General features: G+C 37.5%; 5 protein-coding genes across 13 annotated transcripts in view; 3 read left to right on the top strand and 2 right to left on the bottom strand.

Annotated features, from left to right (window-relative positions):
- BLTP3B (bridge-like lipid transfer protein family member 3B) overlaps positions 1-80,239 on the bottom strand; it is an 83,386-nt gene extending 3,147 nt beyond the window's left edge. Inside the window, exons 1-22 of one of the 5 annotated variants that reach the window (XM_012787642.3) lie at positions 79,937-80,236; positions 68,383-68,531; positions 45,038-45,200; positions 43,358-43,396; positions 41,633-41,724; positions 35,675-35,864; positions 34,689-34,829; positions 32,877-33,047; positions 31,884-32,064; positions 30,482-30,565; positions 28,144-28,326; positions 27,158-27,276; positions 25,219-25,360; positions 23,211-23,404; positions 20,275-21,779; positions 19,791-19,966; positions 15,478-15,620; positions 14,040-14,190; positions 10,769-11,022; positions 10,021-10,129; positions 5,511-5,710; positions 1-3,381 (exon numbers count right to left, since the gene is read on the bottom strand). The exon at positions 1-3,381 is cut by the window's left edge and continues 3,147 nt beyond it. In XM_012787642.3, coding sequence (XP_012643096.2) covers positions 3,262-3,381; positions 5,511-5,710; positions 10,021-10,129; positions 10,769-11,022; positions 14,040-14,190; positions 15,478-15,620; positions 19,791-19,966; positions 20,275-21,779; positions 23,211-23,404; positions 25,219-25,360; positions 27,158-27,276; positions 28,144-28,326; positions 30,482-30,565; positions 31,884-32,064; positions 32,877-33,047; positions 34,689-34,829; positions 35,675-35,864; positions 41,633-41,724; positions 43,358-43,396; positions 45,038-45,100 — 4,257 coding nt within the window. In that variant the 5' untranslated portion in view covers positions 45,101-45,200; positions 68,383-68,531; positions 79,937-80,236 and the 3' untranslated portion in view covers positions 1-3,261. Of the gene's footprint in view, positions 3,382-5,510; positions 5,711-10,020; positions 10,130-10,768; positions 11,023-14,039; positions 14,191-15,477; positions 15,621-19,790; positions 19,967-20,274; positions 21,780-23,210; positions 23,405-25,218; positions 25,361-27,157; positions 27,277-28,143; positions 28,327-30,481; positions 30,566-31,883; positions 32,065-32,876; positions 33,048-34,688; positions 34,830-35,674; positions 35,865-41,632; positions 41,725-43,357; positions 43,397-45,037; positions 45,201-45,936; positions 46,101-55,561; positions 55,755-59,355; positions 62,699-68,382; positions 68,532-79,936 lie in introns of those variants that run through there. The other 4 variants (XM_012787644.3, XM_012787639.3, XM_012787637.2 and 1 more) reach the window with 4 other exon arrangements.
- A 9,474-nt stretch (positions 80,240-89,713) lies between these two features.
- On the top strand, positions 89,714-113,394 carry ACTR6 (actin related protein 6). Its single transcript, XM_012787650.3, has 11 exons — positions 89,714-89,863; positions 92,055-92,172; positions 92,692-92,760; positions 93,791-93,914; positions 95,546-95,681; positions 95,771-95,827; positions 101,538-101,636; positions 101,731-101,809; positions 107,150-107,321; positions 109,548-109,686; positions 112,686-113,394. Exons 1-11 carry the CDS (start codon positions 89,796-89,798, stop codon positions 112,813-112,815), a joined length of 1,191 nt encoding a protein of 396 aa, XP_012643104.1. The 5' UTR covers positions 89,714-89,795; the 3' UTR covers positions 112,816-113,394.
- Positions 113,395-125,341: 11,947 nt separating this feature from the next.
- Positions 125,342-146,430, bottom strand: DEPDC4 (DEP domain containing 4). Of its 3 annotated transcripts, none has more exons than XM_076007087.1 (10): positions 146,355-146,430; positions 143,319-143,730; positions 142,612-142,757; positions 137,377-137,563; positions 134,919-135,145; positions 133,325-133,467; positions 133,119-133,244; positions 130,246-130,324; positions 127,407-127,613; positions 125,342-125,612 (listed from the first exon to the last, which is right to left on the bottom strand). In XM_076007087.1, the coding sequence occupies exons 2-9, from the start codon at positions 143,573-143,575 to the stop codon at positions 127,438-127,440; spliced, it is 1,341 nt and encodes a 446-aa protein (XP_075863202.1). In that variant the 5' UTR covers positions 143,576-143,730; positions 146,355-146,430; the 3' UTR covers positions 125,342-125,612; positions 127,407-127,437. The 3 variants fall into 3 exon arrangements, with proteins under 3 accessions (XP_075863202.1, XP_075863201.1, XP_020143310.2); XM_076007086.1 differs by lacking the exon at positions 146,355-146,430 and adding an exon at positions 145,837-145,985; XM_020287721.2 differs by lacking the exon at positions 146,355-146,430 and adding an exon at positions 145,837-145,985 and having other exon boundaries at positions 127,430-127,613.
- Positions 146,096-204,038, top strand: SCYL2 (SCY1 like pseudokinase 2). 2 transcript variants are annotated; one of them, XM_020287900.2, is made up of 18 exons: positions 146,096-146,315; positions 158,936-159,140; positions 165,156-165,313; positions 169,994-170,138; positions 174,189-174,338; positions 175,594-175,815; positions 176,876-176,992; positions 177,593-177,718; positions 180,252-180,428; positions 182,718-182,840; positions 187,202-187,315; positions 189,626-189,758; positions 191,958-192,076; positions 196,375-196,475; positions 197,834-197,900; positions 198,032-198,127; positions 199,662-199,781; positions 200,800-204,038. In XM_020287900.2, the coding sequence occupies exons 2-18, from the start codon at positions 158,964-158,966 to the stop codon at positions 201,442-201,444; spliced, it is 2,790 nt and encodes a 929-aa protein (XP_020143489.1). In that variant the 5' UTR covers positions 146,096-146,315; positions 158,936-158,963; the 3' UTR covers positions 201,445-204,038. The 2 variants fall into 2 exon arrangements, with proteins under 2 accessions (XP_020143489.1, XP_020143490.1); XM_020287901.2 differs by lacking the exon at positions 146,096-146,315 and adding an exon at positions 146,510-146,711.
- A 12,346-nt stretch (positions 204,039-216,384) lies between these two features.
- On the top strand, positions 216,385-264,750 carry SLC17A8 (solute carrier family 17 member 8). Of its 2 annotated transcripts, XM_012787624.2 has the most exons (12): positions 216,385-216,689; positions 233,267-233,519; positions 240,957-241,075; positions 242,908-243,022; positions 243,143-243,230; positions 248,418-248,504; positions 248,866-249,005; positions 249,137-249,286; positions 250,379-250,511; positions 256,218-256,328; positions 261,552-261,679; positions 263,077-264,750. In XM_012787624.2, exons 1-12 carry the CDS (start codon positions 216,589-216,591, stop codon positions 263,422-263,424), a joined length of 1,773 nt encoding a protein of 590 aa, XP_012643078.1. In that variant the 5' UTR covers positions 216,385-216,588; the 3' UTR covers positions 263,425-264,750. The 2 variants fall into 2 exon arrangements, with proteins under 2 accessions (XP_012643078.1, XP_075862908.1); XM_076006793.1 differs by lacking the exon at positions 249,137-249,286.
- Positions 264,751-288,358: the final 23,608 nt, after the last annotated feature.

The following is a 288,358-nucleotide window of genomic DNA, read 5'->3' as shown; positions in this document are numbered from 1 at the left end:
GGTTGCAGTGAGCTATGCTGCACTCACTCTAACCTGGGTTACAGGGCAAGACCCTATCTCAGAAAAGAAAACAAAAACAAAAAAGAAGAAAAATTTATTTGACATTTGTGACATCTAGAGGACATTGTGTTAAGTGACATTAGGCAGGCACAGAAAGACAAATGCTACATGATCTCATTTGTAGAGTATAAAAGAAAATGTTGAACTCATAGGAACAGAGAGTAAAATGGTGGTTATCAGAGATTGGAGGTCAAGGGAATGGGAAGATATTTGTCAAATGACACAAAATTTCAGTTAAGTAAGTTCAAGAGATCTATTACACATCATGGTGACTAAAGTTAATAACAATATATTATACACTTGAAAATTGCTAAGAGAGATTTTAAGTGTTCTCACCACAAAAAGTATGTGAGGTAATGCATATGATAAATAGCTTGATTTAGCCATTCCACAAGGTATACAAATATCAAAACATCATGTAGTACGCCATAAATATATACAATTTTTATTTGTCAAATAAAAATGAAGAAAACAAACCCAAAGCAATCATCCCCCCCCAAGAAAAGGCAAAGCGCAATGACTATTTCTGTTCCCTGATCATTAATATCTCTTAGAGATTTAATTTTTAAAAAAATTCAGGGCCTGACAAATTTATTTCTAATTTATGGTCATTAAAAAAACCCTGGTAAGTTTATTATGAGTTTATTCCTGTATTTCTCACATCACTAAATAGTTTGGAGCTAACTTAAAAATTGCCCCACTATCCTTTAAGTAGTTTGAATAATACACAGTAATACATACATCCATCATACACATACAATTAAAAGTATTATAGTCATTTTAAAAGAAAGATAGGTAAAACAGTGATTCCTTCTTTCATCCTAACCCTGAGAAAATCTGTGAATTAATGATTAAGTTAAAATGAAAGCATGTAACTAAGCTTTAAGTCAAAAGACCAGGTTAATAATTGTGATTTTGATCATTTGTCTTTTCTGAGTCTTAGGGTATTTTTTTTTAATTCAAAACCTCTAACATATGAATAATGCCTACCTCTCAAAATTTGTTGTGGGCATTATATGAATAATGTTTTTGCAGGGTTTTATGAATTTTAAGCCTCTATAAAAATAGTATTCCTTATAAATTAAAAAAATAGAACAAAGCACATGGAATGCTCAGATTATCATCATCTCTCTGTTTATATGATTTTCTTGGGAAGGCCAAATTTAAAAGGAATAAGAAAAACATTCAGCTTCTTTAACATTATACAACTGTAATAGACCATAGAAAGATTTAAATTTATACAGAATAGATCAATCCTGAAAAATACTATTGGCTCTAAAGAAATTAATGTCCCATCAATCCCTTTCCATAACAGAGACTGTTTTTGCTGAACATATACCTACAAAATAAATGTTTTCTTCTAAGGGCATAAGCTATACATCTTAAATCTTTAATTAGACCTTTGCATTTAATCTAACACTATTATAGGTTTAACATGTTTTTAAAAATATTCTGAAGTAAAATGTTAACAATTTAATCTGCTCGTGGCTGTATCCTCACTACTCAAAACAGTGCCTGTATTTTTAAGTAATGTCAAAAAAATGGATCTATAGAAGAGAAAAAAAAAGGGGCTAGTATTGTATTTTCTTTTTCTTTTTTGAGATAAGAGTCTTGCTTTGTTGTCAGGGCTAGAGTGCGATGGTGTCATCACAGTTCACTGCAATCTCAAACTCCTAGGATCAAGTGATTCTTCCTGCCTCTACCTCCCAAGAAACTGGGACTACATGCATGAGCCATGTGCTTGGCCACTACTACTGTAATCAATAAAGCCTAAATCACTTCAGCACTTAATATAAATGAAATATGTATTTTCCCCCAACCACTCAGATATAAAGACAGTTATTTAAGTCACATCAAAAAAGCAAAGCACCATAAAATGTTGCAATGTGGTTTAAAATTTTCAAGTATCAAGAAAGAGTAGTCCAGCTGTTTCATGTTCCATCTTGGATATATTTAAGAATGTGAATTTTAAAATAGATACCAACTTAGTTTAATTCCATCATAAACATATTTTAAACCTTTAAATTCCTGTTTCTTAAACACTCATGTACTTTTATTTCATAATGCATGATCAAGATTTTCTCATGTGGATTTCAACCTTAATCCCTAGAAAATAGAATTCAAAATTTACCAATGACTTTTACTATAGAAGACTGTGTATGTGTGTGTATATATATATAATATTTATATCAATCACAAAGAGCTTTAATCAAAACTAGCTTTATAAATTCAGTATGTGCAAACACCCACCTACCAGAATGGTATGAAATTGATTTATGTGCATGAAAAGAAAATTCTCCGAAAACATTCACTTCAAAATCTTAAAGAAAGATGAAGGTAAAGAAATAATATAAATAGTATTAAGTAAAATGTTCATAGTTACAAATGCTAAATGCCAAATTTAGCAAGATAGTTAAGTTAAATTACTCTTTTACTTCTAATAATAAATGTTTAAAGGAATGTACAAGTAATGCTTTTGGAATCACCTAGTCATATACTCTAACATTTTACCTTTGTACAGATTGTGCTTTTCATTTTTACATTTGTACCGTCTTTTTTTGGAAATTATAGCTTCTACTTATATAGTTTTCCTATCACTTAAAATGATTTTCCCCACATTTTCAAGAAACTTTATAACTTCAGTAGGGAACTCATTAATTATAGAATTTATTAATTTGCTTGGACTTTTTACAATTAAATAATTATAGATTTAAGTACATAATTTTAATAACATTTACAATGTAAGCCTCTTTTTATTTTACATTAGCTCTAAAAGCATTTGAATCTTTGTAAATAAAAGTAAATTATTAAGAAATAGTAAGAAGTAAATTCAGAGATCTGTATGGGCAATAGTTTTTCATTTTTCTTTTTAAAAAATGCCTAAAATGAGATATCAAAATTAGGAAATGACATCTTATTTTCATTAGGCATGTAATTATTTTACAGAATGTATTGACATCCCTAGATCACACCAGTTTAAAAGAAGGTTGAACCCCAAAACACAAAACAACCAAAAGATTGTAATGCTCATACCTCATACTTTCTAAACTGGCTTTGGACTAGTCACCACTTGTTCACACTCCATATCATTTTATTGTCTTTTTATGAAAATGAACGTTTTCCACTACTTGGTAACATCCACATTATAAATATAACCTTCCTACTCCAGAGCTATAATTTGAATCTTGACTGCTACTCCTGTTATTCAACTGTCATCTTCTTTATATGATGGAGAAGAGCATCTTTTTCCAAGTGAGCCTCTGCAAGAGCCATTTTAGCTTTAGCCAGTTCCTGTTTAAGAGATTCATTCTCTTCCATGAGCTGAAATAATAAATTGGGAAAATAAAAAGAATTTATATAATTTTCAGAAAACACAGATTATATATAGTATATAAAGGCATGATACTTAGAATAGTAAAAATACCCAATGCTGGTGAGGGTCCACTTAAGCTGAAAATTACTTTGAGAAACTATTTGGAAACATGTATTTCAAGCACGTAAAAATGATCCTATATTTTGACCCAGCAATTCAAAATACTAACTCCTAATTTCCAAATCTAATAGTAATTTTTTTTTTTTTTTTTTTTTTTGAGACAGAGTCTCGCTTTGTTGTCCAGGCTAGAGTGAGTGCCGTGGCGTCAGCCTAGCTCACAGCAACCTCAAACTCCTGGGCTCCAGTGATCCTTCTGCCTCAGCCTCCCGAGTAGCTGGGACTACAGGCATGCGCCACTATGCCCGGCTAATTTTTTATATATATATCAGTTGGCCAATTAATTTCTTTCTATTTATAGTAGAGACGGGGTCTCGCTCTTGCTCAGGCTGGTTTTGAACTCCTGACCTTGAGCAATCCGCCCGCCTCGGCCTCCCAAGAGCTAGGATTACAGGCGTGAGCCACAGCGCCCGGCCTCTAATAGTAATTTTGTTTCATATTAATTTCCCTGGACTCTCTGTGGCTACAAACAATACTGATCTACCTCTACTTCCTAAACCTCTCTCTTTTATTGGTTTTTATACCATTCCGTTTCATGTCTCTCTCACAACCTATGCCCTTTTCATCTTTCTGTTTTTTTTAAGAACCCTTAAATTTTGATATTGTTACATTCCATAGTTGGTCGTCTTCTCTTGTCATTTGAGTCACTCTCTTCGATGATCTCATCTACTCCCACGGCTCCAACTACCACAGATAGCCTGATTGAGCACAAACCATTCTCCTGAGCTCCAGGCTCACATTCTGAATATCTGATTAGACATTTTCATCTAGATAGCCAATAAGTCTCTCTTCTTCTCTTTAAGACTTAGACCAGGTGCAGAGGCTCATGCCTGTAATCCTAGAACTTAGGGAGGCCGAGGTAGAAGGATCACTTGAGACCAGGAGTTCAAGATCAGTCTGAGCAACACAGCAAGATTGCCATGTCTACAAAAAATAGAAAATGTAGCTTGGTGTGGTGGCACATAACTGTAGTCCCACCTACTCGGGAGGCTGAGGCAAAAGAATTGCTTGAGCCCAGGAGTTGGAGGTTGCAGTGAGCTATGGTGACGCCACTGCGCTCTAGCCCGGGTGTGCACACACACAAAAAGACTTAGTTCAAGCATTTTATTCTCTTAGAGCCATTCCCTAACCCCTAAGTATGAGGATATAGCAAAATTCAGGACTTTCTGCATTTATACAGATACATTAATATATATAGATTTAATTTCAAAGAGTTCTAAGACTTCTTTAATCCCAGCTTAAGAATTCTTGCCTTACAGACCAACTGAAATACTTCCCTACACTTGCCCCAATCCATAGTATAGCACCTGGCACAGTGTGTATGACTACTGATTGCACACTCTTGTCTTTCCCACTACATTGACTCCTTCAGTAGAATAGGGATGGTACACTGTTCCATTTCATATCCCTACCTCGGAGTTGGCAACAAATAAATCTTTGTTGAACAGATGAAATAATTTATTCTGTGGTTCTATCATAGAGAATTAAAACCCTGCTGAATATTTTGTTTATTTATAATCCAAAAAATCAAAAGCAACTCAAATGTTAGCAACTATTAACAAGAAGGTTCAGAAATGATAGCATATCTACATCCATATTAGTTAGCCATAAAAATAAATACACGACAAATGTAGCAATATGAAAAAATATTTCTTAAATAATGTTAAGTAAAATAATATAGTATATACACTTGAATGTTAATTGCTAAAAAAAATAGAAAAGAACCTGTGAGGAAAAATTACAAAAATATCGATAGTACTACAGAAAAGCAGAAGAAACTAAACTTGTTTTCTTTATCTTGCTCAACACTACAACCACAGCATCTAGCACAGCACTTGGACACAATAGTAGGCATTCAATACATTTTATTTAAATGAGAAAACAATGTGTTAACTATTAGTATCTTAATATTTTATTATTTTAAATGCAAAAACTGACTCTTAATTAGGTTTTTCATTACCTGTTCCCTAGTAAAGTCAAAGGAGGATTCAGGAAAGTTAACTGACTGAGAAGGCCAAGGAATTTCCGGACTTGTCTGAGTGGCTTGAGTGACACTGCATTGTTTCTTCAGATCATACTTTCCACTGGTCAGTGGCACTGAATCAGAATCACTTTCGACATTTTCTTTCAAATCATTTCCAGTGTTAAGCATATGAGAATCTGATCAAACAAATAAAAATGCTCAGATAATATTTCCAGACATTTGATAAATCTTTGAAAGTTCTATCATGAAAAACTTATTTTGAAATGAATATATATCAGATTACGAGATAGAAAAACAATACAGAAAAATCAGTAAGACCAAAAGCTCATTCTCTGAAAAGATGAACAAAATTGATACACTTTTAGTTAGACTGACCAAGAAAAAAAAGAAATTGCAAGAATCAGAATTGAAAAAAAAAAAAAAAAAAGAATCAGAATTGAAAGAAGGAACATTACTATCAATCTTGCAGAAATAAAAATTATAATAATGAATATTATGACCAATTATACGCCAATAATTGGATAACTTAAACGAAATAGGTAAATTCTTAGGAAGACACCAACTACCCAAATAGATCCAAGAAGACAATGTGAATGGCCCTATAGCTGGTAGAGATTGAATCTGTAATCATAAAACTACCCACAAAGAAAAGCCCAGGCCCGGAAGGCTTCATTGGTGAATTCTATCAAACATTTAAAGAATATCAAATCTTTATAAACTCTTCCAAAAAAAAAAAAAAAAAGAAAGAAAGAAAGAAAAGAAAAAGAGGAACAATTCCATTCTTTTTCTATGAAGCCAATATTACTTTGATACCAAAACCAGACCCAAACAAAGAAAAAAAAAAAAATCACAACAAGGCCAGGCGTGGTGGCTCATTGTCTATAAATCCTAGCAATTTGGGAGGCTGAGGCAGGAGGACTGCTTGAGGCCAGGAGTATATATAGATCAGCCTGAGCAATATAGCAAGATCCTCACCTCTACAAAACAAAAATTAGTGTGGTGGTGGTGCGTGCCTGTGATCCCAGCTACTTGGGAGGTCAAGGCAAGAGGATTACTTGAGCCTAGGAGTTGGAAATTGCAGTGAGCTATGATGATGCCACTGCACTCTAGCCTGGGTGACAGAGCAAGACCCTGTCTCAAGAAAAAAAAGAAAGAAAGAAAAAAATAGAAAAGAAAGAAATCACAAAAAAACTAAGACCAAAATACTGATGAGTATAAACATAAAAATGTTCAAGAAAATATTAGCAAACAGAATCCTCCAACATATAAAAATAATTATATACCACAGCCAACTAGGATTTACCTCAGGAATGCAAAGTTGATTTAACATCCTAAAACCAACTATTGTAAAGCATCATATCAATAGAATAAAAAACAAAAGCCACAGATTCAATAATCACCTCAATAGATGCAGGGAAAGCACTTGACTAGATGATAAAAAACACTCAGGACATGAGGAATAGAAGTGAACTTCCTCAATCTGATACAGGGCATCATCTATAAACACCCCAGGCTAACATTATAGTTATTGGCGAAAGACTGGATGCTTTTCACCTCTGCCAAAACCAGAAACCAGACAAGGTGGTCTGCTATCATCACTTTTATTCAACATTGTCCTAGAGGTTCTAGCCACAGCTAATGGGCAAAAAAAAAAAAAAAAAAAAAACACTAAAAGACATCCAGATTACAAAGGAAGAAGTAAAACTATCTCTACTCACAGATGATTGCCTTGTACATAAAAACAATTAAGGAATCAACTACTGAAGTAACAAATGAATTCAGCAAGGCTGCAGAATACCAAATCAATATACAAAAGTTAATTGTATTTCTAGGCACTTGCAATGAAGAATTCAAAAATGAAATTAAGAAAACAATTCCATTTAAAGTATTAAAAAGAATAAAATACTTAAGAATAAATTCAACAAAAGAAGTACAAAACTTATTGTCTGAAAACCATAAAACATTGTTGTAAGAAATTAAAGATTATCTAAATATATATAAAAATTCCCTTGTTCATGAATTGGAAGACTTAATACTGCTAAGATGGCAACAGCCCTTAAATTATCTAGTTTTAACATAATCCCTATCAGAATACAAAGTGGCTTCTTTGTAGAAATTGTCAAGCTGATTCTAAAACTCATATGGAATTAAAAGGGATCCAGAAGAGTAAAAACAATCTTTAAAAAAAGAACAACTAAGTTGGAGAACTTACATGTGCCAATTTCAAAACTTACTCCAAAGCAAGTTGGTAATCAAAATAGTGTGGTACAGTCATAAGGACAGACATTTATAAAAATGAAATAAAACTGAGAATCCATAAATAAACCCATGTGTCTATGGTCTTTACTCACACCCAAAATGCAAAAGCTAACTCTAATGCATATATTTGAATTAAAGAACTAAATTATCTAAAACTAAATCTACACAACTCTTAAACCATTAGATAAATCTTCATGACCTCAGATATGTCAAAAGGTTCTTAGGACATGTAAAACACAAGCAACAAAAGAAAAAATAAAAGAATTGAACATTATTGTCTTATTTTAATAAATTCCCACAGCACACCAACCTTCAGCAACCACCACCCTGATCAGTCAGCAGCCATCAAGATTCATGCAAGACCCTCCCACTGGCAAAAAGATTATGACTTGCTGAAGGCTCAGATGAGTGTAAACATTTTTTAGTAATAACATATTTTTCCATTAAGGTATGAACATTGTTTTTTTAGACATACTACTACTGCACACGTAAACTACAGTATAGTGTAAACATAACTTTCATACGCACTGGGAAACCAAAAAATTCATGTGATATTCACTTTATCGTGGTGGTCTGGAACCAAACCTGTAATAATATTATTTGAGGTATTCCTGTATAAAGAAGAGGTTCAGCTTCATTTATGTGAATATTTAGTAGTTCCATCACCATTTGTGGAAATGGCTATTCTTTCCCCCATTGAATTGTCTTGGCAGCCTCGTCAAAGATCAACTAACCATTCTGGATTCTCAATTCTAGTCCAATAATCTTTTACCAAGCTCCTTTTCTCCTCAGTTAGGTGGAGACTATTTCTTGCTTACAATTATAAATGCTGACTGGTACTGTTTTTTTCAAGTCTTTGCGAATTCCTGTACGTATGTTAATACCATTTTTTTGACTATGGATGCTGTTTCTATTTACCATAGTCAATTTCTAGTGATTGTAGGAGAGGAGGGGTTGTGCCACAGGATGAGATACACCAAGTTTGTCAACTAGGTAGGAAATCATTCTTTTCCTGGGGCTTAGCAGCTGCAGAATTTACCCTCAATACTTTGGTCTATATGTAAACCCTGCCAAAGCCTGCCACAAGGCAGGAACATAGGAGAGGATTTCAAAAAGCAATGCTGCCTGGGTGCGGGGGCCTGTAATCCTAGCACTCTGGGAGGCCGAGGCGGGCGGATTGCTTGAGGTCAGGGGTTTGAAACCAGCCTGAGCAAGAGTGAGACCCCGTCTCTACTATAAATAGAAAGAAATTAATTGGCCAACTAATATATAGAGAAAAAATTAGCTGGGCATGGTGGCACATGCCTGTAGTCCAAGCTACTTGGGAGGCTGAGGCAGAAGGATCGCTTGAGCCCAGGAGTTTGAGGTTGCTGTGAGCCAGGCTGACACCATGGCACTCACTCTAGCCTGGGCAACAAAGTGAGACTCTGTCTCAAAAAAAAAAAAAAAAAAGCAATGCTTAGGTTATTCATGCTATTGCCTCAGGGACCCATTCTAATTTTAGCACCTTGCTGGGAGGATTCCTCCTTGTTTTTGAGAAGGAACATCCCTAGAATAGTTCTCCTGGACTCTCTTGGTCCCCTTTCCCACTCCTTCCCAGGGAAGAAGGTATGACTTACCTGACTGATGAGGTTACAAAAAAGACTATGTATGTGTGGTTCAGTTTCTTCTCACTTTGGTATTAACTATATACCTTGCCTGCAAACTGGGTGTTCTGGGTTCTGCTTTCTCTACAGACCTATAGCTTTGGGAGCTAAAGCATTCTGCAGACAGAGCAACATACCAAGCATCTGGCAGACAGAGCAGTGCACCAACGGTGAACTGTCTTCTCACACACCTAAGCTATCCTTTCCACCTAAGTTTGTATTAGTTATGAAGCTGAGATTTTAATGTATATTCAAGGTTGGGTGAATGCATATGAAAGAACAGTGAGAAATAAAGCTAAGAAAGCAATCAATTAGGAGACAAAAGTAAGATCAAGAGACATGTAAGACCATGAAAGGCTCTAACATGGTCATTCAAAACACATTTGTAGACAACTATTTCTAGGGTAGAGATCCATACATAAATGATACTTTATTACAATTTACTGAGAGTGTCCCTCAATCATCTACTACTCATGTATACATATATACAAAACAAATGAATGAAAAGAAATAATCGGTGTATAAATTATTTAACTTTAAAATCTGAGCAGGTGTTCATTTAAATTGTTTTTCATATATACCTCTGATATGAAAAGAGCCATCATCATTTCTCTCTACCACAAGATGATCAATATGTAGAGCTACAGGAGCTGTTTGAAGGGATACTGTACTACTCCGAGGACTGTCATCCTACAGGAAAAAGAAATAATATTGACAAGGTGTTATTAAAGTAAATAATAAAATTTAAATGATCATTTTTAACAAGGACTACTTCAGCCAATTATATTTTTAATGAGTTAGGATATATCTTTACATGCCTTAGTTGATACAGTGAGAAAACTGCCTGTTATATTTTGACATTTTATAATTTTTTTCTTTTTTTTGAAGCCAGGGTCTTACTCTGTCACCCAGGCTGGAATGCAGTGGCATGATCACAGCTTACTATACCCTCAAATTCCTGAGCTCAAGGGATCCTCCCACCTCAGCCTCCCAAGTTTCCAGGACTATTTTTTAAAATTTTTTGCATAGACAGTGGCTCGCTATGTTGCCCACACTGGTCTCGAACTCTTGGCCTAAACAGATCTTTCCACCTTGGCCTCCCCAAAGTGCTGAGATTTCAGGCAAAAGCCACTGCTCCTGCCCACATTTTCTAATTTCTAAGAAGGATCTCTACATCATTCAACCCAAAGACCAACAAATTCATTTTATTAAATGCTTATATATATTATATAGAGAATATATATTATAAAGAAGGCATATTCTTAGGGATAAATAAAAGTCCAGATATATAAATTGTACATTTATAAAATGAAGTATTTATTAACATACTTTTAAATTTATTTTTGTGTTAGAAATTTGTATCTTCATTGGCATTACTGTTGCAACAGTTTCATCTTCCAAAAAATGTTGAATATTCATAAGAGAAGATATAAGAAACTCAGCGCTGAAGTTTTCTATATGACATTGCAGGAATCCATTTTTTTCTGCAAGCAACGAGTGTATTGCAGCACCAGGCCCACTTACAAACCTCAGAGAAATCTCAGGAGAAGATGTGCAATGAATCATAGCTTTCTGACCCGAACCTAAGGAAAATGAGCATATGAAAATGGTAACTTTGTAGTGCCGCTCAAAAATATTGTCATTAAGAGAATACTGTCATTTTGTACATTAAAGCAATGATAGACAAAATAGTTTTAATATTTACCCCTAGTTTAAATGATATTCTATAGTACATATACAATATAAATACATTCTAATTTCAATTTTTTTAGGTAACTTTTTACTACAATAATGTTGACTTCCCTATATTTTCTATTTTTTGGTAATAGGAAAAAAATGTCATTAACTCTGATATGATACCTATCTCAGTTACTTAGAGTATGTTTTAGTGTTTGAATGGTATGTTTATACGTTGAATTCAAACGTATGTTTATACGTTTGAATGGTGACTGTCATGGCATTAAAGTGACCCTTAAACCATTTCCCTTAAGATTGAGGTTTTATACCTTCCTCATTAAATTGAGTCCTCAAATAATAAAAAAATAAATAAGGAAGGCCTCACTAAAATGCTTCTATTAGAAGACTGATTATAATAAAGGAAATATATGTGGTATGTACATATACACAAAAACAAACATATACATATAATTATATTTATGCCTTGGCCTTGTTTCAAAAAATAATTACAGATAGCTTGCAGAGATATAAATATACAAGTTTAAAAACAAATTTTAAAATTTCAATAAATTTCCCATAGAATATATAATTTAAAAATAAAAGTTAGTAGTGGAAACCCTGAAATAAATTATTTGTGAACTGACTCTTGTGGTGACTAGTTTGCTTTTTTATGCTACCTAGTTCCAAAATGAATGAGAGGCAATATGCACATGGTATAATCTGATAAAAAATGAGTAAAAACAAGGAAAAAAGGATGGTAGAGAAAAGGAGAAGGTATATGGTAAGGTTGATAGCCCAAAATACATTATTTAACTTCCTGTGCCAAAGGGAGACCAAAAATGAGCTTCCTAAGCAAAAATTAGAAAAATACAACCAGTTTCACATTCACAGAGCCAATCAGATTAAAAACAAACTAGCTGTTCTGGAAAGGCAAAGCTGTTTCTGTTTCTGAGGTATGAAAGTTATTTATCCCATAGTACTCATAAGAAGACCCCCACTAATTAAATTCATGATAGAAAGACATTTTATTTCCTCTCAGTACAGGTATCAACAGGACTCCATTCACAACTTAACATAGAGAGCTATTTTTAAAACTTTTATTTCAGGTACAAAATTACATTTAATTAATGTTATTACTACTTATTAACATTTAAAATAAATAAGAGCTCTAATATAATTCCAAAGAATTCTTTAAATATTTAAAAGTTCAGATATTTTTATTTTTTTAAATAGGTTAAACAGTCATAAATTGATAATGGTTAGATAGTGTTCTTTCCTATATCAAGAAAAATAACAAGAGTAACTTGTTGATTTAACAAGAAGAGAAATTAGCAACAAAGAACTTGGGAATTTATTTTGCCTTAAGTATTTACTTATATTTAAGAGACAGGTCTCACTATATTGTCCAGGCTGTCAGGACCTGGCTATACACAGGCACAATCCTACTGCTGATTAGCATGGGAGTTTTGACCTGCTCCATTTCTGATGTGGGCCAACTCACCCCTCCTTAAGCAAACTGATGGTTCCCCACTCCTGAGAGGTCACCATATGGATACTGAACTTAGTGTGGACACCTGATGGACATGGAGCACTTTGGCCCAAAAAGCCTGGGCTCAAGCCATTCTCCTCAAGGACAGGAGTTCGAAACCAGCCTGAGCAAGACCCAGTCTCTACCAAAAATAGAAAGAAATCAATTGACCAACTAAAAAAAATATATAGAAAAAATTAGCCGGGCATGGTGGCGCATGCCTATAGTCCCAGCTACTCGGGAGGCTGAGGCAGTCGGATTGCTTGAGCCCAGGAGTTTGAGGTTGCTGTGAGGTAGGCTGACGCCAAGACACTCTAACCCAGGCAACAATGTAAGACTCTGTCTCAAAAAAATAATAATAATAAAAAAAATAAATAAAAATTGTACAACTGAAAGTAATTTAAGAATGTACAATTTGAAAAGTGTTTGGGTTGGGTATACAGTAAGGTCTAGATTTTGAAATTTTATTTCAAATCCTGTTATTTTTTGTTCACTATGAAACTTTTCTAAATGCACACTTAGCTCTTCCATTTTATATGCTACTAGGATTTAAATGTGCTAATATAAAATTCTTGAATTTTTTTAAGCAAATACATTGTAAACCACAAGTCCTAACATAGAAAAACACCATGAGCTGATTTTTTTTTTTGATGTTGGCTTATAGACAAATGGCTCATTTATCTGCATATCCCAGGGTGTGAGGTGATACCATATTTATTTGACATCATGCAAGACTGTGTTTATGTCAACATATGATAGCTCAGTGACTTTTTAAAAGATTTTTTAAAACGAACACTGTCATTTCAAATTCTTAGTATGATTCTAATAATTTCTTCAAATGACTGAAAACCACAAGTGATAACTCCACATAAACTTTGAAAAGGGGATGGTTTAATGTGTTTTCCTCTTTATGCACTGCATGTTTTGTTGCTTAGCATGTGTGTTGATCTCATAATGAAGAACTTGCAAGGACAGCATACATGTTTTTTTCAAATACCAAATACCATGCCCAATACCAAATATTTTGCTTAAAAGAAAAACAATGGAATAAATAAACTGATATTTATCCCATAACTAAATTTGACCTTTTAAGATTACTTTATCACTCTTTACATATAGAAAAGAGCTCAATTTTTTAAGACCCATTATCTTAAAGAATGGAAAGACAAGGAAAAAAAAGAGCTTAACAACTTAATCAAAACATGTTTCGGAATTAAGGTGATCTAAAGGAACAAATTTCTTCCATTATTGTTATCATTATTATGATAATAAATGTAATTTTCCTTGAATTCAATTATAGCAAAGATAGGACTGCTGATGAGTCATATATAAAGACAAAACAAATTTAAAGCATATTGAAGTATTTTGTTTGAAAATTTAAAAAATACATCTTACCAACTGGACGATTACAGAGGTAATGCCGAAGACTGATATTGCCCAACTGGTCTGGTGTCACCTGATTCACTTGAAGACAAATCTGTGTGTCTTCACCTCGGATGTCGATTTCCCCATTAACACCAGTAATTTTAAATACCACAACTGACATCTATTAATGATTGCATAAATAATATTAGTATACCAAGTAACTGAAAACAAAATTGAAGAAATACAGGAAATTATCATTAACCTCTAAAAAATACAATTATTTCTACCAAAACAAAAATATATTTGTGACTTACAAAAAATGGCTGTTACATTATAGTGACAATCTTCAGTTTCTTTTCCATTTAGTCAAGAAAAAATATTTTAGGTCACAAAGATTATGACATTTTCATGTAAAATGATTTTCACTAAAAGCTGGACACAATATATTCTTTAAGTCTTTCTTAAGAATATTTCAGGCCTGGGCATGGTGGCCCATGCCTGCAATCCCCGCACTTTGGGCGGCTGAAGCAGGAGGACTGCTTAAGCCCAGTTCGAGACCAGTCTGGGCAACATACCCTGGCTCTATAAAAAATAAAAAAATTGGCTGGGCGTGGTGGTACATGCATGTAGTCCCAATTACTTGGTGGGGCTGAGGCAGGAGGCTGGCGCTAACCCAGGAGTTTGAGGCTGCAGAGTAAGCTATGATCATACCACTGCACTCCAGCTTGGACAACAGAGTGAGACCCTTTCTCTTAAAAAAAAAAAAAAAAAAAAAAAAAGAATATTTCACTGCATCAAGAGGGCATAAAAGAAACCAATAACATATTTCCTTTGTAGAAAGCCCCTCAATATAAGGACTAACAACCTTCCTTGCAATCAAACTTATTCAATGTGTTTAAAAGGGACAAAATATGGGTCAGTCTGGGTGTAGTGGTTCACGCCTGTAATCCTAGCACTCTGGGAGGCAGAGGCAGGAGGATAGCTTGGGCTCAGGAGTTCGAGACCAACCTGAGCAAGAGTGAGACCCTGTCTCTCCTAAAAATAGAAAAATCAGCAAGGCATGGTGCTGCACACCTGTAGTCTCAGCTATTCGGGAGGCTGAGCAGGAGGATCGCTTATGTCTAAGAGTTTGAAGTTATAGCAAGCTATGATGATGCCACTGTAATCTACCCAGGGTGACAGAGCGATACTCTGTCTCAAATAAATAAATAAATAAAATTTAAAAATAGGTCAAAAAATAAAAGGCAAGACAGAAAAAAGACAGAATGTGAATAAGACACATTTAGGAAAGTAAAATGTAAAGAAGAACAATTCATTAAGGAAGCATTTTCAAGAATTAGAAGGAGCAAAGTGAATCACCTACCACCTAAGTATTCATTTTATATGTTAATGTCTTAAAAGTATACATATCAAACATGAAATAAAGTTGATGGCATTTCTCTTGAAAGAATCTCTCTGAAATGATTACCAGGTCATCGTGATTTTCTTGAGCACCCTCTGAATTTGTACTGACGGCATCTGGAGAGGTTTCACCATAATTCTGTAGGCTTGTGCTAGCGTTCAAACTCTCAGCTGGGCTCTGGTAATTTGCAGTTGAGCTCTTTTTATTTCCTGAATTAGCACAAAAGTAAAATAATAAATTAAAAATCAGTTTTACATGTGACCTAACAGTGTGTGTTTAACCAAAATGAACTATTCCTTCAACTCTTTCTCAAGCATAGCGTTATTTAAAAGACAAAAAGAAAAATTAGATTGTGGTTAGTTAACAAATAAGGAGAAATAATTTCCCACAATATAATATTAGCTATACTACAGCCCTGAGCATAGTATTAAAAATCTGCCACTGAACTCAGCCTGTTTTCTCTACAATGTAGCTGCAGTGCTGGTTTAACCAACAGGTTCCTGGTCAGCTTTGCCCTCTTCTCACCTACTCACACTGAATAGTCCCAATCTGACCACTTCATTTCTCTTTTCAATATCCTACAGCAACTCCTAATAATCTTTCACATAAAGTTAATACCACTATTATTAACGTGATATTCTCCATCCTTATCTCTAGCAGCCTTAATTTCTCAGTGTGCTATACTTCAATTTTTATCAAACTATCTGTGGTAAATGACAATTTTTTAAAAATTTTGTGTTCATCACAGATCAATACTTTTTAAAAATACCATAAAAATGAATAGAAAAATTAAACTAGGAATGACATTATCAAATTTGTGGTTTTTAGCAAGTATTTTGTCTATGGAATAAAGAATGAATTGCAAATAGTTAAGAATGAAGTTAGAAGCCAGTAGTTGCCTGGTAGTCCAGTTATGTATTCATGTATGAGTATTCATGAATATATATATTCAAAAATATGCATACATGCATACATACATACATTAGCATATGTTTGTATACATATGGATGTGTATGACACACAAATATACACATAAAAAATTATTTAGATAAAGGCCTGGAGGTATATATACCAAAAGTTGATGGTAGTTACTTCTATAGTAGAGAATGATATCAAGGGCAGAGTAAGGGTAATATTAAAATGGTATCTTCAATTTTTACTTTAGACATTTCCATCAGATTTTTTTACAATGAGTATATATATATATATATATATATATATACACACACACATATATATATATTTTTAATTAAAACAAAACACCAAGAGCTTCCTCCCAAGGAAAATTCGTTCCTTTAACATAAAATGAATAATGAAGAGTTCAAGAGAACAGGAATATATTAAATGTTAAATGTTTAAATGTTACATACAACATCAACATTTTTCAAGACCCTAAAAATGGCTACTGCTGGAATCTATTCTAAGATAGTAATGAGAAATGCAGAAAAAATTTATGAATGATATTAACTATACCATTTTTATAACCAAAAATTATAAACAATCTAAACACCTAACATTAGGACAATGAGTAAAAGGTCATGGTACATGCTTATGGCAACCTTATATAGGCTTAAAAATATTTTCAAAGAAGATTAAATAATATTAGGAAATACAGGTAACAAAAAGCAGGTTATAAACCATATATGCAATATGATGACAAATACCCATATATATGGTACTACACAAATTCATAGAATAAATCATAGTTGATATCTCTAAAATGTGAGACTTTTGGGTGATTTTATTTTCTGAATTGTAGTTGTATATTCCAAGTTTTCCATATTTGAGTGGCAGTCACTTTTACTTATCAATTCTAAGAAATAACAATAAGAAAATCACTGATAGTTGGAGATTAAATAGGGATATTTCCCACAGGTACACTGTTTTTGAAGTATTTTGATCATAGGACTCTGTGTTAAGGAAGGATTATCCACCATAAAGGGGGCAAGGGGCAATTAGAGCTACCTGAAAACCTAGAGTAGATTTTTATGACCCTTATCAGTAACTCTTAAACATTTAACCAATATGCTGGAAAGAAGATTGCTATGAATTATCTTTAACAGGTTTAGATTGAGAATTTTGTTTACATATGGTAATCATTTACTAAGTCAGGGGAACTGGTATAACATATTGGTTGCTTAAAACCTTGGGTTCTTCAGTCAGGCTAGCTGACAAATCTGCCTCTATTACTTCCTGGTTGCATAACTTCAGAGAAGATACTTAATTTCCCTAAGTTTCAATTTCTAAATCTATATCAAAGCGATCAAGAATCATAATTAACTACCATTTATAGCTGTTTTGAGGATTAAATAAATCAATGTATTTTATAGCACTCAGCAGAGTGACTAGGGTTGTTCAATAAATGCTTGTTATTGTTGTTATTAAATGTCATCTATCATGTAAGGTAGGACTGACTAGTATCTCCCACCTACTTAGAGTTAACTGTGATCTAGTAGAGAGCTTTTTTCTGACTTTTTTGTGCAGTGTGAATTTGTTTTAACAAGGCATGTTAGTGTCAAAGAGAAGAGCTCAGACTGCCTGGGTTCAAATGATAACTCTACCACTTACTAGCTATGTTTCCTTGGGTTAGTTATTTAACCTCTCTCTGAAGATAACAGTACATTATTGATGGAATTGTTGTGAGGATTAAATGCATTAATATATATACAAAGCACATAGAACAGTGTCAATGCATAGTAAATGCTCAATGTTAGTCACTGTTACAATAATATTATATATACTAGTAACATATAACTGTTATTACAGGGTTGTTGTTCAAATTAAATAAGTAAACTATTCAAGCACCTGCAATGGTTTGAATGTGTTCCTTCCAAATTTCATGAGTGGCCAAAGTGACAGCATAAAGAAGTGGGGCCTATAAGAGGTGATCATGCTATGAGGGTTCCTCCCTTGTGAAGGGGATCAAGGCCCTTATAAAAGAGGCTGCAGGTAGCTTCTTTTGCCCTTGTGAATTCTACCATGGGAGGACACAGGCAATCTGGTAAGGTTTCAACTTAGACTTCGCAACCTCTAGAACTGTGAGAAATAATTTTCTGTTCTTTATAAATTACATAGTCCCTGGTATTATGTCATAGCAGCATAAAAATTGACTAAAACAACACCTGGCAATAAATGGTAGGTACTATTACATTAATAATACTTATTATATTATTACTCATATACTTACTTTATTTATTATTATATTACTAATTATCTAAACTAACCCAATTTCAATTACATTAATAATACTTTACATTAATACTTATTATATTATTACTCATATACTTTATTTATTATTATATTGCTAATTATCTAAACTAACCCATTTTCAACTTGTCAACAGGCTTATTTCCCTTCAAATAGAAAGTAATCTCTATTTGCTACTGGTCTCCTATGTTCCTATGTCTTTGGCAACTACTACCTGACTATGGCCCATGATTTTATTCCTCTTCACAAAGGTTCCAATGCCTTGCTGAGAGATATGCATCTAATACCTTCTAAGTCATTCCTAGTGGTCTTTACTGGAGCATTGGTTGCCTCTGAATGAAATGGGGGAATCATGCGTTCCCTAATACATCATCATATATGTGAAAGAATCCTGGTTTTGTAAACCCATAGCCCCAGTCTGGAAAAATTCTATTCATAGGACCATATAATTGAGAATTCACCATGCAAATTAAGCCCACCTAATCAAATTTCCAGTTACAGGAGTCTATGTAAAAGAGGCTAGTAGCCTTAAAGTTGGCTGCTTTATGGTCTAAATGACCACATACAAATAACTGCTAGATGTCAGCCATAAAGAGGAAGAAGTATCTGGTTAAAAGAAACCATTAAACAACCATTAGAAAGTTAGGTACTCTTGGGGTGGCTGGGTGGGTGAGTGGGGTGTGTGTGTGTGTGTGTGTGTGTGTGTGTGTTTAAGTCAGTTTTTGTCGGATGTAATCAGCAATTATTGGCCGGGCATAGTGGGTCACGCCTGTAATCCTAGCACTCTGGGAGGCCAAGGCGGGCAGATTGCTCAAGGTCAGGAGTTCGAAACTAGCCTGAGCAAGAGAGAGACCCCATCTCTACTATAAACAGAAAGAAATTAACTGTCCAACTTATATATAGAAAAAAAAAATTAGCTGGGCATGGTGGCGCATGCCTGTAGTCCCACCTACTCGGGAGGCTGAGGCAGAAGGATTGCTTGAGCCCAGGAGTTTGAGGTTGCTGTGAGCTAGGCTGATGCCACAGCACTCACTCTGGCCTGGGCAACAAAGTGAGACTCTGTCTCAAAAAAAAAAAAAAACCCAATTATTGAATATAACTAAAAAAGTTAAACATAATTTTCTTATAAGACCTGTGTGTCTAATAAGAATTCTTAAACTGTATTGATTTACCTTTTTCCAAAAATATATGGCTATCACTTCCATCACTTTCTAAAAACATTTCTTCCAACATCATGCTATCAAGTGAAATGGTATCCAGTGAGATTTGTGAGGAGCTTCTTTTCATGTTCTTATAAGAAACACACAGTGGAGCCAGGTTGGGTGGGCAACGTTCTTTAGGCTTTCCACTGTTAACAAACAAAATTATTAGAAAATTTAGAAAATCACTACATGTATAAAAAACAATTTTATGTAGAAAGTACTTGAACAAAATTAAAATATGTATATAGCATACACAAGTTTTCAAATTATATTTAAACAAATAGGTTCAAAGTATTCTCATATTTAAAAAAAAATCTATTCTTCCATGTATTAACTCTAACAATGCCATATCTTATCAAGAGGTTTTCTGCCCCAAAACAAAATATAGTAACGTGCACACTCAGCAAACCACTACCTCCCCCAAATCCCCCAAATTCCAAAAATATGTTGTTACCTTAAAGATGACTGCGACTTAAGTGTCATAACTGTGGGTGTCTCTTCTTTACTGATTTCCAGGTTCTCAGAGACTGAAGCTGCTTCTGGAAGCAAATCTTCAGCTTTAAAGACTGACTCTATGGTTTCATTTCGTTTACTAGTTAAACTATTTGAAAATATATTTTGATTACTATCATTATCAAATGACAGCAAATTTGAATCTTCTCTGTTATTTAAGATACTATTTGAATCTCTGGAAGAAGAAACCTTCTTGTCACTTATTTCTGATCCAGTTTCTTCTGAGCCACTTTTGTAAACAAGTCCACTACTTTCATCTTCACTTATTTTCCCTAAATGTTTGTCTGATAAATAGTCCAGAAAAGAAACACCTGTTTGCAGATTTGTATCACTAGCTGATTTAAAAAGCAAAGGATCCTTTAAAGGGCCATGGCTAAGGTCAACACTCATAGATCTGTTGTCTGACATATGATTAACAGTTACACTTCTAATTCGATTTATACCACTAACTTGTTTCCTTTTTGAAGATAAAACTTCTCCGTTTTCAGTAGGCAAATAATCAGGAACCATTGGACTCATACTTTCAGAAACAGGAGACTTGATCCTGTTGGCCTGATCCACTGGATGTAGCAAAAGAGCCAGTTCTGCACTTCGAAGTAAAAATCCAATGCAAACAGATGTTTGATTAGCAGGATTGCCAGTTACAGCTTCTACATCTTTCCTTAAGTTCTCTAAAAGCAAAATAAGTGAATCATGGAGGAAAAGGAGGAGCAGATACTGGTAGTGATTGATTTGCAAACTGACATGTTTATGAACGTGAACGAGGACATGAATATCTGCTTCTGATGACGAAGAAGAAAATCTTAAAAATGAATCTGATGATGAAGGTTTCTGACCACCATTTGTGAAGGGTTCAGACTCTGTACTATAATATTCCTTCAAGAGCTTTTTCCGCTTCAACCGGCCAGCTAGATCACTAGATTCACTTTGTGATGTATTTAGAGATACTTGATCACAAGTCTGCAGCTCTTTTTGTGACTCTGTATAATATCTTGTTGGTTGACAAATCCAGATAGAAAGAGGGAAAGAGTCTACAAAGCTTATTGGTCGTCCTTTTCCACTTTTCATCCCTTCATAATCTATCCAAAATTGAGAAAAGTACACAACCCACACATCCATCGCAGCAGAAGTTTTAAGAGTATGTTTATTCAATTTGGGAATAATATTTCCTTTATAAACTTCATGCATTTTGGTATCTTGTTCATGAGCATGTCTCTGGAAGATTGGATGTAGAAGATTAAAATTGTCACAAGATTTAGGGAAACTGGTATATGTTTTACTAAAAAAATCACAATCTTTGAAGTCTTGAAACAAAGCTTCTAGATCAGAATGTCTACAGTTTGGACAATGCCTTGTATTTGTGGCAATCATTTCAGAACTCTGAATAGAAATTGCACGTGGCTGATCTTGATGACATTCCGATTTCATTTCAGAAGGAATAACAAGCTAAAAGAGAAAAAAAATTAATCTGGTCCAACTTGCAAATGCACACATCTTGGCGATTAAATAATCATGAACATGACTTAACTCAGTGATTCTTTTTCTTGACATTTCCCTCCAAAATACTACTTTCCTATCCAGACATAAAACACTAACTCTTTCTCTCAATTTTTTTTACTATATTCAATAAAGGAGACTTAAATGATTTACTACTAAGAAGAAAAAATCTTTTTTATAAAGAAAATAAGAATAATGTACATTTCATTTATATACACATATACATAGCACACAATACATCACTAAAGAACAAAATTGAATTAAATCATTATTACTAAATTTTTCCTATCCCCTGAGTATATAGAAGGAAGTATTAAGCATGGAAAAGGGATTTTTTGTTAGGATATTTTAAATCCTAGTGATTTGGAAGATGACGTGGATGAGTGAATGGAATTACTAGAAAGATGTTGCTGGAATCATTTTTGTGGAAGAAAGCGATTATGAAAATATACTTAAGAGTGTAGGTCAAACTATTTACTAAAATAATTTTCAAGGAATAATGAAACCCAGTCCCCAAAATACTCATATCAATGAGCCTAAAGTGACCGGTTTTAATACTACCCAAACTCAGAAAATGTAAAGATCATTGTATAGTTGTGTCTTAAACAATAATTCTAAATGTTACAAATTTAAATTTTATATTATAAAAAATGTATTATTATATTATAAAGATATTTATAAATCTTATAAATTTAAGTTTTATAAGATCTTTGAGAAGATCTTTAAAATATTTCTGCCATGTAACTGTTGAATGTTACTAACCTCATTTTAGAAAGAAGGAAATTAAGGTATATAAACATAGTCTACCAGCAACAGAACTATAAACTGAAATTTTCACCTGGGTCCAAGTTTTATTCTCTCAATTTACTAAAGTATATGAGCTGTTTTTTAAAACTTCCTTCTATATACATATAATTCAGATTATCAACTACTTGGCTATAATAAAAAGCAAATGTCTATTATCTTTGAATATTAATAACAATAAATGTGAACAAATAAAACTCAGACATAATTTTAAAACTTCATAGTATAATTTATCCTTCTTAGAAAAAAAATTTATTGGCTCTGGTAAGAAGTGGAAAAAAATTACTGATTTAAATTTTACTTCTACAGCTCACTTTGAAATGGATGGTGAAAAAAATAAAAGGAAATCAGAGAAAGAAGGTTAAAAAGCCCTAAGAAACATACAAACCTTAACTCTTAAAACTTCTATAATTGAGAATCAAAATTAGGTGTGAAATTTCAAAACTAAAATTAAGATTACAATGAAGTTGATTTATATTCGAATATCCATCTTAAGTCCTAGAGATAATAATGCTGTCAACTTTACTTCCTCCATAAAAATGGTTTTGTTCTCACAGCAACTTGTTTGTATGTTACCTTTAGCATTAAGCCATCAACCCGAATATCAACATGCTCATCAGATTTTGAATTCTCATTCAACTTGTAAACAGCCATGAATTGATTAAGACTCTGCTTTAAATCCAATAGAAATTGATTTAACCATAGAATGCTTCTTTCATCCACAGTAAACTGCAGTGCATTTAGCTGGCTATACAGGTTGGGAGATGGAACTATGGAGAAAAAAATTTTTTTCAATTTTTAATTAAGTCGATAGCTCTAAATCTTCCCTGAGAAAAGAAAAAACATTTTTTAATAAGTTTTACTCCTTCTTAAGAAAAAAATTTTAGGATGTTATTTACAAAATTAAAGTGATACATGTGAATGACAGCAAACACATTTAGATAGACAAAAACATTTTTCAATGCTTTACTAACTGGACAATATATAAATATTTTAATAAATATTTCAGAATATATATACAAATATTTTAAATATATAAATTAATCTAAAACTAACTGCATAAATAGGAAGTACTATTTGGATTTCTTTTCCTAAGATTACATTCACCAAGAAGGAAACTTCTAAAACCATTACCTTTCTGATGAAATACCATATCAAAATGGTCATCAATCATATATTTCTACAGGACGTTACTACCTGGATCTTAATCTAAATCCTCTCGAATGAGAGAGCTAACTCTAATAACCAATTCCTTATGAAAGTGATAAGCCAGGTAGATACTTGACAGGAGGGACCATGTACAGTTTTATTCCTCACTTTAACCAAGGCCTAGAATAATGCTTGGTGAAAAGTTAAAACTCAAGTGTCTCTTGAATAATATAATAAATACACTCTTTTTCATAGTTCTCACAAAATAAATATTTATGATTAGAAAGTACATAACTTCCTGAAATCTACACATATTTCTATCATAAAAGCGATTTAGTTTTCAAAACATCTTGGTGAAGATCTCTTTTTCTAAAAATTCAGACACATTTGCTTCTGCCAAGGCTAAAAGTATTCATATCTAGAACTTTTAGACTAAATTAATTTAAGAAAAGTAAATCCAAGGTCTGGAATATCAGTACAGTGATAACACGGTAACAATGTCCTGAATATGGTTTTCTGCTTATGTTATTCATTCACTTTCCTTTAGCAAAGGATCACTGAATGTCAACTACACAATTCTCTGTACTTACACTAAGCACAAAGAATAAAAAAGGGGGGGGGGGACATGGTCCTTTTCCTTTAAAAGTTCACAGTTAATTACATAAGGCAGATAAGGAAACAGAAAAATTATAATTCAAGTCTATCAGAAACATGCAATTGTGATACAGAGGTGCTTGTCTTTGGGGATAGAAAGGAAGTAGGGTGTTGACACTGAAAGTAGATCTGGGAATGATAAAGGAACCCAGTACACTAAGCAATAGAAAGATCTAGATGCAGTTTCCAATCAGGTTCTATTTATGAAATAGATTACTATACAGCTATTAAAAATATTTAAAATGAACTTGTAGAAACCTCAAGTATGCTCATATCATTAAGGGAAAGGGGCACAATACAAATCAAATAGTAAAAGAAACACATACATTCACAACAGGACTAACAATATTATAATTATTGTTATGGACTAAATTGTGCCCTCCCAAAATAAACTGTGTTTGATAGCTAAAATATAAATAGAGCTTTACTAAAGGGAGAAAAAGTGACCTTGTTCTACAAATAACCTAACTCTCATTCATTCTTTCATTTAACAAACGGCAACTAAACACAAAAATGAGTTGAATCTCAGGGATAAAATGAATCATAAATACCACATGATTCCTGCCAGCAAGGAAGCTACAAGCTGGGGAGGGAAAAGGACAAACAATAACAATACATAAAATTGTTAGACTAAAGTTATGTACTACTTGCAAGGATTATAAGAATAAAGAACAATGGAATTTTCTTTTTTTACATTTATAAAACTCAAAAAACCCAGTAGGAAAAAAACATCCCTTCCCAAATAATGAACAAATAATAACAAAATAGGAAACACTCTTACTTGGAAAATCCTTTCCATCTGGATAATAATATTCCGTGAATTCTATATAGACAGCTGACATTTCTTGTGGCAGATACAGAGATTTTTTATTGCAGGAAATCATACTTTTGGGGGAAGAACGACACTGTTCTGCTGTAGAGACCTGAAAAAATAAGTTTATTGAAGTAACACTGAATAAAGCACTTTCCTGAGAATTTACGCAACTTGGATATCATTTCAAACTCTTTTTAAAACCCTTCTTCTTCCAAAGGAAATTTTGGATGAACATTTTCTTCCCCAGTTAGCAAAGGTCACTGATTAGCAGGATGATATATGCAAACCATCTGAAGAATACACAGCTATTATAGACATCTTAATTGGAGAATACAATGAAAGGTTTGCTGACTTTGAGAATCATGACATCACACTCCAATAAGCATTTCAGCCTCACCTTATTGATATCACCAAGGTACCTAAAGAACTATCGATGGAATTGATTGAGCTCTCAGTAGATGGCATTTTACAGTCATTGTTTGATGCTAAGAAAGATCCAACTGAAATATGGAAAAATGCAATAGAACACCCACATCCCTGGCAACCTGCCTGAAAAATGTTTTCTTACTTTCCAATCACTTATTGCTGCAAATCTATATTGTCCTCCCTAACTCAAATCAAGACATCCTTAAGGTCACAAATGACTGATACCCATCTAGAGGATCAACTGAAACTGCAGACCTCCATGATACTACAAAATATGCAAATGTTTTCCAACAAAAAGCGGACACAACAAAGTCATTAAAAGGTTAGTTAACTTTAAAATTAACAAATAGTTTTCAATTTTTGAAATTATTAAGTACATAGTAGCTATACTGTTACAAAATAATATACTTTTTAAAGTACATCTAATTGAAGTTACTTGAATGTGGCCTTATTTGATTACAGCTAAACTAATTCTGCCTTCCAACATGAAAAGGTTCTCCACCTCTGCTATAGACTTATCAAAATAAACCAGGACAATTTATAAATGATGCAAATCTAAAATCCTTATTTTTTAAAAAAATAGGTCATATATTCTATTGTTCTCAAGAATCAATATCAGATGATGTTAAATTATCACTGGCTGAATAAAATTATTAGTATAAATGGGACAGAGTTCTTAGCTATAAAATTATGTTCACAGTATAGCTAAAACTTCATAGTCCAGAAAAGCAAAAAAGGCATTTTAGTTTGTTCAGAGACCATTGTGTTGTAAGGAATTTAGTCTCCCATTGTCCTTGCTCTTGGGAAGTAATCAGGATTGGAATTTCCTATTCTCTGTGGGCCCCTGGGACCCTAACTGATAGTTTATGCTAAAAAGATGACTGAGCGTGGGGCTGGCCACATGTGATCGTCTTAGTTGTGTTTTGGTGGTGGGGTCTTTGGCTTATCTGGTATCCATTCATCCAGAGACTGAGTTCAACCACATGAGAAATACTTCAGGCATACTATTATATATCTATGCATGTATGATGTTACACATCCTGGGGAGGCTAATGAGTCCTGAGGAAAAGTTATACACTTGGAACCCTTCCAGACTCTGCCCTATGCATTTCTTCCTATGGCTGGTTCTAATTTGTCTTCTTTCCCTATAATAAATATAATAGATTTCTGTGAGTGCTGTGAGTCTTTCCAGTGATTATTGAACATGAGAGTAGTTGTAGGAAACCTCTGAACTTGCAGCATTTGATGTCAAAAGTCTTAGGCAGACTCAGCAGTCTGAAGGACTGTGCCTTTAATTTCACAGATTGGCCAATTCTGGGTAACCATATAAACAAACATAAATAAATTGATACTTTCTATACCATCTAATTGGACCACTTCATAAAAATGGTCAACAATTTTTAAATAAAATGGGGGCATTAGTTATTAGAATTGCTTATATGATATACTAAAAGTGTTTAATTTAAAAAATAACACATACCTGGTATATATTGAAATCTGCAAGCCTAACCACAAGCGAACTAGACATAAGCTTAGCCTTTGATTGTTGAGATAACACTGAAGGTGCTTTGGATGTCCCTTTCAGAGAGGACTCCTGCTCTGTGGTAAACAAAAACTTGTTTCAATTTATGGCAAAATTATTTTTAATAATAAAACAGCTACTAGAAATATTTATGAACACTAATTTCTCAAAGAAGATAATATTTGTGAGATACTTTATAAAGTGATACAAGATGTAAGTTACTGTGACAATTATTCTTCTTTAAAAAGGAATCATATTCATACCACATTTAAGTCACTGTCCTACAAAAACTTTTGGGCAGAATTCCTGTTAAAAATGAGAGATCTACATAGAAGTAGAGAGTAGAATAGTGGTTACTAGAGGCAGGGAAGAGGGGGTTGGGGGATAGCCAAAGGTTGATGAATGGATACAAAGTACAGCTGGATAGGAGGAATAAGTTCAAGTATTTTATAGCACTATATAGGATGACTGTAATTGACAATAATTTGTTGTATATTTCCAAATAGCTAGAAAGATTAGATTTTGAATGTTCCCAACACAAAGAAATGTTAAATGTTTGAAGTGATAATATGCCAATTATCCCAATTTGATCATTATAAATTGTGTATATATATATTAAAACATCACACTGTACCCCTTAAATATGCAGTTATAGCAACTAAAAATAATAATAAAAGGAAAAAATGAAAGATCTACTGGCCATGTAAGAGTCTGAAAAATTCTACCTGGGTATGACTATTACCGGTTACATTAACTTTAAAAGCACTTTGGTTCATTAACCCATGTTGGCCTGAATGAAGGGTGCAGGAGTTTTAAATATTAATTAAAAATAATACTTATTTACAGAAAATATTATGATCACACATATATACAGGCACACACATGCACGCACACACATATACTTAATATTGGGGAATGCCATAATGTTGTCATAGGTAAAATACCTGTTTGTGTGTGATGGGGAGAGGCATGCGTTGGGGATTTAGGAGGTGAACCTACATTATGATCCTTCACAGCCTGTTTAAGCATTTCAACATTGCACTCAAATTCATGCAACAACTCGCTGGCCCATCCATTTTTTGTTTTCGTTGCATCACTAAAATACATCCAATGATTACAACTATCTCCTGTGAAATAAATAACAGGTATTTCACTGAAAAATGCACAATTTTCATTTATTCTACTACAGAAATTCTTCCAATGAGATTTAGTCATTTTCTCCAGGGAGTCTTTAATATCTGAAAAATGTACAATCTTCACCTACTACTTGCTGCTCTGAAATATGAGTAAAACATTTAGAATAGTGAGAAACAGTGTCAAAAGTAAATGATCTAGAAAGGTTTCCACCTAGAACCCATTTCTTTTTTTTTTTTTTTTTTTGAGACAGAGTCTCACTTTTGTTGCCCTGGCTAGAGTGAGTGCCATGGCATCAGCCTAGCTCACAGCAACCTCAATCTCCTAGGCTCAAGCGATCCTCCTGCCTCAGCCTCCCGAGTAGCTGGGACTACAGGCATGCGCCACCATGCCAAGCTAATTTTTTGTATATATTTTTAGTTGGCCAATTAATTTCTTTCCATTTATAGTAGAGACAGGGTCTCGCTCTTGCTCAGGCTGGTTTCGAACTCCTGACCTCGAGCAATCTGCCCGCCTCGGCCTCCCAGAGAGCTAGGATTACAGGCGTGAGCCACCACGCCCGGCTAGAACCCATTTCTTTGGGGAAAATCACTCAGTTTCAGTTCAAAGCCTCATGACTGGTCACACTTCACTGGATGCCCAATTACCTGGAAAACCTCCATTTGACAGAATCCCAGAAAATAACATCAAAAAAATCCTTTCATCAAAGATTTTTTGTAAAGTGACTAACAAAACCTGATCCAAAAAAAGCTAAGATGACAATTATTAAAACATTTGTTTTTTTTGAGACAAGAGTCTCACTCTGTTGCCCCAGCTACAGTGCTGTGGCGTCAACCTAGCTCACAGCAACCTCAAACTCCTAGGCTCAAACAATCCTTCTGCCTCAGGCTCAAGTAGCTGTGACTACAGGCATGCGCCACCATGCCTGGCTAATTTATTTATTTATTTATATACACATTTATACATACATATACATATATGCATACATACATACATATATATACATACATATATACATTTTATATATATATATATATACACACAGTTTTTAGTTGTCCAGCTAATTTCTTTCTATTTTTTCAGTAGAGACAGGGTCTCACTCTTACTCAGACGGATCTCGAACTCCTGAGCTCAAACGATCTGCCCACCTTGGCCTTCCAGAGTGCTAGGATTACAGGCATGAGCCACCATGCCCAACCAATTATTAAAACACTTAAGAAACCAATAAAACTTCTTAAGATGAAAATCAGTCATAAAGTAAGTTTTGGGGAAAAAAATACAAAAGAGTATTAGGGTTTTCTCTGTAAAAACTTTAAAAAAAATAATATGTATATAAAAGGGTTAGGAAAATAAAATGTACTTTATGACTGAAAGTTTCATCTCCCAGAATATGAACAGTTTCTAAAATTAAAAAAATTTAAGCATATGTAAGAAGCTTGTAAGTCAGGAAGATAGTATAAAACAAAGTCCTTCAAAAGAAAATCAAAGCAAATCATACAACCTTTAAATTCTGTCACTTACTAACACAGAAATGACAAACATTAGCAGGTATAAATGTATGAAGAGAAAAACTTCACCACTGTTTAAAAGTCCTTCAAAATTAATTATAATTTGATTTTTCTTATTTGTATGAATTATAAAAACAAAAAGCCACATGCCACCCAAAAGGAAAAATGGCTCTAAGGTGAGATTATTTAATTTGGCCATAAGTAATCCCATATATTTTTATTTTTTTGATGTGGGAGAAAAGAACCTACCAATAGTTGACTACGAAAAGCCTGTGAAATCTGGAGTCCTACAACTCGCTTAACCTCACTGTTATCCTTTGCTTTATACTCTTTTTTGATTTATATATATATAAGTCTATCATTTACAAATTCAAAAAAAATTAGTTAATAACTTATTTTGTCGCAACTATTTAGAAAACTGTCCACTTCTAACAATTATGGTTTCTAATAATCTACAAAAACCTCAATAAAATATATGAATAAATTCTATGGCAATTCTATTTCTTGGTAAAATACTGCCACAAGAAAAATGATAAATATTTATTTTCTCCTCAACAAATTAAAGCAAAATAAGCAAAATAAATTGGTTATACAATTTTAAAGCAAGATTTCTATCTTTTAAAGAAATTGTTAGACATACCTGCTTTATGATAGGGATAATAATCTATAGTTAGCTGTGTAAAAGAGAGCTGCATAGCCCCTCCAGTAATACGTCTATTTGACTCTGGGAAAAGAACAAGGGAATTAAGAAAAAGAAATATCAAGCAAATTATCAGAAACATTACATTTACCATGAATAATTTTTATCATATTTAGAGTCTAAGTAGTGATAATTGCCTCTCTTTTATTACAGAAAATAAAGATTTTAGGAAATGAAATTCAATCCAATAAGTATTTACTTTGCTTCACAAGGTCCCAGGCTCAAAACTAGTATAAGTTAAATACAACTCACATGGTAGTTCATGTATTCATCCTGACTACCTCATTTCGTTATTTCAGTTTGTTGTAACTTTTTTTGGATTTTCCTTTCAAATCACTAAAGTATAAGATACCAACTCTAAGACAAATGATACAAAGGTGGTCAAAGGAAAGGACAACAAATCTCTTTGCCAACCCAAAATCTTCCTCACCTTTATCCCTCTACCCTTTTAAGCAGCTGTCTCATCTAATAAAGTATCTACTAAGTATCCAGGGTCTCAATATTCATTTTCTCAGCTTTAAAAATTCAAAGCAACAATTTTCCTAGATATAGAGATACGCAGATCAGATAACTATTTTTGAAAGATCTTCAGCTTCATTCTAATACTCAAAGTTTGAGAACCATTGTCCTTGAGGTAGGCCTACCTTCTAAACCATCCCAACTCTATATTTGTGGGCCAGAGATACTCCTGCAGCTGAGAAAAAGAAATATCCAGCACCTAGATTTTCAAAGTGACCAAGAGCAGCTTGCTGCTTACCCTGCTATGTTTACTAAATAAGGAAAAATAAGAGGAACAAAACCTAAAAGAAAAGAAAAAATTCCTATCTAGAATTTAACTTCCTAACCAAATTTTGGGAGGAGGTGACAGGGAGACACAAAATATGTTAAACAGCCTCACAGTTGCATTTACACACACAATCCATAAATTAGAGACATATATGAATAGAGGTATAAACTACAATGCTGAAAACATATGTGCAAATAATTATGAATGAAATATGGACTATAATTTATGGGCAATTTCAAAATTACTAAACAGTTAATTTCATCCTCCAAGGAAAGTGTAATCTGTTCACTCTTTGATCTTTCTGAAAACCAATTTCATTGCTAGCATTGATAGCTAACAATTAATTTAGCTTAAGTACTATCTGCTAAAGCAAAAAAAAATTTCATGTCAATATATAAGGCTTCAAATTATTCTTTTCATCTATATACCATGAATAAAATTATGACTAATTATCTTATAGTACATACTACACATCAGATATAATTTTAAAAACCCAGTTTTATAGTTAATTCTAGAAAAACCAAAATAGTTTGAAATAAGCAAATTTTTTATTACCTTTTTCTTTAGCATGAATGTCATCACATATGTGTAGATCTAGATGAGAAATCACTAAATGATGGGAAGTTTCTTTAACATCAAAGTCATTGAATAGTTTCACAATTGCATCATTTAGGTCAGGAGCATTTGAAGTCTGTGGTGTCTTTACTTGCTGGGTAGATGGGACTACTGTAGAGCTCTAAAAAGATTCAAAACTGCCTTATCATTGAGAAATTAAATATCCAAAATTCAACACAAGAAAAGCCTAAATATTTGCAGTAAGAAAATATTTTCAGTATATTTGCTGTACTTTCTTATTTTTCAGTAAGAAAATATTTTCAGAAATAATAAGCACAATACATTTTCTTTTTCATCAATAACTCAGTTCTCCTAAAATATTTTCTGAATTCTGTAAGAAAAAAACTAAAACTTAAAAACTTGAGAATTATTCACAATTTGGCTATGAACCCAATGTCTCAGTAAATATCTGAATAGTTATTTTGACATATTTATAGTACTTGTTTTAGAAAATATGATTGTTAAAGGTAGCTTATTTGAATATTTTTAGTTCTATATATTAATAAAACAAATATGAGCTCTGTATATATTGTTATATATCCTGCACTAGTGAATCACTTCTTTGTAGAAGCCCTGTGACATGATTTAGTAAGTGCTCTGGTGCTCTCTCCTAAGAAAGGTGGTGTGTCTCCTTTGAAGTTGACTATCTAAAGAGGTATTGTAACATCAAATGCTTTTATGTCATCATTAATTCTAGTGCCTACTACAGAGCTCTAAACAAAACAAGCATTATATAGATATTAACACATTTAACATGTTTTCATCTACATACCATTTATATAAAATTATATAGAAGACATCTACATAAAGAAGATTCTTGGAATAAACGTCTCACAATGTATTTCATTTAAAGGAAACACCAACTAAATCATTCTTATTTTTAGACTATTTATTTGTAATGTAAATCTTTTTCCTATAAACTTTATAGCATACCTGTGTGGGTTCAGGAGCCATACTCTTCCTTTGTTCTGTTGATTTCTCTATGGCTTCACTAAGAGATTTTGCATATTGTACCATAGCCTTTAACTGGGAATCCGTTAAAACCCATAATAAGTCATCCAATGTTAGAACTAACTTTGTTGCTATGACATTGCAGTCCTTTAACTGTTGAAAAAAATGATTTATAAAATTAAATCAGAAATAAAACTTATATTTTTTTTAAAAAAAGCTTGAAAAGTATTTGAATGGAATTAAATATGTATTCTTCCTTCATTCAAAAAATATTTGAGTTCCTATAAAAGGAATATCTCCTAGTGCTAGATATAGTGGTAAAAAAAGACTGACAAATCCCTGTAACTTATCAAGTTATTATATATGGCACTTAATAACTAATTTTGCATTGATAGTTGATAATTCATATAATTACTGATATTAATTCAATAAATTCTAGCAGAAAAAGGGGCATTAACATTAAAAATTAAAATACTATTTTATCCACATTTCATATTTCAGAATATCTGTTAAGTACTATACTCTAAAAACACACATTTTCAATTTTACTTAGTATAGTTATTTATGCCTAGTAATAAACAACATTGTTGAGGCTGGGTGTGGTGGCTCACACCCATAATCCTAGCACTCTGGGAGGCCAAGGCAGGAGGATTCTTTGAAGTCAGGAGTTCTAGACTAGCCTAAGCAAGAGCAAGACCCCATTTCTACCAAAAATAGAAAAATTACCTAGCACTCTGGGAGGCCGAGGCGGGCGGATTGCTCGAGGTCAGGAGTTCGAAACCAGCCTGAACAAGAGCGAGGCCTTGTCTCTACTATAAATAGAAAGAAATTAATTGGTCAACTAATATATATATATATATATATATATATATATATATATATATATATATATATATATATAAAAATAAATCAGCCGGGCATGGTGGTGCATGCCTGTAGTCCCAGCTACTTGGGAGGCTGAGGCAGCAGGATTGCTTGAGCCCAGGAGTTTGAGGTTGCTGTGAGCTAGGCTGACGCCATGGCACTCATTCTAGCTTGGGCAACAAAGTGAGACTCTGTCTCAAAAAAAATAAAAAAGAAAAAGAAAAAATAAAAATAAAAAAAGAAAGAAAGAAAAATTAGTCAGGCGTGGTGGCATGTTCCTGTAGTCTCAGCTACCCGGGACCCTGAGGCAGGAGGATCCCTTGAGCCCAGGAATTTAAGGTTGCAGTGAGCTATGATGACACCACTGCATTCTACCCAGGGCAACAAAGTGAGACTCTATCTCAAAAAAAAAAAAAAAAAATTGTTAAAACTAACTGAGCCATGGTTTAAAAAAGTGAGCATTTCAGGAACCATAGTGGATTCTCAACTTTTGGTATCCTTAAGTAACTACCTTTCCTTAGTTATCTAAGTTACCAGTCATATCTTATAATTTACTAAAGCTAATAGTTTTGTTACTGATAAATGAAAGTTTTGCTCCTTACTCCTAAGCAATATTCCATTGGGGAAATGAACTTCTAAAACAGCAAATATTCAAAAAATGTTTGGCAATTGAGAGAGAAATCTATTCAACTTATTAAAAATAAAAATCTGTGAAAATCTAGATATTAAATCTAAAAGCCTGAGGAATGTTATGATTACAATAGATTTCTACAAATATTGTTTGAGGAACTTTATCTCCCTTTATTTTGCATTGTTTTAAATATGCCGCTGATAGTATGTTAACATTTTACCTAACAAATTATTTTAAATTTCCTATAGTTAATTCCAATAATTAACATGTGAATCAAAAAGATGATCCTGTTGACTTACTCTTCTTTTAAGTGTGACTCTGATTTTGGATTGGTTGGTTATTAATCGAACAGGAGCACACATAAATTCAAGATGTGAACTTTGGGTAGCATCTGCCTCTATTCGTATCATCTGCCAATTTATTTCCTTAAATGTCAAAACCTAAGGAGAACACAGAGATTAGCTTCTCTTATTCATGCAAAATAGAATAAGAAATATGTAGATCTGTAAAAACAAACTAAATGTATCGTTTCAATTAATTTTCATATGACATTTGAGATATATTCATGTTTTATTTTTTAATTGTATACTTCCATCAAATAAAACATCTTTATAATCATATTCATCATTTGTAAAGCTGTTAATATTTCATTCTAAACAATTTAACTAATATAAAGTACAAAGAATATTTCAACCATGTGACCAAGAAGCATTTAAATATCAGAGTTTTGTAAATTTAAAAATTCAATCCTGGCCGGGCGCTGTGGCTCACGCCTGTAATCCTAGCTCTTGGGAGGCCGAGGCGGGCGGATTGCTCAAGGTCAGGAGTTCAAAACCAGCCTGAGCAAGAGCGAGACACCGTCTCTACTATAAATAGAAAGAAATTAATTGGCCAACTGATATATATACATAAAATTAGCCGGGCATGGTGGCGCATGCCTGTAGTCCCAGCTACTCGGGAGGCTGAGGCAGAAGGATCACTCAAGCCCAGGAGTTTGAGGTTGCTGTGAGCTAGGCTGACGCCACGGCACTCACTCTAGCCTGGACAACAAAGCGAGACTCTGTCTCAAAAAAAAAAAATAAAAAAAAAAAAAATAAAAATTCAATCCTGAGTGGCTGGGAAGTTAAATAATTAAGAGTAACAAAGAGAAAAGGATAGTTAAAAGGTAAGAAGTGTATATCTGGCAGTAAGTGAATCTGGGCAACAATTAAGATATGATTGTTGTAAGTGTCCACTTTTATTTATCACCAAAACAATTTTTTTTAAAGAGAAAAACAGTCTTTACCTCTCCTCTCTGTGGATCTTGAATACGAGTGAATCTTAAATCTCCATGTTCCCAGTTTGCATTTACACTATAGATCCGTAGCTGAGAAAGTTCAAATGATGCATTGAAGGCTTTTGCTCCAATTCTGATGACAATGGAATTTACAGAAACAGTAATTCCCTCAACTACTTTTTCAGCAAAGCCATATTCACTAGAAAAACAAAATAAAATAAAATATAATGCACTAAACCAAAAAAATCATTTAATAGAATTTATCTGGTGATATTCTCATAAGTACACATATAAACAACCCTAATATTATGTTATTCATTTTGGTTTAAAAAATACATTTTTTTTGTTAAAACAATAATCTAGTCAGGTTAGACATAAGTTATAAAAAATGTTCTTCTCAAAATGTAAAATAGTTTATAAAATTGGAAGTTGGTCTCTATTAAAATCAATATCTATATCTGTTTACTCTCAAAAAGCATTAGTCCAGATAATTGACATCTATAAAGTAAATAAGAGAGCTAAATTCTTAACACAAACAAGGCTACAGAGTCTAATTGGAATATAACCTCATAATTTAGGAGTAAAGTCAGAAAAAATTCACATTCTCTAATTTAATTTAACAAATGTTTGTTGATCTACTACCATGTGAATGATGCTGGGACATAAAACTAAAATTTAGTTGTAGCATTACAATATAACATGAGTCAGTCCATAATTAAGTACTTTAAAAACGGAAACAACAGTATACCCGGTGGAGGAATAGATTGCTGATAACTAGGGAAAAATAAATCTAGGAGATGAATGAAAAAAGCATGAACAAAGACACAGTGAGGTAGGAAAGGAAAGATCACATTTTGAGAATAACAAGTGGTACAGTATAACTAGAATATAGAATTATCAATATGTTTTGGCAGAAGGGGTATTTAAAGTTTTGCCCAACTGACAGATTATATCAATTATCATCATTATGCTCATTACACCTAAATTTATGTCTCTATCCAGATCTTTTTACTAGAACTTCAGATTGTAACATGCAACTGTTCACCAGATACCTCCACCTGGCTGCCTCTCACCCATGTCAACTTTGTGGAAGATCAGTTGGTTGTGGGTGATCAGTTGGTTGTGGGTATGGAGCTTTTTATTTCTGGGTTCGCTACTCTGTTCCATTGTCTATGTATCTATTTTCATACCAAGTACCATGATGTTTTGGTTATTATAGCCTTGTAATATAATTTTAAGTCAGATACCTCCAGATTTGTTTGTTTTGCTTATTAAGTTTGCTTTGGCTATTCAGGCTCTCTTTTTGGTCCCAAATGAAACTTAGAATTATTTTTTCTAGATCTGTGAAATATGACATTGGTATTTTGATGGGAATTGCATTGAATCTGTAAATCACTTTGTGCAGTATGGACATTTTAACAATGTTGAGTCTTCCAATCCATGAGCATGGGATGTTTTACCATTTGTTTGAATTATCTACAATTTCCTTCATCAGTGTTTTGTAGTTCTTGTAGAGATTTAACCTCCTTGTTTAAATGTATTCCTAGGTATATAATTTTTTTTGTAGCTATTGTAAATGGGGCGGAGTTCCTGATTTGGTTCTGCTTGGCTGTTATTAATGTATAGAAATGCTACCACTTTTTGCATGTTGATTTTGTATACTGAAGCTTGACTGAAGTCATTTATCAAATCTAGGAGTTTCTTGAAGGAGACTAGAGTTTTCTAGGTAAAAGATCATATCATCAGCAAACAGATAATTTATACTCTTGTTTTCCAATGTGGATGCCTTTCTCTTGTCTGATTGCTATAGCTGGGAAACGGAAACTCTGTTCAGTAAATGGTGCTGAGAAAATTAGATAGCCATATGCAGAATGAAACTGGAATGAAATTTCTCACAATGTGCAAAAATTAAATCAAGAGAGATTAAAGACTTAAATGTTAAAGACCTGAAAATACAAAAATCCTAGAAGAACACCTAGGGAAAAAAACTCTTCTGGACACTGGCCTGGGCAAATAAGACCTCAAAAGCCAATGCAACAAAACCAAAAACAAATGGGACTTAAATAAACCAAAAAGGTTTCTGCACAGCAAAAGAAATAATCAATGGAGTAAACAGACAACCTACAGCATGGGAAAAAATATTTATAAACTATGCACTGACAAAGGACTAATACCCAGAATCTATTATACAGGGCACTCAGACAACAGGAAAAAAATGTATGTAACCCCATCAAAAAAAAGGGCAAAGGACATGAACAGACATTTTTCAAAAGAAGACATACAAGTAGCTAACAAACACATGAAAAAATGCTCACTAATCATCAGAGAAATGCCAATTAAAACCATGAGATGCCATTTTGTACCGGTCAGATTTAATTATTATTAAAAAGGAAAAAAAAAGATGTTGGCAAGGATGCAGAGAAAGAGAATGTTTATACACTGTTGGTGGGAAGGTAAATTAGTACAATCTCTATGGTAAACAGCATGGAGATTTCTCAATGAACTAAAGGTAGATCTAACATTCATTCCTGCAATCCCACTACTGAGTATCTACCCAAAGGAAAACAAATCATTATATAAAAATGACACCTGCACTAGTATGTTTATTGCAGCAGCATTCACAATAGCAAAGTCATGGGATCAAACTATGTGTCCATCAATGGATGACTGGATTAAAAAAATGGGGTACATATATTTACACTACTGAGCCACAAAAAAGAATGAAATGTATTTTGCAGCAACTTGGATGGACCTAGAGGCCATTATCCTTAGAGAAATAATTCAGAAAGTCAAATACTGCATGTTCTCACATGTAAGTGGGAGTTCAGGTATGGGTACACATGCAAATAGAGTGAAATAACTTTCTAAGCCTGAGCTCACTCAGCTTTTACATGAGGTAGTACTTTGTGGGTTATATGTGGATTACATGAAATAATACATATGAACAAACAGACCATCTCTTAACTCATGATAAATACCTTATAAAATATATCTCTCTATATATATACACACATATTTTATTCATTTATTTATTTTGATATAGGGTCTCACTTTGTTGCCCAAGCTGGAGTACAGTAAGTAGTATGATCACAGCCTACTGCAATCCCAAACTCCTGGGCCCAACCAATCCTCCTGCTTCAGCCTGCAGGTGTGCAGTACTGCACTTGGCTAATTATTTTGTAGAAACAGCAACTTATTATGTTGCTCAGGCTGGACTTGAACTCCTGGCCTCAAGCAATCCTCCTTCCTCGGCCTCCCAAAGTGCTGGGATTATAGGAGTAAACCACTGTGCTGGCCCTCTATACATATTATTATTAATAGTAGTACAGTCATGCATTAACTATTATACGTTCTGAAAATGTGTCATTAGGTGATTTTGTCACTGTGGGACTATCACAGAGTGTACTTAACATAAACATAAATAGGTTAGCCTACTACATACCTACACTATATGGTATAGCCTATTGCTCTTAGGCCACAAACCCACACAGCATGTTACCATATTGAATGCTGTAGACCGCTGTAACACAATGTTAAGTGTGTATCTATACATATCTAAACATAGAAAAGGTAAAATGAAAATGGTATTATAAACTTATGGGACCACTATCATATGTGCATTCCATCATTCACTGAAGCATTGTTATGCAGTACCTGACTGTGTATTATTATTAATAAACTCCTGAAAGTCTCTGAGCGTCAGCTTCCTCATTTATAAAATGTAAATAATATCTGCCTCAAAAGGCTGCTGTGGTCCTTATGTGAAATGGTGTCTATGTAATAATTTAAATACTCCTTGGCTTCCATGAGGTAATTCTGTTATAAAACAAAACAGTCAAATACTCTGAGTTTAAAAAAATTGAGAACTAAAGACCAAGAACTCATCAGCATCTTAGAGAGGAGCTGCTTTGATCCTAAAGATAAATACTGGTCACTCAAGATAGAAATATTCTTAGAATAACTGTATGGGAATACCCTTTGGAATATCCAAAGCCATCTCTAATTCTATATAAACTAAAAATGTTATAATCCATATTCAAGGATTACCACCTGAAAAGAGTGAAGCCTGAATTAATGAACAAAGTCTACATTTTTTAGATTATGTTGTCCATTATATATTAGAAAGGTGAAATTACCATTTACAAATACAGTTGGCCTTCTGTATCTATGGGTTCTGCATCAATGATTTAACCAAACTCTGGCTGAAAATATTCAGGGGGGGGGTGACTCACAAAGTTTCAAAAAGCAAAACTTGATTTTCCTGTGTCTCAACTGCTACACTGAATCATGTGAATGAAGTGATGTGTAGGCTTTGTACTAGGTATTATAAGTAATATAGACCTTATTTAAAGTATACGTAAGGATGTACATAGGTTATATGCAAATACTACATCACTTTATTAAAGAGACTTGTGCTTCCATGAATTTTGGTACCCATGGGGTGTTCTGGAAACCAATCCTTGACACATAAAAAGGGACGACTAGCTCTTCTGAGTTTGACTAATCTTCACACAGATGTTTCTCCTCTGTGTGAAATGAAAAATCAAATTTCTGAACTTACAATGTTTAATAGACCATTAATCTGTAGGAGCATTTTCAGCCGACAGGACCTGCACAGAGGGAAGCACCAGCCTGCTGTTAATTTCTTGATTTTTAATCTTAGCTAGAAACAAAATCAAATAGATCAGTGCTTCTCTAAGATGCATGACTACAACAACGTGTTAAAATGCGTATTAATATTCTTTATACCTATTCAAGACCTACGGAATCACAATTATAAGAGAAGGAGCTTAAAAGACTTGGTAGATTTAAGCAGCACCATAAACGATTAAGTCTGAAAATGCTGTAATAGAATAATCATGCTGCCATATATCAAAATATTGATATAAGATTATCATGATTACAAAACCAAAATTATAAAGCTTATTGATACTATAAAAACAAGGATAAGGAAGAACACTAACAACTACACTAAGCACACATGGACAAAAATGGTTCATTTCAATTCTTTCCAACGCTAGGCAATCTAACAACCAACTATTCTATCAATAATAGAATTAAAAAAATGGAATAAAAAAAAAGTAGAATAAAAAAAAAAGAAAAAAATAAACTGTACATCTGATAAACATGACCATTAAACAACTCTTAGCAGTGGAATGGATCACCATGAGATTGCCATGTGTAAACTACTGATCAGACTGTAAGTATTTTTATAGAATGCACTAACATAAAGGTGGATCTAGATGCGCAGCACTGCCATGTTACACATGAGGAGGCACTAATCACATTAAAAATTATGCGAATCCAAAAATAATGCAGAGATTCTGCCTTAGGGAAATGAAGTATAGTAAGAGATCCAAACTTACTGAATGCAAAAATTAAGTAGGCAATTTTTAGCAAAAAAATTTCAGAGAAGTAGTCTAACTTTTCAAAAAGGCTTTATGAAATGGTCCCAATGCTTCTACTTTATTAGCATCTGATTTTTATCTATCAAAATACAACCTGTGGAAAAGTAAAAACATTTTATATTTAATGACTTTTAAGAGCAACCAGAAAGGTCTGTAATTTATTAAGGCATCAGCTTAACTCTTAAAGAGTCAAAATTCCCATTGATACAGAAAAAATGATATGCAGAGAAACTATTAAGTTTCAGAGACTAGGAGACTATCTAATTTAGAGAATGCCTAAGTTCTTCTGTTTCCATCTTCAGCTGCTGCTCTGCCCATGGTTTATCATTACTATTTATTGCAAGGAAAGCAAGGTTAATATACAAGCTAAAATTCATATTATTTTTGCTATTTTTGCAATATATATAATAAAAACTATAAAATGTTTGATGGGAGAGGGTACTGAAATAGAAGCTATTAAGGGATTTTATGTTCTTTACATCTCATTACTACAGATAACAGAGTCGATTTAGAAAAGCACTCCCACTGACAGCCATACAAATTAATGGAAATAGCTTACCTTTGTCCTGAAGCAGTTGCAATAGGTGATGGGCCATTAGGGGCTCGTGGTTCTTCACATGTACTCATTTCCATTATTACTTTATCCAGGGACTAATAAAAATGTTAAAAATGCAAACAATTAGATATTATATTTTCTGTATATTTTGCATATATTATAATACTATTTTCTCTTTCATTTCTTTAGGAGCAAAGTAAACAGCAAGTGAGAAAAGTTCTTTTAAGTGTCATTCTAAACATCTAAAAAGACAAATGCTAAAAAAGAAAACAAAGCACTCATTTATTATTTGGTGGGAAAGCTGTGTATATTACAGCAGTATGGGCATAAAACATTAAGAAGTAGCTGTTTACTGCTGAGATCATCAGATTTTATGAAAATGCAATATCTAACCCCAGACATACATTATTATTTGATAAGATTATATATTAGTAAATAGGCTTGAATCACACTTAAATTTTTTTTTTCAGACAGTCTCACTCTGTCACCCTGCCTAGAGTGCAGTGGTGTCATCATAGCTCACTATAACCTCAAACTCCTAGGCTCAAGTGATTCTTCTGCCTTAGCCTCCCAAGAAGCTGGGAGTACAAGCAGGAGCCAGCCACCGTGCTCAGCTAATCACTCTTAAAAATCTTATCCCCATTTAAGATCTGACACATAAGACATAAAACTACAGAAAATAAGAAGCAGGAAATGTGAAAAAAATAAACATTCCCATAACAGAAAAAATTCTTTCTTAGGGTAATACTTTTTTCCTTGAAGAAAGATCTACTGTCCTTCACAGTCATCACTAACATAATTCTGGTCATTATTTCCTACTTTAAATACAGCATTTATTATCTGAAACTATCTCATTTGTTTACCTGTTCATTGTTAGTCTCCTCTATTAAAAGATAAGTTCTCTCAGGGCACAGGTCAGGACTCAATAAATATTTATGGAGTGAATCAATAAATGACCAAGTAATCAATTTTCTTTGACCTTCCTTAAATGCAAATTATATTAAAGAACATGTTACTTAATTTATTAGATCAGTAAAAATAGAAATTCACAAAAGTCAGGATCAAATATTAAAAAACGAATTCCAGGCTGGCCGCGGTGGCTTACGCCTATAATCCTAGCACTCTGGGAGGCCGAGGCAGGCGGACTGCTCGAGGTGGATTGCTCTAGGTCAGGAGTTTGAAACCAGCCTGAGCAAGCAAGAGCGAGACCACATCTCTACTATAAATAGAAAGAAATTAATTGGCTAACTAAAAATATATAGAAAAAATTAGCCAGGCATGGTGGTGCATGCCTGTAGTCCCAGATACTCAGGAGGCTGAGGCAGGAGGATCGCTTGAGCCCAGGAGTTTGAGGTTGCTTGAGCCCAGGAGTTTGAGGTTACTGTGAGCTAGGCTGATGCCATGGCACTCACTCTAGCCTGGGCAACAAAGCGAGAATCTGTCTCAAAAAAAAAAATTCCATAGTATGTCAATGAAGAGTTAAATGATGTAATAAAATACTAAACTTAGAACACAACATTCTAGATCTGAAAAACTTTAAAGATCCTATTTTTGATGTTTCTCATTTAACAGCTGAGAAAACTAAGTTCCATAAAAAGCAAATGAAAGCTAATTAGTGAAAAACCCAAGAAATTATGTTTCCATGAAACAAAAGATTAATATTAACAGAGTAGCTAGATAATGTGAATATATTAATATGTTTACTTCTGAGGTGATTTCAGAACTCACCAAACAGATAGGATGTGTTTTCAGTTTTGTCCATGGGATCTACAAATAAAAAAACTCTTTGAAATGAATCATTAAAAAAAAAAAGCAATATCAACACGGTTGCTCTCTTAATACAGTGACAGACATATCAAATTATATCCAATGACTTTTTTCTTAAATTGCAAAATAATAACCTGAGCAACTCATTTATACTTTTGAAATCAGATATAACCATTTTATATAAGAAAATATTACTAGCTGTATTTTCTTAGTCATCTTCTTAAATGGGAACTTCCAAGTTCTTTTTTTTTGTTTTTTTTTTTTGTTTTTTTATTTCGGCATATTATGGGGGTACAGATTTTTAGGTTTCAATAAATGCCCATTTCCCCCCCTCCCCCCAAAAGTCTGAGTCTCCATCATGACCATCCCCCAGATGGTGCACATCTCACTCATTATGTATGTATATACCCGCCCCCCTCCCCCCTCCCACCTGCCCAATACCCTATTACTGTAGTACCTATGTGCCCACTTAGGTGCTACTCAGTTAATACCAGTTTGCTGGAGAATATATCTGGTGCTTGTTTTTCCATTCTTGGGATACTTCACTTAGTAGTATGGGTTCCAGCTCTAACCAGGAAAATATAAGATGTGCTATATCACCATTGTTTCTTAGAGCTGAATAGTACTCCATGGTATACATATACCACATTTTATTAATCCCAAGTTCTTTGAAGTATCTTTTTTTCCCAGTCCTTAAAACACATTTTTATTTCATAATTTAAGAGTTGCCAGCAAAGCATAATCAGTATCCTGTTCATTTAACAATCTGTGTTTAATCCTAGAATTCTTCCCAATTGTTTTATAAATATGCAAGACAAAATACAAAAGTGAAAGCATTAATATAAAATATAGGCAATATCAAATAAATAATGTTCAACTATACATATCCTGCTCTAAAAATATCAAGTCTTATAAATATTTGGCTTTATGGAAGACAGAACAAAAGTTTAAGGTGATGATTAAAGGACATGGGAATCTTTTCCATAATCTTTTCTTAGTAGCTCAAATTTTAGTTTATGAAACAAATTAGCGCGCAGTATTTCTGCTGAGCAGACTCTCAAACTAAGCCTGGTCTCTAAGAGCAAGAAATGGTACAAAATGTCATATGATTAGAGACAAAGATAAGTAAAATAAGTTATAGTAAGTAGTAATAATAATAATAGTAAATAGAAAACTTTTAAAAAAATCTCAAAATGGGAACAAATTTAAAAAGGGATAAAATTGAAAATACAACTATGTGTACAGAAAGAATTTATTGATTCTTATGTCTTCATTTGAAATCAAGTATTTACTCACTACAAATTTAAATTATCCCATCTGACAATATATCCTATGAAAAAAGCCTATCTTTAAATATGTACCAAATGGAAACAATTATTTTATTAACAAACTATTTTACTTAAGATAATACAATTAAAATTTAAACAAAAATTAAGACCTATATAGTATTAATTAATAACTGATTTCAATTATATAAGGCATGCAGTCATTTGTGCAAAGCCATTTTTCTTTCCAAATTATGTTAATAAAAATGCTTCTTTATAGAATTATATGTAACATTTTTTAAAAGACAGACATGAAATGTAGAATGAAAACATAAAAGGCATTCCACAGATATCAAACCACAGGTAAAAATCTCACCCTAATGGATGCTTTATTACAGAACACTTTGTTGATAGCAAGCCATGTTGGCAAATCCAACATGTTCTGTAGCACCTCTTCATCCAACTCCAAATTCTTCAGTTCACCTTCTCCTTTAAGGGTACTTAGATTGATCTTATCAGGAGACAAATTTTTGGTAAATCTGAAAGAGAATATACAATGACATTTATTTTTGTCAGTTACTGTATCCCAGAGTCATTCTTACAAATATACAGAGCATTAAAAGTGTAATAGCACTAAGAAGCAAAAAACTGCAGACAGGCTCTATTTTAGAGTCTATTCAATGTGTTTAGATCTCTGTTGCCCACAGTTCTCTTTTACAATGGCTACAGTTTTTTGGGCACACATTTGAATATCATTTCCCCATATGATCAATCTCTCCTTGGTTCTTACTGACTTTCAAACACAATGAGCATTTAGTGAGCATCCGTTATTTTCCAGACACTAAGCAAAGCAGCAGGGATAACTCTAAGGCATCCTCTACTACATGTTGTTCTCTTCACTACATATTACAGCAGAGAAGGGAATAGATCTATGCCACTAGCCAACATGCAAAGAAGATAAAGGAATGAGAGCACCCTTCAGAAGCAGCAGTTGTGATGGTGGCAGCAGCAGCAGCAACAGCAGATGTCATTCATCATCCAAAGAATGATGATCAAAGGATATCAATATTCCTGTCAGAATCATAAGATGATTCCCAGTATTAGAAACTGGCCCAAATCGGCCAGGCAATGTGGCTCACACCTGCAATGCTAGCATTCTGGGAAGCCAAGGTGGGAGGAATGCTTGAGGTCAGGAGTTGAAGACCAGCCTGAGCAAAAGTGAGACCCCCGTCTCTACTAAAAATAGAAAAATTAGCTAGGCGTGGTGGCACCCACCTGTAGTCCCAGCTACTCAAGAGGCTGAGGCAAGATTATCGCTTGGGCCCAGGAGTTTGAGGTTCAGTGAGCTATGATCACGCCACTGCACTCCTGCCTGAGTGACAGAGCAAGACCCTTTCTCAAAAAAACAAAGAAACAAAAAGAAGAAACTGACCCAAATCATTACAGGAATAAACAATGATATATATATATATATATATCTTGTTTTAAAAGGTCCCTTAGGAAAGAGATTACTCAATTCTATTTAACAACAGATTTTGGTGTTTTCTTTGTGAGCTTCTTAAAAATATCAATTATTTACAACCTTAATTAGCTGTACAAATACCATTTATCCTTTTTAAAGGAGTTAAAATCACAAGCATGAAGTATTTAATTAAAACGCCAAAAGTCACAAAGGAGACTAAACCCTGAATTCTAATGAAAGAACTCAAATTCTCTATAATGACTTAAAAATCGAAGCCCTTAAACTTAAAAAGTTTAGAAATAATAATAGCTAACATAATAGTGAATATTTTCCAGGGTTTACAGTATACCAAGCTCTTTGAATGCATGCATTACTATCTCATCTAATTCCCATGATAACCCATTAAGGTCAATACTAATTTTATCCCCATTTTTGAATGAGTAAACATAACAAGAATCTTGAACATATTTGCCTAATATCACAATAATAATAAATTGAACATGTACTTTAAACTACTTTCATATACATTACTTACTTAATCCTCAAAACAATCCTAAAAATGAAAAAGTGCTAACTTTATCCAAGTACTTTTTCAAAAGTAAAACTATTGACAACATTAACTATTGCCTAACAAAAAAGTCAGTCGGCCTTTTACTTTTTTTGGAAGTTAAATATCAAAGCAATTAAATGTACTAGATATTTACATGCCTTACATGTCAACAAGAATACCAATCAATACACACAATTCTCCAGTGACTTCAAACCAGAATTTCTTGTGCCAGATTCTATATGGATTCATATCTCCTCACAGAATGTCAATTATGAAATACAAAGTTCATTTTTAACCCATATTTGACCAATGATGCTGTGTTGTATTATTCTTATTAATCATGAAGTTTTCCAATAGGCTTCCATTCCTAACCATAGATAACCTTGAAAAAAACCCTGCCACTTCCTTGATATAAAATATCAGAGCTGGAAGGGAGCATTCAATAAGTATTTATTAAGGGTTCATTATTCAGAAACATACACTGGCAAGCAGTACACTCAATGCTCATGCCCTTGTGGAGTTTTCAGTCTAGTTTGTGAGACAGAAGATCAAATGGCATGACTGAGAGAGAGAATACAGGAGGGGTCCTAATCCAGAGCTTCTGTGAAATAAGGACTTTTGAGCTGATATCTGAAGGATGAGTACAAGTGAACTAGGGTAGGAAGAGAAAGGGGAAGGGAAAGAAAGAGTATTCCATGCAGAGGGAATAAAACATATAAAGGTTCTGAAGCAGGAAGAAGCACAGTACAAAAATAGAACTGGAAAAAAGACCAGTATCTAGTATGTACCAAGAAGGTCAGGAGGGCAGAGGATAAACCTGGAAGGACAAGGGAGAGGCAGGCAGATTATACAAGTCTTTGAGTATTTTATTTATTCATTTGTTTCATAAATGAGTTGATACCTACAATTTAACAGGGACTGGGATTTGGAAAAGAACAAAATAGATAAAAATCTCTACCTTCATAGAGCTTAATGGAGGGGGCAAATAATTTTTTAAAAAAATAAATAGGCCGGGCGCTGTGGCTCACGCCTGTAATCCTAGCTCTTGGGAGGCCGAGGCGGGCGGATTGCTCAAGGTCAGGAGTTCAAAACCAGCCTGAGCAAGAGCGAGACCCCGTCTCTACTATAAATAGAAACAAATTAATTGGCCAACTAATATATATAGAAAAAATTAGCCGGGCATGGTGGCGCATGCCTGTAGTCCCAGCTACTCGGGAGGCTGAGGCAGGAGGATCGCTTGAGCCCAGGAGTTTGAGGTTGCTGTGAGCTAGGCTGACGCCACGGCACTCACTCTAGCCTGGACAACAAAGTGAGACTCTGTCTCAAAAAAAAAATAAATAAATATATGGTAAGTCATTTTGATAACTACAGGGAAAAGAACAAAATAACAAGACAGGAAATTTAAGCAGAGGAGGTTACAATTTCTGATAAGGGTGGACAGGAAAAGGCTCACTGAAAAAAATGACATTTAAGCAAAATCTGAAGGAAGTAAAAGAGGTACTAGCTATGAAAATATGTGAAGAAAGCTTACACAGAAAGGCAGAGGAAGAGCAAGGGCAAAAACCTGAGATGTAAGCATGGCTTGGCATGTCTGAGGCAAGAAGGCCAACGTACGTGGCTGGAGAAAACGAGCAAAGGCAAGAATAACAGGAAATGAGGTTAGAGCCGTAACAGGAGCCAGATCATGTGGGACCTTTTAAGTCACTCTAAAGATTCTGGCTTTCACCCTAGGTAAGAAAGAAAGTGACTAGTGATGATTTTGATTAGAATAGGAGACTCTCGTGTTTAAAGGATCACTCTGTAGAGATTATACATCTGTATAGTATACTCTGTAGAGATTATATGAAACAAGGAGATGGACAGAAGCAGAAAGCACAAAGAAGAGGCTATCACAATAATCCAGATGAGAGATGCTGCTGCCTTGGACCAAAATGCAAGAGTAGGAGGAGGTGGAAAGGGAATGGTCTATAGTATGAAGATAAAGCCAAGAGGATTTGATTGTACAGACTGAAGTTAAGGATGACACCAAGGTTTTTTTGTCTGAGTAATTGCAAGGATAGAATTGTCATTTATTGGGGTAAAGACAGAGAAATAAGTTTTAAATTAAAGGCCAGGATTTAGGCTTTGAACAGTTTAAGAGATGCCACCTAAGTAGTAGTAAGGACCTGGATGCAGATATAAACATGGTCATCACCAATGTTAGAGGTGGCATTTACAGCAATCAGATAGATGGGATCACCAAAGGATTAAGAGTAGACAGAAAAATGAAAGGGCCCAAGGACTGTGGTCAGGCACTACTAAGAGATCAAAGAAATGTAACAGAAACTAACAAAAGCAATTAAGAAAAGAGTGTTTGAGGAGAGAGAAGAATGTGCACAATTGTCATATAGGGGAGTAGAAAAATAATGAACTAGAACAATTAGGATTACAGGGGAACACTACAGACTCACTTCAAGGTAATTACAATGAATATAAAGTGAAATCAATTATGTATGTGTTTTCCTCCAGCAAATCAAGTTGGTCTATTCTTCACTTAGAAGTTACATGTGCAGAAGAGGCAAAGAGTTGTACTCCATCAGTAATTTATGAGTCAAGTACAATGAATAAAGAGAATAGTCCAGGGAGTTGAAGAATTATGCAGGGGAATGGTTATAATGATAGACTATGCAATCTGTACCTGATACAGAAAACAAGAGGGGGATAAGGAATAGAGTGGTAGGTGAGTGAGCTAGAAAGCAGGATATGCTAGTCAGAGTGTGAAGCTTAAAATGAAATTATAAAGGGGTTACAATTACCGGTAACAGCAAGATCTGGAGTCTGTCTAGGGAAACAACTGGCTGACAAGATAAGTGAAGGAGGGAAGTCAAGCAATTAAGAGGCCAAAATAGTAAAAAGGACCAAGTTCATGAAAACTGAAATCAACAATCATTATGTTAACAGGGAAAAAAAACCCCACAAATTCTATAAAATAATTTAAATAGGTTTATTCTGAGCCCATATGAGTGGCCACGGGCCAAGAAGCATCATCTTTTAAGAAGTCCTGAGAAAGTGTACCATAGGTGGCCGGGTTAATCTGGTTTTATAACATTTTAGGAAGAAAGGAAATGCAGGTAAAATCAGAAATCAAAAGATAGTATACATTAGCTTGGCTCAAAAAGGCAGGACATCTCGAAGCAGGGGCTTATAGGTAGTTTCAGAGATTCTTTGATTTGTAATTGGTTAAAGAAATAAAGCTTTTTCTAAAGACTTGGAGTTAGAAAGGAATGCTTGAGTTAAGATAAGGAGATCTGCTATCTGTCATGTGATGCTATACCAGTCAGGTTGGAAAGTAAGCCACATTATACCAAGTTAATTTAAAAAACCCATTTAATAAGATTTTGGGGTTTGTAAGGCCTGACTTAACCTTTGCCTTGCATAGCCTTAGGTCCTGTTTGTAATATAATATCTTACTGCCAAAAAGAGTCTGTTTTGTCAGTCTTATCTCTCCTTTAACATTAAGCTGGTGTGTTTAAACTCCAAAAAGAGGGGTATAAGGAACTGTGTCAGACCTCCCTTTCCATCATAGTTTTACTGTTTTTCTGAGGTCCCGTTAGCCAAGAGGGGGTCCATTCAGTCGGGGGCAGGGGTGCACTTAGGATTTTAGTTTTAGTTTATAATTACGACAGGAGTATGCTATTCCACATTAAGAATTTAGTACTTTATCCCAAAAGCAATAGGAAGCTGGTAAAAGATTGTATGAGGAAGGAAATTCACTTGTTTTATACATATATGTCAAGTCTCATCCTTTGGAATAGCCTTGCCAAATTGAACAACACAGCAGCTTCTGAAAATATCTGTTTTTAAATCTCTGCCTCCCCAAAGTTCCTGGAATGCTCAGACCTTTCTCAATCAAGCAAATTCCTACTTCTAAGGCCCAGCTCAAACAGAACTCTTACAGAAAATGTTACCTGACTCCTTAGGTGCAATTTGTCATTTCCTTACGTGTATTTCCAAACTCTTTTGCAATATAAACCATAGCTACCATTTATCAGACTCTCAAAGCTGTCAAGCCCTACAATGAAGAGCTTTATAGTCTTTATATCAATTTATCCTAATAACTTCATAAAATAGGTATAATTATTGCCTCCATTTTAAAAATGAGGTAACTTAGATAGGTGTCAAATAATTTGCTCACAGGCATGCAAAGTGCTGGAGCCAGGACATGATCATAAGCAGTCTGATTCCTTAGCCCATGGCTTTACCTAATATACAAAATAATCTCCCAAGGAGGTAATATGAACATGCTATATACTACAGCATTTAAAAGTAGGAGTTTTACGGGGTCAGGAGTATGCCTTGATTATCTTTGTATCTCCTCTAGCACATAACACAATATCAAGTGCATGCTAAGAATTCATTAAGTTTGCAGTTCCCAACCCCTAGGAACTGTTATGGACTGGGCCACACAGCTCGGCCACCACTTCCCCTTCCCCTACACCTCCCCAACCCCCATCTATGGAAAAATTGTCTTCCATGAAACTAGGAGGAACCAGGGTCGCCATACAGCAGGAGGTGAATTTACAGCCACTCCCTAGCTCCCCATCACTGGCATCCCTATCTGAGCCCCACCATCTCCCTGCTGGAGGTGGAGAAACTGTCTTCCATGAAAGCAGTCCTTAGTGGCAAAAAGGTTGGGGACTGCTGAATTAAGTGCTAAAGCAAAGAATGAAAACTGTCTGCATGAGTCACCTCCACCTCCCCAATCACAAATCCAAGACCCAAAAGGCTGAGTATACAATCCTTATAGATTAGCTCTCCTGGTTGTGTTTAGTAAACTCAATTCAGCAAGTACCAATAAACAATTCCAAGAAATAAATTAAAAATTAGTTTACTACTTTCTCTCATTAGTTCTATAATATCTTATATAGTACTAGGACACAGATTATCAATTTATAAACCTAGTTGTTTAATTTATGATGTACTTAGGTCACAAAGTTTATTACCAATTGGCCCATGGCACACTTAGAACTAGAGGAATGTCCTGCATGTGAGTTTGCAGGCATATTTAGATACACTGAATTCTAACCATCTCCCTCATCAATTAGGCTACACTCATTTTTCAAGTTCCTATGGTTTCTATTGAAGCTGTTCACCTTACTACACCTCTTCTATCCTTTAAAACCCAGTTCAGAATTTATACCCCAAAATAAGTTTTTATAACTAACTCCTTGAAGATGACCATGTAGTATTTAGATATGGGAAGGAGAATTCTGGTTAAGTGACTATCTTTTTAGCTAAAAGGCATTTGGACTATAAATTTTCAAAGAACTAGAATAAAAGTTAATGAATATAAAACTGTTCATAATTCTTTTTTTTTTTGTTCATAATTCTTTTATTACTCAGAAGGCACTTGGAACATTTTAATTTTTTAAATATATCACTGGGAACTTTAATATGATCTGTAAATATAGCCATAGAAGATTAAGTTAAATAAATATTTACTGCCTAGATGGCAATATCCTAAAAGCTTTTTTAAATTTTATTTCAAAGCTATACATGGTGGTTCATGCCTGTAATCCCAACAACTGGGGAAGCTGAGACGGAGGAATTGCTTGAGCCCAGGAGTTCAAGACCAGGCTGTGCAACATAGTGAGAGCCCCATCTCTAAAAAAATAAAATAAAATAAAACTTGTCCATGCCCCTGTAGTCATGGCTACTTGGGAGGCTGGGGGAGGGGGGAGTAGGTGTTGCTTTAGCCCAGGAGTTCAAGGATGCAGCTAACTATGACTCTACCACTGCACTCCAGCCTGAGTGACAGAGTGAGATCCCATCTCTAAAAAACTAAGTAAATTTTATTTTAACTTCAAAATTAATCCTCAACATCATTATATTTACTTGTGCATTTCTTTAAAAGGAAGGAAGGATAGAAGGATGGAGGGAAGGAGGGAGGGAGGGAGAGAGGGGAGAAGAGGGGAGAGGAGGAGAGAGAAGGGGAGGGGAGGGGAGGGGAGGGGAGGGGAGGGGAGGGGAGGGGAGGGGAGGGGAGGGGAGGGGAGGGGAGGGGAGGGGAGGGAAGCAGGAAGGAAGGAAAGAAAAAAGAAGGAAAAGGACATGGGAGGCAAAAGAAAGTATCTGCAAAAATTAAATACACTGGTCATTTGAGCTTTCTAGCAGTTGAATGTGCTTACTGTGTCTGCTCTATTTGGCTTACTAGGCAGCTTTATCTATAACATCAAAATATCCTCTCATAAAACCTGAGGTTAATTTTCATTGTTTTGTACCAATCAAAAGAAGATAGTAAGATACTTTTTGTGTAAGAAAAAGGAGAAAGAAAACATGCATATAGCTACTTAGCATTACAAAAATGAAAAGAAAGATAAACCAGAAGACAATGAAGTTGGTTACCTAATTAAGGGGTGAGAGAGACAAAATAGGAAGGAAAGGATATGAAAAGAAATATGCTTTTCTAAATAGTTTTGACTTTGGAAAGCATGTTAATACTCTATATATGTAAAAATAAAGAATGAGAAGAGGAAAAACACCTAAAATGAAAGCAAACTGAAACAAATAAACCTAACTGTATTTTAGAAATTCTATAACCACACTCAAGAAGAAGGAAGGACAAAATGGAAGAGGACAGAAAACAGACTAATCTGAATAACTCAAACACAACATGTTGACTAGATATCCTTGGGCTTGGGCAGGGTCAATTATGTTGGGAGTCAGGGGAAGTATGGTTAGTGGAGAAATTGGGGAACACCTTGACTGGGTATGTACAAGAATGTTCATTTCAATGATACTTTCAAAAGGAAAAAAGTGAAAGCAATCTAAATGTCCAAAGGGGGATAATCCCTTTAATTATGATACATTGTACTATGTACATATCAAGTAATGCATGTTGCAAATCATGTAAAGAAATACTTATATTACCTCAGATGAAAATTCAAGAGACAAAATTAAATGCTATAATTTCAATTATATAAAAAATACATTACAAAATCCCAAATATCAAGAATGACTACCTATGGTTGGTGGAATTTTAGATTTCTTCATATTTACACTTTTCAAATGTTTAAGTGTTCTATAAGGAACATGTATCATTTTTATAAAAGTTTAACAAAATCCAAAGACAGGCCTGGCAAAAGTAAAAGTGGAACATGGAAAGGAGGATTAAAATATATGTAATTCACATCTGATTCTATCTTCAGTTTAGCTCATACTGAAGGAACATCTGCAAAGAGCATGGGCCTTTAAATCAGACACAATTTCCAGTGTAGCCACTATCTGTACTACCTCTCTCACCCTCAATTTGTCAATCTGAAAAATGAGGAATTTCCAACCCCAAAGATTGTAGTGAGGATTACAAATATATAATATGTAAAGTATCTGGAACTAAAGCAGATATCCAGTTAAGAGTTCTCTTTCTCTCTCCTTCTCCTCTATTTGAATTACGAATGCATTTACTATAGTTTGAACTGAAGCAGTATCAAAAGTTTACTCTTACCCAAATAGGACTTTTAAATGCCTGAGCTATGAAGCTAATCATAAAAATATATTAATATTGTTCACCTATTAAAATGTTTTAAATAGAACACAGAAGATATATTGACATGACCTAGGGCAAGAAATATACTTTACATTACAATTTAGTACCTGTACATACACAAAACAAAAATCTCACAAAGCTACAGTTTAATACAGTCTGATATGTTCCACTTCATTCTTTCAGAATAGTGATCATAACTTTCTAAACTAATTTCACAAGCCAAGCTATGAACCACAGTTTAAAACAATGGAAGTATAAAACATCATAACCAAATGTTTATTCCAGGAATGAAGGTTAGTTTAGCAATCAAAAATCGCTGGGGTTGGGGGTGGGGGGAATTACAAACTGACATCGTTTCTTAAAAAAAAAAATTCAGGGGGGACACTCAGTGGCTCACATCCATAATCCTGGCACTTTGGGAGGCTGTGATAGGAGGAGTTCGAAGTTACAGTGAGCTATGATTGAGACCACTGAACTCCAGCCTTGGTGACAGAGTGAGATCCTGTCTCTATAAATAAATGAATGAACAGATGGATGGATGAACCATTCACATTAGCATCAGCAATATGAAATTTTAGGGATAAACCTGGTAAAAAGGTGTGCATGACCTATATACTAAAGACTACAAAACTCTGCTGAGATTAAAGATCTAAATAAACAGAGAAATAAAATTTAATGGATCAGAAAACTCAGTTAAGATGTCATCAATTCTCCCCAAATAGATTTATAGACTGAAGGCAACCCCAAGCAAAATCCTACCAGGCTTTTTGGTAGAAATGGCATGCTAATTCTAAAATTTATATGGAAATGCAGAAGACCTAAACTATCCAAAATAACTTTGCAAAAGATGAACAAAGTTGGAGACATTGTACTACCAATTTCAAGACTTGTTAAAAAGGAGGAGACAAGACCAGACCAGACCAGGAAGAGGAGACCAGACAGGACAAGGAAGAGCAGATGAGACCAAAAGAAGGAGAGCAAACCAGACGAAGAAGAGGAGACGAGACCAAACAAGACCCAGACCGAAAGAGGAGACAAGACTGGACATGGAGGACACCAAACTGGACGAGGAAGAGGAGACCAGACAGCACAAGGAAGAGACAAAAAGACCGGACGAGGAAGAGGAGAGCAGACCAGATGAGTATACAAGACCAGGCAAGGAAGATGAGACCAGACCAGAAGAGAAGAGAAGATCGATTGAGGAAAAGGAGACGAGACCGGATGAGGAAGTGGAGACTGGACGAGGGGAGACCAGGCGAGGAAGAGGAAATCAGACCAGATGAGAAAGAGACAGTACAGAAAAAATCAGACCAAATAATATTCATCTATGAATAAACAGGTATTTATAATCAATGAAGCATACCAGTAAATTTCTAGCTCCACCATGAATCAGTTCACAGAAATTTGATGCTCCTCCAATTTCTTCCAGCAGTATTCATGCTGTACTCATGATTTGTTTCATATGAGTTCCACAAGTTGTACTTTTTGTTTTGTTTTGTTTTTCACTTCCCATGTGAACCTGGGTGATTTATTAATCTGTGAATATAAGCTTCTTCCTATACAAATCAAAGGTAATATTTACCTTATAGGGTTGCTTAGGATTAAAAGGAATACATCTAGCAAAGAAAATTTCTCTGGGTGTACATTTAACAATGTCAGTTTCTTTTATGCTGTTCAATTTTTTTTCCCAAGTATTAAGGGGCTACAAATGCTTTGGTTACATAAATTGCCTTTGCACCATCCAAGTCAAAGCTACAAGCATGCCCACTCCCCAGAGAGTATGCACTGCATTTGTTAAGTGTGAATTTAGCCATCCCCTCCTCCCACATCCTACTTACTTGATACTCTAAGAACGTTACTTCCCATATGTGCACCTTAGTGTTGATTGATTAGTACCAATTTAATGCTGAGCACATGTGATATAGTTTTTCCATTCTTGTGATACTTCACTTCGAAGAATGGGCTCCAGCTCCATCCAGGATAATACAATAGGTATTTCACCATTTTTTATGGCTGAGCAGTACTCCATGGTATACATATACTACATTTTATTAATCCACTCATGTATTGATGGACACTTGGGTTGTTTCCATATCTTTGCAATTGTTCGTCGTGCTGCTATAAACATTTGAGTGCAGATGTCTTTTTTACAGAATGTCTTTTCTCCTTTGAGTAGACACCTAGTAGTGGGATTGCTGGGTCAAACGGTAGTTCTACTTCTAATTCTTTGAGGTATCACCATACTACTTTCCATAGAGGTTGTAGTAGTTTGAAGTCCTACCACCAGCAGTGGTGTATGAGTGTTTTTCTCTCTCCACATCCACACCAGCATTTGTTGTTTTGGGACTTTTTGATAAAAGCCATTCTCATGGGAGTTAAGTGATATCTCATTGTGGGTTTGATTTGCATTTCTCTGGTGATCAGAGATGTTGAGCATTTTTCATATGTTTCTTGGCCATTAGTCTATCTTCTTTTGAAAAGTTTCTGTTCATATTCTTGGCCCACTTTTTAACGGGGCTGTTTGATTTTTTTTCTTGACAATTTGCTTGAGTTCTATGTAGATTCTAGCTATCAGCACTTTATCGGATATATATCATGTAAATACTTTCTCCCATTCTGTAAGTTGTCTGTTTGCTCTTGTGATAGTTTCTTTGGCTGTATAGAAGCTTTTTAATTTGATCAGGTCCTATTTATTAATTTTTCTTGTTGCTGTGGTTGCCTTTGTGCTCTTCTTCATAAATTCTTTGCCTAGGCTGATGTCTATAAGAGTTTTCCTAACATTTTCTTCTATTAATAGAATTCTTATGATTTCATGCCTTAGGTTTAAGTCTTTTTTTATCCATAGTGAGTTGATTTTTGTGAGAGGCGCAGATCCTGTTTCAGTCTTCTACATGTGGCTATCCAATTTTCCCAGCACCATTTATTGAATAGTGATTCTTTTCCCCAGTGTATGTTTTTCTCTGCTTTCTCAAAGATCAGACGGCAATATGAGGATGATTTTATATCTGGGTTCTCTGTTCTCATCTATCGGTCTATGTCTCTGTTCTTGTGCTACTATGATGCTATTTTGGTTCTACAGCCTTGTAACATAGCTTGAAGTATGGTAAATTGATGCCTCCGAATTTACTATTTTTGCTTAAGGTTGCTTTGGCTATACAGGGTCTTCTATGGTTCCATATGAAGTATAGAATTATTTTTCATAGATCTACAAAAAGTGATGTTGCTGTTTTCATAAGGATTGCATTGAATTTGTAGATCACTTGGGTAGTACAGACATTTTAACAATGTTGATTCTACCGATCCAAGAGCATGGTATGATTTTCCATCTGTTTATATCCTGTGCTTTCTTTCCTCAGTATTTCATAGTTCTCCCTATAGAGGTCTTTCACCTCCATAGTTAAGTATATTCCTAGGTATTTTATTTTCTTTGTCGTTTTGAATGGTATTGAGTGTTTGATTTGGTTCTCAGTTTCATTGTTGGCGTATAGGAATGCTTCTGATTTGGGTACATTGATTTTATAACCAGAGACTTTGGTGAATTTATTTATCAATTCCAGTGATCTCTTGGCAGAATCTTGGGAATTTTCTAGATATAAGATCATATCATCAGCAAAGAGCAACAGTTTAATCTCTGCCCCCATTTTGGATACCCTTGATTTCCTTCTCTTGTCTGACTGCTCTGGCTAGGACTTCCAGCACTATGTTGAATAGAAGTGATTATGGAGGGCAACCTCTCCTGGTTCCAGTTTAAAGTTGGAATGCTTTCAATTTTTCCCCATTCAGTATGATATTAGTTGTGGGTTTATCATATATGGCTTTTATCCTTTTGAGGTAGGTCTTGTCTATGCCTATTTTGTTAAAGTGTTCTTATTACAAAAGGGTGCTGAATTTTGTCGAATGTTTTTTCTGTGTCTATTGAGGATCATATGGTCTTGTTTTTGCTTCTATTTATGTGGTGAATTACATTTATAGATATGCATATGTTGAACCATCCCTGCATCTCTGGGATGAAGCCCACTTGGTCATGATGGATTATTTTTTTGACTTCCTCCTGCTTCCTATAGTTTTATATTTTAACTTCTGGTTTATATTTCCAGTGTGGTGTTTTCCCCCAAAATAGCTGAGTATGCCTGTATTTTGTGTATTTAATTTACATAATTTTTTTCTTATAACAAATATAACCACTATATGAGATAACTGTTCCATTCTTTCCTTTTTGAAAAAAAAAGTTTGAAGTATTGAAATTTACTGTACTTTTTCAAGAAAGCAAAGAAAGATAACATTTATTATTGCTCCTTTTACTGCATTTGACAAGGTAGGCAAATTTACAATATATATGATTCTGCTTTTAAATCTTAGTTACCACCTTCAAAATCTTTTTCACACATTAACTTGCCTTTCCACCCCATCCTCAAAAGTTGGTTTTCCATTATCTTTAGTGCCCATGTATGAGAAATGGCTTCCTTTTTTTTAAATAACTAGTCATGTTGCTTACCTTCCAACAACTCATATCATATTACTCTCTTCTGGGAACTAACTAGCTTCATTAAAGTTTAAGCAAGAGTCTTTAAAAAATTCCATACACATAGCATTAATTAGTCAAAACAAGGTAAAGAAAATTAGCATTACTCTGTTAAACATAGAAGGTGACAAAATTGCTTAATATCTCTACATCAAAATTTTTAATTTACATAATCAAAATATGGCAGTGTTCCATGTGCTATTCATTTACATTTTTTCTCTCAAGCACATTATTGGAATTAAATAAAATTGATATGCTTATACTCAATTTGCAGTCAATTTCAAAAGTGAAAAAAATTTTTTCAATTTTTTGAAATTGTCTTGAAAAATAAGTAATACTGTTTTTGTTAACAATTGAGAAAGTTCAAAGACCCAGATATAGTAGTATATTTTTAAATACTTTCCTTTTTTTCTATTTTATAAATTCAGTATGCAGGTTATTGCTTTAGTGAAATTAATTTATCTAATCTGCATTTTTCTTATACTTGAAAATTGATTGCTATTCAGAAGTGGTTACAATTTTGCCATGCAAGAAATAAAACAATCATAAATTTAATATTAATGATAAAATTTTATAAATATTACATCGATTTCTCAAAAATTGATCCAAATAATACTTGCCATGTAGATGCATACCTTATTAATTTGCCATCTCTTTGCAATTTGTTTCAAAGGTTCATCTTTTGGTTCATACAATACAATGATCCCTATAAGGTCTGACACAGAAACCTAATTGGTGGTGGTTGAACTGCTTCTCACAAAGGGAGAAACATAAATGAGAAAAAAATTACCAGTTCACTTAAACGTCAAAACCTTAGTGAAGCTAATGTTTTGAGATAAAAAGTGTATAGGATTAAATATACATATAACCTTTGTTTTATATTAACATGTGTTGTATAGTATATAACATATAATATATACATGTTTTATATTAATAATGTTATTCTACAGTTCCATAGTAGGATGAAAAGAGCCCAGATAGGTATGCCAGAAAAACCCTACTCAAATCCTGCCATATTTTTCACTTGAACACATTTCTTAACTTTTCTCAGTTTCATTTTTGATTTTTATAAAATCTGGGTGGAACATACCTAATTGACGGAGCTCTTTTAAAGATGGTCTGAGTTAATATACTGCAAATAAATAATTGCTGACATCTCTGCACCAGGATTTTACATATACCAAGTCTCAAAAATCCTTTAAGGCAGATTGTATTATTATCCCCAATTTACAAATGAGAAAATAAAAAAGAGATACTGAAAGAGAGGACACATGGCCTAAAGTCATACAGCTTGTGTGACCAAGGATCCAAATTCAAGTTAGCTTACCTTGCCATCTACTTCCTTCTAACATGCATCAGCTTCCACAGAGCTAGTTACATAGGAGGTGCTCAAGAAATGCTAGGTCCCTTCATCAAGTCTTTCCTAACATTAAATATCCTGGAGAAGTGAAATCATTCAGACTTTAGCAAGATAACCCTGTGTTTGTTATGACCAGAGATACCAACAAATAGTGGATAATATAAAACTTCATCACTTTCAGTGTTGAAAAACAGGATTACAATTGTAGAAAACAGACAATTTTGGGAGAATTGTTGCCTTCATATCTGCTTTATGACATACCTGGGACAAATGTTTACTGGGCAATAAAGTTCTCCGCCTAGTGTTATTACCCAAAGCACAGTCTGTGAGCATTTTCTGTCTGTAGTTTGTCATTTGTGTTGGATTTACTGCTAAAGAAAAAGACATACTGTCAAGCCAGGAACATAAGTCCTCTATTGGTATGGCCAACAGACATGATAATATGTGCTGGGATACCCACTTGACTTTACCAGCCACCGGCAATGGCATACTCTGCCATGGAGGCAATTTAAACTCCCTACTTAGTTAACTTTTCTGAGAAATTGCGCACTTGGTTGCTTATTTTGACAAGCCTTATTTTTCATGCTTCACTTCCTTACACAGCACTTACTTTTCTCATCACAGAGTCAGTTAGGTTCTGTTGCCCAGCAAAGGGTAAGGGAGCCAAGAATACAAAACCTATGTCTCTCTTCCATCGGTGTTCTATTTGGCCAATTTACTCATTCTTAACAGGTGTGTGGTCTGAGGCTGTGATTTCTAACAGCCAGTATTGGAAGCTTCCTTAGTCCCTTTTAATTGCCTATTCTTGGGAGGATACGCATAGAAGTTATTTTTCTACATTTCTGTAGTGTTTCATAATATAAATTTCAATTTACACATGCCCTGTCATACACTGAAAATGAGATAGGTAAGTATTATTAGCCAAATTCACATACCGAGAAATCTGGGTGTGAACTACTTTCAAAGATATCCAGCTGGTAATTAATAATCAGTACTCAAACCTGAGTCTTAAAAATGCCTAGTCCAGTGCTTTAGTCAACACATAACATCAGAAAGAAATTACTAGAGTTCTGTGTCATTTATTCTTTAGCTTCCCTAAATAATGTTTGAATAACTAATTTGTAAAAGAAAATAATTTCCTGGCATTTTCCTTAAAAAAAAAAAAAAGCAACCACAAGGCAATATTTTTATATTGTTTCATCTTAAATTTTAAAGCAAAATAAAAGCAAACAGGTACTGTATAAATAAGCTGCCTGTCTTCCCACTCCTAGGCTACGCAAAATCTTCATTAGAAGAAATTTTCTTGTGTAATTCCTTAAACCACTTAGGTGCAGCGCTCAACGGCCATGAAACCTTGCCCGCAGCCGGCACTCATAGTCTGCACGATAGTTTGTGCTGTGCATTGACAACGAATCCGTTTTGCTCTTGTGTGATGAAGAAAGCTTTAAAGCACTGAAAGCTTGTTTTACTTTACAGGCAGCTTGTAATGTAAATCAGGATAGGTAACATATACATATATGTTTTCATTACGTTATTTTTAAATGTTCACAATTTTATTTTGATAAATGAAAAATTAGAAAAATTCCATCATGGCTGTCAGCTAAAGCTGACGTGCGCGTTCACTCGTGGCTATCAACTATAGTCGATGCTCGGCTGTGCGTATTCATCTGTGGCTGTTGACTATAGACGACCGACACTCGTACCGAAGTGGTTAAAATCTGGAAGCTACTGCAAATATTTTAGGCTTGGCATGGAACTAAAATTGGCAGAACAATTAAAAATGGATTGGAGACTTCTGGTTTTGCTTCTGACATGTAACAAGCTTAGAAATCATCACTCCCGTCCTTATAACAAGAAAAAAATGGAACAAACTGAAATTAATCAGTTTATTTGGACCCATGAGGGAACTGTGGTCACAGGGAAAACCACCACCCTGAAATCTGTACAGACAGGTATATACAGTCACAGCTGAGGTTTGCTTACTGGAAGCAAAAGTGTCTGGAGTCATGTATTAACTGTGTTTATTTTCTCTATTCTGATGCTTTGACATCTGGGTCCTTGCTGACCCTGGAGGGATTGCCCCTCTTAGGGTTAGTCAATTCCTAGAGATGGTCAACAACTCACCTGTGATAGTACTTTTTGAACACACCCCAACCACCTTCTTTATTGGAGTCTCACACTCTGGATCACTATCCACTTGCCCTAATTATCCCACGCCTAGATGCCAGACAGCTAGGAACAGTTCCTGTGTTCAAAGCTTGCTAAAATTACTCAAACTAGCCAATTCTAAAACCGATTACTCTGTGTCTCCTGTTCCTTCCCATGGACACCCAAATAAAGGTTTTTAACAACAACAACAACAAAAAGACTATTAAAAAATGGTCTCTAATCATCAGGGAAATGCAAATCAAAACCACAATGAGATATCACTTATCTCCAGTGAGAATGGCCTTTATTAACAAGTTCTAAAACAATAAATGTTGTCATGGATGTGGAGAGACAGGAACACTCCTACATTGCTGGTGGGACTGCAAAATAGTGCAACCTCTGTGGAAAGCAATATGGAGATACCTTAAAGAGATACAAGTGGATCTACCATTTGATCCAGCAATCCCATTACTGGGCATCTACCCAAAAGAACAAAAGTCACTTTATGAAAAAGACACCTGCACTCAAATGTTTATAGCAGCACAATTCACAATTGCAAAGATGTGGAAACAACTCAAGTGCCCATCAATACATGAGTGGATTAATAAAATGTGGTATATGTATACCATGGAGTACTATTCAGCTATAAGAAACAACGGTGATGTAGCACCTCTTGTATTTTCCTGGCTAGAGCTGGAACCCATTCTATTAAGTGAAGTATCCCAAGAATGGAAAAATAAGCACCACATGTACTCACCAGCAAATTGGTATTAACTGATCAACACCTAAGTGGACATATAGGATAACATTTATCGGGTGTCAGGCAGGTGGGGGGAGGGAGGAGATGGGTATATACATACAAAATGAGTGTGATGCATACCAACTGGGGGATGGAAATGCTTGAAGCTCTGACTCGAGGGAGGGAAGGGGAGCAAGGGCAATATATGTAACCTTAATATTTGTACCCCCATAATATGCTGAGAAAAATAAATTAATTTAAAAAAAAAGCTGTAACAATCAAGAAAGTCTGATGTTGGTTAAATAAGCAAATGATCAATGGAATAAAGTGCATAGTCCAGAAATAGACTCGAAAGAATTCAATTCACTGCAAAAATGATAATTTGAGGCTGGGTGTGGTGGCTCACACCTGTAATCCTAACACTCTGGGAACTAAGGCAGGAAGATCGCTTGAAGTTGGGAGTTCGAGACCAGCCTGAGCAAGAGCGAGACCCTGTCTCTACTAAAAATAGAAAAATTAGCTGGGTGTGGTGAGCACCTGTAGTCCCAGCTACTCAGGAGGCTGAGGCAGTAGGATTACTTAAGCCCAGGAGATTGAGGTTGCTGTAAGCTAGGCTGACGCCATGGTACTCAAGCCCGGGCAACAGGGTAAGACTCTGTCTCAATAAAACAAAGGACTTGTATCTACAATATAAAGAGAATCTCTTACATCTTGAAAATAAGACATCCCATTAATAAAATAGGCAAAAGATTTAAACAGACCCTTAAACCAAAGAAGACACAGATGGCAAATAAGCACATGAAAAGATGTCTGGCATCATTAGTCATTAGTAAACCACAAATTAAAAACCACAATAAGATACCTCTACTTAACCACCAAAAAAAGCCAAAATTAAAAGGTTAACCATACTGAGTATTGGTGAAGACACGGAGCAACTGGAACTCTCATTTACTTAGCTATGAATGAGAATGTAAAATGCACAATTTGGAACCACTTTGGAAAGCTGTTTAGAAGTTTCATAAAACATGACACATGTACAGAGTATATAACCTAACCATTCTACTTGTAGGAATTTACTCACAAGAGATAAAAAGTCTAGTCTCACAAAAACGTTCATAGTAGCTTTATTTGTAATAGTCAACAAACAGAAACAACTCAAATATCCACCATGAATAAACAAATAGTGGCATATCCACAACTGACTACTACTTAGCAGTAAGAAGGTATGCATACGACAAAATAGATTAATTGCAAACAATCATGCTGAATGAAAGAAGCCAGAAATGTATATCATAGGATTCATTTACATAAAATTCTAGAATATGCAAACTAATCTAAGTGAAATAAAGTAAACCAGCGGTTGCCCCAAGATAAGTCAACAGGAGAAGATTACAAAAGAGCATGAAGAAACTTGAGGGTGGTGGATATGTTCATTTTCCTAATTACAGTGAGGATTTCCTGAGTACATACATGTTGAAATTTCATGAATTGTACACCTTAAATATCTACAGTTTATTGCATATAAATCAAGTTATATTCCAATATAGATGTTTAAATCAGATATATACATACATATATATATGTGTATATACACATATCTTAATTTTAAAAAATGGACTTAGCCAGGCATGGTTGTGCACACCTATAATCCCAGATACTCAGGAGGCTGAGGTGGGAGGATCGCTTGTGCCAGGAGTTCAAGACCAGCTGGGTAACATAGTAAAACAGCATCTCAAAAAATTAAAATAAAATAAAATAAAGCATGGACTTGTTAATAAAATACAAGGGAATTAGAATATATAAAGTATTTGAATTATGGCTTTTTGAAAACCATCCCATTGCATTTGCCATCTCATGAATATATTAGGAGCAATTTTAAGCTAAGCAAAAAAAAAAAAAAAATGAATAGAGCCATACTACAAAGAATATAACATAATTTAATCTAAACTCCTCATTTTATAGCAGAGAATGTAAAGCCCAGAGAGGTTAAGTAAACTGCTTAAGGTTACACCAAAGCAGAGCTAAAAATGCAATCAAATTTATACAATTTTTACCCAGGTATTTTAGGATCAATTATCATTCCATTATCATACTGATAAATTTCAATTTAACCATATTTACTGAGCATTTATTAGGCATTGTAGGAGTATATGGCAATTTTCATCCTCAAGGAGTTTTCAATGTCAATTTGTGAGGCTTATTATATTTTCAAGGCATACTTTTTAATTTTCATTTTTATTATTATTATTATTTTTAGAGACAAGGCCTTGCTCTGTCACCCAGGCTTGAGTGCAGTGGCGCTATCACAGCTCGCTGGAAATATAAACTCCTGGGCTTGAGCAATCCTCCTGCCTCAGCCTCCTGAGAAAGTGAGACTACAGGTACACACCATCACATCTGGCTAATTTTTAAATTTTTTTGTAGAGATGGGGGTCTCACAATGTTGCCCAGGCTAGTTTAGAGCTCATGTCCTCAAGTGATCCTCCCTGCCTCGGCTCCCAAAGTGCTGGGATTACAGGCTTGAGCCACTGAGCCCAGCCCAACATTATTACTATTTTTTTAAATAAAACCTACAATGGAAGAAGAATCGAGGTATGTTCATAATGGCTTAAACTGCCTTTTTTAAAACCATTCTCAATTTACATAGAGTTTGTTTTGCTTGGTTATTTTTGCAATAAGTGTGTAAAGAAAATCAATCTTGTATAACCAGTTTTTCCACATAAACATTTAAGGAATGAAAGAGGCTGCAAACTGGCAGCCTTGTAAGCTATGTTCTGCTCACAGACATGTTTTGTTTGGCCCACACAGTGTTTTTGAAAACCTGAATTTGTTGCTAGCATTTAAAATGGGTAGACCTTAAAGTCTGGATATCTACATTTTATTAAAATAGAAGTTCCAACACCATTAGACATACAACCTTCATAGCAAAAGCTGAGTACCTACTATCTGCCAGTCACTCATGAGACTCTTGGGAGACTTAGACAAATAAGACATAGTGACCTTACATTTTATTATTAGAGGCAAGCACATAAATCATTGTAGTACATCATGATCTGACTATGTGCCAAGTACTGTGTGATAGATGCAATAAAAATGATAACAGGATACAATGGGGGCACAAGGGAAAGGGTGATCAATTCTGTTAATAAAGAAGACTGCTTTGGAAAGGTTTCATAGAGTAGGCAGCACCTGAGCTATGTTTTTTAGAGTAGGTTTGTGCCAAGTGAACAAGGCAGAGAGGAAGACATTTCAGACAGAGGCAGCAACATGTTCAAGGTTACAGGGTCACATAAAAAGTAGGCATAGATGTAGTATAAGGCATCAGGTAGTTTGGAAAGAAATGATATGCCTTGGAAAGCCGACTGTCACCAGATCATGGTGACAGATCATAAAAGACACTATATTCCATGCCAAGCAATATGGGTTTCAGCCTATACATCAGGGTTGTTGCCACAATGCCCCTAAAGAGACTTCACATGGTTTAACTCAGGTAAGGAAAGAAAAAGAAAAAAGATATGCCAGAGGAACAACTGCCATTACTGATTCAACTAGAAGAGTTCTACTTTTGTCTATTTTATGTAGTGAAGTTCTGTTTTAAGATTTCCTTGGGCAAAAAAGTTCTATTGTTATGAACAAATTTTTTTTTAAAAAAAAAAAGCTTAAATAGGAGCTAATAAAAGATTTTTAGCAAGAAAACAAATTGTATGATTAGCATTCTGGAAATATCTCTCTGGTAACAGTGCCAAGGATGGAATACAGAAGTATGAAACCTTAAGGATATGAAAATACTTAGTTGTAACAACTGATGCATGAAATAATGAATTAAATCTGGGTAGTGACAGCAGAGATATTTAAATATTACTGATATCTACTTTGTTCCAAGCAGTCTGTTATGTCGTAGGTTCATGATAAAGAGTGTAAATTCAAGAGTTACTGAAATATAAAGTAATCATGACAGATTAAAATGGGAAGGTAAAGAAGAAAAAGGAATTAAACTTGGTGGGTGACTTGAATAAAAACATAGATAGCTGTAGAGATGTGATCTAGAAAAAGCAAAGGCCTATAGTTGTGACCATACTTCATGAGCAAGTGTCTCAGAGGATTTGCTAGAGGTATATACAAAATGAGAGCCATCCTTGAAAGCCATTATAAACAACACAAGACCTTAACTATCTATATACTAGAGTGAATTTCAAAGGTTTCTACCTGAGTTTAAAGCTTGGCATCTTTCCCTTGGCAATTCTGGTTGAGATCCAGATTCCCAAATGGCAGCATGGAATCAAGACAGACAAGAATGCAAAACAGTACTTAGGTCATCATACCTATACAGTTGCTAGCTAGCATATGGCCAACAAGTTTATCAACTGTCCCATTACTCCTAGGGTAAGTATGTAATAAACTACACAATTCTACTCATGGTTATGTTTTAATGAACAATTTCTTATGAGACATTTAGAATAGGTGGTGGTGGCTCATGTTTGTAATCCCAGCACTTTGGGAAGCTGAGGCAGGAAGATTACTGGAACCCAGGAGTTTGAGACCAGGTTAAGCAACACAATGAGAACTTGTCTCTACAAAAAATAGAAAAATTAGCCAAGGGTGATGGTATATTCCTATAGTCTCAACTACTCAGGAGGCTTAGGCAGGAGGATCGCTTGAGCGTAAGAGTTTGAGGTTGCAGTGAGCTATGATGATACTACTGCAGTCTAGCCTGGGCAACAGAATGGAAAAAACAAATTAATGTGGATAAATTTCATAAGGACTAGAAGTGTTTGGTGATGTGAGTTTCCAGGTTTTTCACTGAGTCCTAAGTTGAAAGAAATTTAGCACCATTTCCATGAGTCTGGTTTTACAAAATAATTGCTTTCCCTGATAATGAATTTTTAAAAGGGACAAGAAAGGAGAGAACAGAATGGATTAAACCCCTTAAATTCTTCAAAAATGAATCCCATTTGTACTGCTGTTTGTGACACTTATTTCAATCTCTTTGATAAAGATTATAATTAACATTAAGTACACAAAATAAACTCTTAAGTCCTTCAATGATGAGAGAATTAATCAAAACACTCTTTATCAAAAGAGCCTTAATACCTCACTAATTCCATAAGACTATGAAACCTTACCTATTAATAAGAAGATCAAATGCTAACTACTGTTTCCAAATAGCTGGCTATAAGTTTAAAAACTCTCTTGCAATATCAGAAAGCTGGTTATAACTTTACGTTGCCAAATCTTATCTGTTGGAAAAAACATTCCAAGAGAGGAATTACAAGAACCTGTAGCTATACAGTAAAGAAAATGAAATAGGTATCTGACTAAAACAATAAGAAAATATTCTTGAAGTATCTTTATGAGGGGCATAAAAATGCTTGCATTTATAGAAAGAAAAAAAAGGATGGGGAATAGAAGTATTACCTGAGGGCAGGAAATTCAGACAAAAGGTCCCTATTCCTGGTGAAAGCAAGTAGTCAGTTGCCAGGGTTTCTTTTAGACTCCTCAGGTAGTCATTTGGGTGATTATGCAATTCACAGCACATCAATCTCCACCACAGCCAGCAGGGAACGCTGTAGGGAATGGGTACACAGGGGACACAGAAGGGAGCAAGTTTAAGGGAAGGAAGAGGAAAGGAATGATATGATAAAGATATTTAGCTGTGGTGCACCTTCAAAAAAAAATACAGTTGTATTTCACACTGGATTAACTAGAGGCAAACACTGCTTAAATTCTAAGATGAATCATTTAGGATTTTCTTCGTTTTCTCTACCACTGATATTACTACTGATATTACTACTAATCAATTACATTCTTTTTTAAATTTTTATGTTAAAATGTTAATAAACAAAAATGAGATAGCTATGCAATACAAATTATACAAACGCTGAACTGTATAATTGAACATTAAATGAAATCAATTAAGATGAGCACTCTACAAAACAGGCAATCTACAAATATAATTATCAAATTAGTTTAAGTACCAAAAGCCCCAATTAAAACTGTAATCCTCATTTCACAGAGAATATTGAGGCATAAAGTTACCTAAAAAAAAATAATCCTCTGGAAGGCTGAAGCAGGAGGATAGCTCAGGGTCAGGAATTTGAAACCAGCCTAAGCAAGAGTGAGATCCCATCTCTACTAAAAATAAAAAAAAATTAGCCAGGTGTGGTGCTGCATCCATAGCTCCCACTAATCAGGAGGCTGAGGCAGAAGGATCGTTTGAGCCCAGGTGTTTGAGGTTGTAGTGAGCTAGGATGATGCCACTGCTCTATAGCTGGGGGTGACAGAATGACACTCTGTCTCTCAAAAAAAAAAAAAAAAAATCCACAAACCAGAAAGAGAGAGATCCAGCAATAGATTACATACTCCAAAATAAACTGAAGAACTATAGTATTTACCAGAAAAAAAAAGCTTTTAATCTAAATTTTGTGGATATGAGTCAACTAGTTTAACCCACCAAAAATGTATTCAGGGAAACAAATATATGTCCTACGTACTCTATGGAAGCCAAGGTAACATACATTTATTTCTCACAACAGTTAAAAATGTTTAACAACTACTATGTACCACAGTACTGTGGCAGATGCTAAAGGTACAACAGTGAACAAGACAAGCACCGTCACTGTCCTCATAACTAAAACATATCAGGGCGATTCTGCCCTTAAAGAGATGACAATCTACAGAACTAACATAAATGAAGCCTTTGTTTTAATAAAACAAACAGGATACATTTTATGAACTAAAGGAGTTCAAAAATGGAGGAGACGAATAAAGATTAGCCCAGTTAAAGCTACCCATGAAAAACGTACTAATAAAATAAAGCCTGAGAGAAGATGGCATACCATGTAGGGATGCAGACAATCTGGCTGCAGGAAGTAAGACTACAAAGATGGGTGAGAAAAACAGGGAGAAAAGTGTGGTATTGGAAAATTAAATTGTAGCCAAATTTGAAGGATCTAAAAACTTGCCCTTCCTTTTTCTGGATATTTGCCTTAAATATTTCCTTTGTATGCATGACCTAGTCAAAAAAATTCGTAACTATTTTATTACCCTCAAGCTGTCATTTATGTGCTTTTATTTCATCAGTTCTTTATAAGCTTCTCTGACATTTAGACCACCTTTGTCTGTCTTCCATTGAAGTTGCATAGTACTTTGCTTGTGACCCTCTCTAAGACTCATCACCCACCTACCAGACTGTTTCCAAGAGATATTCTTATATCTTAATTTTATTTGTAGACCTTATAGAATCTTCTTTTAAGCATTGATACAAAGGTAAATAAATGAATGAATCCTACCAATGGGGATAATTAATCATACTTATAATACTTGTATTCCTTAAAGATAAATCTTACATTTTATGGATGCCCCTTCTTATAGTACACCTCGGTTATATATAAAGTTGCATCACAGCAGAAGTAAAAATTTGGGACAAAAATTCAATATCTAAAAATACTGTTTTACTAAATTTTTAAATCAGTGAATTTTCTGGTATCACTAAGTTTATTCCTAACAATAAAAGTACATACAGGCCGGTCCCACACCTGTAATCCTAGCACACTTGGAGGCGGGAGGATCGCTCAAGGTCAGGAGTTTGAGACCAGCCTGAGCAAGAGCGAGACTCCGTCTCTACTAAAAATAGAAAGAAATTAGCTGGACAAATAAAAACATATAGAAAAAATTAGCCGGGCATGGTGGCACATGCCTTTAGTCCCAGCTACTCAGGAGGCTGAGGCAGAAGGATCGCTTGAGCCCAGGAGTTTGAGGTTGCTGTGAATTAGGCTAACATCATAGCACTCTAGCCCAGGCAACAGAGTGAGACACTGTCTCAAAAAAAAAAATGTACATACAAAAGATTTACAAATAGACAATAGTAGAGAAAAACAACACTTGATGCTATGCTAGCAATGGCAAAAAGAAGCCAGAGACCCCTTTCCTCATAGTATTTTTGGGTAGAAGAAGAGTGCATACCCATAAAATTCAAATTAAACATAAAGAACAGACTAACATAGAAATTAAAAATTTATATAAGCTGGGCAGGGTGGCTCACACCTGTAATTCCAGCACTTTGAGAGGTGAAGGTGAGAGGATTACTTGAGGCCAGGAGTTTGGGACCAGCCTGGGAAACACAGGGAGACACCTCTCAACAAAAAATTTTAAAAATTAGCTGGGCAGGGTGGCGCATGCCTGTAGTCCTTAGCTACTGGGGAGGCTGAGGTAGGAGGGTCACTTGAGCCCAGAAGTTCGAGGCTGCAGCAGGTTAACTGCACCACTGCAGTCCAGGCCGGGCGACAGAGACACTGTCTCAAAAAACAAACAAAAAACTTACATAAAACATTCATCTTGGCTGAGAGAAATCTCAAAATACATCAATGAATTACCAAACTATTAGTAAATTTAATGCCTAAAAAAAACCACATTACTATATCCTTAATCACATTGGGCTTCAGCTCTCGATTTTGTTTTAATAACTAGGTAACTGATGGTAACTGTTTGCTTTTCACTCATAGAAATTGCAAAACCTCTTTCACTGGTAATTTACATTCAAATTGAGCTCCAGTCACCAACACTCACTGTTAAATATCAATATTTAATAAAATATTACTCATCCTCAACATATAATATGTAGAATTTAAAACACATAATTGGTAAGAAACCAACTCATTTAAAAAGTCTTTAGACTGGAAACTGCAGTACTAAGAGAAAGTATAATAAATACTACAAAAAGTAAAATATGCAAGTAAAAAGAAATGGAGAAATTATGTTACCCTGCTATGGTTTGTCTGTTCCCATCAAACCTCATGTTGAAATTTGATCCCCAATGTGGCAGTGTTGGGAGATAGGGCCTTGTAGGAGGTGTTTGGGTCTTCAGGGATGCATCCCTCATGAATGGCTTAGTGCTGTTCTCACAGTAGTGAGTTTTCTCCAGAATGGATTAGTTCCCACAAGAGTGGGTTTTTATAAAGCCAGAACACCCTCTGGTCTTCCCCTCTTCCCAGTGTCTGCTTCCTCTTTGATCTTCTCCACCATGTTGTGACCCAGCATAAAAGCCCTCTCTAGAAGCCTGGCCATGCCCTTGAACTTGTCAGCCTACAGAACCATGCATGAGCTAAATAATCTCATTTCTTTAGAAATTATCCAGTGTCAGGTATTCTTTTATAGCAACACAAAATGGACTTACACATTCCCTAACTTCAAAGAATTGCTGAGTCAAAAGATGATCTCCCTCCAACTTCAAAGGACTACAGAGTCAAAGGATTCCCAAGTAATAAAAGAATATCCTAAGGAATACTGAAGCAGGATGGCAAATCACCATCAAAGAATAGCAAGGAAAGTGACAAAAATTGGATTAAAAAAAAGCAAACTGTTGGAGAAGGATGACAACCGGAATAAGCAGCATAGCAAATCAAATAAAAAGGATACTGAATCAGTGACTACCATTCAACATTATCTGTCAGACACTGGCAAGTCACAAATCAACATTTTAATAATTTCCTTCTCTGGGACAGGAACAGATCCCTTCTGATTCCAGGATTCTAGGATGGTAATACCACAACATCTACTAGACCTGTAGTTCCCAACTCCTGGCCTCTGCCTGGTACTGGTCCATAGCCTATTAGGAACTGGCAGCCTATCACTGCCTGAGCTCTGCCCATCCCAAAAGTAACTTCTATAAGAATCAATATCTAGTTTTAGTTAGAAATTAAGGTGAAAGAAAGACACCTTCTCTATTTCGGATACTTCTACATATAGCAGTCCTCACTTAATCTGCAATTTCACTTCTCAGTTTCAGCTACCCACGTACAATACAATAAGATATTTTGAGAAAAACAGAACACATTCACATAACTTTTATTATAATATACAAGTATGTTATAATTGTTCTATTTTATTATTAGCTGATGTTAATCTCTTATTGTGACTAACTTCTAAAACTTTATCATAGGTATGTATGTATAGGAAAAATCATAGTATGTGTGTGTATATATATATATATATATATATACATATATATACAGTTACATATATACACACACCCACACACACATACCAGCCACAGTTTCAGGCATTCACTGGGAGTCTTGGAATGTATTGCCCATGGATTAGTAGGAACAATTATAGTACATTTAATAGCGCCCCCCCAAAAAAGAACAAACAAAAAAATCCATCCCTGAAATTTCAACTTACAATTTGCTTTGCAGTAATTAACCACACAAAAATATTCCCATTGTTTCCAGACTCAAAATGTGTCATCTAAATTAAATCACACATAAAAGGGAGAATATCTCCATTTAAACAGCTAACATTTATCCAAATTAATGTATTCAAAACCAAACTCATCTTCTCTCTTAAGCCTGTTCCTCCTACAGTTGTCTCCCATATAGTTAATGACAATTCCAGCTTGTCCATTGCTTACGTCAAAAACTTTGTAGTCATCCATCACTGTTTTCAATCCACATCTTATAATGTCAGTCAATCCTGGCTCTACCTTCAAAATACATCTAGAACCTATCTCAACTCTACTGCATCTACCTTGGTCCAAGCCAATTATCTCTCTCAAATAAATAGTTATTATAATAATGACCTCTTCTCTAGCCCAGGCAAGAGAGTGAGACTCTGTCTCAAAAAAATAAAATAAAATAAATAATGACTTCTTAATTGGGTTCCTGTTTCTGCCTTTACCCCCCTATTTATTTTCCATATGGCTGCCAAAGTGTTCCCTGGCTCAAAACCTTCCTTCCAGTGGCTTCTAATCTTACTTAAGGTAAAAGGCAAGTCATTAAAAGGCCCCACATGATCAGGCTCTTATTTTGTCTTTGATGTCTTCTGCCTCTACTCACTTCACTCCACTTTACCTATATTGGTGGCCTTGATATATTTCAAAGATGAGAAACAGGTTCCCACTTCTGGACCCTTTTCATTTGCTCCCACCACGTCTTTCAGGACTATTCTCAGATATTACCATCTCAGTTAACCCTGCCAGATCACCAGATTTAAAACTGCAAACTCCATCCCCAACTTCCTGTATTACTTTTTTCAAGAACACTTCATACAAACTGATACACCATACTATGTATTTCGCTTATTTACTTACTATCTGCCTCTCATTAAAATGTAAATTCCATATGGCAGGAATTTTCACTGATTTTGTTCACTGCTTTATCCCCACCATTATGAAGCAATACTTGGGACAAAGTAAACAGTAAATTATTTGTTAAATAAACTAGTATATCTAGTGTCAAAATCCAGATTACTGAAGATCATTTATAAATGAATACTGCCAATTTAAGTTACACAAGATACTCTCAAAAACTCTCAAACCTTTATAAAAGTAATTTATTTACAATCCAAAAAGCAGTATTTAACTTATTTTTTTCACAGTTACCTAATCCAAATAAACAAAATCTCAAATTTCAGATGGCAGTACAATTTAGAAACAGGTTATAGTTAGTGATCCTACTCATGCTTGTTATATCAGAATAAGAATCACTAAAATTTCCCAAGAGCTGAAACCATGTCTTACTCATCTTTGGATTTCTAATGTCATGGCACATAAATGTGTTCAAGAACCTGGAATACATAAAGTCTCAAATATTATTTATTGAACCTTACCATAAAAGTAAAACATACAAATAATTAGTCTATCAATATTGATATGAAGTTAGAATTTGAAAAAATAACTTCTGGTAGACTAAATAAGCAATGTTGTATTTCCTTCTAGGAATGTCCAATACATGAAAGATTATAGTCCTAGTAGTATTTACCTCCAATTACGTGCACCTTAACTTCTCTTCAATAGCTCACTTCCATGGCCATTTCAGATAGCTTGTTCTAAACCAGACCTTCTTCACCTCTAAAATCTTAAACTTCAATAGGACACGTCCAGACAAAACCTCCAATCCCTCCAATTAGCTCATTCCTTTACTTCACTACTCTTCCACCTAGATAGTATTTCCAGTCCTTTGATGGTTCTTTCTTTTTCTCTCCATACTATCAGCTGCTACCCTCCTTTTTCTATCCTAACCTGTCCTAAATCTAAAGGCCTAGTCCATCAACACATTGTGAGACAACCTAAACTCTTATCACTTTGCCATTCGGCCACAAAATCCTCAAGTGTTCAACCCTTCCTAACATATATAACAAATATTCAAAACATTCAACAATCTTCTTAGGCCATTCTCCCTCTTTAAAGTGTTCCTTCCCCTCAGTTTATGGAACAAGTTATCTTGAGACTATCAAGCAGTTTCTCCTACCTAGATCCTTGGAGCTGGACTGTTCCACTCTGTTTCTAAGTCTTGTTCTCCAATTTTCTGTAAGTTCTGTGGGACATCAATGTCCCTCCAATACATTAGGTTTCTACTGAAGTTACTCAGAGTCCATTTGTATACTATATTTCAACCCCAGAAATGCTCCTGAACCTCAGACTCCAAAACCCAGACTACTTCTTTTATCTTTATTAGCAGTCACTCCCTGCTCCCAGGATGAAATTTGATTTCCTTAACATAGTAAGAGAGGCCCTTGAAAATATGATTTAGTTCAGCACTTATTACAGATGCCAAATGGAGCAATAAGCCTGACTCAAATAATTCTCCCCATAACCATATTTTTGCAGTACAACCCTTTGTCACTGCTAATTGATCGATGGATAGACAGAACTGGGTCACACAGGTTCTCTCTTCAAGGAATCTGAAACTTGATGAGAGAAATCAGAGATTGGGAGTTGTGGAAGATGGGATAGCACCCTAAAGCTGTGGTTCTCAGCCAGGAACAATTTTGCCTCCCAGGGGATATTTCACAATGTCTGGAGGTATTAAACATCCTACAATGCACAGAACAGCCCTCCACAAGAATTATCTAGTTCAAAATATCAATAGTGGCTGGTGTGGTGACTCAGGCTGATAATCTCAGCACTTTGGGAGGATGAGGCAAGGCAGGAGGAGGATCCCTTCAGCCCAGGAGTTCGAGATCAGCCTAGGCAACACGGTGAGACCCTATCTCTACAAAAAATTTTAAAAATTAGCCAGGTGTAGTGGCAAGCTCTTGTAGCCCTTGATCCTCCTGAGGCAGGAAGATCACTTGAACCCAGGAGTTCAAGCTTGCAGTGAGCTATAATCATGCCACTGTACTCCAGCCTGGGTCACAGAATGAGACCTATCAAAGAAAAAATAAAGTCAATAGCGTGGAGGTTAATATCTTACTGTAAGAAGAAGGTCTAAGACCTTTTCCAGTGAGATTCTAGAAACTGGATGCTTCCTGCTCTTTCCCTGGTTTGGTTGTTCAGATCTTCTGCTTTCTGTTATACTTCTCTTTTTACCTAAATAGAGCAGGCTTTGGTTGTTTGCAGACAAAATAACCTTAACTAGCATAGTGCCCTAGCTCAATCATATGACACACATCTGCATACTTTAAACCAGTTTCTCAACATCAGAGCCCCTGACATTTGGGCCAAATAATTCTTTGCTGTGGGGGAATGTGCTGTGCATTGTAGGATGTTTTAGCATCCTCCCTGGTCTCTCTTAGAAAATCCCTCAAAACATATTCTATGCTGACATAATCTGAAGGATGGAGATAATTTCTCCTTCAAAGGCTTTTGTTGTTTTACCTCTCCTAAAGAGTAACTACTCTAACCTCCCCTTCCCCCCAAACACACTCCCTTGTCCTCGTCTCAGGTTAATCAAGTACATAATCTTTTTATTAACAAAGCAAGAGATGCTTAGAATACAAACTAAATAAGTAGGCAAGGAACAAGTATATAGATTTACACTTCTCACATAGTCTAGCATTTACTTAAAGCATTTGTTAATCTCTTAAGAACATTCCTGAACAATTCCTCTTTCCCAATATGCCAGCTTCTCAAGTCCTTACATCTGGGCAATGATGGTTTTGTTGAGGCTCAGAAACCAGCACCCCAAAATATGGCACTTTGACATACTGAAATGAAGCTTCAAGGTCTCTCTGACCTTCCTTCCACATCATCTCTCCCAAAGAAGTTGAAGTCCCTTTATCTACCTAAAATCCAGACTTACCAAGGATAATTGTTTTGTTTTCTTCCCCTCCCTATAAAACCAAAAATGTCTGAAGACCATCACCTGCAATGACTATTTACAAATTAATCTTTGTGGTCTGATCCATTCCCCTTATTAGTCCTTTGTTGCTCCTCAACAGAATTTCTCTTCTCTCTCCCACCCCCATAATCTGTGTTACCAGGATGATATATAAACTCCTGAACCCTGCAGAGGGGTGGGCAATCACTCTGCGATTTTCCCCAAGTGCACATTAAATAAGTGTGTGCATTTTCTCCAATTAATCTGCCTTTTGTGAATTGATTTTTCAGCAAATCTTCAGAGAGCAAAGGTAAAGTTTTCTGTTGGCCCCTACAAGTTTAATTTTGCACTTGCACTACATTTGAATCTCACAGCTAAGAGTGAGCATTCTTACTCATATTGGTTTCTACATAATCTTCTTCCTTGCTGGAAAACTCTCCCCCCATGTTATAACTAGGTCATTTTCTTACAGGAAGACTCCCCAACACCCCCCTTATAAGACCCTATACCAGCTAGGCCATTTTTGCTAGTTCTTCCTTTCCAGAACTCCAAAGGCACATTTATTCAATTACTCAATTACCTATTAACTCCTAAAACCTCAGGGAAACTGGTCATCCCAAATCTCAATAATATTAGTGGCATACAGTCTTGCCTCAGTTAAAAAGAACAGCAATATGAGGGACAGCCAGCTCATCCAGTCACTCAACAAATAGTTAAGTACATACTTTATGCCAGCCTCAAGACAAAAATCCCTGCCCTCATGCAGTTTACATTAAAGTGTAGAGAGATAAATAGCAAAGAAATATGTATTATGACAGATGAAGATGAGTACTATGGAGGAAAATAAAGCAAGCAAGAGGGACAGGAAGCACAGGAGCTCACAATTTTAAAGTCTGGTAAGGAAAGGCCTCCTCTGAGAAGGTGCAATGGGTTGCATGCACAGGCCACATGAGTTGTCTGCTATTAGAAAATGATACGTTCTAAGGGTTTCCTATTAAACTTATTAAATTGTATTCCAGACCACTAGATCAATATACTAACATCTTCATTACTAGATAATCTATAAAATTAAATTTGACCCAGGTAATTTCAAAAGTTCATTCCTACTTGAACAACTATAATTTATCACAGTATCTACATTGTTTCATCTATTATGAATTGCCTTTAGGTTTATGAATAACTGCATTTTTCTTAGGAGATGATACCAATTAACACTAAGATTAATACACTTACCAAAAATAAGAATTCGATACTCTTCAGTCACCTAAATTAAGGACATTTTGAAATGTGAAATAACTGAAAACTCAACAGTTTCAAAAATTCATCTCTGAAAAAAAAGCCTCATTACTATTAATCACAGAGCCATTAGAAACCATACAGATTAAAAAGTAATCCTGAGGCCTCAATTTTGATTGTGTGGGTGTTGTCTATGTTACAGTTACAACTTTTCTCCTAATGTTTAAGAGTCCTTCTCAAATGGAATTCTACAAAAGAATTAAAGACACATATTGATTGAATTAACTTTTCTCCTAGTCATTTAGAGTGGTTCTATTTACTATCATCCTGGGAGAGTGGGAAAATAAGTATTCCAAACATTTTTTTTAGATCTGAATATTCTTGTCAAACTGGGTATGAGAAAGGCTGGAGGCCATCTGATTACAAAAGTCAGACTTTACCCAAATAATAGATAAAACCTTCCAAACTAAGATGGTTCAGTATTGAACCACATGTACAATTTTAAAAGACACTTTCCAATTAGTTATCACTAACAAATGTATATTCATAAACGCTGCTACAATTTGCTACTTTAAAAAGAAACTATGTTGTATCTTACTCAATGTTATAAGAGATGAAAATATTTGCTGAATCACATAAGTATTGATTCCCCAATAGGTAACTTGTGGTATAAAACAAGCTGGAGAATCAAGAATTATGTTTACTATACAAATCTATCATTGTACCTAACATCTTCATTAGCAGTCTCTCAGGAGACTCTTCCTAAAGTCAATTAAAAGTAATCATTAACTTAAAAAATAACAGAATAGGAGAAACGGATCCTAACCCAGCGCTTTCAATTCCCGGTTAACAGCTTGGAAGAAGATCCTACATTTTTAGCCTGTGTCTTAAGACAAATATGGAGAAGCCAAGAGCAGCAACAAACTGCCAGCTTGACTGAGTCATGTTTCTGACTAAAACCGCGTTATGAAATGGAAAGAATGACATATCCTGGGTTTTAACCACCACAGATGGTAGGTCTCTGAATTTAAGAGTCTCGGATGAAAAAGAGCAAAAATCCGTAAGAATGATGTGAGACTGAAACGACTCCAGAAAGAACTTGCCAGAGCTGGGAACTCTGGTTATTTACCTAAAACAAATCCTAACTGAGCAAACAGGCACACCCTCTGCCGCATCAGAGGGGAACGCCGCCGAGGTGGGGGCCACTCAGAACAATAACAAGGGTGACGTTTCGCCGAGAACACGACCTCGGAGTCCACACTGCGCCAAACGCCCTCGGGTAACGGACCCGCTGTGCTCCGAGGGGGACGAGCACGGCGCTCGGCTCGCGGCGACCACACCGCCCAGGCACCTGGTGACGCCAGGCCACCGCCAGCCTCCGCGCAGGACCGCCCCGAGCGGCCCGGGACGCCCCCCAGACGCCGCGTCGGGAGCGGTCCCAGCTCGCCGCCCTGCGCGCCCCTCCGCGAGCCCGGCCGGAGGAGAACGCCACCGGGCAGACTCGTGAGGCCACCCCGGGCGGCGCAGGCGACGGCAGACCCCGGGCCGCGACCTCTGCCCCGGCGAGCGGGGAAGTCCAAGGGTCGCCCCCCGCACCGCTGCCAGTCCCCCGCCGCCCCCGAGGCCGCGGGCCGACTCCAGTGCGGACTCGGGCGGAGGCGGGCGGGCCGGCCCCCAGGCTCCGGGAGCCCACTGACCTGGAGAGGTGCTTCAGGATCTGTTTCTTGATGATCCCTGCCATGGTGCCGAGGCGGGAGGCGCCGCGCTTTCGCTCCGTTCCCTGCTGCCTCCTGTCTCCGTGGCCGTCTCCTCTCTGTCCCGGCTAACCCGGCCGCAGGACAGGCGCCTGAGCGCTCACGCACGGGAGAGACGCCAGGCCGCGGCCAAGCTCGCCGCTGCCGCTGCCGCCACCACCGCCGCCACCGAGGACCCGAAGCATCACGCTCAAGCCGCTGCGGACGCCGCCGGCGCCATCTTGGCTGCAGCATCACCTAAGAGACCTGGGGGACGGCGGGAGCGGAGAGGCGCGAGGCGGGCGCTGGGCGGGGAGGGCGGGGCGAGAGGTTCGAGGCCCCGCCCCCTCGCCCCAGGCTGGAGCCGGGGTCCTGGGCTCTCCGGAGACCAGTTGTTTGAGTCCCAGTTCTAGAATCTTCTTGGGCCTTAATCCTTCCCTAATCTCCCGCTGCTCTTGATCCCGCACCCATCACTGAGTTGTCTTTCCACCTCCTACTTCTCTTTTTCATTTCCTCTGTATAACTGCTCAACGAGTGACTCTGCTTTTGTCCGACTCTCTTTCGTCATGTTCTTCCCTGGATTCCTTCCCCTTTGCTAAGATATTCTGCCTTTCCCTTACCTGAGTGCTATAATTTCATGTTTCCTCTGGTTATTCCAATCCTAAGGGAAGTAAAAGTTGACTAGGTGTCTTTGTAGAGTCTAGGGAGGACCTAGGAATTCAAGACCTGGCTCTAGTATTTTCCAGCTGTGTAATCCTGGAGAAAATTATCTCTTTACATTTAGCATCACTTTAATCATCTGTGAAATAGGTTAATCAATCAGCCCTATCCACTTCACTAGGTTGTATCTAAAGAAGTATGTAACAAATTGGGAGGCATCACTTTACCAAACTGCAAACTATATTACAAAGCTATCATAACCAAAATATGTTACTGGCACAGGAACAGAGAACTCAGATATAAAACCATCTTCATATTGCCATCTGATCTTTGACAAAGCAGATGAAAACATACACTAGGGAAAAGAGTCCATATTCAATAAATGGTACTGGGAATATTGGATAGCCACAAGAAGACTGAAACAGGATCTGCACTTCTCACCACTGACAAAAATTAATTCACAATGGATAACAGACTTAAACCTAAGGCATAACCGATAAGAATTCTAGAAGAAAAATGTTGGAAAACCTCTTGTAGACATTGGCCTAGGCAAAGAATTTATGAAGAAGACCCTAATCACAACAACAAAAATAAATAAATGGGACCTGATCAAATTTAAAAGCTTCTGCATAACCACAGAAACTTTTCAAAAGATAGACTAATGACCAAGAAACATGAAAAAATACTCAACATCTCTAATCATCAGGGAAATGCAAATCAAAACCACAATGAGATGTATCACTTAAATCCAGTGAGGATGGCGTTTATCTACAAACCCCCAACCAAAAATGCTGGTGTGGGTATAGAGAGATAGGAACACTTATACACTGTTGATGGGATTGCAAACTAGTACAACCTCTGTGGAAAGTAATATGGAGATACTTCAGAGAACTAAAAGTAGACCTACCATTTGATACATTAATCGCACTACTGGGCATATACTCAAAGGAAAAGAGGATGTTTTATTTAAAAAAAAAAAAGACACTTGCACTTGAATGTTTACAGCAGCACAATTCACAATCACAAAGATGTGGAAACAACCCAAGTGCCCAGCAATACATGAGTGGATTAATAAAATGTGGTATATGTATACCATGGAGTACTACTTAGCCATTAAAAAAAAAATGGTTAACTAATAACTCTTGTATTAACCTGGATGGAACTGGAATCCATTCTCTAAAGTATCAGAAGAATGGAAAAACAAACACAACATGTACTCACTATTAAATTGGAAGTAATCAAACAACACTTATGTTTAAATATGGAAATAAAACTCATTGGAAATCAAGCAGATAGGAGGGGCGAGGAGAGGGTGAGTAAATTCACACCTAATGGGAACAATGCACACTAGCTGGGTGATGGGTACACATAATTTTAACTAAAATCATACAAAAGCAATTTATGTAATCAAAATGTTTGTACCCCCATAATACTCTGAAATTAAATTTAAAAAATAAAGAGGTATGTAAATGTCACTTTAAAACTTCTGAAAAAAGGATGGAAATTGTTGAGATAGAGAAAACTTGGCAGGACAAAGTGGCTCACACCTGTAATTCTAGCAATCTGGGAGTCTGAGTCATGAGGATTTCTTGAGCTCAGGAGTTAGAGACCAGCCTGAGCAAGAGTGAGACCCTGTATCTACCAAAAATAGAAAAAATTAGCTAGGTGTGGTGGCACGCACCTATAGTCCCAGGTTCTCAGGAGGCTAAGGCTGTAGGATCGCTTGAGCCCAGGAGTTTGAGGTTGCTGTGAGCTAAGCTGAAGCTACCACACTCTATCCCAGGCAACAGAGTGAGAGCTTGTCTTCAAAAAAAGAAAAGAAAAGAAACTGTAACACTCCCATATTAAACCAAAAAAGTAAAGAAAAAAAGAACTAGAGAAAACTTACAATCTTACACTTTCACCTCACCCACTCCCAAACCAATATTTTTCAGATATGAAAATGACCACTCAGTGATATCTAAAAGAGGAGATGATGAAATTACACTTTCCCTGAGGAGTGTATTAGGAAGGTGTGAACTTGGGGGTCAAAGGTCAGGGAGAGGCAAGTTTAAAGATAGTCCAACAATCTGGCCCTTTTTTGGAGAATGGAAAGAATAGGTGTGTGGGTTGACTGCACTCACTTCACATTTGTCATGTAATATAGACCAGGCACTAATATTCAGGTATCTAGGGGTACCTAAACAAAAGCAAGGAAAAAAATCTATTCCTGCCATCCAAGTTAACACCCTAGCATGGAAGATAAATTCATATTATAATATTAAGACCTTCAGGTCTGTCATTAGACTGGTTCAAATGCCAGCTCAGTCACTTTGTAGCTGTGTAAACTTGGGCAAATTACACAATCTCAATTATTTCTTCTGTTGGAGATAATATTATCTAAAGTGTTTAACAAAGTGACGCCTACCATGTAGCATACTCATAATGAATGCTAGATATTATCATTATTGAAAACGAAGCAAAGTACTATAAGAACATAGTGGAGGGAGTGATTCATTCAGAGACAGATTTACAGTGGAGGTATTATTTCAAAGATGAGAATAAATCATTTTAATTTCTTTCTTCCTTTCTTTCTTTCTTTCCTATCTTTCTTTCTCTCTCTTTCTTTCTTTCTTTCTTTCTTTCTTTCTTTCTTTCTTTCTTTCTTTCTTTCTTTCTTTCTTCCTTCCTTCCTTTCTTCCTTTCTTTCCAGAGTTTCACTTGGTTGCCCAGGCTACAGTGAATGCCTTGGCGTCAGCCTAGCTCACAGCAAGCTCAAACTCCTGGGCTCAAGCAATCCTACTGCCTCAGCCTCCCAAGTAGCTGGGACTACAGGCATGCACCACCATGCCCAGCTAATTATTTCTACATATATTAGTTGGCCAATTAATTTCTTTCTATTTATAGTAGAGATGAAGCCTCGCTCTTGTTTGGGCTGATTTTAAACTCCTGACCTCAAGCAATCTGCCTGCCTCGGCCTCCCAGAGTGCTAGGATTACATTCTAATTCTAGGCCCATTTTAATTTCTTTTTTTTTTTTTTTTTTTTTTTTTTTTTTTGAGACAGAGTCTTGCTTTGTTGCCTAGGCTAGAGTGAGTGCCGTGGCGTCAGCCTAGCTCACAGCAACCTCAAACTCCTGGGCTCAAGCAATCCTCCTGCCTCAGCCTCCCAAGTAGCTGGGACTACAGGCATGAGCCACCATGCCCGGCTAATTTTTTGTATATATATATTAGTTGGCCAATTAGTTTCTTTCTATTTATAGTAGAGACGGGGTCTCACTCTTGCTCAGGCTGGTTTCGAACTCCCGACCTCGAGCGATCCGCCCGCCTCGGCCTCCCAGAGAGCTAGGATTACAGGCGTGAGCCACCGCGCCCGGCCCCATTTTAATTTCTTAAAAGAACTGACCCTGTAATCAGAGACTTGGATTTGAAACCTAGCTTTGCAGATTTTTTTTTAGCTATAATCATAGGAATAGTATTGACCCTCTCTGAGCCCTGTGATGCTATATACATACCTTCATGAAGTTGTGAGGATTAACCAAGCCAATAAAGCTAAAGTACTTAGCAGAGTGCCTGACGTAATAGAATGGTAGCTAGTATTATTATTATTAGGCCATTAAATATGAAATGTCTGATTTTGAATCAAAAGTTTAGTCTACTATATCTCAAACAAGAAGCAGTACAATTAATCAAAGTATGTGCTTAAACTATTGACATAGTTTGTAAGCATCTCCTCATTTCGTCCAGTTGGTTGCAGTAGACATCCGCTGTAATCAATTGCCCAGGTTTCATGAAGCTGTAGTGGGTAATACCAGTGCTGGACCACCAAACAGACACCATTAGTTTTTTTGGATGAATATTCACTTTAGGGCTGTGTTTTATCACTTCATCTTTATCCAACTGTTGTGCTGCATGCTTGCAATTGTCAAAAGGAATCCATTTTTCATCACAGGTCACAAAATGTAGAAATGGTTCACCTTTATGTCATGACACCAAAGAAAGGCAAGCTTCAAGATGATTTCTCTTCTTACACTTGTTTAATTCATGCAGAACCCAACTATTCAGCATCTTTACCTTGCCAGTTTGTTCCAAATGGTCCAATATTGGTGGAATAGTAACATCAAACCTTGCTGCTAATTCACACGTAGGTTGAGATGGATTCGCTTCCACTACAGCTTTCAGCTCATCATTATCCACCTTGGTTTCACTTCACCGATGTGGCTCATTTTCAAGATTAAAATCACCAGAATGGGCCGGGCGCTGTGGCTCATGCCTATAATCCTAGCACTCTGGGAGGCCGAGGTGGGCGGATTGCTCTAGGTCAGGAGTTCGAAACCAGCCTGAGCAAGAGCGAGACCCCCGTCTCTATTATAAATACAAAGAAATTAATTGGCCAACTAATACATATAGACAAAATTAGCTGGGCATGGTGGCACATGCCTGTAGTCCCAGCTACTAGGGAGGCTGAGGCAAAAGGATCGCTTGAGCCCAGGAGTTTGAGGTTGCTGTGAGCTAGACAGATGCCACGGCACTCACTCTAGCCTGGGCAACAAAGTGAAACTCTGTCTCAATAAATAAATAAAATAAAATCACCAGAATGGAACTTCTCAAACCATTGATGCACTGTGTGTTCATTATCCGTATCCTTCCCAAACATTTCATTGATATTTCGAGGTGTCTGTGCTGCATTGGTTCCACGATGGAACTTACATTTGAAAATAACAGGAATTTTTGACTTATCCATGGTGTCACAAAAATTGCTCTAAAAAACATTTGAAAGATAACCACAGGCCAAAACAAGCGTTTGAAAGACTGAGGGTGTACCTTCACAATAAAAATAAAACAAGAAGTGTCAAAGTGAAATGTCCGAGATATCAACTGTCAAACTTAGTACTTAAGGAAACCAGGCATTTTGTACTTAATAACCTAATATTTCCCTAGGCAGAAAAGGATGTTTGTTTCAGGTAGGTAGAACACAATTATGGAAAAGGACAAAAGTGCAAAAGTTTATAGCTTCTGTAAATAATAGGTGGCCCAATGTTACTGACACTGATAATTATGCTGCCTGTACAGAGGATGGAGAAAAGGATGGAGGCAGGAAAGGCATTGAGAAGGTGGTGGCATTACTCCAAGTGAGCGATAAGGCAGTATCAATAGTGGTGGAGGAAGGTCAAGGACATTCCAGAGATTAAATCAAGGATAGGAGTAGAAGGCAATTGAGGTGTTTAGTTTGGGGCACACCACTAATGAGATAAATAATATAAGTGGAACAAGCTGTTTTGGAGATAAGATTGTGTTGGGTTTATTGCCTTTAAGGATTTCTGGATGGAAATTTTGTAAGTTTAAAGTTAGAAGTGGAAGTTCTAGTTTAGGGTTCATCAGTATTTAATGATAGGTGAAGCCAAGAACAAGAATGATCTTGATAAAGGAGGATAATGATATTATAATAATTACTGCCAAGTACTTGATTTTATCATTTAGTCTTCATAAAATTGAGAAAAGAAAAATCGCTCAGGCTGGGTGCAGTGGCTCATACCTGTAATCCTAGAACTCTGGGAGGCCAAGGTGGGAGAATTACTTTAGCCCAGGAGCTTGAGCTTGCTGTGATGAGTATGATAGCTGATGCCATGGCATTCTAGCCCAGGTGACAAAGCGAGACTCAGTCCCCCCAAAAAAGAAAAGGAGCTCAGAGCAGTTGAAGCTATGTGAAGAATGCAAAATTTACCAGGCCCAGAGAAACATTGAGTATGGAATTTCAGTCATGCTCCCCCAACATCTATGGCAGGGGGCAATTACTTGAAGTCATTTTGTTCCTTACTAGATGCCTCACCCATTATCTTCATGTTGCTGGATTTTTGTGGTACAAAGAACAATGTATAGCCAACCAATAGTTTGTAGGTTTTTGGGGTTTTTTTCAGACAGAGTCTCCCTTTGTTGCCCAGGCTAGAGTGAGTGTCGTGGCGTCACCCTAGCTCACAGCAACCTCAGACTCCTGGACTTAGGCGATCCTTTTGCCTCAGCCTCCCAAGTAGCTGGGACTACAGGCACGCGCCACCATGCCCAGCTAATTTTGTCTATATATATTAGTTGGCCAATTAATTTCTTTGTATTTATAGTAGAGACAGGGTCTCGCTTTTGCTCAGGCTGGTTTTGAACTCCTGACCTGGAGCAATCCACCCGCCTTGGCCTCCCAGAGTGCTAGGATTACAGGTGTGAGCCACAGCGACCGGCCAGTAGCTTGTTATTTTAACATAAATTATTGGTAAACAACTTAGGAACTGTCTCTTCTTTTCCTTTAAAAATGCACTTGTAACTGCTCCTAATGGGAATGTATATTCAGGGCAACTTGAATCTGTGCTCCTGGGTTACAATCCCCAAGCTTGGCCCACATAAACTCTGTATTTATATTAATTTGGTCTCAGCTTCTTTTTAGATCAACAAAACCATTCTGCAAAAGTGCGTTATTTTTATTTTAGCGTATTATGGGGATACAAGTGTTAAGGTTATATATATTGCCCATGCCCCCCTCCCCTCTTGAGTAAGAGCTTCAAGGGTGTCCATCCCCCAAACGTTGCACATCTTACTCCTTTGGTTGTATATATCCATCCCCTCCTCCTCCCTTGCACCCTCCCAACATCGGATAAATGTAACTCCTATGTGTCCACTTAGGCATTGAACAGTTAATACCAATTTACTGATGAGTACATGTGGTGCTGGTTTTTCCATTCTTGAGATACTTCACTTAGAATGGGTTTCAGCTCTATCCAGGAATATACAAGAGGTGCTATATCACCATTGTTTCTTAAAGCTGAGTAGTACTTCATGGTATACATATACCACATTTTATTAATCCACTCACGAATTGATGGGCACTTGGGTTGTTTCCACAGCTTTGCAATTGTGAATTGTGCTGGTATAAACATTCGAGTGCAGGTGTCTTTTTTGTAGAGTGTCATTGGATCACTTGGGTAGATGCCCAGCAATGGGATTGCTGGATCAAATGGTAGATTCACTTGTATTGCTTTAAGTTATCTCCATATTGCTTTCCACAGAGGTTGAACTAGTTTGCAGTCCCACCAGCAGTGTAGGAGTGTTCCTCTCTGGGCATCCATCCCAGCATTTATTGTTTGGGGACTTTTTGATAAAGGCCATTCTCACTGGAGTTAAGTGATATCTCATTGTGGTTTCAATTTGCATTTCCCTGATGATTAGAGATGTTGAACATATTTTCATATGTTTGTTGTCCATTATTCTGTCTTCTTTTGAGAAGTTTCTGTTCATATCCTTTGCCCATTTTTTATAGGGTTGTTTGATTTATTCTTGCTGATTTTCCTGAGTTCTAAATAGATGCTAGTTATCAGCCCTTTATCAGATGTGTAGCTTGCAAAAATTTTCTCCCATTCTGTGTGTTGTCTGTTTGCTCTCTTGACAGTTTCTTTGGGTGTGAAGAAGCTTTTTAATTTGATCAGGTCCCATTTGTTTATTTTTGTTGCTGTTGTGATTGCCTTTGGGGTCTTCTACATAAATTCTTCGCCTAGGCCAATGTCTAGAAGGGAATTTCCAACATTTTCCTCTAGAATTCTAATAGTTTCAGTGTGTTATTAATATTATCCCATTTTACAGGTGAGAAAACTAAGGCACAGAGTGGTTAACTAACCTGTCCAAGTCAGTGGCAGAACTAGGATTTGACCCAGCAGTCTGAATCCAGATGTTCCACTCTTAGTCACTATTTCTTTGATTTCAATAATAGTACTTAAACCACAGAGTTGTAAGGATTAAATTAGTTAATATTCATGAAACTTTTGTTTAACAGCTTACCCACACGCTGTAAGCATTGTGCAAGTTTTACCACTATCATCTTCATCATCCAAAGCTACATAGTCATATTGCCGCAGAGTCCGGATTTTAAAAATTCTCTTACCATTATGATACATAAGGATTATCCTAGGGCATTTCAGCTGCACATAGGCCCTCCTAATTCCAGGGAAGGGAGAGGGAGCATGTCAGATTTCCAGAAGACTGTTTTGGATGAGAAAGGACTCATAAGGTTGGTCCTGAAGAAACAGGTAGAAAAGGAAATGCAGGCGTCCTCAAACTACCGCCTGTAGGCCACATGCGGTGGTTTTGTCCGTTTGTTTTTTTACTTTAAAATAAGATATGTGGCCAGGCACGGTGGCTCACGCCTGTAATCCTAGCACTCTGGGAGGCCGAGGCAGGCGGATTGCTCGAGGTCAGGAGTTCGAAACCAGCCTGAGCAAGAGCCAGACCCGTCTCTACTATAAAAAGAAAGAAATTAATTGGCAACTAATATATATACAAAAAATGAGCCCCGCATGGTGGCGCATGCCTGTAGTCCCAGCTACTCGGGAGGCTGAGGCAGCAGGATTGCTTGAGCCCAGGAGATTGAGGTTGCTGTGAGCTAGGCTGACGCCACGGCACTCACTCTAGCCTGGGGAACAAAGTGAGACTCTGTCTCAAATAAATAAATAAATAAATAAATAAATAAATAAATAAATAAATAATAAATAAAATAAGATATGTGCAGTGTGCATAGGAATTTGTTCAGAGTTTTTTTAAAACTATAGTCCGGCCCTCCAACGATCTGAGGGACAGTGAACTGGCCCCCTGTTTAAAAAGTTTGAGGACCCCTGAAATAGAGTGTGAACATGAGTAAAAGAGCAAGGGGGTTGACAGAACAGCATATATGCAGTTCAGGGTGGGTGGATCCTACAGTCGGATAGGGAGTGGCGGGGAGTGAGACTGGAGAGACCTCATCCAATTTCAGGCTTCGTATAGTTTTGCACTTTGTTCTCTAAGAAATGTAACTGAACAATACTATTGGAGGACACACGCTCACGCACAAACACGCAGCCGGTTCGCTACAGGGGTTAGAAAAATTGCAAGCCAAGTCAATCTACGCAGGTAAGAGCAAATACCAAACGGGCTGGAAAGCACTTAGCAGTCCAATCTCGCCGCCACGTAAACAAGTTAGGCTTGAAAGCACGGTGCATGCCCGCTGATTGGAAAAACCGCTTCGCAGCCTCTGACTTCCGGCGTCCTCCGTTGCTATGGGGACCGGAAGCGCGTCCTAACGCTCCGCCCAGGAAACCATAGAGTGCGGGAAGAAGCCCGAGCAGAAGGGTCGGGAAGGGAAAGGCAGGTGGCTGCAGTGCGGTCGGTGCTGAGATGACGACCTTAGTGCTGGATAATGGAGCCTACAACGCCAAAATCGGTTACAGCCACGAAAATGTCTCGTAAGTGTTTGCTTTGTCCGAGGGATGAGGCAGGCACGCCTAGAGGTTTCCCGTGCTACGTTTCCTCTCTGGACACGTGTGAACTACAGACGCCCCCGCCTGGCCCTAGCTTGAGCCAGAGGGATGCTTGCTCCTGGTGGAGCCGGGCTGGTGGCCGTGACGCTTTGAACTGGAATCGATTCTGGCTATAGTTTGGGGCTGCGCGGCCCGGGAGTGGGTTGTATGGTTCCCTTTGTAACAGGAAGTAGCCAAGGGAAATAGGCTTCTAGAGATGCGTCCCTGAAAGAAGGGTCTGCAGACAAAGTTCCCGAATGCTCAGAAACTGTGGGCAACATTCCGTGGGTGTGTGCTTTTTCCTGGGCACACGAGTGTAGGTATCATCAGATCCTCAAAGGTTTCCTCGTCCCAGAGAAGTCTAAAGGCACTGCCTTAGGTTCTAGAGGCGATGAAGGGTTTGGTCCACTGGCTGACCTGGTTGAGAAGGTCAGTTAAATAGAAATGCAGCCGGGCGCGGTGGCTCACGCCTGTAATCCTAGCTCTCTGGGAGGCCGAGGCGGGCGGATTGCTCGAGGTCAGGAGTTCAAAACCAGCCTGAGCAAGAGTGAGACCCCGTCTCTACTATAAACACAAAGAAATTAATTGGCCAACTGATATATATAAAAAATTAGCTGGGCATGGTGGTGCATGCCTGTAGTCCTAGCTACTTGGGAGGCTGAGGCAGTAGGATTGCTGGAGCCCAGGAGTTTGAGGTTGCTGTGACCTAGGCTGATGGCACGGCACTCACTCTAGCCTGGACAACAAAGCGAGACTCTGTCTCAAAAAAAAAAAAAAAAAAAAAAAATAGAAATGCAGTCGGCGTGGTGGCGCGCTGCTGTGGTCCCAGCTACTCTGGAGGCTGCGGCAGGAGGAGGATCGCTTGAGCCCAGGAGTTCCAAGCTGCGGTGAGCAGTGATCAGGCCACTGCACTCTAGCATGGGCGACAGAGAGAGACCCTGTCTCAAAAACAAAACAATACAGAAATACTACAATGGCATTCATAACATGTGTAGTCATAAAATAAATGTTTGAGTAAATACGCAAACTTAAAGACATGCCTTGCCTCGGTCAAATTCACAGGCTTTTTTCCCATTCCTTTCTTTCTCTCTCTCTCTTTTTTTTCCAGGAGACAGAGTCTCGCTCTGTTGCTCAGTCTAGAGTAGTACGGTGACCCAATCATAGCTCACTGCAACCTCGAACTCCTGGGCTCAAGCCATCCTCCTGCCTCAGCCTCCCAAGTAGCAGGGACTACAGGCACGTGCCACCACACCCGGCTAATTATTCTATTTTTTGTAGAGACGAGGGTCTCACTCTTGCTTAGGCTGGTCTCCAACTCCTGGGCTCAAGCAAGCCTCCCTCCTTGACCTCCCAAAGTGTTAGGATTACAGGTGTGAGCCACCGTGTGTGGCCCTCATTTCTTTTTAAAGGGAGAAATCCAATTGAGCAGGAATGTATATTGTTACATTCAGGGAAACATTTTGGCAATGTGTATCATTGTTCATAACCTTTGACACAGCAATTCTATTATCACTTATCTAGGGAATTAATTAGAAGTACTGTATTTGATAAGAGTAAGTACAAGGATGCTCTGTATTATTCATAGACTTTGTGTACAGGTAGCAAAAAATGGCAAGCAAGCTAAATAACAATAGCAGATTGACTAAATACATTATAACCATGAGATTGACAGCAATGCAGCTTCTTAAAATTATGTCTTCAAAGAATAATTAAACATGTAGAGAAAATACTGACAGTATAGTAAGTGAAATAAGCAACCACAAAACATTTTTACAGTATTATCCCAATATCATCATCATATATATGTATATTGTATGGGTAAATGTGTGTATGATTGATAATGGCTCTAGTTTGTTTTCCTAACAGATTGTCAACTCATGGTGGGTAACAACCATATTTAAAAATAGTTATTACATGTATACCATATGACATCTTGCCGATTGAAAATCTTTGCTTTCATGGAAACTTAATTTTATGGCCAGAATTTTGAACTTGTGAATCTTTTATTGGAATTAGGTATTAAGAATTTCTGCTTAAAGAAAGAATGACTAGGACCTTTACCAAAGCCCTAGATCTCATCAGAGAACCAATACTCACCTGTAAGGATTTTTTGAGGATATTATTTGTTTGTTTCTAGGGTCATTCCTAACTGTCAGTTCAGGTCAAAAACAGCACGTCTTAAAACTTTTACGGCTAACCAGATAGATGAAATAAAAGACCCTTCTGGACTCTTTTACATCCTTCCTTTTCAAAAGGTAATCCAATTATGTATCATTTCTAGCATTGTAGACCCAAATTTAAAGGTAGTCTTTTATTGTATGTATAAGGCTGTGTGTGTAAGTATGAAATATTTTTAGATCTCTAAGAAAAGGTGACTTAAAAAATTTTAACTAAGATCTAATTAAAACCAAAAATTGAAATTAAATTGTTTTGATAAAAACAAATGACCATGATTTAGTTACAGATTGTGAGTACTGAATTTTACTTATGTTAAATCTAAGTGGTGTATACACAGTAATTTAAGAAAATAAGTTCAGAGAGGCATCTCTATATATTGATGTGTCTTTTGAACCCTTGACATTTTAGTTATTGTAATTTTTTGAACTTTTAAAAAGAGAAAAACATACCAGTATAATTGGTTTGAAATTCATGCATCATTAGAATGGAGACGGTAACCATAAAGAGATAGAAACCAGTGATTTAGAATATATTATTCTGATTTCTTTTAATTTGCAAATATTCTTGATAATTAAATTTATAAAAATATTTTTTAGGGCTACTTGGTGAATTGGGATGTTCAAAGACAAGTTTGGGATTACCTTTTTGGAAAAGAAATGTATCAGGTAACAAATTAGAGTATGTATTAAAATTGTATTTCCCTGTCTTATTTGAATGAAAAATTAGAACTTATATTTTAAGATTTATAAACTATGATCATGTTTTCAGTATATATTTCAGTCACCTTTTAAATATAGCTTTCCTTAGCTTTGATTTTTTAAATACTTAAAAAATGCAATTGAATAGAATTTTTGTGAAGTGGAAGCTGAGTAAAGATAGTCTATATGAAACTCAAGATTAAAATTTTACTTCAGATTTCTACTATTATTAGACCAATTGATATATGATTTTCTTTTTTTTTTTTTTTTTGGTAGTTTTATTTATTCTATCAGTCTTTTTAACATATGTTTATTGCCGCATTTTTTCCAGTGTATCATTGTTTTACCACCCTTGTAGTACTGGAATTTAGTTGGAAGAATAAAACATTTACTTTAAAAAAAAATAAAAAATGACTGTATCATTTTAATTTTCACAATAAAATATTTTTGCCTACACATCTGAATGTGTGAATACCACAAAAAAAATTTGTGCTTTTAATGTCTATAATGTGACCATAGGTATACTGAGACAATATTCAAGTTTTTAATACTTCTCAAGAATGTGTGAGAGAGAATTATGTAAACTTGAGTTATCTTGAAGCTTTTGCCCTTTTCTTACTAAAAACTTAATAACAGCCCTAATACTTGTAGTTATATCATTCATTACTTTTGCATAATTGTCTTTAAGCAACTAGACAGTAACATTTCATTAATGTTACCTTAAGAGAGGTAAAATTGTATAGTGGTCAAATGCGTGGATTCTGTAACCAATCTTCCTGGGTTCAAATCCTAGCTATGTTATTAAGTAGGTATGTGAACCTTGGTAACTTATTCAGCTTTTCTATACCTCAGTTTGCTTGTCTATGAAGTGAGGATAATATTAAGACTTATCTCCTTAGAATTACTGTGAAGATTAGTCTTATTTACATATATAATATAAGCATTGATAATTATCACTACAAATTACAAAACTTTTTAGGATTTTTTTCCCCCATAGGTTGATTTTTTGGATACTAATATTATTATCACAGAACCATATTTTAACTTCACTTCAATTCAAGAATCAATGAATGAAATTCTATTTGAAGAATACCAGTTCCAAGCAGTATTAAGAGTAAATGGTGAGTTAAAGTTTTCCTTAAAATTGAGTGATATGAACATAGATATGAATAGGGAATAGGGTAAAGGAACTCTTAACATCTCAGAAGACTAGGTGGCATTCTTTAGGTCTGAAGGAAATAAAAGTTGGAATTTTTTTTTCTTTGCGAGTCATCCGTAATGAAGGGAAAAACTTGGAATTTTAAAACTAAATGGACCCCTTAGAGATTATACAGTCAGACCTCTCAGTTCAGCTTTTTACTAATATGATGTTTCTCCCTAGTGAAGCTAGTTATCTTTTCATTGATATGTTTGGTATTATTATTATTGTTTGAAATAATGTTAATAGCTCAGGCCGCCAGTGTGAGAGGAAACAATCTGTAAATACCATATAGAAACAAGTTTATTACAGGTTAGGATTACATTACATGGTTGTGTACAATTTAAATATTTAGCTTGCAGAATTGAAGTCTCTATAAGCAGCAGTGTACTGGAATGATCAAGAACACAATGTCTAGAAGTGTTTTCAACCAAGGGTGTTTTTGCTCCCCATCGGACATCTGGCAATATCTGGAGACATTTTTGGTTGTCATAACTGGGAGGGTGCAACTGGCAGCTAGTGTGTAGAGGCCAAGATGTTGCTAAATATCCTGCAATGCACAGGAAGGCCCCCAACAACAGGGAGTTATCTAACCCACAATGTCAATAGTTCTAGGACTGAGAAATCCTGCTCTAAAGCCATACTGCCTAGGTTTGAATCCTGGCTCTGCTACTTCCTAATTGTGTGACTTTGGATGGATTGCTTAACTTCTCTATGCTTCAGGTTTCTCAGCTGTAAAATAGGATTGTTGTATTAACACACTAATTAAACAGAGTTTAGAATAGAGCCCAGCATGTAATAATAAAAGCTCAGTAAAAAATAGCTACTCTTGTAATAATTATTATAAGGTATGAATATTTACCTTTAAAAACTGATCACAAATTTTTCTTTTTATTATATTTACCACATGAGTGTGATCTTTTAAAGTTTAAACATTACAAATGCTATTAAGGTTTTTTATTTATTTTTTTTGAGATAGGGTCTCACTCTGTCACTGGAGCTAGAGTGCAGTGGCATCATCATAGCTTACTGCAACCTCAAACTCCTGGACTCAAATGATACTCCTGCCTCAGCCTCCTGAGTATCTGAGACTATAGATGCATGCCATCACCCCTAATTTTTCTATTGTTTGTAGAAATGGGGGATTTCGCACTTGCTCAGGCTGGTCTGAAACTCCTGTCCTCAAGCAATCAATCCTTCCTCATCAGCCTCCTAAAGTGTTAGGATTACAGGCATGAGCCACCATGTCTAGTCTAAAAAGATCTTTTGACAGTTATGAATATTATTACAGCTTAACTTTAAAAAAAATTTTTTTAAGACTAGTCAAGTGCAGTAGTGAGAAGTGGGGAAAGAGTAGAACAAGGAGTTCAATCTGTAACTGACTGTGAATAATCAAGTGAGATAACTCACTACTTTTGGACCAGCCAACACTTTTTTAATAATTAAAGGAAAACTTTTGTCTTTGTGCTTGCCTTCGTTTTCTTTTTGTTATTGCTTTAAATTAATGTTATATTTTTATAATGTGTTCATTTTTTTCTTTATCTTTTTTAATAGCTGGGGCTCTCAGTGCACATAGGTATTTCCGAGATAATCCTTCCGAATTATGCTGTATCATTGTAGATAGTGGATATTCCTTTACACATATAGTTCCTTATTGCAGAAGTAAAAAGAAAAAAGAGGCAATTATTAGGTAAGTTGCATTTAATTTTTATGTTATTTCTAGGATGAAACAATGAAATATGTGATAACTGAACCAAATTTGAATTCTCCCCTTTTTAGGATAAATGTTGGAGGAAAACTCTTAACCAATCATCTAAAGGAGATCATATCTTACAGGTAATATTTAGGTTTGAATCTTTGGGAGGATGGAACTCTGGGGATGAACTTTTTAAAGTAATTTAAATTTATTTCTTAACTTTAGTTGTAATCATCATAGGTGTCATTTCTATATCATTGCTTAAAAAGCTATATCACATAGATAAACACTAATAATGTTCAAACTGGAAAGCTTTCTAGCATATAAAATGGTAGTGTCCACCAAAAAGATATTTCTAAATTCTAGGGAGTTTAATATATTACAAATAATACTTTAAAATTATAAATGTTGTGCATGAGCATGATAGTATGTGCTACTGTTTTTAGTTTTATTGTGTTTAAGAACCTAAGTAGAATTCTTAAATCTTAATTTCTTGCTACTTTAACTTTGGATGGTATGATACTGTCAGTATCTCTCTGCTCCCATACCTATATGTTATATGAGAAAATAAGTAGATCTATATTTCCTTCTACTTTTTTTCTCTCCTTTATCCTGTATGACTACAATTAATTTTAGAACATTTCATTAAAAAAGGAAACCTACTACCTTAGCCATCATCCGAGAGTCTCCATCCTCTCTAGCTTTACTACTTAAAAAAGGTTTTCTTTATAAATATATAAATAATTATAGACTTGGGAAATTGCAGGACTAGTACATACAGTCCTGTGTACCCTTAATGACATCTTATATAACTGTAGTACATCATCAAAACCATGAAATTGACATTGATACAATACTGTTAAGTAGACTACAATTTTTACCATATTTTACATGTATTCATTTGTGTGGGTGTATGCACAGTTCTGTGTACTTTTATCCCATGTCTAGATTTGTGTAATCACCACCACAATAAAGATACAAAATTATTCCGTCACCACAAAGGAACTCCTTTGTACTACCCCTTTATATTTGCTTCCGCACCCTTTCCTTTTCCCACCACAACCACTAATCTGCTTTCCATCTCCATATTTTTGTTACTGCAAGAATCTTACAGTTTCTAATAGCTAGAATGAAGAGACTGAATACTCTTTAACACAAAGAAATGATAAATGTTTGAGATGATGGATATTCTAATTACCCTGATCTGATCACTATAAATTATCTGTATCAAAATATCACTGTGTACCTCATAAATATGTACAATTATTATGTGTCAATTATTCAGTGAGACTGAATAATCTTGAATCAAATATGTGAAGAACAAAAAGTATTCTTTGCTAAAGAAAGCATGGAAAACCAATTAGGGGATTAATTATTCAGGAAAGAATACAGGGAAAGTTGACTGGAGAAAAGTTAAAATTTTATTTTGCCTTATATATTAAAGTTGAAAAGTATTTAAGACAAATATAAAAATGAAACCATAATAAAAAATATGTAACTGAGTTGCTAAGCATAAAAATAATGGAAGAAATAGTAAAGGATATATTTTCCTACATAGAACTTCTTAAAAAATTTGGTTTTTTTTTTTTTTTTTTTTTGAGACAGAGTCTCTCTTTGTTGCCCAGGCTAGAGTGAGTGCCGTGGCATCAGCCTAGCTCACAGCAACCTCAAACTCCTGGGCTCAAGCAATCCTACTGCCTCAGCCTCCTGAGTAGCTGGGACTACAGGCATGTGCCACCAGGCCTAGCTAATTTTTTTTTTCTATATATATTAGTTGGCCAATTAATTTCTTGCTATTTAGAGTACAGACGGGGTCTTGCTCTTGCTCAGGCTGGTTTTGAACTCCTGACCTCGAGCGATCTGCCCACCTCGGCCTCCCAGAGTGCTAGGATTACAGGCTTGAGCCACCTCGCCCGACCAAAAAATTTGTTTTTATTTAAGTAAAATATACAGAAAGATACACAAATCATGAGCATACAACTCAATGAATTTTCAAAAAGTAAACTCACTTACCTGATGAGAACACAATTGAAGCAGAGTATTACCAGCACCCTAATCCTGATTGTGTCCTCTTCTAAATTGGAAACTACTGACTCCCAATAGTAGTTTTATAGGTTTTACAGTAGTTTGACAGATTTTGGAAGCTTTAATTAAAAAAAAAATTTTTAAGTTATTATGGGTACATAGTAGTTATAGATCTTCATAGGCTATATGTGATGTTTTGATATAGGCATACAATGTAAATTAATCAAACCAGGGTAATTGAGGTATCTATCACTTCAGGCATTTAACATTTCTTTGTGTTAGGAACATTACAGTTCCACTCTTGTAGTTTTTTTAAAGTATACCTTCACTTAAATTTTATGATTATAGTCACTTTGTTTCGCTGTCAAAGCTTTTATGTTTTAGCTACATAAAATTTTTAACTTTATTGATATCAAAAGCCTCTGTAAACAAACTAAGGTAAACATAAACCTGAGAAATAAATTGAAATATATATGCTATGCAATTGTTATCTTTAATATATTTAATATATTAAAAGTGTTTATTAATCCATTAAAAAACCGCTACCTTAGTATAAAATGTTTAAATGATTCTCAGAAAAAAACAAATGGTCACTTGTCACAAATAGAAATTCTTAGGGAGTTATATACAGTCAAAGGATACAGATGGGCAATTCTTGAGTAAAAAATACTAACTTGTGTAGTAATTACAGATTCAATTCAGCAAATACTGAGCATTTATTTAGGATCTTGGGATACATGAGTGAGCAAAGCAGACAGGATTCTTCTTTCTCATGGCACTTACTTCCCAAAAGAGAAAATACCAATTAAAGTACCATTTTTACAATCTAAATTAATAGAAGTTTTTTCAAAAGATGATGTTGTAGATTTGTTATATGGCCACTCTTATTGACTGCTGATCACAGCATACCTTAAAATAACTTTTCTAGGGCCAGGCGTGGTGGCTCACGCCTGTAATCCTAGCACTCTGCGAGGCCGAGGCGGGCAGATTGCTCGAGGTCAGGAGTTCAAAACCAGCCTGAGTGAGACCCCGTCTCTACTAAAAATAGAAAGAAATTAATTGACCAACTAAAAATATATATACAAAAAATTAGCCGAGCATGGTGGCGCGTGCCTATAATCCCAGCTACTCGGGAGGCTGAGGCAGCAGGATTGCTTGAGCCCAGGAGTTTGAGGTTGCTGTGAGCTAGGCTGATGCCACGGCACTCACTCTAGCCTGGGCAACAAAGTGAGACTCTGTCTCAAAAAAAAACCAAAAAAAAACAAAAAAACATAACTTTTCTAGTAAATATTTGACAATATGTGAAAAGACTAAAGTTATTAGATATTCTGTGTTTCAGAATATGAATAAGTAATGAGGTAATTAGAGACAGAGGTAAAAATACCTATATTTTATCAGTTCTGAGTTATATTTTCATATTTTAATCTCTGAATTTGGCATGGCTCTTCCAATCCTTGATACTTTTGAATTGTCATAATTAGTACATTTTCTTCTCATTTGTACAGAGGTGCATGTAAGAGAGATTAAATGTAGTGATACTTGTTTTACAAAAGCAAAAAGATGGAAGCAATAATGTTTTTCATTTATTGAGTACAGGGACAATGCTAAACACTTTATGTGTATTATTAGAATCATTTACTTCTTATAGCTCTGCTAAGTCATTGGTGTTACTAACTTCTTAAAATGGAAGAGACTAAGTCCCAATTGGGTAAAATAACTTGGCTACTAAGTTATGTTTCAAACCTAGGTCTCTTTTTCCAAAATCCATTTAGTAAACACACAGGTATCTTTCCTCCCTGATCTAAACGTCCAACATAAGGAACTTTGATAAGTATATTTTAATAGAGCCATCTGATTAACTATTATAAGGTAGTTAAAATCATTTTTAAAGAATAAAAGCTTTCTACCCAAAAGATCAAAAGTCCCTTTATGAAAAAGACACCTGCACAAGAATGTTTATAGCAGCACAATTCACAATTGCAAAGCTGTGGAAACAACCCAAGTGCCCATCCATTCATGAGTGGATTAATAAAATGTGGTATATGTATACCATGGAATACTACTCAGCTTTGAGAGACAATGGTGATATAACACCTGTTGTATATTCCTGGATACAGCTGGAACAACCCATTCTACTAAGTGAAGTATCTAAAGAATGGAAAAACCAGCACCACATGTACTCACCATCAAATTGGTATTAATGGATCAATACCTAAGTGGACATATAGGGAAAAAAAAAAGGAAAAAAATTCTAATAATCTGTCCTAAAAAAAAATAATTCTGAATGTGTGTGTGGGAATGGGATAGTGGTGAGTCATGCACTAAAACGTTAATCACCACTTACAGCACCAAAAAGTTGTAAACAACCTTAATGTCCAGTGACAGCAAGGCTAAGTGAGCCATATTATATCCATATAAGAAAACATTATATCCTTACCTGGCAGGGGAGATAGAATGATCCATGAAGAAAACATTATGCTGACAGTAAAAAATTGTGAGAGGCTTTTGATGAAATAAAAGCATGTGTATACCCCAATGCTATGTAAAAAGAGGAGGGTATCTCTATTTTCCAATTTTGTTGTGAACCTAAAACAGCTCTGAGAAAATAAAATCTATTGAGCTTAATTTTCCTGATTCTAAAAGAAAAACAAAAAAAAACAACAAAAACAAAAAAAGCTGAATTGCCACTTTAAATGGTTTTCAGCATATTCACAGTCTAGGGGGCAAAATTCCAATTCCCAGGCCATTATGTCAATCAAGACTTCAACCTTCATTAACAATAGGATTCTTTTGACTTCTGTGTTGGGGGCAAAAAAAAAAAAAAAAAAAGATGAAGCCGGGCACACCTGTAATCCTAGCACTCTGGGAGGCTGAGGTGGGCGGATTGCTCAAGGTCAGGAGTTCAAAACCAGCCTGAGCAAGAGCAAGACCCTGTCTCTACTATAAATAGAAAGAAATTAATTGGCCAACTAATATATATAGAAAATTAGCCGAGCATGGTGGCGCATGCCTGTAGTCCCAGCTACTCGGGAGGCTGAGGCAGAAGGATTGCTTGAGCCCAGGAGTTTGAGGTTGCTGTGAGCTAGGCTGACGCCAAGGCACTCACTCTAGCCTGGTCAACAAGCGAGACTCTGTCTCAAAAAAAAAAAAAAAAAGATGAAAAGAAAAAAAAATTTTTAAAAAACAGTAGGATTCAAAAAAAATAAAATAAAATAAAAAGAATGCGAGCTTAAGAAAGTGGCACTAGATAATGTCTGGTTGAAAACATAAAAAGTAAACATGTAGTATATAATAAAATCTGTGTGTACAGAAAAATATTCAAGGGAAAAAGCCTTGCATTTTTGTTTTTTAAACATCTTTATTTCTATATTAAGCCTGTATTTTCTTTGATTCATTCATATCAAATATTTATTAAACATCTTTTGTGTGCTAGGTACTGTGTACTGACTTAACAATACTTCTGTAATCAGAAAAGAAAGTGCAAACAGTTGAGGCATTTTAACAAGATTCTATTAAGAATGGTTGGGTGAGGTAATTTCCTTTTTAGTTGATAAACATCACCACTTAACAGACACCTCTGTTGTCAATTTCCTTACCTATAAACTGGACTAATGTCTACCCGCAGAGGAATAATGTGGAAATTAAATAAGATAATAGAAATGAGAGTATTCCATAAAATTAAAATTGTTTTACACATTCAAGAATTTAAGATTTCAAAAAAATCAGCTACCAGAAAATTTGATTCCAGAAAAAATATTTGAAATGAGAATTATAAGTTATATTTAAATTTTTTCCATTTCAAATTTTACAACTTTTTTCTGTTAGGCAGCTACACGTTATGGATGAAACACATGTGATTAATCAAGTGAAAGAAGATGTATGCTATGTGTCTCAGGATTTTTATAAAGATATGGATATTGCAAAGTAAGTATAATTGTAATCTAAGAATAGGAAAGTTGATTTTTGGGGGATATTAACACATAATTAAAATATTTCATAAGTCTCTTTTGTTTTTCAGATTGAAAGGAGAAGAAAATACAGTAATGATAGATTATGTTCTGCCTGACTTCAGTACCATTAAGAAGGGCTTTTGTAAGGTAATTTTAAAAATCATTAAGGATATTTGTTTAAATGACCACCTCAGTCAAATTTGAAAAACATTTTTTCAGGTCCAGCTGGGATTGCAGGGCCTTCAAGAGCTGATGACTTCCTTCCTGGTAGCCATTTCACCAGGGACAAGTGATATTTGATTAATAAATTTCTCACTAAACTTATTTAGAAAAAGAACTATCAGCCAATTGAGAGGACATGGAACAAATCTGAAGATAAACAGTGTCATTATCTATATTTTGGTTAATCCATTTCTGTTTATTGAAGAATTAGTTTAAATCCAGTTAGAAATTGGTTATTTTCCTATTGTGAAAATTACCAACATAGTTGACCCAGGGCTGAACTTTACTTCTGTTTGGTCTGATAGGATTGTGGTTGAAAAGGACAAATTCCAGTGCACTTTCAAAGTGTTGAGAAATACTTTGTCTTGGATGTCAAAATAATTTGTCCTTATCTTTGATTGACTCAGATAAGATCAGTTCTGTGTTTGGGTAAATGTGAAGTTTGCCCTTCTACTTACCAGCTTGATGAGGAATGTTGGGAAGTAAAAAATCTTTGGACAGAAACATAAGCACATTTGCACAAGGAGACATCTGTGCTAATATTCATTGCAGTATACTTTTAAAAAATAAAAAATTGGGAACAACCTAAATATCCACTAGTGAAAGTAGAATAAATAATTTTTGGTACATTCATATTATAAAATGATCAGTAGTGAAAATGAAGTAGAGCTACATGATGAACATGGATAAATCTCAGAAATCTGATGTTTAATAGAAAAGCAAGTTTTAGGAAGCTATGTATATTTCAGTCTATGCAGAATAATATTTGTTATTTAGGTATACATAAATGTGAAGTAAAAGTATAAACTATGTGTGTGAATGATGAAACACCAAGTTAAAAAGGGGAATGCCAATTTATCTGTAATGTTGCATTAAGGCTGGGAGAGGTGGCTCACTGCCTGTAATCCCTGCACTTTGGGAAGCTGAGGTGGGAGGATTGCTTGAGCCCAGGGAGTTCAAGATCAGGCTGGGCAACATAGTGAGACCCTGTTTCCACAAAAAAAGTTGTTTTTAATATTAACCAGGTGAGGTGGTGTTTGTCTGTAGTCCCAGCTACTCAGGAGGATCCCTTGAGCCCAAGAGTTTGAGGTGGCAGTGAGCTATGATTGTGACACGGTACACCAGGCTGGGCAACAGAGCAAGAAAAAAGAAGAATAAAAAGGTGTAGGGAGGTGGACTTTGATAGTTTATTCAAGATTATTTTTAAATGCTTGCAAAAAAGTTGCAACCTTGCTTTTCTAGTGCTAATGATAGTAATGATAATAATAAAAATAAGGTCTACAATATCATTAGTGATTACAACTGATAGAAATTCCAGTTTATCTCTTATCAGAAAGAGGAAACCCACTAAACTGTAATGCATTTGGCTGACCTAAATTGAGAAAATTGCCCTCATCGTTAATGATTACCACTTTCTGCAGGGCCGTTATTATATAAACAGATCCTCTCTTTAATGGTTCTTGAACTAATTGTATGAGGGCCATGCAGTAATCATGGCCTACATTGACTAAAATACCAACTCCCAGCAACCCTTATAAATTGCTTCATCTATCTATGTCGAAAACAAACCTCTTTTTGGAATTATACTCTTAAAAACAGAAACTACTTGTTGTACTAGGTTACATATTAACGATTAATGGCTTTAGTGCTAACATTCAGCAAGGATATCTAGTTATGGCTCTTTCCCCTAGCTAGATGTATGATCCAGATAAGTCACATGATCCTCTTTTGTCAATCAGGGCTATTAAATAACTTCTGGTGTTTTGTCAACTGAATTTCTCCATGTCTGCATCTGTCTTAGGTTATTGTTATTATTTTTTTAAGAGAGAGGGTCTTGGCCTGTAGCCTAGGCTGGAGTGCAGTGGCACAATCATAGCTCACTGCAGCCTCGAACTCCTGGGCTCCAGTGATCTCCCACATCAGCCTCCCTAGTAGTTAGGACTATAGGCACATACTACCATGCCCAGCTAATTTTTAAAACAATCTTTTTTTGTAGAGATAGGGGTCTCACTGTGTTTCCTAGATAGGTCTCAAATTCCAGGCCTCAAACGAATCTCCTTTTTATTTTGTCAATACTCAGAATGGCTTGAATTTACATGAATATATAAATTTAAAGGAAAAATTTTCCATTCTGCCTGAAAAGGAAGAATATCTCTGTGAGAAATAATCTCTTTGTTACTATAGCAATAGTTTAATTGGGTTAAAAGTGATATATAGTTTTCTGTTCCCACTAGAGTATTATGAATATTGTGTAATTTTCAGGATAGTTTTTATTTACAAATAATGTTTTGAGCATGGAATTCCCAAATGACAGAAATCTAATCATTTGTATCCAGGTTAAGAGTGGCAACATAGTGGAAGGAATATTTTGTATGTGCTTTGGGTTTTTTTTTTTTTTTTTTTTTGAGACAGAGTCTCACTTTGTTGTCCAGGCTAGAGTGAGTGCTGTGGCGTCAGCCTAGCTCACAGCAACCTCAAACTCCTGGGCTTGAGGGATCCTTCTGCCTCAGCCTCCCGAGTAGCTGGGACTACAGGCATGCGCCACCATGCCCGGCTAATTTTTTTTTTTATATATATATCAGTTGGCCAATTAATTTCTTTCTATTTATAGTAGAGACGGGGTCTCGCTCTTGCTCAGGCTGGTTTTGAACTTCTGACCTTGAGCAATCCGCCCGCCTCGGCCTCCCAAGAGCTAGGATTACAGGCGTGAGCCACAGCGCCCGGTCGTGCTTTGGGTTTTTATATGAATGATCCTGAATAAGTTGTAACCTTGAAGAGCCCACTTACACACTTAATAAAAGGAAAATATGAATATCTTATAGAGTTATGTGAGGAGTTCACTGAGGTACCATATATAATATGCCTAATACAGTGAATGCCATGTTGTTGGCTCACATGTCATTATTCAAGAATTTATTGAATACCTACTATGTACCAGGTACTATGTTATATTAGGTAGTGGGTATGTGATGGTGAACACTATAGGCTAAGAAGGATACTATAGGGTGATAGTAGAGAAGTCAGAAGACTATTTGGAAGTCAGAAGAAGATAGCTGCTTATATTAAGGAAACTCTAGGTATAAGTCAAATGAAATGAATAAATGAATGTCTGTAACTGAATCTAGACGAGATGATGATTCTTTTTTTTTTTTTTTTTTTTGAGACAGAGTCTCCCTTTGTTGCCTAGGCTAGAGTGAGTGCCATGGCGTTAGCCTAGCTCACAGCAACCTCCAACTCCTGGGCTCAAGCAATCCTTTCTGCCTCAGCCTCCCAAGTAGCTGGGACTACAGGCATGCACCACCATGCCCGGCTACTTTTTTCTATATATATTAGTTGGCCAATTAATTTCTTTCTATTTATAGTAGAGATGGGGTCTCGCTCTTGCTCAGGCTGGTTTTGAACTCTTGACCTCGAGCAATCCGCCCGCCTCGGCCTCCCAGAGAGCTAGGATTACAGGCATGAGCCACCGAGCCCGGCTGATTCTTTACCATATTGAGAGGGACAGTTATTTTAATGATGTGGAATATTGTGGAAGGAGATTATTATTTCTGGCTCCCTCAGCAACACAGCTCACAGAATTAGTTGGTTAGCAGAAAATAAACAACAAGAGAATATAAGTTATGGTTGTTCAAAGTTTGTGTTTGTTATACATAGGCCTCATACAAAGTTGACATTATAAAGTAAATTCAGGCCTGGCGAGGTGGTTCATGCCTATAATCCTAGCACTCTGGGAGGCCGAGGTGGGAGGATCACTCAAGGTCAGGAGTTCGAGACCAGTCTGAGCAAGATCAGGACCCCGTCTCTACTAAAAATAGAAAGAAATTAATTGGTCAACTAAAAATATATAGAAAAAATTAGCTGGGCATGGTGGCACATGCCTGTAATCCCAGCTACTTGGGAGGCTGAGGCAGAAGGATTGCTTGAGCCCAGGAGTTTGAGGTTGCTGTGAGCCAGGCTGATGCCACAGCACTGTAGCCCAGGCAACAGAGCAAGACTCTCTCTCAAAAAAAAAAAATAAAATAAAGTAAATTCAAGGATAAAGACTGTGTATTTGCTCAAAGCATTTGGAAACTAATTTTGAATAGAGTTTGAATGAATAGTAAAGAAATTTAAAGATGTAGGCTTTTTGCACAAGGGAAAGGGGAAATCCTAATAGAATAGAACCACATGTCTAGTAAACACCTGGAATAGGGAAGAGCCAAACACCTGAAATGGGGGAGTGAAAACAGATAGTGGTAGGAACACAGGACATAGAAAATGTTTTTTATTTACAATTATTTATATTGTTTGTTCTCTAGAAAGTGCATTCAGTACCATTATAGGGAGATTACGAAGTTCTCTCTTTACTGTTCTCCTTTTCTTTATTTTAAAATGTGTGGAATATGGCCAGGTGTGGTGGCTCATGCCTGTAATCCTAGCACTCTGGGAGGCTGAGGTGGGAGGATCACTCAAGGTCAGGAGTTCGAAAACAGCCTGAGCAAGAGCAAGACCCCATTTCTACTAAAAAAATAGAAAGAAACTAACTGGCCGACTAAAAATATATAGAAAAAATTCGCCGGGCATGGTGGCACATGCCTGTAGTCCCAGCTACTTGGAAGGCTGAGGCAGAAGGATTGCTTGAGCCCAGGAGTTTGAGGTTGCTGTGAGCCAGGCTGACGCCGCAGCACTCTAGCCCGGGTAACAGAGTGAGACTCTGTCTCAAAAAAAAGTAAATAAATAAATAAATAAATAAATAAAATGTGTGGAATAAAGCTGCCAGATTATCTTTGGGGGACTAGCCATATTAGAGGCAATACTTATTTGTGTGGTTTTAACAACAGTAGAGAAGGCCACATTTTTCTAACTTTTAGAAACAGTGACACTTGTAAATACATGGTTAACATATTAGTGTTACATATTACTAATTCTTTTTTTTTTTTTCCAGACAGAGTCTTACTCTGTTGCCCCTGGCTAGAGTGCAGTGATGTTATCATAGCTCACTACAACCTCAAACTCCTGGGCTCAAGCCTCTTGTCTCAACCTCCTGAGTAGCTAGGACTACAGACATGAGCCAACTTGCTCAGCTAATTTTTTTTTTTTAGTAGAGACAGGGTCTTACTCTTATTCAGGCTGGTCTCGAACTTCTGACCTCAAGTGATCCTCCTGCCTTGGCCTGCCAGAGTGCTAGGATTATATCATGAGCTACCGTGCCTGACCATTACTAATTATTATTAGTCATGTGAGCAGATAATGTAACTTAAACTTTTAATCTTATTTTTCTTTAAGCCAAGGGAAGAGATGGTGTTGAGTGGAAAATATAAATCTGGGGAACAAATTCTTCGTCTGGCCAATGAGAGATTTGCTGTTCCAGAAATACTCTTTAATCCTTCAGATATAGGCATTCAAGAAATGGGAATTCCGGAAGCCATTGTCTATTCAATTCAGAACTTACCTGAAGGTATGTAAATAATTACAATAAAATATTAAAGAATAATGATATTTTTTAAAAAATCATATGCTCTGTGAACCTTTTTCTTCTAATTAATTTCAGGCAAATAGCAAGTCTCTTTTAAGTAAAAGAGACTTTTCAGATCCCATGATATACTTAAATAATTCCTACTTGATGCTGGGCATGATGATGTGTGCTTGTACTCCCAGCTACTCGGGAGGCTGAGGCGGGAGGATCAGTTGAGTCTAGGAGTTTGATACTGGCCTGGGAACATAGTGAGACCCTGCCCTGTCTCAAAAAAAAAAAAAAAATCTTACTTTATTCATTCTGAATTATAAATTTGTCATAGGAAAAGTCATTAAAGAGTACTTTTTTTTTCGAGACAGAGTCTCAGTTTGTTTCCCAAGCTAGAGTGAGTGCCATGGCATCAGCCTAGCTCACAGCAACCTCAAACTCCTGGGCTCAAGCAATCCTGCTGCCTCAGCCTCCCAAGTAGCTGGGACTACAGGCATGTGCCACCATGCCCGGCTAATTTTTTCTATATATATTAGCTGGCCAATTAATTTCTTTCTATTTATAGTGGAGACGGGGTCTCGCTCTTGCTCAGGCTGGTTTCAAACTCCTAACCTCGAGCAATCCATCCGCCTCGGCCTCCCAGAGAGCTAGGATTACAGGCGTGAGCCACCGTGCCCGGCCAAAAAATATATTTTAAAAGTCATATAATGCCATCCCCTTAACATGATTATTTCACAACTATTTTCATATTAATTTCACATTTTATATAAAGTTGTAGTTGTGATATATACAGTATTCTATACAACACTGCTTTAATGTCATGAGACTCAATGTCAGTATAAGGGAACTCTGTCATTGTTTTGGTGAATAGAACCAGTAGGTGGGATGGCAAGTACCTGTTAGTTCCTGATGGATTTCCTGGTTGTGCTTTGTAGGCTTTTTTTGTTTGTTTCTTCATTAAAAGCTGGAGTCTTGCTGTGTTGCCCAGGCTGGACTGAACTCCTGGGCTCAAACAATTTTACCATCCCAGCCTCCCAAGTTGCTGGGATTATAGGCTTTTAATACTGGCTAACCTTATGGCATTTAATGTTTATCATAACATAACTTTAATGAGTGTTCATACTTAGATCCCTTTCTATTTTTTTATTTTTTGAGACAGTCTTACTCTGTCGCCCTGGATAGAGTGCAGTGGCATCATCATAGCTCACTATAACCTCAAACTCCTGAGCTCAAACAATCCTCCTGCCTCAGCCTCCTGAGTAGCTGGGACTACAGGTGCATACCACGATGCCCGGCTAATTTTTAAATTTTTTTTAGTAGAGATGAGGTCTCACTCTTGCTCAGGTTGGTCTTGAACTCCTGAGCTCAAGCAGTCCTCCTGCTTCAGCCTCCCAGAGTACTAGGATTACAGGCATGAGCTATGGCGCCTAGCCTAGATCCCTTCTTTAAATACTGTTATAGATTATGAGTGTTTTTCACTATCAAAGGTAAGTACTGCACAATAATTATGTCTGTCTCAGTGAGATAACATGGAAATTTAGGATCACAAGTTAAAATGTCATGAAAGACCTCCTTTACATCCTTACCCTTGCTTGCAATCTTAGCCTACAGCAAGACCCCTTCCATTTTAGGGAAGAATGATTATAATTATCAAATGTCTGTGATGAGAATATCACTCACTTAAATATCTTTCATGAGTATGTAATAAGTAGCCAGTATTTCACTCCCCTCACCTTAGCTTTTTCTTTTAAAGGTCCGTAAGGTCATATTTCATTCTGTTTAGTGTCTCTGTGTAAACTCTAATCTCATTACAAATCTTATAAATCTGGATCTTAAATATTATATGGTTCTTCAACCAGTAACTGTAATCTTGAATTGCTTTTTTTTTCCTAATTTTTTTTTAAATTATTTTTTAAGAGACAGGGTCTTACTTTGTCACCCAGGCTAGAGAGCAGTGGCATGATCATAGCTCACTGTAACCTCTAGCTCCTGGGCTAAAGGGATCCTTCCGCCTCAGCCTCCTAAGTAGCTGGGACTACAGGCATGTGCCACCATTTCTGGCTAATTTTTAAATTTTTTTTGGAGAGAGAAACAGGGTCTCCTATGTTACCCAGGTTGGCCTAACTGCTTCTTACTTCTTCCGTGTCATTCCAGAACATAAGTAAAAAGATTTTCTAACACCTTGTTTCTTCCCTTTCTCTTTTGTTTTTTCTTTTACAGAAATGCAGCCACATTTTTTTAAGAACATTGTTTTGACAGGAGGAAATTCCCTTTTCCCAGGATTTAGGGATCGAGTTTATTCAGAAGTTCGATGTCTTACTCCAACAGATTATGATGTTTCTGTTGTGCTGCCTGAAAAGTAAGTGTTGGTTTATATAGAAATAAAGCATGGAATTCATCTTATAGAAAAGGTGGTCTATAGGCAGGCTTGAATTTAAAGCCTGGTTCTACCACGTTGATAGGTTTATTTTACCAGTTGGATCTTTATTTTTCCCTGTCTCAAAAATTGAAATGATAAACCTTGCATTTTGGTGAATTAAATGGGATGGAAGTAGCCAGCGCGGTGGCTCACGCCTGTAATCCTAGCTCTCTGGGAGGCTGAGGCGGGCGGATTGCTCGAGGTCAGGAGTTCGAAACCAGCCTGAGCAAGAGCGAGACCCCGTCTCTACTATAAATACAAATAAATTAATTGGCCAACTAATATATATAGAAAAAATTGGCCGGGCATGGTGGTGCATGCCTGTAGTCCCAGCTACTTGGGGAGGCTGAGGCAGCAGGATCGCTTGAGCCCAGGAGTTTGAGGTTGCTGTGAGCTAGGCTGACGCCATGGCACTCACTCTAGCCTGGGCAACAAAGTGAGACTCTGTCTCAAAAAAAAAAAAAAAAATTAAAAAATTAAAAAAAAAAAAAAAAAGGGATGGAAGTACGTAAAGTGCCAGCCATAGTGCTTGGTACATAATGGGTGCTCAATTGACATGTGATCCCTTCCATGTAGTAAATCAGTCCTTGTTCTTAAGAGATTTTTATAGGTAAAGCAATCAGGTTATTATCTATATGATTTATCTGAGATATCTTTTTTTTTTTTTGAGATGGAGTCTCACTCTTTTTCAGTAGTGTCAGCCTAGATCACAGCAACCTCAAATTCCCTGGCTCAAGAATCCTCTTGCCTCAGCCTGCCCAGTAGCTGGGGCTATAGGTGTGCACCAACATGCCCAGGTAATTTTTCCTATTTTTAGTAGAGGCAGGGTCTTGCTCTTGCTCAGGCTAATCTCAATTCCAGAGCCTCCCACCCTGGCCTCCCAGAGTGCTAGGATTACAGGCTTGAGCCACCATGCCAGGCCTATGAGATGTCATTTCTTGACAGTTTTTATCAAAAATAGAAATTTAAGAATTGAACCATTAAGATATATCAATTTAAAAGTTGTTTTGGAATTTTGAAAAAATTCTGAATATTTTAAATGACTTTTACATTTACTTATTCTTTTTTAAAAATTTCAAAACTGTTATACCCAGTTTTGAGAAAAAGCAGATATCATCATTTCTACTTTAGCAGTAAAAAAACTAAGGTAGAATCTCAAAGCTATAAGAACTTCCAGACTATCCTGTTCAACATTCTTAATTTATTATTTAAAAAACAAGGGCTCATGACTGGCAATCACCTTATGGAAAGTTGATATTGACCAGGTTAAAACCCAGTCTCTAGCCTTGAATCAGGAGTTCTTACCAAAATATATGTCCAGAAAACCACTCCTGGCTGAATATGATAGCTCTCACCTGTAATCCTAGCACTTTGGTAAGCCAAGACAGGAGGATGGCTTGAGCCCAGGAGTTCCAGACCAACCTGGGCAACATAGTAAGTCCCTGTGTCTACCAAAAAAAAAAAAAAATTAGCTGGGTGTGGTGGCTTGCATCCAGACACCCAGCTACTCAGGAGGCTGAGGCAGAAGGATCCCTTGAGCCCAGAAGTTTGAGGTTGCGATGAGGTATGATGACACCACTGCACTCTAGTCCAGGCAACAGAGCTAGATCCTGTACCCCACAAAAAAAGTCACTCCTAGTGTGAGTGGCAGAGTTGCAAACAAAACCCTATATACCTAATTCTTAATTTTAGAGCTTTGTTTTAAAGCTAAGGTAGAATTTTTCAAAATCAATAGCAGTTAATAGAAGGCCCTCATCTGTATCACTTTCATTTATTCATTCATAGCTATCAGATAAAAGAATAAGTGATTCTTAATATTAGATTAGAATATTCTATCAGAATGATTAGAATGGTTATTCTAATATTAGAATGATTATTAGAATGATTTCTATCAGCAATAATGTTCATATACTTTTTAGAATATGAGGTGTATTGGATTTCTATCCTGCATGCATAGATTACAGGCAAAGGGATCTACAGAAATACGTTTTATTCTTTTATTCAACAAATTTATCAAATGAAATGAAGTTTATTGTACATCTGCTTTTGTATATAAATTTTCATGTATTTATATATAAATCTATTTTTATAAGAGGTTAATGGAAATATAATAAAAAACATTTATTAACCTTTTTCTTTACCTTTTTCAGATTTGCAACTCTGACTTGGGGTAGAGGAACAGTAGAAATAGAATTGAGTCATAGTACAAAGTATAGCCTTGGTTATACATAGCAAAACCAAACTAAATGTTTTACCTGCTCTAATTTCACCTATTGTCTGTGTCCCACCATGTAATTTCTTATCATGTACTATGTTTTCTAAATGTTTCATTTATTAGAAGCAACAAAGTATAGCAACAAAAGCACAGACTGTGAAGATAGTTCTGAGTTAAATCCTAGTTCTCTCTGAACCTCATTTTCCAAATCTATAAAATGGGAGTTACAATGACTACCTCAATGATTGCTTTGAGGATTAATGAGATGACGTATCCTTGCCACATACAGAATTTAGACTCAGTTATGACATTGCTTTTCCATTTAAGCATCTTTTGATCTTTTGCTCATATTCTTGTTTTTTCATTAGAAGTAGAGGGCCCTTTTAATCATGATAGAGAGCTGGGAAAAAGAAAAAAAATAACAAAAAATAAAAAAAGGAAAGCAAAAAAAATTCAAAACAGAAAAAAAAAAAAAGAAGTAGAGGGCCCATAAATTCAGGGCATAAGGAAAAAAGAACACTTACTATTTTGTAGTGGTGACCAAGGTTCCTTTCGAGTTTGCTCTACTTGTGTGAAACGTATGCTTCTTTTTACACCTTGAATGATTTTTTGTTAAATTATGTTGGGTAAAGCTTGCCATATTTTAGTTAGTAATTAATGTTTTCAGATATTACAGTTGTTCTGTAAAATCATCTGGGTTCATTTATTTTACCTTTATTTTCAGCCCTATCACTTATGCGTGGGAAGGTGGAAAATTGATATCAGAGAATGATGATTTTGAAGATATGGTGGTAACCAGAGAAGATTATGAAGAAAATGGACATAGTGTCTGTGAAGAGAAATTTGATATTTAAGAAACAATTCTGAATGAAAGTCTTGACTGGTTATGACTGAAAGGCTTAATTTCAGTGTTCCTTTTATAAGAGGTTAAGGAACTGTGTTACCTTTCATCCTAAGATAAAGCCTTGAATTTATGTAAATCCTTTGATCCACTGCTAATTTTCAAAGGCTTCTTAGCTAGGTTATTACTGTAAAATGTAACTCAGCCCATATTTTCATTTAGGAGCTAGACTACCATAACAGTGCTTATGCTGTTTCTGAGAGTAGGTTATTTTTCATTAGAAGATGAAAGAGTGAATGCATTTTAGGTTTAATTCTTTATAGCTGAAAGCATAGATTTCACTGTCTCACTGGTCAGGTTTCCTTAGAAGGCAGTTTTGTGTGAATATAACCAGGAATTAGTTGAAGTGTTTTCACGGTGAATTGATTTATCTCTCTTAGAGCTAAGTATTTTATTTAAAAAAAATTTATTTATACGTATTAAAATTGGAAAGACTAAACTTATGGGTGTATAATGTTTATTTTTTACTTAGACTAAGTTTGAAAGGATGGAGACTAAAGTGGATTTAATAAAGTGTTTTTTGTTAATACTGTGTTGGCAGAAATGTATTATTTTATTCATAAATAAGTACTTGTTTTTAGCATGAAAAGAAATTTGAAGTTAACTCAGGGTTTTTCAAGAACTCTTGATACACATGTTAGTGTTTTGTTTTAAAACTCTTTTATATGATCTACAGTAGACATATAAAGGCGTTAGAGGCTCCAGATTTCCAATTTAAAGAGACAGCTGACAGCGATTTCAATGAATAGATCAGGTAGGCTTTTTAAATTGCAAGCAATAGAAACTCATTTGGGCTACCTTCAGCAAAACAAAATTTATCAGCAGGACAGAGGATAGCTCATAAAATGTAAGAAAAAGCTGGACCAGCAGCCTTAGGAAGGAGAAAAGCCAGGGTAACTTTAGGAATCTAAGTTATAAAAATTTAGGGACAGCCTTTCTAGAGCCCTGCCATCAAAATATCTCAGCTCCTATATTTTCTGTCTTATTTTTTTGTGCTCATGAATCAAATTCTTAGCAGTCTGTTCACCCTCACTAGGATTGTGCATCTACCCCATGGCTTAAGGGGCTTTGACAGTCCTACTCAGATGTCCTAGAATGAAAGAAGGTTGTTTTCCAAAGGAAATTGAAGTGAAATGATGGATGCTGGGCAGAGTGAAAGAGTTGTCCACTACAGTCGTATTTGGATTGTGTTGGGTTAGGGCCTGGTCAGCCCTCCCTACACCAAGACTGGTTATCATTACAGAGTTGCAAAGTGACTCTGTATGTTTGTATGATATCCAGTTACTAGCATATAATTGTGGACAGTATAGCACGAAGGTCTGGTGGCATAAATGTTTTTGCAGCCAAACAGCATAAATAACTATGTTAGAATTTCAAGGTGATGTAGTTGGAGGTAAAAAGATAAGTCTTCATTTAAAAGGCTTTCCTTGGCTTGTCAGGACCTCATCCTAGGCCCGCATACTACCATCACCAACCAGGTGTTTTTCCTTTGAGGAACTGGGTCATTCCTCAAAGATGCCTTTCCCAAGCATGCCTCTACCTGGTATCTCCTATTATATTCTGCTGAGAATGGGGTGTGTGTGTGTGTGTGTGTTTTCACATGCTTATGATAGTAAACTAATTTCTATACAGTTTAGCTCCCATAGTCCTCATTTTTGAGACACTACAAATTCATTTCTGAAATTAATGAACATAGACCCTAATCCTTTATCATTAGCATCAAAGTTTCTATCACTCCAACACCTAATTTTGAAATTTTACTGCCACAGATAGATACTGTTTTTGTTTTTTTTTTTTTTTTTTTTTTTTTTTTTTTTTTTTGAGACAGAGTCTCGCTTTCTTGCCTAGGCTAGAGTGAGTGCCGTGGCGTCAGCCTAGCTCACAGCAACCTCAAACTCCTGGGCTCAAGCAATTCTCCTGCCTCAGCCTCCCGAGTAGCTGGGACTACAGGCACGAGCCACCATGCCCGGCTGATTTTTATATTATATATATTAGTTGGCCAATTAATTTCTTTCTATTTTTATGGTAGAGACGGGGTCTCGCTCAGGCTGGTTTTGAACTCCTGACCTTGAGCAATCCGCCCGCCTCCGCCTCCCAGAGTGCTAGGATTACAGGCGTGAGCCACCTCGCCCGGGAGATACTGTTTTAATATATTTGACTTCAAAGAGAATTTTTGACATTAGCTCTAAATAATAACACCTGAGGTGATACTTTAACAGGATCTATTATTTTAGAGAAATATTTTTGAATTTTTGAATTCAATGTTGATTGCCTCAACATAGCAAACTGACCATGTTCACTTACTTCTCTACCTGTCCCAAATCCCATTAAACATTTCCAGTGGGGAGGGGAGGGAGGCAGATGAGGGAGGAACACACAGGAGACATTTCAATGCTATTTGTGATACATTATTTCTCAAGGTGGATTTTGGGCACATGGGCATTCTATTAGAGCCTATACTTTATTGTGTGTATGAAATAGTTCATATTATATTTTGTTGGAAGATTAAATGCATAAGTGATTCTAGGAAACAAAAAGGGTGCCATTGATATTACAAATGTATAGAAATTTCTAAAAGATGGAAAATGAATGAGATTGGATTGTTAGAGAAATAATAATAAGAAAGCCCACATCCCAAATCAGGGCAGGAGAAAACTACCAATGAGGTAAGAACAATTCCAAATATTTTAATCTCAAGACTAATACATAGAGTAGAAGGAGAAAGTTGGATGTGGTGGTGCGCACCTATAGTCCCAGCTACTGCAGAGGCTGAGGCAGGAGGATCACTTGAGGTCAGGAGTCTCTTAAAAAAAGAAAAAAAGTAGAAGGAGGTCATAAGTGAGCCATTCAAAGAATGAGCCCTACAGCTGAGCCTTACTCCCTTTCTTGGTATTGAGGATCAGCAGTAAGAGCTATTAAAGTATAGGAGTTGGAAAAAGAAAGAATAGAACCTGAAGTATTAATAATTTCATATCCTCTAAGGGCATCAGAGCAAAACAAAAGTTTTAAGGGAACAGCTGATCTTGGCACTGAATTCTGGTTAGAGCCAAAAGCTTAGACCTCATTAGAAAGAATTCTGGAGGGGCCTAGAGAATGAAGCACACCTCCTTCCTCTTTCCTTCCCATCTCCCACAACAGAGGCAAGACACCATAATTAGAACTTATTATGTATTTACTTTTTTACAGATGAAGTTTCACTATGTTGCCCAGGCTGGATTTGAACTCCTGAGACCAAGTGATCCTCGCACCTTGGCCTCCTGAGTATCTGGGAATACACCACTGCGCCCAGCCCATAACTAGAACTTGGATTCACCCCCAGGTAACAAGAATTCATAAATGAAAAAATGAACACATAACCAAGCATTAAACATTTGAGGGATACTTACTACCAGAGAGGAGCCAAATCCAACAAATAAAAATGAATCCCGGCCGGGCGCGGTGGCTCACGCCTGTAATCCTAACACTCTGGGAGGCCAAGGCGGGCGGATTGCTCAAGGTCAGGAGTTTGAAACCACCCTGAGCAAGAGTGAGACCCCGTCTCACTATAAATAGAAAGAAATTAATTGGCCAACTAATATATATAGAAAAAATCAGCCGGGCATGGTGGCGCATGCCTGTAGTCCCAGCTACTCGGGAGGCTGAGGCAGCAGGATTGCTTGAGCCCAGGAGTTTGAGGTTGCTGTGAGCTAGGCTGATGCCATGGCACTCTAGCTGGGGCAACAAAGCGAGACTCTGTCTCAAAAAAACAAACAAACAAACAAACAAAAAATGAATCCCTAAGGGGATAAACAAAAACTAATATCCTCTAAGACAGCAGTGCCCAACCTTTTTGGCACCAGGGACCGATTTCATGGAAGACAATTTTTCCACAGATGGGGTGGAAAGGTGGGGAGAGTTTCAGGATGGTTCAAGTGAATTCTATTTATTGTGCAGTCAAACCTCTCTGCTAATGATAATCTGTATGTGCAGCTGCTCCCCAGTGCTAGCATCACCGCCTCAGCTCCACCTCAGATCATCAGGCATTGGATTCTCACAAGGAGCACGCAACCTAGATCCCTCACATGCGCAGTTTGTAGTAGGGTTCCTGCTCCTATGAGAATCTAATGCTGCTGCTGATCTGACAGGAGGCGGAGCTCAGGCAGTGATGCAAGAGATGTGGAGCAGCTATAAATACAGATGAAGCTTTGTTCACCTGCCACTAACTTCCTGCTGAGCAGCCTGGTTCCTAATGGCCATGGACTGGTACCTGTCCCCCAGGGGTTGGGGAATGCAGCTCTAAGAGACTGATGGGACAATTGCATCTATTGCAACAAGAACAAGTTGCTGTAATAAAGTTAGTTCTTAGAAATTAAAAATAAGATTACTCTTGCTTACTAGATGGACTGAATAGCAGAATGGACACTACCAAAGACTGGAAAACTTAACCAGCCTGAGCAACACAGACCGCATCTCTACAAAAAATAGAAGCATTAGCTAGGTGTGATAGTGCAGGCCTGTAGTCCCAGCTACTTGGGAGGCCGAGGCAGAAGAATCACTTCAGCCCAGGAGTTCAAGGCTGCAGTCAGCTATGATTGTACCAGTGCCCTTCAGCCTGGGCTACAGAATAAGACTCTGTCTTTAAAGAAAAAAAAAAAAGACTGAAAAAATGGGTTGGAAAGAATATGAGGGAATTTTTCCAGAAATTAGCACAACTGAGTAAGCACTGGGGTGGCTGGAGAAAGAGGCTAACCAATATCCACAGTATAGGCTATGTTGTCCACCTGAATATTAAGAGCCTTCCCTATAGAAGTGGGCTTTTGATAAGCTTTCACACAGGAAATACATATCTTTATACTTGGGGCCTGTTCTGAGATGCTCATCCACATACTTTACTTTCCTAGTTCCCAGGTTTTTTTCTTTTTTTTCCAAGACAGGGTCTCATTTCATCCCCTGGGCTAGAGTGCAGTGGTGTCATCATAGCTCACTATTTATTTGTAGAAATGAGGTTTCGCTTTTGCTCTGCCTAGTCTGGAACTCCTGGCCTCAAGCAATCCTCCTGCCTCAGCCTCCCAAAGTACTAGGATTACAAGTGTGGACCACCGCACCAGACCAGGTTTCTTTCTTGGAGCTGTCAACTTTCTGACCCTCTGGTCAAACCATTAAATGTTATCTCTTGCCATACCTTCATGTAAATTGAACAACCAGAAACACTGCTCTGAGTTCACCCTGGGATCATTTCTCTTCCCCACTGTAGGTCAGGCATGCTCAGCAAGCACCATGCCAGCATCAAGCAGAAGTGGTATATACAAGATTGAACTCACGCTTGTCCTTAAACACAGGAGTAAACTATATGAGCTTGCACTCAATGTCTATACTCTTACTGTACTGTTTACCTTCACCTTAACCCACACCTATGATCTCATGAAAGTTCCTAATACCAAGGAGAAAAAAAAAATCAAACCTGGTTTACTGGTTTTGCATGATATGGCTGGCACCAGAAGTGGAGTGCCAGAGCATTTCAGGCTCACTTAGATGTACCAGTGTCCATAAGGGTTCTGTAATAAGCCAGGAACTGTTTCTCAAAAGGAGAATAATTATTTACTGTAGAGGACATGAATTTGCTCCAAATCCCAAAGGCTACTTTGAGCACCATGAGATTCTGTAGGTCAAAAAGTCAAGTGTTAGGGCATCTCACAGCACAGCCAGAACTGGCTGGAGAGCCTCCTCTTGTCTGAGGCCTACTTTATATTTCCTTATAAGTAGGTTGCATCTTGTGAATTTCTGGAAAATTAGTCAGAGCAGCCTATTTAAATGTGGTACACGTTGTTGCCAATTCTAAAGAGGTCCACCAAGCATTGTGCCTTTTATTAATTATGTGGGTACAAGAAGCAATAACTTGTCTTTCATATTGAAGGGAATATTTCCAACTTTCCTTAGGCCGTTGGTACCCAGAAGCTTCAGTAAGGTGGCAGTCCCTGAATTTTTGTGGGGTGTATCTCCCATTCTCTGATATGTATATCTTACCAAGGAATTTAGGATAACTGCTACTTTGTTTGCCAGTTACATTAGCACAGTGTTGGGATACACCATAAAAATAGTGGGAAGATCAAGATGCCTGTAGACTGACTGAATAATGATCCACAACCAGAGACCATATCTACCTCAGTATATCCATTCCAGTGTTCAGGCTTCTACTTCTCTAATATCTTAATTTCACATTAAAAAACCTAGCAGGGGTATGATCTATTGTGATTCATCAATCTGTGCAGGATCATACTCTGGCTCATGTTGACTCTATCAGCTCTGTAACTATAACAGAAGATTCTTTTGGGTCAGCCATGAAAGCTGCCTGGTTCTTTGACCATGCCTTGAACTAAGAATTTCAAACTCTGAGGCTATTTTATTTCTTTAAGCTTTCTAACACTTTCTAACAGAGTTAGAAATAACTAGCATACTTATAGTATCATTTAATGCTGCAGAATTACCCCAGAATTTAGCAGCTTAAAACAACAAATTTATCATCTCACACAGTTTATGGGGCTCAGGGATACAGGAGTAGCTTTGTTGCATAATTCTGACTCTCTCTCATTAGGTTGCAGTCAAACTGAGAGCTGAGAGTGCAACTTCTGAAGACTTGTCTTGGGCTGGAGGATCCACCTCAAGCTCATTTACATGGCTCTGGTGAGCGACTTCAATAGCTCCTTATCATGTAAGTCCTCCATGGGACTGTTTAAGACATAGCTTCCCCTAAAGTGAATGATCTGAGGGGAAAAGGGAGAAGCAAAGAGACACAGAGAGAGCACCCACATGCATACAAGTACAAGCACTCATACACAAAAAAGATAGAAGCTGCAGTCTTTTATAGCCTCATCTTAGAAGTGACATGACATCACTTCTATATTCTACAAAAGGGTATGAATACTAGGAAGCAGGGAATCACTGAGGATCATCTGAGAGGCTGGCTACTGCACAGTGCTTTTGATATTCTTCACTTTTGCCAAAATGATTTATCATGACAGCCACCGAAGCTCCCATAGCTTTGCCTTCAGAAGCCACTTCATCTTTGGCAATGACAAGTGATAATCTAAAGCTGGGGTTCTGCTGCAGAGAATAGACTACTACAGCTGGTTTAAGAAAAAGAATTATTATGAGTTATTAACTGTATTAAAGAATTATTGAGCCGGCTGAAAGACTAGAGACTGAATTATGGGAATGATTTACAAAGCCACATGGCAGGGGAGGTCCTGCCAGGATGAGGTCTGGTGCTTGGTGAGTTGGGAGGCTACTTGTGCAGCTGGTGGCTCTGAAACTAGACTACCTCTGCTAATAAGAGAAAAGGTGCTCTTAAAATAGGAAGCTGACGCTACCATGTAGCCACTGACTAAAGCAGTCAGCCACTACCGTAATCCACATCGATAAAATGGGTACCTTATGCCTATCTCTCTCTTCACTTAACTCACCTTCAAATTTAAGTTTCTCCCCCCCCCCATTTTATACAAATGAATATAAACAGTTTTATGTAAATCACATCTAGAACCCAGGCTACAAGGAAGCTGGAAAATGAGGTTTTTAGGTTTTTAGTGTCTGAAGTTTAGGAAGACCCACTAAAAGGAAGTCAGACTAGATACTTAGCAATAGGATCTATCGTATCTAGTGAAACCAGTATTCAAGCCTGGGGGAAAAACAAAAACTTTTGTATAGACAAGGACTCAAAAAAGTGCCACTCTGAGACCAGTTCTGAAAGAACTGCTTAAGGACATAGTACTCTAGAAAAATGACAATGAATCTAAGAAAGGATTTTTCAATTTTTGAAGTTGTGTTCACTGACAAACATTTTCAATATATATTTCAATATATGTTTAAATATATTTTAATATATATTTATTCAATTTTGATAAACAACTTAAGTGCTAGTTACACAGATACTTTTTATTCTTAATTAGTTCTAAACTAATTTTTAAAAAAATGTCTAGTGACAATCTTAATAGTTCTTATTTTGGAAATAAAACATACAACAAATAAAACAAAGGAATAGCTTTATTGAAATGTCCTTTTAAGAGTATCACTTTTAGCATTTTATTAATTTTTTGTTACTAATTTGTTAAATGGTTAGTTTTTAGTTTTTAGCATCCTTGACCCATCTTTAAAGCACTTAATTTTACTCTGAACTTTAAGAACTAGGAAAATGTCTCATATATCCATGATACTTTGGGAGTATCATATTCTTTTTCGAAAAAGTTAAGTGGTTTCATATTTTTAGTCTAAGGGAAAATGCTAATAGAAACTTGAGTCAGTGAACAGTTGTGTATTTAAAGGTGGTCTTTGTATACAGGTTAATTCACCTAATTTATGGGTCTCCAAACTCCAGGGAAATGGTTAAATTTCAGATTTTCAAGCTCCATCTCAGTAAATTAATTCATTTGATCTAGAAAGGTATCATTGTGTAAAAAGCACCCCGGGTGATTCTGGTGCATGTAGACCCCTAACTACACTTTGAAAAACGCTGGCCTGGAGGGTGAGGGAGGACAGCATTTAGTAAAATAGCCTAACTTGTGACAGGCAATGTATATATATCCTTTAATCCTAACTACAACAGTTGAACTAACCCCATTTTGCAACTGTTCAAGGTCACACTAGGTAGTGGAGTTGCGATTCAAACACAGATATCTCTTATTTTGAAGTCTCTGCTTTAGCACACCTTCAATTTAGATGTTCACAAGTGCCTCACCCTAAACATATCAAAATTAAATTCACTCTCAACTCCTCATTCTTCTAATCCTAACCTTCCATTCCGCTTGGACACCAATCTAATTGTCTCTTAATTCTTCCACCAGTTTCTTCCCCATTCCAGACTTTTTTCCACACTGTTGCCAGTTAAGTCCTTGTAAAACCAGATCCTGATCTCCAGCTCCCTATTGTCTCAAGATAAAGTCAAACTCTGTGGGGCAACCTTTCTAGATTCATGTCTACTCTTTAGCACTCACTCCCTACAAATCGGGGATCCTGACTGTCACAGAAAAGGTTATGTATACAGACATACATAATTTTTTCATATATGCATACACACACTAATATAGTTTAGATATTTGTCCTTTCCAAATCTCATGTTGAAATTTGATTCCCAACTAGGGCCCAGTGAGAGGTGTTTGGGTCATCAAGGTGAGTCCTTTGTGAATGACTTGGTGCCATCACGACGATAATGATTGAATTCTCACTCTATTATTAATAGTTCACACAAGAGCTGGGGTTTTTGTTTTGTTTTTGAGACAAAGTCTCACTCTGTGGCCCCAGGTAAAGTGCAATGGCATCAGCCTAGCTCATTGAAGCCTCAAACTCCTGGGCTCAAGTGATCCTCCTGCCTCAGTTTCCCCAATAGCTGGGACAGGATCTCGCTCTTGCTCAATCTAGTCTCGAATCCTGAGCTCAAGTGATCCTCTTGCCTTGGCCTCCCAGAGTGCTAGAATTACAAGTGTGAGCCACCATGCTCGGCCAAGAGCTGGTGGTTTAAAAGAGGTTGGCACCTTCCCCCCCTCTCTTTCTTTGACCTTTCTCTAGCCATGGGAAACGTTGGTTCCCCTTCAATTTCTACATGAATGAAAGCTTCCTGGCAGGCGAGTTGCTCACACCTGTAATCCTAGCATTCTGGGAGGCCGAGGCAGGAGGATTGCTCAAGGTCAGGAGTTTGAAACCAGCCTAAGCAACAGCGAGACCCTGTCTCTACTAAAAATAGAAATTAATGGCCAACTAAAATATATAGAAAAAATTGGACGGGCATGGTGGCACCTGCCTGTAGTCCCAGCTACTCGGGAGGCTGAGGCAGAAGGATTGCTTGAGCCCAGGAGTTTGAGGTTGCTGTGAGCTAGACTGATTCCATGGCACTCTAGCCAGGGCAACAGAGAGTCTATCTCAAAAAAAAAAAGAAAGCTTTCTGAGGCCCTCACTAGAAGCAGATGCTGATGCCATGCTTCTTGTACAGCCTGCAGAACTGTGAGCCAAATAAACCTCTTCTTTATAAATTAGCCAGCCTCAGGTATTCCTCTATAGCAATGCAAAAAGCCCAAGAACACATACATACACACACACACACACACACGCCCCGGGGGAGATGAATATATGTATAAAATGCCCTTTATCCACCCTAGTCCCTTTGTACATTCTAGTCCCTCTTCTGGAAATGCTATCACAAATTCCTAACTCCCATTCAGACTTTAAAGACCAAGGTTTGTTTATTTATTTATTTATTTTTTAAAGATAGAATCTCACTTTGTTGCCCAGGCTAGAGTGAGTGCCGTGATGTCAGTCTAGCCACGCCACTCGGCCAAAGACCAAGCTTTAAATATTGCTTCCCTGCTGAAGCTTTTCAGATGCCATAAGAAATTAGTTGTATAGAGTTCTCTATTCATATCACTATGCATTTACTACACTATTAATTTTATGTTTATGTTCTACTAGCTTTATTTTTCTAAGAGTGGGACTATGACATATCCACTTATATCTCTAGCATTAAACTTGGCATAGATGAAATGTTGAATTATTTTACTCAAGAGTAGGTAGTATCGTTGGTCATAGGATTGATACATGACAGAACTGGGGCTGCAACCCCAACTTTTTGGTTTTTATGTTCAAAAGTCTTTTTAGCACACAAGCAATTAGCATAATAAAAGCATTTCCAATTCGCTTAAAGAGTATACAGGAAAGATTTCCAGAAAAAAGTTCTCAAGGTCTCAAGAATGGCTTTCAGTCTTGAACTTTCTTTATGTATATAAACTATATGACAGGAGAAAACTTTTGTCTCAAAATTTATTTCTTTGAGTTAGAAAATCTTTCACTTACCTGGATAGTACCTATCAAAGAAAATTATTCAATGATACTTGTTAAAAGAAGACTTTATTCAGGACCATTCTAATAGGTATAGGGACCACTGCTATGAGATTTTGCAGGGGGGGAGAAATGCTAGGCTCAACTCTGACTACAATGTGGGCAATTGGGAATTTATAACCAAGAAGCAGGGCTAAACTGACCTAACAAGATTCTTGCCTAAGACAGGCGAGGAGATGGTGGTAGATGAAGAACCTAATCAGGTACTGAGGGTTCATTGCTAAAACAGGATTTTTTTTTTTTTGAGACAGAGTCTCACTTTGTTGTCCAGGCTAGAGTGAGTGCCGTGGCGTCAGCCTAGCTCACAGCAACCTCAAACTCCTGGGCTCAAGCGATCCTCCTGCCTCAGCCTCCCGAGTAGCTGGGACTACAGGCATGCGCCACCATGCCCGGCTAATTTTTTTTATATACATCAGTTGGCCAATTAATTTCTTTCTATTTTATAGTAGAGACGGGGTCTCGCTCTTGCTCAGGCTGGTTTTGAACTCCTGACCTTGAGCAATCCGCCCGCCTCGGCCTCCCAAGAGCTAGGATTACAGGCGTGAGCCACAGCGCCCGGCCTAAAACAGGATTTTAAAAGGAAGTACACAGATGGGCCTAGCAGAAAGTTAAGGAGCATGACTGAAGGTTGATCAAGCAAATAATCTTTGTCATACACTAGTGAATAATCTAAGAAGTTTAAACAGAGTGACAAGCAGTATGAATCAGATGTAATTGTCATGGAAATTTACTGAATATTCTACCAGGAAGTAAGCTTTTTAGTGGTTGGAGCTAGATTTTATTTATATAGGAGAAAGAAATGCTTTACACAAAAGTCCCCTCAAATGTTTAAAACTGAATGATAACACCTTTGGGAATTTGTTTTTAAGCCTAATAACTGTATTTTATGGAGCTGTCACTAGGTGGCGTGGCATTACTCTGTTAGGAATTTCTCTAAAAATTAATCCCTCATAACCTTCAAAAACCACTAGGTAGAAGTCAATTTTTCTTTGAAAACAAGTTTACTTGAGTAGTTGTGTGTGTATGTGTGTAAATATATAGATCTATAAACAGATAAAAAATAAGCTACATCAGGGAATGTTGTAGGAAATGTCATACAAATTAAATAATAATTTTTTTTAAATTTTTTTTGAGACAGGGTCTCACTCTGTTTCTTGGGCCAGAGTAGTACATCATCACAGCTCACTGCAACCTCAAACTCCTGGGCTCAAGTGATGCTCCTGCCTAAGCCTCCCTAGTAGCTGGTACTACAGGTGTGAGCTATTGCACCCAGACTAAATAATAGAACATTTAAAACATGGTTAACAACTCTGACATTTAGTAATTTTAAAATACTATTTCTAAATTTTATTTTACTTAACTAGGGTTCTCACTGCTAATATTTTGCCTTTGAGCCCAAATAGGTCAAGTAGCAAATCCAGGTCTCTGAATCCAGAGCCCATATTCTTGTTACCATAATACACTCTCCCCCGTTAACCCATTATTTGCAGATAGACTGTTATCCATCAAAGAGTTGGAAGGTGCCTTTTATATTACCTGATCCAATCTTATAAATACAAATCTGTGTGTGTATATTTTGATTTTAGAGATTTAAAAAACAAAACAGAGGCTCAGAGGGAAGATATTTGCCTAAGGTTATAATTTTCTGAACAGCAGATCGAAGGACATGGTAATATCTTGAAAGCATTTGCAAAGTGGCTGCCATTCGCAGTAATGATTAGCAATTCCCCACCTGATTCACACTGAACCTTAAAATTAGGCAACTTTCCTAATCAGGAGACTTCCGTCTTCTACTGAATAGGGTGTGACTGCACATGTCCAGTATTTTCCTGGTATCTCTTCAGCCACCTTCTCAGGTCTTCTACTGCAGGTGTATTAATTTCCTCCCCAACTCTAAAAATAACCATACACAGATTAGGGCAGTTATATCTTCTAGTGTCAAAGAACCATTTTGCCTTGTTTTTTGTTTCTTTTTTAAAATGGTAAGGAATTTATAAGTAATCTAACTTAATGCTCTTATTTTAATATAACATCTGAGTATTTAGGATATCCACAAATATACAAATATGCATTGATAAGGACTTTTAGTATATTCTCTGAAGACAAAGAATCAACACTGTATTAATTCTCTAACCCAGTGGTTCTTAATGTGTTTGGGTCACAGTCCCCTTTGAAAATCTGGTGACAGTTATGGATTCTCTGCCTAGAAAAATACCATAAGCACAAGTACACAAAAAATTACCCACAATTTCAGAAAGTATATTATACTTCAGTCCTTTTTTTTTTTGAGACAGAGTCTCGCTTTGTTGCCCAGGCTAGAGTGAGTACCATGGCATCAGCCTAGCTCACAGCAACCTCAAACTCCTGGGCTCAAGCAATCCCTGCTGCCTCAGCCTCCCGAGTAGCTGGGACTACAGGCATGTGCCACCATGCCCGGCTAGTTTTTTCTCTATATATTTTAATTGGCCAATTAATTTCTTTCTATTTATAGTAGAGACGGGGTCTCGCTCTTGCTCAGGCTGGTTTTGAACTCCTGACTTTGACCAATCCGCTTGCCTCGGCCTCCCAGAGTGCTAGGATTACAGGCGTGAACCACCACACCCGGCCTATACTTAAGTCCTTTGAAACCTTTTCATAGACTCGTAGTTGAGAACTTTGTTTTCCTACTACATTGCCCAAGCTGGTCTTAGGCTCCTGGGCTCAAGTGATCCTCCCACCTCAGCCTCCTGAGTAGCTGGGAGTACAGGTGTGCACCATTGCACCCAGCTTCTTAGTTGAGAACTTCGAATCTAAGCTTTCAAATTTAGGGCAACTGATACAGTTTTTGTATAAAAAGATAAAACTTATAACATCTGTTCAATGTATTTTATTTTTTTCCAAGTACTAATGATTTATGCTTCTTTCCCTGTGATCAGTGACATAAATTAAGACCACAAAAGAATTTTTTTCTGTGTAACTTTCAACAGGTATTAAATATGTAACCTCTGCCATATTAAGAGAATCATGCCACAGTGAACTAACCAATTTAAAAACAGAAAGAGAAAGAATGAGAACATGAGCAAGTGGGCAAGGAAGGAAAAAATGAAAGAGGGCATGGGAGAGCTAGAAAGAGAGGGAAAGAAAGAGAAGAAGAAAGAATAAGAAGGAAAGAAGACAACCATAAAATACTTTGTGGACTGAGGAAGAGTTAGAGACAGAAGGCAAAATCATGGTTTTAGATATTTATGAATTCTAAATTTGTGGCCTTTAAAATCTTCTACTCTATGCATCTTTCTCTATTTCAATGATTCACAGTCATTTAAATTACAGCAACCTAAGAGAGTAGCTTGAAAATAATAATATACTAAGGGAAGTGCATGCTTTCTTCGGAGAGCTCATGTATAAGTCCCTTTTCTGTGGGGAAAAAACTCTAAGGAAATTAACCATATTAGATCCCTAATAATATTATAGCAGCACATTTAGTTAAGTGATTTTAGCACCATAATAATTAAGTGAATAAGCATACATGAAAATTAACCTGTATTCCTTTTTAAAGTTAAAAACTTCCTTAACATTTTTAACATGATTAAAATAAAATCAACAGAAATAAAAATAAAATAAAACATCTAAAATGCTTTGAGGCTAGCCTTTCTCTGATGTATAAGTATGGCAATTTGAGAAAAGCACAGGAGAATTATTTATATTTACAAATTGTTTGTAGTTTCTTGTACCAGAAATGTTAATTCAAAGCTTCCGGATGGTGTTTTTGAAATTCCTTAAGTAATTTCTTCTTTTGTTTCAAAGAGATGCTGGGGTTACTATTAATCTCAAGAGCCAGCTGGTGAAGATATTGAATTGTCCTTCCCTTTTGGTTTTCAAACTCTTCGTACGTCAAGGGCTGGCAAAATGTGAAGCCTTAAAAAACAAACAAACACAAAAAGCACAATTAAAAAAGCAAATTAAAAAAAAACAAAACAACTAAAATGTACTTACCCAAACTGGCCTTATGCTAAACTTATTATTTTTCAAAATGTAGTAATGTTACCTATGCTCATATTAATATTTTCTTTTTTCCAGAGTAATAATACTGTTTCTTTAAAAAATTTCTCTGTACTTTAGCAAAACATACATGATCTTATTTTACATACATTATTTGATCTCCAAAATAAATCTAGCAAATAGGAGAAGAAACTACTATCCCAGTTTTAAGAGAAATACACAAAGAATTTAAATGACTTGGCAGATAAATTAAAGGCATGTTCAAAACATGAACAAAGAATTTCTAAATTATATAGCATTGCTTTTTTCATTGCTCTGTGAGCTGTTTTACCATGTGCAGTCAATAGAACTTCTCCCTATGTTGATCTACAGATGAGGACTCCTTAGCCTTTACACACCACCAAAGCAATTCTCAGTGAGTTAACATTTGAAATTCTAAAGGCCCTGAATATCAGGTTCAGCCTATCTTCACTATAATGGCCTTCATCTAAACACACTTTTTTTTTTTTTTTTGAGACAGAGTCTCGCTTTGTTGCCCAGGCTAGAATGAGTGCCCTGGTGTCAGCCTGGTTCACAGCAACCTCAAACTCCTCGGCTCAAGCGATCCTGCTGCCTCAGCCTGCGGAGTAACTGGGACTATAGGCATGCGCCACCATGCCCGGCTAACTTTTTCTATATGTATTAGTTGGCCAATTAATTTCTTTCTATTTTATAGTAGAGACAGGGTCTTGCTCTTGCTCAGGCTGGTTTCGAACTCCTGACCTCGAGCAATCTGCCTGCCTCGGCCTCCCAGAGTGCTAGGATTACAGGCGTGAGCCACCGCGACCGGCCTAAACACACTTTTTAATGCCCTGGAGCCTCTGAACATTTAAACTCCTATAACCAACTCTGTATTTAGAATCTATATCCTTCAAATAATAATAGGTTACAACGAGTGCTTAGCATGTGTCAAGGTTTTGATGCTTTTTCTCATTAAATCCTTAGTATCCTAAGGTGTAGATATAGAGGTATTATTATCAGCCATACCTTACAATAATTACAAGCTTGGACCACATGGCTGACAAGTGGCTGAGACATGATCTGAACCCATGGTTCTACATTTATCTATTTCTCAAAATAGATACTCATTTTCTAGTATGGTTACACCAAAGTACGTCTATCTGGAGAAATAATCCCTCAACTAATGTTGTGACAGAGGGCACTTCCTAGCCCTACCAACCCTGAAGCTCATGTCCAGACAGCCCCTTCATCCTGGTTCCCAGGCTACCTTTTCATTAGCTTCCACTTGCCCTGCCACTTTCCAGCCACTGTCCTCATTAATTCTTTCTCTCTCCCAATAAAAATTTAGTGATTGCTATATGCAACCACAGGTACTATTGTAGGTGATGAACAAGCAGGGTTTGGGGTCTTTACCACTTTGTTATTCTGCCCTTAGCTTTGTCTACTTTCTTTAATCTCAGAACATAAAATCTAGATGTGTCACTTTTCTTTGTTCATCAGCCTCCCTTATAGTATTTCTTCTTTCCCATCCTGAGTTCAGCACGTATCTGAACATTTGAACCACCGCCTCATCAATGTGTATCCTCCATTCTCTTGTACTCCTATCCTTCTGCAACACAAGACAAAGCAAAATCCCAGCTTTTAATGCTCTAATCTGCCTTTTCCACTGCAACATTCAAGTAAATACTGTAGTCTACCCTTATTTGCTGGGGATATATCCCAAGACCCCCAGTGGATGCCTGAAACTTCAGATAGTACCAAACCCTATGACATATTATGTTTTTTTCTATACATAAATACCTATGATAAAGTTTAATTTATAAACTAGGCACAGTAAGATATTAACAATAATTAATAACAAAATAGAACAATCATAACAATATACTGCAATAAAAGTTATGTGAATGTGGTGTCTCTCAAAATATCTTATTGTACTATACTCCCCTATTTTCACAAATGGGTTAAATGACTTGCCCAGACAATTTGGCCTGAACACCCAAAATGAATATGTTTCATGCTTTTTGTATACCACATGACAATCTTAGGAAATTTGGATTAAAAATATTTTATAGTTAAAAAAATTCTAAATTAAGGAATTAGATAAATTCCCACAAGACACTGAGTAAAAAGAATTGTGGAGTCTATCCAACTGGGGGTCAGGCTCTTTATAAAATTTGATCCTTCCCCTAGAAAAGAAGGGGGCAAGGGAGAGAGACGAAAAACCAGAAAAAGAATCTGAGAGAGTCAGGAAAACAGACAGCAGAGAGCAGGTGAGAAGGCAAGTGGGTAATGATCGAAGGAGAGGTGAGAACCAGGAGCAGCAGAGAGATACAAAGTTTCCACTGTTAGTAGAAAGGTAATCAAACAAAGGGCTTCCAAAAAGAACTAGAGAAGAACCTGCCCTGGAGATACTAAAAAACAACTTCACTGTAACCACCTTTTATAATATCATACCTATATTCATCACATACTCATCTTTAATGCCTTCCAACTCACTTGGCCACAGCAGTCACTTAATGATAAAAAAGGAACAAGTTGGAATCAATACCTGATACAGCATCTGGATCTTCTCCATGTAGAAGCTTCTTAAGTTTCTTACTAACCAGGTCCAATAAAGTAACTGGTGTCTACATAAAAACAGATATTTTCAGATATTTAATATGATTTTTTTTTTAGCCAGGAATTCAACATAGAAAAAAAAAAATCCTCAATATTTTTGACCAATGAATAGGCAAAGAGGATTGCAGGTGCAGAGAAAGAGTGGGTGGTAGGAGGCCTCTGAATTATAAGGGGGATGAATTTTTAACATTTTTTTTTTTACTCTTAAAATCTTATTTTCTGCTTTCACATATGTACTATATTTGAAATCAGGTTAACCCATCATTAGTGAGATGTTTTCCTATAACAATAAAAATTATTTTTACTTCCATAACAGCATTTGTCTAAATAAGCTTACATTGTAATTACATGGTCCATATATAAATAGTAGTTCTAAAATATATGAAAACATTATTTTCTCAAAATAGATAAATACTCCTTTTCCAGTATGGTTACACCAAAGTACGTCTATCTGGAGAAATAATCCCTTAACTAATGTTGTGACAGAGGGCACTTCCTAGCCCTACCAACCCTGAAGCTCATGTCCAGACAGCCCCTTCATCCTGGTTCCCAGGCTACCTTTTCATTAGCTTACACTTGCCCTGCCACTTTCCAGCGATGAGGCTGTCCTCATTAATTCTTTCTCTCTCTCAATAAAAATTTAGTGATTGCACCCACAGGTCCTGTTGTAGGTGCTGAACAAGCAGATCAAGTTCCTGAACTCATGGAAATTATATTCTTATAGGAAAGACGATTTAATAAAAAATCAACAAATATATTATAATACATATAATTAATTCAGGTAGTGATAGGTGCCATTAAGAAAACACAAAGCAGGGTAAGAAGCTAGAGTGGAGGCGGTGGCCAACGGCAGACAGCGTAGGTAAAGCCCTATAACAGGAACAAGCTTGGCATGTTCGAGAGCCCCTGTGACAAATCCTCTAATCTCTAGAAACAGTCATCAGAGCCCTTCTCCCTGCTTCCTGATTTGTACTCCCCCACTTCCTCCAGCCTATGTCAAGTTCCTTTTTTCTCTTTGTGACCTGGTATAAAATTTAAACCAGTATGTTACTTTTTGACACTGGTAGTTCTGACATGAGGGGAATAAGAAAAATGAAAAATTTTTTCTAACTTCTGTGTCATATATAGGAAAGAGGCAACCTCATTTACCCAGAGGAGGAGGCAGGGTGAGACAGAAGAAGGTGAAGAGAGGCTGAGTGGTAAGAAAGAGGAGGGGAGAGGGAATGTTCTAAATTCCTGGTTGGAATCTGGGTCCCATTTTAACAGGTAAACTAGATGTGAGAATTTGGTTTAGTGATTGTACGATCAAACATTATGTAACCTGGGCCCTAACCTCCATTTATTCTTTTTTTTTTTAAATGAAAACAAGGTATAGAGTACCTAACAACTGACTTACAAATGAGCTCTTCATATATGTTTCATTAAAAATACATAAATGGGGGACTGCCTCTATTGTACTTAGTACTTCCTTTTTCTCTTAAATAATGGAAAATAAACTTCAGTTAAGGTTGACAGAACTGCTATAATTTACACACACACACACACACACACATATATATATATATAAAGAGAGAGAGAGACAGAGTCTTGCTATGTTGCTGAGGGTGGACTCAAACTCCATCTACCTCAGCCTCCTGCATACTTGGGACTACTGGAACTGCTATGAAATTTGAACCAGTATGTTTATGACATGAGACAACATAATTAACCAAAGGAACAATTCCTTATGGTCTCAAGACTTTGGAGAAATAACACCACTAAAAGTATTCATACTACTTTCTGGAACCAAAATATAGTAGTGAGGCTAAAATTAATCTTCTTCTAAAACATTTCAAAACACATTAAAAATTTTACCATGTTTTACTAATACTACTGCGACCTGTTTTAAGTCACCATATCTCTTGCTCAGATTATTACAACAACGTCCTAAAAAGAGTTCCTCTTCTACATTTGCTCCTCTGTAATCTATTTCCAATACAAAATTTGAGTGATCTTTATGAATTTTCTGGAGGGTTCTGCTCAAACCCTCCAATGATTCCCCATTTTATTCCAAGGAGAAGCAACCTCCAGTGGCCTACAAGGGTCTTACTGTGACTTGCGTGCCCACCCCTGCCTCTGTGATCTCATCTCATACTACTCTCCCCTCTGTTCACCACGTCCTTGCTGTTCTTCAACACTCAGGCCTGCACCCCCTCACTCCCAGGGCCTCTGTTCTGGGAACCATTCTATTCTCTCTGCCCAAAACCACTACCCCCAATCCCAGAGCCATTGATTAACTAACTCTTTCTCCCCTTCCAGTTTTGCCCAGATCTTGCTCTCTCAGTGAGCCCAACCCTGGCCACCTATTTAATACTGTAAGCTCATGCCCACCCCTGCCCTTGCATCCATAAATCCTTTTAACCTGCTCTTTTTTTTCTCTATTAGATTTATCACCTATCAAACTATATGATTTGATGATTGATTGTGTGTATCTTTTAATTGTCTGTCTTCTTCTACCTGGACATAAGCTCCTTAAGGGCCTGGACTTTTGTATTTTGTTCACTGATGTATGCCAAGCATAACAGTGCCTGGTACATAGTAATGGAAAATTTAATAAATTGATCAATCTATTTGCAAATTTATATTTACCAAAACTGTTTTAAGTCTGCTTCCTTCTCTTTAGTGGGTGTGGGGAGACAGCATTCCTTGAAACTCTGCACATTCACGGCTCTCAGTAAATTATTTATTAAGGGAATGATTTGCCTTTTTGCTGGACCCAAACAGCTTAGTAATAAATGTGCCCAGGCAAACTGCCAGAGATACCTTGAAGAGCTCAGAGTGATACTCCAGCAGAAACCGGACCAGTTGTTCTGCTCGCACTTTTAATAATGATTTGGTTTGCAGAACTGCTTTGGCAAGAGTTTTCAGGACCACTGTTTTGTTATCATACTGTAAACAGAAAGATTAACATTAGCTTAACTGGTTTTTAAAGGAAAAAATTGTAAAACTGTTATTGCAAATTTTTTCACCTGTTTTTGCAACTTGTAGGCATTAGGCTCTGATGCAATAGCCATAAAAGTAAGCAGCCGTCGTAATTCTTCTCTAACATTGGGCAACAATAATCTTAAATACAGCTGTATAGCTTCCAGGGCTTCTGTTCTTTTCTCACTTTCTGTTACATGGGTTAAAAAGAAGACAAAGCAAGGAATAGAAAATGGAGATTATAGTAAGTACTTATTAGTTATCAATTAAAATGCTATAATGTATTGGTCTGCAGGTTCATTTTTACACTTAAAATTTTTTATTATGAAATATTGCAAACACACAGGAAATTTTTAAGAGCTGATATCATGCTTTGCTCCTGAGGCTGAAGTGCAGTGGCACAATCATAGTTCACTGCAGCCTCCAACTCCTGGGCTCAAGTGATATTTCCGCCTCAGCCTCCTGAGTAGCTGGAACTACAGGCGTGTACCACTATGCCTGGCTAATTAAAAAAAAAATTTTGGCTGGGCAGGTGGCTCACGCCTGTAATCCTAGCACTCTGGGAGGCCGAGGTGGGAGGATCACTTGAGGTCAGGAGTTCAAGACCAGCCTGAGCAAGAGCAAGACCCCGTCTCTACTAAAAATAGAAACAAATTAATTGGACAACTAAAAATATATAGAAAAAATTAGTTGGGCATGGTGGCGCACACCTGTAGTTCCAGCTATTCGGGAGGCTGAGGCAGGAAGCTCACTTGAGCCCAGGAGTTTGAGGTTGCTGTGAGCTAGGCTGACGCCATGGCACTCTAGCCCAGGCAGAGTAAGACTCTGTATCAAAAAAAAAAAAAATTTTTTTTTTTTTTTCAGAGATAGGGGTCTTGCTATGTTGCCTAGGCTGGTCTCGAACTCCTGAGCTCCAGTGATCCTCTTGCCTCAGCCTCCAGAGTGGCTGGGATTACAGATGTGGCCACCACACCCAGCTAGTATTTTGTTTGTAACATGAAATAATATGGCCACTTACACAGCTTAAAAAAAAGTGACCTATTATGTCATTCAATGTTTATGTCACCAAATTAATACCTAAGAAATTAGTATTTCTAGGTACCTTAGTTCTCTAATCTCTGTACTATAACAATATATGTTTCATAGAATGTCCCTGTGATGTACTGTACCTTAGATTTATGTCCTGTACTACACTAGTTACATTTGATAGTACAATTTTCATGACAAGCAATAGTAGTGAAGTGAAAAAGACTCCTTGAAGTACTTTGACACCATTTAAGAAAAATATTAAAATATATATTTTAATTTTAATATGTCTATATAACCTAGGCCACATAACAAGACCCTGTCTTTAAAATAATGAAAAAAATTAGCTGGGTACAATGGCACATGCCTATAGTCTCAGCTACTTTGCAGGCTGAGGCAGGATTGCTTGAACCCAGGAGTTCAAGGCTGTCGTGAGCTACAATTGTGCCACTGTGTTCTAGCCTGGGTGACAGAGCAAGACCTCATCTCTAAAAAAAAAAAAAAAAAAGAAAAAGAAAAAAAAGTAATACTCATAATACATAAAATTTTCTACTTCAATTTATAATTCAAAAATGTTTCATTAAACAAAAAATTAAAGTGTAAACATCCTCTTACCTAAAAGTTCAATAACTGCTGAATGAATATCAAAATACTCATCAGTTAATATGCAATTTCTCTCTTGATTATAATATTTTACTATGACATCAAAGAGTATCTTCTTCTGAATATTCAATCTTGGCTCTTCATTTCTGTTTTGCACTAACTGATGACTAACTGTAACTATTAACTGGTCAGGAAAATATTCTAAGCACTCAATTGCTGCATTAAGCCAGTTATCAATCCTGGAGGGAAAATGCAAAACAAAATAAAACAATGGTTAACATTTATATTTAACCAATGCACTATTTGATAAAATGTAATAAAATTTAGTTTATTTTTTTATTTATATAATTTTCAAGGGCTTAAAGTATTTTTTAGCCACCTTTTTTATTATACATTCTTAATTTTGTTAGATTTCATTCAGAGGAGTTCATGTGTTCTGTTCCATTCCATTAGTGGTTCCCTTCCCTTTAACTGCTCCAATAATGAGATATCTATGGTTCTGTTAGTATTTGAATATATCAAACATTTCCACAACACAGATGCACTGTTTATCCCACCACATACTGTTTTACCTTTCTTATCTCCTCACCCTGATAAGAAATTTGGGGTCCTAGCACTTCCCCTCCCTCCAGTGACTTCTTTGGAAGGCCTTTAAATACTCTTCCACATCTGCTGCCCTCCCACCCCTTATCTCTTACTGAGATAGGTTAGTATTTATTATTATGTTCCTTAATAGTATGTCCCTTCTTTTTGACTTAACTTTTATTTTATACATTCTCCCATAGTCTTACCATATCTACTTAGAGCTAGTGTGAGTGTGTCTATGCAATGTGTACATGTATGCATACAAAGTGGAAGGAAGGGAAAATATCAGTGAGAGATCAAAGACTAAAGCGTATTATTTACCAATGTATGTTCTCTTCATCTTTCCCCATCTTGAAGTTTGGTTATTTCTTTGTAGTCTGATTAAAGTCTTTCTTCAAATATTTTCTTTGGATGGGGTTCCTGAGTAATACACTATATGAATTTTTGGTGATCCTCAAATGTCTTGCCTGCCTGTCTTCTTTCCTTCCTTCTTTTTCCCCTGACAGATGAATGGTATATCTTGCCTAACATGTGCATTTCATTATCTTCTAGATCATAGCACTGCAGATGAAAACACTAATGACAGTTTGATTGCTTTTCTCTTACAGATAACCTGCCCTTTCTGCCCGGAAGCTTATAAAGGCAGACTGGCTGCTGCCAATTTCCTGCAGAAGTATTAATATTTGAAGAAACCCTGTTTCTTTTCTTTTCTTTTTTTTTTTTTTGAGACAGAGTCTCACTCTGTTGCCCAGGCTAGAGTGTCGTGCGCATCAGCCTAGCTCACAGCAACCTCAAACTCCTGGGCTCAAGTGATCCTTCTGCCTCAGCCTCCCAAGTACCCGAGTAGCTGGGACTACAGGCATGTGCCACCATGCCTGGCTAATTTTTTCTATATATTTTTAGTTGGCCAATTAATTTCTTTCCATTTTTAGTAGATATGGGGTCTCACTCTTGCTCAGGCTGGTTTCGAACTCTTGACCTTAAGCGATCCTCCCGCCTTGGCCTCCCAGAGTGCTAGGATTACAGGCGTGAGCCATTGTGCCCAGCCTGAAACCCTGTTTCTTTTTTGGTGTCACCGTACTATCCCTGAGTCAAGGGCGGGGAAGACTCAGCCTTCTGGGCTTTTTTTGGCCTACTGTGAATAAGGGAAACCTGCCATGTGCAAACAGGACTGCAGTTGACTAAGTGGGTCCACAGGTCTCTGATCGCTAATCTCTCTCCAGGATCTGAAGTTTTCTGTTCCTTACCGCTGGAGTCTGATGTTATTTTCCTATTTGCCCCATACAGGAGAAAGCATTATATCAGTTCTCTCTGCTGGGATCCCAACAGTACTCAAGGTCTGATACCTATAGTTCCTAGCAGCTAGTTTATTTAAGAGTGACAAATATCTTGGAGTTGAGAGTAAAAGGGAAGGGAGCCTCATTCAGGTTATAGGGTTCCCTAAATCACTAATCCATAAATGAGACTGATTTATGATAGGGCTCATCTCACTGGACTGTAATTTTTTTTTTCATGTTTGTTTCCCCTTCTAACTGTGGATTCTTATAAGGCAAGGATAAATAAAGTAGTAGGAATTGTCATAGTTATATTATTTGAGGGTCATGAAATGAAAATGATAGAACTTTGAATAGTTGCAGGGAGAAGATGATTGACATATAAATGAATTCAAGTGAATGAAACCACTCCAATTTCCAATGATCTTCTCGTAGGTCATAACCAATGGCTTTCTTTGTTAGAGCAAATGAAAATTCACAGTGATTAATTTTTTCACAGAGATATCACCTTGTAATATGAATATGTTCTCACATCTTAAAATACCAAGGACAAATATGTGAAAAAAATTTTAATTATAAATTATAATTAAAATTTAAAAGTGGTCACTTACTCAGGTAGACATAAGCTTGGAATAAGGTCTCTGTCTACGCAAGTGTTAGAGATAATAAGATCTTCCTCTTTAATTAATTGAAGATTTTGTGTTTTAACTTGAGGCTCCAAAATATTTTCCAAGAATGGAAGGTCAATCAACTGAAGGATACGTAACAATGTTTGTTGTTTCCAAACATCTTCCACAGCTTAAAAAGAAAAATACTGTAACTATCAAGGCAGATAAATAAAATATACACATTTAACTGATAACTATAATATTTTCTCATTTCTAAATAATACAAAAGAAAAACTATTTTAATAGCAATACAATGGATTAATACTAGGATAATTTAAATTTGTAATGTTATTATTTTTCTTTTTAAGATTGACCTTTAAACAGACACCAGGGTTATGGGCCATATTCATTTTATTTTCTGGTTATGTTGATTATAAAGAGATATTATCTAACTTTAAGGCCGATACTATGTTAATTCCAAATATAAAAAGCTACTAGTCATGCTTGTAAATTATTTTACACATCTGAGAGAATATCAGATTACTATTTATCTTTCTATTCATAGCAACAGATAATTGTAATTTTTTTTTTCTACTTACCCCCAATCAGAAAAGATTTATTGTTTTTAAAGTATTAATCTTCACTTGGGTTTCTTGTTATTCCTGTTGTTAATTTTTTCATTATCCTAACCATCAGATCATAATCACTATTTTGTTTTTCTTTTTAACAAAATTACAGGTATGATAGATCTCTTGCTGAGTTCCCAATCCAGTGGCCAGTGGACTAAATTTGGCCAATAGCCATGATTTGTTTGGTTATAAAGTACTTCCAAAAAAATTACCTTGTATATAAATGGGAGATTTCACATAAAATTATGGGTTTCAAGTCTCTATTTTTTTTTTTTTTTTTTTGAGACAGAGTCTCGCTTTGTTGCCTAGGCTAGAGTGAGTGCCATGGCGTCAGCCTTGCTCACAGCAACCTCAAACTCCTGGGCTCAAGCAATCCTCCTGCCTCAGCCTCCTGAGTAGCTGGGACTACAGGCTTGTGGCACCATGCCCGGTTAATTTTTTCTATATATATTAGTTGGTCAATTAATTTCTTTCTATTTATAGTAGAGACAGGGTCTTGCTCTTGCTCAGGCTGGTTTCGAACTCCTGACCTGGAGCAATCTGCCCGCCTCGGCCTCCCAGAGAGCTAGGATTACAGGCGTGAGCCACCTCGCCCGGCCTCAAGTCTCTATTTTAAAAAAATCATAAAATCTCACAATACTGGGCCTAAATTAATGCATGACCAAAATCAGCTGATATAAATTAGAGCCATGCCCTTTGGATTTGCATTCCATTTCCAGTTTACAACAAACCCACAACTCTCCACTGTACCCCAAAGACTGAAAACTGAGTGTCAGCTGCCATTTTCATGGTATTGTCCCATTGTTTTTGCTACAGTAAAAGTTGATTTCCCAGTACTTTTATCTCTCTGTTATACAGGAAAAGAACAGAGGGTCATACGTTTCGAGAAAAAATAGCATTATATGTTTTTTTCCTACATTTCTGATAACTAAATACTGCCTGGCTTCTAAAGGGATCTGAGTTTGTTTTCTCCAAGCTATTGGCCAAAAAGAAATTGAATCAACATCTTTTAGTGAACACTTGAGATCATCAATGGTCTCTAATCAATCAGTCCACATTTGCTTAACACCCACCTTTGGGCAGGGCTCTGAACAAGGTGCTAGAAAAAGATATATTAATATAACAAATAGTGGGCCTCAAGCAGTCACACCCTAAGTAAGGAGGCAAAGATAGGCACCTATGAAAAGAGTAAGAAAAATTTTATCAAGTCACAAATTAAATATGAGTAAGTCCGGATGTAGGAAAAAGACTCATCTGCAAGAGCATCAAGACAGAACACTTATTTATTCAAAAAATATTTATTAAGAACTATTTTAAAAAATTTTTCGTAAGTATTCCTTCTCTGGCATATTGAGAACTATTTTGAGCTATGCACTGCTCTAGGTGCCAGGGACATAGGTAACCAAGACAAGCAGCCATAAAACAAAAACAAGATGCCATGAAAAAGGCAATTCTGAGAACTTAAAACTGCTTTTACAAAAAAAAAAAAAAAAGAGGAAGAACCTGATGCTGTGGTCAAGCAAAAGAAAAAGAAAAAAAAAAGTAACAAATAATAATTAAAAAAAAGGAAGAAAAAAGGAAGGGGAAAAAAGTGCTCTTAGATATCAATAAAAAGGTTGGAGGATAAATTTGATGATACCTCCTAGTAGATAAAACCAAAAACACAAAAAAGATGGACAATAAGAGAAAAAAATACCTAAAAATTAGAGGACTAGTTTAGAAGGTCTAATATCTCAATAAGAGATCAGAATTAGCACTGAGAAAGTAGACTTAGGGGGAATGGGGAAAATCCTCATTAAAACAATCTAAGAAAATTTCTAGATTGCAACAGTCCAGCGGATGAAAATAGATTTACTTTAAAGCACATTACTTTAGAATTTCAGAAAGCTTGGGAAAAGAGAAGACCCTGCACATTTCAGGGGTGCTAGTGGGGAACAGATCAGATACAAAGGGTCATTAATTAGAATGGCTTTAGTCTTCTCAACACCTATGAAGGAAGCTAGAAGACAATGGGGAAATGCCTTAAAAATTATCGGGAAAATTATTTCCAACCTATAATTCTAACTGTCAATCAAATTAGAGGCTAGAAAAAGTTTCAGACACATCAACAGATAAATTATTGCCCATATGCCCTTTCTCAGGAAACTACTAGAAAATGTGTGCCACTAAAATGAGGAATAAACAAGAAAAACGATGGCACAGAAGACAGGAAATAGGAGATCCAATGTAAGAGATAGGCAAAGGTAACCTCCACATTGATGGGGAATGAAGATTCCAGGATGACCACTGTGAACTGAACACAGAGGGCAACCAGTCCAGGTTGAAACACAACAGAAATCTTGTGGAGAGGATTTCCCTAAGAAGATGAAATTGATAAAATACCTAATATATCTGAATATCCCAATAAATGAGGAGAATAAATGTTGGAGAGTTTGTAGCTGGAAATGTGTATGAATGTGTAGGCAAAACAGAAAAAAAAAATGTATTTGCCCTAAGGAAAACAAAATGTTGTTAAGAAAAAGGAATCATAGTTTAATATATACCTGAACTCTGAACAGCCTTTATTGCCAAAATAATGTAAAAATAGCTTACTGCTCTAATCAAAGTAATCTTCAAATTATACTGAAAAGATGGAGGGATGGGGAAGTGTTGTAAGATAGATACAAGGAAGGAAAGAAGCCCAAATATCCATTTTCCTTTGTAGAAAATTAATAGATGTTTCTAAAACTGAAACATCACGAAGTAGCAATATAAGTATGCTATTTAGAGTTATGAGTTGTAAATGGCTGTGCCTGAGGAGGAGGAAATGAGTGAAAGAAGGGTAGGGAATTATTTTTTTGTAATAAAACTTGTTGAGTGGCCGGGCACTATGGCTCACACCTGTAATCCTAGCACTCTGGGAGGCCGAGGCGGGCGGATTGCTCGAGCTCAAGAGTTCGAAACCAGCCTGAGTAAGAGCAAGACCCCATCTCTAGTATAAATAGAAAGAAATTAGTTGGCCAACTAATATATATAGAAAATAAAAATTAGCCGGGCATGGTGGCACATGCCTGTAGTTGCAGCTACTCAGGAGTCTGAGGCAGCAGGATTGCTTGAGCCCAGGAGTTTGAGGTTGCTGTGAGCTAGGCTGACGCCATGGCACTCACTCTAGCCTGGGCAACAAAGCGAGACTCTGTCTCAAAAAAAATAAAAAAACAACTTGTTGAGTTAGTTGAATGCTCTACATCATGCACATATAAAAAAAAGATAAAAATAAAAATACTTTAAAAAGTACATTAGAGTGCCAGCTTTGCTTTCCTCCTGTGTCTTTTTTTAAATGTGATCTTTCTGTTTCCCCAACTACAAAATGGGAGTTTTACCCCCCTTTATAGGCCTATTATGAGATTGCAGGTAATAAATATAAAATGCATAACAAATTACTTAGTATAGAGAAAGGCCCTATATGTGGAAATTATTCTTATTAATACTGTTACTGATAAATTACATCCACTTTTAGTTAGGAATTTCTAGTGATACTCCATGACCTCAAAGAAAAATGATGGGAAAAGTTATTTTTTTCATTTGTAATAGATAAACACGATACTTTTTGGGTTCTTCTTCTGCTTGTCCTCCAAATATGAGTCTTTCTCAGACTCTTCTAGTTCATCTTCTCACTCTATACCCGCTCTTCTCTAGTGTGCAATTCATGCTTGTCTTGCTTCTGTTATGGTTTGACCAAATGTAGTAAAGGGTGTAACCATCAATGAATTATGTGTGTACCCCTCCTAATTCCCCTGCCTATATGGCTCTTCTTTCTACCATTAGTGACATTAGAAGGAGAAAAACACAAGTAGATGAAGAAGAGTGGAGCAACAGGTAGCTTAGCTAGTTTGTTCTGAGAAAGGGAAAGAGCAGGGAGATATTTGGGAGGGATTCATACAACAGACAAAGGATACACTCATAAGAAGATGGTCTTGGATTATAAATAATGACTGGTAGTGATTCTGCATATTTTCTCTGGTAGTATGTACTCTAGCACCTCCAGTTAATCTGGTCATGGTCATTGTAAAAAATAAAGTGTTAGTAGATCTGTGTTGCCTCACTTGTCTTGCTGGATGTAATTGCTATGTAGAAGGAAACACAGGGAAGAGAAGCAGAGAGACAACACAGCAAATACACTATTTTTTATCACATCTACAACATCAGTTCTTAGGAACAGTAAAAATATTAGTAGCTGCAAGGGGTTAGAAAGAAGGGAGGAATGCGTAGGTGAAGTACAGAGGATTTTTAGGGCAGTGAAACTATTCTGTATGATACTGTGGTGACAGATACATGTCATCACACCTTTGTCCAAACCCATAAAACGTGCAAGACCAAGAGTGAGCCCTAATGCAAACTATGGGCTTTGGGTGATAACAATGTATCAGCGTAGGTTCATTGATTATAACAAATGTACCACTGGATGTTGAAAGGGGGAGACTGTCAGTGGAGGCAAGGGATATACAGGAACTCTCTGTGTACTTCCTGCTCAATTTTGCTGTGAACTTGAAACTGCTCTTAAGAAGTCTATTAAAAAATTAAGTTCTTCCTTACAAAGTTTGGGAAAAAAAACAATGAAAACTGAAATTACCTTCTTTTGAAAGCTGGAGATTAGGTTTGTTAACTGTGATATTTGGAGGTAAAGCTGGATACCCACTCATTTTCTGAGTAAGTTCTTCAATTCTTTCCTCACTAATCTCTTGTGCTAGAGGATTTGAAATCATTTCATCTTCTGGTCTGTTAAAAAACAATATGTGAATTTTTTCATTATATATGGGACTAACATTTCAAATATACATTTTAATTTATTAAAATTTATTCAATATTCTCTTTCCAAAAAGGATTTCAGGCAGCTTACAGTAAAAGATACAAGTAATAAATTTAATAAAATATCACCAAAAGAGGACAAACTGGAATTCTAAATAAAGAGAAAGCATACATGCTATTATATTTCTAAGGTTAATATCATTGCTATGATGGTGTAGACAGTTTTTGCTCTGAGTTTCCAGAGAATTTTGGTTTTTATTACATTGGCTAAATCATTTTTCAAAATTTTAAAATATATCAAATTCTCAGAGGACATAAAGTTTTTCTTGGCATAAATTCTGAAAAATTTGTGTGATAATGTTCTCCACAACAGTTTTACAGCAAATGAAGAAGTGGATTAATTTTTACACAGTTATTTCTTTTTTTGACTTCTGAAAAAAATGGAAAGTATAACATTCAAATCTAGCTCAATGACTACAGTTATTCCAGGGACTAAACACAATATAACACTGTATCTTGGTTAACACTAACCTTAAAGATTCTTTTGCTTTTATTTCATCCATGAACCCATTCTCAGTATCCTTTTTTCTTTTGCAAAAAACATAAGATGATTCATTGCCTAGAAACCTGTAGAGACTATTGTTGGAATCTTCAAACTCTAATTCCTTATCATTTTTGAATAGTTTCATTCCTACTGGTTCAAATACTTTATGATTCATTAGAACTTGGCAAAGACGAACTCCTTTAAGACGAGAGATATCACTGCTACTTAGGCACATGTTTTGCATAAGATGACTTAATACCACATCAACAGCATCAGAACCAGTAAAACAGTTTTTGTATGTTCGTAAATGATGCCTCCTTCTTTTTATTTCCACTTGGGTCTGAAGGGAGTGAATAATACCATCCCATAGCTGAGTAGCTTGAAAAGGAACAGAGCATCCTGAAAAAAAAAAAAAAGTTTCTAACAAATTTAGATTACACAAAAATATGTAAGTTTTTCAGTTTTGAAGGTATATCTGCTGCTAATGTCTTTCCTAAGTTTCATCTCCCACCTTATGTAAACTATATTTGCTAAAGTTGCAGCATATTGGTCTGCCAATAAAAATAGAGTAAACCTAGGAACTTGCTTTACTGATGTGAAATATATTATTATTACATGATTAACTACTAGCTATACTTAATCGTCAAGAATATTATTTCAGGACACATTGAAAAGAAATGCAAAACATTTGAATCTTGATTATTATCAAGCTCCATCCAGCTATTTGCCTTTTCTTTCTTCTTTTTGCCTTTTTGATGAATGGCAAGCCCTTCATCAAAGAGATCTAGGCAAGGAACTGAATAAAACTAATATGTCCGTCAGCTGTTCTTGTTAAAAAAAAAAGTTTGCTGATAAACAATGAAAACCTGGAAACAATCAAAATGCCCATCACTTGGGGAATAGTTAAATAACTTATGGTATAGCCTTACTACTATAGGAGAGTAGGCAGCCATTAGAAAGAGTGAAGTGTAGCTATGTTTATAGCATTGGAAGGAGCTCATTAAGTAGGGAAACCTCCCCCCCAAAATAAAAAATATACAGCTGAGCAGAACAATTTGTATCTTATGATCCTACTTAGGTAAAAATGAATTCCCAATCTACACACAAATGTATGTAAATAAATAGAAAGATCTGGAAGAATACACTTCAAACTATTAATCTTTGGGAAGGATTGTAAAAGTGGTTGGTGAAAGGATTTTCATTTTTTATTCCATCTGTTTCTGAATTTTTATAATGTGTATATATTTCTTTTTTAAATTAATTGGAGACAGCAAAAACTACTGAGATATAATTCATATACCATAAATTCAGTTTTAAAGTGTACACTTCGGTGTTTTTAGTACATTCGCAAAGTTGTGCACTCATTACTATAATCATTTCATCACTCCAAAAAGGAACCCCTAATTAGTAGTCCATTTCCCACAACACAGCAAAATTTTAATTAAAAATTTTTAAGTATGATAAAGGAATAAATTGAAACAGCTATCATGTTGCCCTGGATATTTTAGGGGACAGAATCCAAGAATTTAAGCCCTCTTCTCCCTCAACTATGGATAACTGGAATATGCCCAATTTTACATAATAGCTTGATGTTTATGACAAAAGACAGAAATAAAAATACACCCTCAAATTCTTTTTGTAACATAAGTTGTCCGTCTGTCCACTCTAGAAATCTTAGCCACAGACACTGTGGACAGAAGAGGAGGCGTGTGGTACCAGAGGTGTTGGGAGAGGACGAGAAGCTATGAGCGAGCGGTGAAGACTAGCTATTAATATTTTCTGTGGACAATCTGCCTCTCTAACCTTAAGCAAGTGACTAGGTTAAAGAAACGGTCTCCCAGCTCAAGGAACCTGCCTTCTTGTGCTTCTTTTTTTGAGACTGGGTCTCGCTCTGTCGCCCTGGTTAGAGTGCAGTAAGCATCATCATAGCTCACAGCGACCTCAAACTCCGCTCAAGGGATCCTCCTTGCCTCAGCCTCCCGAGCAGCTGGGACTACAGGTGGGCGCCACCACGCCAGGCTGGTTTTTGGGTCTCACTCTTGCTCAGGCTGGTCTCGCCTCGGGCTCCCAGAGTGCTAGGATTACAGGCATGAGCCACCGTGCCCGGCCTGTCTTCTAGTACTTTAACCCCTTTTTGTTCTAATAATTGCCTAGAGAACAGCGGCATTGGCATCATCTGGGAATTTATTAGAAACGCAGATTAGCAGACCCTACTCCTGAATAAAAATTTGCATTTTAACAAGATCCCTAGGTGATTCGTGCGCATATTAAAGTTTGAGAAGCACGGCTTCTTCTAGGTCACTTCACCAGAGTAACCCCTGAAAAGGCTGGGTCCGGGGTCCCGAGTCCAGGACATGGAAGAGCAGGGGGCCCCGGAAGGGGACCCGGTCAGGAAAGGGGCGGGGCCCCGGAACCCCGAGGAGCAGAGCCCGAACCACCCGCTCCCCTCAGCGGCACCCCCTACCGCGACCTCGCTACACATTTTGCTAGGATCTATAGGGCTACCTGTCCTCCTTTTCCGGCAGAAGCCACCTCTAGGGTTCTTGGAACCTGGCCCGTTCCGCCCTGGGCCGGGAAGTTCGTTCCGGGTGTCAAGCCTACGGAACCGCGGAGTCAAAAGAACCGCCATGAGGTCGCACGCCGGCTCCTCCCCCAAGCCCTGTAACCCCGCCCCCACCTGCCACTCGGGGGCGGAGGGCAGCCTGGACCCCGCCCCTTCCGAACCAGCAGGAAGTGACGTCATGTCCTAGCCGGCAGGTCTTTCGGTCTTCTTCCCCCTCCCTCACTCTTCGCCCCCGGTCCCTCCCCTCCCCTCCCCTCCCCTGCTCCAGCTCCAGCCTTTGCGGCCGCTGGGGTGGCGGAGGCTATGGAGTAAGCCAGCTGCGGCGGCCAGGCGCGAAGGCTGAGCTGGAACAGCCCGGCGGCGTTTAGGGGGCGTGGGGAACGAGCCCCAGCACCGCCCCTCCTTGGAAGAGAGGGAAGAGGTGAGTGACCGGCCGCCGGCACCCGCCGACCTCCCTTACCCGACGCGCTCTCGCCCAGGCTCCCGAGGCCGGCGAGGAGGGAATGGAGAAGGACCCGCGCCGGGGCTAGGCCTCCCCGGGCGGTCCGGGCTGGCGACTGTTGCCTGGTGACGGGCCTGCCGGCTGCGGGCCGGGCAGGGCGGGCGGTAGGCGTCCGCAAGAAGCGGGGCCGGGCGAGCGGCGAGCTCCGGGGAGCGGATCCCAGAGGCCTGAGTCCCCCGAAGAGGCCTTGAGGCGACTGGAGCCCGGGATCGGAGTCAGCTGGAGAGAGAGCCGCCCGCGCCGGCTTGGGAGCTCGGGTTTCCGTGCCGGAGATCTTGGTTCCTTTTGGGAAATTGGACACTACCCCAGGACTGGGTGAGATAGCTCCCCTCAGTTCTGAGCTCTGGCTCCGGTAACCTCGGTCACTAGTGAGGGCCCTGCCGCCCGGCGCCCTTCTCTGACAGTAGCTGTGGTTCTGGAATGGAAGGTTATTGTGTGTGAGGTGGGTGGGGCAGATGTTTGATAAAACTAAAATGCCCATCGGTGGTTCCTGCAGTCTGTTTTTCTGAGCGGGGAGAGAAAGGATAGAGGAAGGTTTCCGATAAAGCTGGCGAAAACTTCTTGTGATCTGATTGAGCACATACCTATGATCAGTAATTAAAGAGACCAGTATTACCAAATCTGCCCCTCTAACAGGCTTGGTGAGACTACAGACTCGAGCGACCTAAAAGCGCTATGCCAGTAGTGACTTAATTGTAAGTTGCCGACTAGTTTTTTCTACTACAAACTTGGGAATTATTTGTACGATGACAATTTTAAAAGAATAGGATTCTGTGAATGATTTTTCTAAGTAGCATGTCTCCGTTCTGGAAAATAAATACTTCTAATGAAAATGCTCCAAACCAGCCTGTCACTGTAAAACCCAATGTGATGTCTTGAAAGTCAGATGAGTGAAGATTCTTTTTGGACTTCGCAGATCTTTTTGTTGTTGTTTGACTTCCTGTCTTATTCCTTATCGCAAATATTAATATTTTAAAGTTTAAAAATGACTTATCAGCTAAGTGTATAAATTCTTGAGGCAACATTAAACTGTAGTCATAAAGGTTGCTTTTGGGGGACTGTGTAAAGGATGGGAACCTAATGGAAGGAAAGGGCCTTCTTCTTTTCAGATCTACAGGGTGTCCCAGAAGTCGCTATACATAGGGAAAATGGGAAATTGTAGCTAAATGTATTTTCATTTACAAAATATTCATTACAAAATTTTACAAAATTTTTCCTTTGTATGGAAACTTTTGGGACATCCTGTACTTTACCCACATGTAGAAACGTATTCTTTAGTTTCTAAGATCCGTAAACACCTAATAAGATAAATATAGGCACACTTAACTTCCATATAAGAGAATACTTTTTGCACAAATCAACCCTATAATTGGTAGTAACTACTCATACTCACATTTTTGAAATGTGTGATCTACCCCCGCCCCCAAGAAGAAAAATAGCACCCCTTATTGCATTTAACTCCATGGATAGTATCACCATCCATACCTTTCTATCAGAGTTGAAGTTTGACAATTCCTCTCTCGTGCTTCATAATCTCTCATGAAGTCCTGTTGAATATCTCTTGAATCTGTCTACCCTTCATCTTCAACAGTTGTCCTCTAGTTGCAGCCACCATCATCTCTCATCTGGACTACTTTAGCAGCCTCTTAATTATAGTCTTTCTGCATTTACTGTGGCTGCCTCTGTAGTTTTCCACACTAATTTTTGAAAATGCAGATCTAATAACGTTATCTTTGTGTTTAAAACCTTTCAATGACTACTCATTGTTTTTAAGATAAACTGACATCATTAACATGCCCTACAGGTCCTGCATGGTTGGATTGCCTTTCTAGCCTCATCTCCACAGTGCTTTCCAGCATTCTCTTTCTCCCCTAGTCACCCTGGCCTCTTTCTGTTTTCCTGCTTCAGGTACATGGCTGTGGTTATAATACTTCCTCTGTCTGGAAATGCTCTTCCTTTCCTTGTCATCCAGTTAAGACCTATTTATTCATCATTCAGCTCACTTCAGGGAAGACTTTACTGATTAGGATAGATTCCCCTGATTATATGTTCTAACACCACCATTGCAGTTGCCGTGTTTATTAATAATAAATTAATGAGATGTTCCTCACCTCCTCGTACTGTGTAAATAGTTAATAGATGTTTATTAAATGAATGAATCTATTTTATGCTTACTAAATGTGTCAGGAATTGTACTAAACATTTTATGTCATCATCTTTAATCCTTACAACAAGTACTTGAGTTATGGGTGGTTCTCCCCCTTTTTATAGACTAGAAATAGCGATTGGAAGGCTAGTTGGTGGTCATAGTTCTAGTAAGTGTTAGACTTGGCATTTGAACTCAAGTGTCCTTACCACTGAAGATTATGTATTTAAATAACTTAATTCTCACACTTTGTGCATCAGAATCACTAAGGATACAACTGCTCTAATTGAATCTTTATAGATTCTGATTCCAAATGTTTGAAATAGTACATGGGCATCCATATTGTTTAACAAGTTATCCAGGTTATTTAGATGTTCACCAGAGTTTGATGACCATTGTCTTAGACAATATTTCTGTGCTTTTTGAGTCTTTTACACATTGTACAACACAATAGTTGAGATTTCATACTTTTTTAAATCAAGGAAGAACTGTAGACCTAAGGAAGTGAACTTAGTGGTCATTTAGTCTAATTTCCTACCTAGTTTTTCCTGTCCCCCCTTTTCTAGCTGGAGAGCTTGAATAGTGAGAAGCTGCCACTCCTCTGCTGCTGCTGTTTTTTTTTTAAATTATAATTTCAATAATCTAATTATCTTATTAGTAAAAACTATACCACACTAATTACTTGGGTTGGAAGTACTTTCAAAAGACCTGGATCTAATCTCCCCTCAGATCTTATTATTTAAGTTACTAATTTGGTATTTAAGTAAATGTTGCCTTGTAATCTCTCATGTTGCTTTTTTTTTTTTTTTTTTTTTTTTTTTTTTAAGACAGAGTCTCACTTTGTTGCCTAGGCTAGAGTGAGTGCCGTGGCGTCAGCCTAGCTCACAGCAACCTCAAACTCCTGGGCTCAAGCGATCCTCCTGCCTCAGCCTCCCGAGGAGCTGGGACTACAGGCACAAGCCACCATGCCCGGCTGATTTTTATATATTAGTTGGCCAATTAATTTCTTTCTATTTTTATGGTAGAGACGGGGTCTCGCTCAGGCTGGTTTTGAACTCCTGACCTTGAGCAATCCGCTTGCCTCGGCCTCCCAGAGTGCTAGGATTACAGGCGTGAGCCACCGCGCCCGGCCTCATGTTGCTTTTTAAATCTTATTGTACCATAGTCTTAAATTTGTAACCAGTGACAAAACTGAATGTTTTACTTCTTGTTTTTCTCATCTACTTATTTACTGCACACCTACTAGTTACCCAGTAATTTGTTGAATGGATGTGTACTTCTCTGTACATTGCTAAGTCTTTTTTTTATGTTTGTTTTTATTTTTATTTTTTTGAGATAGGGTCTCACTCTGTCACCCAGTTTGGAATGCAGTGGCCTCATCATAGCTCACTCTAATTTTATATTCCTGGGCTTAAGCAATCCTCCTGCCTCAGCCTCCCAAGTAGCTGGGACTACAGGCACATACCACCATGCCCAGCTAATTTTTTTATTTTGTGTGGAAATAGGGTCTTGCTCTTGCTCAGGCTGGTCTTGAACTCCTGGGCTCAAGTCATCCTCCTGCCTCAACCTCCCAGAGTGCTGGGATTACAGGTATGAACTACCTCTCCCGTTCCTTTTTGTATTTGTTTTTAAACTAATGCTTGTTAGGCCAGGTGTGGTGGCTCACACCTGTAATCCTAGCATTCTGGGAGGCTGAGTTGGGAGGATTGATTGAGCCCAGGAGTTCAAGGCTGCAGTGATCTATGATTGTGCCACTGTACTCCAACCTGGCAACAGAGCAAAACCCTGTATCCTAAAAAAAAAAAAAGAAAAGAAAAGAAAGAAAGAAAGAATGAATCAGTATTGTCTTCTGTAAGGTATCTGTTTTGGCTCAATTGTATCTAATAATTTAATAAGGTACTTTCTGTAATTGTAAAGATTATACTCAGCTGGAATAATTTTTTTTCTGAATAAGATTAAACATGACTTCTATATCAGCCAAAGAATAGTATAAACCATTTTTTTGAAAATTTTCTCTTTAAAAACTTCTAGTAACCTCTTAGTACACCCATAAGAAGAAACATATATTACAAGAATATATCCTAGGATATCTTTGTTTAGATATGAAGAGATAAGCACTGTCTGTGGGAGTGTGGGAACAAAATTTCCTCAGATTTTGTGAACCATTAACCAAAAGTATTTCATGTCATGTGAATGTAATTCTTATTTTTTTTTATTCTTTCTTTTTTTTTTTGAGACAGAATCTCACTTTTGCCTGGGCTAGAGTGCCGTGGTGTCAGCCTAGCTCACAGCAACCTCAAACTTCTGGGCTCAAGGGATGCTCCTGCCTCAGCATCCCAAGTAGCTGGGATTACAGGTGTGCACCACCACACCTGGCTAATTTTTTCTAGTTTTAGTAGAGATGGGGTCTTGCTTTGGCTCAGGCTGGTCTCCAACTCCTGACCTCAAATGATCCTCCTGCCTTGGCCTGCCAGAGTGCTAAGATTACAGGTGTGAGCCACCGCACCCAGTCTATAATTCTTATTTAGAATTATAAAAATTCATTTAATAACTATATAAATGGTTATATAAGTGGTATTCTTTAATTTTCAGTCATTTACATAAAAAGAAACCTCAGACCCTTGTGCCTCTTTAAGGGATAAAACAAACTATTTTGAGTCAATTTGTATTTATTTATTCTTTGTAGTCAATGTATATTATTTTGTGCTTATTGAAAGTCTAGTCTCTGCAAGGTGCCATGAGAGTGAAAGTTATTAAATGTAATTTCATTGTCATAATGTTACTACAGTAACCTTTTTATTTGTGTTGCAGTATTTCAACAAAAATGTCAGCAAATTCTGCTTTTTAATATTTTATTCTTGGAGAAATAAGGGACTCTGTTTTCAGTTGTGTTATTTGAAAATTCAGGAATTTGTTTTAGTGTAAATATTTTTTTAAATTTTCGAGACAGAGTCTTGTTCTGTTATTTTGGGGAGAGTACAGTGGTGTCATCATAGCTCACTGCAACATTGAACTCCTGGGCTCAAGGGATCCTCCTGCCTCAGCCTTCCAAGTAGTTGGGACTACAGGTGCACGCCATTATGCCTGGCTGATTTTTATATTTTTTTAGTAGAGATAGGGTCTCACTTTTGCTCAGGCTGGTCTTGAATTCCTATGTTCAAGCAGTCCTCCTGCCTCAACCTCCCAGGGTGCTAGGATTACAGACGTGAGCCACCGTGCCTAACCAATTTTACCTGTTATATTCCTGCTATATCTAGAGTTCCTGAGCAGACAGAACTGAAGGAATTGCCAGTTCCTTTCAGCTACCTGACATTATGAGCTGTAACACTCAACCCACTTTTGCCAGGTGCATGTAAAATCTAGTATTACAACAAATTCATGTACTGGTTCTACTGAAAGCCAAGTGGTAGAGCCAGATGGTAGAGACCTACAATTTTGTAATTGTACTGAAGCTACCCTAAATCTTACTTTGGCTGAGATCTAGGAGAGGAATATGGTTGAATTTCAAGGGAATTCTCCTAAATGGTGTACAGGGAGAAAGGCCTACATGAATAAGCATTTCTGTCATTTACAACTGTGTGTGAAAAAAAAGGCTTATTTCTTTATTAATCAAATGAAAATTTGAAAAGCTATCGTTTTAAGATATTTGGATTCCAGGTTTCTTACATGTCATACTGCTATGCTAATAATTCAAAGTCTCATTTAAGTTTAGGCCTTATTTTACAGGCTGAGATCATTCTGTTGTTGGCCTTCTGTTATTCTCATGATATACTTATTCTTCTTGAGTCTCCTTGGATGACCATTTTTAAGGTTAACGTCTTGCCATATTGGCTCATGGTGCCCAAAGTTTTACCTTCCATCTAGACATTTTTTCTAAGTTTTTGGCCTGTGTATCTAAAAGCCTACTAGTTATCTCTATATGAGTATCATTCAAGCAGCTCAAATTCTACATATCCAAAATTGAGCTCTTCCTCTCACAAAATAGTTGTCTTCTACATGTCCTGCCTTAATAAATGGCTTCATCTTCCACTTGGACTCTAAACTTGGAGAGGGGGCTGGAGGTGGCATTCTTATTTTTGTCCCTTTATCTAGTTGGTTATAAATTTTTTTAATTCTAACTTATACTTGTTTCTTAATTTTCCTTTCTTCTTCCTTGCTGCTATTTAATTCAGTAACCTCTCTTCCTTTTAAAATTTGTTTAAAATGTGAGGTATAATATATAAAAGTGCATAACATACTATAATATGTAAATGTAAAATAATTATTCATGTAACTAGCATCTTTGAAACACCCTCTCTATCTACCACCTATTTCCTATCTTCCTTGTCCATATTTTCAAATGTCCTTTCCTTTATTTTCTTGCTTTGGGTACATTCTAAATTTTATGTATCTCTTTGTGTGTATGTGTATGTACATACATCATCCCTGAACTACATTTTGAAGTTCTCTTTAGTCTTGCCATATTCCCCACCTCCACCTCGTAGTATGTCTTTCACTCTGTTTGATGGAGTGATTGATCACTTTAATAATGCCCAAAACCCTTTTATGGCTTCTCATAGTGATTTCTTACCACTCAGTGCCATTGGTAATGTGACTTTTCTAGTCTCCTTTGTCATACTTTCTTCTTTTCCTCCAGCTTTTATCTGAACTGCTTTGTTTTTACTTTGTGTTTTTATGCCTTCAGTTCTCCTGTTCTCTATCTAGTTCACACCTCTGGCATTACTGTTTTGGGAAATATTTTTCTATTCCTTGGTTTTTGCTCCTATTAACACTCTGTGGGTATATATTCTGTAGCATTTTATCACTCTATAGGCTAACACTGTGGTTGTTTTACTTGTCTGTTTTTTTCTCCTTTGTTAGTAAGATCCTTCATAGCTTGTTTTCCCTTTACCTCTTCCTCAGTTTCTCATATGATAGCGAGTACATGGTAGGTGCTCAATAATATTAAATAAATCACCAGATGAATTTCCATGTCTGTTCCCTATCTTGTATATACCAATGTTGACTCTGTTTGGATGATGAATAGCCATCTCACAATTGAATATCAACTTTGAAAATATCCTTTATTTTTCATACTGACCTCTGTAGTTTTCAGATCACACTGTAATTTTCCTCTCCTCTATATCTTGGTATGTGGTAATCCTTCTTTCTGGAATACTCCTTCATCTTTTTTTCTGACTGCAGAACACTTTATTTTTGAGCCCATCTTGATGTTCTGGTAGCATGGTACATTCCCACCTCTCCTTAATTGCTATAACTCTTTGTAGGTCTGAGTCTGCTATTGGACTGAGTCCCTAAAGAGCAAAAAAAGTTTCCACTTACATCTGTATTCCCAGTGTATAACAAAGTGCATGGCATATAAATGTAGCTAGTCAGGCAGAGTTAGAGGAATGGATATGGTTTTAAATAGGATTTGGTCACCCTTTACCTCCCCCATCGAAATCAACAGCAGATGTTCATAGAGAACAACTTGGCATAGCAAATAAATGTTTTCATAATACCAGTAGCAACATTTTCTAACTGCTTTAGAAAATGCAACATTAAATTAAAAGGGAAAGTGAGTCTCTATTTCCATTTGCAAACAGTTCAAATTTTTAATAGAAGAAAGTAGGCTACATCTGCATAAGTATAATTTAATTAATGGAGAAAACAGGATATTAACTACCTTAGTCCAGTGATCTTTAAGTATTTTTGCTTGTATATGAAATAATTTTATAAAACAATGTACTCCTTTGCATGTTTTTAAGTTGATGACATCTGAAGTTTTTGTCAAGCGTTTAAATAGTTGCAAAGGATCTAATTTCTAGATTGTTGTATATTGTGATTGTGCTTTACTTCATTGAAACCTTGGAGTTTATGTTTATCATTTGAAATAAATGTGTTCCTATACATCTCTGTGACAACCATCTTCTTAATTGTAATTCTTTGATTTCATGGAGTCTTGCTGTTAACATCTGGCCTGGGAGATATAAAGTATGACCTCCTTCCATATTTCTCACTAAATTTCTTTTTGCTTTTCTGTTAAGGGACTTTCTCTCAGGATTAGTGCATTCTCAAATTGCATCCCATTCCCTTTGCTAAGTTTTTTACACCTAGGAAAATGACCTATATAATGAGACTGGGATGGCCGAGAGAAATTTTTTTCTAGTCAAGTAGGAAAAATTTTTGAATATAGAGGTGGTTTAGAAAATCTTTAGGATGTAGACTTGTTCTGAGGCAACTCAAATTTAGGACAGAGTACATATGGAACATGAAGATTTGGAAAGTAATAGTTTTTTTTTTTTTTTTTTTTTGAGACAGAGTCTCACTTTGTTGCCCAGGCTAGAGTGAGTGCTGTTGCGTCAGCCTAGCTCACAGCAACCTCAAACTCCTGGGCTCAAGCAATCCTCCTGCCTCAGCCTCCCGAGTAGCTGGGACTGTAGGCATGTGCCACCATGCCCGGCTAATTTTTTCTATATCTATTAATTGGCCAATTAATTTATTTCTATTTATAGTAGAGACTGGGTCTCGCTCTTGCTCAGGTTGATTTCGAACTCCTGAGCTCAAACGATCTGCCTGGCTCGGCCTCCCAGAGTGCTAAGATTACAGGCGTGAGCCAACGTGCCCAGCCAGTAATAGGGTTTTTAAGCCATTTTTGTGCCGTGGACCCTTTTGACAATCTAGTGTAGCCTATGGATCCCTTCTCAAGGTAGTATTTTAGAATCAGTTTGTCAGTTTTTACAAAAAACCTGCTGGGATTCTGGTTGAATTGCATTGAGTCTATAGAATGAAGGGGAGAATTGACATCTTAATGAAATTGAGTCTTCCAATTCATGATTACATAATCTTCATTTGTTTAGGTTTTCTTCAGTTTTTCTCAGCAATTTTTTGTTGTTTTCATTGTATATGTCTTATATATCTTGTTAAGTTTATCCATAGGTATTAATATTTCATGTCCTTAAAATGGCATTTTTGAAATTGCAATTTGTGCTTGTCTGTTTCTAATATATAGAAATACAGCCTTTAAAAAACATATTGTTTGTGTATTCTGCACCTTGCTAAACTCACATATTCTAGTTGCTTTTTTGTAGATTCCTTCTAATATTCTATATATGTGATCATATCATTTGGAAATAAAGAGTTTTACTTCCTTCCCAATCTAAATGGCTTTTATTTCATTCTTTTGCTTTATTGCTTTGGCTAGGACCTCCATTGGAATATTGAATAGAAGTGGTAAAAGTGGATATCCTTACCTTGTTCCCAAACTTAGGGAGAAAAGCAGTTAATATTTTTTTTTTTTTGAGACAGAGTCTCGCTTTGTTGCCCAGGCTAGAGTGAGTGCCGTGGCGTCAGCCTAGCTCACAGCAACCTCAATCTCCTGGGCTCGAGTGATCCTTCTGCCTCAGCCTCCCGGGTAGCTGGGACTACAGGCATGCGCCACCATGCCCGGCTAATTTTTTATATATATATCAGTTGGCCAATTAATTTCTTTCTATTTATAGTAGAGACGGGGTCTCGCTCTTGCTCAGGCCGGTTTCGAACTCCTGACCTTGAGCAATCCGCCCGCCTCGGCCTCCCAAGAGCTAGGATTACAGGCGTGAGCCACAGCGCCCGGCCAAGCAGTTAATATTTTATCTTTAAATATGATATTAGGCGTAGATAGTCAAAGATGTTATTTATCAAGTTTAGGAAGTTCCTTTCTTAGTTTATTATGAATGAGTATTAAAGTTTGTTTACTGAGATGATTATACAGATTTTTTTTTTTCATTATTCAGTTAATGTGGGAAATTACATGGATTTGTTTTCAAATGGTAAGTGAAGCTTGTATTCCTGAGGTGAACCTCACTTGGTTGTGTTAAGGATATTTACATATTAATGAGGGATAGTGGTTTGCAGTTTTCTTGTTATGGCATTGTTTGGTGTTGGTGTCAGGGTAATGCTGACTATAACATGAAAATATTCTAACTTCTTGTATTTTCTGAGTCTGTATGAACTGGCCATTATTTCTTACATAAAAGTGTGATGATATAATTAATACCTTATTCATTTAGAATCTGTAGAGTTTCCTCTATTTTATTTTTGATGTTGGTCATTTGTATCTTCCTTTTATTTATTTACTTATTTATTTTTGAGACAGGGTCTTGCTCTATTGTCCAGGCTGGAGTGCAGAGTTCAGTGGTGCAGTCAGCTTACTGCAACCTCGTACTCCTGAGCTCAAGCATTCCTCCTGCCTCAGCCTCCTGAGTAGCTAGGACTACTCAGGTATGTGCCATAACATCTGACTAATTTAATAAAAGCTTTTTTTTATAGAGACGGGATCTCGCTATGTTGCCCAGGCTGGTCTTGAACTCCTGGCCCCATGTGATCCCCCTGCCTTGACCTCCCAGAGTGCTGGAATTACAGGCATGTGCCACTATGCTTAGTCAGTTGTATCTTTTTATTATTTTGTTATTCTAGGGTTTATAGTATATATATTTTTAATTTACCATCATCTGCCTTCAAATGATATTATACTACTTCATGTATCATGTAAGAATCTTTCAAAAATATGCTTACTTGCTTGCTTTCTTGCTTTATTTTGTTTGTTTTTTTTACCCAGAGTCTCCCTCTGTTGCCTGGGCTAAAGGGCAGTGCTGTCACCACAGCTCACTACAACCTCACACGCCTGGGCTGGCGTAATCCTCTTGCCTCTCAGCCTCCTGAGTAGCTGGGACTACAGGCGTGTACCACCATGCCCCGCTGATTTTTCTGTTTTTCAGTAGAGATGGGGTCTTGCTCTTGCTCAGGCTGGTCTCAAACTCCTGACCTCAAGCATTCCTCCCACCTCAGCCTCCCAAAGTGCTAGAAAAAGATGCTTTCATTTTGTCCTCCTGTCCTTTGTTTTTTCATCTTTCTTTTATAAACATTATAACTACTATATACATGTATTTTGCTTTAAACGGTCTGCCTTCTTTTAAAGGGATTATAACATGAGAAGTTTTTGTTTTTATTTTCAGTGTCCTTTATTTCTTTTATAGATCTAGATTTCCATCTGGTATCTTTTTCATTCTCTTTGAAGACTTCCTTTAATATTTTTTATAGTGATTATCTGTTGGCAATAAATTCTTTCAGATTTTGTTTTTCAAAAAAGTCTTTATTTCATTTTTTTTTTCTTTTTTTTTAAAAGATGGAGTCTCAGGCTGGCCTTGCACTCATGGGCTCAGGTGATTCTCCTACCTCAGCCTCCCGAGTAGCTAGGACTACAGCCATGTGCCACTCTACCCAGCTTTTTCACATTGATTTTTGAAAAATTTTCTCCGCCAACCTATAGAATTCTAAATTGACAGTTTCTTTTAACACTTTAAAGACCTTAATCATTCTCTGACATGTATAATTTTTTTTTAAATTGTATATTTTTTATTTAAAAATTTTTTTTAGAGATAAGGTCTTGCTGTGTTGCCCAGGCTGGTCTTAAACTCCTGACCTCAGATAATCCTCCTGCCTTAGCCTCTCAAAGCTTGGAGATTACAGATGTGAGCGACCATGCCTGGTCTATTTGAGAGATTTTAATATCTTTGTGTGCTAATTCTATATTTTTACCATTTTGGAATCTGTTTTGTATTGACTGATTTTTTTGCTTGATTATAAGTCACATTCTCTTGCTTGTTGGCGTGTCTGATAATTATTGATTGTATGCTGAACATTGTGAATGTTATTGTTTAGTATCTAATCTTTTTGTGAATGTGTGTGCCTTCCTTTGTTGAGTATTGGGTTTTGTTCTTGTATTAACTTTAGTAATTTATGATTAGCTTGGTCAATTGAGGATTGCTTTTAGTTTGTTGCAGCAGTTTTAGGTTAGCTTTTACTCTAAGGATGGTATACCCTACTACTAAGACATGGTCCTTCTAGCGTTTCTGCTGAATGCCTTAGTGATCAGCGACAACTCTCCACTGTGGCTGGTGAGATGATTGATTGATTTGTAGCTGTGTTAACTCTGACACAATTACAGCTCATAGCTTTCTAGTTGTCCTTGCCTGACCTGGTGGAGTTTCACACTACTTATGTGCATCTTAGCATTTGACAAAGTGTGAAGGGGGCCCCTTGCTCTTTTTCAGCATAACTTTGAAATTGTATCCCAGAACTTCCAGCCACTTTAGCATTCCAGAATTCTATTTTGTTCTTTTCTTCCTTCATGTCAGTGTCAATTGTGATTATGTCTTCCTGGTTGGTGAGAACTGAGATTGAAAGGAACAGTTTGGTTTCTAGACTTAAATTTGTACTCAAGTGTATTGAGTCCTCTGAAGACAAAACCAACATATATAAATTAGTTACATAGGATGTTTTGCTCATTTGCGGGAATATTAAGCTTTTCAGACTTAACTATGAATAAGGCTTATTCAAATAAAAAATGATCTCTGTCCTTCTGTGTTTCTAGGTAGCTGTAACTACCCAATATTGCAGCCATGGAGTCCATGCTTAATAAATTGAAGAGTACTGTTACAAAAGTAACAGCTGACGTCACTAGTGCTGTAATGGGAAATCCTGTCACTAGAGAATTTGATGTTGGTCGACACATTGCTAGTGGTGGCAATGGGCTAGCTTGGAAGATTTTTAATGGCACAAAAAAATCAACAAAACAGGTAAGTCTTAATCCAGTATCTGATTGAAAAAAAACACACATGCTAAGTATCATAAAGTACATGTATGCATTTTTGTGTTAAGAAGTGCCAAAGTTCTTTAATGAATTCTTAAACAGGTTCTTTAGTTTTCATTTCATCTTATGAAGTCATACAAAACCAAATGCTTTTAGACATGTCCTGAATCTCCTGGTTACAGATAAACTGACATACCTTATCATCTTGCAGGGTTTCTTTGCTTACTTAATAAAATAAACCTGTCAGTTGAACAAAATATTTGATTGTAATATTTAACAAAGTATATGTTTTAAGATAAAAATTGTAGTGTTCCTTAAATTTTCAGATTTGTCAATAAGTTATTGGCAAAATACGAAGATAAATTTTTTAACATTAAGTATGTCTTATTTAGTGCATTCCTATTCCCTTTTATTCTATAGCTTTGTAGAAAATAGACTTCTATAATATTTTTGTGTTTAATCTGATGGTTTTTACCATTAGAGGGAGATATATTAATGGAATATAATCAGTAGGGTGTTGGGAGTTATATTTATTTCATACTTATTTGAAAACTATTCTTTTAGTAAAGAGTAGTTCGAGTTGAAATTTTTTTAAAAATTTGGCTTAAGAGACCAACAGATGGTTCGTAGAAATATGCAGGATTAAATTTTACTAGCAGCCCTGTAGAAGTGTGTTCTTTTTTTTTTTTTCTTTTCTTTTTTTTTTTTTTTTAAACCATACAGGAACTCTGGATAGAAGTGTGTTCTTTAAAAAATATTGTTTTCAATGTAGAAGTGTGTTCTTTAAAAAAAAATTGTTTTCAAAAGTACTTTCACTTCCCTGGATGTGAAATAGAGGGATTGATTGTAAGAAGTAAGGGATTTACTACAGACTTCCCAATGACTACCACAGCCATACAATTGTGAGTGTGCATTATGTGCTGCTTTTCCAAAGTCAGCTTATTTCCCAAACAAATATATTGAAGACCAAATTGACTTTGGCTATCTTTTTATGAAATAGGAATCTTGGTCCTATGATAGATTGCTGCTATAGAGTTTGTACCTAACCTGTAAATTTTGTTTTTATTGCCATTTGGAAGTGATCCAAATGAGATCTATTGAGATTTATTGAGATCTGTATCTTAAATGCTGATTGATTTAAGTTGTCACTTTTGAACGTTGTTTTCTCTTCCATTCACCAAGAGTTTATCCAAAAAGTAAGTGTTTTTTTGATTATTGAGTGCTTAAAAACCATTAGTGAGGTTATGAAATTAAATAAATGACCAACCTCCTTTGACACTAGCACAAATTGCTTTTTCAATCAGTTATATAAGGGGAAAACAAAAGAACAAAAACAAAATTATGCTTTTTGTTTTTAGAGACAAGTCTAGCTATGTTGCCCAGGGTGACCTCAAATTCTTGGGCTAAAGCAAATCCTCTTGCTTTAGCCTCCCCAGTAGCTGAGACTATAAGCACACACTCCTGCACACAGCTCAAATTTATGCATTTTTATTAAGGATGTGGTAATATAATAGCATCTCCATGCTTAACAAGAAGGATTCTAGGTATTTGCGTTGATATCAGTAGTTCATTTACTAAATCCCCTGATAATACTGGAGCTTCTGTTGCTGCTCAAAGAACATGAGAACCAGGCACAAATGATAGAGCCCATTTAACTGCTGACTGGCAGAACTGGGTTCTGTTAGGAAACTTTACTACATTCCATTTTTTTGCCAAATGTATTGCTTTGGGGTGAAAGGCAATTTTGGAATACATCAGTGCTCTTAGTGGATTTAGTTTTAAATTTCCTTTTTTGCCTCCTTTAAATGGCAGGGGTTAGAACTGAGAATCCTGTCTTTACTACTGGTTAATTCCTTGACACATCCACTGCCACATTACACTGCCATGAGTTGTATTTAACTCATGCTAGTTTTGAGCCTGGAGCCTTGTGAAGCATATGTAACTCACAAGTCTCTTCTTCTCCTTGGGAGCTGCGAGAGCTGTTTTTCAAGTTGCATATAACTCATGCACAGAAAATAACAAAAAATAAAGTTTTCATTAAATTAGAAAGGATCATTTGTTTTCGAAGTTTTTATTCTATTTTCATAATAAAATACCATGGCTCCAAGGAAAAAAAATTTTTTTTCTAGTATGGCAGTGTTTTAAATAATAGCAACATCTCTCACTTATTATATATGCATACTTTGGCCCCCAAATTTCCATCTTTAATAACTTGTTTAAATAAAGCATAACATAAAAATTAGCAAAGCCAATGAATTCCAATCCAGGGCATTTGTCTTAGAAATACCTCTCAAATATTCATAAAAAGAGAACATAAGAATAATTTCATAGGCCGGGCGCAGTGGCTCATGCCTGTAATCCTAGCACTCTGGGAGGCCCAGATGGGAGCTCAAGGTCAGGAGTTCAAAATCAGCCTAAGCAAGAGCCAGACCCCGTCTCTACTAAAAATAGAAAAAATTAGCCAGGCATAGTGGCGCAAGCCTGTCGTCCCAGCTACTGGTGAGGCTGAGACAGAAGGATTGCTGGAGCCCAGGAGTTTGAGGTTGCTGTGAGCTAGGCTGACAACACAGCACACTAGCCTGGGCAACAGAGTGAGACTCTGTCTCAAAATAATAATAATAATAATAATAATAATTCATAGCCTTTTTAGCCTTTTTTGTTTAAAGTTAGGCTATTGTGAAAAAATACTACTTTCATGGGTGACTTTCTTGCCAATGTTTATGCAGTGAATAAGCAATAGAATACCAAATATTCCTTTTGTTTTGTTCTAATAATTTTTCTGTAAAAAACCTCCAATTTTAACACGAGTTAGTAGTTGAATCTTAAGTGAAAGATATATGGATGATTGTTCTATATCATCTTTTTTATATATTTGAAAAATTTTATAATGAAAAGTTGAACAAGATTTTAATTCAAGATGATAATAAAATGCTTTTATTAATTGCTTGTCTTTATCGACTATCCATAGGCAGTAAACATGTGAGTGTCTTCTAGATGTGAGATACTGCTAGATCCTGTGATAGATATAGACACATAAGACATTGTTTCTTTCTTCAAGAAGATTAGAATATATATAAGGTGATAAGACTTTTATGTAGGTGATATGTGCCAGCAGAGTGGGTAATATAGCCAAGTAGTAAAAGAAAAACATAAATTAGAAATTAGATCATGGTAGATTCTGATGAAAGATTTTGTGGTGCGGAGTAAGAGTTTCATTTTAGGAAGTTAGTTTGAGACCTGAAGGGTTAACAGGACCACCTTGTTGACATTGATTGATTTTAATGAACTGAAACAAAGAGAAGATATTTTTAAGATAGTTGATAACCTATAAAAGAATATGTCATCTCTGACCTAAAACAATAAATGTCTGAAATAATTTGGTGGTGTTACTTTTCCTTATTAACAACAATTTTCCTCCTTAAGAGTGGGAACTTTAAGAGCTCGAGAGCCATTTCATGTGATTTTTTTTAGACTTAAAACGTCTTGAAAAATAAACACTTTTAAATTAGATACATTTATAAAATGTGTTATAGCAGAACACTTACTAAAATAAGATTGTGCGCATGAATGGTGAGGAACTTGTAACTTCTGGGTCATTTGTTTTTAGTTCAAATTAATATTACTTTAGACTCTTACCTCCTGGTTGACCTGTGTCTCATAATGAATGATCAAAAGAGCTAAGATTATGTGTTTGTATATAAGCACTGTTTAAAACGCGAATGATTTCTTCCTTGAAGACATATATCATGTTTTACTTGGGTGCTCCATATTTTCTCTGTGTTATTTCTGGGGCAACAGAATGGTGTGTTGGCTAAAAATATGGCCCTGTAGACTATCTGGGTTTGAATATTGACTTTTCATCTTACTCATTGTGAAATCTGAGCTAAAACATTTATCTTCTCCACAACATGCTTATCTGTAAAGTGAAGACAATAGTATAATACTTTGTCTCATAGGGCTGCTGTGAGAAATGAAATAATCCCTAAAAATTACATAGCACAATGCTTGGCACATAATAACTATGTGAATGTTATCTATTGTTATTTTTATAGTCAGTTGACTTGGGAACCTCTTTATCTAGTAGACTATTGCCAGAAATTTTAACTATAGAGCATATTATAGTATTATCATTTTTTCTTGCTCCTTTTATAACTCTGGTCTGAAAATGACCAAGGTTTAATTTCAAGGACCATATAAATAATAAATGGCAGGAGTGAAATTCCAGTTTAGGTTTGTGTGACTCTAAAAACTGGGTTCTTAACCACATTCTTACATGCTGCATGTTTATTTCTATGTGACATAGGAGTGGTATTAGGTTTATATCACATCATTTTGTTTAACTTAATATACATTAAGTATAGAGTTCCTTACCAAATTGACAGGGTGTTGAGTCTCTACCTTTATCTTTCAAAGATGTTTCTTCACCATTAGTCTTGAATTTTCATATCATTGATGAGATGTGTGTCAGTGATCATATGGGTTATCAAAAAATTTGCTAGTGATAGAAAAATAACAAAAGTACAGGTTTTGATGTCAGTGTTAACAGTGATAGCTAACATTTACTGAATATTTATGTCACATACTGTGATAAGTTCTTTTTATATTGCTGTGTCATTTACTGTCCTATTATCCTGTGAGGTATTCATAACTATTTTTTATTACCATTTTTCTGTTGAGAAACTTGCTCAGAGTTGGCTGGTCAGTTGTAGGGAAGTTGACTCAAACTCTACTCTGATCTAATGCCAATGTTTTGAGTACTGTGTAAATACCTCCTCTGTTATTATAGTAAATGGCTGCCTTATTCACAAATGCTTGGGAAATGTTATGTTTGAATTGAGTTATAGTACTAAATAATTCCTTTATGTTGTCACTTTTCAGAGAGTCAATCCTCTAATATCCTTAACTCATTTGTATGCATAAGGAATCTCCAACTTAAAACAAGTTATGTTTGAGAAATTTGTTGGTTTGAAATTTTTCAGTGAGGTGATTAGGCTAACTTGTGAAAACAGCAATCCTAATGTAGTGAAAATGAAAAACAGAAGAAAATAATTAGAAGAGGAAAAACAATAAAATGTCTTGGATATCAACAGTCGAGTAATAGCAGGTTTAATTAGAGGCTTTCAAAAGAGACTTCTATAGAAATTCTGAGTCATTTAAAATCTTTCAAAGAATTTTGGAAGGGGCAGGCATTCTTTGCTAATTTTGCTTCCATTTCTATCAGGTTTTTTTTTTTTTTTCATTGTTACCCAAATCATACATCACTGATCTAACATGTCACCTATCAATAGGGCTTACTTTTGACTGATTTGTTAAGATGGGGTAACTGATGAGAACCGTTTTTTCTTGTTTTACTGAGAATGAAAGGAAGAAGATAATGGTAAAGAGGATGTCTGCATTTAGTAGTATAAAATAAGCTGTGAATGATTTCAGAGAGGTGATGGAGGTGCAGCTTCCTGTAATCATTCATGGTTACAAGATGGGAATAGAGTGGTATGAGAGACATTATAAATTATTCATATGTGAAAGATGCTTACAAATTAGTTTTTTATATGCATCCCCTGACATATAACCTTTATTTCAAAAAGCATTTCAAGATTTTGTAGTATACTCCAGGGTGATTATCATTACAATGACATTTTAAATTTTTTAACATTTTAAATTTTATTTGAATTCTGGTTAAATAAGTGATTACTATATAGATTACTACATAGAGGACAACATGTTATGCACAGTTTATGTGTATCTCTGATATCAGAATTTAAAGGTGGCTATATTCCTGGGTTCTGCAGATGAGGACTCTGGGCCTCATACCTTTAAAAATATTTAGATTTACTAATCATGAGGCAGCCAACCTTTTGATATCAGAAAAGTATTACATAGGTGCTAAAATCCCCATGGTATTCGTTTTTAGTTATTTCTAGACTCTTGAGACATTCAAATATAATTTTACTACTTTTCTATATTTTTTAATTAAAATTAGTTGTATAATTCTTTTATTTAGGAAGTAGCTGTGTTTGTCTTTGATAAAAAGCTGATTGACAAATATCAAAAATTTGAAAAGGACCAAATAATTGATTCTCTAAAACGCGGAGTCCAGCAGTTAACTCGACTTCGACACCCTCGACTTCTTACTGTCCAGCATCCTTTAGAAGAATCCAGGTAAATTTTTATAAAAATTTATATAGGAGAATTCCTGAACAAATAGTTAAAAGCAACTTTATATTGAAATCTATTTCAAGTATTATCAGCGTAACTGTTAAATTCTTACGCATTAATTTTTCCCTAAAATTTATTTGCATTGTCTGTGTATATGCCTCTTTTTGAAATATTAGTGAAGACTTTCTTCACAAATGCCATGATTTTCTATTTAAGTGCTTAATCTATGCGCAGCACTATAGTAGTCAAAATAGAAGGTGCAAGAGGAGTACAGAATACAATTCCTGTATGAAAGCAGTTAGTTGTCTTTATTAATTTGCTAGAATTTTTTGTCTCCTTTTCATTGATTCCATATTTGGGGGCCAGTTTTGTTTGAGTGCCAAATATTATCCTAGACATTTAACCTTCTACTAAGCTCAGCATGTCAGTGCATAGCCCTCAGTTACTTTCCTGCCTGTTTTTCTCAAGGGTGAACTTGGGAAATGTTGCTGAGAATGATAAGAAAATGAAATTTATGTGATATTAACTGCACTCTCAAGCCTGTGGTGTTTCTAATATTTCTTTAGATTGCCCCAACTTCATAAACTTTTCCACATTGCTCATAACCCCAAATTTATTCCTTTCTTCCTCTTTCTTAGCAGACTGTGTTCTCCTCTCTTAATCCAGAAGATCTTAATCGAGTGGTTTGCCATTTGTGTTCTGTGGCACTTAGGACTTTTAAGAATAGAGGAAGAACAGGCAGGTGGAGGACACAGAGCTGAAAGGGTTCTAAACTTCCCATCTTCCTTCAACCAGGGAAGTTTTGCTTTTATCTATTTTATATATTGGGCTTCTGTGAAATTCTTACTTTGGAATCTTCAGTAATCCACTCTCTACCCCCTAACCCCCCCTCCCCAGAGGCATAAGATCCTTTTTTCCTAACCTAAAATAACAAACGTTTACTATGTGAAAAACTATGATAAATGTGTTATATTGTTTAACTCATGTAATTCTCATAATGATATAGGAAACAGAGGATCAGAGACATTACTTGAACTGTTTGATTTTAAGTGACAGAGCTGGATAGGATTCATTCTGTCACCGTGATTCCTGAATCCATTTTTGTCATTTATTGTTCCCTGCTGTACTTACCCCAGAATATGCTGATATGTCTCTTTTTTTAAAAAATTGATTGTTAATAGTTTATGTTTTTGAGTTGGGATCTTGCTATGTTACCCAGGCTGGTCTCAAACTCCTAAGCTCAAGGAATCCCTTCACCTCAGCCTTCCAAGTATGTGGTACTGCCAGCACATACCATTGTACCCAGCCGGCTCATATGTCTCTTATCATAAAAATATTTTTTCTGCTTCGGTTTAAAAAATTAAAAATACAAAAAATATTTTTTGTTGCCTTTCTTTTCATCAATAAACCCAGAAGACTGTAGTTGCTCTCTCTGTAATACTAATTATTGTGAATCCTGTATCCTAAACTGGACTAAGTTTTTTTTTTTTTTTTTAACCACACTTGTCCTGTGTTTTCCTGACTCCATATTTGCTGGTACTCTTTCCTCTGGAGTGTTTTTTGTAAGTGTCTATAAGTGTTACCTATTAGAATCCTACCCATCCATGTTATCTTAAGTTGTATCTACATTTCTTACATCTCATAATTACATTTAAGTCTCTTGAGGGGAGAAGGACCATGTGTTATACTTTTCTTTGTCCCTGGATCTTCTTTTGTAGTGCTTTAAATATTATAGAACTCTAGGAATTTATTGGCAATCATGAAGACAGACGATTCAAAGATTACTTTAAGAAACCTTCATTGTTAGGTTGTAAAAATTCTCATATCATTGATAGCAGTAGGGACACTTTAGGGAAGGAAAAGATAACTTCCAGTTTTTAATAAAGTAATAATATTGGGATGATAGTATTAATTACCCAAAGGAAATGTAGTACAAAAGAGTAATCCAGATGAAAGCCTAGAGTTGATGATGTATATGGTAATGAGTAACATAGAGGTAGTAATTAAATCGTGAAAAAAATGGGTTTTTGAAGAACATGCATAAAGGAAAGAACCTTGAAATGTAAGGAAAAGAAGAGTCAGGGAAACAGGGAAAAAAACAGGAATAATGGCATATGGCAGGAGAACTGGCAGCATGTCATGGAAGCCAAAGGAGAGAAAAAAGGGCACACTAACACTGAGAACCACAGAATAAAAAGAAAATAAGGACAGAGAAGAATCCATTACATTGACTAATGAGAGGTTGTTAGTGACATTCCATAATTTTGGTAGGATGGCAGTTTGGAAGCTAGAAGATAAATACAAAGGGCCCCAGCAGAGAAGATACTATGTGAGTGAAGTCCCATAGGAGAAACTCCAAGGAAGGTGGTTGAGGAATCAGTAATATATTCAGGAGAAGTTTAGGTCAAATGAAGTCGTTCATGTTAAATGAACTATATATTTTTTTGAAGTAGGAACTGGTCTAATAAGGTAAGCAGTGGATAAAGGGGGCCATGGAATAAGAGTTAAATAAGAGGGTGATGAATTAATGTTTTTGAATGTTGGAAAATAGAGCAAGATTAAAGTATACTTCATTGACTTTACATTGTGAGTTTATAAAGGTTGTGGGTTTTCTTTTTTTTCTGTCAGCTTTTGATATAAGCAAGAGAGTAAAAGAAACCTGTGATCCATATTACAGGATTAAGGATTTGCTCAATAAAAAATAATAAAGGTTACCACCTTTATTATTTATTGGTGAGCTCGTTGGGGGAAAGAAAAGAATAAAGTATAATCAGGTTTGAATTTGTTGAATAAGATACTGGGAAACTAAGTTGGTGGAGGTTGTAAAAGGGTAGGAGTAGATGCCTGGTAAGTAGCTGTGGTTGGGAAGGTGGTCCTTGAGAGAATATAGCCTTTGTGATCTGAGACTGTAATGATAATGGAAATGAATATTTATGGAAGATCATAAGACCTTAGAGCTTGAAGCATAATCATATGTATGTTGGCATGACCAAGGATGATTTTTGGGTCAAGATAGAGAGGAAAAAAATAAGAGTTGCTAAAATATTTGAGTCTTGGGAATCATAGGAAACTGTAGAAAAGATTTATGAGTGAGCAGTTTTCTTCCAGTACAGTTCAACAAAGAATGCCTAGTGTTCACTGTGTTATTGAGCTGGGTGTTGGGAGTAAAGAACAAGGTAGCATCCTTGATGATGACTGAACAGTCAGGACAATATGGCGCTTTCTCTCCTGCAACCTAAGCAGCTCTATCTTTATTATTTCTTATATATATTGAACTTTCATTTGAAAAATGGGTTTGAGACAGAAGAGAAAGTATTTAGATATTGTGGTCAGATGAAACAGCAAAGGGCATACTTGCTATTAAACAATTACTGTATAGGCACAGAAGCTTTGTTACTACACTGCCTTGTAGGTCTTCATGCCAGAGCGTAAAGCCCAAGGTCTAAAATGTTAGGGCTTTACTACCCTTTACTGAGACTCAGTGCTTGGTAATTATAATAGCAGTAGTAAGCATTTGGTGAGCATGCATGCTAGACAGTTTGGTATGTATTTTGCATGATTATCTCATTTCATCTTCAAAATAATCCTTCAAGATGGGTCTATTTTCACCATTTTACAAATAGGCAAAGTAAGGCTCGGAGCAGTTGTGTGTCCAGTGTCACCAAGGCATGGAATAGGGATTCTTGGACTTGAAGTTGGGTATCTGCCTGTCCTCAAAGCCTGAGCTCTTGATCATTACTTTGTAAGACTACTGAATGTTAATATCTAAATTTTCTGAATTTGTAAATCTTCCTATACATCATAATAATAATTTAAAAAATTTAAAAACTGTGATACCTTTCGAAATGATTTATAAAATAGATAAAAGCAAAGCTGCTTAGATTGAAGTGGGAGCAGGGGACCTGGAGCTGTGCCCTAGCCCTCTTCTTGACTCATCTTGCCTCAGAGGCATCTATGGGAAATATGCAGGTTCCTTTGAGTGTATCTTGAAAATTACAGCCTTAGAAATAAGGATAATATCATAGGTATAATGTAACTGTTTTAAATTAGTTCATTAGTTTTCCATTAAAAAATATCAATCATTTGAAAAAACACAGTTGAAGTACTGTTTAATTTCCTGACTTTTTTTTTTTTTTTTGGGGAGACAGGGTAATAATATCTCACTCTGTCGCCCTGGGTAGAGTGCAGTGGCGTCATCATAGCTCACTGCAACCTCAAACCCCTGGGCTCAAATAATCCTCCTGTCTCAGCCTCCCAAGTAGCTAGGACTATAGGTGTGGGCCACCTTGTCCAGCTAATTTTTCTATTTTTAGTAGAGATGAGGTCTCGCTCTTGCTCAGGCTGGCCTCTGAACTACTGAGTTTAAGCAGTCCTCCCTCCTCAGCTTCCCAGAATGTTAGGATTACAGGTGCAAGCCACTGCACTCGGCCTATTTCCTGACTTTTTAAGTTTTAAAAAGTGTATCACAACTGTCACAACATTTAGTTTAAAAGACTGAGTGTTTTATCCAGTGCAGTTCATATATAAAGCCTCCTGACCTTGTTAGTTTAAGTGTATTATATTTATGCTAAAATAGTCTACCTTCTTGTTGATAGTTTAATAGGACCACTGATATCTTAGGTATATTTGATTTTGATAATGTGTAAAAATTTGATAGTTAATGACTTTCTTTTTTTAAAATAGGGATTGCTTGGCATTTTGTACGGAACCAGTTTTTGCCAGTTTAGCTAACGTTCTTGGTAACTGGGAAAACCTGCCTTCCCCTATATCTCCGGACATTAAAGATTATAAACTTTATGATGTAGAAACCAAGTATGGCTTGCTTCAGGTATGTATTTTTATTCAACATGTAAAAACAGTTTTTTCCTTTAAAATTGTTTTTGGCTATTTCAGACTTATTAGCCACATAAAAATACTTTATGTAAACTTTTGGTTCTTGTCAGTAATTTAAACACCTATGTTCTAGAATTTTTTTTCTACAATTTATTGTTAGGCTTAAATTATATTTTAAATATATGAAACTGATAACGTTGGTAACCTTTGGCAAGGGGCACTTATTCGCTGGTGGATGGAGTGGGTTCCTTTTGATTCTTTGTTTTTTATACCATGTGAATGCATTTCATAGAGAAAACATTAAAGTGAAATAAAAGTAAAGTAATAAAAAAATTATTTGGTAGGTATTGTTAACCTTTTCATAAATGCCCAGTTTTTAGGATTTTCCTTTTCCTGCTTATCAAAATAATATCTTCAACTCCATAGAGTAAATTTATATAGTAGATTCTAAGTTTCTTGGGAACAGAGGTGATTTCATTTATATTTTTAACAACTTTATTAAAGTACAATTGGCATATAATAAACTTGCACATATTCAAAGTATATAATGGTTGATGTTATACATACCTGTGAAACCATTACCATGATCAAGATAATGCACATATCCATCACCCCCAAAAGCTTCCTCATACCCCTTGTAATCTCTCCCTGCTGCTGCTTGCCATCTCTATGTCCCTCATCCCAGAAATTCACTGACCTGCTTTCTATCACTGGATCGATTTGCATTTGCTAAAGTTTTATAAATGGAATCATATGATACGTGTTTTTTGGTCTGGCTTCTTTCTTTCTTTTGGGTAGGATTTAATTTATGGAATGGAATAAGAGAAAGATCCAGAAGGAACTGTATGAGTAAAATAGAAAAGTTTTAGGGCAGGAAGAAGAGGGAATAATCAGAGGTGAGGCTAGAGAGAAGTAAGCAGTGGCCAGACTGAGGAAATCTACTACACACATGGTAAAGGTAAATTTTGGACTAGGAGCAATGAGCATATTGAAGAATTTTAACCAAGGAAGCAACATAATCATATCTGTGTGTTTAAACTGATGGCTCTGGCTACAGAGTAAGGAACAGAATGGAGTGGGACAAGTCAGGAGCCAGGTAGGCCAATTAGGACATAAGAGATGACAAAGGTTCTGAGTTGGAAAACAGTAGGAATGAAGTTTCAGATTTGTATATATTTAGAAAGCAGGACCTTTAAGATGTGATGGTGGATTAGATGCAGAAGGCCAGGAATAGGAACCTGTTAATCCTGAATCAGAAAACTGGAATTGTGGTACTGACTGGTGACTCCATATCTGTGCAAATTCAAACAAGGAATAAAAATCTTCTAGGCTTATTTCTTCAGCTTTCTGGAGAAGTGATCTAGTCAGCAGTTAAGGATAAAGATTCTGGAGTCAGAATGACAGTCCAAACTCTAGATTAGCCATTTACCAGCCTTCTAACAGTGAAATAGTTATTTAACCTCTTTGGTCCTCTATGGCAAAATGAGGGTGAAGGGAATACTTATTGCAGAGGATTAAATAATGTAATGCATGTTGTGGTTAAACAGAGCTTGGCACATAGTAAGTGCTCAGTAAATGCTGGCTCTTGATATTAATTCTTCAAGGTTAAAGTCTGATGCCGCCTGATGATGATCAGCAGTATATTACATGTACTCACAGATTAAGTATGATGAACTAATTATAATTCAACTTCATTAAGCTACCAAATAATTATAAGGAATTTTTTATAATCCAGTAGATTCACTGATCATGTCACTGTCCTACTTATATCCTTCAAAAGCATCTCACTGCTCCCAGGAGACGGTCCAAATTCCTTCAAATGTTTAACAGAACTTTCATAATCAGGAGGATGCTTACCTGTTCTAACATGTGCAGTGGTATCTCATTGTGGTTTTAATTTGCATTTCCCTGATGAATAATGATATTGAGCACCTTTTCATATGCTTCTTTACCATCTGAATATCTTTTTTGGTGAAACATCTGTTCAGATATTTTGCCTACCTTTTGTTCTCTTACTGAGTTTTGAGATTTTCTTATATATCGTGGACAAGTCTTTTGTCAGACTCATAATTTACAAATATTTTCTCCTATTCTGTGGCTTATCTTGTCATTCTCTTAACTAGCCTAGTAAGTGATCAAGTGGGGCAGGAACCCAAATATCTTCTAAAATGATACTCTCTACACTCTTTTCTATTGACTTGCCTTCATATTGAAAGCTCTAATCAGGGATGTTTTTAGAGAATTTATTCTCATATTTGTTCATCGATGAGGCAGATATTATTGGACAGCTATGTTTGCCACAGTTCTAGGTGCTCAAAGTATAGCAGTAAACAAAACAGACAAAATGTCCTGCCTTTTGGAGCTTACATTCTCATATGGGGATAAAAGAAAATAAGTAGACATATAGTACTTTAGGTTGTGACAAGTGCTATGGAGGGAAGAGACAAGGGGAAAGTGGATGGTTTGGATGGGAGAGAAAGGCAATTTGCACTTTCAAATGGGGTAGTCAGGAAATATCTCACTGAAAACAGAACAGTGAAGTAAAGAGCTGGAAAAGGCAAAGAAGCAAGCCATATGGATACCTGGGAAAGAAGGATCTAGGCAGAGAGAACAATAAATACAAAGTCCTTGAGACACGATCATGCATGACAAGTTCAAGGAATAGTGAAACATCTGAAGTGGGAGAGAGGGGTAAACAAAGGATAGTAGTAGGAGGTAAGATCAGAGAGCTAATAGGTGGGTGGCCAGGTCCACTTAGGCCTTGAAACCAGAGAAATACTTTGGGTTTTACTCTGAGAGAAAGGGGAAGCCTTTGGAGGATTTTGAGCAGGAAGATGACCTGATCTGGGTTATATTTTGACAGAATTACTTTAGCTGCTGTATTGAGAATTAAACTATGTAGAAAGGTAAGGGCAAAAACAAAGAGATAAGGCAGGTGGCTGTTACAATAATCCAGGCCAGAGATAATGATGGTCCTTGGTAGAGAGGGTGGTAAGATAGGATCAGATTCTAAGTAAATTTTAACATTGGAGGTGTCAGGATTTGCTATGTAAGAAAAATAGAGGAATACAAGATAACTCAAAAATTTTTGCCTTAAGCAATTAGAAAAATGAAACGGCCATTAACTGATACAGGAAGGACTGCAAGAGGAGAGAATTGAATTCCAGAGGAAGATCAGTTTTGGACTCCTATAAGACTGAGATGCATATAAGATAGTTAAGAGGAGAGAAAATAAGAAGGAAGTCAGATGATCCAAGTTCCGGACTTTAGAGCAGAGGCCCATGCTGGAAATATTGGGAATAATCAGCATATGGATGATACATAAAGCTGTGAGAACTGAGAAAGTGAGAGTAGTTGGGAAATTGCAGAGGTCCAAACTTTAAAGTCCAGGAGGTTGGGGAGGTGTGGAGGAACCAGCAAAGTAGACCAAAAAGCAGCGACCACTGGACTTTGAAGAAAACCAGGGAGTTCGGTGTCCTATAAGTCAGGGAGCATTAACTTGCCAAAATCTATTACTTGGAAATGGAAATTCAATCCTCAGCTTTAGTTGACAAATTCTGTAGTAATCTCAGGCATAAATATAAAAATTACCAAATATTAATCCAATGTGAGAATATGTGAACATTAGTTGAATATTTGAAAACTGAGCATAGTACTATTCAGAAAAATTGAATTTCAGTATGAAGTATAAGTATATAAAAGTCTAATATTCACTATCTGTGACTCAAGAATCAAAGATTCCTTCATTTTTCAAACTCAGGAACTGAATATATTTGGACATCAAAGGGTACTTTATCTTTACTTCTGCTTATGTGCATAAAAAGAACTTAATAAATAGTTGTACTCTGGTTTCATAACTTGATTTTTCTCACTAATGAGTAGATTGTCCTGGCAATTGAGAATATTTACACTTTTGCATTTATGATATAATTTGGTTGTGAGCTGACATGTAAAACTCTTATTGTGAGAAGCAGCAATAATTATTATGATTTTTATGAAACATTTTATTGCAGTTGAAAGGAGTTTATGTTTTTTCCATTTGCAGGTTTCTGAAGGATTGTCATTTTTGCATAGCAGTGTGAAAATGGTTCATGGAAATATTACTCCAGAAAATATTATTTTGAATAAAAGTGGAGCCTGGAAAATAATGGGTTTTGATTTTTGTGTATCATCAGCCAATCCTTCTGAACAAGAGGTAATGAAGGGTTTAGTCTTCTAATTTTGTAAAGCCAAGGAAGTTTGTGATTGCATCTGAAATTTACAAGCCTGACAAATGAATAGAAATAGGCTTTATGGTACAGTGGTATGACATACAGCTTTATAGAAAATTTCTAGTGTTTATTGTACATACCTAAGAGTATTCTTTAGCTCATTAATACCACAGTAGTTAATGTTACTTGAGAAAACGATGCCAGAGTTAAATAAATTTGACAACTCTTGAGTTAAATAGGGTTTTTTCCCCTGAGAATGTCAGATACGCTAACATACCTTGTGAATCTCTAGCAGTGTTTTCCCAATTTATTGGACCATGGATTCTTCTTTAGGGGGCATAACAACAACAATATCGATGATAGTAATAGCTAAAATTTATTGAAGCACTTTTCCAAACACTTGTTATGTATTTACTCCTCACAATAACTCAGTGAGGTATTGGAATAATATAGATGAGTAAGATAGGCTCACGGAATAAATAACCTGCCTAAGTTTAGGCAGATGGTAAGTGGTAGAGCCAGGATTTTTAACTCAGTCTTTCTGTTTTCAGAGCACCTGTTTCTTAGTAATTAGGATACCTGCTTATTCATACTTAGGGAAACACTGCATTAGATCAATTATGTTTTGTGTTGATTGGGTCCTTATGGCATAGAATATCATTTGTGATATGGCACCTTATATTTTAGGTTTTACTGTATATAGTTAAGGGACCATGATTTGACCTAAGATAGATTGATTTGTAATGTAAGCAACCATTTTTATGGTAATTAGAAAGAATTAGTAGCAGTTAAGTACAGACTGTGGGTCAGGCACTATACTGGGCCCAACTTCTACACATTTGTTTAATCCTTACTATAATTTTTTGAACCTTTTAACTAAAGCATATAGCTAAAAAAGAAGGTTTCAAACAAGTCTGAGCCCATAAAACTTGAAGCCTGTGTATCACAAAACATGAGCCAGACCTTCTCATATTCGTACTGCATTTTACAGTGATAATTTGTTTTCTGGAAGAGACTCCAGTAATCTCAAAGATATACAAGTTTTTATCTCTAGATTTGTTGCATGTACTTTTCAGATTTGGAGGATTGGGGAATTTTAGGATTGGCAGTATGGTGGTGACATTTTTACTTATAAATCTGTATGAGTACAGATTTAAAGATAGATTGCTACTGCTTGATAGTAGTTTGTCTTAATTTGAAATATTTAATCTGTGTATTTGCTTTTCTGTTTTATTATAGCCTAAATTTCCTTGTAAAGAATGGGACCCAAATTTACCATCGTTATGTCTTCCAAATCCTGAATATTTGGCTCCTGAATACATACTTTCTGTAAGCTGTGAAACAGCCAGTGATATGTATTCTTTAGGAACTGTTATGTATGCTGTATTTAATAAAGGGAAACCTATATTTGAAGTCAACAAACAAGATATTTACAAGAGTTTCAGTAGGCAGTTGGATCAGGTATTTGCCTATAAATATTTGCTTGTATTAAAAATTTGTTAAATGTTTCTTTGCTTTTTTTCTAAAATATATTCAGAAAATTCTGTAATTGAGATATGTCTAATTTGAAGTTTACATAAAATTAATTTAATAAAAAGTAATTCTGTAACTAATGTGGACTAGTTAAAGTTTGCTACTACATTAATTTTAATTGTGGCATTTAGTGTGAATGTAAATACTGGGCATTTTAGGAATAGACACAATTCCACATATTAAAGAGTGTTTTAATTATTTTGCAGCAGTAGAATTAACAATTTGTTTAATCTACAAGTATATTGAGTAAATTTTTAAAAGTTTTCTTAAATATGGCAAGGTGGACTAATTCACACCTGTAATCCTAGCACTGTGGGAGGCCAAGGCAGGAGGATTGCTTGAGGTCAGGAGTTTGAGACCGGCCTGAGCAAGAACAAGACCCCATCTCTATAAAAAATGGAAAAATTAGCTGGACATAGTAGTGCATGCCTATAGTCCCAGCTGCTCATAGGCTGAAGTAAGGAGGATCTTTTAGTCCAGGAGTTTGAGATGGTAGTGAGCTATGATGACACTATTGTACACTAGCCTGGGCAGCAGAGGGAGACCCTTTCTCCAAGAAAAACAAAATTTTTTTTAAATAGACTATTAGTATATCTTTCTGAATATTTTATATGCATATTTAATGTTTTACTTTTTTTTGAGACAAAGTCTCACTTTGTTGCCCAGGCTAGAGTGAGTGCCATGGCATTAGCCTAGCTCACAGCAACCTCAAACTCCTGGGCTCAAGCAATTCTGCTGCCTCAGCCTCCTGAGTAGCTGGGACTACAGGCATGCACCACCATGCACGGCTAATTTTTTCTATATATATATTAGTTGGCCAATTAATTTCTTTCTATTTATAGTAGAGACAGGGTCTCACTCTTGCTCAGGCTGGTTTCGAACTCCTGACCTTGAGCAGTCCTCCCATCTGGGCCTCCCAGAGTGCTAGGATTACAGACGTGAGCCACCTCGCCCGGCCCATATTTAATGTTTTTACTCTCTTGAATAGTTGAGTCGTTTGGGATCTAATTCACTTACAAATGTACCTGAGGAAGTCCGTGAACACGTAAAACTACTGTTAAATGTAACTCCAACTGTCAGACCAGATGCAGATCAAATGACAAAGGTGAGTGCACCTAGATTTCTGCCTTAAGTGGAGAGACAAAAAATGAGTTAAAGTAGATTAAGTTCTTCTGAAGCAAGATTTAGTCGGGTATAGTCCCCAGACAACATCTTTATTCTTGAATGTACTAAATATTCAACTTCTTTTGATCTTAAACAGCTAAATAATTTGTGTAAAGATTGCTCTGATAGAAAATCAAGATTTCACATAAACAGAGTCCTAGCAATCACAAGTATGCAGATGTTTTGGACTGCCAGAGAATTCATACTTCTCTATTTCACTTATACAAGCATTAATTTTAATAAATAACTGGTATTCTTTGTACCTTCAAGATATTTTATTTACTCTTTCAATATTTTAGACATAATGTAAAAAAAAGTTACTACTCAGCCAAATCACAGGTACTGATTCTGAAGAGTTGAACCCAAAAAGAAAAATAATTTATTATTTTCTTATTCTGAGATTTATAATTAGAATTTCTATTAAAGTGTTCTTCAGCATTTTCCTAAATGTTTCTGAATATTTTTTCACCATATTTTGGCAGTTTCAGACATGAGAAGTACTTTTAGCTTACTATTTATCAAAATACTTTCATATTTTTAGATTCCCTTCTTTGATGATGTTGGTGCAGTAACACTACAATATTTTGATACCTTATTCCAAAGAGATAACCTTCAGAAATCACAGTTTTTCAAAGGACTGCCAAAGGTTCTACCAAAACTGCCCAAGGTTTGTTGTTCACTTTTTTTTTAAATTATTATATACACAAAACAGTTGTATATCTTTATAGAGTACATGTAATGTTTTGATATAGGGATACAATGTGAATTACTCAAATCATACGGGTAATTAGGGTACTGCTCACCTAAGGCATTCATCATTTCTTTGTGTTAGGAACATTCCAGTTCCACTCCTTTAGTTATTATAAAGTATATCCTAACTTATTGTTGATTGTAGTTACTTTGTTGTGCTATCAAATATTATGCATTCTACCTAAATATATTTTGCATCCATTTATCATGCCTGCTTTATCCTCCCCTCCTCTTCCACGCTACCCTTCCAAGCTTCTGATAACCATCATTCTACTCACTGTCTCTGTGAGATCAATTGTTTTTAATGTTTAGCTCCCACGTAAGAGTGAGAACATGGGAGATTTGTCTGTCTGTGCTTGGCTTATTTCACTTAACATAACGTTCTCCGGTTCCTTTAGCATGGTTGCAAATACCAGGATTTCATTCTTTTTTTGTGGTTGAATAATATACCTTTGTGTATATGTACCACAATTTCTTTATCTGTTTGTCTGTTGATGGACATTTAGGTTGATTCTGAATCTTGGCTATTGTGAACAGTGCTACAAAAAATATGGGAGTGCCAGTATCTTTTCGATATACTGAATTCCTCTCCTTTGGATATATACCCAGCAGTGGAGTTGCTGGGTCATATGGCAGTTCTATTTTTAGTTTTTTGAGGAACCTCCATACTACTCTCCATAGTGATTACACTAATTACATTCTCACTAACAGTGTCTAAGGGTTCCCCTTTCTCCACATCTTCACCAGCATTCATTATTGCCTGTCTCTTTGATAAAAGCCATTTTAACGGGGGTGAGATGATATCTCATTGCAGCTTTGATTTCCACTATTGGGTGCATATATATTTAGAATAGTTACATCCTCTTGCTTAATTGATCCCTTTGTAATTATATAATTACCTACTTTGTCTCTTCGTACAGTTTTCATTTTGAAATCTATTTTATCTAATAGAAATATAGCTACTCCTGCTCTTTTATGGTTTCCATTGCATGGAATATCTTTTTCCATTTTTATTTTCTGTCTCTCTGTGTCTTTATAGTTGAAGTGGGTTTCTTGCAGACAGCATAGAGTTGGCTCTTGTTTTTTTATCTATTCAGCCACTTTTGATTGGAGAGTTTAGTCTGTTTATATTCAGTGTTATAGGACTTATTACCGCCATGTTAATTATTTGATTTTTGGTTGTTTTGTGGTTCTTTCTTACCTCCTTCTTTTCTTCCTTTGTTAAAAATGATTTTTTCTGGTAGTTTTACTGTAATTACTTGGTTTTTGTTTTTTGTATATCTGTTGTAGGTTTTTTGATTTGAGGTTACTACATATGAGGCTTACAAAAACATTTTATAAACAATTATTTTAAATACATGACAACTGTGCTTACAAGTAAACAAGTACAGAGAAATCTAACAGAAATTCTACCCTTTAACTCCATCTCCCCTTCACTTTTTAACTTTTTGTTGTTTCCATCTATATTTTTAATACTGTCGCTCAAAAAGTTACTATTATTTTTGATGTTTGTTTTTTAGTCTTCCCATTCAAGATGTGAGTGGTTTATATACCACAATCACAGCAATAGAATATTGTGTATTTGTATACTTATTGTTACCAGTGAGTATACCTTCAGATGATTTCTTATTGTTCGCTAAAGTCCGTCTTTTTAGATTGAAGAACTCCTTTTAGCATTTCTTGTAGGACATGTCTGGTGTTGATGAAATCCCTCATCTTTTGTTTGTCTGGGAAAGTCTTTATTTCTCCATCATGTTTGAATGACATTTTTACAGAATATAATATTCTAGGGTTAAGGTTTTTTTCCTTCAGCACTTTGAAAATGTCATGCCACTCACCCCTGGCCTGTAAGGTTTCCACTAAGAACTCTGCTGGCAGATGTATTAGAGCTCCTTTATATGTTGTTTTTTTCTTTTTTCTTGCTTCCCTTAGGACCTTTTCTTTATCTGTGACTTTGGAAGCTTGATTATTACATGCCTTGAGGTAGTCATTGGTTATTTACTATTTGTCTAGCACTTTAGATTCTCTGGAGGGTAAAGAGGAGAGGAAGCATAAAATACCGTCCCTGCTCTCAAGGCCCTTACAGTAAGTGTAGGTAGAGCTAACGTGCATGAAACAACAACTAACAATACAGGACAGTGTTTAAGTTGTGTGGTGTGAATCATAAGTAACACAGGAGTTAAGGTGGAAAACAAACAAATGTGAAAAAAATCAGGGAAGGTTTCCTATTGGCCGGGTTACCGTATGTCCCCTTTACCTATGACCTTACTAATTTATGCCATTCTTCCTGGCATAATTAGTAGTAGCATCCCATTTTACTCTCAAAAGTGTACCAATTTTAACCATAAATTACATGGTTACCTTACCTAAAGGGATTGGATGTTTTAAGACTTCAATATTAATACTAAAGAAATAAATTTTAGTTTTATAAAAACATTTTTGCCTTTCAGCGTGTCATCGTGCAGAGAATTTTGCCTTGTTTGACTTCAGAATTTGTAAACCCTGACATGGTACCCTTTGTTTTGCCCAATGTCCTACTGATTGCTGAGGAATGCACCAAAGAAGAATATGTCAAATTAATTCTACCTGAACTTGGCCCTGTATTTAAACAGCAGGAGCCAATCCAGGTATGTTGTAGGTATCTTTGTGTATTTATGTACTATTATTCATGATGAAACCCATCACTGAAAACAAAAGGAATGAATATGAGTTTTTAAAAATTAAGGTGAGTATATGAGACTTTCTTTTCCACTTGTCAGAAGGCCATTTTGCATATGTTTGAAGTGAACCATTCCTAGAATTCTAGTTGAATTTTGCAAGCTAGGCAAAGTGTCTCATGCCTCTCATCCCAGCTACTTGGAAGGCTGAGGAAGGTGGATTGCTTGAGGCCAGGAGTTCGAGACTAGTCTGGACAACACAGTGAGACTCTGCCTCTATTAAAAAAAAAAAATTAAACTATGCAGGTAAATGCTTATGGTTTTCCATGAGTTACTGTCTCAGAAAATAAATGGCAATGAAATTTTGCATGTGTTGTTCACATTGAAGTTATTCAAAGTTATAGGTTTGGGAAAGATTTATTTTTATACTATTAAGTGTTTTTGTTTCTTTTATTCTTTGGGTCTTTAATTTGTAGATGATTGGTGCCGGTTGTTTATTTTATTGCTAATAAATACTTTCACTAGCAGAGAAAAATGCTTACAGCCCTATGGAAATAATGTGTGTATGTATATATTGTAAGTGAAAAAAGTTTTCAGTCTCTGATGTAAACTCTGTTACAGTATTTGTTTGCCAAATTCAAGATAGTCTTGGATTTAAGAGCAGTGGGGTCACGTACCGGGGCTTGAATCTGGGCTTCTTTATGTCCTTATCAGAAGTATGATTTGGAGAAGTCTTTACTATCTTAAAGCTTCTATTTTTTCTTTCTAAAATGAAAGGAGTTGTTGAGATTAAATGAAATTTTCTGGCACATAGTTAATATTGTTACATGTTTCTGCCACTGTATGACAGTAGCTTATTACTAAATTATTAACTATCTAATTTAATGGTTTTGTGACTCTTTGTAGTCCTTCCCTTGAAGAGATGGGAATAGAAGGAAGTCTGTGGTGGTAAGGCGAGAGTTCCTATGGTCTAGGGAAAGAGCAAGTGAGGGAACTGTTGGCTTTGAATCAGGGTTCCCCCCAAATGATCAAGGTGTCAGGAGGGAAAGTTGGTGGAGCTATATGTTCCCTAAGTGATGCATCAGTCAAGATGGTATCCTAAGGAACCTATAATCTGAATTTTTATTTGTCTCCATTCTTTGGTATTGTTTTTTTCCTTAGTTTTCCAGTTAAAAATTCTTTCTGAAATTTTATTTTCTTCATCTTCTTTCTTCTTTCGCCATCTTCTTTCTTCTTCTTTTTTCTTCTTTCTTCTTCTTCTTTCTTCTTTTCTCTTCTTCTTTTTTAAAGAGATAGAGTCTTGGCCGGGCACAGTGGCTCACGCCTGTAATTCTAGCACTCTGGGAGGCCGAGGCGGGCAGATTGCTAGAGGTCAGGAGTTCAAAACCAGCCTGAGCAAGAGCGAGACCCCGTCTCTACTATAAATACAAAGAAATTAATTGGTCAACTAATATATATAGAAAAAATTAGCCGGGCATGGTGGCGCATGCCTGTAGTCCCAGCTACTCGGAAGGCTGAGGGAGAAGGATTGCTTGAGCCCAGGAGCTTGAGGTTGCTGTTGAGCTAGGCTGACGCCATGGCACTCACTCTAGCCTGGGCAACAAAGTGAGACTCTGTCTCAAAAAAAAAAAAAAAGAGAGATAGGGTCTTGCTGTGTTGCCCAGGCTGGACTTGAGTTCTTTGGCTCAAGCAGTCCTCTCACCTCAGCCTTTTGAGTAGCTGGGACTATAGTCCTTGGCAAAGCTAACTATTGTGCATAAATAGGAGGGGCAACATATTCCTTATAATATAAGTAGGTACAGGCAGATAGGTGGAAAAATAATCAGGGATGAACAAAAATGTTTTTTTCTAGAATTTTTCCTTACGGTCCTTCTCATTTCTGTACCTTTTCTTCTCTTGAACTTCATAGAAGCCAAGTGATGGAATTTACATCTTTGGGACATTTTACTATGATATCCTCAATCTTTTTATTTTTTCAGCTTTCCAGATAGTTGGTATTTGTGGGAGAATGATGTATTATTGTAGATACTTGAAAATTAGGAAATTAGTGTTTGAATGTTTAAATTGAAAGCGAATGTTAAATATTGTGCCTCTAGAAATGTAAGAGACTTGATTTGTATGTTTTTTGTCTTCCATGCCTTCAGGCTAGCAACATGGTGAGTATCAGAATATTCTTTTGAAGAAACTTTAAATTTTGGCATATATTGAATCTCTTACAGATTCTAGATTTTAATATATTGTTTTCCTTTTTCTAAATAGATTTTGTTAATTTTCTTACAAAAAATGGATTTGCTGCTAACCAAAACCCCTCCTGATGAGATAAAAAACAGTGTCCTACCAATGGTTTACAGAGCACTAGAAGCTCCTTCCATTCAGATCCAGGTACAATTATTTGTTTTTATTTAATGATGATTTTAATTCTTAAAGCAGAAGAAAGAAAGCAAAGTATATTTTTGGTTTAAGTCATAAAATATTTTCTTTAAAACTCAATAGTAAATATATTTATTTATTGAATTACATTATTGCTATACTGTTACTAAAATGTATTCAATCCCATCTAAAGAATCAGTTGATAAATACCTGTATTATGAAGTAGATTTGTTGCTTTTATTTATCAGAAATGTACTATTATGGAAGAAGATTTGATTTATTATAGTTTACATTATTGTATACCACCTTCTTTTTGCTTCTTTCTAAATAATTATGAACAAAAATTTCAAAGATATATGTGCCTTTTTCTTATGAAAATATTGAGTAGGTATTTCCCATACTCATAATTTTCTTGCATGCTTGGTAACTCAATTTCTGTTTAGAAATGCTGTTCCTTCTGCAGTGAAGTTAATTTAGTTAGCAGGTAGATGGAAAAGCAGACAATAATTTAGTGTGACCATCCTTAATGCATTTGTAGTCATACTTTTGTCTCATAAAGGCCATCTTAAAACACCACAGACTTTGCCAAACTCTGTAGTCTCCACTATTAAAATTCTGGTTCTGTGAGCTCTCTGTCTCAAAATAGCATTCTGGATTACTATTAAAAGTGTAATTTAATTAAGGTTTTCACTTTGGAAAATATATACTTATGTTAAGAACATCTCATTGCACAAATGGTTTTATATTTAAAAATGTATAGTCTCTTTAACAGTATAGAAATTTTAATTTTAAAAACATAGAATTTTAATTTTTAACTGTTATTTGCTAAAACTTTTTTTTTTTTTTGAGACAGAGTCTCACTTTGTTGTCCAGGCTAGAGTGAGTGCCGTGGCGTCAGCCTAGCTCACAGCAACCTCAAACTCCTGGGCTCAAGCGATCCTCCTGCCTCAGCCTCCCGAGTAGCTGGGACTACAGGCATACGCCACCATGCCCGGCTAATTTTTTATATATATATCAGTTGGCCAATTAATTTCTTTCTATTTATAGTAGAGATGGGGTCTCGCTCTTGCTCAGGCTGGTTTTGAACTCCTGACCTTGAGCAATCCGCCCGCCTCGGCCTCCCAAGAGCTAGGATTACAGGCGTGAGCCACAGCGCCCGGCCTGCTAAAACTTTTTAAAGTGAACTTAATACCACATATTTAAGATCACTTTTTTGACTCATTTCAGTCTTTACTAAGTTCTTTTGTTTATTCAAGGCTGTGAGATTGATGGCAAAATTTTTTCCTTATTATTAGGTTATGCTTTCTTAAAGGTGAGGATATACTGCCTTTGTCTACGTGACATGGGATGAGTGGGGAAAGTATACTCACCACTACTTTTTTAAACCCTCTAAAGGAGTTGTGAATTATGCCTCCTGAAACATTCCCATAGGCCCTGTGCAGCCAAGCTTGTTTTATGTTCTTTGAGATTCAGGAGGAGTGGGAGGAGGTTAAGTGACATGAAAGGCCATTTTTCTTTATAGTTAGTTCAGCCAATGAGTCGTAGCCAGTATTTTATTCAAATAGTAAATACATAATTCAAATTGATTTGTGCAACTTTGCTAATAAGGTTGAGAAACTGGCATTTTCTATATCATTGAATCTGTCTTTAGTCACCAAATTAACTAATTTCAGCATTGATTGGTAAGAGTCAAAGCATATCTAAATAATTGAAAGAATCCTAGAGAAGGCAAGAAACAAGAATCTTTTCTTTAAGCTTTATGCAAGTAGAAGACTAGAAAATAACTTCTGAAATTCATTTTTTATTTGAAGCTTTAAAAAGTATAGTTTTGTTAGAAATATTTAAGAGGCTAGAGATGGTTCTGAAAAACATTTGGAAAGGTAGAAGAAGGTTTGCTAAAGGTAGGTTCCTTACAGAGAGGCATTATAAAAGTATTTATCTGACTCAGTTTTTAGAAATTATTTACCCATTAAATAAAGCATAGAAACTGTGTTCATCACCCCTTACCATTCATTGCCCATCATAGAGAGAAAGTATAAAATAAGCAGTAGTTCCTAAGAATTTGCTAATTAGACTTCCTTGAGGTTTTGTTTTGTTTTTTTCAGTGTCCTTAAGTCTTGCATCCTGGCTCCTCCTAGGGAGAGAGCTCCCTGCCCCCTTAGCTAAGTGATTTAGACATAATTTAAAATTTGCCTCTTTGTAACCCCCTGCTCTGAGTTTGATTATATAGCATAGCACTTTCTAGTTGCTTTTTAGTAATACAAATGTTAGGGATTTTTTGTTGGAATCTCTTTTCTCTTTCTCTCTCTGTCTTTAAGTCTGTTCTTCCCTAAGAAGGCACTCTTCCCTAAGAAAGCACTCTCTGGTAACAAGAGCATAGTGTCTGACTGATTACTAACCCTTGCCCATTCTCCTCTCCCATCCATGGCAAGTGGTCCCCTAAATGTAGCTTGCATTTCTTATCCACAAATTATATCACCCACTTAATTATTATAGTTCTGAGTGGATACAAATATAATTCTCTTACATCTGCCTTTTGGAAATCTGGGAATAAGTTAAAGCCAATAAAATATATGCCAGTTATTTTGATAACAGATTCTTAGTAGTTAATTTATTTTTATCTGCTAACTATAAATGTCCTAAAGTTTACCTGATATTGTCAGTAGCTCCTTCCCTGATACACATCCGTACTTCTATTTTCCTCAGTAATCCCTTCTCCTATGCTTTGCAACAAGGATCATTCTGTCCTTATAAGGTATCTGAGATGTATGTACTGTAGCCAGTTAGTTCTCAAGCCATCTCTTCTTCTTTTCCTTTTCTCATTTAATTCCCCAGCCTCCAGTCATCCTTCCCTTTTCCACTATTACCCCATTCAGAGTTCCCAGTTAAAATCATTTTAGTGTGGCACATTAGTTAACAAGAATATTTTAAGTAACTTTTTCCTGTTTCTATGAGTTATGCTTGCTTTTAAGTTTCAGAATTTGAAAGTACTTAAAAATATAAAGAAAATTAAAATCCTCTCTCAGAGATGACCACAGTTAACATTTCCAGATATATCCTTCTAGTCTTTTTTTCTTAAGCTTGGAGACAGACACATGTACCTATACAAATGTCTGTTTCTAGGCTTAGGAAAAAAGACTAAAGAATATATAAAGGTTGGGGCCAGGGCGCTGTGGCTCACGCCTATAATCCTAGCACTCTGGGAGGCTGAGGCAGGAGGATCACTCAAGGTCAGGAGTTCAGAACCAGCAAGAGTGAGACTCTGTCTCTACTAAAAATAGAAAGAAATTAATTAGCCAACTAAAAAATATATATAGAAAAAATTAGCCGGGCATGGTGGCACACGCCTATAGGCCCAGCAGCTACTTGGGAGGCTGAGACAGAAAGATTGCTTGAGCCCAGGAGTTTGAACTTGCTGTGAGCTAGGCTGACGCCACGACATTCTAGCCCAGCAACAGAGTTAGACTCTGTCTCAAAAAAAAAAAAAAAGGCCGGGCGCTGTGGCTCACGCCTGTAATCCTAGCTCTTGGGAGGCCGAGGCAGGCGGATTGCTCAAGGTCAGGAGTTCAAAACCAGCCTGAGCGAGACCCCGTCTCTACTATAAATAGAAAGAAATTAATTGGCCAACTGATATATATATAAAAAATTAGCCGGGCATGGTGGCGCATGCCTGTAGTCCCAGCTACTCGGGAGGCTGAGGTAGAAGGATCACTCGAGCCCAGGAGTTTGAGGTTGCTGTGAGCTAGGCTGACGCCACGGCACTCACTCTAGCCTGGGCAACAAAGCGAGACTCTGTCTCAAAAAAAAAAAAAAAAAAAAAAATATATATATATATATATACATATATATATATAAAAAGGTTGGGATTATCTAATACTATCCTATTACATTTTTCAACAGTATTATTAAACAGTCTTTTAAAATACGTTTTAAAAAATATTTGTATTATATTCTATCACATGGATATATGTTAGAGCTAAGAAATCCCATAAGAGGAATTTTTTAAATAACTTCATACATTGTGAAAGATAGCAAAACGTATGTGTTCCTATTTTTAAAAATAAATAAGCACTTGTGTTATCAGGGAAAGAGATTAGGAATGCGGCAGGAGTATTGATAGTATATGCTAGTTTTTATGATCAAGTACGACTTTGAGTAAGGTCTTCTGAGCCTTTTTCCTCATTTCTAGAACTGAAAAGTGATTATAACTATTCATTTTTCAAACAGTTGTTGAAAGGACCAAAAAACATATGTGAAAGTTATTTCAAACTGTATGACCATTTAGCTAGACAAATGCAAATTTTTTTTTAATATGTGAGAGAAAAAATGGGAGAGTCTTTCCCTAAGATTGATCTAATTTATTTTCTTAATAGGAGCTCTGTCTAAACATCATTCCAACCTTTGCAAATCTTATAGACTACCCATCCATGAAAAATGCTTTGATTCCAAGAATTAAAAATGCCTGTCTACAAACGTCTTCCCTTGCTGTAAGTAACTGCATATTAATTTTTGTTTTTCTTTCGCTTGTCAGTGGTTTAAATCATTTCCTTATTGTTTAGTAACCTTTTATAGATTGTTTGTATATTTCATCTTGTTTATAGGTAACATATATATAGTACTATAAAAGTGAACTATGATTTTCTCTGATACATAATTTGTAGTATTGCATCCCTATCCTTACGTGCTTAAGTAGAAAAGTTGAGTGATTATATTTTCTTGATTCTTTTCTGCTTTAACTCTATTTTATTGTTAGTTTTAACTTAGTATATAAGTCTAAAAACTTTTTGAGTGGCTTCCTTTTATAAAAAATGCCTTTATTTTTAGTCATCTGTTTCTAAGTTTCTTATTCCTCACTTTCAAAAAAAGGTAAAGAGTAAAATAAAACAATAAGTTAACATAAATACAAGTGAGGTAAATAGTTGTACTAAAAATGTAGAACCAGGAGAGTCGCCTCCTTTGAATATAAAATTTTAACATTAAGGTACATGTTAGTCAAGGAAGGTAGAATAAATAATATAGTTCTTATTATCTCATACTGAAAGCAATAAATGTCCTCAACCTTTTCTTTATATTTATCACATTGATATTTTATTATAGACGTAACATCGAATATTCTCCTTAAATACCAGCTTTAGAAAAGAGGGAGAAATGTTCCTTCTTTGCCTGATCAGTTCTGTATATGAATAGTTTTTATGTTTGATAATGAGCATTTTGTTAAATTTGCATTTTGTAAATCTATTTGGAGATACCGTCCATCTTTATCTGACGGAATGTGAATTTAAATAGAAGTAAATATTAGTAGCTTAATAGACTTACAGGCAAAAGCAATTTAAATGACATGATTTTTACCTTAAGATACCTAATCTATTTTAAATCATGTTTTTTGGTGGGAAAGGCTCTATGCCTTTTAAAATATCTTATAATCCTGTCTTATTTTGTGGAAGCATAAATTTATTTTAACATACTTTTTCTCAAAGTGCAATTCTAGTTTACTTCTGGGTATGTATGCAGGGATATATAGAAGTGGGAAGCATGGTACTTAAATGATCTGCATTAATACCCGGGGATGTTTATATCTCTTTTTAGGATGCTAGCTGGCCCATAAAGGCATATTACTTACAAGGAGCTTTAAGGAATGTATTGAGAACACTAGCTCTGGAATGGATTTGTATATTATATATCACCTTTTAAGTGCATTTTGCATAGCACTTTTAATGCTTATGCCTACCCTCAGAGTGGCAAATATGAATTTCTGAATTGTATTCATAGACCCGTATCTCTAAGCTTTAAAAATTCTAACTAGGAAATTCCTCAATCATGAATTAGGATTGTATCTTAATACTGTTCCCTGAGAAGTAAAAAAATAAATAAATTTTGCACCACTAGGTAAAATTCTCCAAGAATTCTATTTATTCATGACTTACTAATATTTTATATATCATAAAACTAAATAAAATTAAACTGGCATTTTCAGTTTCTGTTAAAGTATATAACTCCCAGTAGAATCCAGCAATTTCTTTTATAAAATTGATTCTGAGTACAAGTTAAGCCTTCAGATATCTTTTGTGCTTGAATTTCAGAAAACTATTTCACATTTTTCAGAAATGAAAAATTTTTTCCATTTGTCTTGAAGAAATATGGTGCTTTTTTTAACCAACCAAATTATTTTATTTCTTAGTTTACTTTTTTTTTTTTTTTGAAAATTAGAGATTTATACTCCCCAAATAGTATTCTGTCTTAAGAAATTTCAGTTGAAAACTAGGGTGTGACATATTTATCAAAAAAGTAAGATGAATATAGAATTTCAATAAGAGCTTCTAAATGTCAGGTCTTAGTAACTGTTTTAAAGATGTATGAAGAAATAGAAAACAAATATTAGCAATACTCTTCATAAGTTGTTAAAATATGTAGTTTAAGATAAATTGAACCCAAGTTAGAGTAAAATACTAGAATCCAAATGAAATGGATCACTTTGTGGGGAGAATTCATTTTATAATTCAAATGTCCCCAAAGGAATGTTCTTAGTAAGCATATATGTAATAAGAGCTTCTCAATTCTAATCACTTTATCTAAAATGTTAAAAAATTGAAGTCTTTAGCTGACTAGCTATCTGAAATGAGTCAGGCAGGGATATTAGTAAATAAATGAATTTTTTATAATAAGGGATGAAAGTTTCTAAACCTACTTTTATTCTTGAGATTTTAACACGTCTATATGAAGATTAAATTTATGCTTAAATATTTTATTTTAGATTAAGAAGACTTTAAATGACTAACGCAATTTACCTCTTTTAATAGGTTCGTGTAAATTCATTAGTGTGCTTAGGAAAGATTTTGGAATACTTGGATAAGTGGTTTGTACTTGATGATATCCTACCCTTCTTACAACAAATTCCATCTAAGGAACCTGCGGTCCTCATGGGAATTTTAGGTAGCTGAAAACTTAATGTCATTTGATGCCACTTTATTGTTTTACAGTCATGTAAATAAATTTTCCAATGTATAAAACCATTGTACTCTCCTTTCATGTATATAGCATTCAGTAACTGAAGAATGATGAAATAAATGCCATAATACAACTTTTCTCTTTGTGTTAATTTTAGCAAAAGCAGTAGAACCTTGACATTTACAAAGCAATAAGATATTTGAGAATCCTACCTTCATAGATTTCATGATAGCATAGTATTTTCCCCATAAAATGGTACAAAGTAAGAGAGGCAAACAAAGCTATTTGAAATGCTGATAATGGTCTTAGTAGTATTACCTAATGCTTATTTGGTACTCACTTTATCAGAGGCAATGTATTTTCTCTGCATTATTCTATTTTGTCCTCCTCCAAATTCAATGAGGTAGATGGATACTATTATTTCTGTTTTACAGCCAGTAAACTGAGGCTCAGAGAGGTGAAGTAAGTTATTGAAGATCATACAACTGATAAGTGGCAGAGTGGCCAGTTTTTTAATATGTATAAATTTTAACTAGTATATTTCATTGCTAAGTGATGTGCTAATGAAGCATATTAGCCTTATAGCACATTCTATTCTATCAGCGTAATTACAAATTACTGTCAAGAAAGTCTGAAATTGTATATATATAGTTAAAGCTATGAAAGTCCAGTCTGGAAATGCCAAGGGTCTGGTGTAGTAATAGAACCCGGCATAGCTGCAGAATCACAAAACTGTTAACAAGTCATTTTTTACTAAATTTGAGGTTCTTTGTTTTTAAGAAAAATGTATTATTCATCTGTGTATTTTTGAGACAGAGTCTTGCTCTGTTGCCCAGGCTAGAGTGCCGTGGCGTCTGCCTAGCTCACAGCAGCCTCAAACTCCTGGGCTCAAACGATCCTACTGCCTCAGCCTTCCTAGTAGCTGGGACTACAGGCATGTGCCACCATGCCTGGCTAATTTTTTTCTATATATATATTTTTAGTTGTCCAGCTAATTTCTTTCTATTTTTTAGTAGAGACAGGGTCTCACTCTTGCTCAGGCTGGTCTCGAATTCCTGAGCTCAAATGATCTTCCCTGCCCTCCTCGGCCTCCCAGAGTGCTAGAATTACAGGCGTGAGCCACTGCGCCCGGCCCATCTGTGTATTCTTAACACCTACTATAGTGCCTGGCCTATGGAAAGCTCTCAGTAAATATTTGTGGGAATGGTTAGTAAGTATTTATTGTGGATCTCTATAGACATAGAACTCTTGGGATATGGTGTGAATCTTTCATGCTCAAAGAAGTTGACTTCTTGAATAGGTGTTTGGTACAGTAGAAGGAGCCCTGGCTCTAATCTTGGCTCTATCACTTCCTGAGATGACTTTGAACAGTTTATTTATCAAATAAATGAGAATAAAAATAATATTATAATTATTCTTGTGAGAATTCAGTGAAACAAAGTAATGAGCATAGTACCCAGCAAATAAGCATTTAGTAGATGCTCAATAGAGTTATGCTTTGGATATATAATCCAGGTATATATTAACAGAATAATAAGAGATGGTATGTTCTAAAGTTCTGGACTATATATAAAACAGTACACAAAGATATTCAGAGATTGAAGAAGAAATGTGCTCATTTTGCCAAATGAAGGCATAGGGATAATGGGATCTTGAAGGCTGAGTAAATAGGTGAGACAATTAAGGAAGGGTTATTTGAGATTGAATTAAATTTTTAAGTTTCAAACATGTTGAATTTGATTTGCTGAGGAAGTGAATAAAGGTATAGAACCTATACTTTGACTATACCTATACTTACACACTTTGAAATAGATACCTTAAGTTTGAGTGTGATTTCTGAAATATATATTTATATGTTTTTAAGATAGAGAGGAATTCTGTAACCTTAACGCTGTACTGTAAGAACTGAACCAGGTTGTGATAAGGCTTTAATGTTATGCTATCATTAAATGTGCTCTTAAACCAAAAGAACACAGAATAAATATGTCATGGTATTTAAGTTTGGACTGATGATAAAGGCTGAAATTATTCTGATCCATATGTTTAAAGCATCCTCATTGTGGGTAATGGGAAAAAATTGTGCTACACTGATTATCAGGAGATTTCATATAGATATACTATTTTCATGATTTCACTTAATCTATGGTGTTAACTTATAAAATATGTCATATTCTTTTCTATCAGGTATTTACAAATGTACTTTTACTCATAAGAAGTTGGGAATCACCAAAGAGCAGCTGGCTGGAAAAGTATTGCCTCATCTCATACCCTTGAGTATTGAAAACAATCTTAATCTTAATCAGGTAGGAATATTTTTGTGCTTTATTGAATTTATTCAACTTACTGTTTTCTTGGCATTAAATATATAAATATATTACATATAAAGATTGCTAAAACAAGGAAAAATGTGCCACAGAGTTAAATGAAGAAAGTGTATTGGATGGAAGGATAGATTATTGAAAACCTCATTGGGAGTTAGTAAATGAGCAGGATGTTGAAAATGTGTAGCATTTGGGGCTGGGAAGTTGATATAAACAAAGAGCAAAGTCATGGCATGTGTTTCGGTAGTGTATTCATTATTTATTGCTACATAACAAATCACCATAAACTTAGAGGATTAAAACAACACACATTTATTATCTCATAGCTAGTGTGGGTCAGTCCATCCAGGGCATGGCTAAATTGGATATTCTGCTCAGGTTTCTCACAGTGCTGCAATCAAGGACTAGGGACTTATCTGAAAGCTCAACTGGGGAATGATCTGCTTCTAAGTTTGCTTACTTGGTTGTTGGCAGGATTCAATTTCTTGTGGACTGAAGGCCTCAGTTCCTAGCTGTCTGTTAGCCAGATGCCACTGTCAGTTCCTTGCCAAAAGGGTCTTTTCCACGTGGCACCTTGTTTCATCAGAGCCAGCAAGAGACTGTTAGCAAGATTGAAGTTACAGTCTCTTGTAATGTAATCAAGGAAGTGATATCCTGTTTCCTTTACCATATTCTGTTGCTTAGAAGTAAGTCACAGGTTCCACCCATACTTAAAGTTAGGGTTTTACACAAGGACATGAATAGCAGAAGGAGGAGATAATTGGGGACCATTTTAAGAGTCCATCTGCCACAGGGAAAGAATAATTCAATTTGGGAGATGTGTATAATACAGATGGGAATAATGGGAGAAAGATAAATTGAGACTAGAATAGGTAGACTTTAAGTGCCTGTCTGGTTTAGGTATATGAACTTTCAAGATGCAGTAAATGTTTCAGCAAAGGGGTAATTAATACGTTTGAAGATTATTATAGAATTGTGTCTCTGCATACCTTTATCACTATAGTTATCACAGTTATGCACTTATGTGTCTGATTCTTCCTGAAGATTGTGGACTCTTCAAAGGTAATTATTATAGCTCAGTCTTCATTGTAGCCTTAGCACTTAGTGCAATGCTAGAAACAAAATAATTTGTTGAATTAAGAGAAAATTCGAGGTATGACAAGCCATTTTTGTGCACAATAGAAATGGTGTTTACCGAAATGTAATAGAAAAGGCTGAAAAGGGTTATTGTTTAACTGAGAATGTCAATGATGGATAGGCAGGGAAGATTTAGAATTAAGGACCGAAAGTGAATCACAGCAATGAAGGAAGCAGAAAGCTGGAATTTAAGGAAGAGAGCTTTTAGCAGTGGGGAGAGTGCTGAGTGAGCACAGTTTTGGAGGTAGACAAATTTGTAATCAGATCCAACACTTCATTTGAAGTAGTAGTGTAAGCCTCTGAAAGTTTGTCCCTAGATTTCAATTTTTGGCTTGATAGTTTCTTCATATCTTAGATGAGAGGGTTAGGGTTAGAATTGGCAAAAAGGGAGACAGTGAATATCAGAGAGGAGTAGGATAATATATCTAAAACTGTCTTCAACTTTTATCATTTCTGTTCTCTTATTTCTGATTTAAATGTTCCCAATTGCTTATTTTAGGACATATAATTCTGTTTGAAATGTTGTGTTAGTTTTCTTCGGCTTTGTGATTTTTTTAGGGCCTATTTTTACCAACAGAAATATTTTGAGGTTGGGCATGGTGGCTCACCCCTATAATCCCAGCACTTTGGGAGGCCAAGGCAAAAGGATTGTTTGGGGCCAGGAGTTTGAGACCAGCCTGGGCAACATAGCGAGACCCCATCTCTACAAAAAATAAGAAAAAAGAAATTAGCTGAGTGTGGCTATTGGGGAGGCTGAGGTGGGGGAGGATCCCTGGAGCCCGGGAGTTTGAAGTTGTAATGAGCTATGATTGGGCCACTATACTCTAGACTGGGTGACAGAAGGAGATCCTGTGTGTGTGTGTGTGTTTTTTTTTTTTTAAGAAATATTTAGATTTATATCTTCTGGTATATTTTACAGAAGTTTAGCATAGATGTGGTCTGTTTTCCTATTTATATATATCATGGTCAAGGTTTCTGATTTAAGACTGCCCTCTCGTTCTGATTTAAGATCCTTTAAGTATAATATACATTAAGTGAAAAAGATAAGTAACTTAAGAAAATTCATTTTCAGCATTTGATCAAAAAAATAACAAATGCCACAGAGCAATCCACTGAATAATCTATAACTTGTGTTTGAAGGGGGTGTCTAAGACCACCCCCAGACTGGATGATTTGGGGTCTGCATATAGTTGTGCTCAGGCTATATACTTCATTATAGTGAAAGGATATAAGGCAAAATCAGGAAAGGGAAAAGGTACATAGGCAAAGTCCAGGGGAAACCAGGTACAAGCTTCTAGAGTCCTCTCCCAGTGGAATCACACAGGCTACTATTGCAAGTCCCCCAGTAACAAGTTGTGACAATATGTGTGAAATGTTGCCAACCAGGGAAACTCTAATTTAGAGACTCAACACCCAGAGTTTTATTGAGAACTGACCAGGTAGCACCCTCTGCCTGGCATACACTCAAGTTCCAGAGTCCCAGAAGGAAAGCCGGTGTTTATAGAACATATTCTTTGCACAAATAAGACAGTGAACCACTGTTACCAGTTAATATGGGGAACCTTCCTGAAATCTGAGTCCCTGGACACCAACCAAAGACCAGTCCTTGCAAGCAGAGCTTTCCAAGGATACCAGTTCAGACCTACTGTGTTAACTCTTTTCTACACAAACCACATGTAGCAATATGGGTGAATCTCACAAATGTAATGTTGAGCAAATGAAGCCAGACATAGAAGAGGATCTAATATAAATTCCATCTATATAAGGTACAAAAATAGTCTAAAGTTTAACTGTGATGCTAGAAGAAAATAGTGTATGTATAAGCAACTAGCACAAAGATGTGGTTATAAGATTCAAGAAGGGAAGGAATGCAGTTTTTAGATTCTTCCAGTAATATATGGTATTCAAATAAATTGCTTATTATGATCAGAAGTACAATAAGTGTTTACCCATAGGGTGTGGGGTGGGAAATGACGAAGGGAGCACAAAGAAGCTCCTGGGTTGCTGACAATGTTCTCTTTCTTCATCTGGCTACCACTTACATTGGATTTATTCAGTTTGTGAATTATTTGAGCTATGCACTTACATGTGTACTTTTCTGTTAGCGTATTATACTTCAAGTTTTAAAAAGCCTAGTGAGCAGAAAATCAGTCATGGTAAACTGCTATGGAAATATGCTTTTTATCATTCCCTTTATAAGATGAAGAAGCTGGTAGAGCTTGGTGAAGGGCAGTATAATGTAGTAGAAAAAAGCACAAGTTTTGGAGACAGACTTAGTACGAATTGTAACTGTCATGTAAGCTGTTTAGTATCTTTCAGTAAGTTGTTTTATCTCTTCCTGGGCCAGAGTTTCCTTATTTGTAAAATAGAAATATTAATAAACCTACTTTGAAGAATTATGAGGATTAATAAAATAATGTATGTATAAGCAACCAGCACAACGATGCAATTATAAGATTCAGGAAGGGAAGGAATGCAGTTTCTAGATCCTTCCAGTAATATATGGTATTATTCAAATAAATTGGTTATTATGATCAGAAGTATAATAAGAATTATCAGCAGTTAACCAAAGTTTAACCAAAGCTTAATCTACATTAAGGCTTAGTGTTAGGTATACTTTATAAACAATAGTTATTTGAAAGTTGGATTATGTACCTTTAATATTTCTACTAAGTTTTTGGAAAACAAGGTTTATTTTATCCAGACATGTCATTGCAGTCTGAGTAAACAGGAATTTTCTGTGTTATTAAATAGATTGTTTCTAGATAGGCACAAATTCAGATGGTGTCAGATAATTTTGGATTATCCTAGGAAAATCAATATGTAACTAAGAGTGAACTTGTATAAAACCCCTGAATAATAGCTGTTAGACAATTCAGGATATAAAACTCATTGAGACATGTTTTCTGGACCTTAAAAGCTTCATCAGCTATCATATCAGCACTATACAAAGATATTCTAAAAGCTTGCTGTGGTCACTGAGTTTAAATATATTATCCTTGTTGGACATCAGTGCTATGAGTGGATCCTATTCTACTGGTAAAAATGGAGAGTATTATGATTAACTTGTTGAATTATCTTAATTGATTACATTTGCTGCTGACTTGAAACATTATAACCATATCAATTTCTTATTATACCAGTTCAATTCTTTCATTTCCGTCATAAAAGAGATGCTTAGTAGATTGGAATCTGAACATAAGACTAAACTGGAGCAACTTCATATAATGCAAGAACAGCAGAAGTAAGTAGGTTGCAAATGAATTGCACATTGGGCAGGAGTGAGATAAAAGTTGTCTCATGATTGGTTTTCTGGAATATGGAATAGAAAAATAGCTGGATTTTAATTTGACCATATGTAAAACATTTAAAATTTTGTCAACATTTAATAAGTTGAAGCGAGTTAAAATGTGGTTGAAAATCTAATGTGATTTCTGAGTACGAAAGCATAATATGATACAATCTTAGCATTTTTTCTACATAAAGACAATTCTATTTCTAAGAAAATCCTTTGTCAGCATTAGCCAGTGGCATTGTAAAGTCAGGTTGCTGAACACCAGGAACACCACTCATAAATATTTTTCAAATTTATCAATTCTTGGTGTTTTGACTTCTTCCTTTCTCTTTCATCTAACTCCAGAAACATTTATAGAATATTCATTTCATATGTAGTACCACAGCATCCACCTTTTTATTTTTAGGGAAGATTTTCTAAATTATTTGCAGAACACTAGTATTCAAAAGAAGAAGGCAAAGGAGGAAATTTATCCACAGGAAAATGCCAGTTTATTAAAATCAAAGCTCCACTGTATTCTTTGCTTCAGAGCAAAACACATGAATTGAGAATATCTGTTAAAGTTTAATCCTGAACCAAAAAGACATCTGAAAATCAGTAAAATTAACATCAGTCATGAGCAAGGTCTCCAAATAGGAACACTTTATCTTCTCTCCCAGTATAAATGAAGACTTGATGAAAGTATTAATAAATACACATGATGTAGAAATAGGTGAAATAGCCCTTGGTGTGCTCTAAGTATTCTGTGGTGTGTACATATGTAAGGTTTAATGGATTGTCTGTAATAACATAGGAACCCTGAAAATTAATTTTAAAAATGTATTACAGGTAGAAACAAGTTTTTAATAGTATTTATAGTTGAGTGAGGAAATGAACCTTCCCTTTTTCGTCTTTCTATCTAAATCCTACCTATTTCTCAAGGCATAGATCTGGCCTACATCACAGTGATTATAGCAATTACTGTTACTATCACAGCTTCTGAGCTTTATCACATTAAGTTCCCAATATTATATCTTTTCTTTCAGTGAGATGTTAAGCTCTTTGAAAGTAAGAGCTATTCTTGCAGGTTTTATGACACCTTGAGTAAATTCTCCAGTAAATCTCAAATGTTGAGTTTTAAAAAAGGACTTAGATACAAATTATTTTTTAAGCAAGAAAATAATTGAAAAGATTATGACTCTTCTTAAATATGGAAGTTACAGTTCATTTGGGTTCTAATAAATTTCATGTGGATAAACAATTTTTAGTATGAGTATTTAAAAATATGCATTCATTTTTATTGTTTTGTCATAATTCAATTCTTCCAGATCTTTGGACATAGGAAATCAAATGAATGCTTCTGAGGAGACAAAAGTTACAAATGTTGGGAATCAGGTAAGAAGATAATTAATTTTTATAGAAAGTGCTTGACAATGTGCTTCATTTGTGGGGCTCTTAATCTTTAAGCAGTAAAAATCACGTTTTTATTAAAGTCTGTTTAAATGATTGACATTTTTCTATTTCAGCAAATTGACAAGGTTTTTAACAACATTGGAGCAGACCTTCTGACTGGTGGGGAATCAGAAAATAAAGAGGATGGGTTACAGAATAAGCATAAAAGAGTGAGTTTCTTGGCTATTCTCTTAGCATTCTTGTTTATATTTTAGGATTTCCTGTAAAGCACAGATTTTTGTTGGGAAATTCTGTTTAGAATCTTAGTAAGAAACATTCTGTAATTATCTTTATGAAATATCTTTATGAGTGGAACATGACCTAACCATGTTGAGAATAAATATGATTAAGATTTGTAGCTTCCTCCATTACTCAACCTCCCACATGGTACTATTTCTAGATTACCTGACTCCTTTGTTCTTTCTCATGTACATTGCTGGTCATAGAATTTACCTCATGGTAAATTCCACCTGTCTCTTCTCTGCTTCTGTTCCTGTGTTGATGGCTTCCATTGCAGATTTGTGCTGTCCAACTACCTTAGACTCTCCCTGACTATTGCTCTTCAATATTTTAATTTCTCTCTTACTCACTACATTCCCAAATGAGAGTTCCAGACCTTTTCCATTCTTTTTGAGCTCAGCAACCTCATCTCTCTTCTTTCATTTCATGGTGACAGCTTTAACTTTTGTGGTCTGTCACATTTTCAACCTGACACTTTTGAACAGTACCAGTCAGTTATTTGGTAGCATAGCCTTCGATTTGGGCTTGTTTCAGGCTTTCTTATAATTAGATTAAGGTTGTGTATTGTTGATGAGAATACCGCAGAAGTGATGATGTGTTCTTCTTGGTTTATTCTATCAGGGGTTCATGATGTCTACATGACATATTAATGGTGAATGAACAATATTTTAAAGAGGACTTTCAAAATGAATTTGATTCCATCTCACAAATAGATAAAAAAATCTGAGTACATTTTTCTTCACTGTTTACTGTAAAGATTTTGCTCTCTCTCTGATTTTGAATAATAAGCTATAAAATATTAATAATACTTTCCTATTGAAATTTTGTTTAGCAGCCAATATTACAAAATACTTAAGTCAATTTTCAGCTTCTGCTGAGGGCATTCTTCTATTCATTCAGCAAATATGAATACCTGAATGTTTAAGGCATAGGGACTACTGAACGTAGTTGTTCACAGAGTTATAAGAGAGCATATTGTAAGGTTATAGTTTAGCAAGGTTCATAAAAGAAAAAGAGAAGCATCAAATTTGCTACAGACATTAGCAGTGACAGTATATATTTATTCAAGTCTTAGCTTTTTGGTGAGTTCCTAAAATATTTTTGTAGTGAGATAGATTAGAGTTGAACAAGATCTCCCAGTTTTATAGAATGAAACCAGTTAGTCTCATTGTCTGGAAAAAGATGATTCTAATGAATGGTTTTAAAATAATAATTGTTTTCATACTGGAAATATTTTAGCACAGATCCTGTGATTTTCTATCTAACAAGTTAAATCTTGTAGTATGAAGTTTGAAATAAAACCTAACCTGTGACAATCACCAACTCAAGAGTAGTTTGCTTTTCAGTGAAGTAGTAAGTGTTGCTAAACATACCAAGACATACTTTACCAAAAAAGAAATACTTTGTTTTACAAATGGAATTATGAAGTTGCCAGTTGATTTTTATCCTTTATTTTGTTTTAAGGCATCACTTACACTTGAAGAAAAACAAAAATTAGCAAAAGAACAAGAGCAAGCACAGAAGTTGAAAAGCCAGCAGCCTCTAAAACCCCAAGTACACACACCTATTGCTCCAGTCAAGCAGGTCAGAGTTCATTTCTTTTGCATAATTTCAAGTCTACTACTATTAAGGATTGAAGTAGTATAGAACTTAACCTACTAGTATTTTTATAAAAATGTGTTTCAAAGGGGATACTTTAATATGTAGTTTCTAAGAAGCATGGGTATAAAGGATTTTCCAGCAACTCCTCTGTAGCCTGCCCAGTTGTATAATGTTTGGTGACAGCGCTTGGTACCAATAAAGAGGAATCTATAATGGGCAAATAGGAGGGGTTCTTAAAAGAGATAGGTCTCATAGTACAAATTCAACTCAGTTCACTTTGAAATGATCAGGAATATTATATTCATGCTCTTATGTATTTTTGAGCTACAAATACTTTTCTATTTTTAGCTTTTCATTTATAGTTTTGTTTGTAACTTGATTTAGGAAAATGTGTTTACATAACCTGACCAGTATTTATTTCTACCCTGTGCCTCCAGGTCCTGTTCTAGTTGCTGGTGCTATGGCAGTGAATTAGGGCGCTGCTTGTAGATAGTTTATACTCTTAATGGTTTCAGAATAACTTTATCTTAAAAACTTGGTTTAAATTATTTTTTTGTTGTTACTCTTAATCACTAAAATTCTTCCTCTGAGAAAAAAAATATTTGATGCCCAGGAGGCAAAATTGAGAATATTTTTTAGGTACTGATATAAGAATAGAGAAAATAAATTTCCACAAAATTCTGATGAAATTCAAAATAAAAAATAATAGGGTATTCTTTTTGTGATATAGATCTACTGATGAGAAGATTGCAGTTCTATTTGGGGGAAGATAACATTTTGCTTAATTGAAGTTAAAAGTTAGTGTTGTCTATCATGAAATTGATTACAAATATTCATTTGTAAAAACTATACAAAAATAGGTGGCAGGCTGTATTTGGCTTGTAGGTCATAGTTTGCCGACTTGGTGCAGATCCTTGAGCTTAATGTAATCTGTAATGTTTACTAATTATAAAGTAATTTGGATTTCTTGGAGATAAAGTAATTCCTTCATATTTTTCAGACTAAGGACTTGACAGACACATTGATGGATAATATGTCATCTTTGACCAGCCTTTCTGTTAGTAACCCTAAACTTTCTACTTCAAGTACCTTCACTTCTGTTCCTTCCATGGGCATTGGCATGATGTTTTCTACACCAATTGATAATACAAAGAGAAACTTGACGAACGGCCTAAATGCCAATATGGGCTTTCAGACTTCAGGATTCAACATGCCTGTTAATACAAACCAGAACTTCTTCAGTAGTTCAAGCACACCTGGAGTGAGCAAGATGACTCTGGGAGCAGCTCCCACTCTGCCAAACTTCAATGCTTTGAGTGTTCCTCCTGCTGGTTCGAAGCAGACCCAACAAAGACCTGCAGATATGTCTGCCCTTAATAATCTCTTTGGCCCTCAGAAACCCAAAGTTAGCATGAACCAGTTATCACAACAGAAACCAAATCAGTGGCTTAATCAGTTTGTACCTCCTCAAGGCTCTTCAGGTATGGGCAGTTCTGTAATGGGAACACAGATGAACATGATAGGACAATCTGCCTTTGGTATGCAGGGTAATCCTTTCTTTAGCCCACAGAACTTTGCACAGCCACCAACTACTATGACCAATAGTAGTTCGGCTAGCAATGATTTAAAAGATCTTTTTGGGTGAGGTGTCTTGCTTCTATTTTGAAGGATTACTCAGTTTTAATCACGGGTGAGCTGATTTACATCTTAGTCTAGTTGGCTTGGAGGAGCTACTGCTGTGGGAAAGTGAATGGTTCTGTGACAGAATATATCTGTTTCTGTGCCAGCATTGTAGTTGTATGGACTTCTAACCAGTTGAGTTTTTTAAAGCATCGAGGATTTTTTTTTCCTCTTACCAACTCCTCTTCAGGTTTTTAAAGACCCAACCTTTACAAATCTCAAAGAAAAAAAGGACAACTGAGTTATCTTGAATAGCAGAATTTTTAAATCACATGTTTATTTTGGCTTGTAAATCTTAGTGTTATTAAAAAAATTGAGTTGATGGTCATTGCAAGCTCTTCTATTAAGTACTATGTGGTACACAGTGTACCTTCACAAGTCATTAGTCTTCATTTTAATATGTGAAAAATCTTGATGCTGTATTGATTTGTTTGCATTTAGTATGACTGAGAGAGAAAATGGTAAGCATAAAGAGAAGGATCAGGTCATTTGCTTTTTCCAAAATTATTTACTTTTCAGATGAACAAATGTTTAGTATGAAAAGACTGAGCAAATACTGCAAAATTTAACTTACCTTGATTTCATTGGTTTAAACACATTACTAACCATCTTAAATGCAAACTAGTCATTGTAAATTATATTTTAGCATGGTCTGCCTCAAATAGTAATGTATTTTTCTGCATTCACTTGGGTATATTTAGAATCACTTTTTTCCTACTGTGTCACAGAAGAGGTATATACTGATTTGTACAGATATTTGACGAAGCTCTGATGTGATTTCCCTGACTACTGCCTTCATATTTCATTTTGAATTCAGACTTCTGGGGTTGCAGCATATGTGAATTGCATTTTCAAAAGGAGATTTGTAAGAATTAAACTATATTTAATGAGTAAACTTTTGAGATTTCTGCTGTATTGTTTCAAATGTAATAAACTTTACTTCTCTAAAAATGAGCAGTTGTATCTTCTGGCTAACGAACAGATTAATTTCAGCTTGCCATGATAGTCTGACTTCATCAATTACTGCTACTGAAGTTTAATTCTTACTTTTCTAGGAAATTTAGGAAACTTTTGTTTGAACATTTTGATGTCTATAGTTAGCCATTTTTAGAAAGGAAAGAATAAATTCTCCTAACAGGAAACATGCTTTATTTTTAAAAACCTTTCCCTGATATTCTTATTTAATGTACTGATTATTCAACCACAGAGCCTTATGCTATAAATGTCATTGTATTTTTAAAAATTATATGCCACTCTTATGTGATTACTTTAAAACTATCTTTCAAAGAACTATGTATGTATTGTAGTTACTGCCATAGAGTTTGTGGTTTTAATTATTGAACCAGCAATCATTTAAAATAAATAATATGAAGTTTAGTGTGCTGGTACTAAGTTTATTCATTGAATATGAGTATTCATTGAAAAAATACATACAAACATATGCTATATATATTTAATATATAGTACTTGATTATAAAATATAATTCGATGGCATTATTATTGCTGGCAGCATTCAGTTAAGAGGGTACTTTGAAACATAAAAATCAGTTTTCACACTAGTTTTCTGTGTGAGCTGTACTTTGTTACATGGTTTTAAAAAAAGGATTGATAGAATTGCTAAAGATTCTTATCCAAGAAATGAAAAACATTAGGAAGATCAAAATGTTTTTGCCAAATATATTCACAACTTGACCAAATTAGCTGTCTTGTTGGTAACGCAATATTAATATATCTTTTGGGAAAAGCTTACATATGGAATAAAATTGCTTAATGTTGAAAAATTTTTCTTTGTAACAATTCAGTAGTTGCTGTTTATTGAGAAACTTTTATTTTGTAAAATAACTTGATGTCAGTGTTGGATTCCTAATTAGAAAGAAATCTTAATATAACAGCTTATGTAACTTGAACTTCTAAATATGAAAGTAGATTATTTGAAAAAATATGTAAAGTTTGCTCATTCATCGAGGTAATGGTGCTATGTTTTTACAAAATTATTCCTATAAGTTTTTCTACTTTCTCAAAGGTATTTTATTTAAATCATTTCCATCAACTGAACTGTTATCATTGCCTTTTTCTGCTGAGAATTTGCCTCTGAAAAACAGTCCTATTTTTAGGCTTACGTCTTCCCATGTGAACGAAATTTTCAAAGTACTAGATCATCTTAAAGTTATTTCGGATATTCAAAGGATTTAAGTCCCTTGTGCTTAGAGTAGAGAATTGGTAGGTTAAGGAGCACCTGTAGACAAAAATGAACAAAGATGCCCTTTCTTTTGAATTGGTTCTCTATTCTCCTAATGCAAAGTGTGTGATATGTATAGAGGATGTATAAAAGGAAATGGAAATAGACTTTGTACATGTCTGGGTTTTGTTTTCTGTTTTTATTTTGGAATGCTTATTATAACCCTCCTTTTCACTGAGTAAGTTAAGGAAGTAGTTTTTTTTTTTTTTTAACCTGTAAAATACCTCACATGGTTGCTTTTACATATGAAAAAAAGGTAAATGTGAAAATACCTGATAGCAAGCAAAGTATGCACCAAATAAATTTTAGCTTTGATAAAACTTTCAATTTTAAGGTGTGATTTCATACTTTGTGATTTACTGGTCTTAAAATAATTTTAGAACAAATGAATCTGTATTCAAACTATATAGGATTTTAAGAGATTATCTACATCAGTGGCTTTCAAACTGTAGCTGTGACACTTGGTAAGAAATACATTTTACCCTGCAACTACTGTATAAAATACATGCCTGAAAAAGTTTCAGAAAATGTCTTTAATAAGTATAGTGTACTCTATTTTTTATCTTATTAACTTTTAAAAACTTGATTACAATCACAAAAAGGATTTCATGACTTAGGGTTTTATTCAAACCATCTCTCTGCAAGCAGAGGTAGAACAAAGGGCCTGAGGCTTATGAGGCTTAACCCAAGGAGATCAGAGCCAGAAGTAGAAGCTAGATTTTTTCCTAATCTGCAGTCTAGTGTTCTCTACCACATTGTATCCTTTATTGTATGCAGTCTTCTTGGAGGTGCTTTTGTTGAGACTGATTTTTGTAGCAAGTATGTGTTCAGTACTTATTAGGTGCCAGATAGCTGGGCCCCAGGGCATAGTCCTGTAGTCTCAGCTATTCAGGAGGCTGAGGCAGGAGGATTACTTAAGCCCAGGAGTTTGAGGCTGCAGTGAACTATGACCACACCACTGCACTGCAGCCTGGGGGACAGCAAGACCTTGTCCCTTAAAAAAAAAAAAAATTAAAAAATTTATTGGAAACCATAAATATATTTATATTGGAAAAAGTGGCGATGAAGGGGGAGAAGTGAGGGAAATGACAGAAATGTACAGAGTCAAGATCAGCCTCTCTGGGTTGCTGCTTTGAATTGTGGATGAGGATGGCTGGGGGACTTGGGTTAGCAGTATGTGCTGCAGTACCCAGACATATAGCAGAATTAATGCTTACAAACTTGGGGAGGAGAGTAATGCTGTTGAAAAAGCCATTTTACCAAAACAAAGCTTGTTGAGTATTACAAACTTTTTCTATCCAAAGCAGACAAATTGGTCCTGCCACTCAGGGAGGATTTTATGGCTTGGTGTACAAACCATGTGTGTAATTTAAATTTTTTTAGTAATCCCCTTAAAAATAGGTGAAATTAATTTTAATTATATATTTTATTTAATTTAATATATTCTGATATCATTTCTGCATGGAATTGCTATGAAAAACTGTTGAGATATTTTACATTATTTTTTGATACATAGTCTCTGAGATCTTGTGTATATTTTACACATAGCACATTTCACATTTCACATCAGTCATATTTCAAGTACTCAGTAGCCACATGACTAGTAGCTACTGTATTAGCATGGGTGCATCTGGAAGCTGAGTAGCCAAAGAAGTGAATTTTGGCAATTACCCATTTACTATCTCCCAGCCCAAAGCCCATCTGTTTCCCTGCTTCATGCTACTTTTCTCCTTTGCCAACTGGCAGATTGTTATGCTTCATCAGTGGAGGGCCCTGGAGTGTCACTGCAAAGCAAGGGCTGCAGGAAGGCACTTTACTTCTGCTTCTCAATTTTTATCCATCGTAGGAGCCCAGCAGCCCAAGCAGAGGAGCTCCAGCTGTCCCTCAGGTCATGAACGTTCTACCAGCCCTGCTGCTACTACGGAGCATCTCCAGTGAGCTGCTTCCATGGTACCTCTGCCACCCCCTCAAGCAGCTGTCTTCATATCTGTGGCCCATGCCCTCTGGCAAGTTTCTTCACCACTGGCAGGCTGAACTTTCCTGTGGAAACCACACCCTTTCCAACGAAGTGCTCTTGTGAATGAGGTGGGGAAGAGAGCCTCTTAGTCCCTAGTTTATTTTTTTTCACTTTCAGCCTAGAGGTGATAGTTGCTTTCTTTGCACCTACACACATTCTGTACCCCTTAGAGTACAGAGTAGTTTACCCTATTTGAATAGTTAGCCAGCTTGTACTAGTGAACAATTATTACATTAAAATTTCCATGTTAAAATTAAATATCTAATGTGGTTTCTGTCTCCTGTGTCCTCACTGATAGATCCTGAATCTAACACTCAGCTATTTTTAAATGGGGCCATGTGATATATATGCTGTGAGCAAAGCCATATGGAATTGTATATACTAGCCTGTGTTAAAACTTTCTGAAATTTCTTTAGAAATGTGCTTATAGTGGAAATATGGTTTGGCTGCTTTATACCTTTTGATGCAGTTCCAATTTTGTCTCTCTTTTTTATTATTTTGTCCTACTTTTTGGATATGTTCCTTTGTGTATGCATCTCGGTTGCTAGTAAAGCCAGTGTTTGATTTTTATATGAAGGTCAATGAGATAGAGACTCTAATGTCTGGAGTTTGAATGTAGGAATCAACATTCATTTAGGTTTCTTCCAAGTCTACTACGTCTCTAAGCCTGCCAGTCTTAATGCAATGGTGAGACAACAGTCAAATGGGAGGCATTTCCATGGTCATACCAGAAGCACAGTGTCTGTCTGTATTGCTATAAAGGAATACCAGAGGCTGGGTAATTTGTGAAGAAAAGTGGTTTATTTGGCTCATGGTTTTGCAGGCCGTACAAGAAGCATGGTGTCAGCGTCTGCTTCTGGTGAGGGCCTTAGGGTGCTTCCAATCATGGCGGAAGGTGACGGGAGCAGGCATCACATGGTGAGAGGAAGCAGGAGAGAAAAACGTGGACATGCCAGGCTCTTTTCAGCCACTAGTTCTCACAGGAACTAAGTGAGAACTCATTCCCGTGAGAATGGCATCACGCCATTCACGAGGGACTTGCCTCTGCTACCCAAATACTTCCCACCAGGCCTCACCTCCAACGCTGGGGATCAAATTTCAACATGGGATTTGGCAAGGCCAAACAAACCATATCCAAACCGTAGCATAGTGCATTGACTTTGGAGCCAGAGAAAGGTGTGGGGTGTGTGTGTGTGTGTGTGTGTGTGTGTATGTGTGTGTGTGTGGTTTCTTTTTTTAATTTCAAGCTCAAATCATGTCATGTGTGCTCTATGGACATGAGATGGGGCACTTTGCACATTTGTTCATGTGTTGGAACAGATCCTAAATTGTTTTTAAGAAAATCTTTAGCAATGGGCATACTCAGTTACTTTTGTAAAGAGATAGAGAGGTCTCCCACTGAGGCAGGCATTCTCATGAGACTGCTCAAATTTCAAAAGGGGATGTTACTTCTATCTCTAGCTTCAGTGATTATGAGTCTCCCCTTAGCAGTGATACCTATACTCCAGGCACTTGTCAGAGAGCAACCTTTATTGCCCAACCTTCAAAGTCTCATTTTTGAGAAATGTTTATGGAGGAGGCCAAAAATTGAGTAATCCATTTATTTTTCTAGAAATTCTCAATTAAGCCCACTATGGAGACCTTTGTGCCTGGGTTGCCTTGTTTTGGCCACGTAACAAGTTTTGTTTACCACACATAGGTTTGAACTGTGTTATGAAACTTATATTCATGCCAAAGATGATACTGGTTCACTCTGACATTGGTCTTCTTTGAGGACCCCCAGGAGAAATTTCAGGTTTCAGTTCAGGAATAAATGTGCTTCTAAGCAACTAGTTTGGCCATATCTTTTAAAGTCTCTGAATAATGTAACAAATCAGGTAATGACAGCTAAGAGCTTCAGCCAAATTTGCTGTCCACCTATAGTAATTGAATAGCATGTGAATAGTATGCAATATTCAGTGCTTGCCTTGTGGCTTTAATTAAAAAAATACATTTATTTCTCCTTTGCTCAGAGTTCCTTTTTTTTCCTCTCATTTAAAAAAAGTTTTGGCCGAGCATGGTAGCTCACACACGTGATCTCAGCACACTGGGAGGCCGAGGCAGGAAGATCGCTTGAGCCTGGGAGTTCACAACCAGTCTGGGCAACATAGTGAGAATTTATCAGTACAAAAAAATAAAGTTGTGTGTCATTTTCATAGAAACTCTCATTTTGGTATGAGGTAGAGTATAAATAGTTGTATGGACTGAATGAGTTTAAATCTCATCTCTTTCAGTAACTAATGAGAACAAGTTTTCCATCTGTAAAATAAGGACCACACCTTATAGTCTTATTAGGATTAGATGAGGTAAAAATGTGTAAACACCACATATAGCTCCTGGTACATGATAGGTACTCAATAGATATTTCCATCTGCTTTATGATAGACATAAGATCTTTAAAATAAACTTTGCTTTAATGAAGAAGAATACCTTACCTAGCACAGTTTGAATACATTTATTCGTTTTTTAAAAAAGCCAAAAAATGCTGTAGGCTTGGTAGCGTGAGATTCTGGGTACACAAATAAGAATGAGATATAGGCCTTGCCCTCAAGGGGTTTGCACTGTAGTTATAAAGGTAGCCAAGTAAGCAGCTGATTACAGGACAGTGTGGCTCTGTCAGAGACCTACCTACATAGAGGGACAACTGTCTCGTCTAGGGCAATTGGGAAGACTTAGAGGAGATAGTGCCTGAGCTCAGCCACATGGAGCCTTTTTAAAGTTGTTTTGTTTTGTTTTATGCTATCAAATGATTACTTAGAATCACATTTTCCCAAATTAAGTTTGACATACTGGGAAGTGGATTAGAGCCGGTAACTCCCAAAGTCCTATTGAATTCTGAGATTATATGAAAACTCAGATTAGGGGAAATCTGGTCAAATAATTTTTGATGAACAAGAAAAATGGAAATAATGTTAACTGCTTAGAACATTTTCTATTAGAGCCAGGGATGACAACAAGGCAAGGAGCAAAATAAATGAGTTATACTGTTATTTTTAGGTAATAATTTAGACTTGATTGTATATTTCAGAAATTTAAGAACCCACACTTAGGGATAAATGTATATAGAATCAATAAATCTGTTCTTTCAAAACAGTGGCTGGGCTGGGCGCAGTGGCTCACGCCTGTAATCCTAGCACTCTGGGAGCCCGAGGCAGGCGGATCGCTCGAGGTCAGGAGTTCGAAACCAGCCTGAGCAAGAGCAAGACCCCATCTCTACTATAAATAGAAAGAAATTAATTGGTCAACTAATATATATAGAAAAAAATTAGCTGGGCATGGTCGTGCATGCCTGTAGTCCCAGCCAATCGGGGCAGGCTGAGCCAGTAGGATTGCTTGAGCCCAGGAGACCAGGAGATTGAGGTTGCTGTGAGCTAGGCTGACGCCATGGCACTTACTCTAGCCTGGGCAACAAAGCGAGACTCTGTCTCAAAAAAAATAAATATAAGTAAATAAATAAAAACAGTGCCTGGTTTCTGGGGAGAATGTCTGGCATAAATATATTTAGTCCACAAACTACCAGAAGAGGTCACTGTCACCCAAGTAATCATCCATTGCATTAGTGCTTTTATAGCTGCGTTTTTTGAACGAATGTAAGTTGGGAAATTTTTTTTTTTTTTGAGACAGGAGTGCAGTCTGTTGCCAAGGCTGGAGTGCAGTGGCACACTCATAGCTCATGGCAGCCTCGAATTCCTGAGCTCAAGCGATATTCCCACCTCAGCCTCCTGTGTGGCTAGGACCATGGGCGCGTACCCCCATGCCCAGCTGGGGGGAAATATTGGTAAGAATATCTGGCTTGTGGCATTGAATCTACAAAAGGATAGCACCTCATGAGAAATACTTGTGGAAGGTGTGTGGGTTTGTTCCATCTGGATTCTCGACTCTCCAAATATCAACCCTGTCCACTGCTCTGTATGTTGAAATTACCTGGACACTCAGGGTTCCGTCTGCACCTTCGGGAAAAGTGAAGGTGGTGAAAATCCTCCACAACATCCTCTCTGATCTTGACTTCCTTCAGAATTAGTTTGCATTGTTATGACACAACTGCATTTACTAAATTACCAGATTTTCTAGGATATTTTGGTCTTGGACACAACCTAAGTATCCTTGAATCTTTTTCTCAAGTCACCATGCATGGTGTGTAAGGCAAAGCTAAAGTGTTTCCATGCTGCCATAATACTGGATTAAAGCCAGTATCTCCCCATTTCCTCACCAGGGGGGACTTAAGACTACGTCTGAAGCAATATATATTTAGAGCATACACATATGTATTAAAGAAAAATAATTCATTGTCTTTACAGTCAGAAAACAGACTAAAAAATGGATAATTGATTGTGTCTTGTGTTGGGAGCTGTGGGGAGTGGGGCACCCTCCAGGATGAAATGATAAATAATTTTTTATAAGCAACCAATGGCAGCAAGAAAATGAGTTTGTGGGTCTGATTTCTTGTTTTATGTTCATTTCATGTCACTGTTAGTTTGCCCTAATTTCCAGTGGACATTTTAATAAAAGCAAACAGATTAGTATGTAATCCTAGAAACTAGGACCCTATTTTATCTTAAAAATTTCCACAGTGGCTAGCACAAGCTTATTTATGGTTAGATGCTCAATAAAGTTTTTTAAAGGTGCAGGGGTTCTGAGTACATCTTTCCTGAGTTATGTTACAGGCACTTTTTACCCACAGTTGGATTAGGATCTCGATGTGCTGTGTACTGATGTGACACAAGCTCAGGAAATGGGCTTTGGGACCTAGTCCCGGCTCTCTGAATTCCACTGACCAGGTTGCCCTGGTCAAAATTTGAATCTTGATTTATTTATCTGCTTATATGTTTCATAGGGTTATTGTGAGAATCAAATGAGATATTTGAAACTACTTTCTATAAAAGTTTGACTATTAATAAAAGAATTAATGTCAAATATGGGAGTTCAATGAAAAAATCAAGTTTTCTGTACATTCTGGTTAGTACTAATGACAGCTATCAACAATATGAAAATTTTAAAGGATTGCAAGAAGTCCTGGTTAAAAGAGAAATTTTTATGTTGGTCTCAGGATGTTATGGGGGTGAGCAGGAGGAGCATGGAGTTGGGGTAGGGGATGGGGTTGGCTGGAAAAGCTGCCACAGAATTTGGGAGAGAAGGAACCCCAAGACAACCAGTTCTCTTCATCACTTTTATTTTCTTATGAAGCCTCTTATCCAAAAAGATGAATAATTTGGTCCTTAACTCTGACCCTGGTTAAAATTCTCCATCTAACACTATGGTTGGGTTTGACTAAATTATTTTCTTGAATAAATTGTATGTTTGGGATCTGTTGGTTTTGTTTTTTTTCTCTAGGTGGCAGATTGGGACAAGTTGGAGCATTCTATGAGTTCTCCTTGTTTCGCTGTTGCAGACTGGAGTCCTAAATATCACCCAGCTGGACTGTCGGGCTCACCCACATGTGTTAGATAGAGACAGACTTGGCATTATAGGATTTGGGTCTTAAATCATCGAAGAGTCTTTATTTGTGAGGAGCAGAAACTATTTTAGCTAAACCAAAAGAGGGCAACTTGTTATAAGGATGTGGGTATTGCATGAAACCCGAGGTGAAAGGACAACTGAGTCTGGACAGACAGGAACTGGAGGGCCATTAGAAACACCCACATCCTCCCCCTGTTACGTTTTTATGCTGTTTTACTCCTCACTCTTTTGCCAGACAAGTGTTTTCTGCGTCTCTACACCATAAAGTGAATGTAACCACCTCAGAATTACAGTCCCAGGGTCCTGCAAGTTTAACCAGCAGCCTTTCAATTCCAAAGTTAAATTACTAGGAGAGTCTGGCATCTGACTGGCTCAACTTGGTGCAGGTGCCTATTCCTGGTCCATCCAACAGGGCCAGGGGAATGGGAATCATTTTGGTATACTACAGGACCTTTGGAGACCTGTCACCATAAAAGAGGAGGGAAAGAGGGACGCTGGAAGTTCCCTGAGAAAGGAATTGCTATGATCTTGGCAAGCACCCCTAAAGATGTCTTAGTTAATATTATTTTCTCTAAGGGAAGTGGCTTTTTGAGTACAGGATGATGGGAAATCATCAAATATGTATCAATGGCTGGAATTTTTTCTAATTTATATACAGTCTACATGTCCCCAGCATGGACCAAAGCTTTTATTTCACAGCTCTCAGGGAATTCTGCGCTACACGTAATTTCCTCTCTCTCTCTGCTATGTTTGATATTTTGAGATGAGGAGTGCATGTTTTAAAGCTCTTCTGTAACAACTGAGTTGCACAGTGCTCAAGATCATCATTGCAGCCTTGTTTTCTACCACATGGGCACACCCACCCGACTCTGCCACTGTGCAAGCTTCACCCAAATGCCATGCGCACTCATGCATGTCTCTGCTCCCATGTTGTTTCCTTTCGTTTGCCTCACTCTTCTTCCTAAACTTTTGTTTGTACTCTCATTCCCTCCTCTAGAAAGCCCTCTCCCACTTCCATCTGTGGGCCGAGGCAGGTGTCCTTGCTCAGGACTTACTACACTGTGATGAACTCATTCATTTTCTGGTTGATTTATTTCTTCAAGGGGAATGTCACAGTTCAACCTATATCACCAGTGCCTAAAAAGGGCCTACCACCTAGTAGGCCTGTAAGAAAAGGAGCAAATGAAAAAATGAATGAAATGAGCCTCAGTCCTATATAGTGTGGCTTTATATTCTCTAATCTGTCTTATCAACAGCTCTAATGTAGAAGTTAAGAGTACAGGCTCTGAGGCTAGACTTCCTGCGTCCCGCATACCCCATCTCTGTTCAGTTTCCTAGCTGTGCAAACTTGAGCAAGTTTACTGAACCCCTCTGTGCCTCAGTTTCCTCATCTGTAGATGATATAATGATGATACCTACCTCAGGGTCATTACGGGGATTAAATGAGGTAATGCACGTTAAATGCTTAATGTCTGGCACCTAGATAATGATGCATAAGTCTTGGTTATTATCAACCATCTAAATCATCACCAAGAAAACTTTGTAGATCCAGGTGTACATCCTGAGCAATACCTTCCACAGGAGCGTTGGTGCTTTCGGGGTCATTGACCCTGAAGAGAGATTGATGTGGTCTTTGCCTGGTTATGCTTCCATGAGGTGCTCTGAGACATGAGCAACCTAAGGGTATCTTGGGGTTGAGGAATACCTTAGAAGCCCCACCAGTGGATGCTTTCTGTAGTAAGAGAGTGTGTTTATCATATTTAATTTTGATTGTATTTGCTTTTTAACGAATGAGCTTTTTAGAGACAGGTAATGTCTTGGTGGAGTGGTTAGACATGTGGTTTCCTGGAGCTTTAGCATTCTCAGTCTTGGGTTATAGTGAGAAGGTTGGTGACCAGAAACTATCCTTTTAGGAGCCTAGGGCTGGACAGAATTTTTTTGTTGTTGAAACTGACAAGCTGTTCCTGAAATTTATATGAAAAATGCAAAAGATCTAGAATAGCCAAAGCAATTTTAAGAAAAGACCAAAGTTAGAGGACTTTCATTTCCCAATTTTAAACTTTACTAGAAAGCTACAGTCAAGACAGTGTGGTGTTGCCTTAAAAATAGACATGTAGATTAATGGAACAGAATTGAGATTACATAAATAAATCTTTATATTTATTTCAATTGATTTTGGACAACAGTGCCAAGGCAATTAATTGAAGAGTGGATAGTATTACTAACAAATGATGCGGGGACAATTGGGTAGTCACATGCTAAACTCAGATATTTACTTCACACCATATAATATAAAGACAAACTAAAAATGGATCGTAGACTTAAATGTAAGAGCTAAAACAACGGAACTTTTAGAAGAAAACATAGGAGAAAATCTGTGAGACGTAAAGTTGGGCAAAGATTTCTTAGACGTAACAATAAAAACACAGTCCATAAAAGAAAAAATTGGAAATTGGACCTCATCAAAACTCAAAGTTTTTGCACTTCAAAATACAGAATAAGGAAAATAAAAAGACAATGCAAAACACATATCTGATAAAGAACTTATATCCAGAATATATACTCATATACCTCAACAATAAGTGTACAAAAACCCATTTTAAAAAATGAGCAAAATATTTGAAAAGAAATTTCACCAAAAAAAAATATATACGAATGGCTAACAAGCACTTAGAAAGATGGTCAGTGTCATTAGTCAACAGGGAATTGCAAATATTTTTTTGCACAGATGGTATCTTGCTAGGTTCCCCAGGCTGGTCTTCAACTCCTGGACTCAAGTGATCCTCCTGCCTTGGCCTCCCAAAACTCTGGGATTACAAGTGTGAGTGAGCCACCAGGCCCAGCTGGAAATGCAAATTAAAACCACAATGAGATACCATTTCACACCCACTAGAATGATTGTACTAAAAAAGGCAAGGAATGAATATTGGCAAGGATGAGGAGAAATGGCAACAGTCATACATGCAAGTGGGAATGTAAAATAAGGCAGCCACTTTGGAAAATAATTTGGCGGTTTCCTAAAAAGTCAAATATGTACTTACCATATGATCCAGCAATTCCACTCCTAGGTATTTGCCCAAGAGAAATGAAAACATATGTCCACACAGACTCGTATGCAAATATTCATACAATTTTATTCATAATATCTAGAAATTGGAAATAATCTAAATGTTCATTAAGAGATCAATGGATAGACAAAATGCGGTATATCCATACAATAAAATATTCAGCAAAAAAGAAAAAAGGAACGAACTTCTGATGCATGCCATGACATGGACAGACCTCAAAATCATTATACTAAATGAAAGCTGGACACAGGAGACCCTATATTGTATGATTCTATTTATATGAAATGTCCATAAAAGCAAATCTGTGTAGACAGAATGTAGCGATTACAGTACAGGGGGTGGTAGATGGGGATTAACAGTGAATACAAGAGATCTTATTGGGGTGATGGAAATACTCTTAAACTGCTTTCTGGTGATGGTTGTACAACTTGGTAAATTTACTAAGAATCTGAATTGTCCACTTGCAATGAGTGAATTATATGAAATACAAAATATGCCTCAGTAAAGTGTGTGTGGGGAGAGAGGAGATTGACATTGAGGCAGAGAGAGACAGAGAAGAGAAGGGCTGGAGCCAGACTGTTTGGATCTGAAACCTGGCTCTGCTACTTACTAGATGTGTGACCTCAGGCAAGTCTAACCTCTCTTTGCCTCAGTTTCCTGTCAGTAAAATTGGAGAAAATAAGAAGTTACTAACCACAAAGCAGTGTTGGGAAGATTGTGGTAATATGTAAAGAGTGCTCAATTTAGAGTTTGGACCGTAGAAAGAGCTCAATAGATGTTAGCAGTACTTCACCCACCAAGTATCCAGCTCTGATTTAGTTTTAGTTCAAATCTTGGAGAAGGATTTCAGAGGACAATGTCTGGTCCTGTGGAAATGACTCTGGGGAACCCGAGAACCTACAGCACATGATTTGTCAGTCACGTGCAGACTGGGGGATTGGAACATCAGGGCCTCACAGATAAAGGCTGTTTCCTCATGGCAGCAGCATTTACAAAGGCGTCACCTTGCTGCCCATAAATATGGGTGCAGTATGTGATATTTCAACTCCAGTCCAATAAATATTTAAGTTACACTCACTGCCTGCCAGGTCCTGCGGGGGCAAAGGAGAGGTGATTTGGAGGCGTGGAGGAGGGACACCTCACCTGGTCTACGTGGCTTTCTAGAGCATGTGACATCTCAATGTGACTTAAGAATCCCTAGAAATTACCCAGATGAAGAGGAGAGGAGACTCACCCAGAGAGGGGACAACTTAGTAAAGTCCAGAGGCAAAGAGGGAGCTTGCTGAGCTCAGTGCAATGCTGATATAAAAAGCAGAGTGACAAGAAGCAGGTGGCTCAGGGTCCCAGGCAGGGGCCTTGGGTGCCATGATAAAGAATTTTATTTATCCTGAGGACAATAAGGACCCAGTGGAGAGTTCTAAGCAGGTTCTAGATATCTTCAATTATTTGGTCCCAGTGATATCTCCACATCATACCTTGAGAGAGCCCGCTCTGCTGATCAGGAGCAAATAAATGCCCTCCTAGCTGTTGCGGCCTGGTTTTGTACTCATCCCACATCCCTCCTAGCATCCGGCTGGAAAACTGTTCCATGGCTCCCACGAGGGGAATAAAAGGCTTGGAGTGGTGGCTGAAAGCCTGTCTGCAGGGCCAGACCTCAGAAAAGCAGAGGACTTGTAAATGTTTCATAAACTTCTCTGGGTGCCTGCGCTGGCTGAGAGCCCATTCATAAGCCGGGATCGAGGGGCAGGTATTGTGCCGGTTACTATAGCATCACCTTGGAAAGGCTCTCTCAGAGAGAGCCACCGTGGAGCTGGGCTGGGCCGGGCTGGGCCAGGAGGGGGACGCGGTGGGCAGCGGCAGGAGGGGCTGCAGCTAGGCCGCAGATGCTGTTGCTGGTCTCCGGACTCCTCGTGGGCTGCAGCCCACGTTAGCTGCTCCAGCTGCAGCCCGGGGAGGGAGAGAGGCTGCGCTCAGTCTGAGAGTGGCTGCTGAGACAGCGGCCACAGGCTGCTGCTCCGATTGTAGCTTTTGCAAGGGGCTGAATGCCCAGCCAGACACTCACCCTCTGGCCTCTTTTTTGAGGGGTGGGGAGAGAGGAGGAAGTTGCCTTACCTTGCAAGATCTGGGCCAGCTTTCATCTCTTTTTTGATTTTCAGTAGTTCCCTCCATGAGAACCGACTTCCAGGTGTTCATCAAAGGACACGGAGTGGTCCCCACACTGGAAATGAGGAGGGATGACAGTTTCTGAGACTGACTGTTAACGGCTCAGAGGTGCCCTCCCCATTCAAAATGCCTTTTAAAGCATTTGATACCTTCAAAGAAAAATTTCTGAAACCTGGGAAGGAAGGAGTGAAGAACGCTGTGGGAGATTCCTTGGGGATTTTACAAAGGTAAAGTTTGAATCCAAACTTTAGGTTTATTTCTGAGTAGCCTTGCATTGCCAGTGTGTGAGAGATTTTGTATCATGTTTTTAAAACCACACTTTAATGAGGAGGGGGCGGGTCAGATGAGATGGCTTCTGGAGCCCCTTTTGGCTTCAACAGTACATGCCTGGAGGAAAAAAAAGGTGCATCAAAAGTATTGTGTTGAATTAGGAAATTATGAAGATGTGTATTCTGTCTATAAAGCAGGATTAGCACTTTGTAGAGACGGTGATGTTGCATATGGTATGTTTGACATTGACTTAGAAAATATTTAGGGAGATGATATTTCATGTTAATATAATAGTAATGACAAATATAGTTATGCTGAGCTGAAATAATTTTTAAATGTTTCTTACTATTTTTCCACTATAAATATTTGTAATTTTTTTAGCTTGTTAAATGAAATATATAAAGAGGTTCCTGATTGTATAGTTTTCAAAGAGAAGGATAGTTACCCAATAGTTTGAAGGAGGTAACTTAAAAAATTAATATTCTTTAAAGCAGAAAATCTCACATGATTGCAGTGGGAAAATATTAATATAATATCATTGAATTGAATGAGATTTTAGTCCAAAGCAAAAGTGAATATTTTTTAAAATTAAATATAATATTATTGGAAGCAGAGTGTGCCCTAAATGAATGAATTGTGACATTTTAATTTGTGAATTTTATAGACATAGTAAATGCCTGCTCAGGTTTTATAGGTGAGTTAATAAGTGGTCCTTATGTACAAGGCAAAGTGACTTCTTTATTTCTCTGCTATAAATAAATGCAAAAAATATACTTGGTAAGTTTTTTATGTGTTTGAATGAATATTTCTAATCCTGGTGAATGAACATGCCACCTGGTATTTCCTTTTAACTTTTTTATGATATCTCTTATATTTAAAAACTTTTGCATTTAAAGCACTATTTCTAGGCAAACTGAGGTTCATTCCATTTCTTGTGTTTTATAAAACATGTGCCCCTGACAGTGTCAAATTTCCCATTGTATCATTCTCGATGAGTTTTCACAATAAGAGAACAGGATCGGGCACCTTATTAATTTGGTAATTAAAAACAAAAAGGATTCGGTCAGATCTACACTGAATTGTCACGTATAGATGAAAACCTAGCTCAGGGACAGCAGCATAAACCAGCCAAATATAGAAAATGATTATAATAACATTTTTAAAGAGAGTGTTTTATCTGTCTGTTGAGCACTCCCCAGGTAACGTCTTATTGTGGTGGCATCATTTGATTAGAAATGCAAAACGGAGGCACAATGGCTTAATTGGCTTACTCAAATGATGACAGAGGAATCTGGCAAAGTTGGGAATAAAAACCATGACTTTGGACTCTATTCACCATTATAATCACCAAACTCTGCTTTAGTTTATAAAATACTTGACAAAACAGTATTTAGGAAATTTAGTTTCAAACTTTAGATTTTTTGAAATTTAATTGCTTTTTTCAATGGGAGACTCATTCTAAGAGCTGGTTTTGCTATCTTTCATTCAATGATCCCTTATGAAGATTTTTTTGTTTACCAAATTAATTTGCTTAGGGATAGAACAAAATCATTAATTGCCAAGTTGTGTGACCTCAACGAAAAATTGAGCTGTATGTCTAGTATTCTTGCAAGAATTTCCTCAGAACAGCTAGAAAAACAGCCTGAGAAAGAGAATCCACTAAATTAATGCCGGATATTGTCATTGTTGTCGTAATTGTAGAATGGCTTTAGAAAAAAAAAAAAAAAAGCCAAACCCAAACCTCTCCTTTCAGTGACCTATAGAGAAAAATTATTGGTAGAGGAAAGAAAAAAAAAGATATTCTTTGAACAGTGATCCACATTGATCCTCAGCATTAGTGGAACTTGAGAATTATTGAGACCAGCTCTGCCATGCGTTTGGTATTAACTGCAGGTTTATAAGATAATTGTATACCAAGTGCCTTGCCCGGAGCCTGGCATATCACCGGCATTTCCCCTTTGCCTAATTGATTTTCACATTAAAAGCAGTTGATGGAATCCAATGTAAAAAAAAAAAAAAGTCACAAAGAACTGTGTTGTTTTGTAAGGGGCAGGAGCATTTGGAAGTTAGAAGCCCCTGCTTTCTAATGGAGCAGGCAGTGTAAATCATAGCTGTCTAATAGTGTTGGAGTATGAGATCATCATCTAAATGGAATTCTTGAGATGCTTTTTAATCACAGAATGTTCCTCCTGGTCAGAGGAGTGGCAAATGCACAGGGAAGCAATTGAGAGTTTGCACATGGAGCTGATTACAGTCAGGCATTATTAGCCTTCCTGGAAAACAGTCATTGATAAGAAGCAGTTAATCAGCTAAAGGTACAATAATATTTTAGAAGTGTAGGGAGATAGAACATGCACTCACTTACAGTCTAGCATTGGACTATACAGATCACATAGAAGGCATTAAACTTGGAAATCGATGTCCAGAAACTGACATGCAGATTTATTCAACTTAAATTACAATGTGGGTGTGCTCAAATTGCTTCCTCATAAAAAAAAAAAAAAATGATAGCAAACACTTAGTATGTTCCAGACACTGTAAACCCATTGAATTCTATTAACAACTCCATGAAGAAGGAACTATTTTAATTATAATTTTACAGGTGACAAAACTGAGGCACAGAGAGGTTAAATCATTTACCCAAGGTCACACAGCTTGTAAAGGACAGAGCTGGGTTTCAAATGAGACGTTCTATGCCCATCGTTCTTAATCATTACGTTATGTTACCTCTCTAATTGGGTGTTTTTCCTTTTCCTGCTGCTGTCTTGAAATTAAGCCACTCATTTAGTTAGGTTCAGGGGGTTACTTGGACTGCAATGTAGCCAACGGCTTCTGGATGTGATGGCAAGCCGGGGCTATTCTGCTAATGAGTTGTATTATTCAAGGCTTTCCCCAGGGGAGGCTGAGGGCGAGTCTGTTCTCCTTACAAGCGTGTATATCTTCCCTTTGAAGAGATGGAACCAGTCCCCGCGTGGTGTCTGTCCTCGGCACCCAGAGATTGTGTATTAAACGTTCATAACAGATGTGCGCTTCCTGCTCCATCGACAAAGGCAGGTGTGTTAAGGCATCACCTGAGGTTGGGCGCCCCTGGGTTCTGATTGTCCTTTATTCCCCCGCCTGCATGACCTCAGGCAGCTTGGCTGCAAGAGGTGATTCCATCAAACCAAACCGGATCAAGTCTCACCCCTGCTCCATACCACCTCACCCACAGTTAAAGCCAGTGCCCTTTGAATGGCCTTCAAGGCCCTGTATGGTCGGTAGGACCTTGAGAAGTCTCTCTGACTTCATCTCCGACATTCCTTTCCTGCCTCCCTCCAATCTGGACTCACCGGCCTCCTTGCTCTTGTTGGGAACTCACCAGACCCCCTCCTGTCCCCGATTTGGCACCGTCTCCTTCTTTTGCCTTAAGGCCTTTCTCCCAAGTCGCCTGCTGACTCATCCCTCACTTTCTTCAAGTCTCTGCTCAAAGGTCTCCTCCCCAGGGAGGACTTTCCTGGTCGTCCTATTTAAACATGAAGCTCACGTTCCCTCCTCCTGCCCTCTTCCCTTCCCTCTTTCCTGCTTTATTTTATCACTCCTCTGTCTTAGGCAGGGTTCCCTAAAAGCAGAGCCTGAGGCAGGGATTTGGGAGCAAGCCTAGAATGTGACTTATTGAGGGAGAGCGCGTCCTCATAAAACAGGAGGGAGGGCGTAAAGCAAGGTAGGAGAGGAGAAAGAACCAGGCAAGGATGCCACCTCCAGGAATGCACAAGGGGAGGCCCTGGAGCATGAAAAATAGAGTCTTCCCATCCAGGCAGGTGGGGCCAGCCTTTTATACTTCTGCATCAGTCACTGGCCTTGGGCTGCTCCGGCAGTGGTGGAGGGTTTAACTGGAGGCCACTTAGCAGTGGGAATGTCTCCTGGGTTCCTCATGCCAAGACCAGAAGGCAAAGCAAGGCATCATCACAGTGGCACAGGTCATCGATCCTGGTCTGCAGGAGGAATTAGGACTGTTGCTTCACTGTGGGGGCAGGAAGAAATGTTACCCCTCCCACCATGTGACTCCTTGCCTTGCCTTCTGGTCTTGGCATCAGGACCCCAAAGTGACTGGGCAGCACCATATATTGAATGGGACTTCAAAGATGTTCCCAAATAGAAGAATTCTTCCTTATGAGTCAGGACTCCTAGACCCACAGAGCCTAAAATTGAAGAGATGAGGCACTCCTCAAGTGGGTTACTGGGATTGGTGGCAAGTGGGACCATGCCTTCTCCCAGCTCGTGTTTCTCAGACCTGTCTATTGTGCCTATCAGGGACATGGCGCCATGTAATAGCTGTTGGTTTATGGAGTACACCACATCCTGGAGGATCACACGTTATTCTCAGAGATTCTTCTCCAAGCTGCTGCCTCAGCTGCATCTCTGAGTCTTCTTCAGCTCTGGCATGCCGTCGGCTTCCTGATGGTGTGGTTTGTGGTAGGGCCAGGGGACCCCACCGTCACGGGTCCACTGCTGTGCCGTCTTTGCCACCCACTGAGGGTGTCGGTCTGAGGCAATGTTATGTGAGATCCCATGTTGGCCAGTCAGACACTGTGAGACCTCAGATAGATGTCACACGGAGACTTGCAGGCTGAAAAGGCAAACATAGAATATGTGTCAGCCCCAGGCAGGATGAATTATTACCTTTTCCAGGGTGGAAAGGCTCTGATATAAACAAGTTGTGACCCAGAGGCTGGTTCGTCTCCTCAGGGCTTGTGCCATAGCACCGGTGTGTGCTGACAGCCGTGGCGAGATTACTGTTGGTGAGTGGGAGCCTCTATCCCTGCTGCCATGGTTACTCCACCCTTGAGTCCACTGCTCTAGCACTGTGTGGCCGAGGACAGAAGCTGGCTAGCATCGACTGGCCAGGTCAGACCGTCCATTGGCTGTCTAGTGCCTCTTCCAAGCAGAAGCTCTCTGGTCTGTATTCATGTGCAATCTAGAGATCTCACACTCTGTTTCCACTCCCATAGGTTGATCCACATGTCTCTTCCCTAGACTGCCTTCTTCCTAGTCTTCCAATAGTGTTCTTCCTAGCTAAGCCATTCACCGCTGCCTGACCTACCAGCTAAGCCATTCTCCACTGCCCATGAGTCCATGTACATCCTTACCTTGGAATGTTTCTCTCTCCATACTACATGGGTGACCAGGAGACTGCTCAAAGCTCTATCTAGCTGGAGGATTTCCCCTCATCACTGACTTTGATCTTTTCTGATTTTATAAGTATTAAGCAATGTCCTTGTTGGCTGCCCATGTATGTTGCTCCTAGGAGCACGAGCTCCTAGGTTCCATCAGCCATCTCTGAGATTCCTGTGAGTCAGATCCCATAACTGTCATCCCGAATTTGCTGCCCCCGCCTGTGATGGCTAAGTGCTGCCACTGGCTTCTGCTGTTCTAGGATTCTGGCATCCCAGTTGCCACTAGTTCTGGAAGAGCAAGCTCCTACTGTGAGACCCCGCCTGCAGAGGACAGCAGCTTCTGAGCTTCTCAATGTTGCTGGTGGCCCCATCACCACTGCATTCTTTATTGTCTTAGTAGAGGGAGTATCCCCCAGGGCCTCCTCAGGAATACAGTTTGTGGGTTTTCTGGTCTTATATAGTAAATCTATTACTGCATATTCATTTCCTTGAGCCTTTGGATCTCGCCCTCTATAATTTGCTATCATAGTTCTCACATTTCTCCTTTAAAAAAAAATAAGTTAAAGAGAGAACTTTTAATTGATCAAGAGTATGATTAACATTGAAAATATAACGGTCATGGAATTTTTATATTCCAAATAACAGAGATCAAAAGTTTAGTTAAAGGAGTAGAATGTAGCCAATTTAATTCTCACTGATTCATCTGGATGATTGGTTCAAGTTCAGCAGTTTTTATACCAGGCATTAAAAAATGAAACAGGCCTATAAATTAGGTTTATTTTAAAATAAAGGAAAAGAAACGCTGTGAACCTGGACCAAAGAAAGGGTACTCTGGTGACCTTGGGCATTCTCTCCTGGAATGGATATTAGTGACGAGAGGAGCAATGTTGGACACGCCTGTTAGATCATTAGCTCATGACATGACTTCATCAGCTTCAGGGTCTATTCAAAGGGGAAGTCTCTGATGGTCAGTTTGAAAGGCAGAAGTCACTGATAGTCAAATCCACTTTAAAGATGTGCTAGGCTCACTAACTGAACCACAAGGAACTCTCAAGTTAATTTAAAAAAAGAAGTCATGGTGACCATATCATATGCACAATGCAATAATGACGAGAAATTATATTAAAAATTATATTTAAAAAAGTCATCAGACTCCTCGTAACATCTGTATGTTGTTTAAGCTTCCAAGAGCCACATTAGCCACATAAGCTTCCAAATTAGCCACATTTATTAGGACTCTTTCCCTAGGTCTTTGCTGGGATGTTAAGTCCCATGCTATGGGACAGTGGCCCTATGTTAGCTTGCCAGGGCTGCTGTACCAAAGTCTCACAAACTGGCTTAAAACAACAAGAACTTACTCTGTCACAATTCTGGAGGCCAGAAGTCTAAGATGAAGGTGTTGGCAGGATCATGCTATCTCTGAAGGAGCTGAAGGAGGATTCGTCCTTGCTGCTTCCTTGCTTCTGATAGTTGCCAGTAATCCTTGGCAGTCCTTCGCTTATAAATGCATCACTCCATTTTTTGCATTTGTTGTCACATGGCCTTCTCTCCCTGGGTCTCTGTGTCTACATGTTCAAATTCCCCTCTTCTTTCAGGGACACCAGCCATTGGGTTAGGGTTCATCCTAATCCAGTATGACCACATCTTAACTTGATTACATCTGCAAAGACCCCATTTCCAAGTAGGCTCACATTCACAGGCACTGGAGGTTAGGACTTCAACATAACTTTTTTGGAGAACACAATTCAACCCACCCCCCCATATTGACAAACTCTCCCTTATCTAACTTTGTCACCTCCCCACCCCTCCAAATCCATCACATTCAGGATCCATTCCCAGGCATACTTTCCTGCTAGAAATGTTAAATCCTACAGATCCTGTTCCTGGTATCTTCTCCTAGCCCAGAAGTATATTTTCTTACCTAAAGTTTATTTTTCTCTCTTTTGTCAACTTCTCCAAAATATTTTTATAATAACCAAATTCTTTAAGTGCTTGTCAAAGCTTAATGCAAGACTCAATACCTACAGAGTGAAGCAAGCCATATCCTATTTCTTGACATAGACACATTTTACATAGTAACACACGGAAATAGTCTCTACTACCCCAAAGATATGTGCTGTATCATTTAAAATTCTCAGTTGCAATCAACAGAAGCCACTTTAGCTAATGGAGAATGACATTTATTTATTTATTTATTTATTTATTTATTTATTTTTTGAGACAGAGTCTCACTTTGTTGCCTAGGCTAGAGTGAGTGTCGTGGCGTCAGCCTAGCTCACAGCAACCTCAGACTCCTGGGCTCAAGCGATCCTCCTGCCTCAGCCTCCCAAGTAGCTGGGACTACAGGCATGCGCCACCATGCCTGGCTAATTTTTTCTATATATATTAGTTGGCCAATTAGTTTCTTTCTATTTATAGTAGAGACGGGGTCTCGCTCTTGCTCAGGCTGGTTTTGAACTCCCGACCTCGAGCAATCCGCCCGCCTCGGCCTCCCAGAGAGCTAGGATTACAGGCGTGAGCCACCGCGCCCGGCCGAGAATGACATTTAGTGAAGAATGTTAGGAGGCATTCAGACTTCTTGGGAGCACCAGGTCTGGATGCTCTACCTCCAGGAAAAAAGCAGCAGACAGTGTGTTATGTCATACCTCTAAGTACTGGTTATATCCTGACTTGTTCCAGAAATTCTGCCACGGCAGTCACAGAGGAACTCTCTACCTCCAGAGCTGCATTTGTTACCATTTACATTGTCATCTCCCCCTGTATATGGCACCCAGTTCTTGTTCCATTTTCCTGTATCCGAATCTCACTTGAGTGCTTCTGATTTAGCAGAATCCACCTCCCATGCTTGCACTATTGCTGCAAGTAAGCCTAGGAAAGGTAGTTTTCTCTGCTATTCAGGCAAGACACAAAATATCAAGAAGTAGTTAAGAGATGGGACAACTACAAATGATAGTTGTCTACGACATATGTTTTTGCTCCTAGTATAATTTTTATTTTTCTACTCTTGATAGAGATATGGACACAAAACATAGTTTTCTTTCCTCTTAATTTTAACTGTAAGAAAAACAATGGCATAAGCATAATGTTAAATGGCAACTGAGCTTAGCGTGGGGGTGACAGTAGGGAGTAGTGGGGACTGTGGTCAACGGGAGAGCCAACTGTAGCCATGAGCCAATGTGGGCCTAATAATTCCAGGTCTTCAGATTTTTCAAAATAAACCAGAAGTCCAAGATGTTTTTTCTTTCTTTTTAAAAAAGTAATCTCCTGATTTTTAAATGCTGGCAATTAATCCAAATTCTTAGAAAACAAAAGCCATACACACCTCATACCACATAAACAAAACGTGTCAATGGGCCAGATGTAGCCATTGGGCTGTCAGTTTGTTACCTGTGGCTTAGGCTTTTGGCATTAAAAAAAGCCAGAGGGAGCCAGCACGGTGGCTCACTCCTGTAATCCTAGCACTCTGGTAGGCTGAGGTGAGCTGATCGTTTGAGCTCAGGAGTTTGAGACCAGCCTGAGCAAGAGCAAGACCCCATCTCCATTAAAAAAAATAGAAAGAAATTAGCTGGACAACTTAAAATATATATATAGAAAAAAATTAGCCGGGCATGGTGGCACATGCCTGTAGTCCCAGCTACTTGGGAGGCTGAGGCAGGAGGATCGCTTGAGCCCAGGAGTTTGAGGTTGCAGTGAGCTAGGCTGACGCCAGGGTACTCTAGCCCAGGCAACAGAGTGAGACTCTGTTTAAAAAAAAAAAAGCCAGAGTGGCCAGGTGCAGTGGCTCACACCTGTAATCCTAGCACTTTGGAAGGCTGAGGCGGGAAGATTGCTTGAGGTCAGGAATTTGAGACCAGCCTGAACAAGAGTAAGATCCTGTCTCTACTGAAAAATAAGAAAATTAGCTGGGCATGGTGGCATGTACCTGTAGTCCCAGATATTTAGGAGGCTGGAGCTGGAGGATCACTGGAGCCCAGGAATTGGAGGTTGCAATGAGCTGTGATGATGCCACTGCACTATAGCTGGGGCAGTAGAGCAAGACCTTGTCCCTCCCACCCCCAAGAAAGCTAGAGATTTTTTTCTACAGACCACCTAATCACCCCTGCTGAGGCCAGGACCGCTGACTCTCTGCTTAAATGAGGGCACAGGAAAGGATGAAATTACTGGGGAAAAACAAAAATAGCAACACCTCAAAATCTGTGAAACTGTGCTGGGTTATAAAGATACTTGGTTCCTGACTTCTGGTAGCAACAGGCTGGTGCCAAATCTGGGCTGTGTTCTCGCTTCACCAACGGCAGCTGGGTGATCCTATTCTAAATCTCGGTCTCCCAAACTGTAAGATGGGGATAAATCTTTCTTCTTCAGACTGTTTTGAGAATCAAAGGAGCTAATATATACTAAAAAGAAGACCATCTCACAGAGTGCCTACAGTGTAGGAAGGAGCAATGTCCTGTTAGAACAGCAAGTCAATGATTGTGTAAAAACCAATCTGAGGTGAATGTGACCCTTTCAGAAGGCAAATATGATTACGGTATTGGTTTGCTGGCGCTGACATAACAAAATACCATGGACTGGTGGCTTAAACAACAGAAATTTATTTATTTATTTATTTTCTCACAGTTCTGGAAGCTAGAAGTCCAAGATCAAAGTGCCATTAGGTTTGATTTCTCCTGAGGCCTCTGTCCTTGGCTTGCAGATAATCACCTTTTTGCTGTGCTCTCACACGGCCCTTCCTCTGTGTACATGCATTCCTGGTGTCTCCCCGAGTGTGCAAATTTCTTCTTATAAAACCCCACTCAGATTAGATTAGGGCCCTCCCCTAAGGGCCTCATTTAACCTAAGTCACCTCTTAAAACACCTCATCTCCAAATACAGTCCCATTCTCAGGTACTGGGGGTTAGGACTTCAACATATGAATTTTGGGGGACACAAATCAGCTCATAACAAATATTAACATAAATAAGTAAGCAAATGGATTTTAAAAACACATAAAGTTACTTGCAAGTTCAGCTCAGTCTGTGCTCCAAATGTGATCTTATTATCTACAAAACAAAACAGAACTTTCTCTGAAATTAATGGGGACATTTGAATTGCAAGTAAATGTTCTGTAAGTGCCTAAAGGATAGTTAGCACATCTTAAGCAATTAGACCCCTGGGGCTCAGATGTTTGCTGGACGATTGTGTCTGTGAACAGTGAGTATGTACTTCCCCAGTGTGCAAAGGCCCAGCAGCCCTCAGACTGCAAAGATCTATATTTGGAGAAACAACAATGACGATGTCACCCTAAAAAGAATGAAGATTCTCTGATCTGAAAGACCAACTGCAGGCAAACATGGAAAAGAAAACCGAATGGCACAAATAGCTATTACGGATAATTAAAGTCTTCCAACTTCTAAGAAAGGAGAGTTTTTTTCTCCCTTATTCTTAACTGAATTCCCCTTCTCCTACTTCTTTTATAAAACTCGTTTTCTGGCAGGGATGAATAGATCCTTACCCCTTGTCTATAATAAAGGAGTCATGACTGATCCACCAATTCCATTCAATTGATGAAGGATTCATTGGATCGATGTTCTCTAAGCTGGGCACTGAGACTAAAGAGAATAGGAAATTTTTCCCGGCTCAGGGAGACTTTCATTCATTTATGTGTACAAATCAACAGCTATTTACTCACTACTGACTGCTGACAAAAACAACACTAACTCAGTGTGGTGAGTACCAGGGATGGTGTAGACCAGGAGTCCTCAAACTTTTTCAACAGGGGTCCAGTTCACTGTCCCTCAGACCGTTGGAGGGCCGTTGGAGAATGTGGCGCACATTCCACACATGCGCACTGTGGGACGAGTCGGCTGCTAAGCAGGACTGGCAGCAGTGGCAAAAACACCCAGTGGGCTGGATAAATGTCCTCCTCAGGCCGCCTGAGCTTCCTGCCTGAGCTAGCTGTGCAAGAAATGGCCCACACTTTTCATGTCTTTAAGACAAATCAAATCTGCCTCTGAGGCCCCTGCCTGGTGGAAATTAAATGTCAGTCAATTTTGGTGCCCCCCTTTTGCCACACCCAGGTTGTGCAAAGGACTCACAAACAGCTCACAAGGTGCCTCCAATTGCTCCTGACCTCGAGGTCCCTTGAAGTGGTGGCTCAGCTGCCACTTTGGACAAAGAAAACCCAGATCCAGAGCCCAGGACTCTCCCCACAGCTCCCAATGTTTCTCCAACTGGGGAGCTGGCTTCAGGTCAGGCAGCCATAGGTCCTGCTTTGTGGGGAGCCCATACCTCCTTTCTTTGGGGCCATTTTCCCTTTTCTCATTATCTTCTCCCCCTTCCTTCCCACCCTCCATAGTGTTACGTCCTCCCACTGGAAAGTCTTGGGACACCTAAGATGATGGCAACACGCACAGAGAGGGCACCTGTGTTGGTTTGGGTCCTCTAAGAAGGCAGCCACCAAGACAGGATTAGCTACCTATGAGATTTATTGAGGGGAAGTGGGAAGGAGCTGGAGGAGGCTGGGAGAGCGTTCAGATGGCTGCTGCCTGTGTAGGAGAGAAGGAAGGAGGAAGGGATAGGCAGGAAGACTTTCAGGCCACACCACAGTACCAGGAAGTTCTGGCAAGGCCAGTGGGGAGTCCTGGAGCCAGTCACCTGTCAGAGGCACTGCCTGTTGCAGCAAAGGGCCAGCCTCACACCCCTGTGTGCTCAGTCCTTGGCAGAACAGCAGCGCTGTCCTCACGCCAGAGCAGTGGTGCATTCAGAGCACAGCAGCTGGGGCTGTCTTCAATTAAGCTCCTCAAAGCCCCACGGTGCCTGAAAAGATCAATCTTTTTTTTTTTTTTTTTTTTGAGACAGAGTCTCACTTTTGTTGCCTGGGCTAGAGTGCCATGGCGTCAGCTTAGCTTGCAGCAACCTCAAACTCCTGGGCTCAAGTGGACCTACTGCCTCAGCCTCCTGAGTAGCTGGGACTACAGGCATGCGCCACCATGCATGGGTGATTTTATATATATATATATGTTTAGTTGGCCAATTAATTTCTATTTATAGTAGAGATGGGGTCTCACTCTTGCTCAGGCTGGTTTTGAACTCCTGACCTTAAGCAATCCACCAGCCTCAGCCTCCCAGAGTGCTAGGATTATAGGTGTGAGCCACCGCGCCTGGCTGAGACCGATCTTTATTACCCTTCATCTAAAGCATCTGCATGCATATAGAGAGATGCTAAACTTATGACCGGTAACAATTTTACCAATAGCAATAGTCATAGTATTTACCATTTATAAATATAAAAGCTCTTTTATGTGCCAGGCACTGCACTAAATCACTTGCATGCATCAATCATTAAACAACCCTATGAGGCAGCTATTACAATTCGCTCATTTTAGGGAGAGGGACTTTTATGGGCTGAACTGTGTCCCTCCCCCCACAAATTCATATGTTGCAGTTATAACTCTCAGCATCTCAGAATTTGGAGATAGGATCTTTAAAGAGGTAAACAAGGTTAAATGAAGCCCTTAGGGTGGGTCCTATTCTGACTGATGTCCTTCTAAGAAAAAAAAACTTTGGACACAGAGATATGTAGAAGAAAGAATATGTGAAGACACAGGGAGGGAGAAGACAGCCATCCACAAGCCAAGGAGAGAGGCCTCAGAAGAAACCAAAGCTCGCTGACCCCTGGATCTTGGATTTCTGGCTCTAGCATTGTAGGAAAATAGATTTCCATTTTTTAAGCCACCCAATCTGTGGTACTTTGTTATAGCAGCCTTAGCAGACTCATATAAAGATATTATGGCTTCCAGTGGTCAAGTTAGCCAAAGTCACAGAGCCAGCAGTGGGAGGGACAGTACACTGGGCTCCTCTCAGTCCAGAGTCCATTCTCTCCAATCCTCTCCTTTCCTGGGCCTACCTGGCTGGGCAAAGGCTACAAAGTAACAGACACAGATGACAAAGTGAATCAGGTAGGTCACGAGATAGAGCACAGCCTGGCATGGTGGGAAATGCACTTGAAAGGGGCCCAGGACACCCGATGGCAAAGAAGCAGGTTTCACATCTCCCTCTACCCGCTGCTGGCTGTGACATCTTGGCCAATCCACTCTTGCTTTCTGAACTGCAGTTGTATTTTGTGTCAAATGGGAGTATTAGATTTCCTATGTCCCACTGAACTGTGCTAATAATCGAATAAGATAATTATATGAAATTGTAGAAAGTGGGAAGGGCAGAGGGAAAGAACTGAATTTGTTTCTTACAAATATTAGTGTGGTTGTTACATATTAGCCCTGTTTTAGCTAACACTAATAATACTATCATAATAATGTGTTAATATTAGAGCATCAGTTTTCAAGGCTGTTCAAATTATATATGTTTTAGTGCCAGAAATGCATGGAGATAACAGATTATAAAGTCCTATCATCCAAATGACTCTCAGAGCTGGTGGCATCAATGTTCCATCTGGCAGCATGGACTCATTAAATGATTGCAAGAATTAATGTAGTTAAAATAGCTGGCATAGACTGAATTTATATTATGCGTCAAATTTGGTTCTAAATGACCTAAATATAATAATTCATTTGTGGCAATCTTAAGAACAACCACATGAAGAAGTGACTATTATTCCTAACTTATAGAAGGAGAAACTGATGCCCAGAGAGGTTAAGTAAGTAGGCAAAAGTCACACAGGTAAGTAAGTGGAAGAGTTAACATTCAAATCTAGGCATATTGGTTCCTGGATTGGACATAGACTGGAGAAGAAATGAAGCATCCAGGATAGCTTCAAGATGTTTGCCAGAGCACCAAAGTAACAAAATTGTCATTACTTGGGATAGGAAAGATTTTAGGAATTAATTTTTTTAGGGGAACTCAGTTTGGACACGTTAAGTTTGAGATGCCTATTATATGTCCAAAGAGATGTTAAATAACTCTGGTTATGAACATTGGAATCTGTCAGCATATACCTGATATCTAAAGCCCAGAGACTAGATTAGATCACCCAGGGCATACATAGACAGTGGGAGACCCCATAACTGAGTCCTGGGCATTCCAGTGTTTATAGGGCCAAGAAATAAGGAATCAGAGTAAGAGACAAAACAGAAGAAGTGGTCAGAGAATTAGGAAGAACCAAGTGAGCGTGATTTCCTGGAAGACAATAAAATGGCCAAGGAAGAGAGAATGCCATTGTGTTGATTGGATCAGATAAGGATTGAAAATGACCCTTGGACTGAGCTATATGGACAACATTAAGAGCTTTAAGAAGAGTGGCTTTGGTGGACGGGTTTGGGATTCCTGGACCAGGAAAGAATGAGAGGAAAGGACTTGAAGACAGTAATTTCAGACTTTTTCTTTTTCTTTTTTTTTTTTTTTTGAGACAGAGTCTCACTCTGTTGCCTGGGCTAGAGTGCTGTGGCATCAGCCTAGCTCACAGCAACCTCAAACTCCTGGGCTCAAGCGATCCTCCTGCCTCAGCCTCCCGAGTAGCTGGGACTACAGGCATGCGCCACTATGCCCAGCTAATTTGTTTTTCTATGTATTTTTAGTTGGCCAATTAATTTCCTTCTAGTTTTAATAGAGATGGGGTCTCGCTTTTGCTCAGGCTGGTCTCGAACTCCTGACCTTGAGCGATCCACCTGTCTCAGCTTCCCAGAGTGCTAGGATTGCAGGCGTGAGGCACCGTGCCAGGCCCAGACTTTTTTCTTTAAAAAAGAAGATGAGAAATAGGAGGACAGCTGAAGGAGAAAGAATTTTTATTTTAAATGTTAAACAGCAGAAATAAAAGCAATTTGTAAACAATAAGGATGATCAAATAGAGAGGAGAAAATAATTGGTGAGGTATGGGATGGGGATTTCTGGAGCAATATTCATGAGTAGATGCAAGGGGCTGAGATTTAGTGTCCAGGAAGAGCAGTTTTTCTCAGCAAGAAGCAAGGACAACTGCAGATGAAAAGGCAGAATACATCAGTATAAATGCAGGCAGGCAGGCAGGCAGGCAGGCAGGCAGGCAGGCAGGCAGGCAGGTAGGTGGTGGGAGACGGTTGGAGTGCTTTTCTGATTAATGTTCTGGTGCATTTACTAAACTTCCACTCTGAGCTCACAAGTTGAAATTGAAAGCTCCTTCCTGTGTTTTACCATTGCTCTTCACTTTGATTACAACAAAACCTGCCTTACCCAGTAATTACAGCTGCTTCTGTATGTGTCTTTCTTCCCCGCCAGCCTGAGAGCCGGAGGAGGGCAGAGAGCACGTCACATTCGTTATTGTTCCCCAATACTTAGCACAGTACCTAAAACAGTAGACAGTCAATAAAAATGTCTGATGAGGGGGGAAGGGAGGGGTGGGTGGGAAAAAAATAAAAATAAATAAATGTCTGATGAACCGAATTGAATCCAGCACATTTGTTTCTCTGCACATGCAGCTTGAAACCTGATTTTGCCTGACTTAGAAGAACCTGTCATGATTATCTTCTGTATGGACTGGTGGGCAAAGGATTTATGTTTCAGTCTTACTATTCTGTTAACTGTTGTGCTAGCTATTTATTATTGAATTTAATAATTATGAAAACTTGTATGCTTTTCTTATTCTTGCAAAGATTTGGACTTTAATTGGGCCATGGCAGCATCCTCAAAGGGTTCTGATATGTGAAAGGATACAGACAGCTCCTTTGATAATTGACAGAAAGTGTTCAGTTTGCCCTGTTATTTGTGTGTGCTTTTTAAAGAAGAGGGTAAATTCATTGTAATGAACATGCCATAATTGAAGTCAGGGAAAAATTCTACTATTTGGATAAAAAGTGCCAGAGAATCACTTCCTTAGAACCACCACCTAAGGAAGAAAGGATACACAACCAACTGGGTGTGGTGTGATAGAAAATGTACCTTCTTATCTCCACTTAGCATTTTATTAAGGCTTAGAAGAAAAGGAACAAAGAAAAGAATCTGCAAATGGACTCATTTTCTCCTGTGTATCTTTTTAGCAAGCTTCAAGTGACATTAAAATTAAGGTCAAGTGTTGGCCAGGTCACATGATGTGGATGAAGTCTATCAATACTCTTTCAGCGAGAAATTCAGCACAGTATATTGTTAAGGATGCAAACTCTAAACGTGGACTTGCATACCACCTCCAATGACTTAGTTTCCTTCTCTATAAAGTGGCACGATAGCACTTTCTACTTCAGGGGTTGTTATGAGATTTAAATGATTTAATGCCTATAAAAGTCCCCCACAATATCCAGGATATCAGCAGTTTTAGCCATTATAAGTTACTTTAATAATAATAGTAATAATAATAATAATTTGAAAAATATAAGCTGCATCCATTTTTCACTTTTGAGTTTTCCTTTTTTTTATTATCTAGTACATTTTCTTTTTTCCCTAATCCTGGCTTTTATTGTCTGCCCATTCTTTTTCCAATGTAGAAAAATTGATGGGACTAATGAGGAAGAAGATAACATCGAGCTGAATGAAGAAGGCAGGCCGGTGCAATCGTCCAGGCCGAGCCCCCCACTTTGTGACTGCCGCTGCTGTGGCCTCCCCAAGCGCTACATCATTGCCATCATGAGCGGCCTGGGATTCTGCATTTCCTTTGGGATTCGGTGCAATCTCGGAGTTGCCATCGTGGAAATGGTCAACAACAGCACTGTATATATTGATGGAAAGCCGGAAATTCAGGTTGGTATCAATGTACGGTGGGAGCATTTTTGACTGCAGCTGCGTAAATATTAATACTTTGCTACATGAAAGAAAGCACTGCAGTTCATTCAGTGATGTGACAAAAGTTTACCGAGTGGCTACTGTGCAAAGTGATGGGGAGGAGACGGTGAACAACCTAGTCTGGGCCCTTGTCCTCATGAGACGAGGAAGTGACGGCAGTTTGGGGTTGTGAGTGCTGTGCTGGGGTGTGCAGGATGCTTGGGCTCATACACGAGAGGGCTTAACCGAGACTTTGATACTATGAAAGAATTCCCAGAGATAGTGATGGCTGGACCAGACAAAGAGAGTTTTGGTGGGGTAGGAAGAGAATGTTTGAAGAAAGAGGAACATCCTACGTGAAAGAAAGTAAAGAGAAAAAGGGATCGCGCAGGTGTGCTAAAGTGCGCATGTGTGAAAAGAGCGTGCGCATGCGCCCGAGTACACGCATGCGCACACTGCTAAAAACTGAGACGGGAACTCTTCACCTTTTCTGTGCCTTGAGCCCCTGATGTGTACTAATAAACCCTTTGTCAAAATAGTTTTAAATTCTTAAACTAAAACACAAAGGATTATAAAGAAAGCCAATTATATTAAAATACAGATATCAAAATATTTAAAAATCAAATGTGTGATATAGAAACATACGGGCTTCTTTATTTACAAATCAGATGACAACATCACTGGGTCTAAAAGTTACTATAATTTTAAGTTTGAAGTGTAAACAATTGTTTCAGATTGTAGCAGTGCTTGAACATTTACAATTTCCACTAGTGACAGACAAAGTCACAGCTACGGGTGATACTACTGTGGCCTGTTGTCTACATTTATAATTGCAGAAAATGCTAAATTTCAGTTAAGTAAGTGAAAATAAAGATGTAAATTTTTCCCCATCCAAGTTCACAGAGCCACCGGATTCCATCCTCAGACTCCAGGTTGGGAACTGTATGCAGCAAAGTAAATAGGGGCTGGATCTTATAAGGCCTAGAAAACCACAGAGGGCATCCTGGATGGGATTTAAGCAGAGAGGTGATCAAATATGCACTCTAGAATGATCACTGCCCAACGGGAAGGGGCCAGATTAAAGTGAGGCTAGAGTGGAGGCTGCAGGCTCAGCCCAGAGGCTGTTATAGTTATAAGCAAGCATGCTCTGATGTGACTTATATGGTATTGTTTTAGGAATCGCTGGAAAAATAAAATCTGGGTTTTTTTTTTCTTACATGGTAGGCTTAGAAAAGTAATGAGGTTATGGGGGGGGCAAACAAAAGTGTATGCCCAGTGGACACCCCATAAATACCTGTTTCATTGAACTGAACACACACACTGAAATGACTTGTGCATAAATCATTCATTTGCAAAGAGGCATCTACTATTAATAGTTCCCTGTCCCTGCCTCTGTTTGAAGAAACCTTTGGATCAGAGTTTCCCAAACTGGTGCCTGGGAAATCACCACTCTGCAGGCCATGCTATGAAGAAGGTGTTGCATGACGCGGAGCCTCAGGGATGCTCTGGGAGGGGACGTGGTGTGCATTATTTCTTGGACTGACTTGACCACAGAATGCTCCGTTTCACGCCACATCTATTAGCATCACTGGGAACAGTCTCCTGCCAAGCCCTGCTTTGGGAAAATTTGATTTCAATCCATTACAAAGAATTCTTTAGTTGGCCAGCAGTCTAATTTTTTTCTTTTTAACTAAGAGATTATTCTGCCAGTGGAAAATAGCACCTTGGAGATCCTTCTAACTAGTCTCTTTCTGATGCCACAGCAGAATCTATCCTAAAAGGATATCCGGTCTTTTCTTGGGGTGGGATGGGGGGATAGAGATGGAGGGGCATATCATGCATTTTAAAAATAAAGACTGATGTATATTAGCAAGGTTTCAGATGTGTATCACATGCATTCTTTCAGCCTTTTGTGAGCAAGGCCAGCTAATTAAAACTTGTCTGCTGAGGCCCAGATCCAAATGAGATGCTGTTTTGCATTTGTTTGTTGCTTGAAAAGACAGGACTAGGTCAATAGAGTTTGCTTTGAGGTATATGGAAAAGACGTTTTGATAAACCCAAGGAACAATACTAGTGTGTGCTTTCTAGTTTCTATGGTACTGCCTTCTGGAGTCTTAGAGACACTGATTAAGATCTAAAATATGCTTTATATCATTTTCTCTGGCCTTGAAAGTAGGGGTTTAGTAGCATTTCAGGAGCTCTAGCACAACTTCAATTTATAGCTGGCTATTTCTCCCTTGTTCAAATACAACAAAGTTTAGACATCAGCTGAGCATGTTTAACTGGATGACAAAAATTTCACTAATTGTATTAAGAAAGGCTCTGAATGGCTGGTATTTTTGTTTGTTGGGTTTTTCTGTTTGTTTGTTTTATGAGGAAAAACTAGATATTTTACACTGAGATATTATTATACCCTCATTTTCAAAAGAGGCAGAGAAGTAAGCAGGATGAATAGGTGGGTCTTTCAAATATGTGGCATATGTTCTACATGTGGTATGAAGGGTGAAATTTTAGCTGATATGTGAATAATCATTTTTTAGTTTAATAGTTATGAGTTAAAACATGTGAAGCACTGAGAAAAATGTGTGGCAGGTGGGAAGCAAAAAAAAAAAAAAAAAAGAAAAAAGAAAAAACACCTGACTGAAGTTTGAGAAACCTTGCTAGTTTTTTCTCTTTATCCTCAGAAAAAGTTAAAAGTCCTTCCCCTGGATCCTGGGCCCTGGAGGGTTAAGTGGATGGGTGTTGGAACTGGCTAGACCTGGTTTTCAACTTGATTCTGCCATTGATTAGCTCTGGGACCTTGTGTCCTGGTCAGGGATTGCTGGTTGCAAAGAAGAGAAATACAGTGAAACCAGCTCAGGTTAAAAGGGGATTATTGTAAGGCTGTAGGAAGATTTCATGAGAGTGAAGTGGAGAGAGCAGATCTGTGGTGTATGTTTGTGCAGCCTGCGCTCTGGACAGGGGGACCCAGCCTGAGGCGGGCTGGAAACCCAGGCTGTACTCCACTGTGGGGAGGGAAAGGTGTCTTTACGTAATTCTTTCCCATGTGGGAGCAAAGGCCCTGCCAGGAAGTGCACAGTGGAGCTTTACCTCAAGAGAACTAGATGCATCCCTGCAGGGTCTTTCATCTGCTTCTCTCTGAGTCGGCTCCATTTTCCCAAGTCTCTTATGGACTGCTTTCTTTTCTTTTCTTCCCTTCTCCATGGCTTCTCACTGCTCTCCAAAGTTGAAGTTCCTTGAGCCTTTGCCTTGCCAGGGAGCCATGCACTTCGTGGCTCCATGGACTTGTTTCAGTTCAATGTCCGCTGTTGTCTAACTAGATCCTTGGAGTGTGGGTTGCTCTCTCTCTCTCTCTCTCTCTCTCTCTCTCTCTCTCTCTCTCTCTCTGTGTCTGAGAGAGAGACAGAGAGAGAGAGACAGAGACAGAGGGAGGGGGGGATGACTGGGTGAGTCTAGCCATGGCTTGGCCCTCTCTCTTCAGGTGTCCTGTGAGCTGTGGTGCTCAGCAGGGGAGAGTCCTATGGAGGGGAAGGTGGGATCCCCTGAGAAAGAAATGTGAGCAGGGAGACAGAAACCAGCATTTCGAGCAATTCTTTGTTAACCCTTGGTGCCCTTATTGCAAAATGGGAATATAAGGACTGCTTTGAAGATCAAATGAGATAATTTATTTTAAGTACTTATATTAGATTCCTAAGCCTGCCAGAACAAATTACCACAAACTTGATGGCTTAAAACAACAGACATTTTTTCTCTCACAGTTGTGGAGACCAGAATTCCACAATCGTGGTGTCGACAGGGCCTTGCTCCCTCTGAAGGCTGGAGCAGAGCATCTTTCCTTGACTCTTTCAGCTTCTGGTGGCCCCAGGAGCTCCTTGGTGACAACATCACCCTAATTCCTGCCTCCATCTTCATGTGACCGTTTTCTCTCTGCATGTCTCCTCTCCTGACTCAAGTATCCTGTAGCCTTTCTCATTTAAGGACACTTGTCATTGGGTTTCGGGCCCACCTGCATGATCTGGGATATCTCCAGTCAAGATCCTTGACTTTTTCACGTCTGCGAAGACCCATTTTCCAAATCAGGTATCATTTGGAGGTTCCAGGGATTTGCTGTGGATATCTTTTGCTGCCATTTTTCAGCCTATTACAATATCTGACACAGTGCTTGGCTAATTATAGTAATAGTTCATACATGGAGCCCTTAGGATTTTTTGTTTTGTTTTTAATTTTTAAAAATTTTATTATGATAAAATGCTTAACATAAGAGCTACCCTCTTAATAAAATTTTAAGTGTATAATAGATTATTATTGACTGTAAGTACAGTGTTGAACAGCAGATCTCTAGAGTTTATTCATCAAGTTTGACTTTATGCCCATTAATGATAACTCTCCATTTCCCCTCCCACCAGCCCCTGACAACCACCATTGCACTCTTTAATTCTACAAGTTTGACTATTTTAGATACTTCACGTAGGTGGAATCATGTAGTATTTGTCTTTCAGTGACTGGGTTTTTTCACTGAGCATAATATTCTTTAGGGTCTTCCAACAGGATTATAGAATTTCCTTCTTCTTAAAGACTGAAGAGTAGTCCATCATATATATGTATATACCACATTTTCTTTGCATATTCATCTGCCACTGGACAGTCAGGTTGTTTCCATATCTTGGTTATTGTGAATAATGCTTCAGTGAACATGGGAGTACTGATATCTCTTTGAGATTTTGCTTTCAATTGTTTTTGATAAATACCCAGAAATGGGATTGCTGAACCATAAAATAGTTCTATTTTTAATTTTTTGAGGAATCCCCTCACTGTTTTCCATAGTGGTTGCACCATTCTATACTTCCACCAGCAGTGGAAAAGTGTTCCAGTTTCTCCACATTCTTATCAATACTTGTCTTTTTATTTATTTTTTTTATAATGGCCATCATAACAGGTGTGAGGTGGTATCTCATTGTGGTTTTTGTTTGCATTTCTCTGATGGTTACTGAACTTGAGCATCTTCATACAGCTGTTGGCAATTCGTTTGTCTTTGGAGAAATGTCTATTCAGGTCCTTAGTCTAACAACTGATGATGAAAGCCAGCTCTTAGCAGGCCTATGTACTCTGCCTCAGGTATCATTTCTTTCAGAGAATGGCAGAAGCCCCATCCCCTCAGAAAGAAAGGCATGACAAAGAGACAATGTGATTGATGGTCTATAGCTGGATCAACTATGATATAGAGAAAGGTTCCAGTTCTCCCCCTCCCTTGGATCCTTAGGTTATTCTGTGGCTCAGGACAAAGAGGTCTAGTCTCTCTTTAGTGAGAAAACAAAATCTCTAAAGCAGTGAAAAAAATCTAGTATTTTGGTGTCAGGCAGATGAAAAGGTTTGCTCTCCACTCTTCTTGCAACTAGTTCTATGACCTTGGGTAAGTCAATTAATGTCTCTAAGCCTCACTTTCCTCATTTGTGAAAAAACCCAAAAAAACCTAATAATCATTACCAAAAAAAATCATACCCCCAAAAACCTAATAATCAAAATTAAAGGAGGAAATATATAGAAAGGGCCTTAATGAAATCATGTCCCTCCTCTGCTCAAATCTTCCATCTTTCTTTGAGTAAAAGCCAAGGTCCTTATGATGACTTAAAGAGCCCTTCATCATTTGAACCTCTTTTACTTTACTCCTGTTCTCCTCCCCCTCGCTCATTGCCCTCCAGCTATACTGACATCCTGCTGTTCGTCTAGTACACAAGACACATCTCTACCTCAGGGCCTTTGCACTTGCTGTTTTTCTGCCTGGAAAACTCTCCTCTCAGATAACCACATGACTGGCTCCCTTCCTTCCTTTAGGTCTTTACTCAAGCATCACCTTCTCAGTGAAGCTTTTACTGGAAATTCTACCTAAAATTTCATCCTACCTCACTTCCACCCAAAAACTTCACATCCCTTTCTCTGCTGTATTTTTTTTTCTCTTTGCTTGCCACCATCTCACTCGGAAGGTCCTTGTTTAATTGTCTGCTGACTCCACTGGCATCTTCACAAAGGCACGAGTAAATAAATGACTGTGGGTGTTCATTGCTGTGTCCCCAGTGCCTAGATCAATGAGTGGCACATAGTAGGCACAAAACACCAATCTGGTGAGCTGATTTGAATTAGATTGTTAGTTCCTTTTTACTCTTGTGCTTCAACTTCCTAATCTGTATAATGAGACATATAGAGGAACATATAAATCAACATTACCTGGTCTGTGATCTTCTAGAAGGCAAAGGTGATCTTGTTGAGTTTGTATTTACACTACTCAGTACCTAACCTGGCATTCAGGAGGCACTAGGTGAATATTGAATAAATGAGCAAATAAGTATGTAATAACTATGACAGGAAAATAAAGTGTAATGGAAATTTATAAAACATAGTATATTCATAATTAGGAACCCTCTTACTCCATACTTGCATTTTGATATCAATGCTTTACAAAACTATTCATTCATTCAGCAAATATTTACTCATACCTTCTATGTTCCCAGGCATTAGTTGTCAGTACTAAGACTATAAGTCAAGAGGACTTGGATGCTTATCTTAGTTTCTTGCCACCCTGTGTGGGGAATGGGCATGAGAATGGCTAGTTTGAGGGCAGCATAGTGTGGGTACAGTGGCTGTAAGGACAGAGGTCTATGGGACAAGCCTGGGAAAGAGTAACCAGCCCAATTTGGAGTAGTCGGGAAGATTCCTTAGAGGAAGGGACATTTAAAATGAGTCTGAAAAGAATGAGTTACTTCACTTGGGGAAGAAAATGAGAACAGGGACTCCAGCCCTAGAGAATCACATTTTCAGTGGCCTAAAAGTTGTGGAAGAGGGTGTTGTTGTGGTTGTGATCATCATCATAACAATAATGGCTGCTCACATGTATTGAGTCTACACTGGGTTCCAGGCACTATGTTACATGCAAAATCTCTAAGCAGAAGGATAACCTACCAGGAATACTCATGCCATTTATCCCCATATGTCCTCGGGTTGGATAGAATGTGTTTTATTATCCTCACTAAGAAATGAGAGACTTGAGATTCTGATTCCCTTTGTGCACTCATTAAACTGGTGTCTGAACAACCTAGCAAGTAACTTAGTAACCTAAGAACTTATTTTTTGTTTTCTTCATGAGATGCTTTATTTTCTCTTTAGCACTCATCACTATGTGGTGTACAAATAGATATATATTTATTCAACTTTGTACATATCTCTTTCTCACTAGAAGGTGAAATCTATGAGAGCAGGACTTTGTTTTGTCCACTGCTATATCCCAAGTATGCAGGATGCTCTCCGTAAATACTTGTGGAATGACAGAAGGACCTCATCAGGTTATTGCGTAGGATCATTGATGGAAAAACGGTGGTCAAGTGTTTTCTAACAAACACAGTGTATCTGATTTCTCATTTCCAGACAGCACAGTTTAACTGGGATCCAGAGACAGTGGGCCTTATCCATGGATCTTTTTTCTGGGGTTATATTGTGACACAAATTCCAGGCGGTTTCATTTCAAACAAGTTTGCTGCTAACAGGTAAGATAAACCGATATAAAATGAGTGCTATGTAGGTTATAATATGGCTTTGTACCTTTGTAAAACCTGCCTGGTCAGTCCTCAGTTTGCAGTGCAGAATGAAAAACAGGAGCCATCTCAATAGATGGGGTTCACAGGTATTGATCCCAAATGACCCTATTCTTAAGTGTCTCTTTTTTATTTACTTTTTCTTCTGCTTGAATTTACCTTGCAACTCTTTAAGCAATTATGTGCTAATAAGAGCAATTGACTCTGAATCAGGAGAAATGGTTCCTGGCCCCTAACTAATTCACTGGGTAGCCTCTATCAAGTCACTTTCCCTCCTTTCCTGGGCCTCAGTTTCCTCATCTTTGAGATGAAACATTGGACTAAATTGTGTTTCAGTTCCCTCTGGCCAGTGACGTTCTGTAATCCTATGCACTTATGTTAATATTGCCCAGTACCAAAATGGTTTTGTCATATGAGTAGTAGGGGCTTGTGTCCAAATAGCAAGGTGTGTCTTTAATGTCCTTGAGACTCTATAGCAGGTGTTTGAACAATTGAAAGTGTCTGAGAACAGAATGAGCTGTCTCAAGGAGCAGTGAGTTCTCTGTTGCTAGAGGTATTCAAGCAAAAGAGAATGGCCACTTGGGGGAGATGTTGTAGAATGCATCATGTACCAAAAAAGGAGTGAACTAAATATCTCCAGGTCTCTTCCAGTTGTATTTCTCATAGGACATTACATAAATGGATTTTGTGAAGTGCATTACATTTTATAAAGCAGTGTTTTTCAAATTCTAAAACATAACTCATTTGATGGTTGTGAAATCAGTATAGTGATTTACCATTGAGTATTTAAAAAAAGAGAAAATAGAAGATAATCAAATAGAATAAAACTGAATCAAAAATATCTGAGTGCATTGCACTCAGAGAACTCTAAATATTGGTTTTTGAAACTTGTTTCAGTTACATTTGTGTCCATGAGTATCGGGCTGCAATGTAAAATATATTTTGTTTATGTGTCAAGGTCAAAAAGTTTGAAAGCTACTATCATAAGATCTAAATATGTATAAGCACAACTGTATTTACTTATGTTCTTGTCTAACTTGTGTCTTTTACTTATTGTTACTTACCTATTGTATTCTTTTTAAAAAGTGATAAAATATTGGCTGCTATGGTCTCCTTACTTAATGCTTACACCTCTGCCCTAAAACAAAATCGCATGTAATCTGATTTCCCAGCATGTAAAAAGGGCTGGAGCATCATTAGCATGTGTGTGAAGGGGAGAACAGGCTGCCTGCGCTCTTGTCCCAGGACAATTTGGGCCAGGCAGGAAAGAGAAGGCCAGTGGCAGGTATACAACCTGCTTTGTGCTTGGCTGGTCCCAGGACACAAGATGCTTCTTCTTGGCTAGTCAGTATCCCTGTCTGGGAAACTGAGAGCAGCTCTGAGAAACAGAAGACACCACCTCAAACATGCAGAAGTCATGAGATTACAGGAAGGGTGTGTTGGGTGGAGCCGGGCAGAACGGTGGGTCTGCAGCAAGCTCACCTCAACCTGGTCAATCTCCAACTTTCCAGAACATCATCTGGGCAGGGCATCCATGTGCTGCCCAACATGTGTCCATCAATGGTCCAGAAACTGAAACTTGGGAATCAAAAGCAGCCCAAGAGTGCAGCTCAGGGCACACCAGACCCTAACACAACACTAACACAACATCTATTTCCCTAAATTAATTTCTATTAATTTCCGCAGGGAGCTATCACGAATTGTTAGGTTTGTTTCTGGTGTTTAAGTGTAGCGTCACATGCATCAGTGGGCCTGCCCAATAACACAGTGCTTCGGTCTCTCAGGGTCTTTGGAGCCGCCATCTTCCTAACATCGACTTTGAACATGTTCATTCCTTCTGCGGCCAGAGTGCATTACGGATGTGTCATGTGTGTCAGGATTTTGCAAGGTCTCGTGGAGGTAGGAGACGCTTTCCTTACAGTTTTCCATGTTGCCCGTGTAAAGAAGCAACAGCCATGTTTTAAACACAAACAGACACTGGAGTCAAATCTAATAATCAATTTTCAACCCTTCGGCCAGGGTGTGACCTACCCAGCCTGCCATGGGATGTGGAGTAAGTGGGCACCACCTTTGGAGAGAAGTCGACTGGCCACAACTTCTTTTTGTGGTAAGTGCATTAGAATTACAACAAGTTTCATTTAGGAACGCTTTCTTGGCTTCAAGTAACTGAAAACCCTACCAAGGGCCTTCAAAAGAGTCTTTTAGATAGATAGATAGATAGATAGATAGATAGATAGATAGATAGATAGATAGATAGATAGATAGATAGATTTGGGGGTAAAAGTGCAATTTCATCACATGGATATAATGGGTAGTTGTGAATCTGGGCTTTTCAGTGTAACCATCACCTGAATAGTATACATTGTACCCATTAAGTATTTTTTCACCCCTCACTTTCCCTCCCACCCTCCCATCCTCTCTCACCCTTCCAAGTCTCTGATGTCTATTATTCCATTCTCTATGTCCATGTGTACGCATTATTTAGTTCCCACTTGTCAAAAAGACATGCACTATTTGACTTTCTGTGTCTGAGTTATTTCACTTAAGATAATAGCCTTTAGTTCCATCTATGTTGCTGCAAAAGACATGATTTCATCCTCTTTTATGGCTTAGTAATATTCCATAGTGTATACATACCACATTATCTTTATCCACTCATTAGTCAATGGGCATCTAGGTTGATTCCATGTTTTTGCAATTGTGAATTGTGCAATTGTGAAAAACATTTGGGTACAGGTGTATTTTTGAGAAAATGACTTCTTTTCCTTTGGGTAGATAGATGCAAACAAATAACCACAGCAAAAAATGGGTAGAAGACATGAAGAGATGTTTTTTTCAAAAGAAGATAGACAAATAGCTAACAAACATGCTCAACATCCTAATTATCAGCAAAATGCAAATTAAAACCATAATGAGCTATCACCTTATCCCTGTCAGAGTGGCCATTAATAAAAAGTAAAAAAACAATAGATGTTAATGTGGATGCAGTGAAAAAGGAATTCTTTTACACCATTGGTGGGAATGTAAACTAATATAGCCTCTATAGAAAACATTATGGAGATTCCTCAAAGAACTAAAAGTAGACTTACCATTTGATCTGTCAATCCCACTATCTTCCAATCCAAGAGCATGGGATGTTTTTCCATTTGTTTATGTCCTCAATTATTTCTTTCATCAGTGTTTTTTAATGATCTTTCACCTCTTTGGGTAAGTAGTTTCCTAGGTTATTTGACTTTTTAATAACAGCCATTGTGATTGGTGTAAGAGAGTATCTCGTTGTAGTTTTAATTTTGCATTTCTCTGATGATTAGTGAGCATTTTTTTCATATGTTTGTTGGTGACTGCTGTGTCTTTAAAGAGGGTCTATTTTTTGTCACATTAGAGAATCCAAAGGTGAGTGGTTGCTGGTCCGGGTTCTGCTGCTCAGTGGTCTATCCAGGACCTAGGCATGTTCTGACTTTCTGCGCTACTGTCTTCAGGGTGGTAGCTTTTTACTCTCGTGCTTATTCTATGCCTCCCTTTCATCAGGAAAGCAAAAGCTTTCCCAAAGCTCCCTATCAGGCTTCCACTTAAATTTCCTTGGCCCTAATTGGTCATGTGTTTTACTGACTGCATAGGAGGCTAAGAAAGCAAGTGCCTCACTTCTGCAGCCTCTTTGGAGAGAAGGGGAAGAGAAAAAAGGGTTGAAAGTGATTGTTGGGTTAGCCAACAGATGAGATTTGCCAAGGGCAAAAATGGAGAAGATGGGCTTCTCAAGCTCCCCTCTCCTCTTCTTTTTATATGAAAACTAAAGTTCAATGACTTGCCCAAGGTCACAGAGCTAGAGCAAGACCACCTGATTTTTGATCTGGAACTAGCCTTACTACATACTACTGCCCCGTACACATTGTCATACAACATTTTGATTAATTTTTGCCATTATATTCCAGATAAATATGAAATGGAGGCCATCAATCTTACCTGAAAGTAAATGAGAGGCCCCCACGTAATGATGTGACTTTAATTCCTGCATCTCCAAACTTCACCTTGCTAAGGCTGCCTTGCTCCAAGCTAACCCTTTGACACTGGCCTCTCTAGGTGTGTTCTGAAGGGTTCACTTAGCTACCAATCAACAATAGCAAAACGACAACTCACGCTGCTGCCATGAACACAGTTGTAAAATACATTTACATTTTTTTTTTTTTTAATGAGGAAAGGGGTCCCCAATCCCAGGCCGTGGACCAGTAGTGGTCTATGTCCTGTTAGGAACTGGGCTGCAGAGCCAGAGCCACCTCATTACCCAGCTCCGCCTACCGTCCCCCCTCCACCAAAGTGGAAAAATTATCGTCCATGGAATTTCCAACTGGGCCACATAGTAGGAGGTGAGCAGTGGGCAAGAGAAGGAAGCTTCATCTCTATTTACAGCCACTCCCCATGGCTGGCATCAGTGCCTGAGATCCACCTTCCCACCCCATACCCTCCCTCCCTGTCCATGGAAAAATTATCTTCCATGAAACAGAAAAAGTCCCTGGTGCTAAAAAGGTTGGGGACTGCTGCTTTAGGCCACAAAAGTCACAATGTGGCCTGAGCCGTTTAAGGACTGGAACTTAGGTCTGTCCGATCTTTCAAGCCTGCAGGCCTTTCCTAAGATAAGCTAACCTGTACTTCTTTGCTAATGGAAGAAATAAAGTTTCTTCTTTATTTCTGTGGATGTTTTTATATATCTCTTCTTGCTCTCCCTTTACCTTCTTTAAATAATAATAATAGCAAGATATTCCTGGGAGTTTGGCGTGAAATGTTCACTAATGTGCCTATTTTGTTCCTAGTTTGGCATTGCATGCACTACTGAGATGTCTTTACTTCCTTAGCCTCTCTTGTCCTTAGAAACCATCTCTGGCCTCCCGTTTGCAGTTCAAGAGTATCTCCACCCCCTACCGCTGCACTAACACCAGCTCTAGCAGAGGATAAGACTCTACCCCAGTTGACTTTGTGGATTGTTAGATCCTTAACCTTGCTTACTTTGGATGGTTTATTTGTTGTAAGCCCTTTCATTTTGATTTGCCAGCAAAATGAGAATGACAAGCTGCCACTCCCCATTCTTAGTGTGTCTTTATAGCCCTAAAAGGGCTGATTTAAGAAATGGTTTGACTCTTAGGGAAAGTTACCTGATCAAGGACACAGGCCTTATTACGCTTTCCAGCTAAGGCGTGGCCTTGGTTTCAAAGAACAGCCAAGGGCAAATGTCGTTAAAGAACACCCAGGCTTGGGGCTAATCAATTCTTAATCTCAAAAGGTACTGGGATTTGAAGGGTAGGGGCATCCCATTGTTTTATAGTTGAGGACTCTAAAGCTCAGGGAAGAAAGAAAGATTTAAATTCTCACAGCTAGTGGACCCTTTCCTTCCCCAATTCTGCTGCCCCCCTCCCCACACCATTCGGTAATTATCTGGGGGCCCAGGGATCTGAGGTTCAGCCTGGGAGCAGCCAGGGGCAGCGCTGCTGAGTGCCCTGTTGGGGTCTGCTCAAGGGGCTGGGGGTGAGAGGAGCCGATATTAGGGCCATGTCTGAAAGGAGGAGGAAGAATTTTCCTGATAGGGAGAAGGGCCGATTAGGTCATGCTGTAAAGTTTCTCTGGTGAAAGAATGCTTCTTGCTATGGGGAATTATTGGAGTTTTTTGAGTGAAGGAGACAGGACTGAATTATTAAATGTGAGTAAGGGCTTTGGAGGCCCACAGACCTGGGCCCCTGACCGGGAGCCCTGTCACTATTAATACCTGTGTGACCTCAGGCAATTACTTCCCTCCCCTAGTCTTACTTTCTACTTGTAAAATGGGGATAATATTGGTACCTACCTCCCCAGGTGGAGAGGGTTAAATAAAGTCATGAGTACGGAATACTTAGCACAGTGCTTGGCACCCAGAAAGCACTAATGCATTCGTAGGTGGCGGTGGTTTTTCTCTTACCCTGTCTCAGGCATTCCTTTGCATCACCTAAAACAGACCCCTCCCAGCCCTCCACCTCCCACTCTCAGAGTACTTGGCCTGGCGAAGAAGACCCCTTCTTGGCTCCCACGGCAGCCAGACTCACAGTCTGTTCTAAACATGCGCCCTGGAGAGCTTGCCTTATTGGTTTGAGGAATTCTGAGTTTTGTTATTTTTTTCAAAGTGCTTTGTCATTCTGTAGATAATAATGGCATTTGTGTGACCCTTTATAGCTTACAAAGCATCTTCACCTACATAGTTTATTTCACCCTTAAAACAACAGCACGAGATAGATATTTCATTTCCCATCTTATCTCTGAAGAAAATGAGTCCCTTGACTTCCTCAGGTGTCATGATGTTCAGATTCCAGAGTCCATGTCGGACCTTTCACGGAGGGTCAGGCCCAGGTTGGAAAGATGTGACTTAACCTATTTCTCTGGAAGAGCCCCAAACTCCCCTTTCTTAAAGATCTTCCTTAGCAGTCAGTGGCTTCTGGGTTACAGAATTTGCTTTCATCTCTCACTTTTTATGAAGCAAGAATTTTGTCATTCATTCCGGGGTTGGAGGGAAGGTGGGGAATTTCAGATAGTCGCTTTTCAGTTCAGTTAATATTTATTGGGAGTTTGCAGGGCTCGTGTTTCCCTACCAGATATATCGGGCAGCTGCAAAGGATGGTGGAGGTCAGGTCACTGCCTCTAGCCCTCATTATCTTGTCTAGACAAGATAAACATTCATGCACAGGTAAGTATTTACAAAGTATTTACAAAGTAAGAAATAACCTTAAAAATATACCCATCCTGGAAGTGAATGGAGACAGCAGTCTTTCTGCTATCCTGGACAGAAAAAATTGTTTCCCAATTTTTTTTATGTCAAGACAATAAAAAGCATGATCCTTTTAATAGTTTCATGTCACTCATTTAAAGGCCTAGGTGAAAATCCTCTGAACGGTGAGCTTTGAAAGGCAGATGCCACATGTTCCTTGGCTCGCTATCCTCAGCACCCAATATTGTGCCTGGTTGAATTTTCAAAATTTCTCTTCGATTTTGCTCATCTTCTGCTTCCATTCTCTCATGCAGTTCCAAATTGTGCTGCCTGAACAATCTTTGTCTAATCCCTCCATGGTCGCTGGATGAAGTTAAAAGGGCATCCTGTAGACCGTCATCTCCTACAAGCCCTGTTTTAAGGCACATCATCGAGAGTTTGTCTGTCTCTGCACAGAGGCAGTCTGACTCCTGCTCAGTTGGCTTTGTGTCTGAATTTGCCGCATAGACTCTAAATGGGCTGAAAAGCTTGCATGGTGATCAGTAAATTTCCCTCAATCTTTTCTCATTCCAGGTTCCTATGCGGGGGCCGTGGTTGCCATGCCCCTAGCTGGGGTGTTGGTGCAGTACATTGGGTGGTCCTCGGTCTTTTATATTTATGGTGAGTGATTTGACTTCATGAGTTCTCATGGTGACTCATAGAGATGGTATTTTACCATATAAGTGTTTGGCTAAGAGTTTGTTACATGAAAATGGAAATTTCCAGGACAAATTTATCACATAATGGAATATTTGTCTACTCGTGATTCATTTAATGTTTATATTAAAGTTGACTTTTTTTTTTTACAACAAGCAGAAGATTATCTTTCTGTAAATACAAGTTAGCACCAGGAAAATCAACAAAATACTTTTTCCTAGCTGAAATATTGTCATTTGGGAATACTATAAAAATTGAAAAATTTCAAGATGGAAGAAAATGAAACTGTATCATCAACTTTTTTTTTTTTTTTTTTAAACTTCAGGTATGTTTGGGATTATTTGGTACATGTTTTGGCTGTTGCAGGCCTATGAGTGTCCAGCGGCTCATCCAACAATATCCAATGAGGAAAGGACCTACATAGAGACAACCATAGGAGAAGGCGCCAACTTGGTTAGTCTAAGTGTAAGTATAAATGGATGGATAGAGACTTGCCTCTTTTTTGTAAGTATTTCTCTTAGTGACTGTGCTGCCCTCTTCCAAGAAAAAGATGTCAATATCTTCACTAAAAATCTCATGGTATTTTTACTCCCTAGAAATTCAATACTCCATGGAAAAGATTTTTCACATCATTGCCGGTTTATGCAATCATTGTGGCAAATTTCTGCAGAAGCTGGACCTTTTATTTGCTCTTAATAAGTCAGCCTGCTTATTTTGAAGAGGTCTTTGGATTTGCAATAAGTAAGGTAAACACACAGATGCTTCAAATAGTCTTGAACTTTAAATCTCTTGATTCTACCATGAATATCTTTGTGTAATAAAATAATTAAATTGCTGATCATAATTGATAAGAGTTCTAGAACACCTACTAGCCTGGAGGTCAGACAAGTTATACATTCTTTGCATAGTATATATACATAGCTATTTAATTTCTTCTTAGTAGGGATCAGAGCTGTATTAAGCTGCTTTTAAAGATTTATGTTTTACCCAACCTCAAAGTATTTTTGAAGCTAACTCAAGGACTGTATATTAGGCAAGGATAAAAAGATTTGAGGGTGAGCATTTTCTTTTTTTCCTATAAACTACTTAGTGAATAGATCCTTCCAGCTAATTTTGCAGACCACCCCTCTCTCCATAAAGGCAGTGAGAGCACTGACCATTGCTTGTATGGTTTAGAAAGAAACTCTGGTATTGTCATTAGGGTGTCTGTGTTTTAGGGAAGCAGGGTTTGGATGGTAAAACATAAATCATCACCATCAAAGAATTAAGCCTCCTTCCTTCAAGGGAAAGAGCAGCAGCTGAGCAGACGCAGATTTCTGCCACAGGTACTGTCAGAAGTGACCAGGGAAGAGCTGGCATGGTCAGGTGATGAGTCTGCCATCAGTGGGCACTCACTGGGTGCCAAGTGTTTTGCCTACCACGTGCCATGCTCTGTGCTGGCCACTGGGGTCTCTGGGATGCATCAACGTCATCTCTGCTCAAGGAGTTTCCATTCAGCAAAACACATACTTTCATTGGTTACAGAAAATAAAAAAAAGAAAAAGGTAAAGAATGATTTTAAGAATAATTTAAAATTAAAAATAAATGGAGTTTCCAATTTGGTAGATGAGACAGATAGGACTAAAGTCCTTCACTTATTCATTGTTTATTTAAGACAGATAAATCACTTAAAATCATTCGCTTATTCATCATTTATTTATTACAATATTCAGGCCTCCCTGGATCCCACATAATTAAATTTGGGGGTGGTAGGGGGGCCGTGGAGTGGGGTGGGAATTAGGGAGACCCCCCTGTCTCAGAAGTAGTGACAAATAGCTCATTGTTTCTTTTTCTTCCAGGTGGGTCTCTTGTCAGCCGTCCCACACATGGTCATGACAATCATCGTGCCTATTGGAGGACAACTGGCTGATTATTTAAGAAGCAGAAAAATTTTGACCACAACTGCTGTCAGAAAAATCATGAACTGTGGAGGTACTGTGGATTGCCTAGGTGGCGTAAGCAGCTTTTGTAGAATTAGAGTAAATGCAAGTGCAGAGCATATTTTAGAGCTGATGTCTAATCATTGGGGTCCATGTTAAAGACCCTAAAGTCCATCCCCCAGGGGCCACCCAGCCTGCACTTGGGCAACCTGAGATGTGACAACTTGCTTAGTTGATGGCTGATAAATCAGGACACACCTACGACTGCAGAAATGTTCCTTTCACCTTCTCTGAGGCCAAAACAACATAATTTTCAGTTACATATCTGTTTATTATGTATCCTTTCCATATGTCCTTCTGCATTTAATATTTGCTTATGTCATTTATTCCCTTTTTTCCTTCTTCTCTTTCTACCTATCTATAGGTAAGAAACAGAAGAAAAATATTTTCTCTGAATAGTCTTCTTTCCTCCCCACCCCTGCTTGTGCATGGGGTGCACACATACACCCCCCCCCCATTCTCTTTGCTGGTTTATTTAGTTCCTGCTTTAAGTTTTAGTTTTGTAAAGACAAAGTGGACATTAGGTGATTCCCCCAAGAGGTAGGTGAAAGTAAATGGGAACCCCTGTGATGTTCATGACAGCTTACCTTTTCTAACTCCTCCATGTTATTATCTTTTAAAATTAGCATTTATTGAACGTTTTCTGTGCCAGACTCTAAGTTAAGTCTTTTACATACATTATCTCATTTAATCCTCATACCCATCATACCCTCATACCCATAATAGTACTATTACTATTAATATATGCAATATGCAGTGAGGAAACGGAAGTAAAATAAAGTGACTTGCTCAAGCGACAGATCTCTGCAAGATTATCAGGTCTGTCTGAGTCCGCTGCCAATGCCCTTAGTCACTCTTTGCTGCTACCTCTGGAGTTGGCTCTAGCCAGTAGGAAGTAGAGGATAGCGCCGCCTGTAGGCAAGAGTCACAGCTGTGATATTAACTTGAAAAGGAGGGAATGAGGCTCTGCATCCAGATGACATAGGTTAGGTCACCATTTAGAAATGAAGACTATATGGAGGGACACAGGAGCAGGTGTGATGTGATTCCACAGCATTTTGGGAGTAAAGTCTGATCAGTGAGACCGGGAACAGTCTGTCGGCTCCTGTTCTCCCAGCAGCTTGACTGCAGTCCCAGGCAGGGATGTTGGGGCCTGCCCTTAGCTTGAGTTTCTGTGTAGGAGTCTGAAGGTTGGCAGATGCAGGCCTGCTCTCTGGTGGCAGGAGGTGAAGCTCTGGGACATTGCATTCAGGTCTTCTCCAAGGTAGCTGTCATAGGCAGAATAATGTCCACGTCCTGATCCTCACAACCTGGATATATCAAAAGGGACTTTGCAGATGTGATGAAATTGAGATTCTGGAGGTGGGGAGATTATCTTGCATTACCTGGGTGGAATCACAAGGGTTCTTATAAGAGGAGGAAGGAGGGTCAGAGTTAGGGAAGGAGATGTGACAGTGGAAGCAGGAGTCAGAGTGCTGCAGCCACAAGCCAAGAAATGCAAGCAGACTCTAGGAAGCTGGAAAAGTCAAGAATGCAGCCTCAAGACTGAAGGCACTTCTGCAGACTGACACCTCGATTTTGCCTTGTAGGATCCATTTTGCACTTCTGGCTTCTAGATCTGCACAATAATAAATTTGTGTTGTTTTGAGCCACTAAGTTTGTGGTAATTTGTTACAGCAGCAATTGAAAACTGATGCAGTAACCAAAGCCTCCCTCACTCCTCTAATTATCAAATTCTGCTCCAGCTGAATAGCTCTCTGCCCCAGGCCCTGAATATATCTTTTTGTCTCTGATTTTGTTCATTCCCTTTCTCTTTACTGTGAGTTTCACTCACCCTCACCTCTCACCCCAGTTCTCTCCACGTATCCTTTCTCATACTCTCAAATTGACTCCTCTTGCGTTTCTTTACAGCCATGTCATTCTCCAGTGATCCCTCTGAATTTGTCCACATGACTTGGTTGGCAACTCATCATGTGCTACCTTATCACAGCTCCCTCGGGAAAATGTTTTGGGCAGAAGGAATAGCATGTGCAATGGCCCTGAGGCAGGCACAGATGTTGCACATTTGAGAACAGAAGGAAGGCGAGCCACATGCTTGAGTGGAGTGGAAAGTGTTAGGAGATAGGATCAGAATACTGGGGTCAGATCATGGCAGGCCTGGCTGACATATGCAGAGCGTGGGTTTTGTTTGAAGTGCATTGGGAAGCAAATGGTTTAAAGCAGAGGAAAAAAACCCCATGATCCATATTTCCAAATCTGGAGAATGGAATTCAGGGCGGAAGAGTAAAAGAAAGGAGGCCAGGTAGGAGGCTGTTTCAGTTGTCCTGTCAAGTGAGGATAGTGGCTTGAACTTAACTGGTGGCAGTGGAGTTGAGAAAGATGGGTAGATTTCTAAATTCTCCAAGCCAACTTTCCTCTTCTTTAACATCCAAATAATAATATTTACTTCAGATGTTACTTATGAGAGTTAAATGAAACAATGTATAAATGCACCTACCATGGTGCCCAACCTATAGAAGGGTCTCATGAATGTGAATGCCTTTTTTCTTCTCCTGTGTTCAAGACACTGAAAAAACTCAGAGGTTTTCCAAAGAAGGTATTCAACAAATATCTGCTATTCAATTATATTTCCCTTGACAAAAAAAAAAAAAAAAAAGCAATTTTAAACCAGCAACTTGAAAGAAAGTTCTGGATTTAAACACTATTTGCACAACCTCTTCTAACCCAGATGCCTTGAAGATTCTTGAACACATTTTGTGGGGATGCCTTGTTCATATGTCATCTGCTCCATTGTTTCTCCATAACTGGTAGATGGTGTTGGGGGGTGGTGATGAGAAACCTCAAAGATCTTTAATTGCTAACAAAGTGCCTGTTGAGAGCAAATCTTTTTTTCTGCAGAAACAAGAATACATATGTGGAATCTCCCCAGCCCTTCTCCTATCTTTTAAAAATACCTCTTCACATGCCTCTTAATGTTGTTTAATATTTTGACATAGTAGGACCAGTGAGCCCTACAAAGAAAATTAAAAAGAAAAAAAACACCACATCAACCCATGTTGTCTGCTTAAATACAGAGGTGCTAGACCAGAGGTAACTACGTGAAAATGAATTTTGTGCCATTGCTGAAGAATGCAGATTGATTTAGAAATAGCAAGGCACTTGCCCTTTTCTTCTAGAAAATTTTAGTTGGCTTCATATGTCCTAAGAAAAAATACAAAGGACATTTTCCATCTGAGAAGGCTCACACATCTGTTGGAACCAGTCACGTTCTTCTTTTCCTCTCCATAGATAAGGGATCTGTGCTATCACAATCATTTAAAGCAAATAGATCACCTTAAGACGTGATGTTTCGTCCCAGTTCATTGAGAAACAGGGCACATTTCCCAGATGCTCAAAGACAGATGCCAAATTCTTGCATTTCCCTCTATAGTAAGTGCAAAGTGTGACTGAAGTAAAAAAAATTGTAGTCTGGTTGAATCAGTTGCCTGTGTGAACTTTAGACTGTTTTAATACGAAATGAAATTTTTCTTAGTCCTAATTTAGATCCTAGTTTTGTTTCTCTTGGCAGCTCTGAACAGGTTCACTTTCAAGGATCTCTTGATTACCCCTAAAGTTTAAATTTTACCCTTAAGCTCTTGACATACAATGCTATCTCTAGGACCTTACCTGTTGGTAGAAACCATTTAGGTTCTTAAATGCTTTTTCTTCTTTTGGCAATTGGCCAAGATCATTTTTTTTCTTATAGATGAACTCATCATTTGTAAGTTTGATTCTTTACACAATGTCTTCATTCTAATTCTTTGTGGGGAATTAACTTTCTGTACAACCTTTGTTGAGAGTGTTAAAATAAGTTTCAGCCAGATGCCTTGTTATTTAAGACAGGCCACTCTGAAAACACTTAGAATCAGTATATAAAACACTAGCGAGTTTCCCCTATATATAATTTAAAACGTTGAAACAAAATTAAGAATGTGTAGCCATGGTATAAAGCCCACAGTTTTAAAAGCAGTACTGCTTCCCTTATTTCATTTGATCCTCTTTGGATGTCAGCATGTGAAAATATGTCCAGGAATGAGAAAATGTGTGTGATTAAGAAACAGCTCATAGAGCTGTGTGTCCACAACCCAGAGGGCTGTGTACAGGATGGGGAGGAGAGCAGAAGGATGAGCACTGGTAGGAGATGAAGCAGGAACAGCAGGAGGGATGTACTACACTCTACTAATGATGTGGAGTGAGCCCTTAACAAGAGCTTTTCACAAAGGAGCGACTAATCAGGTCATGTGGTTTAGAGAGACTGGTGTGGTGAATGGATGGGAGGAAGACGAGAGGGGAAGACCACCAAAGAAGCTATTGTAGTGTCCTGGTGAGAGATCGCAGGGCCAGGGCTCAGGCAGTGGCAGGGGAGGGGGAAGTGGAAGTTGGACTGGACAGGTATTTCTGACTTTTATGTGAAAGCTGGGGAAGAAGGAGACGTCCAAGATGATTATAAATTTCCGCACTGGACTTCTGGCCACCATGTGTTGAGCTGTGCCTATGTGCCCCACTCAATATCTTATATACCCAATGCCATTGCATCTTCCAATGTCCTACAATGTCGTAGTATTATCTCTATTTTGGGGGGGACAAAGAATCTAAGAGGTGAAGTAACTTGTTCAAGATTACACAATTAGTGATTTTGAGGTAGAATCTGTACCCATGCCTGTCTGACTCTCTGCTAAACGGTGGGTTCTAAAACACATGTGGATAGAAGATTAATTTAGAGAAGAAGAAAGTGCCTGGTGGTGGTTTGGTTTGTTTTGGGGGTGAAAAAAATAGGGGAACAGAAATTTGATTTGGGCATGTCGCCTTTGAGGTAACTGTAGGACAGTCGTGTGGAAATGTCTGGAATCAGCACACAGTCTCTAAATGAAGCACCACTAATTGCCTCCCTCCTCCCAGGGCATGACATATACTTGGAAATAGTAGTTATATCATCTTTCCATCTGCCATTGGCTGAACTTGTTTTTTTTTTTTTTTTTCTTTTTGGTGAAAAGGAACTTCTTCATAATTTCCTCATTTTTTTTTTTATTATTGTTCTGGACTCACTTATTCTGAATGAAAGGAACAGAAAGTACTTTTGTTCTGCTGTATTTTCTGTGCAAAAATTTCATTTTTTCTAAAGAGACCTGAAAACTTGGTGAACTTCTGAAATGGAAGAATTTTGACTTCTGCTTTACAAGCAGTGAGGTGCTGCTTTTTGTTTCAGATATTCACTACAGCTTTCTGGCTGCTTTTGGCAGTAAATATTAGAGTGCTGTCATTTTGTTTTTATGTGAAAGACCATAACTTATGTAGTCAAAGGGGAATCTTTGCCAGTATACAGGCAAGTTTCAGTATTTAGCCATGGCAGAGGTAACTACCCATGAAGCAAAGAATAATTAATATCCCTCAACCCACGAGCATCATTGGAACCTATTGTGCCCATTTGGTGTTCAAGGTGCACAAGAATAACATTAGGAAGTTCAGGAACACCCAGGTAATACTAGCGTAGTCATGTAGTCATGAAACACTTAGGTAATGTTGTTAGCACTGTATCAGAATGTAGGTACTAAAAACTTAGGTCTGTGGAAATATAAATTAATTCTTATTTGACAAGTTAATGAACTTGAGCTGCTGCATGAAAATGACATTTTTTTCCCTCTGCTGTTTCCATTTGCAGGTTTTGGCATGGAGGCAACCTTACTCCTGGTGGTTGGCTTTTCCCATACCAAAGGGGTGGCTATCTCCTTTCTGGTGCTTGCTGTAGGATTTAGTGGCTTTGCTATTTCAGGTAATGTGTCCTTTGGGTTTCCAAATCTTGTCTATAGATTCAGCAAGTCTTGGGAGAAGGGAAGGACAAGGATGGTGTATTACTAGAACCTTCTTTCAGTAGCCAGGTCATTCCCAAGGAGCAGGACCACTGCCTAGAGAATTTCATCTAGTGGGATTGACTTTGTAAGATCACTGAGGACTGGGCTTAGTTGCTCAGTCGAGCTGGGACATTGTCCCCACTTACTTCGTCATGGGAAAAGACACAAAATGCCAGGGGCCCCTGTGAGGCCCAAACATGCATCCTGGGTGAAGTGGACTTTCCTACTTCAGCACCAGGTCACCCTCCCTAAGAGAGGCTCCTGTGACTTTCAGTCCTCACCTGCTAGAGAACTGCTAATGTCAGCTCAAATGACGATGTCACTTGACATGTAGTCATAGAATCAAAAGGTTTTGTTTTTTACAGTGAAAAACTTCTTTACATATTTTCCTACTCCATTGCCTTCATTTTCCAAACAAGAAATGCAAATCCAGAGAGGGGAAGTGACTTTCAGAATAGGGTAGAGCTTGGCCAGGCACGGTGGTTCACACATGTAATCCTAGCACTCTGGGAGGCAGAGGCGAGTGGATTGTTTGAGCTCAGGAGTTTGAGACCAGCCTAAGCAAGAGCGAGACCCTGTCTCTACTAAAAAACATAGAAAGAGGCCGGGCGCTGTGGCTCACGCCTGTAATCCTAGCTCTTGGGAGGCCGAGGCGGGCGGATTGCTCAAGGTCAGGAGTTCGAAACCAGCCTGAGCAAGAGCGAGACCCCGTCTCTACTATAAATAGAAAGAAATTAATTGGCCAACTGATATATATATAAAAAATTAGCCGGGCATGGTGGCACATGCCTGTAGTCCCAGCTACCCGGGAGGCTGAGGCAGAAGGATCACTCGAGCCCAGGAGTTTGAGGTTGCTGTGAGCTAGGCTGACGCCACGGCACTCACTCTAGCCTGGGCAACAAAGCGAGACTCTGTCTCAAAAAAAAAAAAAAAAAACAAACAAAAAAAAAAACAAAAAAAAACATAGAAAGAAATTAGCTGGCCAACTAAAAATATATAGAAAAAATTAGCCAGGCATGGTGGCGCATGCCTGTAGTCCCAGCTACTCGGGAAGCTGAGGCAGGAGGATCGCTTGAGCCCAGGAGTTTGAGGTTGCTGTGAGCTAGGCTGACTCCATTGGTACTCTAACCTGGGCAACAGAGTGAGACTCTGTCTCAAAAAAACAAAAACCAACCAAACAAATAAAAGAGAATAGGGCAGAGCAGGTAACAGTTACAAGGAGGACGATGTGAGCAGAGGCTGACCAAGCGCAGACTCTGTGCCGGCAACTGTTCAAAGCCCTCTGTGTGTGTTAAGCCCTGTCATTCTCACAGCTACCCCTGGGGAGGTCAGTGATATACAGGAGGAGTAAACTAGCCTACTGTATGGGAGAGGCCACGGTGCAGTCACAGCATGTCATAGAGACTTCAGAAGCTCCCCATGCGAATCTAGGTGAAAGAGTAAAATTCAGTTGTTTTCTCTCTTTTAAACATTGCAATAGTAAAAATTGTTTCTTACAGAAGTGTTTTCATATATTGCATCTATCTCACAACATTGTGAAGCAAGTACAACTCTCACTATTTTATTGATGTTTACCTAAAGCTCAGAAAAATTGGGTACTTTCCTAATGTGACACAGTTGGTGGCAAAAGAATAAAAGAACAGAACAGTTTTGCCTGGCTCTGAGCCTGTGCTTTTCCCATTGCTCCAGGCTGCCTTAAATATCAAATGGAGTGGTAATGTCCCAGGACAGAAAAATATGTCACCTCTGGTCTAAACTACCCAAAGAGATAGGCTCTTCATCAAAACAAATAGAATTGATGAGTAGTTAAATTAGAAAAAAATATCTAGGTTAAAAGTAGCTTGCAGCTAAGACCTTAGGTTTAGAGGTGCATAGACCTGGGTTTGAGGCTCTTCTTTACCACTTATTATTATTATTATTTTTGAGACAGAGTCTCACTCTGTTGCCTGGGCTAGAGTGCCATGGTGTCAGCCTAGCTCACAGCAACCTCAAACTCCTGGCCTCAAGTGATCCTCCTGCTTCAACCTCCCGAGTAGCTGGGACTACAGGCATGCACCACCATGCCCGGCTAATTTTTTCTATATATTTTTAGTTGGCCCATTAATTTCTTTCTATTTTTTAGTAGACACGGGGTCTCGCTCTTGCTCAGGCTGGTTTGGAACTCCTGACCTTGAGCGATCCACCCACCTCGATCTCCCAGAGTGCTAGGATTATAGACGTGAGCCACCGCACCTGGCCTGCCACTTATTATTGATAAAAGAAGACATTTGCTAAATTGTTAAGATTCTCAAGCCTCTGTTATCTAACTCAGAGATTGGAGAGTTGTAGCAGCTACTGCACAGGGTTGTTGGGAGGCTGAACAGAGATAATTCATGCATTTTCTAACACTTGCCATTAGTTAGGCACTGTTCTTGGCACTGGGGATGTTGCAGTGAAAAAAATAAAAGATTCTACCCTCATTATGTTTGCATTCTAGAGGAAATAAAGCCCCTAGCTTTATTTATATGAAGCTCTTAAAACAGTGCCAAATGCATAACAAAATTAATACGTATTCACCATTATTGTTCTGTTATTGTGTAGTGCAGCCCAGTGCTTCTCAAACTTTACTGTGCATAGAAGTCACCCTAGGGTCTTGGAGGATGCAGGTGCAGAGGGGAGCCTAAGGATCTGCATTTCTAGCAAGCTCCTCAGCACTGCTGGTGTGGGTGGGTCCAGTTCCAAGTGGCAAGGATAGAGCAATCATGACTTGCTTCCAGTAGGATGTAGAGGAACACTTTCCCTTGGTAACTTTGAGATGCAAAAGAGAGCCATATCCTGTTTCCAGGGAGATTGAAATGTTCAGGTTCATGTTGCTTCTTTTCATCTGATTACCAGTTTTCACAGTCAGAAAGAGAGAAACTTAATACCCCAAATCATAGCAGCTGCTGTTTTTAAAAGGCCTTTCTCCATGCTGGCCACTTTATAAACATGATCTCTTTTAATCCCCATCACAACCTGATGAGAAGGGTATGGCCGCATCCATTTTATTGGTGGGGAAACTGAGGCATGACTCAACTTGCCCAATGAAGCTAAGTGGCTGGGATTGGAATAAAGGTCTTTCTAAACCATCAATGACACCACAGGAGGGAATGTGGCCGTGGGGTGATTATTATTCCTCAGGATCTGCTGTCTGTCACCTTTCTAAGGGACAAATATGGATGCTAGGGAAGACTGGCACAATTCAGGAGCTGATTATAGACAAGCGAGCTGAGACAGTTGAGGTTACAAAGATGCAAGGGATGAGCGATGCCTGTTTGGGGAAATGTCCTATGTACAGAACAGCTTGTATGCAATTTTTTTCATCTGCTACAAAACTCTATCAATATCTCAGTTTCTCAGTGATTCCCCCCTCCCTGAATGCCAGGATTGTGCAGCTAGAAACCTAAATGGCTTTTCTCACATTATCTTGAGCTGAACACAGATGCCCATGCTTTGTGTCAGAACAGAATACTCAACAATCATATTAATTGCTTCTTATCTCTGGGTTCTTTTCTAATAAAGTATTTATCACATTCAAATCAACAGTAAGATTAATTAATCTTGCAGCTGTTTTATATTTTGATTGTCTGGCACTTTGATCTGAAAGAGAAGGTATGTTTATTAGCAAAAAAGGATTTGCTCAAAAATCCTCCAAGAATGGAGGTAGGAAAAACCAACCAACTAACCCCAATGTGCCAAATCAGACAAAAAAATGTTTTAATCCTATTTTCAGTTTCTTTGCACAGAATAAAGAATAAAAAAGCCGAGCAAAACCAAGCAAAGGAAAACAAAAATAGGAATAAACAGAACTTACACCCTCCCTTGCCACAATTTCAGTAGTTCAAATTGGCAATTGATTAAACAACTATTTATTGAGTGGCTACTATGTGCCAAGCACTTTGTTAGCCCTGGGAAGATGGCGATAAACAAGACAGGTGGCTGAGCACCCGTAAAGAGCATGCGTGTTGGCTTTCACCTGTATGTGTCATGCAATTAGCAGACATGATTTAACTTAATTCCTACAACAACTTTATAAGAGTGGTTATCTCAGTATACATGAAGAAACTGAGGTTCAGGAAGTTTAAATCCTCAGTCCAGGTTTGCATCTCCTTTAAGTGGCCAGAACAGAGGTCTTTCTGACTCTAAAATGCAGCCCTGGAGTGTACTGGCAAAGTTGGCTGCCAGTGCCTTAGGTCTTCCTCATTCATGGCCTTGCCCTTCCCTGCCTTCATACCTCCACCTTCATTCCACTCATTCTTCTCTCCTGATAAAGGACTGACAGTGAGGTGTTGGTGATTTATTATTTCACCACTCCCAGCAGCAGCATCTTTTGATAGGAGATCTCAAAGAGAGGGAGCTGCGTGGCAGTAGCAGGGTGGTGGTAGTGAGCGCAGGCTAGCTATTTGCTAAGGGCTCTCACATACGGGTTTCCCCTGGAGTCTCATATCACAGGTAAGTATTCATAGTAATAATATTCCCGTATTAGAGACGAGGAAACAAAGTCTAAAAAGTTAGTCGTCTATGTAGTGGAAATAAGATTCAAAGCCAAATTTGCAGACGTTTTCTCAGTTGAGAAATTAAGTATGTGAAAGTTATATTTCATAAGTTACAGAGGCTTCTGCCAATGTTAGTGCAAATATTTATGATAGAAAAGCCCTCTTTTCGTGATGCCATGTGGCCACTGAAGAAAGTTGACCCATGCATGGCTGCCTTCTTAGACTGAGTAGAGAGCGAGGAGTGTGTTATTATGAAGCGTGGTTTGGTTCTAATCACACTGTATGGGATTATGTGAATATTTACTCTGAATAAATGTGATGCATTTTCAATATTGCCCAAACACCATATTTTGGAGTTCTGTACCTACAAGGTACAGGCGCTGTAATTCTGTACTTCTGTACCCATGGCAGACGTTGCTAATCAATCGTAGCCTTGTCTACTGAAGCTGCTTTGTGCAGACAGAGCCTGACAACCTTGAACCGAATCTCTTAGTCTAGGAACTGAGATCCATCAATCATATGCTAGAGGAAACCAGTAGATTGATGAGGGTTGGGACAAACTAAGTATTTTCCAATTGTACTTGGAATTCTATTCTTGACTCTGATTTAGAGGTTTTGGCTTCACTGTAGGTTTTAATGTCAACCACCTGGACATTGCCCCCCGCTATGCCAGCATTCTCATGGGCATTTCAAACGGAGTGGGAACCCTCTCTGGAATGGTCTGTCCCCTCATTGTCGGTGCAATGACCAAGCACAAGGTAATGGTCTCCTCTGTGGCTGTGGGTTAGGGTATCGGAGGACTGGAGCACTACACCAACTTGAGGTTTCGAGGCCCTGCTCCAGCCTGTATATGTGTGTCCTTGATCTTGACTGAGTCAGTTGAACTTCTTTTTTTCTTTTCTTTCTTCTTCTGTTTTCAAAACCATTGCTTGTTGCGGGCACCGGAGCTAATTGTTGTTTTGTTCCACTTTTCTCCATTGAGACATAAAAGTTTGGGGACGAGGTGTGAAGACCATAGAGACTGTTTAGAGACGCACAGAAGAAACTGAGGCAATCAACTCAGGATATATGAGTTACCCAAGATCGTTTTATAATTCTAAGTGATTAAACTTTATACCCTATTTCTTACCTATTGCTTAGCGTGTTCTAGCATAAAAGTATTAGTGCTGTTATACTTCCTTGTTAAGAAGAAAAGAAAAACAAGACATTAATGATCCTTTCCAAGAACGTACAAGGGTGTGGCCCTCAGTTACTGAACCTTTGTGTATTTAGACTAGGCTAGGTAGTAGGGGAAGATCACACGATCCATCCAGAGTTCATTTATAGGCCACATGATTTCTTTATCTTTGTCACTGAAAGAGTTTCAGGATGCTGCTTTCTGCAAATAAGAATTTTTTGATACCCTGGGGTTCTTACCCAATTATTTTTTTAGTTGGATAGCCTATTATAAATATAACTTCAGAAACGTTTCCAGCTTCTTGGATAAGAAAGTGTGAGATAACTTTTCTTTTTGACAGAAAAGAAAGGATTTGGGGATTTTACAGGCAGAGGATCTGTTTTCCCTCTGTGTTCATGAAATGATAGGGTTGACAACATGACTATTAAATCCAAGATATACTATCTTCCCCTAACTTTAAACACAAATTCCCATTATGTTTTTGATTTACTGTTTTTTTATCTAGAAAATATCATTATAAATAAGCTATTGGGAGTCAAGGGTTAGCACTTGAACGGCTCAAATATTGTCATGTATCTAACAGCAAGCAAGAAGGACACCTCTGATATTTCAAATGGTGGGTTCCTGAATTAAGTTTAATTTAGCTTACTATGTGAGAGGAAACCCCATTTTGGGCATTTTAAAAAGCTATGCAATGGTGCTGCATGTATTTTTTGCATGTTGTTTACATCAAAAGAATTCATATTCATTTTAGTTTCTAACTTTGATATTCATTGTAGTCTTAACTTTCATTTGTTCAGTTTTTCCTTTGAATTAGGCTTGGATCCTGGATCCTGCTTCTGACAAATGTCCTCCAAAGAAACACAGCATTGCCTTTGGGGTGGGCAGGTGCTTTCGTGCCAGTGGAGGGCTCCAGGACATACTGTTAATCTCTGGTTTTGGTTAAAACATTAATTGGCCCTATATTTCCTTGTTTAGACCCGAGAAGAATGGCAGAATGTGTTCCTCATAGCTGCCCTGGTGCACTACAGCGGCGTGATCTTCTATGGGGTCTTTGCTTCCGGGGAGAAACAGGAGTGGGCTGATCCCGAGAATCTCTCTGAGGAGAAATGTGGCATCATTGACCAGGATGAATTAGCCGAGGAGACAGAACTCAACCACGAGAGTTCTGCGAGTCCCAGAAAGAAGATGTCCTATGGAGCCACCACCCAGAACTGCGAGGTCCGGAAGAAGGAATGGAGAGGACAGAGGGCAGCGACCCTTGACGAGGAAGAGCCCACATCCTACCAGAACGAAGAGGGAAACTTCTCAGACACATCCCAATGAATGAGAGACACTTCCGTCTTCTCACCTTAGAACCAGAAAGCATCCATACCTATTGCCTTCCCCATAGCCCACCTGGCCAGAAGGTCAAATATGGGGACGCTGGAGGCAGGAAGGGGGAGGGGAGGAGATTTAATCCACAAGAGAGAAAAGAGAAATCTCTTTCAATGACATTTTAGAGGTATGGAGCCTGCTCTGCTCTCAGTTGATAGTACACACATACATATTTTTAGATTGGCAGTTGACCCTTCTCTTAAGGAACTGAACTTATTCAGAAAGGAATAACTAGCAGAATAAGGGAAACAATAGCATGCTGTTCAAAGAAATATTGAAGGAAATGGGAATTTCCTTCCTCCTTGGCCTGGAGGAGAGTGAACAAGAGTTGCCAGCGTAACACTCTGAGGGCAAGCCATGCCAAGGAGGTGTTCCCATGCTGTGCCAGGTGCTTTACAAACCATCTTATTTAATCTCCATGCCTCTATGACATACATTTCTTATCCCCATTTTACAACTAAGGAAACTAAAAGCAACAAGAGATTCACTTGCCCAAGGTCATTCTCCCAGGGCCAGTGCTGAGATTGGTAAAGCCCCAGTTTTAGGAAAGAAGATTTCTGCTCAGTGTGAGATGGACATTTTTAATAATGCAAACCGAAAATGAAATGGGTTTTCTGGGTGATTCCCTATTTTGGCAGGCATGGGGGATGGGAAACATTTGACGGATGTGGATTCAAACATGGCACATGAGGGGCTAGATTCAAAGACCCTCAGTGTCCTACATTATCTGAAGAGTCAAATGGTTCTGTGAATTCATAATTTTTTAAATAAGAGTCACAGACTATATTAGAGATTGAAATTAAACAAAAAGAAAGCTAAGAAAAAAAGCCAAATTTCTAGGAATCTGATGGTCAGAATAGCTCAAAAGGAGTAAATAAGGGATTGGTTATTAAATTTTAACTGTCTGTGATAACAAGAATGTGGTTAAATAATGTCTCAAATAACTTATAAACCTTTAAGATGTTTACCAATTTAATAAGTAGGTTCATATGTTTTATTAGGTAAAATTCACTTGAAATGTCTTGTGTTTTAAAAAATATATATCTTTAGACTTTTCTCCTGGGGGTTATATTAGAAAGATTAATGAAATTATAAAAAATTATGATTGAAGTATTCATACTGACTCTATTTGGAATGATAATATAGCAGTAGTTATAGAAGGAAATACTAGAATGAGAACATCTGGGACAATTAAACCTGTAGTTAGTGTTGAAAAATTCATCTTTACATAAGGCAGTAACATGAATATTCTCTAGATATATTTGAAATTTTAATGTTGGCATGTAAAGTGTTATTTGAAAATAAAACTATTTTCCTGTTCATTTGTTTTGAAAATTTTATTTCTACTTTCAGAAGAAAAATATAGTATCATGGGAAAATTATGGATTTATTTGTAGTTTATTATTAAAGTGTTTTTCCTAATTTTTCCTATATATATATTTCTGGTCCTTAGTTGGACCAGTGGAGTTGTAGTGTATTTTATTAAAAAAAAAATAACCTTGGGAAAAAAATTGTCTGACTCTTTATTAAATATTATTCTTTATATTACTAGTATAAATTTATGTTATCAAACATCTTTAAATCTCTTTAATGAGTTAGTCCATGTAAGTCCCTTAGAATAGTTCCTAGCACATAGAAAGTGCTCAATAGCTATGCTCATCATTATCATCGTTTAACCTTTTTTGGAACTTTTCAGTTGGAAAGAAAGCATGCTATGTTGTTTTTATCCATTAACCACAGACCTTATTGTGAAACTTATGCTGTTTTAAAAATATTAGAAATTTATGATAGCCAGTGTTTTATTTTTTTGTGTTAATAAAGTCAAATAACTATATTTAAAAAACCTCATGATAAAAGTAATATTGTGGATTGTGACAAAAAGTTATATTTATTCCATCATTTGAAGTTAATGTTGCATGCAGAAGTGCTACATTTTGCCCATATCTTGTTTTCATAGTTTGTATTTGTTTTTTAAAAAGGGACCCCTGGATCATGATGTTAAAAACTAGAAAACATCTTATTTTGTCATGATGGGTTTTTCTCTGTGTAGGTTGATTGGACAAATAATTACATTTTGACACCAGACAGATACAGTTTGCAAGTCATTGTACATTTTGCTGCAAATGCCTGTTTGTAGAGCAACCCTTAGAGGCAGATCATTGATTCTAGCAGGAATGGAAGAGGGCCTGAGGGCTTGGATTCTTGAGACAAGAAAAGTCTGATGGTCTTTTCCAAACAATGAAAGTTTTGGAGATTCTTTAATATGACAAAAAATATTATTTATGCAAGAAATAATAGCCCATTTGTTATCCCTGCCTGGATGTTAAATTCAAGAGGTAAAAATTGGAACCTATTTATATTTTACACTGTCTCCTCCCAACCCCCCAAAACTTGTTATTCTGTTTGTGTTTCTTATCTCAGTTCATCACATCATCCTTTTGCTCAAGCTAGAATTCTTACAGTCATCTTTTACCTCTTAAAAAAATTTCCTTCTCTCTCTTCTCTGCCAAGTTAGTTTAATTTAATTTGCAGTCTATAGATCCATGTCTTACATCAGTTTTGGAAAATCCTCAGCTATTATCTCTTAAGGTATTGCTTTTGCTCCATTCAGTTAAATGTATTCTCGATTATATGCTGGTCTCTGAATGTCTCTTCTATGTTTTCTAGCCTTTTGCCTCTCTATGTGTCATTCCAGATATTTTCTTCTGACTTATTTTTCAGTTATGTATTTCTCTCTTCAGGGAGGTCTAATAGGGAAAAATCTACTCATTGTGTTCTTAGTTATTGTATTTTCAGTTCCAGAATTGTTAATGGTTCTCCTTCATTTCTGCTATATCTTTTAAAAAATATTTCCAGGCCAGGTGTGGTGGCTCGCACCTGTGATCTTAGCACTTTGGGAAGCCAAGGCAGGAGGAATTGCTTGAGGCCAGAAGTTAGGGACCAGCCTGAGCAAGAGTGAGATTCTGTCTGTACAAAAAACAGAAAAATTAGCTGGGTGTGTTGGTGTACACCTACAGTCCTAGCTACTTGGGAGACTGAGGTAGGAGGATCGCTTGAGCCCAGGAGTTTGAGATTGCTGAGAGCCATGCTGATGCCACTGCACTCTAGTCCGGGCAACAGAGCTAGACTGTGTCTCAAAAAAAAAAAAAAAAAATCCAGTCCTCTGCTAAAGGACTATGCTACATGGTTTTCAACCATATATTTTATTTCCTGGAATATAGTAATTGCTTTAAAGTCTGATCAATGCCAGTATTTGGAGACCATGTCATTCTGTTGCTGGTTTTGCTGGTTCTTGTTTGTATTATCTTAACTGGATCTATGCCTGGTTTTCTTTGATTATATCAGACATTGTATTTGAAAAACTTTTTGTAGAAATAATTTTAGCCTTAAAAATAATGATTCCCCCCCCCCAAGGAAGTTTTTACTACCATGTAGGTTTTCCAATGCTTTTGAGCAGAATTTTTAAAAAAATGCTTTGTTTCGCTTTCCTAGTGTGAAGGTTGGTCTGAATTACCTAGTCTGCCATTAACAGACACTGAAATCTCTTAATTTAATCTTCATGAATTCTCTCAAAGGGACCTATTTCCCTGGGGATAGTGTGGCAATAAATTAAACCTCAAATCTCAATGGTTTAGTACAGCAAATGTTTAGTTCTTTCTTGCTTTACAGGCTGAATGTGGGTTGGGTTGGGGTAGGGTAGAGAGGCTTGTTCCAGACAGTCACTCAGGTATCCAGGATTGACTTTTCTCCACTCACCATCTTGTAGTTAACTATGTGTAACATATAAATTCTGGCATCACCACTAAGGGGTAAGGGAGAAGGAGGCATACTGGGTTTCATTGCTTCACTTAGAAATAACGCTGTCACTTTTGGTCCCTGTCTACTGACCTACACTAGCCACGTAGCCCTAACCTAACTTCTAGGGTGGCTAGGGAGTAAAAGGGAGCATGTAGATTAGTGAGTAAGCACTAATTACATCTGCCACTCAGCTCTATCCTTGTTTCAGGGTCTTATGAACTCTCACTTAGCATGTTGAAACAGTCAGTCTCCTTGCCCCTAGTGTCATAAATGATGTGATGCTGCCATGTGACATTCTGGGAGATCTGAACTAGGTTGTAGGGAGCAAATCTTTGTAGTGGAAGGAGTTTTGAGTCCCCTCCAGGAAAGACCAGAGGCCTCAAAAACATCAATTCATTGGAATAAAATAGATTCTGATCTGATTCAAACTTGAGTTAATAACCACACAGGCTAATTTGATGGGACAGGGAAGTTGAGCTTTCCTTTAGTTTACACGTGGTACTATGTCCCCACCTTATACCTAAACTCTCTCCATACATAATCTCATTTAATTTTCATGGCAATCCAGTTAAAGAGGCTCAACGATTTACTCCCAAGCATGTATCAATAAATAAATGGTATCTCAGAGCAGAATTTAAACTCAAGTCTCTAAAGGCCATGTTTTAATCTTAATTCTTAATTGAAATGAATAATTTAATCTTATGCTTAATTTAACATTAAATCTAATCAAGATTAGATGCATATTTTAATCTAATCTTAATTAAATTATACTCTTGATTCTTAACTTTTAATCTGTTCTCCACAGCTTCTCCTGACTGGCAGTGTTTCCAGACAATGGTGTTCTCAAAGTCACGAGAGTGCCCCAGTTATTTCAGTAGGTGTGATGAAACTGATGGAATGAGCCCTGCCAGTTTAGTCCAGACCCCAGGATAGGGACAGGTGAAAAACCAGATGAACCTGTGAGATCCCTCTTCTCAGCTACTGCTGGACTGGAATGAGACTTGAGAACTTGCTGCATTTCCCCTATTTCCCTGGCTACACGTGTAGGTAAGATAGGATGATTGCACCCAAAATTTACTGGGTTTGTGCTTGTTGGGGGCGGGAGGTTTGCCAAGGGGCCAAATTTTTCCCAGGCATCTAGGTAAGGAAACGACACTGTCCAGCCACTCAGTACATGTCCTGCTTAGAATAGGTGCTCAATAGATAACGTTCTTCAAAATCTGATGTGATGTTTAAGGAAGATTGTGCTGATCATAGCACTCAAGTTGACTTGTTTAAACAGGGCAGATTAAATGTCAGTATTTGTATCTGCTTTCTAAAATTACAAATTTTTTAAAAACTGCATAAATGTGCCAGGCTGATGTGAAAGAGGGAGAAAAATCATATTTGGGAAGCCGGATTGGGATGCCTGAGTTTTAACTGACTTCAGCAGAACTGAGTGAAAAAAGAAGGAAGCTGTTTCATGACACCACACCCAGGAAAACTGTGACATTGAAGGCACCAGCACCAGGTACCTCTGGAGGATGGAGTGAGGGGCATAGATAGGGTAGGGTTGGAAGAGGAGGTCTGCAAACATAGGATTGATTGAAAGTTAGGGGTGTTGGATTTAGCAACCCTGTTGAAAGTACAAGGAAAGAAGGAGCACTTATAACCCCAGAGTCTCTGCCACCAGCTCAACCAAGAAAACGCCGCTCTCCGTACCTAGTGGAAGATGGGAGGTGTTTTCTGGAAGGGGGAACTCTGGACACAAGAAAACCCATCATAGCTGAATATCAGCTCTTAAACTTAGATATTTTAGTCTATGTTGGTCATTGATGTATCTCAAGTACCTAGAGATGGCTGGCAATTAATAGCCACTTAGTAAATATTTGTCAAATGAATGAATAAATGAATGAACTTTATTGAACACAGAGAAATTAATTAAAAGTTTGCATGCTGAACACTGAAAACTTCCAGATGCTTTCTTGGGCTGACCTTCCAAAAATGCTGCCAGTCTGAATGATATCCCCTTGGCAAGGGAATTAAGGGATTCATGGGGTGAGGGGTGGGAACTCACATACTAAGAAAAAGATCTTACAACTATTGACATCTGGGGATTTCCCCATCAAAATCTGCAAAATATGCTGATCCCTGCCCAATCTCTCTATGGGGCCCACCCACTAAGCTTTGCCCCTGGGAATAGAAACCCTGCTATTCATTAATTCATTCACTCATTCATTCAACAGTTTTTTAGCACCTATAATGAGCACCTCAATTTTTGAGCACCTATAATATTCTAGGCATTAGGGATAGAAAATAAGTGAATGAAATAAGTCTTTGCTCTTATGGATCTTACATTCTAGAGGACAGACATGAAAAATAAGGCCACTGATTAGTAAATCCAGGACCTAGTCTGCCAGAGAGTGATAAGTGCTGAGAACAAATATAAAACAGGCAAGGGGGCTGGGGGGTGTGAGGTCGGCGTTAGGTTGAGTGTTCAGGGATGAAGTAACCATGAGCAGAGAACCGGAGGCAGTGAGGGAACAAGTCAAGAGTAGTTTGGGACAAAAGGTTCCAGGCAGAGGCAAAAGCAAGGACAAAGCCCTGAGGTGGAGACATGCTGGGCATATTTAAAGAACAGCAAGTCCCCTAAAGTGGTCAGATTCTGGACATGTTTTTTGGGTTTTGTTTTTGTCTTTTTATTTCATCCTATTATGGGGGTACAAACATTGTTAAGGTTACATATATTTACATGCCATCCCTCCCCGCCCCACCATGTCAGAGCTTCAAGCGTGTCCATTCTCCAGGTGGTGCGCATCACCCTCATTATGTAAGTGTACACCCGTCCCCTCCTCCCCCCTCCCACCTGCCCACCAACCTATAAAAGTTTTTTGTTTTGTTTTGTTTTGTTTTTTGACATTTTGGTTACATATTTTGAAGCAAGATAAACATTTACTAAGAGGCAGGAGACTGGAGAGGAACAGGATTTGCGTGTGTGGGGGAATCAGGAATTTCGATTTGATTGATTTTGGAGTTTTACTTGCCAATTGATGTCTAAGTGGAGATTTCAGCTGGGCACTGGACATACAGTCTGGAATTCAGGGCAGAAGTCAGAGCTGGAGCTGCACACTTGTGAGTCATCGTGTCACATTGTTGTCACATAAGGCCAGGAGATGAGATGGGATTATCAAGATTCTGGTACAGAGAGTGGGGACACTCCAACACAGAGAAACCAGGAAGATGAACAGGAACCAGCGGAAGAGATGGAGAAAGGGGGTAGGGGCGGGGGAAGCCAGAGAGGGTGGCATCCGAGGCCGAGTGAAGCAAGTATGGGGTGGAAGAGAGCACGGTCAGTGTGTTGAAGCTTCTGCTGGGTCAAGTAAGATGAGACAACATGCAGCTCATTGGCAACCTTGACAGGAACAGTTTCAGTGTAGTGGTGAGAACAAAATCCTAATGGAGTGTGTTCAATAAAGGGTGGGCTTTTTGTTGTCTTCCTCTTACTTATGAACAGACAGCCAGGGATTGCCACACAGTTCAGGAAAGTTTCCAACACGAAAGACAGAGGCCAACACGAGCAGGGAGACAGGTACTTGGAGGAAACCAGACATCACGGGGAGTAGAATAAATTTGAATTTATAAGAGACGAAAAGGTATCACGTGCATGTGACAAAAATATAATTCTATCTTCAAAGAAGGAAGATGCATCCAGAGGAAAAGCAAATAGGGCTAGAGAAAATCTTGAGTCTTAGGAGGTCATTTAGGAGCCTGTTACAGTAATTTAGAAGTGAGGGCCTAGACCAGGATTTAAGTGATGGAAATGGGGAAGAGAAGTTATAGAAAACATTAAAAGAATATTTTTTTCTAAAAAATGGAATGCACACTCTTTATAGAAAAGTTTTAAAATACAGATCAATATATTGAAGGGAATAAAAATTACCCTACTATTATAGTAGATTTAATAACTTTTAACACTTAGGCACATATGCCTCTAGTCTTACTTCTATACATATGTATTTTTGAACAAAATAGGGGTCATACTGTATATATAGTTTCATATCCTGCTTTTTTGCACTTAACCATACATACCAAATTCCCATATCTATAAATATTCTTTAAGAACATGATTTAAAAAGCATTGAGCTATTATTTACATACAGTAAAATACACAAATCTTAGGTCTACTGCTTAATTTTTACCTATGTATAAATACACCTGTGTAACCACTCCCTAGTGGTAACCACTATTCTGATTCCTATGGCTGCCTGAATTTGAGCTTCATATAAATGGAATCATGCAGACTCAGATCTTTTGAATCCTACTTCTTTCTCTCAATATAGTATCTTAAAAATTGATCTATGTTATTGTGTTTATTAGTTCATTTTTTTATTTGTTTGTAATATTACATTGTATGGATATACCCAAATTTATTTATCTACTCTCCTATTGATAGCCATTTGGGTGCTTTCTAATTTTTTTTTTCAGGGGGGCTAAGGTGAATAAATATAAATATATATAGAATATAAATATTCTTGTCTTTTGTGAGCATATGTTTATATTTCCACAGGGTAGATATATGTTTAGTTTTATAGGAAACTGCCAAACAATTTTCTACAGTGCTTGGACAATTTTACATTTCTACTTTTTTTTTTTTTTGAGACAGGTTTTCACTCTCTTGACTAGGCTAGAGTGCAGTGGCACCACCATAGCTCACTGCAACCTCAAACTCCTGGGCTCAAGTGATCCTCTTGCCTCAGCCTTTTTAGTAGCTGGGACTATTGGTGTGCATCACCACATCCGGATAATTTTTCTATTTTTTGGTAGAGATGGGGTTTTGATATGTTGCTCAGACTGGTCTCTAACTCCTGGCCTCAAGCAATCCTCCTGCCTCGGCCTCCCAAAGTGCTGGAATTACAGGCGTGAGCCATCGCTCCCGACCTTCTACCATTTATGAATACAAGTTCCAATTAACTTTGTATCCTTGCCAATGAGAATATGACTTTAACGGCCGAATGGTAGTATTTCATATTATACACCTAGACCAGTTGTTAGATGTTTAGATGTCAGTTGTTGGTTGTTTTAGGCAGTTTCTAAATTTTCACTATTATAAATAATAATAAAGTCCTTGATTATAAATCTTTGACTTCATCTATGAGATATTTTCAAGGGAAAATTAAGCCAACTTTCCATTTCTATATTGTCTATCATTCAGTAAGTAACTGCTTAAATTTATTAGTAACAATAAGAGAGCAGATAATGCAAATGTGCAGCTGTTTGAAAAACAATCTCAAAATGGCTTTGAAATGAATTTCTTTCATAGTTACACTTGAAGTGGAAAGATAACTGAGATTCCAGGGCTTGAAAACACTTCAAAGCCAGGCATAGTGGTGCCTGCCTATAGTCCCAGCTACTTGGGAGGATGAAGTGGGAAGACAGCTTGGGCCCAGGAGTTCTAGTCTAGCTTGGGTAACACAGTGATACCCTAGATATAAAAATAAATAAACAAATAAATAAATAACACTTCAAACACATGAATATCCCAAGGTAATAGTATCTCTCTCTCTCTATTTCTCCTCTTTTGTTCCCTGCCCTCTCCTCCTCCTCCTCCTCCTCCTCCTCCTCCTCCTCTTCTTCTTCTTCTTCTTCTTCTTCTTCTTCTTTTCTCTCTCTCTCTCTCCCTCTCTCCCTTTCAGTTTGCCTCCCTCCACATACACATACCCACTTATCTTTTCTGGATTCTGAAATAAAGTTTGAGTTAAACCAAATAACGACGACAAACCACTAACTTGAGAGAACTTCGACCCTTTCAGCCATTTTGCATGGTAGCTTTTGTGGAAACATGGAGACCCGGCTTGAGAGGAGCTTCCAGGTGGACCCACTTCCCTTTCCTCTTCCGCTTTCCCCAGTGAGGCCGGAGAGCACCAGCTTTCGGCCAGGACTCATGGTGGAGCAGGACTAACCTCTCTTACCAAAACTGAGGGAGGGGGCCGAGCTTTTCTGGCAAACCTCCCGCTTTTCCACACATTTCATATGGAGAGACTACCACAGGGAAGCAGGAGCTACTACTGTCAGAGCCTAAAGCTCGATGAGCCACTGTTGTTCTGGCTGGTGTTGGTGTCGCAGTAGCTACCCCAGTGCCTTGAGGTGAGACCTTCAGAATTCTCAATTGGCTCAAGCACCTGCTTTCTCTTCTCACCTTCTTCTCCCCTCATGTAACTTTCTTTGTTTATTCTCTATCATATTTTGCTTTCATTTGGATTTGTCTTCTCCTCTTTCTCCTCCTTCTCCACACCTCCCTTCTTCTTTCTCTAATGTGATAGGTTAACTGGAGGAGTTCGGCTTATAGTGGTTGACTGGTCAGATAGGTGAGAATATTTCCAGTTTATTTATGTGTCATCTTTTCCCACCATTCCAAGTAGTGACTACAAGATATGTGAGTTAAATAGATAAACTCATCTGCAATAACTTGTATAGTTTCCTCTCAAGCCATATAAGATTTGACTATAGCATATAATAAAGCATGATGATGAACGCCACCCAAAATAATGTTAACATCCTTGAGAAATTAATGGAAAATCCTATGAGGTATTGTGAATAAATACCCATAAAGGCTGCTTAAATATTATTACTTAAAGAACCATTTAAAAATAATGCTATTTATATAACCAAATGAATCTCATTTTTTCTGCAAATCAAATAATTATGCACAGCAAGAGCCAACATCTTGGCTTTTACTAATTACAGAATTTTTCCACAGAATAGCTTTTTGTGTTTTAAGAGTGCTGGTTATTTTAAAGTTGTTTCCAAGGTTGCATGTTTTATGAAAGATCAGCTTTCAGTCTTTCACATTTTAAAATGATGTAATACTTCCTTGATTATTTTAGCATAACATAGAATCAAAACACCACAGTTTAGAGTTCACAGATATTTACTTTTTAATCTTCTTTAGGGACACATTTCATAATGAGTTTTGGCCCAAAATGCAATACTGGTTTTCATCAGATTTTTAAAATTCTAATCTTATCTGAAATGAGGTAAAGAGTCAAGTAACTTTTGGCTCTTTTTTTAGTGTTCATGGTTTAACATGGTTTTAATATGGTTAAGGGTAAACTTTCATTTTGAGGAAATAAATTTAAGGCCCCATGGGCCAACATATCCCTGTAAGTTGTACCCTCTCTCTCTAATGAAAGCCATAATATTTTTATATATTTTTGGAAAGATTGAAGACTATGGTTCTTATGGATGATGAAACAAAATTGGTCTTTAAAACATAAAAATGTTATTTTGCTCATTGTTTAAAACTCCAAAGATTTCTATATTGTCTATCACTGCAGAACAAACCACCATTAAGCTTTTATGTTTTTATAATACAAAACTATTTATTTGCTCACAATCTTCCGGGTCAGCAATTTGGGTTGGGCTCAGCTAGGTGGTTCTTCAGCTGGTCTCCCCTGGGTCACTATTGTGACTGTAGTCATCTTATGCTTCACTAGATTGGAGGGATTAGATAGCCCAACAGGCAGCTGATGCTGGTTGTTGACTGGGGTGCCCTGGTTCTCCCCCATGTGATCATTCATCCTCCAGTTGGCTAGACTGTGCTTTTTTACATGGTAAACTCTAAGCAGCATTATAAGGAGAGAATGGAAACTACAGGCCAAGACCTCTGACTTGAGGCCAAGTCAGAGGTGTTCCACAATGTCACTTCTTCCACATTCTCTTGGTTACAAGGCAAGGCCCAGTTCAAGGAGAAGAAAAATAGACTTTACTTCCTGTTGAGAGGAGCCTCCAAGTCACAGTGCAAAGCAACATCCTTACAGGGATGCGAGGATTGTTTGGTCATCTTTGGGAACGATCTACACAGCTTCTGCTCACAGAATAAAAAGCAAATTTTTACTCTGGCCTACAAGTTCCTACATCATCTGATGCCTACCTTCCTTTTCAATTTTGTATTATTCTTTTCTTCCTTTTGTTCACTGGCCTTCTTTCTGTTACCCAAACTTACCCACCTTGCAGTTCTCTCTGTCTGATGTGCTCCTTCCTCAAATCCTGGCTCCTTTTCCCCATTCAGGTCACAGTTCAGTGTCATTTCCTCAGAATATTTAAAGTTGCCTCTTCTACTTTCTTAACTACTTTTTATTTTTATTACTGTATTTACTTTTATCTATTTTATCACTCTCTGAAATTACCTTATTTTTTTAAAAAATATGCTTATTACTTATTTTCCCACTGATATAAATTCTGAGAGCGGGCTTTGCCCGTCTTGTTTATTCCTATATGCACAGGGATTAAATAGGCCTACAAAAGTGGTTCCCAACATCAACTATACTTTATTACAGAAGCATCCCAAAGGTGGGGCAATGCCCAGGCTATACTCCAGACAGCTGGTCCTAAATGGGGTCAAGTGGTCCTAAAGAGCACCCAACGTCAAGAACCACTGGCCTAGGCTAGGTGTGGTGGCTCAAGCCTATAATCCCAGCATTTTGCAGGGCTGAAGTGGGAGGATTTCTTGAGGCCAGGAGTCTGAGACCAGCCTGGGCAACATAGCAAGACCCCATCTCTAAAAAAATAACAAATAATAATAATTTTTAAAAAGAACCACTGGCCCCACCTGGGAAACTTCATAGAAGAGCTGGAATCATGACTAGGTCTTAAAGAGAAGGTAAGATTTCAAGAGGTGGAGGAAAGAAGGCCTCCTTCTCAGAATGGGCACAGGAAAAGCAAGGTGGGGGAAGGAAATGGATGTTGCAGAAGGAGCCAAGAATATGCCTAAAAACTTGATTCAATAAGCAGTTGGTGATTGACTATTCTTCCTGGATTTTCCAGGCGAGATCTGGTTTGAAATATTTTACTCCATTTTCCACTTAAACCAACAAACATCTTCTAACACTTCAGCATCCAAACTCAATTTCTAAGGCAGGAACAGCATAAAAACCATAGTCAAATGACGAATATCACTTTTTTTTTCCTTCAAAAAATATATTCTCCAATATGGGAAATGCATGGAGGAAGCCACTTTAGATTCTTGAGTGGGGCACAGAAGTGATGAAAATGGTGTGTTATGATTGGTCTGTTGGAACAGATTGGAGATTAGAGACAGGAAAAGGAGAGAAGTAGGAAGCCCAGACAGGTTGATGTTTTTATCCAGGTGATGGGGGTAAGGCTCATAATGATGGGGACAGAAAAGTCAAGGGTAGACGTGAGAGGCATTTGGAAGAAAGAAGCAAGTCACAACCCATGATTATGGCTCAGCAGTGTCACAGCTCTTAGAAAAGGGTAGTCTTATTCTTCTGGGTTAAATCATTCCAGGTGAGCATCAACACTGATCAATTTAACAGAATTAACTTCACTTAGTGCTGTTTGCTACCCGAGGGGAGGAGAGTGGTAGGACAAAGAACAGAGAGAGAAAGCCATTTTCCTGGCACTGGTTTCCAAAAACCTCAATCCTTTTTGTAAAAGAATTGAGATATAATCCACTGGCTGAGATATAATCCATAAAACTGGCTTTTTAAAAGCATTATGATTCAGTGGTTTTTAGTATTAATATATTCACAAGGTTGTGCAACCAACACCACTGTCTAATCCAAAACATTTGTATCACTCCAAAAAGAAATCCTGTACCCATTAGCAGTCACTCCCTATCCCTACTCCCAACCCCTGGCAGCCACGAATCTACTGTCTTGTGCCTATGGATTTGCCTATTGTGAACATTTCACATAAATGGGATTATATAATACATGTTCTTTTGTGTCTGGCTTCTTTTATTTACCATAATATTTTCAGGGTCCATCTGTATTGTAGCATGTACCAGTACTTTATCCCTTTTCATGACCAAGTAATATTCCATTATATGGATATACTGTATTTTGTTTATTTATTCATCAGCTGGGCATTTAGGTTGTTTCTACTTTTCTGCTATTATGAATAATGCTTAAGCCCTGCATCTTTGAGGTAGCCTTTAGTAGTACTTCATGAGCCATTTTCAGTATTTCAAGAATACTAGTGGGAACATCTCATCGGCTCACACAATTGTTAGAATGAGGCCGTTAAAATGGAAGAGCATTCCATTTCTTTTTTCAAAACCCTCCAATAGCTCCTTTTTCACTCAGGGTAAAAACTGATCCTGAACACAAACTCTAAGACCCTCTTCAATTTGTTTTCCTGTCTGTCCTGCCCTCTGTCTCAGCTGCACCGGGCTTCCAGTTTTCCAGGTGATCCTCTAACACCTGGGCACCCCCCTGCTCAGGACCTGTTCCCCTTGTTTCTATGCTGTTTTCCCAGGGATCTCGACGGGTCGCTCTGGCTCCCCCTTCAGGCCTTTGCTCAAACATCACCTTCTTGGTGAGACCATTTCCAACCTCACTATGGAGAAGAACACCCCTGCACCCTCACTGTGCTTTGCACATCCCATCTCCCTTTGTGCTTTATGCTTCCTTTAGAACTTATTCTAACCGTGTATTTCATTTATTTGTCTTGCTTATTGTCTCACTTTTCCATCAGAATGCAAACTCCATGAGGGTAGGGATTTTGTGTGTTTCATTCACTGCTGTATCCCCATCACCTAGAATAGTATCTGGCAGATAATAGGTGTTCATTAAATATATGTTGAATGGATGAATGAACATGCTTCAAATTAGATAGCTCAGGCTCTCTGAAAGATCAAATTCTTTGTTTTGGGCTGGAAGTATGGCCGTGCAATGTGAAAGTCTGTCTGACTCATGCAAACCAGAAGTTCTCATGAGTGTAAATCTTTGACTTTGCTCATTAGTTTGAACAATTTAAGAAATACAGGAATTATCACCTGGTGCATGCAGTTTATTTGGTAGAATAAAACTTTGGAAACCTGTGATTTCTGTGGGGGATGTTGGCGGGGGGGAGGGAAATACCTAGTGCTGAGAAGTTTGGGGACAACTCCTTTAAACAGCTATCTGAGAGGTTCTTGGTTAGAGCAGTTGGTTAATTATGAGAAATTCCAGGAAAAATAAAGCTGCATTCTGAATAATCGTTTATCAGCACATAACATTTGACTGGTCTGTTCAAAGGTTCCTGTTGCAACTCATTTTGGCAGCACTTGCCTAAAACTGAGGCAGCAGTACGTGACAAAGGTTTTATTTATCTCCTGCTATTATCTGTTGACTTTTAAAGGGCTCAGTAATGCACAGCAGCAGATTAGCTAACCCATGGGAAAGGGTGAAGCAATGTCTTATGAGGCCCATGGTTCCTGTCTGCCCCCTGGGAACCCTCCAAGCCAGTTGAGGTTACAGGCTGCTACTGAGAGAGAACATCTCAACCAACACTTTCATTGTACAGCTGTGTGAAGCGAGGCCCAAAGAGGGGAAGAAATGTGTTCAAAGCCACATCATTAAATAATAAGAATCTGGCCGAAGTAAAATGAAACTACTGATTTGAGAGAGTTCATGTTAATTGTGCTCTGATCAAACAAGGCACTTTCTATATATTACATCACCTCATCAGTACTACAACTTTGTGAGATAGATATTATTTTTCCCAGTTTATATTCCAGAGACCTGAGATTCACAGAGGTTAAGCAATTTGACCAAGGTCCCAAGTAAATGGCAGATCTGGGATTCAAATCTGATGATCTTTGACTATGAAAATCTTTGATCCCTTTCTCTGAATTATGGTGTCTACAAGTGGGGAAAATCTTTTTCGCTAAAGGTCTCATAGTTCCTGTCTATTGACATTTATAAACAACAACAATAATAATAATGATAATGATGATGTATGTTTGCTGGGTACCTACTGGTTATAGCAGGCATTAGTCTAGCTTCTGGGAATATATAAGTGAGTAAAAAAAGAAAAATTCCTGCCCTTATAGAGGAATAAAGACAATGAGCATCATAGACAAGCAATTTATATAGTCTTTTTAGAGGGTGGTAAGTGTGACCAAGAAAATAAATAGAGCAAGGTATGTGGAATTGGAAGTGTCCGAGAGTGTGGCAAGTTCAAACAGGTGGTCAGGGAAGGCTTCCCTAAGAAGGTAATACTGGAGCAAAGATGAGCAAATGTCTGGGCTGAAATGTTTGAGGCAGAAAGAAGAGCTGGTGCAAAGGCCCTGAGGTGGAAACATGCCCCGTGTGTTTGAGGACCTTGAGAAGATGGCTGTGACTAGAATGATGAGAGTGAAAGGGGAGGATGGTGGGAGGTGAGGTCAGGTGATATGGGGATCAGATTGTACAGGGCCTTGTAGGCCACGCCAAAGACATTGGCTCTTAACTCATGAAATGAGGGAGTCTTTGTAGGGTGTTGGGCAGAGGAGTGACAGGATCTGGATTACAAATTAAAAGGATTCCTTAGGCTGTCATATGGAGGAAAGTGAAGGACTCTCATTTCCTCAACTTATAAGAGTGCCAAAACTTCTGTGCAGTAAGACCACGTAGAAGTCTCAAACCCCAACAATCTAGACAAGAAACAACAATGGCTTAGACTAAAGTGGGAGCAATGGAGGTATGTGTGTGTGTGGGGAAAGTGACTTGGTTCTGGGTAAGATTTGCTGAGGGATTTGAGAGAAAGAGAGGAATCCAGGAGACCTAGAACTTTCCAACTGGACATCCACCCCTCTCCTCTCAATGATCCTCTCAGCTTCCATCTCGCAAGGGAATGGTGGGTTCGAGAACCCTCCCAATGTTTGTGTGACACATGGCAAAGCATTTTCCAGTCTGAGGAGATAACAAAATACTGTAAACTTTTTCACCGAAACTGTCACTCTATACAAGTTTCAGTGTTTTAAATTCTAAGAATCAGAATACAGTGCTATCGTCTCTCTGCTTGATCCATGATTAGAGTCACTTAACCTCTCTGAGCCTCCATTTATTTTTCTGTAAAGTGGGAATTACTGTTCTGCTGCCCCCATTGTGAGGGAATGTGAACTCTCCCCAAGCAGTGACTTTGTTTAGGTTACTGCTGTATCCCGGCACTTAGAAAGGTGCCTGACACATAGTAGGCTCTCAATAAATTGTTGTTCAATGGCTCAATGAAAGAGAATGTACTCAAAGACCTTTTGGGGAAAATACATAATAAATCTATGCTAGGTTAATTATTAGTGAACTGAAGCAACTGCTGAGACCAGCAGCTTTTGGGGGCGGGGTGGACTGAATTAACAGCATAATGACTCTGCTTTGACTCTGCCTGTCATTTCTAGATGTTCATGTAGTGGAGTAATGAGGACATCCCCTCAGAGTTTCCAGCCTCTGGTGCTCATACGCATTTCATAAGCCAACAGCACCTGGACGACTTATATAAGAGCAGCTTTGATGAGCACCCTTTTTAAAATACTTAAAACATCTGCTCTTTTATCATCTCATTAGAGAGTTTCTTTGCACCATGAATCTGGACACTGGTGAAGCTGACAGTGAACATATATTATACAAGGTGCATAAAGCTGAGGGAATTGAATTCTAATCTCAAGTCAATGAGTCAATACATGAAAGCACATAGAATAGTGCCTGGCTATAGCAAAAGCTCAAGAAGCACCAGCCATATTTTGTAAATCCTTCCCTCTCTCTCTCCCCTCCTCTCTCCTTTGCTTCCTTTCTTCCCCACTAATCCATTTGTCTTGTAAATGTTTCCTAACACCTATTTTGTGGCAGGTGTAGGGGATATAAAGGTGAATGAGACACTGCCCCTGCTCATGAGATAGTCACAGGAAGCCAATTAGGAAATTATGTGGAGGTGACATTCGTGCAATCCATCTTTTTGCTGACTTTATTTATTTTTAATTATTTTTTTTTTTTAGAGATGCTGTCTTGCTATATTGTCCAAGCTGGTTTCAAACTCTTGGCCTCAAGCGATCCTCCCACCTCAGCCTCCCAAAGTGCTGGGATTACAGGCATGAGCCACCACGCCCAGCCTTTCCTGATATTATATTAATGCTTGAGTGGATGTCCTTAAGTGCCTAAGACTTTTTTTTTCTTTTGAGACAGAGTCTGGCTTTGTTGCACAGGCTAGGGTGAGTGTTGTGGCGTCAGCCTAGCTCACAGCAACCTCAAACTCTTGGGCTCAAGCAATCCTCCTTTCTCAGCCTACCGAGTAGCTGGGACTACAGGCATGCGCCATCATGCCCAGCTAATTTTTTTCTCTATATATTTGTTGGCCAATTAATTTCTTTCTATTTATAGTAGAGACAGGGTCTCGCTCTTGCTCAGGCTGGTTTCGAACTCCTGACCTCCAGCAATCCGCCCGCCTCGGCCTCCCAGAGTGCTAGGATTACAGGCGTGAGCCACGGTGCCCAGCCTGCCTCAGACTTTTGAGGCCCCTTTTTTTCCATAGTGAGAAAGACTGGCTCTACCTCCACCATGTGCACTGTGAGGAGTCCTGCCCTCCCCCCTCAGCCTTCTGAGGATTCCTGCTGGTCATGTCTTACTCTAGCCTTTTCCCTGCTTCCCTTTTGTCATCTTGCTGTGTACTTTCTCTGTGCTCTCTCGGAATGGATTCACCACAAGCAACCCCAAAGCGCACCAACTCAAGGTTACTATGGAGAAGAGATTTCCACTGTGTGGTTTGTGTGCATTAGGGGAGATGGGGCATGTGATTTAAATATGGAGTAGGAAAACAACTTCAAATGCCATGCAGACATTAGTATTTCTTGACGTGTATCAGCCATTTTCCTCAATTCCTCCATTAGAGATGCTTCTCTTTAGAATGGGGGAGGTTGCTCTCTAAAATGAAATTCTCTTTCACTCCCCATCATTTCCTTTTATGATACCTCCTTCTGTTCTTTCTAGAAACTACTGTGGAGGTGTGGGGCAAGTGAGGGAACAATAAGGCTGGGGCAGAAATCCAGGCAAATGATAACAGTGATTAGACCATCATAAGCGGAGGTGGTGAGAAGCAGGCCAAATATTTTTTATTTATTTCTTCATTTCTTTAAAGATGGGGTCTCACTTTGTTGTCCAAGCTGAAGTGCATAGCTCACAGCAGCCTCAAACTCCTGGGCTCAAGCCATCCTCCCACCTTGACCTCCCAAGGCACTGGGATGGTAGCTGTGAGCCCCCACACCTGGTCAGATTCAGAATTTTTTTTGGAGATAGTTTGCTGATGGATTAGACACAGGGTTTTAGAGAAAGAAAGAAGGTCAATGGTGGTTCCAAGTTTTTTGGCCTGAGCCACAGGAAGAATAGAATTAGTGAAAGTAATTCATGTTTAATGTACAAATATCTGGAAAATATTTAAAATATAGGTAAAAAAACAATAATTTCTCATAATTCTCATAACCTAAAGATAATTGTTGTTAACATTTCATTTTGGTGTTTCCATCTGGTTATTTTTTTCTTCCTTGCTAATTGTTCCAGGAATTTTTTTTATATATGTATGTGTATGTATATAAAATATACATATTCTATACATATACATACACATACTTACCTATTTATTCTACTTTAAGAAAAAACTTAATGAAAATACCTTTGAGCTATTTCTCTATTGTTGGACTTCTAGGTACTTCCCATTTTTTTGCTATTGCAAATAATGCCTGAATCTTTGTATGTAAATATTTGTGTATGTCTCTTGATGCTTTCCTCAAAAGAAATTGCTAAATGGGAAATCATCAGGTCAATATTTTTAGAAGTTAAAAAACAACTTCTTGATTATTGATCATTTCTCAGCTTTATACCTAACACACGGTGGTGATAAGCAGAGAGTTTAAGGTTCCCAACAGCGAGCATTTAAGCACTCACTTATGCAGTTTCTCACCAGGCTTTTAAAACCTGTGTCTACTTCTCTTCCAACTCTGATTAAATTGAAAAGGCTAGCTGTTATGAATCTGTGTTAATGAGCATGAAGAGCATTTGAAAGTCATATAGGAACTGATGATTACGAAATCTCATCCGATGCAGTGCCTTTTATTTCATAAGAGAATTTCCTTTTCTACCAACACTATTATGCCAATCTCTTTCGCTCTCTGCCCTCCTGTTTGGCAGGGCAGGTTCCTGGGCCCAATATTAGATATTTCTAAAACTAAAAGCCAAGTCTAAAAATAATGAGCATTTTCCTAAATGTATGCCTTATTTAGCTGCTAACTAGGGATGTCACTTAGGATGATGATAAATACCCGAGAGCCAGTAAAACAATCGGGGGGCTCCAGGTGTGTACACGTGGGAAAGCAGCCGAGCACAGTTAGATCTCTGGCTCTAGGGCGGTCTTAGGTTGTACAGTCCCTGCTGCATTGTTTGGTCTCTGATTTGGCTTTGCAAAGGTACAGCAGGTGGGGTTATATTATTCATATGTAATACAGTCAGGCTCATTTGTTACTGTTTGTAATCCATTTTGGGTCCCCGCCTACCCGCTCCCCACCTCCATGTATACACTCGTCTTAGTGGTTGTTAATTGTTTATTTTTGGCATGTGAGCCGTTATGTTGACTCTATGAGTCAAGGCTGTCCAAAAGGTATGTTCAGAGAAGTGTCAACACCCTCCTGGTCTCATCTTCCGTATGACTACATTCCCCTTTCTTCCCATCTCATTCTCTCCTACTCCTTGCAGGTGACGCTCCCATTGGTTTCTGGATTATCCTTCCTGCATCTCTTTTGCAGAAATGAGCAGAAGCAGATGTAATTTTCTTATATACCCTTCTTTCTTACTTGGAAGGTAGCATATTACACATACTCTTTTGCACTTTGCATTTTTTCAGTTGGCAATATACCCCAGAAATTATACCCTATCAGCCCATAGAAATCTGCCTCATTCTTTTTTTAACAGTAGTATAATGCTCCATTGTGTGGCTACATCATAGTTTAACCAGTCTCCTAAATATGGGCATTTAGGTGGTTTGATATTTTGCAGTTATAAACAATGATGTAATAACGTGTGTGTATATATGCATTTTTTGTTGTTGCAGTTGTATCTTTAGGGTATATTTCTAGCAGTGTGATTGCTGGTTCAAAATGTTAAGTGCAGGGCAGGAGCGGTGGCTCACACCTGTAATCCTAGCACGTTGGGAGGCTGAGGCAGGAGGATCACTTGAGGTCAAGAGTTTGATTGAGACCCCCGTTCTACAAAAAAATAGAAAAATTAGACAGGTGTGGTGGTGTGCACCAGTAGTCCCAGCTACTTGTGAGGCTGAGGCAGGAGGATCACTTGAGCCCAGGAGTTTGAGGTTGCAGCGAGCTATGATGGCACCATTGCACTCTAGCTGAGGCAACAGAGCAAGACTCTGTCTCATAAATAAATAAATAAAAGGTAAATGCAAATGTGGTTTCATAATATATTGCCAAATTTCCTTCCAGAAAAGTCTTACCAGTGTGCATTCCCACCAGCAATGTATGAGGATGCCTGTTTGTTTTCCCACGGTCTTGCCAACAGAAAGTATGGTCACACTCTTTAATTTTTGTCAGCCTGATAGCTGAGAACCGGAATCTCTGCAAACTCTGACCTCTGTCCCCTCAGTTGAGCAAGATTGCCAAATGAGTCTTGTTTGGATGATCCTTCAGGCTCTGGGGCCTGGAAAATGCCTCCAGGCAGTGAGCTGGAACAATCACAAGGCTCACCTCCTTTGTTTTACTTTTCTCAGGGATGATAGTCTTAAGTCTATTATCCAGTGTCTAAACGCCATCATTTCATTTATTTTGTCTGGTTTTCTAGTTGTTTAAGGCAAGAGTATAAAGCCAGGCCCTGTTACTCTGTCAGGGTTAGAAGTGGAAGTTGGTTCAACATTCACCTGGCAAGATTTCCAGACAGAGGAAATAATCAAAAATTAGCAAAGCCATAGAAAAAACTCTAGAGCTGAATAGATACATGTTTATATATTGAAAGGGCCCAGACAATTCCAGGAAGAATAATTGCAACAAAATCCACTGGGTGAAAGTTCTTAACTCTAAGAATAAAGAAGAAAAAATTAGAGAACGTCTACAGAGGGAGAAAAGAAAAAAGAGAAGCTTTCTCTGTAAAAGAAAGAGAAGCTGAGTAGTACTAATAATAGACCTCTCATTGGCAGAACACCAAAATACAGTGGACCAAATTTTCAAAGTCCTGAAAGAATTTGATTTGGAACCTAAAATCCTATAAGTAGGCAAATTAGCATATGACTTGGTTGTAAATTTTTAAGAGAATATTGTGAACAGCTTAATAGCAACAAGTTTGAAAATAAAGTTGAAATGGATGATTTTCTTGGAAAATATAGATTACCAAAATCTATAGATAGAGATCAAGAAGATATACAAAAATTGAATACAGCTATATTCATAGAAGAAATTAAAAATTAATTTCCATGTATACCTGTTAAAAAGTCACCAGGCCTAGAAATACATATAAGAGAGTTTCACTGAACTTCAAGAAACAGGTTGGGCATGGTGGCTCACGCCTATAATCCTAGCACTCTGGGAGGCTGAGGCGTGTGGGTCGTTTGAGCTCAGGAGTTCAAGACCAGCCTGAGAAAGAGCGAGACCCCATCTCTACTAGAAATAGAAAGAAATTAATTGGGCAACTAAAAATATATAGAAAAAAATTAGCTGGGCATGGTGGCACATGTCTGTAGTCCCAGCTACTCGGGAGGCTGAGGCAGAAGGATTGCTCGAGCCCAGGAGTTTAAAATGATAAAATAATGGAAATAATTGATAACTAGATATAACATTGTTACCTAGGTAACCGAAAGGAGAGAAAGAGAACTGTAAGCTATCGCAATTGTAGCAGCTGCAGAAAGCAGCTTCCATGTCAGAGGGTGAAGGAATAAAGGGAAGAAATAGGATTTATTAAAATATAGAAGCTTGGAGGAAGGGCCCATGAACTGAAAGATCACTGAGAAGGGGCCACTTACTGGGGCCACTGGTGTCCCTGCAGGGAGGAGACATGATGAAGTTGGTTCTGCACGAGTTGGAAAACCACAAACTGGGTTCGGTTGTTGCTACGGGAAAATGCTACTGCATGGGTAAAGAAGCACTGCTGCTGCACGTGAAGAGGAAGCAGGGAGAAGAGCAGAGCAGGCTGTCAGGAGGAGCAAATCCTTTCTTCCTCTCCTAGCTGTGCGGTCTCCATTGTTAGAATCTAAGAAGGAGGCAGCTGGCAAAGCAGAAACGTGGTTTGCAGTTCCAGCCCCAGCATCACTAATCAAAGCACGGGAGGGTGGGCTTGGAGCTGAGAGGCAATAACTTAACCACTGGCACAGAGAGCACACACACAATGGAAAATTTATGCCCATCTCATTTATAAATGAATGAAAAAAAATCTTAAAACCTTAACATAAAAATGGAAATTTTTGCACAAAGAAACACACTATAGACTAAGTTAAGATATTTGTGACTGGGCCGGGCATGGGGGGCTCATTCATGCATATAAATCCTAGCACTCTAGGAGGCCAAGGAGAGAGAATTGCTTGAGGTCAGGAGTTCAAGAAAAGCCTGAGCAAGATCAAAACCCCATCTCTACTAAAAATAGAGAAAAGTAGTTGGGGGGTGGTGTTACGCACCTAGAGTCCCTGCTACTTGGAGGCTGAGGAAGGAGGATCACTTGAGCCCAGGAGTTTGAGGTTGTGGTGAGTTATGATGATGCCACTACACTCTATCCTGGGCAACAGAGTAAGACTCTGTCTCAAAAAAAAAAAAAAAAAAAAAAGAACGAAAGAAAAAGAAATGTGTGACTAATTGGGGAGAATGTTTTTCAACATAGCTAACAAATATTTAGCCTCAACCTTTTCCAATATCATTAATAAAACAATCTATGAATGTATTGATTTAGAACTTTTAGTTATTTGCCATCAATGTACTATGAGCCAGGCACTGTGCTACCTCTCATAGACATGACTTAGTTCTCAGAACATCCCTACAGAATTGATGTTATTATTCCCGTCTGACAGATGCAAAGTTGAAACTCAGAGAGTAGAAGAAACTTGATTAATTTCTCATAGTTTCTAAGTAGTGGAGCCAAAATTTAACACCAACTGTATCTGGCTTCAGAGTTCTTTCCCATGCTCTTTCCTCTTCCTTGTGCTAAATTAGTTTACCTTGAACATTTCTAAAATTGCACTATTATCTCACATGAAGCATTCTCTGACTTCATCTTTTATGCTGTGGTCTAGCAGAGTATTATACCCTTAAACTATCAACAGCACAATGAAAGAATAAATGCATTATATGGATAATGTAATGTCAGTGAGTCTACAAATATTTATTCTAAGTGAAGGGAGAGGGATAACTTATCATGTCCATTCACAATTAAACACTTGGCAGAAACAGTAGCTAGTAGAGAAATTTGAAGTTGGACAGTTCACTAATTTGGTGCATGGTGTTGTCAGAATTATTCATCAGCCTAGCTTCATGCTGACAAGCAATTATTTCTCCAGGGCCAAGTGAATTTCATGACCCAAACCCATAGGAAACTCTTAAGCCTGGAATTTGAAGATGTGCACTTTATCTGTCAACGAGTGACGCCAAACTAATTCTTGATTGGGATAATGGAGTGAAACAAATAATGAAGCTCCCGGAAATTTAAAAATCTTTATTTAGATAAAAACCTATGGTTCCTTGTTTTTCATTTCATCTTCGACTAAATATTTGAACAGATTTACAATTACAGAGCTAAACTGATAGTTTTGAGTTTTATTTTTAAGGACTTTATTTTCTAGAGCAGTTTTAGCTTCAACAGCAACATTGAGAGAAACATACAGAGATTTCTCATACACCCCAACCCCCCCCCACATGCCTAGCCTCCCCCATTTTCAACACCCCCCTCCAGAGTAGCACATTTGTTACAATGGATGTACCCCCACTGATATATCATTATCACTCAAAGTCCATAGCTTACATTGGGGTTCACTTTTGGTGTTGTGTATGCTATGAGTTTAGACAAACACATGACGATCTGTGTCTGCCATTATAGTATCCTACTGAGTATTTTCAGAGTTACATTTTTAAAAATTTACTTCCTTCTGGTACTGCTAGATCCTGACTACTGCTACCTTTGTGACATGGGGTTGTTAACGTCTCTTGGGCTAGTCTTTCTCACACCCATTGGCGTTCCTCTCTCCCCTGTCCTTTTGACATTGGCATTTTTCTAAGTTCTATCCAAAGACCTCTCCACCGCTCTCATCTACTCCTGTGGCTCCAATTACCAAGGTCATGCAGAAGATATCTACGTTATTTAGGGAAACTTTGGCTGCAAAC

This window comes from Microcebus murinus, chromosome 10, assembly GCF_040939455.1.
Source record: "Microcebus murinus isolate Inina chromosome 10, M.murinus_Inina_mat1.0, whole genome shotgun sequence".
In the NCBI taxonomy this organism is placed as follows: Eukaryota; Metazoa; Chordata; class Mammalia; order Primates; family Cheirogaleidae; genus Microcebus; species Microcebus murinus.
This window is presented reverse-complemented; position numbering and strand designations above follow the sequence as displayed.

What these genes read in the sequence shown, in the direction of transcription:
- ACTR6 (XM_012787650.3), top strand. Translation starts at nt 89,796, where the DNA reads ATGACGACCTTAGTGCTGGATAATGGAGCCTACAACGCCAAAATCGGT. An exon ending in AAAGATATGGATATTGCAAA is followed by an intron (nt 101,637 to 101,730) that starts GTAAGTATAATT and finishes TTTGTTTTTCAG; the next exon opens with ATTGAAAGGAGAAGAAAATA. An exon ending in AATTCAGAACTTACCTGAAG is followed by an intron (nt 107,322 to 109,547) that starts GTATGTAAATAA and finishes TTTCTTTTACAG; the next exon opens with AAATGCAGCCACATTTTTTT.
- DEPDC4 (XM_076007086.1), bottom strand. Translation starts at nt 145,960, where the DNA reads ATGGCGGTTCTTTTGACTCCGCGGTTCCGTAGGCTTGACACCCGGAAC. An exon ending in CTGCCGGAAAAGGAGGACAG is followed by an intron (nt 143,731 to 145,836) that starts GTAGCCCTATAG and finishes TTTTTTTTTCAG; the next exon opens with GATGCTCTGTTCCTTTTCAA. An exon ending in AGATCCAGATGCTGTATCAG is followed by an intron (nt 127,614 to 130,245) that starts GTATTGATTCCA and finishes TTGTTTTTTAAG; the next exon opens with GCTTCACATTTTGCCAGCCC.
- SCYL2 (XM_020287900.2), top strand. Translation starts at nt 158,964, where the DNA reads ATGGAGTCCATGCTTAATAAATTGAAGAGTACTGTTACAAAAGTAACA. An exon ending in CCAATCCTTCTGAACAAGAG is followed by an intron (nt 174,339 to 175,593) that starts GTAATGAAGGGT and finishes GTTTTATTATAG; the next exon opens with CCTAAATTTCCTTGTAAAGA. An exon ending in ACAATCTTAATCTTAATCAG is followed by an intron (nt 192,077 to 196,374) that starts GTAGGAATATTT and finishes TTATTATACCAG; the next exon opens with TTCAATTCTTTCATTTCCGT.
- SLC17A8 (XM_012787624.2), top strand. Translation starts at nt 216,589, where the DNA reads ATGCCTTTTAAAGCATTTGATACCTTCAAAGAAAAATTTCTGAAACCT. An exon ending in CCAACTTGGTTAGTCTAAGT is followed by an intron (nt 249,006 to 249,136) that starts GTAAGTATAAAT and finishes TTTACTCCCTAG; the next exon opens with AAATTCAATACTCCATGGAA. An exon ending in AAAAATCATGAACTGTGGAG is followed by an intron (nt 250,512 to 256,217) that starts GTACTGTGGATT and finishes TTCCATTTGCAG; the next exon opens with GTTTTGGCATGGAGGCAACC.